Source organism: Sphaeramia orbicularis, chromosome 4 (genome assembly GCF_902148855.1).
Source record: "Sphaeramia orbicularis chromosome 4, fSphaOr1.1, whole genome shotgun sequence".
Classification (NCBI taxonomy): Eukaryota; Metazoa; Chordata; class Actinopteri; order Kurtiformes; family Apogonidae; genus Sphaeramia; species Sphaeramia orbicularis.
In genome coordinates, this window is record NC_043960.1 from 19966761 (window position 1) to 20255118 (window position 288358).

At 37.1% G+C, this 288358-nt stretch overlaps 9 protein-coding genes across 16 annotated transcripts; 7 read left to right on the top strand and 2 right to left on the bottom strand.

Moving 5' to 3' along the window:
* Window positions 1-269: 269 nt before the first annotated feature.
* LOC115418178 (ELAV-like protein 1) lies at window positions 270-9967 on the bottom strand. Of its 2 annotated transcripts, XM_030132565.1 has the most exons (8): window positions 9785-9967; window positions 8663-8722; window positions 8134-8199; window positions 7464-7638; window positions 3072-3175; window positions 2295-2448; window positions 1989-2214; window positions 270-1181 (listed from the first exon to the last, which is right to left on the bottom strand). In XM_030132565.1, exons 2-8 carry the CDS (start codon window positions 8696-8698, stop codon window positions 863-865), a joined length of 1080 nt encoding a protein of 359 aa, XP_029988425.1. In that variant the 5' UTR covers window positions 8699-8722; window positions 9785-9967; the 3' UTR covers window positions 270-862. The 2 variants fall into 2 exon arrangements, with proteins under 2 accessions (XP_029988425.1, XP_029988426.1); XM_030132566.1 differs by lacking the exons at window positions 3072-3175; window positions 8134-8199; window positions 8663-8722; window positions 9785-9967 and having other exon boundaries at window positions 7464-7599.
* Window positions 9968-10014: 47 nt separating this feature from the next.
* LOC115418315 (uncharacterized) lies at window positions 10015-28663 on the top strand. Its single transcript, XM_030132733.1, has 12 exons — window positions 10015-10044; window positions 15281-15361; window positions 17911-18600; window positions 19170-19380; window positions 21011-21090; window positions 21197-21240; window positions 22334-22542; window positions 23188-23441; window positions 25276-25398; window positions 25678-25867; window positions 26321-26347; window positions 28410-28663. The coding sequence occupies exons 1-12, from the start codon at window positions 10015-10017 to the stop codon at window positions 28661-28663; spliced, it is 2193 nt and encodes a 730-aa protein (XP_029988593.1).
* Window positions 28664-32855: 4192 nt separating this feature from the next.
* jak3 (Janus kinase 3 (a protein tyrosine kinase, leukocyte)) lies at window positions 32856-60611 on the bottom strand. The gene is made up of 24 exons (XM_030133155.1): window positions 60515-60611; window positions 59662-59868; window positions 59453-59570; window positions 56643-56760; window positions 56021-56166; window positions 53869-54172; window positions 52715-52837; window positions 52455-52612; window positions 51001-51112; window positions 50122-50302; window positions 47746-47870; window positions 47371-47502; window positions 47179-47266; window positions 46383-46507; window positions 44835-44973; window positions 44407-44558; window positions 42569-42719; window positions 41684-41811; window positions 41331-41520; window positions 38914-39038; window positions 36974-37146; window positions 36046-36163; window positions 35071-35184; window positions 32856-33594 (listed from the first exon to the last, which is right to left on the bottom strand). The coding sequence occupies exons 2-24, from the start codon at window positions 59858-59860 to the stop codon at window positions 33475-33477; spliced, it is 3339 nt and encodes a 1112-aa protein (XP_029989015.1). The 5' UTR covers window positions 59861-59868; window positions 60515-60611; the 3' UTR covers window positions 32856-33474.
* Window positions 60612-68029: 7418 nt separating this feature from the next.
* Window positions 68030-91423, top strand: slc5a5 (solute carrier family 5 member 5). The gene is made up of 17 exons (XM_030131378.1): window positions 68030-68089; window positions 71032-71421; window positions 74162-74227; window positions 74461-74512; window positions 78157-78224; window positions 78948-79102; window positions 80340-80480; window positions 81571-81700; window positions 83012-83100; window positions 84481-84593; window positions 85334-85404; window positions 85572-85658; window positions 86613-86815; window positions 87268-87365; window positions 89825-89907; window positions 90365-90457; window positions 90612-91423. Exons 2-17 carry the CDS (start codon window positions 71065-71067, stop codon window positions 90723-90725), a joined length of 1920 nt encoding a protein of 639 aa, XP_029987238.1. The 5' UTR covers window positions 68030-68089; window positions 71032-71064; the 3' UTR covers window positions 90726-91423.
* A 5006-nt stretch (window positions 91424-96429) lies between these two features.
* Window positions 96430-102874, top strand: cluap1 (clusterin associated protein 1). 3 transcript variants are annotated; one of them, XM_030132924.1, is made up of 14 exons: window positions 96430-96503; window positions 97451-97492; window positions 97597-97708; window positions 98257-98341; window positions 98459-98638; window positions 98796-98891; window positions 99016-99099; window positions 99202-99335; window positions 99717-99858; window positions 100794-100866; window positions 100959-101069; window positions 101340-101389; window positions 101754-101813; window positions 102468-102874. In XM_030132924.1, the coding sequence occupies exons 2-14, from the start codon at window positions 97471-97473 to the stop codon at window positions 102648-102650; spliced, it is 1332 nt and encodes a 443-aa protein (XP_029988784.1). In that variant the 5' UTR covers window positions 96430-96503; window positions 97451-97470; the 3' UTR covers window positions 102651-102874. The 3 variants fall into 3 exon arrangements, with proteins under 3 accessions (XP_029988784.1, XP_029988785.1, XP_029988783.1); XM_030132925.1 differs by lacking the exon at window positions 101754-101813; XM_030132923.1 differs by having other exon boundaries at window positions 101754-102599.
* A 782-nt stretch (window positions 102875-103656) lies between these two features.
* On the top strand, window positions 103657-106954 carry ccdc124 (coiled-coil domain containing 124). 2 transcript variants are annotated; one of them, XM_030132700.1, is made up of 5 exons: window positions 103657-103772; window positions 104381-104558; window positions 105106-105289; window positions 105404-105509; window positions 105647-106954. In XM_030132700.1, the coding sequence occupies exons 2-5, from the start codon at window positions 104400-104402 to the stop codon at window positions 105849-105851; spliced, it is 654 nt and encodes a 217-aa protein (XP_029988560.1). In that variant the 5' UTR covers window positions 103657-103772; window positions 104381-104399; the 3' UTR covers window positions 105852-106954. The 2 variants fall into 2 exon arrangements, with proteins under 2 accessions (XP_029988560.1, XP_029988561.1); XM_030132701.1 differs by having other exon boundaries at window positions 103714-103731.
* A 24-nt stretch (window positions 106955-106978) lies between these two features.
* kcnn1b (potassium intermediate/small conductance calcium-activated channel, subfamily N, member 1b) lies at window positions 106979-120671 on the top strand. Its single transcript, XM_030132699.1, has 11 exons — window positions 106979-106990; window positions 107547-108229; window positions 109425-109775; window positions 112167-112580; window positions 114513-114608; window positions 115048-115466; window positions 116870-117011; window positions 118157-118267; window positions 119336-119463; window positions 119726-119795; window positions 119867-120671. The coding sequence occupies exons 3-11, from the start codon at window positions 109440-109442 to the stop codon at window positions 120149-120151; spliced, it is 2001 nt and encodes a 666-aa protein (XP_029988559.1). The 5' UTR covers window positions 106979-106990; window positions 107547-108229; window positions 109425-109439; the 3' UTR covers window positions 120152-120671.
* Window positions 120672-121874: 1203 nt separating this feature from the next.
* Window positions 121875-134842, top strand: uhrf1 (ubiquitin-like with PHD and ring finger domains 1). The gene is made up of 17 exons (XM_030133143.1): window positions 121875-121995; window positions 125471-125633; window positions 126050-126316; window positions 126443-126600; window positions 127593-127808; window positions 127958-128073; window positions 128213-128399; window positions 128680-128803; window positions 128934-129041; window positions 129171-129275; window positions 129394-129500; window positions 129583-129745; window positions 129984-130121; window positions 131782-131881; window positions 132499-132647; window positions 133111-133209; window positions 133375-134842. The coding sequence occupies exons 2-17, from the start codon at window positions 125481-125483 to the stop codon at window positions 133519-133521; spliced, it is 2337 nt and encodes a 778-aa protein (XP_029989003.1). The 5' UTR covers window positions 121875-121995; window positions 125471-125480; the 3' UTR covers window positions 133522-134842.
* A 671-nt stretch (window positions 134843-135513) lies between these two features.
* Window positions 135514-191969, top strand: kdm4b (lysine (K)-specific demethylase 4B). Of its 4 annotated transcripts, none has more exons than XM_030132272.1 (23): window positions 135514-135642; window positions 140784-140860; window positions 140903-141279; window positions 145808-145983; window positions 147775-147889; window positions 148306-148499; window positions 158576-158625; window positions 164554-164657; window positions 166331-166468; window positions 172890-173086; window positions 174008-174255; window positions 174858-175087; window positions 175229-175349; window positions 176982-177145; window positions 177950-178154; window positions 180427-180503; window positions 180727-180782; window positions 181704-181812; window positions 184450-184638; window positions 184773-184949; window positions 185144-185263; window positions 186671-186763; window positions 189809-191969. In XM_030132272.1, exons 2-23 carry the CDS (start codon window positions 140812-140814, stop codon window positions 190337-190339), a joined length of 3720 nt encoding a protein of 1239 aa, XP_029988132.1. In that variant the 5' UTR covers window positions 135514-135642; window positions 140784-140811; the 3' UTR covers window positions 190340-191969. The 4 variants fall into 4 exon arrangements, with proteins under 4 accessions (XP_029988132.1, XP_029988133.1, XP_029988130.1 ...); XM_030132273.1 differs by having other exon boundaries at window positions 140784-140854; XM_030132270.1 differs by having other exon boundaries at window positions 140784-141279.
* Window positions 191970-288358: the final 96389 nt, after the last annotated feature.

Sequence of the window (288358 nt, forward strand, 5' to 3'; positions counted from 1 at the left end):
ATGCTTAAAATTGTAATAAACACTACCCTGCTTTTAGAAGCTAAAATGTTAATGGCCAGTCTACAGCTTTTTAGTAAGTTTGATGTTTTACACTCCGACATAATCATCTTACACATAACTGTTACAGTACTTATAATCACAGAATATTTATATGTATACACTGAAGCTTCACGTACTTCCAAAAATTCAAATATCGTGAAAATTTGTTTCATTGGTTTGAAATGACTTAATATTTCTGACAGATCAACAAAACATCCAGAAGAAGTGAAAATGCTTCCAATGAACATTTATTTTTTTTTAATAAACAGCCCAACATTCAATGAAGCTGCAAAACAAAAGAGAAAATACTGCTCCTTGAAGGATCATTTCACCTAAAAATGAGTTCTTCCTGGGTCTGTTTGTGTCAGACAAGCTTTTGACCTGCAGTCTTTCCCAAAATTCAGACAGGTGGAGAGTGAAGTCAATCTTGAAACAGAAAAAAATAAAATTCTGTCACATGAAAAACTACAAGTGTGTATATAATTTACAGTAACATAATATTTCAATGGCTCTGAGCTGTGGAGGTTGGTTTTAGTGTCTGCAGGATGAAAAACAAAAAAACAAAAACACAACTCTAATTTTTCCTTATTCTACAACTCTATCAAACTTGCAGGTCATAGTCCACCATCAACATCCAAATACAATGTCCAAACTTTACATCACCAATCGAATAAAGTGGCCATCTGTGGAAAAAAAGGGCATGCTGGGAGAAAAATAAACTCACATCGATACGAATGTGACTGCAGAAAAAAGTCCTGAACTGTCAAAACAGCTCAAACGCCACCAGACAAATAAACTGGTTCACATCCTCTCCGTCCTTGTTCTACTTGTGTCCCTTGCTGGTCTTGAAGGACACCTGCAGGACTTTGTCTCCCAGCCGGTACCCGTTCAGGTTGTGGATGGCCATGGCTGCCTCCTCGTAGTTGGACATGGTGACGAAGCCGAAACCTTTGCACTTGTTGGTGTTGAAGTCTCGGATCACCTTCACGTTGACGACTGCTCCGAACGGCCCGAACATCTGCCACAGGATGGCCTCGTCCGCATCCTGACCCAGGTTGTAGATGAAGATGCACCAACCGCCCGACCCGTTCCCGGAGGATCCGCCCCCTCCGCTTGAGTGGTCAACACTCATCGGAGAGAATCTTGGAGAAAAACACAAAGTAGGATCAACTTTGAAATGTGGATTTAGAGGAAAATTTTGCATGACTTCAACACAGACAGCATTCTGCCAACGATACTTTAATGTTCAAAAATTCATGTGAAGGAATGCTTCTAGGACCAAAAAAAGAGTTTGTTCGAGGTGCTCTTTGGAAAAAGGGATTCATAAAGTAGTTTTGACTTGCAGTGACACCATCTGCTGGCCGTTTTACATGTGGACACCCTCTGCAGGCCATTATCTTTATGCCCAGTTGGCAAGTTCCTATTGGTCAGGTTCTACTATACAGGAACCTACAGTTTTCCAGGATCCTGTTTGACTTCCTGATGAAGGCTTGAAGCACATAGAAGGGGTTTTTTTAGGTCTAGATATGACCATGCCATGGTAATAAAGGCATTTTTATTGTTTAAAGAGAGTGCCTTGGAGTTTTTCTTCCAGTTTTGTAAATACTTTAATGTTGCCATTTGATAAACATCTCAACAATGCACCTCATCAGACTGCAACTCCATCTGCCTCTTTGTCTTCTTAAAATACACACATTGCAGGGTATTTTCATGTCTTCTAATGTGACACTAGGTAAACATAATGGAGCACTTTGCTTCAGTACAAGTCTGTAGTTAGTGTATGCGATAACTATAGCCTTCAGCCAGGATCATGTGTCATCAGGTGGTTCCAAACTTTCACCATGACACTCTCCAGTTGGTGTTTTCACAGTTATGCACATCTCTTACATTATGTGATGTAAATTCCAGCTGATGAACGACAAAGTGCTGTCCATGTGCGGTGATCGTACCTGAACCTCTGTGCCTGGTGATGGACTGGTCCGCCAAAGCGCCTTGACTGGCCGTGGTACATCTGTGACACCATTTGGGAGTTCCTGGCCTGGTTTGGATTGGCGGCAAACTTGACCGTGATTGGTTCAGAGCTGCCGGGAGGCACATTGCCGTTGAGGTGTTTAACAGCGTCTTCAGCCTCCGCCCTCTTGTCAAAGCGGATGAAAGCCACACCCCGGGACAGACCTAAACAACCAATAAGATGTGTTCAGTAATGGGCTGCGACTGGTTCCTTCTTCATTTAACTGTAACTGTTCACTATTTACCGGAGGCCTGGTCCACCAGCACTCTGGAGTTGATGATGTGTCCGAAGCGGGAAAACATGTCCTCCAGGTCCTGTTGACTCAGGTTCCTCGGCAAACCGCTGATGTAAAGATTAGCATCTTTGATCATGTCCGAACTTGGTCGGGCGAATGAAACCTGCAGGGAGGCAACAGGAGGAGTTTCAGTTTGGCTTCACAACCTGCAGGAATTCAGATAAATAGAAACCAACAAAATTGAACCAAATAAAAGACAGTTACATACAGTGTCAAAAAAAATATCCAGGGATATTTTAAATATTTAGTAGTAAAAGTAGAAGTTGACAAAAATGTGTCTTGACAAAAAGAAAAAACAAAAAAACCCAAAAAACAAAAACAGTTGTCCAAATTTTTCACATTTAAAAAAATAAAATTACAAAATAAACGCATTAAAACAGGCTCAGATCAAAAGGCAGTTTTAAAAAAAAATGAATAAAATAAAAGCATTTCATTTATGAAAAGAACAGTTTCGGCACACTGTCACACTGAACTGAAGAAAATCACAGATTCAGTGGCAACAAGTGCCGAAGGTCAAACCGCCTGATGATAATTTAACAAGTCAGTAGAAAAACAAAACAAAAAAAAACAAAAAAAAAACATCATGACAGCAGAGTTAAAAAAAATACCTTCATCCATCTGACAGTTTGCAGGAGAGGGTGCCCTCTACTGCCCATGGTTACTTGGAGAACATAACACATCTATCAGTTGAGACAGGAAAATCAAAGAGCACCTTTGGCACATTACCTTGATAGTTTTAGACTGTAGCCTCAGGCCATTGAGGGTACTGATAGCCCTCTCTGCATCATTAGGGTTAACAAAGTTAACAAAGCCGTAACCTAAACTGTGGCCTAGAGAAACACAAAGGAAAACAACAAAATAAAATAACAAAACTGTTTTACAGCCACCACATATTTTGGATATTCACAATACAGATGTAAAAATGAATACAGCAGAAATCAGTTTGAGAAAACTGAAATATATTGAGAACACACCCAGAAAAATCTGACAAACTTCAAACATTCAGTGTCACTGTATATGAAAACCCAGATTTTAGATGCATGTTTAAAGTTGTAATCAGGAATTTTTACTGATGCCTTATTTGCTTCACTGAAACTCCAGGGGCATTCTGGGAGTTGTTTAGAGGCAAGCCTTTCTATGGATCATCAATCCCAAAGACAAAATTTGATGCATGTTAAGAGATGCTGGGTTTTGTTTCACCATTTATTTTAAAAAATTCCATACAATCACATATTTAAAGATAACCACGCTGCTTTTACACTGACTGTGGGCATGTCAATGCACATCTTATCAGACCAAATTATGTAGTGGTAATGTAAGCAGTTCTCTAATAAGAACGGTTTCAGTTTGGTTGCAGAAATATTGTCCATGTAACTGCAATTATTGACAACACAAAATTATCAAGAAACTATTGGAAGTGAAGCATTCAGAAACTGATTTCTGGGTTTGTTCTTAATCTTAATACAATCATTAAACATACTTTACAGATATTTTCACTGCCTGAAAAATAAAATAAAACAGGTGAAAACAACTTTCAGAGCATTTAAACATCAGCAAAAAACAGTCAAACCAAACAGTGTGCTAAGACATATGATGGCGTGTCTCTCACTTTAATGTGGGGAAAATAAACAAGTGATCCAAGTATTTGATTTAAATAAACCATCAATGTAATGAAATGTTTTGATATGTCATCTGTGAAACCTTCCTTAATGCCTTAAGTGATTTACAGTCCAATCACATAAAAAAAAAAAAATAAATAAATAAATAAATAAAATATACAGTGATAAGTCAGTGATAAAAATACCTGTTGAAACACTTGAAAACCTGGGGTGAATAAAATAAACATTACAACAATGCACAAAGAAAAACATTCAGATACTGAAGGAAAAAAATTCACAGATCATTATTTAAAAAAACAAAAAACAAAACTGTAATAAAGAAAATTGACATCAGAAACATTGAGCAAAATAACCTGATCAGGAAACAGCTGTTGGAAAGAAGGTAAACAGGAGACATTGAACGACTGCAACATTTAATAAAAGAAAATCTGTACAAATATTCAACTCTGGTGACCTCTGACCTGTGAACGTTTATCCTCGACCAACAGTGGCCTGTGTGGATGCAGATTAACCTTCTGTCAGAGTTAAACACCAGAGATAAATACACTGAGCTGATATGTAATATTTATGGTATTAAATGTTGGTGAAGACTGAGGAGCAGCACCCACCACCGAACTACCTGCTCATCTGTTAAAAAGGTGGACAGTCTTAAAAATACCTTATTTGAGGCAGAATAATTATACAGGCCTTTAAAAAAAAAAAAAAAAAAAAAGGTGAATTTTTTTTTTATCCCATTAAGACTGGATTCAACATATGAATTTAATATGAACATAGAGTTAGATGCACTGACATTTTAAAATAACAACAGCAGATGTAAAGTAACAGAAAACATAAAACCAGACACAAAAAAATGCATATAAACAAGTTATCAACAACAGGACAAATGATGAAAGATGCACAGCAGATGATGTAAAACAAGACAGACGTGAAAAACTCAAAATAACAGTTAAATAAAAGATAATGAAGGAATTAAAACACAATATCACATCATGAATAAAAATAAAAAATAAAATAAAAAGACAACATTACATGAACAAAATAAATTAAAAAGGAATAAAATAATAAAACATGGTGTCACACAAGACAACCGTAAGCACTAAATCAATGAAATAAAAGGATCAAAACCTTATAAATTGGTTACGAAGAGATCTGAGGATCTAATGAATATGCATTGAAAGTAGGGGTGGGCGATATGGCAAAAATATATCACAATTTTTAAAAAATAAAATCACAATCTCGATTTTATCACGATTCTTTACATTAATCTTTCAGACTAATATCCAAGTTTCTCAACAGTGCAACCAAATAATTTCCCTGTCTAAAATATGGCCCTAAAAGAAAATAATAAAACAGAATATTTAGCCCAAAGAACCTTCCACAACATTTTTAATTTAAATAGTTTGTGCACTTTTGCCAACAAGTGCCAACAACATAAACATACTAAAATGTAAACAACACTCTGATTAAGTGCACAAACTGAGAGGTGTAAAAAATGAACTGCACTTGGTTTGAGGTAGCTTTCAGTAAACATGAAAAGTAAAAAAAATAAATAAAAAAATAAATAAAAAATACAGAACAAAATGTCAGTGAGGAAATGCCCGTTTGAAATAATACTCTAGGTTTAAGACCCATTTACTTATGTAAAGCAAGCATAAAGGCTCATTTATGCTCGCTTTACGTACATTGTCGTGTCACTGCCTTCAGACTTCTGTGCGTTCAATGTGTTTCTCAATCAATCCACCAGAGGGTGCAGCTCTTAATTACCATGTGGCCAAATACCACGAAGAAGAGTAAAGTTTTCAGAGGAGAAGCAGAAGAAGAAAGTCAATAAGAAATATGGAGACGATAGAGGAGGTTTTACTAATGTTAATATTGATGAAAGTAGTTGTCATAAATATGTCGATAGTTTTTCACTAACTCACAGTCGCTCTTTGAAAAGTTCCACTATTTCTGGAAACTATTCTGTTCAAATCGCATCACTGCTTCCACACTTCCGCAAACTCCCGGAAAACAGACAAAATTACGTACGGAATGTATGCCAAGGACAGACAGACCACTCCGTCCATATCAGTTTGTATCTTTAGGGCATAAATGAGCCCTTAGTCTGTTTGACTTAATGAGCAAGTCATCCATTTCACTGTCAGCCATGACACATATTATAGACAATTCCACGATCTCTCTGCTTTGTCGGATCGTCGATACATTCTAATCCTTCATGATCTAATATCGTCATATCGCACACCCCTAATTGAAAGCGAATGATAAAGCTAAGCTCTGATCTGAACAGATCATTTTCCAACTACTACAAATTATGTTTGCTGTGGTTGAGGCAATCAAAGCTGGTAAAGAAAGTCACTACTGTTGTGTAATCATTTACATGATAACACAACATCACTTTGGAACAGTATGAATTTCAAAGAGTGAGCAAATTTTACTATCTAATCACTCTAAATGGTTATATTCACTGTATTTAAAGCAATTGCAAGTGTCAAATGATATCGAAAATGTGCTCATGTTGCATCTAGCTCTAAAGGCAGATGTGTGCAAATGTTGCATCTGGTCTTAATGGGTTTGAGGAGTTGTTTAAATTTAAGGTGGACACTGAAAAAAACTCAGTGGAGGTTGACTGATACTCAGCTTTTAAAAAGGCCAATACAATAACTATTGTTTGAAATAAGAAAAAAAAAACATTTATGTCAATTGATCATCTGAAAATAATAAATAGTAGGAAAAAAATAGCAAAAAAACAGTAATCACAAGATGCAGCCCTAGTTCTACGACTATGTATGGCTTTCCTGTCCCTGTGTCTCTAGCAGACTGTACAACCACCAACCACTTTCACATTAAAAATCCCCCCGGAACACTTAATAAAACAGCCTCAGTACCAAATAACTGTCCACACAGATCGAATAGGCAACCTTTACTAAGAATCCTTACCAGTGCCAATATTAGTCAGTAGCTCCAGTTATGAAGCTGTGATCACAGTTAATGCAAACTCAGTCAATCCGTGTGAATTCTGTGAATGGTTTTATCCTGACTAGAGCATGAATTAGATAATGACAAAAAAACAAAAACAGGAAGTATTTACAGTTTTCACTTAATCCAAAAATTTCACTAAACAAAATAAATAAATAAATAAATAAATAAAATAGAAGTCACAAAAAATCCAATGCAATTTATTTTACCCCAGATGACAGGGGAAAAAAAGATCAGACATTTTGGGCTGCAATAATACCCATCCTTCCAAAAAAAAACATAATAATAATAAAAAGAAGACAAACATGTATAGTTTGTACTAAGGCTGTGGGGGTGAAGCCTGCAAGGAGCACTGCAGCGACAGACAAGTATATAAAGAAGTTATATACTTCTGTTGGCTACATATATAGTAGCAATATATATAGCCCCAGAAAGCCTTAGAACACCCTCTGCATTACAGTGCCCCCTTGCTGCTGCTAAGACTTCAGACTGACAGCAGGTGTGAGTGTGGTGGAGGAGTTACCTGCCACTTTGTCCCGGATGAGCTTGGCAGACTCAACCTCGCCTACACTGCTGAACAAGCTGCGCAGTTCTTCCTGGCTCATGCTCTGTGGCAGGTAGTTCACAATCAGGTTTGTTCGGGCATCTGACTCGTCCTCCACCATTTGCTCGCTGTAGCCGTTATCGTACAGCTCCGACTGTAGGTAAAAAAAAAAAAAAAAGACAGAAAATGAAAGTGTGTCTTGATTGGGGTGCTATCAGCTAACTGCAATGAAATGGTCCTAGACAGAGATAACACTGTAGTACTATTTGATAATATGATCAACTATCAGGAGCTGTGTGACAGTTGAACAATCCGAGGTCACTTTAAGCCCAACATTTTGACTTTCTAGCATCAACAAAACATGTTACACAAACTCCTGCCAATTAAAGTGGATTAACTGCAACATTAATGCTAGCAGAAACCACAAACACAACATTCTCCTTAAAACAACCCAATGAAATCAAACATTTGACTTCTGAGCATTCATATCAAATGCACATGCTTAGCTTTTAAGTGTATGTGTTTTGACACTAACTAGACCTCATACTTTAGTCTTAGTTCTCAAAGAGAAGTAAAAAAAATCAGAATATGATAGCACAATACAATATAGTACAATCACAGAAAAGAGAGATCACATGGCAGCAGTCACCTTTCCACCTGCACCTCCTGCGGTGCCGTCTCTGACGTCACCCTGGGACGACTGAACCTCACACACCTGAAACAACAACACAAGCATTAAACACCCCAAAGAGTCTGAGCTGCAGGTAAACTGGGACATACTCTTCTGATTCAAGTTTTGCCTTCCAAGGATTTCAATATTTGCAAAACTGAGATTAAATTTAGTTAAAGAATTCAAAATTAACTGTACTGTTCTATATTCATTGTGAATTTGATTCTCCAGCCTTTTGAGTATTAGCAGTGGGTTATTAAAAATTATAATACTTTTTTTTTTAATAGATAATGTATGACACCCTTGCAACTGCTGCTGTTTGGTGATACTGCACATATACAGCATTTAATTTTAATGTGTATTCATGTAGACAGAAATATAAATCAATTAAAAATCATATATTGAGCTTGAGTTGGGAAATTGAAATGATATTCAGTTTTTGTTCATGTCTCCCAGGCTTACTTAGAATTGTCATGTCACTTCTTTCATCAGCTATCCATAGGCTTACCTTTAAGTACCTGAACTGCCCTCGTCGTAGAGCCATGAGATGATTGAGTGTTTCCTCCACCTGGAAGAAAGAAAACCAGACACCAGTGGGTTATGGCACTGACCAACTTGCTTAGATAGCCTATGACTGCACACTGAAATATGCCTGATGATGTCTGACACCGCAATAAGAAGAGGCAAATCTCATCAGTATCAGATGTACAAAGCACAAGCAGTTTTGAAATTTTTGATGATACACAGACGGCAGCAATGTATGAAAGAGTACAGATCTATCCAACCATACCCGTTTCAATAACAACGAAATTTTAAATTACCTGTGATTTGATTTCACTTTGGAAAAACGGGTGATTATATAAATTGACCGGAATTACCGATTAACTTAAGATGTTTAGTACAACACTTCTTAGGGACGAGCATTTTATTTACTTTTCTAAGTCGAATAATCAAGCCAGTTGTAGTCAATTAGTTGTGGCGTCATCGTTAACACGTGGCCTCCAACCGAAGTAAAATAATGATTAAAAACAAAATCACAAGCTTTACATTACATCTGCAACACTCGGGCAGAAACCGTTCCACTAACATTAGCTCCATGTTAAGTATAGATCTCCTAGCACCTAAAATAAAAATGAATCGACACTCCTTACCATGTTGGCTCATCCATTATTCATGCTCATCCCTAGCTACAACATCACACACAATTAATCGTCAGTGAGATTTGAATTCAGTCTGTCGTTTGATAAATCAATGATTTAACAGTGAAATTCGGTCTAAATGCATTGCATTTTAGAGGAGATACTAGATATTACAGTGGATCTTCCTGCTAACGTTAGCTTCTTCAAGCTAACAGTCACCTGCAAAATAGATGTTAGTTACGCTGAGTTCTGGATGTAAATGATAAATATACATATAAATAGCCTAAACATAATGCAGCAAAAACAATTCTTCTACTTAACCTCCTCTATATAATTCAATGCCACTTCATTAAACAGAGTATTCCCGCTACATGTCGGTGCCATCACCCATCTAGGATACTGTGTTAGCACTGCTGTTAACACAAAGAGGCTAACCGGTTACCACAAGCTAACTGCGGGAGCTAAGACAATGTTAGCGTTATATTTCTTACCTGTAATTTAGCGATTATTTGACTGCCTGTGTGCAAATGCAGCAAAGCTACCGTCAGACCAGTGTTATGGGTGTTTTCGTGATTCTACGCGAATAAACAGCTTTTTAAAAAAACAAAATTAGCTTCTCTGCTTTTCGGCTCCACCCGAAACACATCGAGTAAAGCCAAATGAAATCTCGCGCTACTTAGCCTGGGTTTCTTCTTCTTCCTGTGTACTTCAGGGAGATTAGATGTCCTGCAGCACTCTGCTGCCTCTGGCGGTTGGAATTATATCACACCTTGGCAATTTCCAGAGATGGAGTCAAGTTTGGGCAATGAAGTCAGGTGTACCATCACATGGGATTTAAGAGGCTCAGTTTGCTGTTTCCTAAAGGTTCCTCACCACAGTTTACCCTCATGTACACCTAATCTTTGCTGTTCCAAAGTCGAGGCTTAAACCTAAGGGTGACCGGGCCTTTGCCATCAGGGCCCCTCGACTTTGGAACAGCCTGCCCGAGGAGATAAGGCTTGCGGAATCAGTGACATCTTTTAAATCACTTCTTAAAACACATTTTTATAGACTTGCTTTTATGTGATGTTTGTCCCTTTTAATTTTTAAATTTTTAAATTTGAATCTTATCCTGTTTGATTGTTGGTTTATATTCTCATACATGATGTTGTTTTATCTCACGCCTTTATTTTTGCATTGATTTGACAGCATCATGTTACGTTATCCCTGCCCTCTTTATTCCGATTCATTTAATTTATTCGAAGTGTCATGTTTCTGCATTGTTGTACACATCTCTCCTATTGTGTTGCTTCTGTTTTAGTGTTTTTACTTGCATCTTGTATCCTGCTGTTGTGCCCTTTACTTGTCTGTCAAAGCACTTTGTAAACTTTGTTTTTAAAAGGTGCTATATAAATAAAGCTATTATTATTATTATTATTATTATTATTATTATTATTATTATTATTATTGTTGTTGTTGTTATTATTATTATTATTATTATTATTATTATTATTATTATTATTATTATTATTGTTGTTGTTGTTGTTGTTGTTATTATTATTATTATTATTATTATTATTATCATTATTATTATTATTATCTTTGCCACCTGGGGAGCCCTTTGAAAAAAAATATCCCTTTGAGCTCTATCACTCCAATGTCACAAACCACGTCAACCCTAAAAATATAACACTGCGCAGGCATGAATCAATATTCTGCTTCTAAAAGATTTCATGATTTTGGGCGAAATTGATGAGAAAGGTCCAAGTTTTTCTTTTTCTTTTTTTTTTCTTTTACATTAAATTACATTACATTTTAATGACTGCCTTTTTAAAAAAATGATAACAGTATTAAATTTTTTTACATTGATATACAAATACAATATAGTTGTACTTTTGGGATGTTAGTAAGTTTCACCTTGCCCTTTTCTCTTCTCTCATTTGCTTCTTTCTCATGTATTGCTGCTAGTGGTGCTGTCCTTCAGTTCTCCCTCTGCTTCCACACTTCTACCCGGCACAACAGTGTCACCTACACATGAACCTGGAACTATAGAATGCAAAGAATCATTTCATAATATATCCCTACTAATGCTTAAAATTACTTCATCACTAAAACTGACCAGCATCCAATGAATAACATACATTGTTTTGGTTTATCTATGGATCATTATGTGGAATATAATAATACCATATTGCTATAAAATAACTATAGTTTAGAATAATACTATTTCTGGCCGGATTGTATTATTTTCTGCCAAAAATAAATCAAAACTCACGCAAAGAAACAAATGTATATTTGTATCTTGTGAAGCAAACATTCTTTTAATAATTTTCCTTAAAACAATTACTAATAATCAATCCTCTGTCAGTCATGGGCACTTAGAAGCATCATTGTGTATTTAGTATTTCCATTTCCTGCAGTTTTACATTTCGCAGACAAATGTTGTACTTTTGACTCCACTACATTTAAATGATTTTGAATGTTTCTAACCCATTAAATATTTGTGGGTTTACTATAAAATTCTGCTCTGACATCATTTCAACCTCTGACCTAAAAGAGTGTAAAAAATAGTGCCTCTGACAGCTGTGCTGTGGTTCTCATTGTGGGCACTGATAGTGACTCATGGTATAATTGGGTAAAGGTCAAGATTTATTTATTTATACAGCACATTTAAAACAGACACTACTGCCCCAAAGTGATGTACATAATTATGAAATAGAATATAAGTACAAGACAATAAATAGAATAAAACAATACTGACACATGGTTCATGTGTTAAAATATTAAAACAATAAAAATAAACACTAAAGACAATAATTTCAAACGTCTAAGATAACAGTAAAATGTCCAGCTTAGCTCATATTAAAAGCCAGTGCATATTGGCTGTCTCTTAAAATTGATGATGCACCGTTGCTTGATACTGTTGATATTCTTTATTTTATGGATAATTTGAATTCGTCTGTATCTGATCTTATTCATATAATCATTATTTCCTGTAAATATCATATTCATTGCAGTGAATGTAAAAATTCTAAGCCCTCCTTTAATTAGTTCATAAATGATTTCAAACTGTTTTTTCATCGCTTCAAAAAACTAAGTCCCATAAATCAGCCAAAAAAAATCACATGGTGAAATGAATCAACATTGGTTGTTTTGACCTTTTTCATCTTGCTCCTCTGGTTTTTATACCATACTTGTTTTACAGCTCCCTCCCTGTCTGTTCTGTCTTATTTCTTTCATTTGTTGACTTGTCATAGATTTTGTGTTACCTTACACGCTCCTTTCTGAACCTGTTTCCTGTCACTATTGAAATGTCCTCTATAAGAGTTTGTATATTGTATTGTATGTTGTATTATATCGATGACTGCTGATGGTCTTGAAGGGTTGTTGCATTTCACAGGAGAATGTTTCAACCCCCACCCCCTGCAGCTCCGTTTCAAGGGGTAGTCCCAAGTGCAAGGGCCAAGTTGTAGGGGTAAGGGGGGAGGGCTAAGGGGTGAATTGGGATTGGGCCTATGTCTCGACTGTGTTTCCACTGGTAACAGAAAAAAACAAAGTGAGGTTCATCCTTTACATCATAAATATACACAGCCTGTCAAAAAGTATTTTTGTACCATTTAGTACCATATTGAGCTTTAATTAAAGATCACATTCATTGTTCATCATTTTGAAAAGCTAATGCAATGTACCAACATCTCTTCTGGTCAATAGTTGTGTTAGTTTTTCACCAAGTTCAAGATGTGAGTTGGATTGCTGTGTAAATTCCTCTCCATCAAATCACAAAGATTCTCAACAGGGTTCAGATCAGGACTTGATGGTGGACAATCTATGTGTGAAAATTATGTCTCATCCTCCTTGAAACCACTGTCATAATTTTAGCCTGATAAGAGAAATTCACCAGGACTTCACATCAGCAACTCCAAACAACTGAGTCTGATTTGAATATATTCCCAGGAACTTTGAGGTGGAAATGCAAACCACAAAGATTACCAGGAATTCTTGCTGTTCATCCAATTAAAGCTCGGAGTTTTGTTTTTTCAGGGATTGAAATTGTTTTAAATTTTACTCATAACCTTTTTGCTGCTTGTGACAAATTCATATGAACATTATTTATTCTTCAGTACTACGGTATGTGTGCCACATAGAGGTGAAAGTACCCAGACTACCAGAGTAGAAATGCAAATAAATCGAAAATGTTGTTTAAAGATCCAGTGCTACTTTTGTGGCAGATCTCAAATGAACTTTTCTCTATTTTTAAGGTTTCTTAAGTGATTTATCACCATTTGCTCTAATATTATACTCTCTGTTTTACATTTTTAAGTGAAAATCAGGTAATTTACCGCATTTAATTTACTGATCCTGTAGATGTTCATTGAAGCTCAAATTAAAGTTGAGAGTTATATGAAAACACAGAAAACTGAAGAAAATGTGACTTTTTAAAATTTATTTATTTATTTATATTTTTTTTAAAAACTCTTTTTTATTGAAATTAGAACAATGACAATATAAAACAGTCTTAAATAGTATCCAAAATATGTGTCAGAACAAGAACATTACACCTGCGCTCACATGTACACATACACACACAAAAAAAAAGTTTACTTAACATTAAAGTAATCCATAAAGGGCTGCCCAATTGAATAAAATAACTTTACATTATCTTTTGGTGAAAATTTGATTTTCTCCAAATGTAAGCGTTGCATAATGTCTTTCATCAGAGCCTGATGAGTTGGAGGATTTTTGTTCTTCCAGTTTAACAGAATTAGGCGTCTGGCCAGTAGTGTCACAAACTTCAAAACAACACTCTGTTTAGAAAATGTGACTTTTCCAGTAAAATATATCAATAACTGAACATAAACCAAGTGTGTCCATCCATTGTCATTGATCCAACTCCATGGGTTTTTCTGGTGAATCAATGTTGTAGAAGATGACGATGTTTCCACGGTAACTACGGAGCCTCCGAATGTCCAAATGGATCATATCTGATTTTATATCAGTGAATGATTTTGGTTGCTGGCGGATGTTTGGGTTTTTATGGGTTAAGAAAAAGTACATATGTATTTTAGCAGGAAAATATAAAATAAAATGAAAAGTACTGATGGTAAAATGCAGAATGGCTACTTTCAAAGTTTTGTATTATAAGAGAATATTATGCTGTATCTATTAATGTACATATTAAAGCATTTAAATGTAATTCATCCACTGTGACAAATTTAGGCCGGCTACTGCACTTACTGGGCTATCGAAAGCCCCATAAAACCCCACATATGTCACAATTTTCCATAAAGATCTAGAAGAACACCTGTCAAATGTTAAATAAATAAACTGAAAGTAGGCTAACAAACCTCAAACCTCAGAGACAGAATGTGACGAATGACCAAATTAGCGGAAAAATATGCAGTTGCAGTCTCAAACTTGGAACAATTTGTACCAATAGTCAGTCGATTTGTACTTTACTCAGCCAATACTTTAAGCTCCATGAAGGGAATTATACAACTTCTGTGGAAATTTAAGAGTTGAGCAAAATTATGGAAATAATTATTTTTGACAAAGAACATTATTTCTACAAGAAGTCTGTGTAGTTACAGGCCTCACCAGCCTGTTTGGTGTTTGTAGTTTCATTATGATTTTCCTTTCTTACTCACTTTTTCACTTGACCCAAACAGTTGACTCACAAGGCTGCCCTCCTTGAACCCAATTCTGTACGTATAACAAAGCAAAATGCAACAATACGATACAATGCTGTACATAACGGTCAAAGGTTAACGGTTAACATGCTGTATTATCAGGGTCAGGGGATCTGACAGGAAAGTTAACCCATAAATACCTGTCTTTAATATATCAAGATAATGTTTGTAATGTGTTCACAAATGCTGAGGCTTATATTTTTATTCTGTTGACTGGGTTTGCCTCAACTCAAATATAAAATACATCTTAATCCAGAGTAACAGTATAAATAAGTACAGTATCAATTAATGATTTCTGTTATTTTGTCTTTCTCTTTGCAGCTTTCATATGATCACCTTCCACAGCAGAGGCATGTTGACACAGCAGTCAAAGAAGAGCTGGAAAAGATAATGCAACTGAAGGTCAATAAAATGTATGTGTGTAAGTTACTTTATATGTGTGTATGGTTACAATTTCCTTGGTAGTATGAGTGCAATGTGTGATGTCAAACCTACTTTTACTGTAAAATAATATAAGATAGATATAGATATAGCTAGCTAGCTAGCTAGCTATTATTTATTTATTTATTTATTTTTTATTTTTTTTTATTTTTTTCAGTTTCATTGACAATTGTATTCTTTTAGCTAGACAAAAGAAACTAGTCCAGTTACCGTTGTCAGTGAAGGACTGGGCTGAGACAGAGGTGGACATGAGAGATATTTCAATGTTCCTCTGCCATAGTGACAAAACATCTAAACATTTGGACTTGCAGCGCTTACACAATGCCGAAGGGATGATGCATTTTGAGGGCACTGACTATTTATGTGAGAAAGGAATTGAGCTTTGACACATGACTGTTTTGGGAGAGATATGAGCTTTGGCAAGTGAGCTATAGTGTTGTGCTGAACTGTAAGAGTGTTTTGCCAAATGACCTTTTGAGAATGTAATTTCTGTTTCGCGAAATGAGTCAAACCAGTGGAGAAAAACTGTAATGAGGGCAGGTAAAGTTACTGTTTCAATAAAAGACCCCCCCCCCCCCGGTGTTTCTAGCTTTGAAATAGAGCCTCAGCCTAAACAGAAACCTGCTATAAATAATAATAATTCACAAGCAGGTGCACCCATGAATGGTGAACCACATTCCATTTATTTATTTATGTAAATCTGTGGCTCAGGCTCACCATGTTTTTGAAGAGGTGGCTTGATGTGAAGCCTATAAGAGGTACTGAAACCACAACTGATCAGTCTCAGCTGATCTCAGATTACAGTCACTTTCTTATCAGACATAAGTATAACATAGTTTATTCTGAAATTCTTGCTCAGTTAGAGACTTTCAGAGTCATTTTATTATTCCTTTATTTATTATTTTATTTATTGCTTTATTACTGATTATAGTAAATATCTTAACAAATAAACAACAAGAACAGCTGTGACAAAACACGTGCTTTTAATGGTAAGAAACCAAGTTCAGTCTTTGAGTTAATTTAATTAAATTAATTTATTTATTCATTTTTGCATCTTTTAAGAAATCAATTTCATTAGTTTTGATTATTATGTTCGAGGTTGGTAAAAACACCAAACTCGTGTAATTACGCTCAAAATATTCTCTCATTGTTGAAAAAACATGTGATGTGTTTGGATGTTTGTGTCTGCTGTTCAGTTTGTTGGTAAGATCATGTAAATCTTTCAGCATTTGGTCATAAACAGGGTTGTCAGTGAGCTTGTTTGCCATCATTGTTGACAGTGCTGATATTGCAAGTCCCGCCTCTTCTTGACTTTGGTTGGCTGGTTAGAATGAATGGCATAAATGTTGAATTGTCATGTTTAAGTTATAGTTGTAGTTTATACTTCCCTAACATCTATATACAGTTAAATAAGAAAAGAAAGAAAAAAGTTTGGGGTGTTAACATTTCATCAATAAAATTAGCATCGTGATAACAGTTATTGTTGATATTTATTAAGGGTTTAAACTTTAATTAAGTTACTATCTAATGTTAGTAAACTGCTGATAAAGGTCAACTTGTATGAAGTTCACAGCTAAGCCCTTTTATTTAAAGAAAATGTAATTTTTCCAAAGGTTTATTTAATGGCAGTGGTGTTCCTACTTATCCAGCCGTAGTAAATAGTACTTGCATATTAATCATAGAATATAAACTACAGATTATTAGTAGCAGAATTATTAAATGTTCAGGATCTCCATAATGTAAACAATTCACATGCAGTAACTGAGGCTGTAGCAGGCTGTGAGAGGAGGTTCACTGGTTTGACTACCCAGATGGGCAGAGAAATTGTTGGCTGGTGTACCCTTGAGCAAGGCACTTAATTCCCCATTTGCTCCTCGAGCACCTGACATGGCAGCCCACTGCTCCTAATCTGCAGTGTGTGGTGTGTTCTTGCATGTTTAGCTAGTGATCAATGAAGTAGTGGTTCAGTGAAGAGGGTCAGTTTCAGTGGGTTGCATGTTCACATGTACAATACTAACAAGCAAAGATTCTTCCTCTAAAGTAAAAGTAACAACATTTTAATTATCATGAACACAATTAGTAACTAAAAGATCCTACATGTTAACTAACTGTTAAGTAATGATTATTACTAATCCTTCTTGTTAACTACTGTTAAAAAGAGAAACTTGAATAAAGAATCGTTTACTAAACAAGTACATTAAAAATCTAAGCCCTGAAAAAGACACTAGAAGCCTTGATGGAACATCTTTATTAAGTATGTCTCTTTTTTTTTTTAGCAAGAGTTATGGATTTAATAGTTCAAAGTTGTAGTTGTCCTTTAAAAGCTAAACCCTGAAAAATAACTTTTTCATACTCTCATAGTAATTTATGACACTTTAATGAGATGTAAAAAGTGGTGCATTTCCAAATTAATATTCTTTCTAGTATAAATATTTTGTGCATTTGGTTGATCACATTCTGTCAGTGTGTTTGATGTTATTGAATGGAACGTGTCATTTTTTTTTTTACAGGAGATCCACTTAACCTGTGAGACATCCCAGCAGGGAGAAAAATCCTCTGTGCCTGCAGTCACATCTGCAAGGTTTTCAACATACAGGCAACCGAGTACCCACAGCTTGAAGAAAGGAGATGAAGTGGTGCAGAAGGACCTGCTGCAGCAGCTGTCTGTACTGTCGGTGGTGGAGCTGCAGAAAGTCAACTGGTGTCTCAGCCAGAAGGTTCTGCAGGACTTCCCACCTATCCCCCCAGACTGGCTGGGGTCTTCCAAAGCTTCCCACACTGTCAAAACCAAGGTGAGGTGCTACCAGGAGGAGGGAGCAAAGAAGATTCTGACTGAGATCCTGAGACTGATGAAACCACACTCCTACGAATGCAGGTTCCACATTGTGGCTCCACCAATTAACAGTCAAGCTCCAAAAGCTGATTTTGATCCTGACTTTGTCAGAACTCATCGACGGGAGCTGATCAGCAGGATGCAGTGTCCCATAGATGTCCTGAATGTTTTGAAGTACCGCCAGATCCTGAACGCTGCAAACAAAGAGGTCATCAGCATCTTTGCGGGTCTTAAAAACAAGAACCGGGCTCTGGTGGATCTTGTGCTGAGCATGGGAGAAGAAGCCCAGAACATTTTCTGCCAGGCTCTGAGCCAATCGGAGCCTTTCCTGTTTCATGACCTGGATCATCATCCAATCAGTGACAAGGTTTCATCACTCATTACCATTGCAGTAGTTGTCTCCCAATCCTACAAATAATTATCAAGTAAATGTGAATCACTGGAAATGTTGCAATAAAGGAAAAAGGAATAAGGAACAGGTTTGGAGTGAATTAAATAGGCCCCATGATGTTCTCAGATGGCAGTAGTATAGGGTAGGTTACACACAGCAGTAAAAGAGAAGCATATCAAACAAAACCAGTTATTTGTCAACTGCCAAAAAAAAAAAAAAATCCTTGAGGATGAAAAAGACAGAAATGAAACTAGTGGTCATGATTATTTATGAGAAGCAATGTTTAGGTTTTTGTTCAACTGGGCAAAACATAAGAAATTTATTTTTCTGACTTTTTCATCATCACAGAGGACATTCCATGGTTCCAGAAAACCAGCACCAGGTTAAATAAAGCATGTATGCCAACACCTTATGTCTAACCCTAATTAATTTACATATATTCATTCATACAGAAAATGTTATGTCACTTAACCTTCTAATTCAGCAGTCCATTAACTGGATTGATATGTGGATAATGTGTTGTTCTCATTTTGTTTCCTCTCTAGAAATCTCCCCTTGCAGAGATGATTGAGTTCCTGGTTTCAGACGAGCTTAGAGCTTTCCAGTGGTTGATCAGCTGTGACCTGTCTGAAGATTATCATCAGCTACAGCAAGCAGACAGGCAGACCACGCAGAATGTCTTGGAACAACACTTAGGACCTGAACGGGCCGCAGATTTAGCCCAGAGTATCCTGAGGAAGATTGTCCCGCTGCACAGTGCGTTACTACAAACACAATTCTCACTTCTTATACTTTTAACTACAGATGGGAATTTAGTGATTTTGGTTCCATTATCAACATCACTTATTTCATTCCCTATCACTTCTCTAATTGATTCTCATCGGAATGGGAGTAAACTACAGTACAAATGGTGCTGTTTGCATTAACTCTTTAATGTCAAACACTGTAGGAGCTATTTGTCCATTTAGTTTTTTGTTCAAAGTTTTGTTTAGTAATTTAAATTTTTTTTGCTAATTGTTTATATTTGATTGTTTGCTTTTTTTGCTTATTTAATATTTAGAATATATATTTTTGACTTTCACGGTTATTACTTTCATTCTTTAGTATTTAGCACCTTTTGTTTTATTTTTCTTATTGGTTTAGACCTTGGGCACCTGGGCATAAATAGGCAGCACCAAAGGGAGACCAGCATGCATCTGGGTGGGCCTATGGTTTTTTACCAGTCAGTCAGTCAGCCAGGATGACAGGATGAGCAGGAGAGACAGAAAAAGGCCTTAATTGTTGCTTGCCTTCAAAACCTGAAAATTTGGTTTTTGACTGTGTAAACCACAAACCCATGGTGCATCTAGTGCAGTGTTTTTCAACCTTGGGGTCAGGACCCCACATGGGGTCACCTGGAAATCAAATGGGGTCACCTAAAATTTCTAGTAATTGATCAAAAAAAACAAAAAAAACAATTACTAATAAAAAATATATGGTGAGTTGACAGTGACAATCCCAATCCATAACAGACATGATGAACTCTGAAGCTGAAACTGAAGCACTGTGGTACTGTTTATCTTTCAAATGTTCATTGTGGTCGGTTTCAGATGCTGCAGCTCTTTCATAATTCATAGTTTGAGTTCTTGTTTGTTCAGTATTAATAATCAGCCTTCTAAATCCAAGCTGGACTGACTGTACATATCCTAGAATAAAATTCTCACTTTGTGCAGTAATCTGCACCTGGCTTTTCTGCCTCCGTCCATAATAATATACATTATATAGACTAAATGTCACCTAAAATTAATGTTTATTTGCAACATAGTATAACAAACTATTACGTGATAATAAACAAATTAATTTTAGCAAAAACAAATGTCTCTGTTTTGAATGTCTGGGGTCACAGAAATTTGTGATGTTAAAATGGGGTCACGAGCCAAAAAAGGTTGAGAACCACTGATCTTGTGGTTATCTGAGTTATGTTAAAGTCTTAAATTCAGTCGCTTTTAAGTTGGTTTAAATTTGATGACAAATAGTCACTACAAATATGCACAAATATTTTGCATTCAAGTTGAACAAAACTCATACAAGTATTAAAAGGGTGTGAGAGCTCCTTGCTCCGGCCTCTGAGTCTTGTTGTCATCTTAATGTAATCATAGGACTTGGAGATTATTCATAAACAATAGTGAAAGTAGGTTAACAGCGAAACAGCAGACAGCAGATGTCAGTTTCTCAGAAAGTATAATTCGTCTCATGCTCAAAAAAATTTGGGGAAATCCTGGGGGCCATAGTCTGGATCAGCCAAATCTGTTTTCTTTTTTGAAACACAGTAAGAGATCACTGGAGACTGTTGATACTGAACAGTAGAGGTGGAATCACATGATGTGTTTATATCATACCTCTGCAGGTCTCGATGTGGAAAGTCAATCACAACTGTCTGACACCTGGACTCAAAGCAGAGAAGAGATGAACGCTGATGCAACAGTGGTAACAACAGAAACACACCCATCTGTGAATGTTTGTTTCGTGTTACTGCTTGATTATTGGTCAGTGAATCCTGTTGACTAACTGCTGTCATGTCTGATTGGTTCAGATTGAGATTACACCTGATGTTCATGAGAATGGCACCATGTTCAGGTAAACCAGCCTTTACTTTATCTTCAGTAACTGTAAAAAACTATATGAAAATATCATTTTTTTCTGACTTCAAGCTTCTGCATCAACACATGGTTAGATCTGAGGTCAGGGAGGATGATTTGGCAGATTTTTTTCATTCAATGTCCCATGTCCCAGCAAAATTCATTAAAAAAACAGCTAGATTGACTGTTTTAGGTGAGGTTTGGCTAAACCTTCAAAGAATGACTTTACTGATTTAGAATGTTTAATAGCTTTGGAATCCAAAATCAAGTGAATACGTCTAAATAATTCAGGTAAAATGCAGTTTCTCTGTTGTTCAGTGGCATCAGATTTGACCCATTTGGACATTCAGATGCTTTAATGTTCAGAACACTGTCATCATCTGCATAATTGATTCACACATAAAACCCATGCAGTTTGACTGTAGTTGTAGACACTTTGTTATTTTCATTTAATATGTGATTATATTAAGCTGTAAAAGTAAGTTTTCTCTGTTTGGATGTAATAACCTTTGAATTCCCTCAGAGCTTTCAGTAAATTGAAGGGAAATACATGATTTTCATTGAAAAATGCAAAATTAAGAGGATAATATTATCATAAATGGTGATAAGTAAAATAGGAAAGGTTAAATGTAAGGGAAAAATTTGGAATAGTTGTAGGTGTTAATGGTTTAAACAAAGGATGAACAGACTGAAATTAATCATTGACTAACTGGATTAGAAATGGTCGCAACATAAAATCACATCTTAGATCCTTACTTAATTATGCATCTACATCCAGTCAGTACTACGATAACAGATTCACATGCCACAGGGGCCTACTGTGGGCCTCTTCAAGTGTCACATGTGATCTGATAGGTTAGGCCTGGCTACACCCCTCCTAAGAAAACAGTTATTTAATGAACTATTTTCTAAAATCTCATTTAAAGATGATAATTGTCAGATTATTAGTAGATACACTGATGCAATTTTCAGGTCTAAGATTATGATGTTTTATGTATAATTGGTGATTTCATGAATTCTGAATACAGTATTAAAATAATTACTTTCTACCAAAGTATTAACCTGCAGTGTGGTGTTTTGTTTGTGTGCAGGCTACGCCATCTGCAGGCTGCTGTGATTCGCTGCAGTGTGACCGATTTGATGTTGGAGGGCGGCGGTGACGTCATCTACCAGATAGTTCCCTGGGACATGGACTTCCTGTCCTCCAAAGGCCTGAGACCAGCTGGACCGCTGTTCAGGTTCACTCTGCTGACAGGACACTTCCACCAACTCCACCTGCCTCACTGCCAGCTGAGTCCAGGTCAGTTCATTGTTATAATTGCAGAATACAGAACTCCAACATCTGGTCATAAACTGGGATGATCCTCTCAGACCCAGATCCTAGATCAGTCTTCAGCAGAACTATTAGATTTGTGGCAGAGTAATAAACAGATAACATCTCAATAAATCTTTTATTTGTTGTGTTCATCAGGAAAGTCGGTGAAAACTGCAGAGGTTTATAGTGTGTGTTTATGTTTATGTTGCTTTGTGACTGTGACAGGGATATCTTATGCTAACTGTGGAGTATCCATCCAACATCTTGTTATACCATGTTATCATATTATATTCAGCTACATAGTTGAAAATAAATGAAAAAAAAAAATCTTTTCTTAAGTTTTCTCTTTTTTGGGATAATAATCCTCAAATGTAGTCTCAGCATAATGATTAAAGAACATGATCAGTAAATTAAATATAGGAAAATACCTGATTTTTACTGGAAAACCACAGGATGCAGAGGATAATTTTATAATAAATAGTGATCATTTAAATATAGAGAAAAACTAATTTGGAACTGCCACATAAATAGCAATGGGTCTTTATGGGTTAATAAAACAGTGTGTTTAACCTAATTATGGTGATTGTTTTAGGTGTATTTTTTGTTAAAGCTGTGTTTTCCATCCTGTAGGTGGTGGTCAGTGCTCTCTGTCTGTAGCACATGTGACTGAGGACTGTGTTGACTTCATCCCTCCTGTGAATGTGACTGATCATCATGTGGTCGTTGGCATCTCCAGCTTCTCCTGCCTCGGTTTGGTGACCGAAGAGGCCTGTGATGCTCCAATCAGAGGGCGGGTGCTGCTGTTCTCAGAGCTGTCTGATAATCCAAAGGTGGACTCCTCGGTGTACGTTCTGCTGCAGCCCAACAACATTCCCATCAGTGAGGTACACAGGACCATGGAGAAACTGGACGTCAACTAAAGTTTATGTAAAGGAAGAGGAAATTTTTTTTTATTGACAATACACAAATATACAAACAACTTGGCATTTATATTAAAGAACATACAAAGGCACTGGTGCAAATAGAAGTACATACATAGATATTAACAACCATCAAGACTGCAAATTTTGGGGAAAGAAAAAAAAGATTAACAAATAAAATGAGGTGGGGGGGCTAGAGTTTGTTGTACAAATTATATTCTTCAATAATTGATAGAAGCTTCAATGCAGGTTTACTCTTCATGTGATTGAGAGTTTTCATATAGAGCAGCAACTCATTATGTAAAGAAAGAGGAATAGTTTATGTGAAAAAAAAAAAAAAAAAAAAAAAAAAAACTGAGTTAGGTTTTGGTATTTCATACAGTGTAATCCAATGCTGGCTGAGAGCATTACATGGGCTTCCTGAAATGGTGCCCCTAGTGGTGTGGGGCTTTAAACCCATCATCCTTAAGTTTACACTTGTTTGTCTCATTTCTTCATCGCTACTGTGTCCAGACCAAATAATAAAGCAGTAAGCAACTCAGTGATTAAAAGCAAACAAATAGCACAAAGTTTAAAATCAATCAATCAGTCTTTTTTTGTTTTTTCTTGGTAGTTCTTCTGAAGAACTGAAAAAGTCTCTTGGATGATAGATGAAACATTTTCAAAAGAGCTAAACCAGTCCAGTTGAACCCAGAAGAACTACCAAGAAGAATGATGACCAGGGCAAATGAGAACCTACACAGACAATCAATCAATCAAATCAATCAAATTCTAGTTATATAGCGCCTAGTCATAACAAAGGTTATCTCATGACACGTTACATATAGAGCTGGTCGAAACCAGACTCTCAAGCCAAATTACAGAACCCAACAGAATCCCCCAGGAGCAAACACTTACTAAGAAACTGTTTCTAAGAAAAAGTAAAGGTTTTGAACTGGGAACCATCAGTTTTACCCACTGGGGTGTTTTCCTATTTTAGACTTTAGAAGTTAAGATTGCTGCAGTGAGTATTTGTAATTTAGTAATAGACAAGAAACCCCAGAGAAAGACAACACTGATGAATTCAACCTATAGCCAGAACTGTCCACGTATATTATTTATCAATTCTTTATTTAAACAATTAAAGCACATCACTGAGTGTCCCTATGCTATTGGCTGATATGTTCCTTTAGGTCAGTGTTTTTCAACCTTGGTGTCGGGACCCCACATAGGGTCGCCTGGAATTCAAATCAGGTTGCTGAAATTTCTAGTAATTGATAAAAAAAAAAATTACTAATAAAAATATAGTTCAGAGAGACAATCCTAATACATAAAAGACATGACAAACTCTGAAGCTGAAACTGAAGCACTGTGGTACTGTTTATCTTTCAAATGTTCATTGTGGTCAGTTTCAGATGCTGCAGCTCTTTCAAAATTCATAGTTTGAGTTCTTGTTTGTTCAGTATTAATTGTCAGCCTTGTAAATACAAGCTGGACTGACTGTACATATGCTGACCAAGGAAAATAAAATTCTCACTTTGTGCAGTAATCTACACCTGGCTTTTCTGCCTCCGTCCATAATAATATACATTATATAGACTAAATGTCATCTAAAATTAACATTTATTTGCAACATAGTATAGCAAACTATTACATGATCAAAAACAAATAAATTTCAGCCAAAAAAAAAAGTCGAGCCAAAAAAGGTTGGGAACAACTGCTTTAGGTAATAGAAGGGAACACTATTACTGATAATGAATTTCACTTTCTTTCTTTTTTTTAGTGAGCTTCTTTTTTTTGTTTTTCTGTATTCTTTCAGGTGAGAAGTGAATGGAGGAAACGGAACAAGGCAGAATACATGGAATCTGCCTGTGAATGTGAGCTGATCCCATATCAGACGTACAGTCTGAGTGGACAGCCTGTCAAACTCATCCAGCCTGAGGTCAGATGAACAGCTTTCACATCTTTATTCAAAACATAATCTGCTTTAACAGAATTTTAAAACTGCAAAAGAGCTTTATTTCTGTGTAAGTGATAGATTAGTGTGACTAGTTAACGATATGTCAATGTTTCACTTTAAATTTGAGAATTTTCATGTTGATTTTGCTGTTTCTCTTAGTATTAGTGCTGTTCCATTTAGTTTCAAATGTCACCTTTAAACCTTGTTTCATCCACAGTGGTTAATTTCAGCCAGTTCATCAGTTTTTTTTCTTTTCTTCAGCACTCAAAGTTTCTGAACTTCTCAGACTACAACAATTTCTTTCCGTCATTCGAGGTGCACGTAGCAACAGAGGTGAACAAAGTCAAGCTGCAGCTGACAACTAAAAAACCTGCTCACAGTTTGATGGGCTGGTTGTTCAACTTCGGAGAGACAGAGGTGTGGAAGCGCTTGATCCAGATCCACAGAAAAGGTAATGAAACAGATGCTTTATAAACAAGAAAAGCACTCAGAGAGCGCAGATCTCCACCAAGACAGATCTACACCCCCCACCCCTACCCCGATCACCACCAAAATTGAATCATTTCTTCCTCATGCCAGTATCAACATTTCCTGAAAATTTCCTGAAAATCCGTCCATAACTTTTTGAGTTTTCTTGCTAACAAACAAACAAACAACCACGCAAACACGCATGCATGCAAACACACAAAGCGAAGTGATCACAATACCTCCTAGCGGCGGTAACAAAACAGCGTGTTCACATGGCGGTCAGTGGACCTAATTTCATGCCAAAATGAAAATCATGCTTCAGAAACAGCTATAGAATTTGTTACAGGTGCAAAAAAAATGTACTGAGTTGAACTTGGACTATGCCAGTATTTGTTTTTCATTGGGTCTTAATTATCTCAACTTTCTTTTCCTACAGCAGGTCTTCCATCGGCCTGTGCAGCAGGTAAGAAGCAAATCTTCATTTTCTTAAAGTTAGGCCTTTAACATCGTATTAGTTCTGGTTCTTGATCTAGTTCCATTTGAGTAGAGCCATTCTACTGAAACAGAAATAAATCAATGGATGGCAGTGGCCAATACAATGTGAATATAACATATTAGCCCAAACACCTCAGTTTTTTTGTGTGTTATTACCTCTGCCAGGAGGTATTGTGATCACTTTGCTTTGTGTTTGCGTGCATGTTTGTTTGTTTGTGAGCAAGATAACTCAAAAAGTTATGGATGGATTTTCACGCAGTTTTCAGGAAATGTTGATACTGGCACAAAGAAGAAATCATTAAATTTTGGTGGTGATTGGGGGGGCCCACGAGAGGGCCCCACTGATCGGCCTTGGCGGAGGTCTGCGCTGTCTTTTCTAGAAAAGCACTCGGAGAGCCCCCCTCGTGGGCCCCACCCCACCCCCCATCCTTGATCACCACCAAAATTTAATAATTTAATAATAACTTTTTGAGTTATCTTGCTAACAAACAAACAAACACACATGCACACAAACACACACAGCAAAGCGATCACAATACCTCCTGGTAGAGGTAATGATTACATTTTGGTGGTGATTTGGGGGGGGCAGATCTGTCTTGGCAGAGGTCTGCGCTCTCCAAGTGCTTTTCTTGTTTGTTCTTGTGTTTGAGTGAAAGCAGCCTACTTGCCTACCTGAGTTATCAGCTTTATTCAAAACTAGACTCTGAATTACCACCAAGCACTGGGTTTAGTTAGCAGTTAGTGCACTCTTTATATTCTCTCAGTCTCTCTGACTTCCATTTTGTTGTTTTCTCCATCCTTGCTTTCCTGTATACACAAAAAACTAATATTTTCTCATGCATTTTAGCTTTTTCTTTACATGAAAAGTCACTGAAAATGATTATTTCTGAAAACTGTTACAATATGCGATACAAAATACATCAGTGTAATATAAGTGTGTCGACCTTTCTTTAGTCCAGTGTTTTTCAACCTTGGGGTCAGGACCCCACGTGGAGTCGCCTGGAATTCATATGGGGTTGCCTGACATTTCTAGTAATTGATAAAAAAAAAAAAATTAAATAAATTACTAATAAAAATATTTTTTAATGCTTCAATATATATTTAATTATAATTAGAACACCACACATTTTTCCTAATAAAAATCAAGTTCAAATAAAATGTAGGATATAACATCTGAGAGGGCATATCTTGACTGACCCGATCATGTAACCGCATGTGTTACTACGCTTCAGCCTACCTGGACAGAGTCCAAACTGGACCAAACAGAGAATGGAAAGATTTCCTCACCCGCCTGGCCCCACTACGACATCTCCAAGAGAAAAATGTCTCTGTTTTCAATGTCTGGGGTCGCCAGAAATTTGTGATGTTAAAATAGGGTCACAAGCCAAAAAATGTTGGAAACCACTGGTTTAAACTAACTGTAACCCCATAATTGCACTCTACAGGAGTATTAATGCAGGTTCGTTGTCAAGATTAAGATCAAGTTTATTTACATTGCACATTTAAAACAATACAGAGAGCCCAAAGTGCTGTACAAACTTGTAGATACAAATACAAGATATGCTAAAACTAGTAAAATAAGAATAAATACAAGATATGCTAAAACTGATCAAAACAGATGCACAATAATAGGATAAATAGCATCTAAACACAACCAGAAGATAAAACAAACTAGAAAAGCACTCAGAGAGCGCAGACCTCCGCCAAGACAGATCAGTCCCCGTCCCAACCCCCATCACCACCAAAATGTAATCATTTGTTCCTTGCGCCAGTATCAACATTTCCTGAAAATTTCATCAAAATCCGTCCATAACTTTTTGAGTTATCTTGCTAACAGGCAAACACACAAAAAATCTGCCGCCAGTTAGGAATCAACTTTCTGTCTTCTGAACCAGTTTTCTGAACGGTTCCAGATTTGGTACATCAAAGCACTGTGTTCACATGCCGGTGGAAAAGAAAGAATTGAAAAGTATCTCTTCTTTGACTGTAAGTGTGTTTCTTCATGGTCATTATATTTGTTTGTGCTCCAGAGATGTCTGAGGTGAAGGATCAGCTTTTCAAAATACTGACAAGTCTCCTGTCTGATGGTTTCGAAGAATTCAAGAAGTTCCTGAGCCATCGCGACGATCCCATCCCTCGATGCCATTTGGAAGCGGCCGACAGGATGACAACGGTGGAGCTGATGGTGCAGAAGTACCTCCCTGATGGGGCTAAGGACATCACTGTAGAGATCCTGGAGAAGATGAACATGAATCATCTGGCACAGAACCTGAGGAACTGCTGAATGGAAGATCATGAGATGGTTTCAGGCTCTCTGTCTGCTGTGCACTTGATTTTTGCCAGTTTATTCAAAGTCACCGATAGCTTTGTTTTCATTCATTGCTTCACATTTTTAACACTTGTAAATAAGAGTCAAGCCATGCTGATCTGTTTAACCAAACTGTGATAAAAAAAAAGAACTGAGATGGCATTTAGAAGTCGAACTAGTAGTTGACCCTTCTACATGCATATGCAACCTATCATTTAAAACAAGTACAGACATTTCCAGAAAACATGAAAATTGCAAAGGTAATTCCACTATATAAATGTAACATGATGGTTCATTGGTGGTTAATGGTTCATTCTTTACAAAATGAGACAGCAGAGTGGAGACAGACTTCTTCTTGAACAGTGCTTTACGTTTCACACTCGACAACAACCCCCACAACACTTCCTGACGCATCTCACATGACTGAACTAACCAATCAGGAGCTAGCAGTACTTATATCTTTAAATGTAAGTGATTTAGAAAGGCAGATTCAACAGATTGTCTTCGCTGCTTGTACATGACAAATGAAAATATTTAAATGTGCAAATAATAATGCTGCAAACATAAATGTAAATAGTTAATGGGGTAAACACTGTCAATATATTTTTTAAGAAATACATGAATTAACTTATTCCCTGTAATATGAATTTATACTTTACTGTTAAACCTTACATTTCTTCAAAATAAATTACTTTAACTTCTGAGCCTTACATAAGAATAGACACAAACATGTCTTTTCCACTTACAGACCTGTATCATTGCTTCCACAGTTTTCAAAAAATTTTAGAAAAACTGTAACAAGATTGGATAAATTCCTTGAAAAACACAACATCATAAGCAGCAGTCGATATGGTTTCTGTCCAAAGCACTCAACATCAATGACACTCATGGATCTGACTGAAGAAATAGCCACTGCAATAGATGAGAAATTACACCTTGTAAGCATTCTTGTTAATTTCAGGAAAGCTTTTGATACCATCGATCATATTAAACTGGGCAAATACAGAATCAGGGAGTAACATAACAATGACATCAAGCTGTCTAGACAAAAGAAAACAATATGTACAGGTAATAAATGAAGTGTCAGGTACAGAGTATATTGAATATGGAGTGCCACAAGGAACGGTCCTCGAACCAAAACTGTTTATTTTATATAGAAATGACTTGGTCAGTGTATCCAAACCATTGAAATATATGTTGTTTGCAGATGACATAACTTTGTTTTACTCTGGGGAAAACATTACACAGGTTATGGAGGTGGTTAAAGATGAATTCAAAAAAGTAAAAAGATGTTGTGATATAAATAAATTATCCTTAAATCATGGAAAAACTAATTTTATGATATTTAGTGATAGAAGGAGGGAGGCATATGAAGAAATTAATATAGATGGTTGTGTAATAAATAGAGTTGGGGAGACAACATTTTTTTTTGGGGGGGGGGGGGGTCATGCTTGATGAAAACTTAACTTGGAAATCACATATAAATCATATGAGGACAAAGATTGCTAAAACAATTACCATATTACATAGAGTAAAGGATTCATTAAACAATTATATAGTTTATATAACTCTTTAAATGTATGTCTAACATATTTTGTGGATGTTTGAGGAAATGCTTGTAAAACACATGTGCAACTGATTATCATTCTACAAAAAGAGCCATATGCATAATAAATGGAAAAGGTTACAGAGATACAACAAATCCATTAAAACAAATAACACTTTTAAAAAGACAACTGAATCCACACTTTTCAGTAAATATGATGAAATGGACAGAGTTTAAATTTGATATGTATATTACAGCTAAGAAATGGACAGTATATTTTTGTTTATGATATGTGGATCATTGTCATGAAATGAACAGTTTACCTATTTATTTTTTTTAATATGGGTATTATTGTATGAAATGGATAGAGCTTATTTTGGGGTTTTTTGTAGGGGTTTTGTTTTGAATTGGACAGTTTAATTTTGATATGTATATTACTGCTGAGAAAAGGACAGTTTATTTTTTATGATATGTGTATTATTGTCATGAAATGAACAGTTTACTTTTTTTATATGGGTATTATTGTATGAAATAGACACTTTATTTGTTTTTTTGTTTTGTATGGATCTTATTGTATTTGATGGATAGAGTTTATTTTGGGGTTTTTTGTATGGGTTTTGTTATAACTTGGACAGAGTTTAATTTTGATATGTATATTACTGCTAAGAAGTGGACAATTTATTTTTGTTTATGATTTGTGTATTACTGTCATGAAATGAACAGTTTATCTATTTATGTTTTGATATGGGTATTATTGTATGAATTGAACAGTTTTTTTATATATATATATATATATTGGTATTGTTGTATGAAATGGACAGTTTATTTTTGTTTTGTTTTTTAAATATGGGTATTATTGTAAGAAATGGATAGAGTTTATTTTTGTTTTTTATATGGGTATTGTTATGAATTGGACAGAGTTTAATTTTGATATGTATATCACTGCGAAGAAATGGACAGTTTATTTTTGTTTATGACATGTGTATCATTGTCATCAAATGAAAAGTTTATTTATTTATGTTTTGATATGTGTATTATTGTCATGAAATGAACAGTTTATTTTTGGTTCTTTTATGTGGGTATTTTTATGAATTGGACAGAGTTAATTTTTGATATGTCTATTACTGCTAAGAAATGGACTGTTTATTTTTGTGCATTATTGTTATGAAACAGAGTTTATTTTTGTTTTTGAGATGTGTATCATTGTTATGAGGACAGAGTTTATTTTTGTTTTTTAATATATGTATTATTATCATGAAAAGGACAGTTTATTTTTGTTTTTTAATATATGTATTATTTTTATGAAATAGACAGAGTTTATTTTCATTTTTTAATATATGTATTGTTGTCATGAGAAGGACATAGGTTTTTTTTTTTAATATGTGTATTATTGTTATGAAATAGAGTTTATTTTCATTTTTTAATATATGTATTATTGTCATGAGAAGGACAGAGTTTTTTTTTAATGTATGTATTATTGTTATGAAATAGACAGTTTATTTTCATTTTTTAATATGTGTATTATTGTCATGTAAAGGACAGAGTTTATATTCATTTTTTAATATATGTATTATTGTCACGAAATGGACAGAGTTTATTTTCATTTTTTAATATATGCATTATTGTTATGAAATGGACAGAGTTTATTTCTGTTTTTGATATGTACACTATTACTGCTAAGAAAGGGAGTGCGTTTATTTTGATATGAAATGCTGTTGCAAAATGGACAGAGTCTGTCCTTGATATGTTTAGCAATTTTATGTTTTGTGCTTAGTCAGAATTTAGTCTGTTATGTGTGGGATTTTTGAGTTACTTATGGGATTTATCATTGGAATTTTGGGTAGGTAGAAGGATGGGGTAAGAGGGCGAAAGATTATAAATTAAACTTCATCCCACTCCTTTTCAAATGTTTGATTTTGTTTTTATATAAATCCTTTTGTTTTTTGGTTTTAATGTTATATTCGAAATAAATAAATAAACAAACAAACTGGTGACACATCCAGTGTGTATCCCATCTTCGTCCATTAGTAGCTGGGATTAGCTCCAGCATCCCTGTGCCTTTAGGATTTAGATTTTTCTACAATGAGAAATTCTTAGACTATATAGCCCTAAACAAGATGCAAAACTTGTTGTAATAGTCCAAACTCTGCATTATATATTGTATTATTTTCTGTACTCATTTATGACTGTTTTTACTGCTACTTTAGATACATTTTTTATAAAATACATTTTGCATTTCTTGCTTTATTCATTCATTTTCTGAACGCGCTTTATCCTCACTAGGGTTACTGGAGCTACTTATGGACGGAGGCGGGGTACGCGCTGGATGGTGGGAGGAAGCTGGAGTACCCGGAGAGAATATGCAAACTCCACACAGAAAGGTCCCATTGACTGGTGTTGGAATCAAACCCAGGACCTTCTTGCTGTGAGTGCTACCCACTGCACCACCACTCTTGCTTTATTTTTTGCTTTTTAATATTTTTAATCATTTCCTGCTGCAAATGTCCCTGTTGCGGGACTGAAAAAAAGCAGTACCTTTAACCTTTAGAGCATGTTTAGTTCAGTTTTATTGGTTTCTTTTAAGGCTGTGCACATGCTTCCCGTATTTTCTTATTGTCAAGCATAAAAAATGATCTGCCATCCACTTTTCTATTTGTTTAAATTTACTAAATACAATGAAATTTTAAACACTGAAAATCTTTGTACTATAAAAGTTTAAGTGAAGTAACAAATCACACATTTAAATTTGTATTGCATTTTAGCAAATGTAGAGACTTTTCCAGAAATGGAGTCCGTGCATTTCAGTAGTTTTTTATTATTGTCAATTTATTCTGCATGAAAAAACAGAGTTGTTTAACATTTTAGGCAAGAATTTTAGAAGTTTTTAAAAGCTTATTAAAAATATAAATAAAAAAGCAGAACTTAATATTAATATGTAGAAAAATCTTCATCTTAGCACAGATTACTACTATATGAAATCAGAATGGAAAAATAGCAGAGATAAAAAAAAAAAAAAAAACATGTCACACAGTTCTTTTTCAGTTTTTGAAACTCTTAAAATCTATTTACACACAGAATTCAACTCGTACTTCTGATCTATAACACCAGTGTTCAGTCCAGTGTACCTTACATTTTATTTCTGTCATTCTGGACTTGCAGAAATGTCATTACATGTGAGATGTTTTTTTACATTTTTGCTCCTTCACCTGAGTTAATGATTGAGCGACCTGAGAGATCCTTGTCAGCCTTTAAAGTTTTCTCTCTCCTCCTGCATGATGGTTTCAATCTGGTTTCCAAGACTGAAGAAACATGGCCGTTCCTCAAAGTTGTACACCCAGCACTGCTTCATTAAACTGTACACCTGGAGGAAAAAAGACGAATATCAGATTTAATGCTGCTGGGAACAAATGGTACAATATATTTTGACAATTTTTCCTTCCTGATTTTGTATGCTTGGGTTTCCTTTTCATTGATCTTTCTATAACGCACACATAACATCTGAAAATCTTAAAGGTTTACCTCTACTGAGAGTTTGGAATATCAATACTTCAGGAAACCTCTGTAAGTATCAAACAGCTTTGGAAACAATTGTTAGACCACTGTGACATGGTTTTGATGTATTTTCTGCATCTTTTGTCATCAGCTTGGAGGGGTTACGTTGCATTTCCACCAGGAAGTTGCTAAAAAGTTGTTTTTTTTCTGATTCCCAGTCTTGTGGTAATGACTCTCCATCATCAAAATGCTGCCTCATAACACAATACATTATTTTGAACTGGCTTAACTCTATATTTGTGCTGTTTCCCTTAACCCTCCGGTATCCGGGTGCGCTTTTTAGGCACACTTTGCACTTTGTGTTAAAAAACTTCATATTTTTCACAATTTAAATAAGGTTAGAATTCAAAAGTTGTTCATTTTTGCATGATCTTTAAAATTCTGGCCACCAACTAAAATTTGCACATTGTAAACAAAAGAAAATTACAAGACTACCATCTGTCTCCCAAGTGTGCCTAAAGCGCACTATTTCTTCCATTTGATATGTACGATTAGGGCTGACCTTGATTTACAAAAATAAAATCAAACTAGAGCAGAAAAATAAATCAATATATAATATTTAATAGTTTGATTTATAGGTGTGCATTTTACGCACACTTGGTGACAGATGCTAGTATCTTTGAACATTTGACCTAGTGCCAAAAATAATAATGCAAATTAACCAATGTTGGAGTTAATCATTGACATATGTCAGGATGAAAAAAATCAAATAATATGTGATCCACTTTTTATGTAGTATATTGAAAAAAAATATTTTTGTGTGTTTTTTCCATCCAAAAAATGGTTTGTTTACATTTCAAACATGGCATTTAAAGGGTTAAAAAATGTGACAATTATTGAGTATTTGGTATTTTTATTTACAGCTCAAGTTGATGAAATAGAAAAAAGTGTAAAAGAATTAAAAACAAACTGTATGACATTTTTTTTGACATTATTCCACAAGTGTGCCAAAAAGCCACACTTGGTGCTTAGTAAGGGCCTTGCTGGACGGGATACCGGAGGGTTAATAATGGTGCCTCAAAATGTTATTGGTCATCATTTGTCATATTTTGAAATTACAAAATTTCAGTATTTTGTATCTGTATATCTACACAATTAATGTGTTTTGTTTTTATTAGAATATTAGATTTTATTAAATTACTGCAACCATTAGTGTCAAATGATTCAATTTGTACAGAAAAACAGGTGACCTAAGAATTATTATTTCCAATTGCTGTAGTCAGCAAAATCTCCAGGAGGGTTATTGCGCTCAACGGTACAACTGAACCAAATACTGTGAGCATACCTTGGGAGGACACTTTGGAGGAGCTGGCAGCCTCCAGTTATTCTTCAGAATATTTGCCAGATGCATTGAAATAGACGGACCTTGTACAATGTGTCCAATCTCCTGCATGCACAGCTGTACAGTGACATGAATGAAAAATCAAGATGAAGCTCAAAACGTGAACCATTTCAAATATGAAAGTAGTGATCATAAGAGTATTTTTCAATTACTAGGATCCCTGGTAGCTACAGGGTTACTGCAGATATTTTTCCTGAGGTCCAAAAAAGCATTTAACATTCTGACAATGATACGAAAATAACTTCATGCACACATTAAAATGTAAAAAAAAAAAAATGCACAAGAGAACAACATTACAATCTAAACAATATGATGAAACAAAACACATAAACAAGACAGGTTTCCTACAAAATAGTAATTAAAATGTATTCATCTGCTTTCTTCACATTTAGAGAGAATCAAAGTCAATTTGAGTAACATATTGACAATAATTTCATCTTAAAATTAACTCAACATCATGTCCACTTACACAAAAATGACCAACCATGACATTTCTTCTTTTCTGTTCTATATGTAGCATACTACATAATTCTAGTAAACCCTTTTAAATGACATTCTATAAACTGAAACCTTCTAAATACCTTTAACAGCTAGAAGAATTTTAACACGTTGCTTGATTCACTTCTGTTCCCATAGACCAGGGGTCAGCAACCCTGGTCCTAGAGAGCCACTATCCTGCATGTTTTAGATGTTTCCCTCTTCCAGCACACCTGATGGTCATTGTCAGGCTTCTGCAGAGCTTGATGATAGGCTTATCATTTGAATCAGGTGTGTTGGAAGAAGGATATATCTAAAACATGCAGGATAGTGGCTCTCTAGGACCAGGGTTGCTGACCCCAGACATAGACTATGATCCCAGACAGGCTAAACAACACAAAGCACACATCAGCACAACTCTGTATGTAGATGACATCTTACTCTTTTTGGGTTGGAGCTCATGTCACAGTAGGAGAAGAGCTCATGAAGAACCACTCCAAAGCTCCAGACATCTGATTTGTGTGAGAACTTGGACTCATTGAGGGACTCTGGAGCATACCTGCAATTGAGGAGCGGACACTATATCATCATCATCATCGACTCAGAACACAATAAGCTTTGGTGAAAGAATCATTTCTCAAATCACCAGAATTCAAAAAACTTTACAAATTTTCAGTCTTATGTTGTTATTAGTTTTTAAGATATTTGGGTTTTTAACTGTGTAGAAGCAACTGTAACACACAAATTTCCCTCCGGGGATAAATAAAGTATTTCTCATTCTGAATCTGATTCTGAAAATGGTCATGATGCTGAATTTACTGTAAAACTGAATCATTACTTCTTAGATGCATGACATTTTTAGGAGATGTTTTGAGGCACAAGATGCTGTTTAACTTATGTAAAAGAAAATCAACAGTTGCTTGTTTGCCAATTATACTTACTGAAAACTGTAAAAAAAAACAAACAAACAAACAAAAAAAAAACAATAATAATAAAAAAAATAATAGTTTGCACTTTAGGCTAAGTTATGGCATCTCCACACTGAAGCACTGTGAACTCATTTCCTCCTCACCTGTTAATGTTTAATGTAACCTTCTAAAAATAAGCCATAACCTCAACTGACACTTTACAAGCTCACTAAAAAACCCGCACAATTTTAGCTCTAAGAGTACTGTGTTTCTATTATCGTTATTAACTATCATTAAAATCTAGTAATATATTGAAGTGAAGACCTCATTTGCAATATAATGAAGAAAACACAAGTGGTAATAGCAGTAAAAACAGTTAAACCTGGAATTATTTAGTTTAACTCAGAATTTAAAAAAAAAAAAAAAACAGAATAAAACAGGAAATACTTATTGAATTATACCAGAATATGGGGCTCTCTCCAGGCTGTGTGACTCGGTAGTACTCTTTGTCACTAGGAATAATCTTGGTCAGTCCAAAGTCAGCAATTTTCACCAGTGACTCACTGGCCACAAGAATATTTCTGGCTGCAAGGTCACGATGTACATAACGCAAGGTCTGCAGGTACTCCATCCCCTGGTAAAAAAAGAAAACAAAAACACACAAAAATAACGTAACATTTTCTCTTTTATTCAATCCCTTAAATTACTCTGCATACTCTGTACTAGTTAGGACTCTGTGGTAGCCTCCACTATCCACTACACGGTGGTGTTCTGGGGGGCAGGCAGCACTGACCGGGACAGGAAGAGACTGAACAAACTGGTCAGCAGGTCCAGCTCTGTCCTGGGCTGGACACTGGACACTGTAAAGCAGGTGGGTGAGAGGAGCAGTGTTGTAGAAAGTACTGGAAAGTCACACTAGAGTAGAAGTACAGGTACCCTTCCAAAAAATTACTTTGGTAGAAGTTGAAGTCACCAACTGAAATGCTACTTAAGTTAAAGTCTTCAAGTATCTAGTATTTATTGTACTTAAGTACGGTATTTCAAGTAATCTACAATTCAATGTACTCAAGTAATGGAAGCAAAAGTACAAGTACATGTTAATAACAACCAAAGGCCGTCAGAATTTGGAATATTATGCTGACTGCTCACATCAACAGCTCACCCACAGGTTGAGTCATTTGTATTGGTGCATTACGCGATTAGGTCCAATGACAGATCAGCTTCCTGTCTTTGTTGCAGTCACCGGTAATGTCAATGGCAAAAACATTAAACTTCTTTTAAATGATTTTTTTTTGTGCATCAAACATGTATTGGATTAGAAGTATGCAACTGAGTTAGAAAATGTAGTGAAGTAAAAGTGAAAGTAAACAGAATGAAAAATACTCAGTAAAGTACAAATTCTCCCAAAACCTACTTGAGTATACAAGACTAGAGAGGAGGATGTTAGCCAACCTGACATCCATCACGGACGACACCTCTCACCCACTGCATCAGATCGTGGAGGCTCTGAGCAGCTCCTTCAGTGGCAGACTTTTACACCCACAGTGTAGGAAAAAACACTATCACAGGTCATTCATCCACCACCATAAGACTGTACAACAGAACAGTGTAACCCTGTCCTGTGTGTGTCTCATCTGGACTGTCTGACCTTTTGCAATTCCTGTCTGTTGTAAATATGTGTATAGTCTGTATAGTTTTTTATTACTATAATTATTATTTATTTTATATTGTTTGTTTTTGCACTATCTTTATGCACATGCACTTTTTTTTGCACTCTTTTCTGTTGCTGCCTTGACTGTTAAATTTCCCTATTGTGGGATCAGTAAAGTCTAATCTAATCTAATATGACCTTTAATGCCTTCAGAATTGATTGATTCATAGATAATAATTGACTTTATCCACAACAAGTGCACTTTTAATCCAAACATGTAACAATCGTAAAGGTTACAGTGGTGGAAAAAAATTTGGACACCCCATACCTTTGTGATATATTGCATTAGGAATCATTCTTAAGTCACTGAACTGAAGTAGCCTATTGTTCCATTCTCCAAACCCCCATGCTCCCCTCTGCTCATGCACTGCTCCGTCAAGATAATACCCTTTGAAACATATCCAGGGCATGACTAGTTGAAACTGTCAAGAATTTAGTCTAGTTGTTTCTTCTTGTTAACAATAAATTAAAAAAAAAAAAATTGTATTTGTTTGTGTCTGTTTGATGCAGCCACACATTTTGAAACCAAAAACAGATTTTTCCGCAAATATTTGATAATAATATTTATAAAATAATATTAATATATTTGTAAAATTTGCATGGTATTCGAAGACTTTTCTCCAATGCTGTATATATTTAAATGCTGTGACTGAAATTAAGACAGGGGTTAAATTTATATCTTCATCTTACCTTACAGATCTGAGAAGCGAACAGTATCAGGCGCCTGGTGTTGACTTTATGTCCGTTACTCTCTAAGTAACCAATCAGGCTCCCGTATGGCAGGTACTCCATCACCAAACTCATACTGAGGCGACCTGTGAACAAACAAACAGCCGCTGGTTATGTTCTCTTGTTCTCTTGGGCTTCATCCAGTCGTCAGATGCTGTAGAACAGGGGTGCCCAATCCTGGTCCTCGAGAGCCACTATCCTGCATGTTTTAGATGTACCCCTCTTCCAACACACCTGATTCAAATGATTAGCCTATCATCAAGCTCTGCAGAAGGCTGATAATGACCGTCAGGTGTGCTGGGAGAGGGAAACATCTAAAACATGCAGGATAGTGGCTCTCGAGGACCAGGATTGGGCACCCCTGCTGTAGAGCCTTTGTTAAGTCCCACTCCTACTTTAGTTACTGTTTAGCTTTAGCATTGGAATACCATACCTATAGTTATAGATCTAATGTTATTAGAAAGATATTCCAAAGGTAACAGGACTTTTCTGTTATAGGTGATACAATACCAGAGAGGGGTTCACAATGTTGTTTAATTTTATCAACAAAAACTTCTTTATTTGTTCTGAGGTAAGATGCTAACTAAGTTAGCTCACCTAGGACACAGTTAGCAAAACAAAGATGGTTAAAAAACTGGACACCATATCAAAGAAGGTTTAAAGGGTTCATTATTCATATTTATTATTAGGAAAATTAGGTCTGTATTTTATCCATCCTAACACAGTACTTAGCATTAGCAACTAGCATTAGCATACAGCTCACATTAGGAGCAGTGAGCTGCCATCGAAGGCACTCGGAGACCACCTCCTGGTCTTTCATCAGCACAATGGACATCCCAACAGGATTTAACATATATGTACATGTTTTTAATATATAAAGATCATGTTTGTGAGGTGCTCACAAATGTAGATATTTTATATTTTTATTGTCTTTAGTTTGCCTCACCTCAGATATAAACTAGAAGCACTCGGAGAGCGCAGACCTCCGCCAAGGCTGATCAGTGCCGCCCCCCCACCCCCACCCCCCCCCGTGGGCCCCCCCACGCCAAGGAGGTTATGTTTTTGCCAGGGTTTGTTTGTCTGTCTGTCTGTTTGTCTGTCCGTTAGTGTGCAACATAACTCAAAAAGTTATGGACAGATTCTGATGAAATTTTCTGGTCTGCGCCCCCCCCCCCCCCCCCCCCCCCCGTGGGCCCCCCCACCCCCGATCACCACCAAAATTTAATCATTTCTTCCTTATCCCATTTCCAACAAACCCTGAAAATTTCATCAAAATCTGTCCATAACTTTTTGAGTTATGTTGCACACTAACGGACAGACAAACAGACAGACAAACAAACAAACCCTGGCAAAAACATAACCTCCTTGGCGGAGGTAAATACATCTTAATCGTTTCACTTATATTGCTGTTACTTTCGGTTGTCTTTGGTGGGATACTTTTAAGTGTGATCCTTTACAGTATTCTCTAAGAGAAGAAGGGAATGATGATCGGATTAAATAAACTTTAAAGGGTCAGTGTGTAAAATTAAGGAGGATCCAGTCACTAAAACACAATAAAATATTCATAATTATGCTTTTTTTGTGGAGTTTACATGTTCTCCCCTTGTCTACGTGGGTTCTCCCCTGGTAATCTACCTACCTCCTATCATCCAAAGGCATGAACCTTAACCCTCAGGCCATTTTTGTACATTTTTGTCATTTTTTTCTTGTTTTGATTTGGGGATAATTATGGCTGTGTTATACCTTATGACAGGAGTTTCTGCAAGAATGTTTCTTTTTTGACAGACTTTCCTCAGAATCATGGTAAGGGCCATTGACAGGAAAAAGTAACCTAGATGTACACGTTTTTAATGGCTGGGGAAACTGAAAGAAACCTACACAGTGTGGACAGAACAGGTAAACTCCACCTAGAAAGACTCCTCTAAACCATGAAGCACTAACCCCTACACCACTGCGCCACTAAGAAGCACCATTAAGAGCGGTTTCATACATGTTTTTAGTTTTTTTAAATGACAGTGAGTTAAGATAACATTCTCCTCTTCCTCCAACTTTTAATCTCCACACTAAGGTCCATGGGATGTTCTGGTAGTGGAAGTTAGTAGGCATTGCTTTTACATGTTTTGAGTCCTTATCTGGGACATAAGCCAGTCCAGAGAAAGTTTGCAGGGTAAGTTATTGTTTTGACTCACCCTGGTAAGACGTAAACCCCCTTTACAATACTGAAAACCCAGGACTGGATTGCGTTAATTCCAACACAAACCCCCATGCATCATAAACATGCCTTATCAAAGTGATTTACTTGGGTTTCTTGATTGTTTGATTTGTTGAAATGACCAAAGTGGACTCAAATACAAAACTTGGGTCTATGTTTTTCTTACCCATGCTGTAGCACACTCCTCTGTACTTGACAATGTAGTCGCAGTGCATAACGCTGAGGGTGTTGACCTCCTTCTGGAAGTCCTTCAGGGTCGACTGCTTGTTCGGTTGCAGCTTCTTGACAGCGACCAACTCACCGGTGTTATCGCCCAGTGGGTCATACCGACAAAGTTCAACACTGCCAAAATTTCCCTGGAAAAATTCAGTTGCAACAAGTAGTCACATGTAAATATATGAGTGAGAAAATTTCCATAATAATTTATTTTTTATAGCGGACAGTCTAAGTTACTATTACACTGTGCTGATTGATGACTGTTGACTTTGTAATGTTATTGTTCCAACACTGAAAACTTACTTTTCCCAGAGGCGAGATGTAACGCAAGTGTCTCTCCTCAAATAATGTCTGATCATGTTGGGCAGGGCTGAGAGCTCGCCAAACAGGGCTCTGCGTCACTGGTTCAGTAGCATGTAGTATGACATAGTCTGCAAAGAAACATAAGATAATAATAAACAAGTGGTGCCAGGCACAACAAACCCCACCTCTCGTGCGTATTGTAGCTTATTTTGGCATCGATCCAGCTGATGTCATCATGTCTATGCATGTGGTGATGTAAGCATATCAACTGCCTATTTAATATGTGTTGAGTTTGAAGTAAATTAAACAATTTTTTTATAGACGTGAAATTTCGCCCATCATAAGTAAATGGGAGAAGAAAAAAGAATTTAAAAATTCCTAAAAAATTTAAACTTTGACCTCCTTTTCCCAAAATGTAATGAGATATATTCTGGGTCACTGGCAATCTATAAACCAAAGTTGGTATGAATTCACCCAATAGTTTTGCTGCTACAGACATTTGAAATTTCGCCTGTTATAAGTAAATGGGGAAAAAAAGATTTTAAAAATTCATTAAAAATTTGAACTTTGACCTACTTTTCCCAAAATGCAATGAGATCTATTCTGGATCACTGGCAATCTATAAACCAAATTTTGTATGAATTCAAACAATAGTTTTGCTGCTAGTGTTAACAAACAAACAAATAAACCAAACCTCTTTCAGAAGGAAGGGTGATAATAAAACCATTTGATCCAGTGGCAGTTTGATCCAACTCTAACATTTGTTTTTATTCTTTCATTTGTTTTAGGAAATTTTTTACCGTTCCGATATGAAAATTTAGTTTTTAATAAATTAAGGACAGTAAAGTTTTAATTTTGCTGAAAGTTTCTATTATTAGCAATTACCTGATGTGATTAGACTGTTGAGTTGACGGATGATGCTGCGACAGGACGGTCTGAAGGCTGCCTGGTAGTCCATACACTGACTGATCAGATCAGCTAGTTCTGTCCACTGGGAGGGAGGCAGCTGTTGAAAGGTCTCATAAAACTGCCGCTTCTACAAAAAACACATTTATTCGTTAATTAATGTAATCCTTATGTAGCAAAGTCCCATTCAGATACAACACATATTATTCTAGGGAGTTTTGTAGAAGACAGCAGCACAAACTGTTTCACATTTTGGCTTCTCTTTGTGAAAATCCATGAAGCCAAGATGGTCTCTGCTGTGGTTGTCTGTGTCGGCTGAGGGATATTCATTTATAACTGAAAATATGTCCATCATCTCTGCTGGACAATACTTCCAGGTCACGTGTAATTCCTGACCTGAATTCCATCTCTGTACATATTCAATTGGCTGACTTCATTTTCTGTGATTTTGCTGTTTTACTCGAATGAAAGGGATGAAATGCATGTTATTGCTCTTTTGCTGCATTATGTTTATTAACAGGGGATGGCTCTCACAGATATGACGTCTAGCCAGTGCTTCCACTTCTGGATCCATAGCTTTTACTTCATTTAATTGATTTTATTCATATTGTGGACTTGGCCTGTCTGAGCAGTATCAGGGCTTTTCAAGTCAGTTTTAGTTCTACAAGAGTTGTCCATGATCCTCTGGGTAAGTCCAATAAATTTTACATTACATCACTCAAACAGATGTGTCTAACTGTTTTGTTGCTGCTGCATTCTGGGCTGGTGCAAGTGTTCAAAATGAACCTCCATAAACATGTCCATCTTCGTTTTGCAATTTTGATTAACAAAAAAATAAGATGCAGTTCACCACAAGCACGTGTAGCTTCAGCCTGCATACATTATGTTTTCATCACTCTCTTCATTTATTTACTTTTTATAACGACAGTGCACTTCTTAAAGGGTAAGTACAACAACTTTTCTCCCATCAAAAATAATGTAAGTAATGTTTTTAACCATTTTAACAATAACACATGAATTGAATTGCATTCTTATTTAAAGTAAATTATCATTAACTTGGCACTATGATATTAAACCAGCAAGAAATGTGAAATTATGAACTCGGTATGTTTCAGAACGCTACACAAGCCTAGACTCTGCTGGAAGTTTATCACTCCTTCCTATCTATTTTCCTTTTTTTTTTCTTGTCCTTTTTTCTTATTTAACTTAACTTATGGTTAGGTGTAAATTTGCATTTGTCTTTATGTAATCCTGTTAAATATCTGAAATTGAATCTAGTGTGCATAGGAAGATGTATTTTTTTGTTAAACACAGAAAGGATCACTCTAAAGGCTCATATAAAATATAATGTTAGAGTGTAAGGCAGAATACACTTTCATACATTATACCGAAGTTGTCATCAGATCATATAATTTTATAGAAATGTTTTTTTCTGGTGTCAAACATCCAGAAGGAACCACATTTGAATTTATTTTCAGCTTGTGTCTGTAAAATATATATATATATATATATATATATATATATATATATATATATATATATATATATATATATATATATATATATATATATATGTATATGGTTTTTTATTCTTTACTGTTTAGTTAAGGTTATCATTTGCCTTTTGTGCCTGAAAATAATAACTGCTTATGTCACTTTTTTTTTCCTGTCATCTCTGTAATCCTTTGTGAGCTAGTAAATGTTATAATAGAGCACATTTTTATCATGTAACAACTCACAGTGACTCTGTTTAATATTAAGTACTTTATCAACCTGTAAGGTCAATGTTCCACTTATAAGGAGAGAAGTGGGAGTACCCTGTCCAGATCCCAGCCCCTGAGTGGAGCATTCCCATTGTTGAAGATTTCCCACAAAGTGGCACCAAAGCTCCATTTATCACACTCCAGGGTCAGGTTGTCTGGGGCCTCCAGCACCTCAGGGGCCACCCAAGGTATCCGGTCTAGGATCACTGCACATAGAGGAAATGCAAAAGACTCATGACTGACACGGGCTATTTGTTGGCTTCAAAATGGGAAAATATGTGACATTAACAGAAGCTTAAAAATGCACTTAAATGCAATGTACAGAATGAAATGTATTAAATTATTCAAGTGAGCTGATGAACAGATCTACAATCGTAGACCATCAACAGATACTGTGTGTGTAGCTTATTAAGAGAACAATGTATTTACTCTAAATGGACCTTTTTGATTATTATAGGTCAAAATGAAGGTCTTTGTTTTACCATCCTTGTCCAGAAATGCAACATTGATGCCTGGATCACTCAGCTTGATGAAAGGAGAGCTTCCCTGTGATGGATCACCCTCTCTGGCCAGTAGCAGATTTTTGGCACAGATATTTCCATGAACAATGTTCTTCTCCTCCTGCAAGATCATGTTTCAACTAGAATTAGTGTCATACAGCTGTATGTTTTATGAATGTATATATTCAGTTTATGTCCATGTCTGTTCAGACTCATATGCATTTTGAAGACGCTTAAAATGTCCAGTGTGTAAAGTTCAGGAGGATTCAGGATTTAATTTTAGACATGGAGTATAATATTCACAATTATATTTACATTAGTGTATAATCACTTGAAAATAAGAATAGTCATGTTTTCATTACCTTGGAATAAGACGTTTTATTTACAGAGGGAGAATTTTTCCATCCTGCATCATGTATAAAATCCCACTTCTTACCCTCAAGGCCATAAATCACCTCGCTCCTCAGTACCTCACTAACCTGCTCCACATAAACATTCCCACCCGCACTCTTAGGTCATATTCATCCATCGAACTCACCCTCCCACCTGCCCGCTTGACCACCATGGGGTCCAGAGCTTTCAGCCGCTCAGCCCCCTGCCTCTGGAATGCCCTCCCGGAACACCTAAAAATTCAGACTCTCTTACCACCTTCAAATCCAATCTAAAACTTTATTTATTCAGACAGGCCTACTCAATTCCATAATTTCACTTTTATCTGTTGTCATTTTATGTACCTATGTGTTTTATAGATGTATGTGCGTAATTTTAATTGTGTTTTATTTTAACACCTTTGTATGTGGACCTTGAGTGTCCTAAAAGGCACCTATAAATAAAATGTATTATTATTATTATTATTATTATTATTATTATCATTCACAGAATTTGACATGTTTCTACAGAAACTCTGAATGGACTCTTTTCCCAGTTTTTTAGCAGGTAACATCCAGCCTTAAGTTGCAATAACATCTCCTACTATGTAGTGAGTGTGGACCAAAGCTGAGTAGAACTGCTTAGAAGAGCACAGAATGCATAAAACAAACACTGGCTGTAATGAGGGACCTCTATATTTCTGATGGGGGGGATGTTTTAACAGTATTGATATTTTCCAGTGACAAACATGTAAACATATTTTTTATTCGAAAAGTATTAAGATCATCAGGTGTACGGAATTTCATCACATTTTGTGTCTTATGTCAAAGTTAAAAGTATGCTTTGTGATAGTTTTTGTGTTTTGTGACAGGTTTACTTATCCTTGAGTCTGAATGAACATTTTTTTCTTTACAAATTTGCAGAAATTCTGTCAAGGTGTTCCCAAGATATGCAACATGTACCTAATGTACAATATCAACGCTATTTTCCAACTAAAGTTAATTAAACACCGACAGAATAACAGTGTTTTTATCTACAGTTATAGATTTCCTCAGTTCACCTGTTCTCCCTCTTACTACATATAATAATAATATAATGATGCATTTACATACACACACAGATGATAGAACTTTCCTCCCTGCATATGAAAACTAATCTTACCAGAAAGTTGAGGGCTGATGCAAGCTGTTTGGCTACGTCAAGTTTCCAGCTCACTGAAACAGATCTCCCCCTCTTCAAGTACAGGTCAAGGGCCCCATACTTGACAAATTCCTGCACCATGATGTCTGTAAAGCACAGCATGGTTTGTTTTAGTTGTGTTTCAAACCAAACAAAGTCACAGTCAGAGATGCTCACCCACAGACAAGGACACAGACAGACTGGACTGGGGTCATTTGAGGTTTCATAGAAGTTGTTTCTATGTTTGCACATGTATTTTACAGGACAGACAGCAGAAATGTACTGTCACGGAAAAAATTATTAGACCACCCTTTGTTTTCTTCAATTTCTTGTTCATTTTAATGCCTGGTACAACTAAAGGTACATTTGTTTGGACAAATATAATAACAACAAAAATAGGTCATAAGAGTTTAATTTCAGAGCTGATATCTAGCCATTTTCCATGTTTTCTTGATAATAACCAAAATCACTTCAGTTGTTACATCAATAGCTATGGCATTGTACTGATAAAAACAGTGCATTTAGACATTCCATGTTTTCTTTTCTGTCTGTTTTAGTCACATGATACACACAGGAGTTTGTACTTGATTGCATAACCATTGTTTTTGATGACTTTTGATGGTCTAATAATTTTTTCTGCAACAGTTTGCAGTTTGAGGTAAATGCAATACCTGAAACCATATGAAATTAATGTGTTTTCAGCTCAATAAAGGCTCAACAAGATCTAGAAAAAATGGAAGAAATGAATAAAATAATCAGATTTCTGCTTTGTACTTACTTTTTGCTCCAAAAACACTAACGCCATACACAAGAAGGAGGTGTCTGTGTGAAATCTGACTCATCAAACTGGCAGCTTCAAAGAACGACTAAGAGAAATAAAAAGCAAGAAAACATGTTGGAAATTTGCACAACAAAACTGAGAAATTAACAGATGATCTAAAAAACATTATTTTTTAGATCGTATTCTAACCTCCCAACAGTTCTTGTGAAGCCCATCAAGTTCTTTGAGAAGAACTTCGGTCTCACGTTTCTCCCCGTCACGAATGTCCATTTTGGTGCCTCTGAATATTCGGGAAAACGATCCCTGTCCAAGGCTTTCATCCTTATAGACACACAAATAAAATAAAACATCAGATGTCCTGCATTTTGAATACAGTCTGCAGCAGCTGCAGCATTTTTTGTAGTTATTACATCCAGCATCTCCTGTGTATCACTGTATGAATGACAGTGTTAATAACATGATAAAAGCTGGTAAATAGTGGCAGATATAGATGAAAAAGGGAGTAGTAAAACATTATTTATACCAATAATGATCAATACCAGTGACGTGGTAATGACAACTCACCCATTTCAGGTCCTCATATTTGATCATGTGGAACTGGATGTGACTGAATTTGTTTCTTTCAGGCGTTGGGGACTCTTGAGCTTCAACAGAGCTGCTTTTGCGGATGATGATGAGGTTTGTCAGGTCTGTAGTAACAACACGGAACACAACATAATTATGTTATATGTATGCAACAATAATAATCATCTGTCAAATAAATTGATAAATGATAAAACATACAAAGGATGTAACTCAAAGGTTATTAAAAAAAAATCACATGAATAACAATGCAAACAAGCAGCTCATGTAAAACTAGGATATGCCCTCAGGTAAAAGCATGTTTTAAGACAAGTCTTAAATATAGACATGGCCTGATTTCCTCAGGCAGGTCATTCCAGAGCTTTGAAACCAAAACTGCCTCCCTTCAGTTTTCATTCTGCACACTGGTATAGATAGATGACCACTGCCCAGTGATCACACATGCACACAGGTTGATACAGAGTTAACCCTGTAAAGCCTGAACCATTAAATCACTGACAGAAAATTCCAGTTCTTTTGAAACTGGAGCCTTTATTGGTCCTTCTGAACTACACCAAACATTTTTTTTTTTCAAATATCAATTTCCATGTATGAGTTTTAATTTTGTGTCATATTTTGTCAATGCTCAAATATTATTATTTTTGAACAAACAAAAACATAATATAACACAAACATGTCAAACAAATTGGTAATTCCTTTTCAAAATTGGCAAAGTTCTGCCTCCTTCCTCATTAATGACAATCTTGTAGTGTCACTGGAAAGGCCTCTGGTGAAGGAATTCCTCCCTCCTGGTGGATTATCTGTGTTTTGCATGTATCTAATTGCGTACATCAGGTTTTTAAAGAAAAAATATATATCACTGATCATGTAGAGGGCTTCAAAACTCATGTATCAAATATGATACATTTGGTGTTATAGGGTGAAAATGTCTAAAATATAAACCGTTAAGAGCATTCAAATATAACATCTTAAAATCAATCCTAAAGCAAACAGACAGCAAATTTAAAGAAGCTAAAACTGGTGACATGTGTTCATATTTGTTTAAAAGTTGCACAGCTGAGTTCTATACAAGATAATACATGTTATAAGACAAGTAAAAAGGTCACTGCAATTATCAAGCAGTGAAGAGAAAAAAAAGCATGCATAAGTATTTCTGCATTTCTAAGTATAATTTCATGAGTACGTTGGCAACAGAAGGGCAGTTAGTGAAAATGTGCATTCTCAGGTTTATACTTGAGTCTGCAGTGAAAAAAAAAAAACAATTTCATTTCTCAAAGGGTGATGAGGTCATCCTCTAACATAAGGATATCAAAAAATGGAAGAACTACAAAAACAAAGTTCATTCAAGACATTAGACACCAGCACAGACTATATACAGTTAGTGCATATGGATATATAGTGATCTACAGATAATGTACATGCTACACACAAGTGTAACTAAAGGATACATGAAACAGTAAAGGCATTCTCCACTGACTACATTAGTTAGTTGTTGTTCCAGCTGACAGGATTACACTCACAACTGTCACATGATACCATTCAGTTTTCAGTTTCACACAAAAATGAACTCTTTTTTTGCAGTGCTTTTCATGTGAACATTTAAAGGGGTCATATTTTGCTAAACCCACATTTATTAGTCATTTATTTGTGTATTTGGACCCAAATAGTTCAAAATTTTGAATTTGAACCCTCCAGGTGCTGCAAAGCTATCTTTATATTCATTCCGGCAAAAATCGAGTGGAATTTTACAACGTGTTTCAGTTCCTGCTTAATTTGTTACGCTTTATAACTAGATATGTCAGACGTTTGTACATATAAGGTCAAGATTTCCTATGAACATTTCTCCGAGTACGACATAATTGTTTATCAGCAGCAGTGGTTTTAGTAAAAACTGAAAATGCGTCCAAACTTCAAGCGGATTATCTAAAATGTTGAGTTGTTGGTTGTAATAATGAACACAAGTGGCTGAATGGTACAGAAAGCACAGTGAAGAACCTGGAGGGGGGGGGGCGTGAAGTGGCTCATTTGCATTTAAAGGGCCAGCGCTCAAAATGACCTTTCTGATGTCATTACTCAGAAATAGGATTGAATATGGACCTGTGGAGTTGAATTAATGAAGAATTCAGAACCAAGCATAGCATTTACAGTTTATGTAGACCACAGGGAATTGTTTTAAAATGCATAATTCCATTTAAAAAAGCAAAGTATCACTCCTTGGATGAAATTACACACAAGTTTTATGTCCCAAAAAGGCTTAAATTAAAGATAGTCTCATTCTGAAAAATGTGGTTAAAAACAGACAGATGTAAAAAATAAATAAACAAATAAATCATGTCACGTGACTGTAACTTGACAAACCTTTGGATCGTGGTGGACAGCAGTGGCCCAGTTTAACAGGTACTTCAGCCAGAAGCAGCTTGTTGTGTTGGTAAAAGTTGGTGAGTTCTCTCAAGCTGGAAAAAGTTTTGTGGACCCCAGGAAGACTGAAGGTCTCATTCTTTATAATGAGACAGTCTTTATAATCCAGTCCCAGTGGAGTCTGCAGAAAATGTCACATACAAACAACATGTGAGTGAATGAACACACTTGAGAATGGAAATACTTTTGTAAAACATTGCTTGTTTTCTTTGGTACAAATGTTGAAATTGTGTTAAGTTTTGTGGTTCTGTCTAAAAGGCATCATCTACACATTATATAAGGAAGGAATGATGGACGCAAGGGAGAAATTATGCTTTAAAAGAGTGGGTGGAAAGAAGGAAGAAGGAAGGAAGGTATGAAAAGAAAAAAATAACCTTTCAAAAGCTTGAAGGACAAGGTTAAGAAAGATGGCAACAATGATTTTAATTAGATTATGTTCATTTTGTCATTTTCTTATAATAGATTTGCAATTCTTCTTTGCGACAAAGTTAGTACGGGTAAGTGTTTTACTTTACTGACATGTTTCGACTACATCTGCAGTCTTCCTGATTTTAATTGTACATTGTTTTAAATGAAAATCTACATCGCTTAGTAAAGAAGATTAATGGATGAACAGGTGAATGGATAATATTAACTTGAGACACGGAAGGAAGGAAGGAAGGAAGCTTTTAAAAGCATAAAGGGAGGAAGAAAGGAGGGATAGAAGGAAGCTTGCAAATGACAGAAGGAAGGAAGCCTTTGAGGACAGTCAGGGAAGAAGTAAGGATGTTATGGATGGATGGATGGATGGATGGATGGAGTTTCACCAAGAAACTTTACCTGAACACAAACAGTCAGGAAGAAGTTGTCATAGTTCTCGGGACTCTGCCGCAGAAGGAAGGTGCCGCCTTTGAATCCAGACCTTTTTAACTTGTGCACTGCAAACTCTGATCTGATTGAAGGATCAGAAAGAATCATCATTTCAGAGTTTGGGACAGTATTGAAGAAAGACAGAAAGAAAGAAAGAAAGAAAGAAAGTAAGAAAGAAAGAAAGAAAGAAAGAAAGAAAGAAAGAAAGAAAGAAAGAAAGAAAGAAAGAAAGAAAGAAAGAAAGAAAGAAAGAAAGAAAGAAAGAAAGAAAGAAAGCATTGTTTTGTACATGTTCTACAAAATTATACTGTATATTTTAAATAAAGCTGTTAATATTTGGTAATATTTTGGTATACAGTCACAGAAAAAATTATTAGACCATCAAAACTCATCAAAACAATGGTTATGCAATCAAGTACTAACTCCTGTGTGTATCATGTGACTAAAACAGACAGAAAAGAAAACATGGAATGTCTAAAAGCACTGTTTTTGGCAGTACAATGTCATAGCTACTGATGTAAGAACTGAAGTGATTTTGGTTATTATCAAGAAAACATGGAAAATGGATAGATATCAGCTCTGAAACTAGAAGCACTCGGAGAGCGCAGACCTCCGCCAAGGCAGATCAGTGCCCCAGATTTGGATGAAAATTTCAGGAAATGTTGATACTGGCACAAGGAACAAATGATTAAATTTTGGTGGTGATCGGGGGTGGTGGTGGTGGGTGGGGGGGCCACTGAGCTGCCTTGGCGGAGGTCTGCACTGTCTTTTCTAGAAAAGCACTCGTAGAGTGCAGACCTCTGCCAAGGCACATCAGTGGCCCCCCTACCCCCACCCCCGATCACTGCCAAAATTTAACCATTTGTTCCTTGTGCCAGTATCAATATTTCCTGAAATTTTCATCCAAATCCATCCAAAACTTTTTGAGTTATCGTGCACACAGACAAATAGACAAACCAATGGCGACAAAAACATAACCTCCTTGGCAGAGGTAATTAAACTCTTATGAGCTATTTTTGTTGTTATCATTATATTTGTCCAAACAAATGTACCTTTAGTTGTACCAGGCATTAAAATGAACAAGAAATTGATGAAAACAAAGGGTGGTCTAATAATTTTTTCCGTGACTGTAGTTACTTGTTTTAAGGTGATCCTGGGGCTGTTTCAGAATTGGACTGGACTATATGTTACAGGCAGAGAATTAAGAAAGTTTAGAGAGTTACAACAGGGCAAATGTAATGATTTAGTATGTCTACAAATACTGGTGTCAGGATTTGCTTTTACTTTGATCAGAATGATGCAAGAGACTGTTTTATGGTTTTGTTCAGTATAAACCTGCAACACATTATACAGTAAAATCTGTCTCAGTCATTACTTTAAATTTCCACTATGAAACAGATTCTGTATTTGTCAAAATTACTTACGTTATAGGGCCATGACAATGGTTTCTTATGCCCTCAAGAATACTTGGAGGGGCAATATCTTGACAGAAGTAGTGGGTGGAGTCTGTGGTCAGTCTGAAGTAGCCGTCAACAAGGGACACAAATGAAAGAGCTTCCTTAAGACTTGGGAACTTGGCTTCCTGTAGAACAAATGAAGAATAAAAATGATAATTGCTCTGATGAAGTAAAGAAAGAGGCAACTATATAAAGCTGAAAAATGTACATGTAAAATGCCCTTTTACCAAACATCTGTCATCTCTGCGGGTTATTGTCACCATCCTGCTATCTTGTGGAACATTTTCATGACACACTCTCTTTATACTGATGTCGATAATTTCTTGGAAATCACAGAAGGTCTGCCACTCCTAAAAGAGAAGAATAGAGGCTGATTAGAGCAGGGCAGGGTTTCATCAGCACAGTGACACTTTATAAACTGTCCTTTGTCATAAGTGTTAAATGATATTGTGAGCAAGATCTGAAGAACAAAATAATACATGAACATGATTATTTTTCTATACAGATATTTATTTAGACTTTTTTGTTGTTGTTTAGTTTTTTTAATTCTGCCCAAGAAATCTAACATTTGACTACAAACTGGTATAAATGCTCAGACAAACCATTATTTCTGGTAGACTTACAGCAGTAGTTAATACTGGATGTAGCATGAGGAAGCTTTAATCTGCCATGAATGTGGGCAGCAATGACAAGATAGAAACTTGAGTTAAATACAGGGTTGGTTCGCATTGTCAAGGTGAATTCAAAACATTGTATGGACATGGCCATAACACCAGTACCTGCCAAAATTATCTGTGCTAACCTCAATCTACTGCAGGTCAGACACTGATTTATACACGTGGATTTGATGTTTTACAGCTCCATCACACACAGCATTAATAGACATGAACAAAATGGAGTGTGATGCCAGAGTTTTCTGATTTCTCCATTTACCCTGTCCACATGGATATACATAAACTGGAGTTTTAAAAATCTGATTTTTTTATTTTTTTTTTGCCCTTTTTTGACTTTTACATGTGGACAAGAGGCCAAAATATTGAGAAAAATATTTGTTTTGCTAAATGTCTGCATTTGTGTGGACAGGGTATAAAACATTTATACTTCAATATGAAGAATGGACCTGAGGATACCAGGTGCTTAATTTTCCAATTCAATTCAATTCAATTTTTATGGAATTACAGGTGCTTCTAGGAAACCTCAGTCTGACACATATCTGAAATAAATAATCAGCCTTCATGACCTGGTCAGATGATTCAAGATTCAATGTTCGAGGTATTTTTTTTTAAAAGGATAAAAACAAAAAGATGATCAGAGAAAATCATAGTCATACAGATTTTTGTAGAGCCAGAACCTGAGTACAACTTGAAACGTTCATTCTTACCATGACGTCATCTGGATCAGAACTTCCATTGGTTTGAATTCCATCCTCTCCGGTGACCCGCAGAAGAGTGAACGATGACTTTGACTCGGACGAAGAAGGATTCACTTTGAAGATTTCGTTGCCCAGAGACGGCTCAATCCTTGCCAGTTCAATCAGGTACTTGAGTTTTAAGCTGCACTCATCCACTGAGCAGTTCCCAAGCTTCTTTAAGAAATGCTTGAGGGTGTTTCGGATTCTATATCGATCCAAGCGATTTCGCTTCTGGATGTCATGACGATGTGACTTAGGAAGGCATGATTTGTAGCTGAAAAGGAAGAGTATGTTATTGTTATTATATTGACCGCAAACTTCAGATAAACTTCAACCAAAAGGCTATACTTTACAACTATATCCAAATTTAAGGTACAACATTCTAACAAACTGCCACTTCCTCTTTGGCACTTCCTGCCATTCCACCAGGCCACGAAGGCAAAAGGTGTGACCAGCGGGAAGGAGAAGCTGTGAGACCAGTCAGTGGGGGCAGCTGTGGCATAGACGGCTGGAGAGTTGACTTGTGTGAAGGGTCGCCAGTTTGATTCCCTGGCCTGATGGAGAATTTTTGGCTGATGTGCCCTTGACGTATGTATGTACCTTCTACTGTTTCCTTATCAGCAGTTGATGCAATAACAGATCTTTAAGCTGCTTGTGAAAAGTCAGAGATATTTACACTAAATTCTTCGAACCTCAATTAGCTTAATCCTGATTTACTTGTTGGTGGCAGTATTAATCTTCCACAGATATAGTAATTAGTGTCTCACTTAACACAGTTATCTAGATCATTGATCACTGTGTTAATTTGATAAAACAGAACAGTAACATTTTATGTTTTATGTTTAATAACAGTTTAATGCCTTTCATCTGGCAACTTCTGTTAGGAAGATGAAATAATCAGGGGATGTAATTTCAAACATTTTGATGTTCAGACTTCCTTGATGGTAAACAACATTCACACTGCTGCTAAAATAGAAGGTGGTAAATTAGCTTTTGAACATTTTTTGTAGTTTTGTTAACTTGGTAACTGATTAGCGTGCACCTTTTGGAATATAAAACACATTCTATAAGTACAAAATGAATTAGTCAAGTCTCTGGTTCTTTGCAAGAATGTCAGTTCTTATTGAATGTGAGTAATAAAGTGTGGACTCTGGTGAGGCGTGTTCAAGAGTTCAGAAAGATAGCAGTTGTGGCTGTCAAAAATGCTATAAGTTTGTGAGAATTGCAGAAGGTATCCCACAAGGTTGAATCCTGGGGCCTGTTTTGTTTACTCTTAATACGGAAACACTGATTCTGCTGTAACAGGTTATTCTGTCCTATACTGCAGATATTTAGCATTCATTTTTTAAAAATAATTTCAGCATTAGTTTGTTAATTTATGAGTTGTCTTCACTAATTATAAACTACTTCTTAAGCAGGCAGATTCATGTTTTTCTGTAGAGATAAAAAATACCGATGATAACAATCTTGCCAGCTCTACTAGAATAGACATAGAGAGAGTCACATAAGTATCTTATCTTTGCCGTTTTAATGTCATCATATCGTACGTCAAACTTGGTGAGGAAACGGAAAATGGTTGTTGAAGTAACTCCCACCAGTTTTAGATTATGGTGATTCATTCATGGTATTCATTCATGTTTCAACAGCAATTTTTAGATGTTAAACATTTATCTTTATTATGCAAAATTATTACTGGTGATTACTACAGTAATTATTGTGAGCTCTATATTTATGTCAAATGTGCTAATATTAAGGCACAATAAACACTTTGCAGAAACATTTTACCATCAGGGAATTTTAAAATGTTTTTATTCTTATTAAACCTCTCACAAGTCATATTAGTTATTTGTTGCATTGTTTCTGTTTCATTATGACAGCATGTATTGTGGATTTTCGATCATTACTGTTTACTGTGATCATGTGAGTATACTTTCTGCTATATCTGTGTTGCAGCATTCACCTCAGCACAGCATATTGTACGACACTTATGAGTCCAAATAAAGGTTAAGCCAATCAATTCATTGAAGTATTAAGTATTAATATCAGGTGCAAGAATATAGAGTAAAAGTTTAATATGACATCTGAAAATGACACATGCTGTAAACATATTTTATGTAAATACCTGACAGACTTGCAGAGCTCCCTTACACTCTGACGGCGCTCTTTAGCCATTCTCCACAAGTCCAGCACTGCCAGACCGAGGCACTCCTCTTGGGCACTCAAAGGTGGAGACACTCCAGCCTCACTGGCAATGAAGTCATTCCTCAGCTGTGTGCCAAAACAATCAAAGACATACTTTTTAATACATGGGTAATAGATCTTCTGTTCTTTTCAGTAACTGAATGAAACTTGCACGTTCTAGATTCTCTGATGCAGTTCATTCCTTTAGTTTTTTTGTAAATTCCACTGGCATTTTCAGTTGAATAACCTCTTAGCTGGCATGTCTGTTTCTGCGCATGAAATTTGATACCATGGCAATGTGACCCTATTGTTTACCTGTTGCTAGGTAACCCACTTCAATGATGATTCTATGATTCTGGGCATAGCAATGTGATTGTAAGGCTATTGAATCCCAAAATTTCGAATGACTCCCAAAATATTGGCCCTATCAACTTGCCATTTTTGCTAGTCTCTTTCTCGACCAAAAATATGTAAGTATGTCAAACTGCAGAAGTCAGCTCTGTCTGGATTTTGTGTGATACCCAAGACACACACACAGAGTCCACTTCCCTTTTAAGTATTACCTGAGCAAAAAGATAATTGATGACACAGTAGTCAAGCACAGGACTGATGCTGTCTCTGGTCAGACTGTAGCGATAAGATGTTCTTGGTCCATTTTCATACCAGTTTCCAAAGAAGAACCTTCAGAAGAAAAAGACGATCTCAGCTTTCAGAACAAATGTACTTTGAAAACATGCAAATTGAACTCGTTGTGTTTTTTGTGTTTGGAAAAGTTGGGATTAATATAAGTTTCACTGAAGTTGTCTTTTGGATGGTTTACCCTTTTTACATTTCTGACACTTTCTAAAAAAATCATTAACTTTCTGAAACCAAACATACAGCAATTGGTCAGGATTTTTTTTCCAATTATTTTTACAAATACAGTCAATGGCCACTGTATTAGTTACACCTGTTGAACTGATCATTAACATCTGATAGGCCAATTACATAGCAGAATCTCAGTAAATTTAAGCATGTAGACAAGATCATGACCATCTGTGAGGGTGTAAACTGAGCGTCGGAGTGGGGAAGGAAGGTGATTTAAAGGATTTGAATGTGTGGGAGTCAATGTGTTATTATTTTCAGAGATTAGAGGGTAAAGGCCAAACTGTTCGAGCTGATAGAGAGGAAATTGTAACCTAACAACTGGTTATAACTGGTGTATGTAAAAGACCATTTCTATAAGCAGTGCAAATAAACTAAGGCTAAAATTCACATTAGGCAGTAGAAGACTGGAGAATATGCTAGTTGGTGTGATGTGTCTTGATTTTTTCAGTATTATTCAGATGGTGGGGTCAGAGTTGGGTGTTACCAATATGAAAGGTTGTATCCATCCAGCCCTGTATCAATGCCTCAAGCTGCTGGTGGTTTTACAGTGTGGGGGACATGTTCATGTCCACATTTTTGGTCCTTTAGTACCAACTGAGCATTGTTTAAACACCATATCCTACAAGTGACCATGTCCATCCTTGTATGACCAATGTGTACCTGTCCTCTAATGGGTACTTCCAACAGGATAACACACATATTACAAAGCTCACATCATCTTAAACTGGATTCTTAAACAAGACAGTGAGATGACTGTACTCAGATGGCCTCCACAGTCACCAGACTTCAATCCAATGGAGTACATTTACAGTAGAATGGAAGAATTGTATCCTGGATGTGCAGCCAAAAAATCTGCAGCACCCGTGTGACGCTTTTGTGTCAATGATGACGAAAACCTCTAGGTCAGTGTTTTTCAACCTTGGGGTCGGGACCCAATGTGGGGTCGCTTGGAATTCAAATGGGGTCACCTGAAATTTCTAGTAATTGATAAAAATTTTAAAAAACAAACAAACAAACAAACAAAAAACAACTCACTAATAAAAAAATATAGGGTGAGTTCACAGAGACAATCATAGTACATAAAAGACATGACAAACTGTGAAGCTGAAACTGAAGCACTGTGGTACTGTTTATCTTTCAAGTGTTCATTGTGGTCGGTTTCAGATGCTGCAACTCTTTCATTGTCATATCAGTACTGGACTCTTGTATGTTTTGTCTGTCTTGTGTGTCACTTCCTGTTTTATTTTGTAGTTTTTCCCTCATGTGTCTTGTCTGGTGTCTTTACTTCCTTTTGTGTTTACCTTTCACCTGATTACCTGACTCCTCCCTGATTGTCTCCACCTGTGTCTCATTGTCTTCCCGCCCTCTTGTGTATTTAAACCCTGTGTTTTCCCCTGTTCCTTTGCCAGTTTGTGCTCTACAACTCGTTGTGTTCACTTACCAGCATTTCTTGGATCCTGTTCGTTTGTCTGCCGTGTTTGACCCGTTTTCGTCCCTCGACCATCGATTCAGCCTGACCTTTTCCTGCCTGCCTGTTCCCGACCTGGTTCGTTACCCGACTTCGTCTCTGCCTGCTCCCTTTTATACCTCAGCCTCCAACGTTCACCTGTATGTCGACCTCCGCCTGGATATTCACCGTGAGTTTGCCTGTCCCCCATGTACCGTTGCTTTATTGATTGCCTTTCCGTGTATGACCTGGCTTGTCTATTGACCACCCTCTGTCTGTCCCTAGTGGGGATTCTGTGTGGGTTTTGCTGAGTCGGCCGTCTGTCTATCCCACCCGCAGTCCAGACGTTTACCCCCAGAACCGGAGGCCTCTCTGAAGTCAAAGATTCTCTGTGTAGAGTTATTTCCTCTGTGAAAGTGTTTAATAAAAACACTAAATCTTATTTGGCATTTGTGGTCTTGCTTTTGGGTTCTGCCTTTGTACTCAGCCTATTACATTCATAATTCATAGTTTGAGTTATTGTTTGTTCAGTATTAATTGTCAGCCTTGTAAATACAAGCTGGACTGACTGTACACATCCTGACCAAGGAAAATAAAATTCTCACTTTGTGCAGTAATCTACACCTGACTTTTCTGCCTCCATCCATAATATACATTATATAGACTAAATGTCGTCTAAAATTAATGTTTATTTGCAACATAGTATAGCAAAGTATTGCATGATCAAAAACAAATTAATTTTAGCAAAAAACAAAAGTCTCTGTTGTGAATATCTGTGGTCACCAGAAATTTGTGATGTTAAAATGGGGTCACGAGCCAAAAAAAGTTGAGAACCACTGCTTTTAGTAATGATTCCAGCACCTTGTTGAGTCTCTGCCATGACAAATTCACCCAGTTCTGAAGGCAAAAACGGGTCCAACCTCTTACTAAGAAGGTGTACCTAATCAAATGGCCAGGAGGTGTATTTTGACCACCTGCCATGAGGAGAACTGGAAATGCTGAATCTTGATCTTCATTATTAAGCAAAATTGAAATTCTTCAGTGACTGTCTTTACCTACCTGACTCTAAAATGAACTTGTAAGTTTTCATCTGTGTTGAACATGTGTGATGGAGGATACCAAAATGAGAGGTCAGAAGAAGCCAGAGCAAAAAGGCTTTGGTAGACTGGCAGGATTCCTGGAGAAAGAGGTTAAAAAATCACTACATGTCAAACCTGACTGGTTTACTACCTGTAGTTAGACTTGTGTTTTGCTTGTAAAAACCATACCACATTTCATGGCTGCTTGGATGCAGACATTTTCAGCAGAGATTTGTCCAAATGATATGTACATCATATTTGCATCCTTTGTTGCAGGGAAGAAGTAGAGGTGGACTTGCAAACCGGGACCAGTACTAGAACTGGACCTCTGGCTGCCTCCCCGGTCTCTGATGACCAGAGGGGCTGATTCCTCCTCACTCAGATCCATGAGGACTTCTAAGGAAAAAAAAAAAATAGGTGTAGGTTCTTTTTCCATGAGTTACAACAGAAAACTGATACATTCAAGTGACATAATATCAGTAGTTTTAACAATACAATAAAATATTCAGCAGTTTGTGGGAAAAGTTTCTGGAAAAAGTCATTCAGAGTCATGTTCCCCACCAATGAGTGAGTCTTGAAAGTCTGCTAAGTGGTTACATGTTTGGAGATCTGCCGGAAACCCCCACAAATCTACATCTGACATTTAATGGCATTCAAGAGGATGTGTCAGATGAAACCGCTGACTGTGTTCTGCTCTGAATCAGTAACACATGCTATTTGTAACATACGAACTTTGGCTAAATATCCATTGTATTTCATATTTACAGTTAACAGAATGTGGATCAAGTAAACAGAATAAGATTTTCAGTAACATTTATTATATATACAGTTACCTGTAAATATATTTCATTTTTAAGCATTCACTATATGATCTAAAGTAGGGAGGAGCCTGTCGGATGTAAAACACAGAACAATCACTTTCTACACATTGTATTTTTCATAACATTACATGGTAATCCATATAAAACCAGCTTAGAATATTAAAAAACTAAAGATACCACATAATATTTCTTTGATAGAAGGGCATTTGTCCAACAGTTACCTTTATATTTGTACAGTAGAAGTCCTAATGTCGATCATTTCTTCCTGTAAAACAGAACTTCTGTCTGTAACTTCAGCGTTGTGTTGTTCTGTATGCGCTATAGCAGGAAGTATTCAATAGGATTTCCTGTTTTACACCAGCAGATGCAACTCTCTCTAGCTCCTAGTCTTCTCTTTAACCTACTAACATGCAAAGACATAAAACACTAAACAAATATTGTATGATACAGACAAAGGTTTGTTTGTTTTACTACTTACAGGTAACTAGCAATCTGGACAATAAAATGCTACACATCTGAATAAAAAACTGTAAGTAAATGTCTGCTGATAATCAGTGTAAATTGTATTTTCCTTTTTGTTGCATATCAGTCGGCTTTACGTGTCTGTAGGTATTTTGTGACAATTCCAATAAAACTTGCTGTAAACATTCATTTGATTGTGAATTTGAACATCACTAATCACAGCATGTTCATTTGTGATTCACAGGTTTAAATAAAATTTCTCCTTCATTTGAAAAACAGCACAAACCTAATCATCTGACATTACAGGAAAAGACAACCAGCTGACGACTGTGGTTTTCATGTTCAGCACTGAAAGGTTTATCAGCTTCCTGTTGCAGCTGAAAGAAAACCACCTGCATGGTCCAAACTGCCTGTAGTGTTCACTATTACCACTACACTTCTGTTCAGGTCTAGAAAGTTTCTGCTTTAAGTTTGGTTCAGACCAAAGATTCATTACGACGTCAGCAGAAAACTTACATATAGTTGGAAAGCGCTTGTCACCAACGCAACCCGACGAAACTTCTGCATTTGGAACTGGAACACTTGAGGCTGAATATAAATTGTAGCATGTGATAATAATGAATGAGGATGGTGAAAATGAAAGTGGGTTATTTACTACAGCTTGGTGTAAGGAAGGAAAATGCATTTTCAAGACAGGATTTCAGCCAGGGGACACTATATTCTATAACATGTACTGAAACCAACCACTGGTTCAGGTCAACAACTGAATAAAAAAACACGCAGATCTTCATGAGACGGTGAAAAGATAGGACATTTTCAAGAATGAACCCAATCTATTTAGGAGAAAATACCAAAAAAAAAAAATGGGCTGGAATCTTTTCACTCCCTTTACTCTTGGAGAGCAGTTGATAAACATGTAAATTAACACCTTTCACATAACATTATTTTTGGCAATTGTTTTGTGACAATTAAAAATGTTGCTTGTTTTCATGCATTCCAACGTCACGTCTGACTTTGAGAGTTCCAAATCAGCGCCGGGTAAACCTCAAGCCCCAATCAGGAGTTTTTCATCTCCACTTGGAGTGCCTACTCATAGGTATTGATTCACTTAAAGCAACTCATTTTAGTTCAGGGGCCACATACAGCCTGATATAATATAAAGTGGGCCACACCAATATAATAATACAAATAATCGGATAAGAACTTTTGAGTGAAAAAAGTAACTTCCAAAATGAAAATGTTTACATCTACGAATTGTACTTGAACATAACATGAACAACTAGAAGCACTCGGAGAGCGCAGACCTCCGCCAAGGCTGATCAGTGGGCCCCCCCGTGGGCCCCTCTACCCCCGATCACCACCAAAATTTAATCATTTCTTCCTTATCCCATTTCCAACAAACCCTGAAAATTTCATCCAAATCTGTCCATAACTTTTTGAGTTATGTTGCACACTAACGGACAGACAAACAAACAAACAGACAAACAAACAAACAAACCCTGGCAAAAACATAACCTCCTTGGCGGAGGTAAATATGAACAACCTGAAAATTCTTTAGTAAAATAAGTGCAACGTTAACAATATTATGCCTTAGTTTATCATTTATACATGTGAATCACAACTTACAGATCACAGTGGATCTACAAATACACAAAACATTTAATGACAGGGAGAATATTATTAAAATTCCACATACTTGTCTTAAGACATTTCAGATATTCACATTTTTTGTAAAAGGCTAGTCTGTAAATGTAAACATTTTTGTGTAATTTTACTTTTTTTTAACACTAAAACAAAGAGACAAATTTACAGTTTTCATTATTCATAGGTTAATATGATAGTATTTGACTAGTCTGATCCACTTTAGTCTGAAATGATCTAAAATTATTTTAACATCCTTGATTGTTAATATCTTTCGTGTAATTTTTACATTTTACAAATTCATCCCAGGGGCCGGATTGGACCCTTTGGAGGGCTGGATTTGGCCCCCGGGCCACCTGTTTGACACCTGTGACTAAAAGCTATACAGTATGATGTGGCATTTTTACACTTTTCTTCTGTCATCTTAAAATGCTCCTAATAAGCGTGTGTCAAACAAAAATATAAAAGAAATCCACCAGGTTTTGAAACTGAAAAATGTTTAATTCTTATATATTTCTGATAAAAGTCTGACCAATCATTTTATTCCGTCCGAATGAAATAATTGGTCGAGCCTGCCTGAGCCTCCTGTCAGTCATCCATTACCGCCGTCCCGCATCCGATACTGGTAACTCTGAATCTGACGTTCTACTCGTGCTGCTTCTCCTGTCACTGACCGCCATCTCCTGTCTAGGGATGTGAATGGATAGGACTCAAATGCATGTGTGGAAGGGAAAAAATCGATGTATTAACAGAAACAACAAAAAAGGGGAACAAACAGAAGAACCCGACTGCAGCAGTCAGAGTCCAGTGAATGAAGGATGGAGATGAAGTCTGGGAGTCTGGTGTACTGGACTCCACAGACAGGTCTGCATAAAGGTCAGCTTTTATGACCGTGGGACTCATACACGTACACATATATGGTGTCACACAGTGTAGGATTATGTAGGAAGATAAATGTATGAACTATGAAACCTCAAATGTCCACGGAAAATTTGCGGAGTCTGCGCGTTCACAGTGCGCGCACCCATCGCCTGGACACCTCATCTACCAGGTGATGAGGTGCAGTGAAGACACTGACCCAGCGCTGCACAGACCAGACCTCTAAATACAGGGTCTACTGATGAAACAGGAGCCACGGCAGGTGGATGATGTATCTGATTGCTGGGGTCTGCACCACGTGGACAGGACCTCCACTTCCATCCCCGCTTCCACCGCGCACATCAGGTGAGAGGAGGGGAGTGTCAGAGTTCAGGCGGGGGGGCAGGGTTCAGAGTCCTTATGGCAGGGGTGTCAAACTCATTTTGGTTCAGGGGCCATATTTAACCCAATTTGATCTCAAGTGGGCCAGACCAGTAAAATAACGACTTAATAACCTATAAATAATGACAAATCCAAGTTTTTCTTTTTGTTTTAATACAAAAAAAATCCCAATTAAATTATGAAAATATTTACATTTTACAAAAAAGACATGAATAACCTGAAAAAACAGAAGTTTCATTTGAAAAATTTGTGCAATTTTAACAATATTATGCCTCAACTTATTATTTATACATGTACATTACACACAGTGTTAAATAAATATTTGGTAACAGGCAGAATATTGTTAAAATTTTGGAGTTTGGAACTGAAATTTGAACAATTTCTACAATATTACATCTCTTATTAACACAATTACAGATCAAAGTGGATCCAGAAATGCACAAAACATTTAGTAACAGGCAGAATATTGTTCAAATTGCACATTTTTATTTGCATTTTACTGTGAAAGAATAGTTTTGTAAATGTAAATATTTTCACAGTGTAATGTTATTTTTTTCACATTTTTTTTCCACTCAATTTTTCACAAAGAAAATTTGTAGTTGTCATTATTTATGGGTTATTGTGTTGTTATTTTTACTGTAGGTCACATTGGTCTGTATGTGGAACCTGAACCAAAAGGATTTGGACAACCTGGACTGTTCAGGTTCATTTTTGCACTTTCATCCCACGGGCCAGAATGGAACCTTTGGCGGGCCAGATTTGGCCCCTGGGCCGCATGTTTGGCACCTGTACCTTATGGCCTTAGGGAAAAAACTCCTCCTCAGCCTTTCTGTTCTGGTCACACAGGAGTGGAGGCGCTTTCCAGACAGCAGCCACCTGAACAGTTCGTTGCCATAAATATAACAACAATGGGAATCCAGCCTTTACCAGACATTTAATGTAACAGCAACTCTATGTCCTATAAGAGTACACTTATGACTGTTATATAAAGAACAAAGGAAGCACAGGTTTTACAGCTGAGGACATTAAAATCATGCACAAACACAGACTTCATCTTTCAATTCCTGACTGAGCAGTTTCATAATGAATCTGCTAAGGCACAGGTGTCAAACATGCGGCCCCGGGGCCAAATCCGGCCCGCCAAACGGTCCAATTTTGCCCCTGGGATGAATCTGTGAAATGCAGAAATTACACAGACGATATTAACAATCAAGGATGTTAGAATCATTTTAGGTCAATTCAATCTCCAGTGGGTCAGACCAGTAAAATACTATCATATGAAAACTACAATTTTTTCTCTTTGTTGTAGTATATAAAAAAAAAGGAAAATTACATAAAAATGTTTACATTTACAGACTAGCTTTTTGCAAAAAAAATGTGAATAACCTGAAATTTCTTAAGAGAAGTATGTGAAATTTTAACAATATTCTGCCTATTATTAAATGTTTTGTGTATTTATAGATCCACTGTGATCTGTAAGTTGTGATGCACATGTATAAATGATAAACTAAGGTGCAATATTGTTAAAATTGCACTGATTTTTCTTAAGAATCTTCAGGTTCAGATTTGTTCATGTTATGTTCAAGTATGGTTCGTAGATGTAAACATTTTCATCATGGAATTTGACTTTTTTCACTCAAAAACAGAGAAAAATACTTTGGAGTTGACATTCTTTAAAAGTTCTTATCCTATTATTTATACTTTTTTACTGGTCCGGCCCACTTTATATAATATTAGGCTGTATGTGGCCCCTGAACTAAAATGAGTTTGACACCCCTGTGCTGAGGTGTGTTTATTCTCCTTTATGAAGTATCAGACTGAACATTTTACAAATCCAGCACATGACCTGTATTTGCTTCCAACTAACGTCATCATATGCTTTTGTAGTCTTGTTTTATAGATTTTGCTTTATGGTAAATGGTAAATTGACTGAACTTATATAGCACATTTTATATACCTTCATTGTGCCCAAAGCGCTTTACAAGGCCTCACATTCACCCTTCACTTTTATCGTAGCTATATATGTTTCAAACTGTACCTTGATCCTCTCAGTTGGGTATGGATACAAACAAACTGTCCCTCTTCTCTGACCGTATTCTCTTCAGTGTTTGTCATTTCTTGATTATCATAAAGATAGGTGCAACATAAGAGGTATACAGTATAGTAGTTTTTATTTGCCAAATGTACTCAGTTCCCTCAATTCTTATGAAACAGAAATATGAAAAGTTTTAGGCCATACTTACATACCTGGGCCCAGGACTGGTGCATCCTCATCTGGACCAGTGTTGTCAAAGACTAAACATCCTCAAAAAATCAAAAAAGGCAACATTTTGAAACAAATATAATTTAAAATATTTTACTGTGGTGGTTAATGAACACATTAAACATAAAAAAAGTTTATATATTACTGGTATACTGTATTTTGTAATTGGTGTTGGTGAAATTACATAATTGGAATCAATCAAATGGATGTCTCTCTGTTCTACTTCTTCTCTTAAAGGAGCAGTGTGTGGTATTTTGACATCTGGTTTCAGTCTCAGAAAAAGACGACACAAGACTCGGGATTTTATTTCAAGACCAGTTAAGGCTGCATCTGTGGGGATATCAAATTTATGATGCTTTCCTTATTTGGTTGGCTGCGAAAATAAATCTTAAAAATAAAAAAATAATCAATCTCTCTCTCTTTTTTTTTTTTTTTTTTTACAACTTTATCATTTTTACATATCAACAACATTGACATCATTAAAGCATTTCTTACAAAAGTTGTGAATTTGCCCCCCCCCCCCCCCCCCCCCATCCAGGTTGCATTCCCACAAATACATCCCTATAAACACACAGGTATCAAATGGGCAAACAGAACACCAAAAGAAAAAAAAACAAAAGACTCAAACCAGTCTGTGTTGATCATTCTGGTCATACCACCAACATTCTGGACCTCTGGCATAAGAAAAAAGTCCCAGCAGTCACAGTGTGGGCATTGAGAAGACTAGGATGACAGTAAAAGAGCAAGAAAGAAAGAAAAATAAATACATTAAGTAAAAACAAGGAGTCAGGCAAAAGACAGGCTGTTGACATAAGTTATGAACTGTGAACTATACTGCTAATGATCATAAGGTATCACACTTCTATTTAACTGCTAAAATGGTAGGACTTTAGGTAGGGCGTAAAATTTACACCCACCAAGTGATAACGGCGGGTAGAAAGTTAGTTTGGCATGTAAAACAAAAACACACACCTGCCAGTGGCCGATGGAACATTTTGAATTGCATGTGAGTTTTTCTTTCCATCCATTGGACCATTCATGCCGGATTGTTCTAAGCATGCTTAGAACCTGCAGGTTGCTGACAGAGTCAAACATGTCTGACTCTGAAGTGAAATGAGAGAGTTTTTATAATTTATTCACTCACCACCTGCCCACCTGCCCTTGAAATGAAATATTCATTCATTCATTCATTTTCTGAACCCGCTTTATCCTAACTAGGGTCACGGGGGTCGCTTGGAGCCTATCCCAGCTACATAGGGGCGAAGGCGGGGTACACCCTGGACAAGTTGCCAGTTCATCTCAGGGCTGAACATATAGAGACAAACAATCACTCTCACATTCACACCTATGGGCAATTTTAGATTAACCAATTAACCTATTAGTGCATGTCTTTGGATGGTGGGAGGAAGCCGGAGTACCCGGAGAGAACCCACGCAGACACGGGGAGAACATGCAAACTCCACACAGAAACTCTGAAATGAAATACAGCCTAATAAAATAGCAATAATGTAATTTGATCTGTACATAACTATATTCTTTAGGTGGTGCTTGAGTTGGATTTTCATAATAAAAAGGTACAGTAATTATTTTAAGTCAAATGACACATGATTTTTTAATTTGGCGGGTGAAAAATATTTTTGGCTGGTAAATTTTTGGGGGTCACTAGTCAACGGCAGATGAGGTAAAAAGTCAATTTTACACCCTGACTTAAGGCTTCTAAGATAAGATAAGATAAGATAAGATAAGACTTTATTTATCCCACCATGGGGAAATTTCACAGTTAACAGCAGCAACATACAACAAGCAATCGCAGAGAGAAAAAGACAGGTGGAAAAACCACATGAGTGAAAATGAAAAATATAAAGAGAAAAATTCTAAGAAATTAAAATTCTAAGAACAATGTGTTGCACTCATGCAACAAACTGGCATATTACCATCAAAACAGCTCACTCTAGGCATTTATTAACCATTTAACAACACTTTTCTGTCATAAATATGCATTTACCACTCATGCCATGTGCACTTGACAGAGACGTCCTGGTGTGCACAAACACACATGCCTTGTATAGAAAAAAAAAAAAAAAAAAAAAAGCAGCAGCTGAGAAGTCAAGAGAGCTGTCAGCAAATTCCTCTTTCACTATCTTGAAGCGACTGGAGCTGTTGGAGAACGGTGAGCTCATTTTGTTTTTCAACACTATTATAATTATTGTCATAGATATAGTTAATTTCTCTGGGTTAATATTTAGATTTCCCATTCAGAGTCCAATCTGTCAGTCTGTAAGAGTTTGTCTTAAAATTACAAAATGACTTAACTCTTCAAATAATTTTAGCAGCTCTGAATGTAAAGTGTCATGAGATAACTTTTCTTATGACTTGGCAGTATATAAATAAAATTTCATTTGATTTGATTTGTTTAAATTTTACCTCCAGTATTGCAATGTATTTATTTAGCCATAATGAACTATTAGCCATATATTCCTGAGTCATATTTAAGGGCTGTATTACTAAAAGTCATATATTTAGATGCTTATAATTACATTATAATTTGTGCAAATACTCATGTACTTAGAGACACAACTTTGTTTTAGTTGAGGTAGAAACACAAGAAGATTATTCAAAGACTAATGAATCAAAAATACAGCAATGGAGAAGACTTATGTATATAAATCTATTTAATTAAATCATGAAAAATTGTTTTTCGTCATTTTGCAAAGCATTTAACCCCTTGTAAACTGTTATCTCAAATTTGCCTTAGTATTCCATTGTTTTTGTAATGAGGTGCTGTACAACACTTTTTGTGGTTATACTGTACATATATTACCTGGTTATCTATGGTCCCTGGTGTTCATGGATCAATTTTAACGGCCTGTTTCAGGAACAGTGATATTAATTTCATGATATTCTACACATTTTTGGGTGATTTTTGTTTTGTTTGGATTGTTGACTAGAGGAACTGATCAATAGTAGTATCAGTAAAATAATCTATAAATTTGTTTAATTGCTATTTTGCCATAACATACTGTACATTTTTACATTTTTGTCTATTTTAATCAATGAAATTCCATGTATATGGAAATCAGCTTTGTTTTCCCTGTGTTTAAAGGAGGTGATCCCACTGTGTTTAGTTATTACCGTCCCCTCTCTAAATTTTCTGTCCTGGTCAGGGTTCTGGAACATCTCAACAGTCATCAACTTAAAGAATTTATTCAGAATAACAATATATTATGTGCCTTTCAGTCTGGTTTTAGGAAATCATATATCACAACTACTGCAGCTTTAAAAGTTAGAAATGATTCCATTGACTCTCTGGACAATAAGCAACATGGCACAGCCCTTTTGAGTGATCTTTCCAATGTTTTTGACACAGTGGGTCATCTACTATTAAAACACTGGACTTGCAAATCATGCTGGTCTGATAACTACTTCACACAGAGAACACAGTGTGTAAAGGACCGACATCCGACATAGTTACAAAGGGTACACTGGGGTCAGTCCTTGGATCTCTCCTATTTATTTTGTGTATCAATAACATCACTCAAAATGTTTCCAGTGCTAACCTTTGGAAATGAGAGAGGTACATCGCGGTACATATAGAGATCCCTCCTTTACTCTTATGAATTATTTCCCCCATTTAATCCCCCCCCCCTTATGATTCTTAGAGGAATTAGTAAAGCATCTTAAGTTTCAGTTGCACTTTTATTGTCGTATGGTATACGCGTTATGAGTTATAGCTAGAACTCCCTTCATTTATCACCACCCTGGTCCATGCGATCCATGCATACCTCAGAATTCAGGTGTACAGGTGAGCCTGCTCCATTGCACTTTTAATATTGTACAATCAAAATTTTGAGATTTAAAAATTGGTTTTAAATGAATCCAAAACAAAATTATTTTATTACCTTTTAAATGATTCATTCTGTTTCATGTATGTTTTTTATGTACATTTTTAGTGTGGATATGTGGCTGAAATTTCTATTTTCTACAACTTCTGCTGCTGCTGTCTTGGCCAGGATACTCTTGCAAAAGAGAGTTAATTATTAGAGAGTTATTCTTTTTTTTTTTTTTTTTTTAAATGCTAGCTATCACAATTATGCCTAATGTCACTAATTTGCATCATAGCTTTTGTATGTGCTATTTCCAACTTAACAGTCTCCACTTGATTTAGCATCTGCTTGACAGCAACAACACTCATACATACATACATACATACATACATACATACATACATACATACATATATATATATATATATATATATATATATATATATATATATATATATATATATATATATATATATATATACAAGGGCCGTTCAATAAGTTCATGGCCTCACCCAGAAATACTGGTTGTTATAATACAGGATGTTAGATTCTTTCATGATGGGATAGTGATGCTTGAACATCGATGGAACAAGTGCATTGCTGTAAATGGAGATTATGTTGAAAAATAAAATATAAATTATCAGTCTGTGTTGTTCTGTTCTGGGTGAGGCCATGAACTTATTGAACGGCCCTCGTATATATATATATATATATATATATATATATATATATATATATATATATATATATATATATATATATATATATATATATATATATTTATATTTATATATTTATATATATATAGGAGGTATAGCAGGTCATCCAATAACCAAAGGGCTGGCAGTTCAAATCCCACTCTGTCCTATTCATGTGCTATCATGTCCTTGGGCAAGACACTTCACTCACCTCACCTGTATGAATGTGTGTGAATGTTTGGTGATGGTGGGAGAGGCTGTTGGCACGGTTTAGCAGCCACACTTCTGTCAGTCTGCCACAGGACAGCTGTGGCTACAAACGTAGTTTACCACCACCAGAGAGTGAATGAATATGAATATGTGTTAACAGAAAAGCACTATATACATCTAATCCATTATTATTATTATTATTATTATTATTATTATTATTATTATTATTATTACATAATTGTAAATATATCTAGGAAGTAATGAGATAAACAGATGGCCAGTGTATCTTTCACTGTCATCCTTTAAAGCAGAAAAGCCTGTTTGTTGGTTCTCCATCAGCCTTTCAAATCCCTAACTGAGTCCCACCTTCACTCTCACAGATCAACCAAACACCCAGATCCACCAGTAAAACCATGGAAGACAGTGACTCACCTACCTCAGGTTTCTGCCTGGCAGACTATGCAGTATTTGCTGTCATGTTGCTGGTCTCCATGGCCATTGGAATCTTCCAGGCCCTGAAAAAGAATCCTACCAATACCAGTGCAGATCACTTCTTCACTGGGGGCCGGAGCCTGCCGGCAGTTCCCGTCGGCCTGTCGCTGTGTGCCAGTTTCATGTCTGCTGTCCAGGTCTTGGGTGTTCCTGCTGAGGCTTCACGTTATGGCTTCAAGTTCCTCTACATGTGCCTTGGACAAAGCATAAACTCCCTGCTGACAGCGTTACTGTTCCTGCCAGTGTTCTTTCGACTGGGCATCACCAGCACCAACCAGGTCAAACTGAGCTTCCTGTTGATTCTCAACATGTTATATAAAGTGTAATGTACTAAAGCAAGCAGGTTGTTATTAGGAAATAAACCTCTCAGTCCTTAGTGGTGCCTGATCACCCTGAAGGAGTTTAGATCACAATAATGACTGTCTTACTGTACATTATCCCATCATTACATGGTTATTTAAGAAATCAGTGACGTCAAAAAAAAATGTTGATTGATTAAAAAAAAAAAGATTTAAAAGCCTGTGTTGAACGATTCAGTCTGTTATGTTCTGCAGTTGGAACTAGGGTTGGACAATATGAGCAAAACTGAAATTGATAATTATCACAGAGATGTCAAAACATTAACGCCTTCAAGTTTAAGCCAAGATTTTCTTTTGGAATGAAAGTTTAATAAACTCACCAGACAGTGAAACACATCAGAAATATAATGATTGAACTTATAATAGTACAAAATCAATGCACAGGAGTAAAATTAATCATGATAACAATGTATTATTATTATTATTATTATTATTATTATTATTATATGAGACAATGTAAAATGCATAAAACTTAAAAACTGCATCACAATAACAATAAATTTGTTAATATAGAAAATGCTGATTTGATATAAAATTATATCATGACATTATTATTTCTGTTTTGCAGTTTTATTTTCTATATCACATGTCTGTTACACAGAAATAGTTGACAAATTCAACAAATAAGAACTGACAGTTCAACAAAGCATGAATTAAGAGGAAGACTGTAATGATGTGATGCAATTGTTACTGACAGATTATTACTCAAAATGTATCTCTTGAGTTATTTGTTTGTTTGTTTGTCCCTGAAACAGATTTTATCATTTTTGATATCCATCAAAAGAAATTAGACAAAACCCTTTGAAAATAATAACAAAATAATGATAAATATCTCTATAGCATTGCAATCATGGCATGACTCATTATAAATTAACTAAACTGTATTTGAATATATCTTAACGCTATTTGACCATAAACAGACTGAAGGACATAAAAACAAACATTAATCATAGTAAACCCACATTAGTGTTTTGTTGCCATATCATGGAAACAAAACACTAATGTGGGTTTACTATTTTTTAAGCTATAATATTGCAGAGTCATTAGTAAGCTGTTCATCATGGAGTCATGAGATCGTTTCCACTCCACCTCTGTCTTTACTTTATGTCCTGTTCAGCGTCAGTCTGCATTTCACAGTTTGTCCTTTGCACTTGATTCTAACACAAACCTATTTCCCTGTTGTGTCTTGCCACCTGTTTCCATTCACACTCACCTGTTTCGGTCATTACTCACTTTCCTTTTGTTTGCTGTGGCAAGTGCACACATTCTTTAGTCAAATAGAAGTGCAGGAACTTGTGTGACAAGACTTTGTAAAAATATTGATTCATCTTATTATGTGTATTTAAGTCAAAGTGTTGTTTTTATCTGCCGTGTCTGTGCAAAGATAACTGAACCGCATGGCACATTAATATATTAACCCCTAAAGACCCAAACAGCCACTGGCAACCAAAACCAATTACTGATGTAAGCTGTTTAATACCTGTTCATCCACTAATTCTACCAGTCCATGTAAATAAATGGTTTAAAATACAGTTATTCATCTTTTAATGCTCATCAGATATGACCCATTTGGACGTTCAGAGGCTCCGTAGTGAACATGGAAACACTGTCATCTTCTACAACATTGATTTGCCAGTAAAAAAAAATGGAGAGTGATAAATGACAGTGGATGGAGATACTTGGTTTATGTTCAGTTAATGATAAACTTTGCTGAAAAAATAACTTTTTCTTCAGTTTTCTCTGTTTTGATACAATAACCTTTAAATTTACTCAGAGCTTTAATGAACATCTGTATGATCAGTGAATTAAATATAGGAAAATACATAATTTACACTGAAAAAAACTCGAACTGAAGAGGATAATATTACAATGAATGGTAATAAATCACTTCAGAAAGGTTAAATATACGGAGAGAAATTAATCTGGGAACTAACACTAAAGTACCACTGGGTCTTTATGGGTTCAGCAAAGACTATTCTATTCTAACGCTAAATAAAATAAAAACACAATATACTAAACACAATGAACAGTGACTTTGCTGTAAGAACTCAAAACATCATATCACCTTTTCCCTGTGGTTCAGACTCTCTCTCCTTTCATGTCTGTTCCATTTTGCTACCTCCCTTTCAGTATTCTCATTTTATGTGATCTGAACTGATGGAAACACCAGAGGATTATGTTTTCTTTGTATTATTTTCCATCCATTTAGCTTGAAATCAGACTGGATGCTGGGAATGTGTACAATGATGCAATAATAACGCAAAAAAAAATGTGTTAAAACTAAAAGAAGAAGCATGCTTTGAGCTAATATGTAGGCATAGATGTCTAAAAACTTTACAGAAATCCAGTATTAATTTTTTTTTTTTTGTTAAATATATGTAGTATCTAGTTTCCTTCTGGTTTTTGGACAAACACAAATGACCAAAAATCAGAGGATGTGCTGACTTATACTTTACTAAAATGAGAAACAAAACCTGGTAAATATTAAAAACTTCAAAGCAGGTGTAGATATTTCTCATCCAATCATCATGCTGAAATCACAAAGGACTTCCATGACAAAATGCTGACATGCACCTGTGCTTTATCAGACATGTTGAATAAGAGCTGATGAAGGATGTGTGCAGAGATGGTTCTAACTTCTCCTGTCTACATGTCACAGTATCTGAGGATGAGATTTGGCAGAGGGATGCAGCTTTTGGGGAGTATCCAGTTTATTGTAGCGACGGTAAGACACATACATAGTTGTGTTCTCTTTTTGTTCTTGCTTAGCACTGTTAAAGCTACATTTACTTTTTTTAAAGTTAATGACTTACATGGGTATTTGCTATAAATCCTATATCAAATAAATTCATTTTTTAATCTGCACAAACCTAATCTTTAACGTTTTAATATTTTGATGCAGTGATTGCCTCTGCATCTACATAAAAAAAGCTGTAAACACACTGTTCTTTATCACAGCTGCTTTATACGGGCATCGTCATCTATGCACCAGCCTTGATCCTCAATGAAGGTAGGAGACGTTCAGAATAATCTCATCTACCTCGTAGATACACAGATCAGATATAACATTCTGACCACAGACAGAAGTGGTGATAATATGGATCATTTCATAACAACAGCACACTGTAAGAGCGGATAGTTGAGTTTACTTAAAAAATCTCAGGTAACTCGTTGCCTTAAAAAATTTAAGTAATGAGTAATGAGAACTTGAGTGTATTAAACTTAAATGCTTGATTTGAATGGAATTTCTATTTTAAGTACAACACACTAAATGCCAAGTTAATTTGACTTAAAATTTGTTGCAATGTCATAAACTTTGTATAATCCTTAGACTTAATTTCATCAGTTCATTGAACTCAAATCCAAGTTGATTTATATTAATATCTTTTGCAATGTAAAGTACTTTGAATAATTATTTTACTTAATATATTGTAGCATGGATGTACATTACTTCAATTCCATTTGCCAGTACAGGAAGTGCTTAAAACAATCATAGATAAACAGGAAACCTATTGTTCTTCCTATGGTTCGGACTCATGGTGCAGCTCTACAAAAATACAAAAACAAACACAAAAAGGCCAGTAAACATTGGCATACACACATTAAGCCAAAATTCACACTAACACCACAACCCCGCTGAACCCCTGCACAGAAAAAGAACACATTTTCAACAACATGCCCAATACCCACAATGCAATGCGTAGATAAAAAAGTGTGGTCATGACTAAAACTTAGTGATTTAAATCCATTCAACTTAAAGTTTTTCGTACTTTCAACTATGTCTACAAATTAATAGAATATACTGAACATTTTATAGTAATGTCATAAAACTTAAATCATTTAAGTACTTTGTAATTAAAGCATTTTTGTAAATACAACTTCTGGGCTTAGAGTGCACCTTTCAGTGGGTTGGATATATTAGGCAACAAGTGAACATTTAGTCCTTGAAGCTGATGTGTTGGAAGCAGCAAAATGTATGATGTAAGTTGCTGAATGACGTGGGTGTTCCTGGTCTGCAGTGGGTAGTACAGACCAAAAATGGACTATGGAAGGACATCACAAACTTAGGACAACTGAGCATCGGTGGGAGGTGTTGGACAAATAAATCTGATCCATGGATGCCCCCCGTCTCTACTTCCAGGACTTCAGGGATCTGCTGCTAACGTCTTGGTCCAAATACCACACCTTCAGAGGTCTGGTGGAGTCTAGGTCTAGTGTCAGAGCTGTTTTTGTGGAAAAATGGGCCCATACACAATATTAGACAGGTGGTAATAATGTTATGTTCCCATAGATTCAGGATTGTTCTTTAGACCACTTTTGGTAGATACTAACCACTTTACATTGGGAATGAACAACAAGATCTGGAGACGCTCTGACCAAGGTTATAATAGTTTTGGATTTTTCATTATAGTTTAGTTTTATTTAGTTTATCCTTTTTTTTCTCTAATTCAGTTAGTTTTAGTTTTTAGAGCAGGTTTGCTAGTTTTTATTAATTTTTTTTTTTCTAAATGCTTAGTTTTAGTTTAGTTTTAGTTTTTTATATCTTTTGTCTTCCTCACTGTCGTATTCACATAAATACCATACAGGACTCTGCTGCTTTCTCCCAACTTTAGTCTCCATGTTGCCAGTAGAGTGGGGACAAAAAGACGACTTTAAACGACAAGTGACGAGAAGCGACGGACCATTAAGTGCTGTATGGTGCCACCTGCTAAAATTGCTCAAGGGAAATAAATTAATTTCATATCAATCCGACATTGACAAAGATGAAAACGAAGGGAATTTTATCCATAATTTTTAGACATTTTGGTTAGTTTTATAAGCACACAATACAGTTTCAGTTAGTTATTGTTTTTTCTTTTAATTATAATTTTCAGTTATTGCAGTTAACTTAAATGTTTTTACAATTCTAGTTTTCGGCATGTCATTAGTTTTTGTTAACGATAATAACCTTGGCTCTGACCCAATGAAAATTTCTCCCGTGTCGAAGTTACTCAGCTCTATAGTCCTGCTCATTTTGCTGTTTCTAACACATCAGCTTCAATGTCTACATGTTCACTGGTTGCCTAATATATTTCATGTATAATGGATAATAGTATTTATTTTATTTAACCCTCAAACCCTTAGTTAATGCTATATTCTGCTGAAAAAGTCACCTTTTCTTCAGTTTTTACCCAAAGAGTTTTGTTATCATTTTGTCACCTGTCCATCTGTCTGTCCATTCAATGACATAATCGCAGTATCTGAAGAATGCATTGACATATCTGCACCAAATGTATACTGTGGCATAGAGCAGATGTCTATTGACAATAAGGGACCTTGGCCTACTTTTTCCAAATTCAAATGGCCTTGTGCAGTTATAATATCTGAGTACTTTCAAATATAAATATGTATGTAATAAATTTTACACAAAGACAATCTAATCTAAATTATAGGGCAGTAACTTTCAACAGAATCTTTCACTATATTTGGCCGAGGGGGATTAAAAGTGCACAGCATGTTATGTTTCTGTTTTGGTATAACAACCTTTGAATTTACATTAGTTTTTATCAACATCTACATGATCAGTACATCAAACATAGGAAAATACCTCATTTTAACTGTAAAATGCAAAAACAAATATTATACTAAACAGTGATAAATCACTTAGGAAGGACTAAATGTCAAGACAAAAGTAACTGTGGATATTCTTTCTTATGTGTGGTTTTAGGTAGTTGCATTGGGGAAGAATGAAATGCTGAATACATTATGGAAAGCAATAACACTATTCTGTTGACACACTGTTACCCATAAAGTTGGAATAAAATATTTTTACCTCTACTCATAAAATGATTGTGACAATGTGATTTATTCTTGATGGATAAAACGTAACTGGAGCTCAGTATGTAATCACTGTACCTCTTCAAAAGTGATTACTGATGTGTAGAAATAGGAATAAAAAGAGGAATGTGCCTGAAAACAAAATTATTCCAACTTTATAGGCAACAGTGTATATAACTAGGGATGTCAGATACTGGCTTTTTTGCCAAAAACCGATATACCGATATTGTCCAACGCATAACTTCCGATTCCGATATCTACCGATACCGCTGCCGATATATGTGGGATATTAAACTAATTTTAGGTAACATCACATATCTCCTGTCATGGAATTAACACATCATGCCTAATTTTATTGTGATGCCCCATTGGATGTATTCTCAAATGCAACAAGGCTTTCAAAATGTAAACACTGTCTGTGCAAAGAATACAGACTTCAACTTTAGTTGTGGAAAAAATGCCATATTTATTTTTTTTCTCTCCCTCCCTCCATGAGTCTATTACAGTGTGGCAACTCTACTGTACAGTTTTGAAAACTGCACATTTCTTTCAGCTACAAACAATGCTTCATTTACACGTCTGTAAATGCCGGCGAAATCAAGGCATTATTTTATCGGTTTTAATGATAGGCAAAAAAAATGATAACAATATTCACCGATATTACATTTTTACGCCAATATCGGGCCGATAATATCGGTGGGCAGATATTATCAGACATTCCTATATATAACTATAGTGTAGATTCAGTTACTGGACATTCTTCTGAGTATCACGATCATTGTTGAAGTGCACGTGCCAGTGTTTAAAGAATGGACAATGTTTTGTTTTTGCTTTCAGCCACTGGGCTCAATATGTGGGTGTCTCTGTTTTCCACTGGAATCATTTGCACCTTGTACACCACACTAGTAAGTGCATGTTTTCACTGTCAAAAGATCACCGTCCTTTTAAAGCAAGTTGAATACTTGCAACTTTTCTTATCACTTCAGCTCTCACTGCTCCTTATGATCTACACTTGGTTCTTTTACAAGGCGCAATGTTACAGTCCGCCACTTTTATTGTGTTTTTTATTGTTACAGTGTATTTTATATGTTGCCAAATGCCTGAAATTTAATGAATCAGAAGCCTCAGAGTATGAATAATCAACTTCAATATTGTCCCTTGGGTGTGAAAGTTATTTTACAACAGCAGGCAAAAATTGGAGGAACGCGGAAACAACAATTATATTAAAAAAATTTAAATAAAAATATGCAACTGCTAAATGATCCACTGTAAAAGATTTCAAGTGTGTGCAGAACCAGGCAAATACAGACTCAAATACAAAGTGAAAGTGAGCAAAAAAGACAATAGTGAGTAACAGAAACTGTATATTTTAATTTACTGACTCCTGGTTTCCATTGGATATTGATTGATATGGAAAATATAGTGGTCAGTGACAAGAGACAAACAGGTTTTTTTTTAATCTGGTGTTTATTATGTCATCAGTAACACAACAGACTTAACTCTGACCTTGTCACTAAACCTTTAAAATGTGTTGTAAAAGGTGAATGTGTCCTTCATTTGTTATTTGAAAGTCTCATATGTTTTGGTGTGTTTGCATGACTATTTAATTCTCCATCTATGTGTAACAGGGAGGCATGAAAGCTGTGATCTGGACGGATGTGTTCCAGATCGTTGTCATGTTGTCGGGCTTTGTGGCCATTTTCATCCAAGGCACAGTTCTGGTTGGTGGTCCTGCGCTGGTAGTGGAAATCGCCAGAAATGGATCTCGCATTAACTTTAATGAGTTAAACCACTTTTTTTTCTCATAAATAACAAAATATAATCATTTAGATAAACCAAGAATAACATCTATATTGTGGTCTGTGAAGTTTGGTTTTCAGGTTTTTCACTCAGACAAAAAAAATAACTGGATGTGAGAACACAAAGAACACAAATTATAGCAAAATATTTTACAAAAGGCCAAATTAAAATATTTTCCTGAGATTTTATTGAGTGACAATGACATGATGATTACTTAGTTGCCATCATGTTACCTACATTTTGATCAGGGTTCATTACAGATTATAGGGTTAGGGTTAGGGTTAGGGTTAGGGTCAGCTAGAAGTGAGATTATAGTTTTTTGCTAGAATATCGTCACATATAAATGTTACAGACACCGAGGTTTACCTACAGGTGAACAACTTTTATTTCTTTTCCAAAACGGTTTGCCTTCAGTGACCAGTCCATTCACACTGCCCCGGCTGCTACTACTGAATACCCAGTGATATGTTCAGGTGCACTCGGAAAAAACACTACCAAAAACATTTAACAATAAAGCACGTTCTTCTTCTATAATTCATATTTAAACCAGGTATTAACTTCTTGAGACCCAGGAAAGTAAAAGATTTGGCTTTTTTGACATTAAATAATTGTTGTGATTGGAAGCCACATAATGTAACAGTTTTTTCAGATGCATTTTGTATTTATTTGTTTTTAATGAAATGTCCTTTGCAGTGGACAGAATGTTTTTTGGTTTTTTTTAGATGAATCTGTGAAACTCTTGTCCCCTATAGAGGACAAAAATTCATTGCCGGGTCTCACTGTTAAACTGCTCTGGTGCTCACAGTGAAACACATGAATATAACAAAAAAAATGACATATATGTGTGAGGTCTTGTGTGGGGTTAACTGTATATAAAATAATAGTGCAATACAATAAAGTAAACATAAGCAGTATGATTCCTTCACATAAGTGTCAACAATACAGGTGGGAGTCAGGACTAAAACTCATGTTCATGCTCTGTTGAATAAGTTTAAGTAAAGAGTAAAATATCCCTGATTTTCTTCTCCACACAGGAGTAAAATTTACTCAAATTGAAGAAAATTTTATTCTACTCAGATAACATTTAGTCCCTCTCTAAAAAGACTTAAAGTTACTCTTTAGATAGAGCTAATCAAACTCAATACAGAGCCAATCTTACTCTTTTTGGGAAAAATACCTTCGACTCTGGAAAAAATGCTCAGTAATTTTTTTCTGTGCAGCTTTGACTTCGACCCGAGGAAGCGTTATACGTTCTGGAGCCTGTCGGTCGGGGGTGCTCTGGTTTGGCTGTCCATGTACGGGGTGAACCAAGCACAAGTGCAGCGTTACATCTCCTGTAGAACAGAGAGAGCTGCCCAGTGGTGAGTGGAAACCTGTCTCACATTTATATTTGGGTCCTACAGGTATACAGTGGTGGCCAAAATTATTAGAATACTTGGCATATATATAAGAGGTTAAATCTGTTTTATTTGTAATTTTACAGTATTTATAACACTGGGTTACAAAAAAATGTTTTTTGCAAGTTGTCTAGGTTTTTTCAACTGAATTAGGACCATTTTGCACCGCTAAATCCAAAAATGACATCTGTTTTTCTCGATCAGGTCAGGTGTTTTTTTGCTAATTTGATTTTGAAAAATTTTATCTTCTCACAATCTGCGCCCAAACTTTATCTTGGTCACCAAGTTTAATACCAAAATAAGATTGGTAAGCACACTTTATGAAACTTGTGACTTGATTCCTGTTAGGTACAATGGTGTATTCACCGCAGATGTAGCAGAATACGTCAGGCTTATTTTTGCAAGATCTTCTAGTTGAAGCCATTTCATTCACCTGTAATATTAAAAAAAACATTAATCATTAATTGGCAAAAGTAAAATCTTCAGAACTCGTTTATTGCAAGAAATATGAAAGAATTTTGTATCATATGATGTGAAAATGCCCATAAATGTAAGCAAAAATGTTAAAAGCCAATATGTAGCATAGTTCAGAAAATTGACCTGATTGAGCAAAATTAATGTGATTTTTGGATTCAGCACACTAAAATTATCCTAAATCAGCTCAAAAAACTTAAACAATAAATTTGTTGTTGACCAGTGTAATAGGTCATATAATACCTGGTCTTCATATGTGATGGATAGGTTTTATTGCCACAAAAGCAGCCACATGTGAAAGTGCCAACCATGTCCTGTTTTGCTTCGTTAGTGAAGATAATTTACTTTCACTTGTCAAGCGATTCTAACGCCATGTGCTGCAGACAGGAGAATAATAAATAAGAATAGTTATAGTTGGACCAGGTTTAACTCATGGTCTGTACAGTTTGATTTGACTGAATTTATGACTTTTACTGACCTCTGGGCTTTTTTGATAAATGTTCCAACACAACAGAAAAACCTTTATTGGGAAAAATGAAGCCCATCATGGTCAGTGTTGACATGTTTGCTCTGTTTGCAGGGCTCTTTTTGTGAACCAAGTGGGCCTGTGTTTGATTGTGAGCAGCGCAGCAACCTGTGGCATTGTCATGTTTGCTTATTACATCAACTGTGATCCCCTGAACTCTGGGAGAATTTCGGCCCCTGACCTGGTACCATTTCCTTCTTATATTTTATGATCCATCAGCAAATAATGATTCTCTGTTTTCAGATCTACTATTATTACATATATTGCATAGATAGTTGAGGTAAATAAGTAAAGTGTTGAGTGAAAATATTCTTGTTTTGTTTAATGTCAGTGGTAAAATGCGGTTATTATAAGTTTTACTACTACTTTAATACCAGTGCAGGGGTGGGCAACCTGTGGCTCCGGGGCCACATTTCACTCTTGGGCCCTTTTCAAGGGGCTCCATGTGGCTTTGTCAAAAACATATGGAAATGAATAAGAGTTACATTTTATACATTTTGCTGTTCCTGTCACAACCATAAAGTCATTCTGATGTTATGCAAATGTAAAAATGTAGACAACACTCCAAACAGATTTTTTAAAAAAAATAGTAGTAATAGAAGTAGACTACTTTTTATTTCACGGCACTGAAGGTATTCATCTGTATTCTTCATTGCAAAGAAAGCCTTCACATATAAGTCCACAATAATAACAAATGTCACCATTTTGTCTACTGTAGTTCTGTAATTTCTTTGTATTTCTGTAAATGCACCAAAACTTTGATTCATTCTCAACGTGTTCCATACAAACTAATCCTTAAGAGCTTCTTAAACAGTCACCACTTTGAGGTAAAACATGTACAGATATCTTAAGGCTCCAGACAGTTTTGTTTTTCTATTTTATCCTAAAATGGCTCTTTGGAATGCAAAGGTTGCCGACCCATGTACTAGTGCTTTGACCTGTGGAGAACCATGGGTTCTAGACCCTCTGATCCAGTTCATTCCTTTACTTTCTTTACTTTTTTGGAAAATTTCACTGGCATTTTCAGTTGAATAACCTCTCAGCTGCCATGTCTGCTTCTGCACATGACATTTGACACCATGGCCCTATTGTTTATCTGTTGCTAGGTAACTTACTTCAGTGATGATTCTTTGATTCTGGGCATAGCTACATGATTTTAAGGCTATTGTATTCCAAAGTTACTAATATTTCCCAAAATATTGGTCCTATCAACTTGCTGTTTTCACTAGTCTCTTCCTTGACCCAAAATACATAAGTATACCAAACTGCAGCAGTCAGCGCTTTCTGGATTTTGTGTAATGCCTGAGACACACACACAGTCCACTTCCCTTTTATAACATAGATCATTCCCATCTGTTTTACTGTCCATAGTCAGGGTTACATTTTATTTATGATGTTTAGCTGTTAAAATGTTCAACTTTACACTTGAGTCTTTGGACCACCACTGAATGAGATTTCATTTTCCTCCATTTTGCCCCTTCCTTGTTTTATTAAGTATATGCCGCACTTTGTGTTGGACATTTTCCAAAATCACCCCGGCTTCCCAGGCCTCTTTCTGGCCTGTGCGTACAGTGGGACTCTGAGGTATTTTAATCTTGATCTATTACCATCTATAACTTAAAGCACTTTCCACATAATAGAACATGTAATTCATAATGACATACAAGACAGCATAATGATAAGATGCATTAGAAACTGTCCATTACATCTGTAGCAGACAAAAATTGTGTGTGTTCTGCATATTGATGAATTACTGGATTTGATCTCTGATTTTATATCCTCCTGAGATTCAGCAATGATTTTTTTGTTTCACAGCTTTATTTAACCCTTAAAGACCAAGAAGAATCTCTGTAGGAAAGGTTTGACTTACATGTTTCAGGATAACAAATGGAGTTTTTCCACATTAAAACTTTCCCAAGTGATTTTTCATTATTTATTATGATAATATCATCTGCATTTTCACTGAAAATCAGATATTTTCCAAAATCTAATTTACTGACCTTTTACATGTTTATATACTGTATGTTAGGAGAAAATTTAAACGTTATTACATCAGACCAGAGAAAACTGAAGCAAAAGTGATTTTTTTTTTTTCAGCTTAATATACCATTAACTTAAAAACAGTATCTTCACCCACAGGTAGTTGTCTAACTATACTGGTTTTCTAGAAGAATGATGGAACATGAGAACATGATGGTGCTCTCATATTAACTACAAAGCCTCTGAATGTCCAAACAAGACACATGTGATGCTGTTAAAAACCTTAGAAAATACATTTTATCTGAATTGGTAAGAATGGTCATAGAGCTATAGGTTCAAAAGTTATTGAACCTTTTACAACTGTAGATGTTTTTAATAATAATAATAGATTAAATTTCTATAGCTTTTCAAGGCACTCAAAGTGTTTTACATTATTCATTCACTCTCTGGTGGTGGTAAACTATGATTGTAACCACAGCTGACGGAAGCACAGCTGCCAATTGGCCCCCTCCAGTCATCACCAAACATTCATACACCAGTGTGACATACGAGTGACGCTGGAGGCAAGGTGGTTAAAGTGTCTTGCCCAAGGACACTACAGTACATGGACAGAGCAGGATTGGAACTAACCCTTCAGTTCGGTTATTGGACAACCTGCTCTACCTCCTGAGCCATGACCACCCTATTTTAAACAGGAAGTTTTGGTCTGTTATTGTTAAAAAAAAAAAAAAAAAAGTATCAGACAAGATGTTTGTGTCGTGCTATGTTCACCCAAGACAATTAAAACAGCAGAAACTTTTATTTTCCTGGGTCTCAGGAGGATATCACACTATCCATAATGGGTCATATAACACAACACTGTTACTCATTCACAAAACAATATGATTATGAACCCTTTCATTCTCAGCTTCTTACATAATAAAAAGACACTCAGATGTTTTACAATAACCAACAATAACCAGTAACCAGTTTTCTTCTTCCCAGCACTGCTTCCACCAGTATCAACGCGATGGCAGCAGTGACAATGGAGGATCTGCTCCGGCCTCATCTGCTCCAAATGACTCCAAAGAAACTGATCCTTCTTTCCAAAGGACTGTGTAGGTGCACTGGCACATATTTAATTCTCAAATTAAGCCGGTTTACTGGTGTCAACTGTACCTTTTGGAGCAGAAATTAGTTCTTCAGTTCAAACATTGTAGAGGTGTATACAGTATATTAACAATATACCCATAAAGACCCAAACACACACCATCGACCCAAACCATCTGCTGATCTAAACTGTTTAGCTGTTGATCCACTAACCCTATAATTACATGTAAATATTTGGTGTAAAATACAGTTTTTCATCTTTTCATGATCATCAGATATGACCCATTTGGACATTCAGAGGCTCCGTAGTGAACGCAGAAACACCATCCTCTTCTGCAATATTGATTCACCAGTAAAACCCATTGGTTGGGTCAATGACAGTGGACGGACAAACTTGTTTTTATGTTTAGTCAATGAAATTTTTGCTGAAAAAGTAGCTTTTTCCTATTTTTATTTCTGATTTGATAGAATAACCTTTGAATTCACTTCCAAGCTTTAATGAACTTCTATGATCGGTGAATTAAATATAGGAAAATGCATGATTTACACTGAAAAAACAGAAAATAAGGAGAATAATATTACTAAAAATGGTGATAAATCCTTTAAGAAAAGTTAAATAGAAAGAAAAAAAAAATCAATTTGGGAACTGCCACAAGTACCACTTGGTCTTTATGGGTTAATGTTCACAGTAGCATTTTATTGACAGCACAGCTCATGATATCATTGTCTTCTGTTCATCATCTTGAAGCCTTCCTCTATGGAGTTGGTTGCATCACTGTAGCTGCTCTCTCCTCCTTCCTGGACTGGGGCGTCCTCCAGGTATCACAACAGATACATATTAACTTATTTTTCTAAATTATATTCAATGTAATGTCCTCCGCAGTAACTGTCAAAGTGGTCCTCCCCTCATGTGTAATGTAAAAGGAGCACCATAAGCTCAAACAACACACAAATAGAGTATAACGTTGTCTGTTTTGTCTCCTCAGGGGTCGTTCACTGTTATGGGTGTGGTCAGCGGTCCGTTATTGGGTGTGTTTATTCTGGGGATGTTTGTCCCAGCAACAAACAGGCTGGTAAGCTGTTTGATTCTCTTTGTGCACTGGTAGATTCCTGATGTTTGGTCCAAAAAAAACATAGAAAATCATTTTAAAAGTAATATACAAAGAGCAGCATCTGGAAATTTGGTGAAAAAGATGGACATTTGGCTAAAAATGGGAATTCATGTTACTAAGTTTTACTCATATTTGATCCATGACAAATTTATTTATGTAATTTCACAACATCTGTAATGTGGCATCTGGAGAAGGGATGATTATTGACTAATCAATCCTTTAGATAGATAGATAGATAGATAGATAGATAGATAGATAGATAGATAGATAGATAGATAGATAGATAGATAGATAGATAGATAGATAGATAGATAGATAGATAGATAGATAGATAGATAGATAGATAGATAGATAGATTGATTGATTGATTGATTGATGTACTTTATTTATCCCAAACTGGGAAATTACAGTATAGCAGCAACATGACACGCATTCAATAACAATATTATACTGTAGCAAACATAAGTACAGACAAATGTAAATATAAATAAATATACATATAATTAATATACACATGTGCAGTACAATTTACAGATCACAGTAAAGGCACAAAACACTTACTAACAGGAATGATATTGTTAAAATTCTGCTTACTTAAGACATTTCAGGTTGTTCATATTTGTTTGTGTTATTCATATTTTTTGTGAAATGATAGTTCATAAATTTAGACATTTTCATGTAAAATAAAGAAGAAAAACTTGGAATTGACATCATTTATAGATTATGTGATGTTTGAGATTGGATTGGTCTGTATGTGGCCCCTGAATTAAAATGATCTTGATATCCTTGACTGTTTATAATTTCAGTATAACTTTTGCATTTCCCAAATTCATCCCACAGGCTGAACTGGACCCTTAGGCGGGCCTGGTTTGGCTGTATGTTTGACACCTCTGTTTTACACACTTTATCTTCCAGGGGGCATATTCTGGATTATTAGTGGGCTTCTGTGTCTCTGTGTGGTTGGCTGTGGGTTCAACTCTTTACCCACCGAGTGAGAAGACCATGGGTGTCCTGCCCAGCTACACTGGAAAATGTGAATCCAGAAACAGCACCATGAACAGCAGCCCTGACCTGGACCAAAACTCCATCTCTGAATGGCTGCACCCCACAGATCAAGGGTCAGTGGGTTATAGAAGACTAGCACCGACACACACCTATCTTTCAAGTGTAATGATGGTTTAATTGTTTAACCCCATCCCCATCAGCTCCCACCGTGGTGATTACTAGTCTTCCTGGGGTCCAGAATAAAAAGACTAAAATTAAAAAAAACATACAATTACAGATTGAATTTCATACAGAAACATTGCATAAAGAGTATCAAAAGGGTCAACCATTTTATTTGACCGTACATCTACAAAAGATCAAGTTAAGTTAAAATGGGATTTCATAGCAGACCAAGATTTCTGTCAAAAGGTAGTGAATAAAAATAGGACAGCATTTATTTATAGAAATGTCGACTGATTGAAAAAGGACTTACACACTTACCAACAAAGTGATACAGAATCAGACAGTGTGAATTTGTCTGAAATGTACTAATTGTTTTCATCTACCTTTCTCCTTCCAAAACTAGGGGGCTCCACAACTTCTACTCCATGTCCTACCTCTACTTCGGTGCCATGGCGACTAGTTCAGTCATACTAGTCGGGCTGATCGTGAGTTACGTAACAGGTAAGAAGAAAATACACCAGAGTCATAATCTACAGATGTGTTTGGTTAAAATGAGTCCAAAGTGCTGACTCACACTGTTTTCGGTTAAAACAATAAAGCACAATAAGTGTGGCAACACCTACGACAGAGCAGTAAAAGCTGGTAATGTGAGACTGCTTTGTCACTGTGTCATTGCAATCTGGTCACAAAGAGTAAATTAAAGGTCAAGTGTATAAGATTTACAGGAATTTAGGAGGCGTCAGCTGACACAAATTGAATATAATAGTCTTATTTCTGTATTCATTGGTTAAAAATCACCTGAAACTATGAATCACTATATTTTTGTTGCCTTAGAATGAGTCCTTTCTATGTAAAGAGGGAGCATGTTGTTGTTCCAGTCCACAGCAGCTCACAACAGACTTCCTCTTTTACCTTTTTTTTATTTAATAGGTGGAATCTAGTATCAAGATGTCTCACTGTCACCTGATATGTTTGAGAGTGAATCAGTGGAAAATTCCCGTTAACCCATAAAGACCCACAAAGCCACTGTTGACCAAAAGCATCTACTCATCTCTAATGTTTGATACCTGATGATGCACTTATCCTATCAATACATGTAAATACTTGGTGTAAAATACAGTTTGTCATCTTTTCATGGTCATCAGGTTACTGTGGAAACACCGTCATCTTCTACAACATTGATTCACCAGTAAAACCTATGGAGTTTGACAAATAAATGCTTATTTTTTTATTTAGTTAATGATATATTTTGCTGAAAAAGTCACTTTTTCTTCAGTTTTCTCTGTTTTTATATAATAACCTGTGAATTTACTCTGAGTTTTCATGAACATCTACATGATCAGTGAGTTAAGTGTAGGGAAAAATACATGATTTACACTGAAAAATGCAAAATACATAGGATTATATTATAATAAGTGGTGATAAATCACTTAAGAAAGGTTAAAAGGAAAGAAAAAATCATTTGGGAGCTCCCATAAAATAGCACTGGTTCTTTTTGGGTTAAGGAGAAGAATAGGCACAAATATTTGCTTTTAAGAGGGACTTTCAGAACAAATGGTTCAATCGTCAACTTCTTCACTGGTTGTCACTTCTGCCCCATTTACACTAACATGGATGTTTTGCAAAACAGAATTTTTTTAATCGATGTCTGGGCCTTTTGTCCTCATATAAACTTTATTTTAGGTGACAAAAACTGAGATTTTTTAAAAACACAAGTGAGGATTTTTACAAACTCCAGTTTGAGTGTATGCATGTGAAAAGGGAAAATAGAGAGATTAGATAACGATGGCCTCACATCCCATTTTGTTCATGTCTGTTATTGCTTTGAGTCATGAATCTGCACCTGAAATATCAAATCCAGGTGTATGGATCAGTGTATGACCTGCAGTAGATCAAGGTCAGCATGGATACCTGTGGGACATGGACTGGACCAGTGTTATGGTGAAACCCAAAAATATTGACAATAATAATAGAAATAATAATAATAATAATAATAATAATAATAATAATATTGGTACAAAGGAGGACCCAAAAGCAGAGCCACAGAATTAAGTCTTTTTTCAGTTTATTTGTCAAGCAAACAAACAACAGACAGCGGACAGGCAGAAGGTGGGTCAGAGGCAGGCGGTGGGTTGAGAGCCGGGGAATCCAAATGAGACCAGTAGGACAAAGGCTGAAGATGTAGTCGGGGACGGAAAGTGGGTCAAATATCCAGGGCACAGACTGAGAGATGTGGTCAGGAGAAGGCTGGTCGTTACCGGGGACTGAAGACAGGCAGGTCAGGATCAGACAGAAGAAACCACTGGAGAGATAAACACAAAGGTAGAACAATCTGGCAACTGAACAGAGGACAGAAGGGTGAATATACAGGCCTAGCCTAATGGGCTTCAGCTGAGCTGAACAGGTGAACAGAGTTAACTGATGAGGAGGTGTGACTGTGAGAGTGAAGAGAAGGTGTGGCTGAGAGGGAGAGAGAAAAAGAAAGAGAGAAAGAGAGAGAGAAAGTAGACAGGGATGTGACAAATATAAGGAATACACTGAAGGTAACTGAGGATTAGAATTTAACTTGTTGCTGCTCACCTTCATGACAAATTAAAGTCTTTGTATCTGCTACGTCCAGTGTAATCCATGGTGTCCAACAGAAACGATGGTCTGTCAGTCCATGGAGAAAGATTTTTTGTAAAATGAAGGTCGTGTGGACAGAATCTTTTTAATGAAATGTAGGAAGAAAGCAGGCATTTAGAAAAACTATCCATGTTAGTGTGAACAGGGTATAAATATTACACACTGCCCTTTTAAAATGAATATTATTTAGAAAATCACAACCTAAAATGAGTTTTACAATATGTACAGCATGCAACACCCTCTATCGTTATGAGCTCTTGATTTTAGACTGATATGTGGTAGTTAAATGCATTACACTGCATTAAAACTGCAGTTTTTTTTTTCTTTGTGTGTAGGACCAACAAAAAGAAGTCAAATCAAAGAGGGTCTGCTGTGGTGGGACCTGCATAAAATGAAAGACGTCCCATCAGACAGTGACGTAAATACTACAGTACAACACTCTCTTCACACTTTGCATTGACAACAGTGGTGGAAAATAATTTTTGACACCCCGTGCATTCATGATATATTACATTAAGAATCACTGTTAAGTTCCATTCTCCAAACTCACTGGTCCCTTCTGCACATGCTCTGTTCCATCAAGGTCAAAACTGGGTGTTTTAGTAAGATAATGAAACACATCCAGGGCATGACATGCTGAAAGTGACAAGAATTTTTTTTCTTTTTTTTTTCTTGTTAACAGTAAAAAAAAATCTGTTGCATTTGTTTGTTTGGTGCAACCACATCTTTTGAAACACAAAAAGGATTTATCGGCAAATATTTCATGATTATATTTGAGACTGTGTAAAATTTCAAGGGTGTCCAAAAACTTTTTTCCACTACTGTATAAAGGTTGTAAAGTACGTAGACACACACCAGCCTTTCTTTGTTTTCAGACTGGAACACTATGTGGGGTGTTTCCCTGCTCTCCGCTTAATGCATGCTGGGATAGATTTCAGCCTTCTATGAACCTGAAGAGGAGTAACAAGGTTAAGAAAAACACATGGATAAATATTGCAGTGAAATCCAAATGAGAGACATGACAGTAGTGTGTGTTTCATATTATACTCAGTTATCAGAAGATAAGTTTTCAGAGATTGAATTCACTAATGTTATATTAAATCATTTTTGTCTCTTTTACAGGGAGAAAATATGACAGATAAGTCCCAGATGGTGCCTTTGAGGAACCTGCGCAAAGATGAGGACTCAAAAGAACCTTCAGATGGGAACGTTACAGTATCGATGCTGAGCAAATGAAGGTTTTTATTTAAGAAAGAATAAATGACATGGCATTTTAGATCAAGAACTATAGTACAATGCTTCTACTTTTTGTCAAACTCTTCACGACTTTATTATTGAGTTTTGGAAGGTATACAGCATGTCCTCCCAAGGATTATCTGAGCTGTACTGCTGAAAGACTCTTTCACCAGGAAACTAATTGTGGTATGTTATGTAGCGATGCCCACCTGCACTTCAACCAGCGGCAGTCGACCTGTGACAGTTGATGAGATGAGCCTGGCCTGTCTCAACAGAAACATCTCCATAGTTTTGTTTCCTTGTTCCTCATTCCCAGCAGTGCCTTTTCATTATCTGATGCCAGAACAAACATGAAGATTGCAGAACAGAAGCCTGATGATGTCATAGGATCAACAACATGGCCTTGAAATATAACATACTTTCATTTCTTATCATTTTTCATTTGAGACTGTGGAAAAATGAACAGCGGGCTGGGCAGTGCTGCTGGATAAAGACTTAAATATGGACACGTAAAAGTTCACCATAAAAATGTCTAGAGAAGATGAAAAGAGGCCAGTTGGATAGTAATATCATGCAGGTGAAGTTGTTTCCTTGTTTCCTTCCTCTGTTCATGTGTTTTGTTCAACAAGCAACACTCCAGACAGTCCTTTTATAAAAAAAAAATAAACATAAAAAACTGAACTTCATACTATTTTTACCCTCTTGTTTGCATTTTTAGATACATAAAAAATAACCTAAAAATGCTGCAAATTGTCTATATCATAACACTGGAAGGTCTGGAAGGTGTGTGTGTGTGTGTGTGTGTGTGTGTGTGTGTGTGTGTGTGTGTGTGTGTGTGTGTGTGTGTGTGGGTGTCTGCACGGTTCTGAGAAATATAGACGTTTTAACTGGTCAATTTGGTACCTACAGTTGAGGAATAGTCCCATCTCCACATAAAATATCTTGGCAAATTGATTTAGGACCAATATTTTGGCAGATATTAGTCATTTTGGAATACAATAGCCTTACAGTCACATTGCTCGGTTGACACTGCATGATGAGGAATGAAGTTAAAAACAGGAACGACACACTTACTAACTTCAGTCCCTAGATATCTGTATTAATATGACCCGTGGTTCCCCGTGGGTCAACGCACTAGTATTATTATAAATCTACAGGGTGTCCCATAAGTCTCCATACATAGGAGACATAATACATATGGTTCTAACATGTATTTCTTTATATTTCTTCTTTATAGTTCTTCAGCAGTGGAGGACATGCATTGAAATGTGTTCCCGACAAAATGGCAGTCATATAGAGCATATTATATAAATAAAAATGGTTTATGTCAAGAAACGTTTATTTATCCTATGTATGGAGACTTATGGGACACCCTGTATATTAGAACTATTCTCTTTATTTTTATGTATCAGTGGCACCATCTTCTCTCATACTTTGGGAATATTAGATTAGATTAGATTAGATTAGATTAGATTAGATTAGATTAGATTAGATTAGATTAGATTAGATTAGATTAGATTAATAATATCTGATGTGATAAAAAAAAACAAAAAAAAAACTGCAACTGAAATAATAAAAGGATAAAAGTTTACCCTTAGGGACCCCTCAGGCCACAACCACTTCAGCTCTGCTCAAAACTACCAAAACTTAAATTATTTACAGTATTTTAGCCCTTTAAACGTCCGTTTGAATAAATGATGCCACTTATGTTATTAAAAAAACAACACAAAATACAGTATGGATTATTTTCCATGTATACATGATGGACGGATGTGGCATTGTTTTATATCAGTGTCTTGGACATGACAAACATTAGCAATAGCACCCTCAAGTAATAAGTGTCATTGATGTACACTGAAACCTGATTTTTAATCTCACATGAAAAAATACTAATGCAATGAAATCAACATTGTTGCTACTGTTTGACATGTCCAAGAGAAGATCTGAAGTGGGTCAAAGCAGTAAAATAGCTGCATAATAACCTATAAATAACCCCTAATTCCAAACTCTAATATTTTTAACAATATTATGCCTGTTCCCAAATGTTTTGTGTCTTTGTAGAGCCACTCTGATCTGTAATACACATATATAAATGATAAACTGAGAAATAATATTGTAAAATTTGCACTTGTTTTTCTTAAATACTTTCAGGTTATTTACATTTTTTGTGAAAGGATAGTTTTTTTTATGCATGAATTATTCTAACACTCAGTGGGATTATTACTCTCAGACAACACTGTCTAGTTAGATTACTTTGAGATATATATACCAGTCGACCACATGTGACAACTTACATAAAACTTTAATCATCCTCTTTCCATAAAGCTAACATATGATTAATTTAGGAAAACTTTAACTAAAAGGTAACTGTAGTGGATGTTACACACCAGTTGTAATATCAATGATCTGATAATGTAGAGACACCATTAAGCAGACAATTCATGCAATAATTTTGATATTATAGTGCTATAGCTAGGCTAAAAACAGCTAATTAAAAGTAATTATTGCAAATATTAACTTCAGGTTGAATAGAACCATGTACAATAGAGTTATGGCGGTCATGGCTCAGGTGGTAGAGCGGGTCGTTCGGTTCGAATCCTGCTCTATCCTAGTCAGTCCGTTGTGTCCTTAGGCAAGACACTTCACCCTCCTTGCCTCCAGTGCTACTCACACTGGTGTATAAATGCGTATGAATGTTTGGTGGTGGTCAGAGGGGCCGTAGGGCGAATTGGCAGCCACGCTTCTGTCAGTCTGGGGACTGTGGCAACTGGGCAACTGTGGCTATGTAGTTTACCACCACCAGAGGGAGAATGTCAGAGTGAATGAATAATGGATCAGTAATGTAAAGTGCTTTGGGTGTCTAGAAAAGCACTATATAAAATCTAATCCATCATTATTATTATTATTATTAATAAGAATGTAGGCCTTAATTTCACAATTTTACCTTTTTTTTGCACTACAACAAAGAGAAAAAACTTAGAGTTCCTATTATTTATGTTATTATTCTATTATTTTTACTAGTTTGAGACCATAATGGGCTGTATGTGGCCCCTGAACTACAATGATTACATCCTTGTTTTGGTCCTAATAATAGACTACAGGTGTCAAACACGCGGCCCAGGGGCCAAATTCGTCCCGCCAATGGGTCCAGTCCAGCCCCTGGTATGAATTTGTGAAAAGCAAAAATTACACTGAAGATATTAACAATCATTTTAGTTCAGGTTCCACATTCAGACCAATTCAATCTCATAATAACCATTAAATACTCAAAACTCAATTTTTTTTTCTTTCTGTAAATGTTTTCATGTATTTAGACTAAAACAAAGTATAATTTTGCAAAAAATCTGAATAACCTGAACAAATATGAACAACCTGAAACGTCTTAAGAGAAGTTCAGTTTTAATAATATTCACCTGTTACTAAATATTTTGTGTATTTGTAGATCCACTGTGATCTCTAAGTTATAATGTACATGTGGAAATGACGATCTAAAGCATAATAGTTTTAAAATTCCAATTTTGTTTCAGTTTGTTCATGTTATTCACATTGTTTGAAAGGATAGTTTGTAGATGCAAACATTTTCATAATGTAATTTTACTTTTTTCACTGTAAAACATAAAGAAAAGTTTGGAATTGACATTATTTATATATTATGTTATTATTTTACTGGTCTGGCCCACTTCAGATCAAATTTAGCTGCATGTGTGCCCTGAACTAAAATGACTCTGACACCCCTGTAATAGATGATGGGATAGTGTGCAGGTCTACAGTGACCCCTGCTGGTGAACAGGCTGTTTAAACACAGCTGTACACATGGCTGCTACATGATGGCCGCCACAAACAATAAGTACAAAATACACAGACTATCACATGATTGTTATTTATTGCATTTTTCTACATGTTTCACCCGTTCTCAGCATACAAAACTAACATTTGCAGACACTCCATCGTGCAGAATGTGATGAATAACAGTAAATACAGGCTTAAATGAAGCTCCATCTGTAATGTAGTGGCTTTGTGTCCATCAGTCCTGAACCTCCGGCACCTCCACCTCCGCCGCTGACTCCAGCCGGGGTTTCACCACTCGTCTGCGGCCCTGTTGGAGTCCTCGTCGGCTACAGCGCAGTCCAGGTGCTGCACACCGGGAAGCGCCAGGTCCCTTTCGTTCAGCTTCTCCAGAAACGAGGAGAGCAGCCGTTTGTTTAAATGGTCCGTCAGGGTCCGCTCCTCTTCGACCCGCTCCTTGTCGACGGTTCGACCCGACTCGGTGTCTTCCGGCTCCGTGTCCGCGCGGAGCTGCTGCGGGGCCGGCCGCTGGTTCAAGGACAAGCCGTTCGACTGCCGCTCCTCCCCGGGCCGCGGCTCCGTCTGGCTCCCGGCGTCCGCGGCGGATTCGGTCTCCATCCGGGATATCAAAGTGGTCTGTAGAGCCGCATTCTCCAGCTCCTTCAGGCGTTTACTGTGAAGGCCGCAGGCCGGAGGTTCACTCCCAGTCGGGGTGGGATGAGGAGGCTCCCCGGTCTGCTCCATGGTGCTCTGCGTCAGGAGTGCAAAGCATAAACACCAAGACCGACGAGCGGCTGGGAGGTGTCGACCCCTGGTGGCCGCTTAGAAGACTACATCATGCATCAGTCTAAGAAAATACACCTTCATAACATAATTACCCAAAAGAATGACTTATTTTTGCCTAAATTATCTCCTCATTTCGGAAGGGCCAATGGAAGACAAATATTTAGGTCCAATATATATGTTTTTTTTAATTATTCTGAGAAAAGTCAGTATTCTGAGAAAAGAGTCAGAATTCTGAGGAAAAAAAAGTCCGAATTCCGAGATTAAACTCAGAATTCTGAGGAAAAAAGTCAGAATTTCAAGTTTAAAGTTAGAATTCTGAGTATAAAGTCAGAATTCTGACTTTTTAATTCTGACTTTAATCTCGGAATTCTGACTTTATACTCAGAATTCTGAGTTTTTTCTCAGAATTATATATATATATATATATATATATATATATATATATATATATATATATATATATATATATATATATATATATATGACTTTTTTTCCCAGTGGCCCTAATCTTCTTCTGTACTTCATAATGCTGGCCACCTCTGGTAAAATTGGCTACATTCTGAACAGATCATTCAATTCTACACTGTAATATAATTCCATATGTCAAGAGTGTGATTTAGGCCTGATTACCTTACTGTGTTTATTGAAATATCTGAATAATCATAAGGTAGTGCAAAAACAAACAATACAAAAAGTAATGATAGTAATAAATAACAAAACTATGGGCTATGTACATATTTACATAAGGAGAATAATTATAGTGTGTCAGACAGTTCATATTAAGCAAAAGTGTTAGGCTGGAATATTATGTGAATTAATTAAGAATGGTCGTGCCATAACAATATGATGCAGATTTTGAGCATGTTTTAAGCTGAATATGGAGATTTTCATATATCATTTGCATCCAGCATTTGGGCTCTATCTGACATGAGTGTAAAAAGCCATGTAGTTTCTTATCAGTGTCTACATACATCAAATAATCTGTATAATACAGCTAATTTTTGTGCACACCAATGGAGTCCGGCATTTTAACGCGAGTCCACTTCATCACAACAAAATGGGAATGCTGCCTTTTTCATGCTTCGCCAAAGTACCGCGAGTATTTATTTTGACCACATTAAGCTTCCGTAGACCAAGATTTGGTTTCCATAGAGACCTACCGAAGTGGAGGCAGATGGACAACTAGCTGAGAGACACCGACAACAGGTAACACCCACCCAAACTGCCACAGTTTTTACAGATAAACACTAAATGTTAGCTCAAGTGAATGAAAAACAGACAGTTCACACGGATAACCTGATTTTGGAGGCAGAAGTGATTATCATTATGAATTATCCGGAATTATCTCGTCGCTAACCCCTAATTAGCCTCTAGTAGCTAGGCTTTGTCATATAACATACGTACAAATAACCAACATCATTTAGGGTTTTTTCAGTGTACGGTATCACGATTTCAACTTTGCACATTCAGAGGGTAGTATTATCAGTATAAGGGATTTTATTCTTAACGCATGTTTTGTTGCGTGTGTGTGGGGTAGTCTTTGCTGTTACTAAGAATACGTCCACATTGCCAGCCTTAGTGCATAATTCTGATTTATTGCTCGGAGCTGATTTTCTTCTTTCTGTTCACATGACTTCTAAAAATGTGGCCACTGTCACATTCCGGTGTGAAGTGGTCCCAACCCTGAACTGATTCGTGCTCAAAGGCTGTGGACTTAACAGTGTTCAGATCATTCTGCTCAGTCAAAGTACTAACATACAAAGCGGCAATATTGCACTACATGGAAAAGTTGTGCATTCAAAACGTCATCTGTAAGACAAACTATGTAAATTTTACTATTATTCATTGTGCAGTGTAAAGGTCAGTGTGTTGCTAATAGGTTATGTAGTATATGATGTCTTGGATTCATTTCACTGCTGTAGTCATGTACTGTATTTGTTGCACTTGAAGTATTTTATAGGGTTGTGACAGATCTCTGTTTAAGTGACGTTAAGTTGGTTTAATTCTGATCTGACTATTCAGACTAAAAGACCAGAGCTGTGTCCGATTCTGAATTCTGATTCTGAATTATTCCACTGCAGTTGTGTAATATATTCCATTCAACATATTACTGTCCCTGGGTGATTTACAGAAACATTCTTCTTGTTTTGCAGTGCAATACTTGCAGGTCAAGATGTCTTTCAGAGATTTACGAAGTAGGTGATTGTCGCTATTTTTCAAAGTTGAAGAAAATGAAAACTTCTGATTTAAGTTTTGTGTAAATGAGTCACAATACATTAAAGTTTTATCTCATTGACAGATTTCACAGAAATGATGAGGGCCTTGGGCTATCCTCGGTTAATATCAATGGAAAACTTCAGAACGCCAAACTTCACTCTAGTGGCTGAAATCCTGATTTGGCTTGTAAAGCGGTAATGTTGAGCTGTGTGACATAATAACTAATTTTTATTCCTCGCAATGTTTTAATCAGATATTTATTTGACTAATACATAAACCTTTGGTCATTAAAATGAAAAAAATGCATTTATAAATAAATAGGCTAATAACTGAATACATATATTATACATATGAAGCAGAAAAGAATAATCTGACATCATCCTCACCCCTGCTCTCAGATATTTCGTCCCTGAAAATGCATTATGAATGTCTGACATTAACTATCTTCCACTTTTTTAGTATCCAGATAAGTATTGAACTGAAAACCTCAAAGTAACAATTGCCTAAATAAATGAATCTGAATAATACTATTTTGTAAACTGCCCTGACTAATTGGCCGAACAAGTCAGTCCATCTCTAAGAATTATTTTAGTGAATTTGTAATAATTAGAATATTATTTAAAAATCATAAAACAAAACTATGCTAAGGCATTGTGTTTGAATGAATTGTTTTCTGTGATAACCCTTACTGTGAAATATTTGTTTATGTCATTAACTTCCTGTCCATCTCCATTATATGTAGATATGAACCTCACATGGATATTCCAACAGATGTGGATACAGAGTCAGACAGAATATTCTTCACTAAGGCTGTGGCTCAGTTCATGGTGAATTTTTAACTGTTTAATATTGATTTAAAATATAGAATTTACGCATTATATTTGTAGCTATTAATGACCTACTTTGAGTTATTGTGTTTTAACTGAAGTGGTACCTTATTTCAGGCTACAAAGGCTCACATCAAACTGAACACTAAGCGTCTCTATCAGGCTGATGGATATGCAGTAAAAGAGATGCTGAAGATCACCTCAGTGTTGTACAGTGCTATGAAGACAAAACAGATGGCCCTGGGAGACAGAGGCGAAGAAGACAATAACAAGTTTAAGTTTGACCTCGGGTCCCGGGTGAGATGCAGTCTTAACATTCAATTAACAAATTAAGTCGTAGTAAGTAAAATAACTTTTTGCTGTTTCATTTGTAAGGAGTGGGGGCAGGCCACTAAATATGAGCTCAAATGGAAACTGTGTTGCAAATTTACTTTTTTTTTTGTCTCCACTTCAGATTTCAGATCTCAAAGCAGCTCGGCAGCTGGCATCGGAAGTCACATCTAAAGGAGCATCTTTATACGACTTACTGGGGAAGGAAGTGGAACTAAGGGTAAGGATTTACACTGGCCTTATGATCTCAGCTGTCCCATTGTAATGCAGACTCTTTGAAAACTCATTCAGCTGTCATACAATTAATGCAAAGGGTTCCTCTTTTATTTTAATGTTGTCCACAGGAAATGCGAACTGCAGCCATTGCTAGACCTCTGGAAATCAATGAGACTGAAAAGGCCCTGAGGGCTGCCATCAAAGAGGTTTTGGTATGTATTTCTCCTTGTTTAAATCAAATTGTATTTACTCTTTGCTTTTACTTCATCAGGGATTTGCATTCAGCCTGCCATCCTTTGTGTTTAATTTTCAAGGAAAGTGTGGAGAAAACCAAAGAAATGCTGAGTAACGTTGTCTCTGATGAGACCAGTCTGGATGCAAAGATAGAAAAAAAGAAGCAGGAGCTGGAGAGGAATCGAAAGAGGCTACAGACTCTTCAGAGTGTCAGGTATGTTCAGAACCAGTAAAAGAAGACAGCAAACATAGTAACAGAAAAGATTCAATTATATTTTGTAATAATTCAAAGTTTCAAAGTAAGCCTATACTGAATGACACTGTTCTACATTTACTCTTACTTCATTTTGTTACATTTAGCTCAAAATGTTACCAATGAAATTATCCTACTGTAGAACATTTCACTGTTGTTAAGGTTCTCATTCAACATGTTTGAAAGGTATTTTTTTAAGGAATTGAGTAGGACAGTTTTCTCCTATTTTTAAATTTTTTTCTGGTCATTATACAACCTTCAGAATACACTACATGTAACTATGTGCCTTCATGGCTTTGGCTTCTTCTATTGAACGTACTAAATTGTTTATTGTCCTCTCAGGCCAGCATTTATGGATGAATATGAAAAAATTGAGGAAGATCTTCAGAAGCAGTATCAGACCTATGTGGAGAAGTTCAAGAATCTCTGCTTCTTGGAGTCTCAGCTGGAGGAATACCATCGACTTGAACAGGAGCGATTTGAGGTGTGTGAAGTGTAAGGATAATATGTAGAATACTGTAACTTACGAGGGCTGTTCAATAAGTTCATGGCCTCACCCAGAAATACTGGTTCTTATAATACAGGATGTTACATTCTTTCGTGATGGGATAGTGATGCTTGAACATCGATGGACCAAGTGCATTGCTGTAAATGGAGATTATGTTGAAAAATAAAATATAAATTATCAGTCTGTGTTGTTCTGTTCTGAGTGAGGCCATGAACTTATTGAACGGCCCTCGTATTCTCTTATATAATTAAGTATAACATTACTGCTAACCAGTCTTCTTAGCTATAAGTCATCCACCTTGAATGTCTGGAACTTGCCCAGTAACTTCCATGACCATCTCTATTCTTCTTGGTAGTTCTTGGTTCAACTGGACTTGTTTTGCTCTTTTGAAAATGTTTCGTCTTTCATCCAAGAGACTTCTTCAGTGCTAATAGCTGGTGGTGGTATTTGGGCATATAAACCTGTGGGGGGAACTGAAGAAGTCTCTTGGATGAGAGATGAAAAGTTTTCAAAAGAGTGAAACAAGTCAAGTTGAACCTAGAAGAACCACCAAGAAGAACGATGACCAGGGCAAATGAGAACTTACATAGACATAACCATCTCTAGAAATACATTGTTTACACATTTTAACCAAATTATTTTACAAAACCGTCCTTTGTTTACCGCGACCTCTCAGTCTACAAATGCAATGACAATAAATAAGACCAGACTGCTTCCAAAGGAATGGGCTGACATTAGAAGACTCAGATATGACCGAATCAAAGTGATTAACACTCCTGATAATACTGTAATAAAGTCATCACTTTTCTGCATGGCAAAAAGGCTGGGGTGCTTTTTCATAAAAGCCCATATGAATGATTCTAACTTTCTTCCTCTGGCCTGTGACTGTTTTCTTTTTTCCCCTCCTGCAGGAAGCTGAAAACACAATGAGAATGATGCAGCACAAACTGAGGGAGGAGGAGAGAGACCTCATGAGGAGTTCCTGTAAGATAGCCACTCAAAGCAAGCCAATAGCTATATATTTCTGATTATTTTATGGCCTTACACCCTTGTTCTCCAAAATGTATTTCCTCCAGTAAAAGAGGAGGATTCTGATATGGATGTTCCAGATGATGAGGGTTCAGACAGCGACATGGAGGAGAGTCGTCCCTCTAAGCCACGCCCCACCCGAAATGGTGTCATGGCAGGTACGCAGACATAGAACCTACTCTATTCCATCTAATTAGGCAACATTATCAAAGTCCTAAATTCATCACAGGCAAAAATACAGGAGCTTACTGTCATCATTTCCTACTCTGATATTGGCTGGGAGTTTACAAGTTGTCACACATGCTTTGAATTAGAATTGAAGTTCAGTGTGATTCACAATATTTCATTATACCTCAATATAGCAACAACAGCTTAACGATGACGATGAAAAATTATGTTTGTTAAATTTCTGTCTGTTTTCACTTTAGGAAGAGGAGCAAGATTCATTGGAAACATGCAAGGTGGTGACAGTGATGAGGTGAGCTTCTTTCACGGCATTATTACAAAATCACTTCCTTTCTTTACTTCCGTTACCCCCATGAAGCCAACATTTCTCTTTTTTTTTGTAAAATGCAGCTAATTTTTGAAGTGTCCTCACATTACAATTGTATCACTGTTGTGTGATTTTCTCCACAGTTTAATTTTCTGTTTTAAGGTGCCTTGTGATGGTTTCTTGTCGAGCACAGGTTGCATTAGTGGTCACTCCCTTCACAGTGTGCCTTTATAACTTTTTGTTATCATTAGCATCCTGCGTTTGAAATCTGTTCAGCTTCTCACTCCTTTGAGTTTCTATCTTGTGCTCTTTCTTTGCTCTTTCTCTGTGGTGCATTTCTATCATAAAGCCCTCTTTAGCTGTTTCCAGAAGGTCAGGTTCTCATGCCAAGAAACAACGGAGAGGAAAGGTTTGTGCAGGACCAAGGTCTAATGAACACTTTAATTCTCTGTGTGTTAAAAGGAGAAATCCATCCTCACATTCTCTGACACTGACAACGATTAGCCTGCATTGCTCATACCAATTCACAGATGACAAAAATGACTTAAGCATACTTTATCTACATACAAGCCATAAATTTCCCTCAATCCTACTAATCTATAACAACTCCCAGGCCTGTTTTTCAAATACAGGCTGTTGTGTAATTTCTAACATTGATGCACATGGTTTTCATGTTTGTAGAAATGGTTAGGATGGATTTTACTTTAAAATAGACAAATAGTTAAAAGTGTCCTCGTGTTGTCTTGTTTCAGATAGTTCTTTTTTAATTCAAGGAGTCTAAAAAGTTTGCATTCACCTGATAGATCGTGTACCCAGGTCTAAATCTAGCCGTGGTTCTTTGCTGAGTTTCGTCCCTTCTGTCTCTCCCTTGTCTTTCCCATGTATCTCCACAAATACACAACAAAATACCAATAATAATAAAATTTAAAAAGAAAAAAAAAGCTTTCATTACTGTTGATGAGGTCCTCTGCTCTGAAAATAAAAGTTGACATATTAAGTCCTAACTGTCAAGTATGTTCAGGTTTTTGTGTTTTTAATCTGTCCAGTATGTCTGCTGTTTCAGACTGACGACAGTGAGATCGACGTGGATGAAGATGATGAAGAAGATGAAGAGGGCGAGGAGGACGAAGAGGAGAGCAAAGACTTAGAGGACGATAGTTTGGAGGGGCCCATGTCCAGGGCAGCTCGTCCCTCCAAGGGCGGCCTGAGACCCCCTCTGCTGGAGGAGAGTGACAATGACTTCTGAGTGAAGGATGAAGAATACACACAAATATACAACAATTCAGTTAACATTCATGTGCATTTCATATTTCAGCCATTTAGAAATACATCCTATGTGTTGGATATGCATTCATTACAGTCCCTCATGTTATTTCTGAACACAAATAATCATTGTGATTATTTTATATAGTTCTAATTATTTTTAAAATATTTGTTAATTGTTTGTCTTAATAAAATATAAATAACTTACCTTTATGTCCCTTGAGTAATGTTTAACTCTTAATATTTGTGTGTCAGTGAGTGAAATGGACTCTGTACTCATAGGAATCGTAATGCATTTTATGGAAAATATTTTCATCAAAGAAGTGTAAAGCAGCCTTGGCATCTCTGATGTGGTAAAAGCTTCATATGCAGCAACTTAACAGAAGTAGATATGGTTTATTTGCTTTGTTCAAAAATATTCACCTAAGAAGAAGTTAAAATTAACCTTGTGAAAAAGATTTATTTAAAAAAGTTTGCTTTTGAGGACATCATGTGTTACCCTAAGCGATTGTAATTTGTAGACATATTTAAAGGTGTTATATCTCTGGCTATGATTTTTTTTTTTTTTTAAAGGTCATGAATAGGCAAAAATGTGTTATAACCCTAACCTTCATTATGTGCAATATTCAATATTAATATAATGTATCATATTCTGCTATAGTGGAGCACAAATTTGTAGTTATTTTAGGCAACTCTTTACATAATAAGTCAGTCAAATTAATAAAAGTCAAATATGTTCATAAACAAATTGTATAACACATACAAAGAAAACACCAAATTTGTTTTTTTTTTTTTTAATGAAAACTAACTCCGATTAGAATAACGCAACCTTGCAATTTTACCATTTCTTTGCAAGTACACTTACCGTTCTGAGGGACAGCTAATTTTTTGTCATTAAAAACATGAAGAGTTGTGCTTCTTTCGTAAACTTATATGTGTGAATGTAAATTTTTACCATCTTAAAACTAAAATGCAGCCTTTCTACCAAACGCCATGTTACGTCATCAGAGTGCGCCCAGTCTTCAGAGACGCAGAGGCGGTAGCAGATGCCTCTTCGAAACAGGGTACTGTCGTCTAGTTACGACTTGTTTTTCCTCTCATACTGGTATGTGTTATTGTTTTAACTTTAGTGTGTCGGTTTCATTAGTGCCTTACCTAACCCATGTGAAAGTTAAACAGAGATAGCTGATCGGGTAATTAGATTGCCAGTCTTGTTTATCAGGCTATCAGCAGCTAGCTGATGCTAACTAGCTACACTGACAAACACAATATTTTCCTTTTTGCATATTTTGTAGGTTTAGGCTAAGAGTGACTTATCCGCTTTGCAAACTGGCACATTTGATAACGCGCATTTATATATCATGATTAACGCTAGATACAGTTATGTTGTAACATTATATAAATTAAATTATTCTCACCTTTTGCGACTAAATTACATAGTTGGCGTTGTAATGCAGCAGATCATGGCCCATACTTCCCACTGCTGGTTTGTTGTACATTCACAGTTCAAAGGCAATTGAATAATTTCATCTTATTTAAAAAAAAAAAAAAAAAAAAAACTTAAATATTGAGTAACATTTTGCTGCAAGTTTTTTTGTTTGTTTTCTTTAAACAAATAGAGTGGTAAAGCAATACTGAGCATCCTTCTTGAAAATATGTCATCACTGAATTCCTTGTGACTCATCTCCTGTCTTTCTTTCTTTCTCTCTTCAGCTGACGAGTGGCTGTTGGGATGCCAAAGAAGTTCCAGGGTGAGAACTCCAAGGCAGCCACTGCCCGAGCCCGCAAGGCTGAGGCCAAGGCAGTGGCAGATGCCCGTAAGAAACAGGAGGAGGAGGATGCTCTGTGGCAGGAAACGGACAAACATGTACTCAAAAAAGAGCAGAGGAAGGTGGGGTGTTACTCCATGTGGTGTCTTGTTTACCTTTTAGATCGTAGCTTAGTTGTGCCACAAATTCTAACCCTAACCCAAGCTGTATCTGTTGTTGGAATTCATTTGCTGACACTTGTGGTTGCAAACAGTTTACTGGTATTTTAAAAATATAAAAAGGAAGAAGGAACCAAAAAGTTGATGCTAGTACTTTAGTACTTTACTTAATTTTAGTAAAAGATAAAGATTGAGATTTAACGAAACAGGAATATATGAGTGTACTGTTGGTTCCACCCACACACGTACCCAGAGGTCTAAAGTGTTGATGACATTAAGTCCTAATCATTCACATTTGGAGCAACTGTGTTGTATCAGAAGTCACAAGCAACTCAGTACAAAGAAAAGTACAAACTTGTGTATTTTAAGTTGGATTTACTTAGGATCCACTTGTGCGTTGACTGATGATATTTGATAAACAACAGTAGAGTTTGCTGGATAAGGATTGCAAATGATTCAATACATGTGTAAATGGAAATGTTGAAGGTCTGGTCATTTCATACTTTTATAGGATGATAAAGAAAAGCGGAGATTGGAAGCCTTGGAGAGGAAAAAGGAAAACCAGCGACTTTTGGACGAGGAGAGCTCCAAAATAAAAGGAAAATCTTCAAAGGAAACAGGACATGGAGGAAAAGTGACTCGAGCCCAGATTGAGGAGGCACTTCAGAACGAGCAACAGCAGGAGCCAGCAAAAGGTAAAGTTGAGTTTAGAAAGACCTTATTAAAATCCCAGCCGTGTCAAATCCATTAAAATGTCCTTCATCGTGACATTGCTTTGGTCATGTTTCAAGTTAAATTTCCTCTCACAGAAAAGAGCCACCTGGAGACTCCACTGGAGGAGAATGTCAACAGAATTATCCCAGATGAGGGAACTGTGGAAGCCAGAACAATAGAAGATGCCATTGCTGCACTCAGGTTTTCCATTTTTAATTGAACATTTTTGTATCCTAAATGTTTTTACACGTCTGTGGTTCACATATTGATATCAAAACTAAGTTGCATAGGTGCTGTAGAACTTGAAAAAACCTCATCATCATTCTCTTGTCTCTCAGCACTGGACCAGAAGACTTGGACCGACACCCGGAGCGGAGGATGAAAGCAGCATTTGCTGCTTATGAGGAAGAGAACATGCCTCGTCTAAAAAAGGAGAACCCCAACATGAGGTTGTCCCAGCTAAAACAACTGCTAAAGAAGGAGTGGATGAAGTCACCAGAGAACCCCTTAAACCAGCGCTTTGCCACCTACAATTCAAAGTGAATGCAGTCTTTCCCCACATAATATCATTTGAAACAGTCTGCCTGTGCACATTGGAGACTAACATTGGAAAATTCAATTATTTGAGGGTGGCTGACAGATTTCATCTACCACCCATCTAGAACAACCCAGTCCATTATCAGGGGACTTGGCTTTGTTGATCCATTTACTAGCAAGTGGAAGATTATTTTCACAGCAGCTCATGATGTCTGTGCATGTGGTATCATAAAACATCCAATACATTCAATTACTTCTTTTTTTCTAGCACTTCCAAGAACCTGGGAGGTCAGATGTTTTGAGAGTAACTTATTAAAGTTGACCACTCAATCATCAACATCTCTCTTGCTCTTCCTTGTCACAAAGTGCTTGAATGAAATCAGCGACTGACAAACATTGTGCCAAATCCTTCTGTTGTATGATGCTCATTTGATACAGATGAAGATTTCTGAATTTTACCTACCTGTATAATTAACTTCACTAAGGAAGGTAATTTTACTGTACCTACATTTAAGAAATGTTTCCCCACTTCTCATGAAATCATGATAAATTTGAAATGGCTGTGACTACAATGATTTATTTATTTTATTTTTTTTACCTTTGAGGTATTTTGGAAAGTGACTAACTGTTTTCTTTCAAAGGAGATGTTGCATGAATAGCAGAACAGTTGGCTTTGAACACTGAAACCACTGTCACCAGGGATTAAGTGTTGATGTCCAGTGTTCTTTTCGGGTATCTCACAGTGCTTTAGATTTTGAGAAAATACATCTTTTGTATTCTGTTGATTGCAGAATGAGGACTGAAGAATTTAGATTTGCTCTTAGAAATTAACTAATTTTTCCATCTTAAGAGTTTTTTTTATATTCTCCCTGTGAGCAGGCATCTGGGACTTTATTTATAAAATCCTCTGTACATAACGATAAATGAATGACTGCAGAGATGATATTGTCTCATTACCTTCAACGGTAATTGTGAATGTTGAACCACAGTTGGTAGCTCTCCAACCATGTATATTCCTGATAAAAGGTAACTGATGTCTTAAATCCTTTGTTTGACTCAGATGGTACACTTCTTTTCACACCACATAAAGAAACTGCCATCAGATTTTGTCTGAGGCTTAATGTGCACTCACTAAGAAAATCATTGTGATGGCCTCATAACTGGCGTGAAAAAGAAGCAAACACATTTTACTGACTGACAAACTGGTAATCACTGAACACTGAGAAAAAAAGGCTCCAATTTTTGTTCAGAAATGTAAATATATTGGTTTTGAAAGAGTTTGATAATCATTTATGTGGTTGACAGCAGTGCTGGTCACTCATAAAGGTTTTCTCCACCACAGCAACATTCACACATTTAGCTGCTGAGGCAGCAAGCTGCAGGCTTTGTAGATGTGCCTCACGCTACTGCAAACACAGATAAAACCATGCTGTAGTAGCAGAAAATCCAATTACTTTAATGGAAAAGTGGTTGTGTAATGTTATTTGAGCAATAGGGTTTAAATGTAATGTAGGATGCTTCCACTGACCCACATTAATTACAGCATATTTAGTGTTACATGTTGGAAAATGCAACAAAATGATCACAGAATGGAAAAAGCATATTTATCTAGTGTCTGCCCACTCACTTTTTTTTTTCACCTCTAACCTGGAGAAGTTATATTCCTTTAAAATAGCATGTAATTTTTAACTGAAGGCAAAGAAAATCATGATTAGATTTCAAACTATGAGAAGATGAATTACTCAGAAGTCTTAAATGCTAGGACATGCTGTATATCTTGTCACATAATTGTTTAGATCTTATAGAAAACATTGCACTCGATTGATTGATTCATTCAAAAACAGGTTAAAAATGGCCACTTTTGTTCAGACAGACTCTTGTGGCGGAAGAGATAAGAGACTCTGCAAAGGCCTTTGAACCACAAAGCTTCAATGACCAGTTCGGCTGACCTTTTATTTTCCACTTAGAATTAAAAATGACCCATTCTTTTTCTTTTTCCTAGCAACCAATAAAACCAGTCCACTCCCAATTTATAGTCGTCTCTTTGAGCGTATACCTGTGATGTTCTACCTTAACACTCTGGTCTGATGTTGCAGGTTTTTGTTTTTCTACATCCTCCTAACCTGTCGCTGCACCCTCCCACTCCAGTTGCATTTGCATGGCAACCTTTACCAGGCCAGCTGCTCCTGCCCTTTTTCTTTCTTGATGTTGAATCTAATCATTACTTTCAAAGGAAAGCGTCTCCAAAGCACCTTTATTAAGTGTATGTACTGGGAGGAGGCAGGCCACTGCCCAACGCCCACTCAGCCGGCTATTCTTCTCAACAAGTCTGTTCTGCAAACTGGGAGCACTCCCATAACCAGCATTTATAAGGAAAACATAAGGTAAGGGGCATTTCTGTTCATCTGAATTATCTTTTAAGAAGAAAATACTGAAGGTTCAGCTTGAATCTTAAGATATCTACCATTTATTAAAATCACAACCAAGTAATGAAGCTCATACAGTATTTGTCATTTCCTTTGAATGCTTAACTTTACATCAATTATGCAGTAGTCAATCAGACAGTTTTTCCTTTCAGATCAACAAATTGAACACTTTTCTTTGTGGAGTTTTAGAAGTAAAGCACACAGTATGCATGCTGGCAAATACCAGTCCAACTAAAGAAACATCAGGTGTATAAATCATACTGGTTTTTGCAATAAAAACATAGTTTTCTAAATATGTGACTTAGTTTGCTTCAGCTGTGATTGTACTTAGACCAAAGTTACGTTTTGTTTTTTGTTTTGTTTTTTTTTTTGGGGGGGGGGGGGGGTTCTCGAGTTTATCATATAATCTGTCCATTATTTGAGTGTATTCATGGATGTAATTAGCAATTCTAAAAGTGGACATCATTGTTGAGCTTTTATTTGACCACTGATGCTGTTAAGAATAACTATAATAACACCCAACAGACATCTAATGTTTAACTTTGTTTCCCAATTAAGATACTGTGAAGTGAAACATCAGATTGTGAAGTGTATCGACTTTACAAAGCTTTGATTTTAGTACACACATCAAATATTGCCGAATCATTCATTCCAACCCCCACATACAAAGCATCAATTCTCTCCACTGGACTAACAGCTAGAGGGGAACCACATCTGGTTCTGACAGAATGTTTCAGATTCACATCCAGCTGTACAAACAACCTGGTATCCAATCACTGCTCTTACATTAATGAGGTTGTGCTGAATAAACATTTAAGATTGCGTGTTACATTTGTACTTTAACACATGGACTAATTCTGGTATAATTAAGTTTGTACTGCAAGGAACATTCAGCTTCAGAGTTTTTTGTTGTTATTTTTTTTCATTTTGTTTAACATCCAAGCAATGTTAGTGTTTACTTGCCATGTCTGGGTCATGAAAGGAACCCTCTGTTTGCTTAAATGAATGAAAACATCTCTACAGTTATATGTTGGCTAACATGTGCATACCATTCAACCACAACATCTTAGATTTTAATTCACTTCTGCATGTCCTTTTCTCTGTTTTCACTGATGGACTGTAGAACAGATGTGTGTGTGTGGTCTCATTTCAGTTCGGTTGTGATGCCATGAGGTTGATTCTGGTTAAACCCACCAATGCAACGCGCCGTCTGGACTCAACAGGTGAAGTCTGCCATGAGGTTGACAATGAGCACTGTACATCAGGAGGGCCATCGGCTCCCACGAAAAGCACCGAGGGTGTTCGGGATCAATACTCAGGCACCTCCGCTGAAGTGTCTCCATCCCCACAGGAGACGACTCTGTGCTGTGTTTCATCTACACCCCACGGACGTTCTAATGGAGTCACTCCTCCAAGAGTGTCCGCTCAGATGTCACCTCTGAAAACTGGCAACTTAACATTTTCGCAGCTGAATGATCAAGACTGGCTACTGCTTTGTGGCCAGGTCGGTACCATAAGGGAGGATTCAACTGCAGCAGGGACACCAGGGACCAGCGTAGGTCATCCAAACCACAATGATAGATGTGGTTGCTCCTGTCCTGAAGCACATCAACATTCCGAAACTTTAAATTTTCAGCCTCAATCAAAACAGAGCACAATCCAAGACTGCATCGCCCGAGTTTCAAATAAGCGAAGCCTTTCAACTTCCATACACTCCCAGCCTTTCACTCCAAGCACCCAGCCTTCAGCCACTTGCCATGTTCAACCACAGCAAATAAACCAACAGGATCTTTTGAAATCTTCAGTGTATCGTCCACAAGACCATTTTGTGCCTGAGCAAGACAGTCGCAAAGAGTTTCTGCAGCCTTGTAGTCATTTTAAGCACAAAGACAACATCCAGTCAGCCCGTTCAAACTTATTCAACATTCCTATAAATTCTGTAGATTCTACTGAGACAAGTAAAAAACCATCACGTCAAGATCAGCCAGCTACCAGCTCAGGGCACAACTGGAGGGAGATTTTCGGTAAAGAGCCGTTGTTAGTAAAGCAATGTAAAAAGCAAGACTCGCACAGTTCGATAAGTGGTGATCAGTCCTGCAACTCATCCGAAGATCCCTCCATCATCCTCAGGTGCCGCCATCTCCCCTTACACACCAGCCCTCCACGGGTGAAGAGGTCATCGACACCAGCCAGTAACAAAAGCGTCCAGTCCCTCTCCATCAGCCAGTTCAGTTCACTGGAGAATCAGGATTTAGTGGAGGAAAGAGCAAGACAGCAGCAAAATCAGGTGTGTGATTTAAAAAAAAAAAAAAAATGTAATTGCTGAAACCTCCTGAACCTATTTTAAATTATTCCTCAAGGTCTATTCATGCAAGTCACCTCTAACACTTCATCAAAACTTCATCTAGATGTTACTTTGGTCTAAAATACAGATTTTTGGTCAAAGGTTAATGTGTGTAATGCATTTTTTTCAAACTTTGATTCTTTATTGATGTGTTATCATTCAGTTTCTGACACTGCAAGTGTATGTGTCAGTAATATGACCCAAAATTCACAACTTCACATTCTCTTGCAAGTTGATGAGGTTTATCTAGTTATAACCAGGGTGCGATTTGTTGGGGGGGATGGGGAGATCCCCCCCCCCCCCGCCCCCCAGTTTTTACATCCCTACTGCTGCTCGATGAATTTTACCCTCAGGGGGGACAACCAACCAACTGAAATAACAGGCAGGTTGTGACTGAGTTTTCTTACATCTATATCCTACATTACTGGCACTAACGTTCACCTGAACCGAACTGTCAGCAGTCTCAGAATTCACAAATGTCCCCATGCCCTGGGGCACCGTGAAGGGGGGCGAAACATGACAAATTCCTGGGGCTCAGCATTTGTGTGTCCAGTGGATACAGGTTAGAAGTTGTGAAAATTTCGTGTAAGATCCGCTGTATAACAGAGGAATAGAACCTGGGAGATGGACATTGAAAGTATGTAAAGTTTCACTTTTGTTTCATGCCAGTGTTAGTTACGTTAGTTATGGACCACACCCCCACGTATATAAACACCCCCACCCCCCAAATCGCACCCTGGTTCTAACATCTATATCATAAAAGCCAAGTGGCCTCTGTGTGTGTGCATGTATATGTGTCTTGCGATTCACACAAAATCCGGAAAGAGCTGACTGCTGCAGTTTGGCAGTTTTATGTATTTTTGATCAAGGAACAAACTAGCGAAAACGGCAAGTTGATAGGACCAATATTTTGGGAGATATCAGTCATTTTGGAATGCAATAGCATTACAATCATGTTGCTATACCCAGAATGCTTTGGCGGTGACTACTGGACAAATGCAGTACAGCATGCATAAATACACAACAGCATAAAAACTACCACATCTAGAACCCGAGGATCCCCATGGGTCAACGCTCTACTTTTATAATAAATGTCTTATTTAGAAAAGATGTTCTGTCCACTGAATCACAGTGAAAGATGCATTGACTTTGCATTGACGTCATAATACAGCAACTTTAACAGGGAGAAGCAGAGAGTTCTAGATGTTCAGTCAACCTATAAAAGTGCCTACTTTCATTATGATCATGAGTTAGTCTGCTAAACACAAACAGACAGGATGGAAAACAATATCCTGCTTTATTCGTATACAGTGCAACCACAGTACCAATGTTCTTTATCAACAGTCAAAATTCAAGACTCAAGATTCCTTTTATTGCCATTGTATACACAGCGCATACACAATGAAATTCAAAATGAAATTCAAACAAAAATGAATACAATCCAGCCCATAAGTGTTAGAGCAAAATATAAATTTTTATTGTGACTATTTTTGTTTGCATGTGTGATAAATTCATACATGTCCTGATTGAATGTTTTACTTCCTTGTGCAGATAAACACTCACCTCAGCGGATCCCTCTCTAAACACACTCCTCCACCCTCTGACATCACAGACACCAGTGACATAGGTAATGGTGATGCCGTGCGACCTCTGAGCAGCCTTGGTACCATCAGGTCCAGCCTTGCAGATCTTTACTCAAGCCAGCAGCCCCTTCAGCTTCTGGAGGATGCCTTCTCCAAAGTTATCCAAGAAGATTCCAGTAAGGCCAACAGTGAAAACATGACAAGAGGAGAGGAAGGGAACACGCCACCCAAGAAGACCAAAGACATAAGTTACAGACTGGGCCAGCGGAGAGCTCTTTTTGGGAAGCGCAAACAGTTGAGCGACTACGCATTGGTCTGTGGGATGTTTGGCATTATTGTCATGGTGATTGAAACAGAGCTGTCAAGGGGATTTTATACTAAGGTATTTCTTTCATTCTTTATGTAAAATACAGCAATTCACAAGTAAAACAGTGTAGGGAAAGGATCATGGATTTGTTTTTACCTGAAGCACAGACCAACACTTCAAGGGGTTCTATGTAGTATTAACATTCAAAACTCTCAACATACAGCAGGGGAAGTCACATAAAAGAACACATTTATGATGACTAAAACCACAAACAAATCAACGCTATGTCTCCAAAGACTGTATCACTCACTGAATGAAGGATAAAGTTCATTGTTTACACACATATGTATTGTGGCATCATCAAGTTTTCTTCAGTCAATCAAACTAAAGCTGTGTCTTATAATCCTCATGTGCGGCATCAGCTGATAGTTTACATTATAACTCAGTTAGCTTAGCTGTGTCTGTGTTAGACAGAAAACAGTCACAGTGATATTGCAAATCATCTTAAATTTCTGTACGGTTTGTGTTGTTAAGAACTGCACTAAATCGAAATCTGTTTGGAGATCTGTCAGAGTTTAGCCTGAACATCAGACCATAACATAAGACCAACAAATGGTTGGGGGAGGCCATTACTCAGAAGGTAGAGCCAATGGTACCGGCGCTAATGCTAATGGTACCATTGCTAAAGTCAAAGGTACTGGCGCTAAAGTCAAAGGTACCAGTGCTAATGCTAATGGTACCATCGCTGAAGTCAACGGTATTGATGGTAAAGTCAAGGTTACCAAAGTGTTAGCAGATCAAATCCCACTCTGTCCCAGTTATGTGCTGTTGTGTCCTTGGGCAAGACACTTCACCCACTTTGCCTCCAGTGTCACTCTCACTGGTGTATGAATGAATGTTTTGGGGGGGGTGTAGTTTGGCGCGAATTGGCAGCCACGCTTCCGTCAGCCTGATCCAGAGCAGCTGTGGCTACAAATGTCGTTTACCACCACCACAGTGTGTATGTGAGGGCGAATGGATCAATAATGTAAAGGGCTTTGGGTGCCTTGAAATGCGCTATAGAAATCTAATCCATTATTATTATTATTACTAATAACGTAACATAACTTTATACCTTCAAAAGCCTCATACTCACATAAACGCTACGATTTCAGCATCAAACTCCATTATTTTCATTTACAGCTACATCCAGTGGTGAAAATAACATCATCTTTTATCACTTTCTCACTTTCTTTGACTCTAAAAGTTGTTTCTTAATGGTTTTCACTCTATCTGGTCAGTTTTTGATGTTTTGGTCATAGGCCTAGTGGGGATTGTTTTTCTCACCATTGGAGACCAGCAGAGTGGCTCACTACTCCCTCTAGTGGTCACATAATAACACCCCCTCATAGTATAAATAGATTCAGTTCATATCTCTACAATCCAGTACGTTAGAGTCTTGGACATAAATCTTTATTCTAACACTCTAATGATATATTTAGGTCATTTTTTTTTAAAAACACTTCAAAGTAGAAAGGCTACATATATGCCCTTTAATGTGACCCAGTGGAATTCACTTCACAGACATCAACCAGACATCTCCACAAACCTCTTACATATGTTACACTTTAAAATTCCATACTTTTGCCAAGTCCAGGCTTTGTGGTAGATTTTTCAGACCATATCTCACATCTGAGTCAAAATGTACGTCATAGATATAGCTTTTTATGAGATAATTGAAAGGTTTAAAATTCCTCTGTTAACATGTACTGTGCATACGTTACATTCTGACTGTGTATGCTCTGTTCCCAAATAATTGCTAGACTATTGCAGCTTGGTTGCACTGGTTGTCTACAGTAAAAACACTCCACTCGTACACTATAATCAGGTCATTTTAAGATGTTTTGAACAGAGCACTATGGAAAACTCAATATTTTACCATACTCACTTGTCTTTTCCTCCAGGTTTCTCTGTGTGCCTTATCAGACTTTAGTCACTATATTCATGTTTTGTCTCCACTGTCTGCAGGAATCCATATGTTCTTATGTTCTGAAAGGCCTGATCAGCTTTTCTACTCTCATTCTTCTTGTTCTCATTGTGATGTACCATGCAAGGGAAATCCAGGTATGTGATGAGCTCTGATGAACTTGTAGAAATAACACAAGTGGTTTTTCTTTTCTTTTACTAATCAGTATTACATATTGTTCCATCTGTTTGTTTTCCCGATAAGACAATGATGCAGACAACGGCCTGAAATGAACAATAGTAACAAAGATATGAAAACAAAAAGCACAGAAATGTTTCCTATTGCAAAACAAAATGATACAGCAGTGGAAAAATGTTTTCAGACACCCTTAAAATTTTACATAATCTCAAATATTTTCATGAAATATTTGACGATTTAAAAGGAGTGGCTGACAGACAAATACATGGGATTTTTTTTGTTTTGTTTATTGTTAAGAAGAAAAAATAACAAAAGTAAATTCTTGACAGTTTCGGCATGTCATGCACAGATCGGTTTCAAGGGGCATGTGTTTCTTTTCTTTTCTTTTCTTTTCTCCAGCTCTTCATGGTAGACAACGGGGCAGATGATTGGAGGATTGCCATGACTTTGGAGCGGATTCTCTGTATTGCGTTTGAGCTCCTCATCTGTGCCATCCATCCCATCCCAGGCCAGTACGTCTTCACCTGGACCGCTCGACTGGCCTTCAGTTACACAGCGTCCATTGCAGACGCTGACGTTGACATCATCCTCTCTGTGCCAATGTTCCTGCGCTTGTACCTGATTGGACGGGTGATGTTGCTTCACAGTAAATTGTTCACAGATGCCTCCTCCCGCAGCATCGGGGCGCTCAACAAGATCAACTTTGACACACGTTTTGTTATGAAGACTCTGATGACCATCTGCCCTGGAACGGTCCTGCTGGTCTTCAGTGTGTCCTGCTGGATCATTGCAGCCTGGACTGTGCGTGTTTGTGAGAGGTATCAGCATAAAACTTCACTTCAACTCACTATCATACTTTTTAGTGATGGTTGACTCAGTTGTTGAAAATTACGGTACTTTAAAAAGCCATATTTGATTTAGGTTTTCTGCATCATCTTTCTTTCTTTCTTTGTGATTCCCTTTTGTTGCCTTAATGAAAGGAAATCAAACTGTACATTAAATACATATCATGTTTAACGCAACATATTAAATTAAATTAAACTGTATTGGATTAGACTAAATTACATTAGATTAAATTAGATTGGATTAAATTAAATTACATTACATTACATTGGATTGGATTAGAGTAGATTAAATTGGATTGGATTGGATTACATTACATTGGATTCGATTTAGATTAAATTAGATTGGATTATATTACATTACATTATATTTGATTGGATTAGACTACATTACAATACTTTACTCACATTACATTAGATTGCATTAGATTGCATTGCACAATGCAGTGAGGTTTTACATTTGAGCACGTCTTCTGTATTATTCCCTGATGAAGAGAGTCGAAGACGTTAAAACACACTAGCGATGGTATCCCTGTAGACAATATAGGACCGTATTTTTCACACCAGAGTGCCTCAGTCAAATTTCTGGATGTTGTATTTTTGCACTAATTACTTTTAAAATATTGCTGATCTTTTTTTTTTCTGTACAACAATCCCTTTTTGCCCTATGTTTTTCATGCATTCCAGTCCTGTCCTTGATGAGCATCTGATTTCTTTATACACTTTATTGTGTTTTTTAACATAATGAACCACCTACTACCAATTTTTTTCTTAAATTATTCGTAACTGTCCATTACAAAGATATGACACACCAGGGCAAAATATTATGGTTTGTTTCTTTATTATCATTATCACAAATCTGTCTGATTTAAATATTATTTCTTTTGGGAAGGATTGTGATTAAATGTGCTTTTATTTATGTAGTCCCTCATTTATTCACTCACTACTGGGTTACACTGAGGAAAAAAGGCCTGATTTACAACATAGAAAAACAACAGGAAACAATAATGGTAATATAAAAGAAAAGATGAGAAATTCAATAAACATTAAAGACTAAATGAAACCTGGAAAAAGTCAATGGGACATCAAAAAAGAAAGATGATACATTTAATTTGCTTTTGCAGTCAAACTGCATTAAGCTCTCTTTGCATGCTGTTCCATGTTGCAGGTTGAATAAAACTAGATTTTCAGGTGTCATTAAAAACAGCAGGCACTTTCAACATAATAAAGCAATCTGAACTTGTTCTTTTGGGAGCCATAATAAAAAAGTAACAAGATAATATAAAAGGATATCATAAGTTAATCATTAGGTTTCATACAGTTATACATCAAAACAACACCTGAAACTGGTATTACAGACGTGTGTTTTGTCTCAACAGGTACCATGATGCGCAAGAGGTGACCAGTACTTTCCTTGGAGCAATGTGGTTGGTCTCAATCACTTTCCTGTCCATCGGCTATGGTGACATGGTCCCTCACACCTACTGTGGAAAAGGGGTTTGCCTGTTGACAGGAATTATGGTAAGATGTCTGATACGGTAAGATAAGATAAGATAAGATAAGATAAGATAAGATAAGATAAGATAAGACAAGACTTTATTTATCCCACCGTGGGGAAATTTCACAGTTAACAGCAGCAACATACAACAAGCAAAAGGTTTTACAATTTATTCACTCACCGCCCACCCGCCTGCCCTTGAAATGAAATATAACCTTATAAAATAGCAATCATCTAATTTGATCTGTACATAACTGTATTCTTTAAATGATGCATAAGTTGGATTTTCATAATACAAAGGCATGGTAATTATTTTTAAGTCAAATGAGACATGAGTTTTTAATTTGGCCGGTGAAACATACTTTTGGTCGGTAAATTTTTGGAGGTCATAAGCCAATGGCAGATGAGGTAAAAAGTACATTTTACACCCTGTCTTTAGGCTTCTAAGATAAGATAAGATAAGATAAGATAAGGTAAGGTAAGGTAAGGTAAGGTAAGGTAAAGTAACATAAGGTAACGTGAAGTAAGGCAACGCAACACAATTTAAACATAACGCAATGTAATGTAACGCAATGTAACAGAACGGAACATAACATAACATAACATAGAGACCAGTGCATACATCAAGCAAATACAATCAGCGCCATTACAGAGTGCTTCTATTGTTTTTCATTCTCTGTTCTTTTGTCAGTTTCATCCTTTCCCTCTGTGTGTGTGTGGTGAAAGCTTTGTAAAGGTGACTGAAAATATCAAACATCAAAAACTTAAACACAGTTATTCAGAGACAGAAAGAGGCCAACAGAGCAGTACAACTTAAATAATTAAAAAGTAAAGTAGCAGGATGCATGTAGCTGGTGACGATATGAAACAGAACGCAGAATGGTGAAGAAACTAAAAGAAATAGGCAGGACATCGGCTTTTTAATGCCTGAATGATTTCATGCTGAGTGAGAGCATTCTCAAACTGGAATGCTGGATTATACTAATGTATGTACAGTATAATTCTGTAAAATTACATTTAGAAATTAAGCCTCCCACTGCATTGATACTTTGCTTTGTGTAATATCATTATTTAAATATGAATAAAATGGATGCTGTGTAATTAAAGCCTGGGTAGATTACAGTAATCACTTTATGCAAGTGTCGTTAACAGCTGCTTTTCTCCACAGGGAGCTGGATGCACTGCTCTGGTTGTGGCTGTTGTTGCAAGAAAGTCAGAACTCACCAGAGCTGAGAAGCACGTCCATAATTTTATGATGGACACTCAGCTCTACAAAAAGGTCACTCTGTTCTCTGAATGTGCACATTATAAACAACTGTGAACACCATTGAAGTACATTTTAAATACACAACATTGTTAAAGAATATACCTCTACAAGTAAAGGATGAGCCTTTTCAAAACCTTATATAAAGAAAAGGATGTAAGTATTATTAATCCATAAAGACCCAAACATCCACTGTTGACCAAAACCATCTACTGATAATAAACTGTTTAATACCTGTTGATCCACTAATCCTAACAATACATGTAAACAACTGTATAAAATGCAGTTTGTTATCTTTTCATGGTCATCATATATGACCCATTTGGACGTTTAGAGGCTCCATAGTGAATGTGGAAACACCGTCATCTTCTACAACATCAGTTCACCTGAAAACCTATGGAATTGAATTAATGACAGTGGATGGACACACTTGGTTTATGTTCAGTTGTTTATATCTTTGCTGAAAAAGTCCTTTGTTCTTCATTTTTCTCTATTTCTAAAATAATAACCCTCAACTTTAATCTGAGCTTTTATGAACATCTACGTGATCAATGAAGTAAATATAGGAAAATACATTATTTTTACTGGAAAAAGACAAAATAAAGAGGATAATATTACAATAAATGGTGATAGAAAATAATAATAAATCACATAAGAAAGGTTAAATGTAAAGAAAAATTCATTTGGGAATTGTCACAGAAGTAGCACTGGCTCTTTATGGGTTAATGTTTTCTAAGAATCAAGGGTAAACGTAGCCATTGTACAGTAAAATGTGAAGTTTTGTTTTGACGTCGTAGCCGATTTGCATACGTAGTTTTCAATTAATGGGAAGAGTATAAAATATATATATCTGTGAGACAAATGCAGCGGAATAAATATGCCAACATTTTCCTCTTAGATGTACTGGAGTATGAGGTAGTTCTGCACTGTGTCAAAATAAATCAATTGAATTATTGCTTAGTGTTCTTTTTAAACCAAGTTTATATTTTGTCACATTTTTCCCCTCAAAGACCTTTGCTCACAACATCAGAAAGGAAACAGTAAATCAGAAAAATACTGACATTCTATGGTTTTTATCCTCAGATAAAAAACACAGCAGCCAACGTGTTGAGAGAAACTTGGCTCATCTATAAAAACACCAAGCTGGTCAAAAAAATAGATCGCTCCAGAGTACGCCATCATCAGCGTAAATTCCTGCAAGCCATCCACCAGTAGGTATAAATATGTCATCATCAAGCAGTACAAGTGCGTTATTTTCTGTCACAAAATTAATACCATGTAGATAGAGCCACAGTTTGCTGATAATGCATGTATTGTTCCTTTCCCTTTGTACTAAATGGTTTTGCAATAAAATATGTGACAGGGTCTTTATACATGTTCTAATGTAACTTATCACTTCAGCGTTTTTTAACTGTAATGTGCATTCATTTGAGAGGAGAAAAAAAGTGACTGGTTGTAATTTTTAAACTTTAGGCTTCGAACTGTCAAAATGGAGCAAAGGAAACTAACTGACCAGGCAAATACAGTTGCTGATCTTGCCAAGGTAAAGTAAATGAAAGTGGAAGTTGTCAAAAAAAAAAAAAGATATTCTTCACATTATCACATTATCTCCAGACTCAGAACATGATGTATGACCTGGTGTTGGAGCTGCAGCATCGAAGCGAGGACCTGGACCAGAGGATCGCGGCTCTCGAGGAGAAACTGGACTCCATCCTCCTGACAGTGCAGTCCCTGCCAGTTGTGCTCTCTCAAGCTATAACAAAGCTACAAAAGGATTTCCTGGACGACTTGGCCTGCCGGGTCCACTTCCTGTCATCATCCCTAAGCTCTGAGTGCTGTTCAGTCCCTGCCAGACAGCTCTGTGCCAGCTCCACCACACCAGAGACACCACACAGTTGATAGTCCGCACTCAGTGAATGATCTATTTATAGGCAGTGCATTAATTATACAGGAGGCTTTTTTTTTTAACATAAAATAATCTCAGTAACTTTTGCTTTCATAGTTATAATCACCCAGGGCAATTACAGCTATAGTCTGGATACTGAGCAGGTCTTACGAGAGGGGAATTCTGAACGGGAAAAGCATTACTCCCTCATTTCCTTCACATTGAGTTTCCTAGTTAGTACAGGAAATGTGTAGTAGTTGTAGCAGGATTTTTACTCCAGAGAATTGCAAGGATAGATATTAATAAACTGTGGCTTAATGGAGAGTCGTCACTTTCAGTTGATTATTTATTTACTCTTAGCTTCAAATATCCTCTGTTTTAAAGTTATGTCAATATTTAATGGTGTGAATTTTCCTCATTAGCATCTTTTGCCTGTCATAACCTTTCCCATCTTTTCATTCACTATACAGACACAATTATTTGGACACCTAACAACTTGTAGGACTTCCCATTCCCACTGATTTGTAATATTACCGTAATTATATATATACATATATATATATATATATATATATATATATATATATATATATATATATATGTATAGTCAATAATTATAACACTAAAAGCAACAGTGATGTAAAATTAGCCTATTTTATGACATTTGTCATTATTTTGTTGCCCAGTCCTCTGTTAGCAATGGAACAATGAAATTCAATTTGTCCCAATACTTCTGTCCCTATAGTGTACCAGCATTTTTATGTTGTAAGCCTTTAAATTTAGTTAAACAGAAGTACAATTTATAACATAATAATTGTTCTTAAACATTTCTGTGTTTTATTGGCCTGTGAGAATGTCACTTTATATGTACTGTACAATGTTGGCAATAAAAAAGAGATAGAGAAATCTTTGCAAATGTTTACCTGCTATGTTTATTTATGAATGCGTTTTTATTGATATAGCAAAGTATTTTATTTTAGAGAAGCGTGTTTTAATACAGATTTGTAGCCTACTAGTAGCATTTAATAAAAATTGTTGTTAAAATTATGTTTCTATTTCTTTGCTTTTCAAGTCTGCCTTTGCAAGTCAAGAGACATCTGAACTAAGAAACACAGTGAAATATGTTGTCTGTGATAGACATGGGTTTAACATTCAGTTTAGTAAATATGAGTACAAAAGTGTGTTGAAAATCTCTTAAGTCTTGATGCTTTCTATTCAGTCGAAGTGGTTGATGGCTGCCTGTACTGTACACAAAGTAAAGAGAATAAACTACATTTGCCTCTGAAAAATGTGATTCTTTTACAAGGACTGTGCATGTAAATATAGTTTTGTACAAACACACCATCCTCCAACAAAAACAAAAACTGTGACTGTATGACGTTGATTAAACATTGGCATCACCAAAGTTTAATGTACTAAGGTGAATCATTAAAAAGACACTGAAAAAAGAATCATCCAGACACTAGACAGGATGAACAGCCAGTGAAGTTGTTTACATGAACTCCAAACTCTCGCTGGCTTGTCATACCGGTTTGACACATAATCTCGCGATAAATGTCCGTAGGCGAGCTGCACCCACGAGAATGTCGTTTCGCGCGCTGGGGCTAAGCTCCAGTCACTATTAAGATTGGCTTCTATTCTGGCCAATCAAGATTATGTATAAAGAAAAAAAGCACCAATAACGGCACAGTGTTTCTGGAGCAGGCGGGATATGAAAGTCTTGAAGAATAACTCATTGATCAATCTCCAACAAGGCTTAGAGTTGGACGTACAAACCTCGCAAAGAAGTTTTTTGGGGAAAACGTGCGCGTCTTTCCTTAAACATCAATTTCTTGTTTTCACTTGGACGAATATACAGGTACAGCATTATTTTTCTCGCCTTTTAATAACTTTAAAATTTGTGTTCATTGATATATATATATCTATATACCAGGTTGCTAGCTTACTAAGGTTAGCTAACTTGACCAAGTCCTGCCTCGTTTCTGCTTGGCTTACTACACCATATACTCCAGTCAGCTATAGGAAATTTCAGTTGAATTTAACTTTTCAGCCGTTTAGAGAAAATTTATGGTGGTAAATAGCCGGTGGTTTCTTTTTGCTCTTCAATCATTTAGTAGGCTTTAAACAATAAGTTGTAACGTGGTGGTGTAACGTTGTGATCATTGATAAGGGCAGATGATGAACTTCACTACGGCGAAATGTTGTTGTTTATGTCACATATATGTACAAAATGTGCAGTGTGTGATAAAATTTCAGCTAGCTTTACTTTTTACTGGACTGTATCTGTAAGCAAAACAAAAAGCGCCGTTCTTAACCGTACATGTTATTCTCATTTATTTCGTATTGGTATTTAATAGTGGATGTTTTGTCTGCATCCTGCAAAAAATTAAACTAATCGCTAAACCGCCGCAAGCTGGAGGAGGTACTTTCTCTTTAAAGGTTAGTATTAATGTTTTGTTCGCAGGAGTGGGTTTATTTAGAAGCAGCAGAGCGAACAAGACCTCAGCTGAGAGCGCAAAAGTAAAAGCCAGGCACTCTCCGAGCTGGCCGCCTACTACTTCCCGGGAACAAAGCGCGTCTTTGTTTCCAAAGTGTCATTAATGTGATATAACATTTGATTCGAAACTACATATAAGGTCGTGCTGCGGTGTTTTTTTTATTGTCACAGAGCGGAGGCACATTGTTTGCTAGCGCTCCCTCGCGTCCGGATGTGCTTGGTTTAAAAGAACTGGGAGTGGCCTGCAGCCCAGTTTCCCGCACTGTATTTAAATCAGCCTGTTCCCTCCCTTTCTGCTCCTCTGATGTGACAGCCCGGGCCTGACAGCTGCACAATATAAAAGCCCACGAAACACAGCATCATATTTGCCGCTGAGAAACAAAAGAAATAATCCTTGGCTTTGGATTTGTAGGAAAAGCATCCCAACTGTAGGCCTGAATGATGAAATGCTGTCAGTGAGCATGCTGAAAGATGGCAGTGTTCTGGACTGAAATGCCTCCAGAATAAAAGTAGTGAAACTTTGCCATGTTTGAGTCACTAGAATAGAAAAATTCAGATTCAAGATTTTTTTTGTTTGTTTTGTTTTTATTGTTAGTTTATGAGATGCAAAGGACATACAAAGAATTGACAAACTGTTTCTCTCTCATCTTGCTATTTATTCATTTAACCTCTTAAGACCCAGCTATGGGTTTTCTATCCATATTTGTGGACAACAGTTTCACAACTTCACACAAAAAAAGAAAAGAAAACTGCCCACTACAATGGACATTCCATAAAAATTAAAAAAAAAAAAAAACTGGATCTGAAAAAAACTGTTTCATCATGATGTTTCCAATATAGGCACTTATTTAATTAAAAAAAAAAAAGCTTGTACTTTGCTGACATTTCTTGAGTTTTAGGAGGTTAATCTTTATTTAACCAGGTAAGTCAGTCGAGAACTGATTGTCATTTACAATAACGACCTGGCCAAGAGGCAGCACAAACAGTGAGTAGCATCACAGTTTGCATGTACAAACAACAGAACCGATTAAATATACAACAAACAAGATGGACAGCAGAACCAATCACAGTGACATATAACAAATAGAAAAGCTACAAACAGGTGCAGTGGTCCAGAAGTGTATCTCTCACTGATCTTTTAAATGACAAGAGCGGTATGAATGAGGTGAGTTTTAAGGATCGTTGCAAAGAATTCCAGTCCTAAGCGGCAGAAAACTGGATTTTAAATGCCGTGTAATAAAACAGGTAAAAATACAATACAGTAACAGCAATAATGATCATGAAAGGTGAAGAGGTGCATAATGGGAGTCAAAAATGCATTTTGGCAGTAGTTTACAAGATGCAATCATGGGTCAAAATGTACTCAAAAGGAATGTTTCTCTCAGAGCTACCAGCTTAATTTCAAAACGCACACAAAGCACATTATAATACATTCACTTTTCAGGTTCTTTCTAGTAGAAGATTTTAAAATGTATTGTATAAATGTAGATAAACTAATATACATGAACAACACTTAATCATATGTGTTGAAAACATTGGCTAACCAGCACTTTTGTCATTTGTTTCATCTCATTAAAATATCTGAGATTGAGCACATTTAATCTGTATTGTAGACCAGCGTAGTTTGATTTTGTATGGATTTAATGGACACAGCTCAACCTAAATGTTTGTGTAGCACCTCATACGAGCATGCAAACCAAATTTCTTCAGATAACAAAATTAAGTAAGAACAACAGTAAAGGTAAAATTCAATGCCACCATTAAATATTATGATTAAAACAACTATTGAAATGCTCGGTTGTAAATTACTAATTAAAACTTTGTTGAAATGTTTCACCAAATTAAAGGCTAAAGAGGATAAGTCTTTATATTTGTTCTAAAATGATCAGGACAGCTTGTATTTGCACAGCTCAGGGTCTTAAAATTAGAAGGTGCCTTACTGGTTTACAAAAAGAAAAAGTGGTGAAGTAGAAATGTAGCTTCAGATTAATCAGGTGTAAAACACTTTGATAGTTTGTAACCTACATGCAAAATTATTTTCTGTTGAGATGCAGAAAAATATCTGCAAAACATGGATCAGTATTCACCTTAAAGACAGTAGGTTTTGCAAAATAAAAATTTGTTTCACATATGACAGTCACTTATTAGTTGCTGTGTAATATTAAATTAATTTTAAAGACGATAATAGACTTTCAAAAATATAACAAGAACAATTTCAGTTTCTGCCTAAATTTTCATTGTAAACATCAGTATGAGCCAAGGTAACTATCCACTAGTTCTCTCTTTATATGGATATTTCACAAGGTCAAAGGTAAAGTTTCTCTAGCATTACATTAAAATTTAGTAGCATTTAAAATGTCAGAATTGTATGAGTAAAAAAAACAAAAAAAAAAACACTGTTGCATCACACTTGGATATAATATTACAGACAAATTAACACTTGAAATGTTTTTATAAAAGGCCTTGATTTTTTTTTCAGTACTTACGTTTAAACTATTTGGAAATACACACAAATGAATAGCAGCCAAATCTTATTATTCACCACTAAGGATATTGAATAATGTGGAAATTGACTTAATTGGGTTACTAGAATGACCTTCAGTTTGGCTGTTTCAGAGAAGTTGTCACTAAGTTGATTAAATCAGAGTAGCCATTAAATTATTGCCCTGTTGAGGTATTGGTGCACTACTTTTTAAGAACCCCTCATACAATTGACTGAAATGAGAGGGATTCTTAGTCAAATCTGCCATTAAATGAGATGGAACCTAAATATAATTACTTATCATTTTAAAGAGAAATGGCTGTAAAATGACACATGGTTTGGTTGTTTACATAGGGCAGCTGCAATGTGGATTCAAGTGCGCACAATGGATGGGAAGGAAACCCACCGGGTGGATTCCCTGTCCAAACTCACCAAGGTGGACGAGCTGCGTCTCAAAATCATGGAGCTTTTCAAGGTGGAGCCAGAGAGGCAGAGACTGTTCTACCGAGGCAAACAGGTAAGCAGCTCCTGACCCGATCTTTATAGGATTAGATGCATTGTATTTACATTTTATGCACTTTTGGTATTTTAGATCGTGTGATCTTTTGAGTTATTGTGCATTCATATGTTTTTTATTGTGTTTAAATTTTGTTGTATCCCGCTGTGCAATGGCAGTCTAGTCAGATTCTGAGCTGTGAGGTTTCAGAGTCCAACGTTACTACTCTATTTGTGGTGTATGACATAATGACTGTGTCTTGTATAAAGTGTAAGTTTCACCTGCCATGCAGTTTTTTACATTTGACTTAAATAATGAAATGAACAATATACAAAAGATTGCCTACATATAAAAACAGTTTATAGTGACTATGTTCAGTGACACATCAAGACATCTACTTTTCTGTGTTAATGTTGCATGTGTTTATTTTATTTCAGATGGAGGATGGCCACACCATATTTGATTACAACGTGGGTCTCAATGACATAGTGCAGCTGCTAGTCAGGCAAGCGTTGCCTTCAGGTGAAGTTGTTAAAAACAAGGATAAAGAAGCGGAGCTCTCTGACTCTGATTCTGGCTGTGGCTCAACCCAGAGCGAGTCTGACAAGAGCTCAACTCACGGCGAAGTGGAGAGTCAGGCTGCTGGCACCTCAGCCCAAGCCAATGCCCCAGAGCTCATCAACCCAGGGTTTGGACTCTACAAGGTGAGTCTCCAGGCTGGTTCAACACATGCTTTGTAGTGGCTGTGTAGTTAGTGAGTTTGTCTCCATTCACTCACCTCACCTCCTGCAGACGTTGTGACATTTAGATTTTTCTTTTTGTGTGTAAAGATCAATGAACTGGTGGATGCAAGAGACTTGAACATGGGAGCTTGGTTTGAGGCCCAGATCGTGAACGTTACTAAGACAACAAAGACGCCTAAGGAGGAGGCCGCGGAGGCACAGCCGGCAGAGGAAGAGGAGATACTGTACCACGTAAAATACGAAGAGTAAGAAACCTTTTTCCATTTCTCATCATCAGGTTATTACAAATCTTTTGGTTGAGTGAGTTATTGGTACATTACAATTAAAGTGCAGGTTTTATAACAATTAGTTGGAATCTGTGGCTTTCATTAGTTATCAGAAACGGTCTATCTTTTTTAAAATTTAGTATTTTATAGTACTGCAGTTAGTGGTTTTCAGTAAGCTATAATGTTAGGATGGAAACTGTCTTAAAAGACTTTGAAATTCTCTGCAAGTGCTTTTGCAAATTGCAATCTAAAATGTTTTAAACTGAAATATTTAACATTTACCAATGTCAGTTACATGCATCTTTTTATTGCAGGTATGTATTTTTGTCATAAGTATTTTACCAATCTTGCTTGGTGAAATGGGATTGAAATTGCTTCTTTCACTTACAAATATTGTGCAGATGTTTGGCCAAAAATACTGTTTAATAGTGGAATGAATATCTGTAGTGCAATCACCAGATGGGCAACATAACTCTTGCAGTTTAACTGGCTGGAGCATCATATATGTAATAAAACAAGCATCTGTTAAGCTGCAAGATCGGACAATATCTTCTTGCTGCAGGTTCACACAAAAGCCTGTTAACTGCTCATTACAGTATGACATTAAACATTTATTAGGTTAATGTGTCACTATCTGTAAAACCCTTATTAATACACCAAAGATGGCATTAAGTGTAATTTGCTTTTTTTCCTGAGTGTGTGCTGAGGGATTGACTTGCCTGTGCCTTCTGGTTTCACCCTCAATGAAAGAAGCTCTTGTCTAGTGTTAAGGCTGTGAGTGTATTAGTGTTGAAACAGTCATGTGAGCAGTGTAGCGTAGACTTCCTTCAGCAGCTGTCTGGGCTCACAGTTTAGATGTACGTTAATTCATTAAGCGACACTCCTTCAGCCTCCTCTGTGTAGGAAGCACCTGTACTGCTGTGTGGCTTCTTTGAGCTGATAACTGATAAGGTGTTTCACTTACATCACAGCTACCCAGAAAATGGGGAGATTCCGTTGCTGGCCAAGGATGTCCGTCCCCGGGCCCGCACAGTGTATCAGTGGCACCAGCTGGAGCCTGGTATGGTGGTTATGGTCAACTACAATCCAGATGACCCAAAGGAACGTGGCTACTGGTATGATGCTGAAATCCAGAAAAAGAGGGAGACGCGCACCCTTCGAGAGGTCTACGCCAAGATTATCCTTGGGTAAGAGCAATGCAGAATGCTAAGTGTAGCTGCCAAACATTTATAAATGCTTAATATTTGTCTTTACACAGGATAAAAACAGAAAATTCTACTTTTGAATCAATACTGGTGTTGTCAAAGATAAATTACATTTGTTTAATTGTTTATAGCGATGCTGGGGACTCTCTGAATGACTGCCGCATCATGTTCCACACTGAAATCTACAAAATTGAGGAACCTGGTTCTCTGAATGATGCGCCCGCTGGAAGTGAGAGCCCACTCAAAAGTAGGTTTACCTAAAAAAGTATTATTAAATATACTTTGCCATTTGACATGACTTATGAACCACTGAATATTGTCAGAATACCCAGTTGAATGCTACTGTTGAATTAGATTGTGTTATAACTAAATTCTCTCTTCTTTAGGGTCAAATGGACCTGAGTGCAAACACTGCAAGGACGACCCTAAGAAAAACTGTCGATGGTGTAACTGCCATATCTGTGGCATCAAGCAGGATCCTGACAAACAACTGCTATGCGATGAGTGTGACATGGCCTACCACACCTACTGCCTGAACCCTCCACTTACCACCATTCCCGAAGATGAAGACTGGTCAGTAGCAACCAATGCTTAATTCAACCTTTGATTATAAATGGTTGCATATCCTAATGATGTTGGGAAATCACTGCATTTAAAGAAAAAAGGACTGCGCTGGCTTGAATGGGTCCTATTCGAGATAACTGTGTAATAATGAAGTCACAGCTGTTATTACTGAACAAATATGCCTCAAGTAGATCATAAACTCCCTGTTTTAAATTGAGGGATGCAGTTTCTTTTCTTGTTTTACCTAATGTCCATATGTGTGACTTTTCACTGTTTTATACCTCTGCAGGTATTGTCCAGGTTGCCGTAATGACACCAGTGAGGTCGTGCGTGCTGGAGAGAAGCTGAAGGAGAGCAAGAAGAAGGCTAAGATGGCTTCTGCCAGCTCCTCCAGCCAGAGGGACTGGGGAAAGGTGGGTGCAGCAAAACGGAAATCTTATGACATGCAAATAAGCTGTCGTTGCATCATGTTTTGGGCAAGTTATGCAAAGTGTAGAACCTCTTTAAAATGAAACTAATTTACTTTCCTTTTTTTCTCCTCAGGGAATGGCCTGTGTTGGTCGAACCAAGCAGTGCACAATTGTCCCATCCAACCACTATGGCCCAATTCCTGGCATTCCTGTGGGCTCCTTGTGGAAGTTCAGAGTGCAGGTGAGTCCGTGCAGTGAGTGAAATCTGTTTCAAATTTCTCCGTTTGGATGCACAACATTTGTTTCAACAAAAACTGTCATTTTTGTCATTGTATATTGTGATTTTTTTTTTTTTTTTTTTTATCTTTAGGTCAGCGAGTCTGGTGTTCACAGGCCACATGTAGCTGGCATTCATGGCCGGAGCAACGATGGCGCCTACTCTCTGGTCCTGGCAGGAGGCTATGAAGATGATGTGGTACAGTTTTTTTTTTTTTTTTTGTTTTTTTTTTTACTCCTCAGTGATAGAGTAGTTGCAGTTTCCCCTTTATTTGTAGTTTTAATATGTATTAAGAGTGTTGTATTTGATATTGCAGGATGATGGTAATGAGTTCACTTACACTGGTTCTGGAGGGCGAGATTTGTCTGGAAACAAGAGGACAGCTGAACAATCCTGTGATCAGACACTTACTCACATGAATAGGTATGGCTAAAGGACATTATGACTTTGAACAGAGGCTAAAGTCTGCTTGTCTACATATCTGAATTGTTTTGATGTCCATCAGGGCGCTGGCTCTCAACTGCAACGTTCCAGTTAATGACAAAAATGGAGCGGAATCAAAGAACTGGAAGGAAGGCAAACCGGTCAGAGTTGTGCGCAGCTGTAAGGGCCGTAAGCACAGTAAATATTCCCCTGAAGAAGGAAACCGATATGATGGTATATACAAGGTAAGCTGGGATAATAGGCTGTATTTGAATTGTGGAGGATTTTTTAACTGGCTTATACCCTGGAGTTGAGCACATTAGCCTATTTAAGAATAATGAATGCAAAGGATAACGAGAGATCAGAACTGACTAACACAACCAACTTTTTCTTGAAATGCAAATGGTTCGTATAACTTAATGTTGTGGTATACATTTTTCATGTATAGGTATTTTAATGCGGTGTGGGTGTGATTTCATTCAGATTGTCAAGTACTGGCCGGAGAAAGGCAAATCTGGCTTCCTTGTTTGGCGGTATTTGCTGAAGCGTGATGACGATGAACCGGCACCATGGTCAAGAGATGGCAAGGAACGCATCAAGAAGCTTGGCCTGACAATACAGGTAGAGATTTCTGCAGTATATACAGGCCAAGATACACGTTTAATGGATGTTGGAATTTTTTCAGTTCTGAATTTGGCTCACTTTTCTAGGGGATTAAAATCATAACAAAAAATAATTTCTGCCTATAGGATCATTTGCCCACATTTAGATGAGTTTTAGGCTGTGGATCAAAGCATGTGATAGTTGGTTAAAATTGTCAGATTTGGTAATTGTGAGTTTTATTTATTATTTAATTTTGTTGACTTGACAAGCTGTGCCTTGCTTGTTCCCTGATGACCGTTGCTGTCTTTCACAGTGAATGTGATATAGTTTGGATAAGTTTAAGTTCAATTCTCCAGTGTCTGTCTGTAGTTGTTAAAGGTAAGAATGGAAGGAGTGAATTCAAGATGATCCTTGGCTACTAAACATTGGCACTATGTACTGATGCCATGGTACAGATAGTATACAGATAAAGAACTAGTATTGATTCCTCTATACTCTTTGATACTGGCTTTGTTGGAAACTGTTTAAAAAAAAATTATGCATTGCAGCTGTAAATCTTTAAAATGGATCTGGAGTGGAAATTATCTCAGTGTTTACAGCTTAGCAATTCATAGCATTGTGTCTTGTAGAAGTGTCTGTATCTATCTAGGAGAATTCAAATAAGCTAGTCTTTGCATAAGGATGTTGTTGGGAGTCCCAAATGCAATGTCTTTTACTTCACACTCTGTAAGATTAAATATTCAGCTGTCACACATTGACACAAACTAATGCTCTGTGTCAGCTGGACTGAGGTGGCATCTGAGTCTGAGGTTGATGTGTTTGTGTGTCTGTGATTGTGTAGTCTGACAGTGGTCTTGCACTACACTGGGCATACTTACTGCCTGATGTTTAATAGCTTTGAATGTAAAATTCAGGCCTCCTTTAGATTTGTAAAACAATCTCTGCTAGTGATGTTCACTGAAGCATGGAAATATTTAATTTAAACACACATTTGTTTTTAAAACAAAACCTGAATTCGAGCTGGATTTTGTCTCCTCTTCCTCACAGCATTGGGCAGAGAAAGTAATGTACCACAACTGTTTTTAGCCCTAACAGTGACTCGATGTTTACCAGTGACCAATTTGCTGCGAGAAGCAATAGAAGAGTAGGTTTTTAGCTTACTGGCCGATAGGCTGTAAGCTATTGTCGTCATGCGGCCTCTGGTGTCATCTGTCGTCGGCTGTCGTCTGTTAGAAAAATTTCAATCGTCTTCTTCTCTGAAACTACAATTCCGATTGACTTCAAACTTGGTATACAGCTTCTTTATGATGATGTCAACAAAAGTTAGTGAAATTATTTGGATCCGGCTCTGATTCTGGATTTGGTGCGACTTTGAAAAATTTCCCCATTGTAAGAGATAGGAAGTGCCGGTAAGCTACAGGGCCATTGGTCCTATTTTTTTGCAGTTGGTGTGATTCAGACAGTCCCATCTCAGACGGTTACCTCTGACGATACAATGTGATCAACAGACTAGGATACCAGTATCAAGATCCAAGAGAAAATGGATGCATATTTTCAATAAAAAAATTTGTAGTGAGAAGTGTGCGTAGATGTAAAAATCTGTCAACTTTGTTCTGTACTTTGAACATTTGACAAAGGTGAGCATACCTCTAGTTAATTAGATTCAATCTTGTTGCAGTATCCTGCAGGCTACCAGAAAGAAAAAGAGAACAAAAATGAAGTGGAGGAAGAAGGGACGCCAAACAAAGCAAAGAGGAAGAGGAAATCTCAGGGCACTGGTAAGTAGTATGTTTTGGGTTGTGTGTTTTTTTTAAACTAACTTAAAAATGGTTGATACAGAATTTTCTGTACCTGTTTTGTACTGACTAGCTTCTGTAGTGCTTGCTGGTTTTGTAATCATTCTGTGGGAGTCTCCTTTGTCTCTTCTGAAGAAACTGACATGGCTGCATCTTGGCCATTAAAGCTTAATTTTTGGATGCTTCATGCCCCATTTATACAGATTTTCCATTACACAGTTTGGCATTTCTTGACTCGACTCAGTTTTACAATTGAGTACCACCTGAATATCAGTTGGGTTGTTATGGCAAGGCTTCCAGAAACTTCTGACATCCTTCGTTTTGGGGACATACAAATGACACAAATGGAGGACATGGAGTCACACTCATGACACATCTAGTGATGTCACTCCCTGATCAATCAGTGCCAATTAGGTGCTAATGGAAAAGCACCATTAAATGTTGAGATTAGTCCAGATTTTAAACTCCTCATCTGAGACAATTATGACAAACTTTTTCCATGAAAGAGACTAATACTGTATTTTCTGACTAGAACCTAGTCCATCTCCTTTCAGTGGTCCACTACAGCTCAGACGATTTCAAAATGTTTTGTTTTTCAGAATCCACCAAGACCTCACCAGGCAAGACGCCGAAGAAAATAAAAGTAGAGGTGTACAAGCTTACTTCGGAGCAGAAGACCCTCATCAAGAATGATAAGGCAAACAAGAAACTGTGGGATGAAGCCATGGAATCACTGTCACTTGGACCGGTGAGGACAAATGTGACTTATTTCTCATTCAGGGTGGAACTGAGGATGCCTGTTATGTCACGGTTGAGGTTAAAATTTCATTTCTCCATTCTGGTTCAGTGTGCCCATAACATGAAAGTGGAAATGGAGCCTGGGCCTGAAAAATGCAGTACTTTGATATGATACTTTATATTTAAAATTATCTTAATTACATGGTCAATATGGTAAACTTTAAACAAGCAGTGCCACAGTGTAATGAGTGTGCTTGCTTGGGTGGAACAAACACTGCATTGCATTTTGCCAGTGCTTGATTTATGTGCTTATTGTTGTGAAATGCAGTAGTTGTCCCTGCATCTGAACAAGCACCTCATTTAAAAAAAACAAAACAAAAAAAACATGAAAACCAGGCACGTAATGTCAGTAACAACTGCTTTAAAACATCTGACGACCTTGTCTTTACAAATATTGAATGTTTTATCTGCAGAAATTCTTGAACAAAGTTGAAGAAGTTTTCCTCTGCATTTGCTGCCAAGAAGTGGTCTTCCAGCCCATCACCACAGAGTGTCAACACAACGTGTGCAGGGTAAGAAGTGTTTCCATCACTGTGCAGAATTGTGTATGCAACAACCTCATGACGCTATATCAATGAAAGTTGATGAATCTGGCAAGTTGGGTTTGTTTCAACACATGAGCAGCATTTCATTGTGGTATTCTGTTTATTTAAGTGTATTTATTTTTTTACTTTCAGGAATGTCTTCAGCGATCCTTTAAAGCAGAAGTCTACACTTGCCCGGCCTGCAGGCATGACCTGGGCAAAAACTACTCCATGACCGTCAACAAATCCCTGCAAGATATTCTAAATCAGTTTTTCCCAGGCTACAGCAATGGGCGATGATCTTTGGTTCTGCGTTGAGCCATCGAGGAAACACGATGTAAACTGTAAGAGGAATTTTCAATGGAGGCAATAAAGAATCACTTTCTCTTAATATATTTTTATGATTATAAACTACAATTTTTGTGGACTTCAATGCCAATGTTCACCTTGGATCTTCCTTGTGTAGTTAATGATAAATTGAAAATTCCTTTGTGCCTCCGTTATTACCTTCAGCTGTGATTTTAATATTGATGATTTTTTTTTTTTTATACTCCCAGCAATTTGTTCTGTTCTATTAACTAATGCTAATATTATCCACAATGTAAAATTGTTGTTTTTAACAAATTCCCTCCATATTTCGCACTCCCTTACTGAATGTTTTGCTGAAGTAGTTAAAATATTTACCCATGTTAAAAATGGAGATTATTTTTATACACTGCTGTTGTTATAATCTGGATTGAAACTGCCGTTAGTTTGGCTGTATTTGTTTTTAGTGCAGTTTTTACTGAATCTGATCATTCAGTCATGTTCCAAAGTGCTCCGTTACACCTTAAGTTGTTACGTTATGTATTATCACGTTTTTTAATATTCAGAATCTACAAATGCACAAAAGCTTGATTACCTCCTGGTAAAGAGTGAATCTCTGTAAAAGAAATTGGCACCAAATTGGACTGTTACTCTTGTTCTAGTTTGATCAGATTATTTTAGAAATGCACTATGAGCAACCCAAAGCCTATTTTGTTTTTGTTTTTGTACAATTAAGGCTTTCTAACTCTTGAGCTGCTCCATGTAATGTAAAGGAGAGCAAATACACAAGCACAATTTGGGAACTGTGTCATCAAATGAGGTGATTCTTTGCCTAATGCATTTGTTCTTTTCCATTTTTTCCTACAGTTAATGTATGATTGTATATTAAGTTTTAGAAAGTTACTATGAAATCTGCTAAATCTTAAAAGGTAATGTTATAGGTTCTTAAAGTCATATACTCCATGATGTAGATTTGGATTACCCCTACTTAAAAAAATCACCTCCTCGACCTAGTCCAAAGAAACAAAAGTGCTTAATCAAGAGGGTAATGTAGAACTCCAGATTTACCTAGCTCCTTAGAAGTTGTCCCTGACACTCAAACCTAATCGAGTCTAGAAACGTGTATTTTTTTTTTTTGCTAAAATATAATTTGCTCTTTCATCTTTTTTATAACCTTTTATTGCCATCAGTGGGTGTGTTGTTCTGTCAGATTTTTGTGTCTCCTTTGGTCTCTTGTAATACCTAACCTTGTGTTTAAAAAAAAAAAAAAAAAAAAATGCTTGTTTTAAGGAAGCATTGAAACATGGCAATTTCACACACTGCTCCCAAAAGTTGTTAAATTGGCTAAGTTCTTACCATTTTTCTTGTGCTTTCTCTAAACAATCTGGATTTTTAGAAGCAGTGTGTGACTATCCATCCACATACCAGCACTTTGGAGAGACAAAGATTTGCTTAGACTGGGAAATGTATATTTTCTTAATTTGTATAAGTTTTTAGTCCATTTTAGTTGTAATATGTAGTTTTAGAAATACTTGCACGTGTTTTGTGCAACAAATTTGTCTATATATTTTCAGTGTTATTCAATAAAAAAGTGAGAATGATGTTTGCTTCTTGACTGTTTCTCTGAGGGGTTAAAGGGCTGTACAGAGTTCACTTTGAACTGGATTGTTTCAAAGGAAGAAATGTAATTCGCGCATATTAGAGAAAGACTATATTAACCGCAGATTACATAAAGTCAATTCTTGCAGTGTGTTTATATTTTACGTGCAGGTCATTGATATTACTTTTATGTAAATGCAGTCAGCGCGATGTCTACGTGCGCGGAGTGCACGTCGGTCAAGTATGATCATCGACGTGACTACTAAGCAGGCGCTTCTTTTTATTGGTTGAACGCGTTGTCTATCGCCAAATAAGCCAATCAAGTTGTTCAATGAGTGAGTAACTGCCCGTCATAAACGCTATCCAACCAATCTTGAGGCCGAGTTTGAGGTGGGCGTGATCGCTAAATAGCCCCAGCAAGCTAATGCTAGAAGAAAATCGATCCTGGGTATTTTATTAAAACGAAACCATATCGAGTGAAGTAAACGGGGAGACGAATACAATTTGCTGCAGGAGGTAAATTATCTCAAATCCGAATTATATTATTTGTTAGAAAACGGTGCATTCTCGTTTCATCGTGATGTGTGATGTCTGGCGTCGCGGTGTTTTGTTTTTTCTAAATGCAGATGGATTTAGCAGTTAGCCAGAACCTAGCCAGTGTTAGCTAAGGATATGTTAAAGGTATTCAGTCGGTTATGCATTCCTCTGCTTCAGTACGGCTGTTTTTGTTTGCTTGGCCGACTTATGCAGATTTCATTGACTATTTTTATTGGTTCCCCATTTTGGTAATTTTGAAGCGCTTCGGGTTTCTTGTCCGCTGTGATCTTGTATAGACTAACGCTAGCAGTTTAGTTGTGAGCAGCTAACCGTCAGTACTTGCACTACGAAATGCTAATAATTGCTACCTTGAAACGGAGCCTCGACATTTTGTTGCCACTAAACGAGAGATGTGAATTCGACTAACTAGCAAGCTTACCTAAAAAGAGTAGTAGTCTTTGCATCTCAGCCATTTTATTGGGGCACCATTCTGACAAGTTTCAGGCCCAGATTGAGTTAAAGGGTCTGTGTAGGCCTTTTTTGTTGTGGTTAGACAGCTGGGGGTCATGTGGCCATGCCTTCAGTAGGTCAGTAAAGATCTATTTTAATGCACAATTTAAGTTTCAGATTGTAAGCATTTTGCCAGTGTGGTTTGCAAAAGGAATACTGGTTGAAAATTGTTAGATCAGCCTTAACAGCAGCGACGTATTTTGTAAGCCACAGAGGAGGAAACATAGTATTATTCTTATATCACCATATGTCATATATTTTAAAGTGTGCATGTTACCCTAATTCTGATTTCGGCAGATTGAAATGACAGGTTCGTAATCGTCGTGGGATTCCTGTTTGACAGGCTCTTGTGTCATGCAAATGGTTACTTTTGTTTGCATTCCATTTATAGTAAGGACTCCCAGCGCAAAAAAAAGCATCAGGTGGGGCCTGTATAGCATATTTAAAGATAAGTTTGCATATTTTTTTTTATGTATTTCCTAAATGCAGTGTCTGACATTAGCCCAGCCACATCAAAATAACCATTCTCAACTTTTTGTGCAGAAAAAAAAATTTGTTCTGTAGTATGTCATTTTGTCTGTGGAAAAGTGTTTAGATGAATGTTTCCATTATATACTGTTAGGGGTGATAAAACACCAAATGCTCCATACCTTGCAATTGAGAAGATGGTGGGGTCTGTTTGGGTGTTTCCTGTGTCAGTGCTGTTAAAGAGAACTTTGAACTGTTTGTTTGAAGATGTTATTTTAAGATGTTTGTTTTGTAAAACAGTGTAAGCACCTGGAAGCACTAGTGAAAACCTGGCTCCTATATTGTAATAATATTTAGGTTATTAGTAGGGATACACCGACAGATATATTAGCTGGACAATCTGTCAATATTTGCTGGTATTGTTCTGTATTGGTATCAGCATATAAGATGCCTTTTCACAGATGGTAGTGTTCGATATGGACTTGTCATGTTATTATGAAAGTTTTGTCATAGTTTAGAACATTTGAATCTGTAATGGACTGAAAGACTCATAAATAGTAACTATTTTATACTTCTGTTACACTTAGAGCTTTACATATATATATGTTTTGTAGTATTGATAATTTATTTCCCACTACTTTAATTATATTTGCATGGAGCAACTGTAGGCCTAAGGCACAATAATTTCCCCTGAGATTAATTAAGTATTCTGATTTATAATGAAGACTTCTTTGTTGAGGGATGGTTGGTGGATAAATAATAGCTAAAACAGAAGACCTAGAAAGTAAAGGTGTTTTCACACTGGGTTTCCGAGTCTGTATCTGAGTATGTTGGACTCCAAAGTCCACTTAATTTTATCAATGTGAATGCAAATGTTCCATGCATGAGTACCGTACCTGAGTCCAGCTGAGAAGGTAGTCCTGGGTTCCCAGTACGGAACGTTGCCTTGTGAAAGCAATCCGTACCTGAGACCGGAAGTGACCTAATCACCACTCTGACAACAAAAGTGACCTAATCACCACGAGACCATAGACAGCACTCCTGTTGTCTCCTGAAAAAACCTTGGATCTGCGCAGCACGGGCTGGACTTATCGACCAAACCACTTGGTGATATATCAGGGACAACGAAGGTCGCTCTTCTTCTCTTTGCCTCAAACAGGCTAACAGATAGACAAGTATTGCCTGTGAATAGAACAGTTGCTCGGTTGATGACATAAGGGTTTGTCACTTCTGCGTTTGTTGGATAGCGACAGAATTACTTGCACACCGCCACCTACTGTTTTGGCCCTGTGACACTCACTCATTCTTGGGCACGGGCTGCGGTATGTGCTTGTGAACGCAACATCTGCAGGAAAGGTGTGAGCGTATCCAGGTACAGCATGGATCCAGATACCCAGTCTGAAAATGCCCTAAGATCAGTATCGGTATTGGCTATCGACCAAAGTGCCATTTCAAACATTGATATTAGTATCAGCTGAGAATTTTGTAATCCTTGCACCCCAAGTTTAATTTTTGTTGCATTAATTTGATGTATAAATTTCACATTTAGCCTAACGGTATTTTTTCATTTGAAGTCTGAAGTGTAGCTTATTTCCCACAGTAGTTGCTACTGTTGTGCTGTTATTTTTACCCTGTTAAGATAAGATAGCCGACATACATTGCATTTGACATGTGCATAGCTTAGCCAAAAAAATCCCTACTTGGATTTAACTAAGCAAAAAAGTAATAGGTCCTTCCACTGGATAATTACTGTTGTGATTAATGCGTTTCAGTTGCTTTAACCTTAGCTGATGCAGTGAGTAGATGCTCATATTTTAAACAACCATCAGTTTGACAAAGATTGGACTGTGTTTCAATTGAAAAGGTTATGGGGTCTGATGAGTCCAGATTGTGAGAGTGCATCAAATTTAGAAGAGATGTGAAGTGATTACCCATCATGCTGAGTGCCCTCAGTACAACCCTGTGGGGGCGGTGTTATGATCCAGGGTTGATACAGTTGGTCAGGTCCTCCAACATTATGCCTAAATAATGACAGAAATATATGTTGTAACATTGCATACGCTTATTGAAATGACGCCATGGTAAAAGTGCCGTAATCAAAACTAAAGGCAGTCCAATGAAATATTAGGGTATGGGATTGTTATTTCTTAAATTTTATCATTATTATTATTATTATTATTATTATTATTAATAACAATAATAATGATAATAATAATAATAATAATAATAATAATAATAATAATAATAATAATAATAATAATGATGATGATGATGATAATACGATTGTGTTTTTTGGGCCAAGCTGTGTATATTGTCAGCTCAATGCCTGGGGTGATTGGCACAATATGTATGTAACATGGTTCCCACAGCATCTTAAAAAGTCTTTAAAGTCTTGAATTTACAAATCTACATTTAATACCTTAAAAAATTATTTAAAATGTATTAAATTTGATGTGGTTGGTCTTCAGTTCTGTTGCCATAAACTCGTTGGCTGTGTTGTGTTTAAATGTGTACCCGTTCCAAACCGACAATTTATATTTAAATTAGGAACCAATTATCACTAACTTTGCAGCAACTGATGAGAAGTGATTCAGAATGATGGGAATCAAAGCGCTGGAGTAAAAAAAGGCATTTTCCCTAAATTTTAGGAGTCACAAGTTTTTGCCAGTATGGCCATGAAAAACAGGCATTCAATTCTGTCTTAAATTGAACTTATAGAAACCTGTAGGAACCCTGATGTATGCAGGAAATTATTTTTGTTGGCTGTCCATTTTTTTCCATGGCTATGTAATTTGAAGATAAAAACAATGTTTTTTTTGTTTTTGTTTTTTGTTTTTTTAGAATTTTTGTTTTATTATTGTCTGTTTTCTTGTGTTTGTTAGTAACCAATCTTTTACAGCCATTTTTTGTATTTAGAAGGTACTTTGTTTATGCATCTGGATTGGACTTTGAACAACTTGACTTTTATAAGTCAGTGTAATAATGATGATAATTTGTTGCCAGAACAAAGCCAATACCTGATTACATGGATGATATAAACCTTTGAAAAATGTTACGCTGTCTGGAATTAACTATTGCATATTTGACTTCATAAAAAATGGGCCAACTGTTGGACTGAACAGCCCTATTTGCATGGGACTATTATAACCTGGGACCTCAAGTGAGCTCCAAATTAGGTTGGAATATTTACTTTACAACTTACAGACACTGCAAATAAAACAAGAACAGAGATGACCTCTCTAAGGCTATGTTCAGACTGCAGGCAAATGTGGTCCAAATCCAACTTTTTCAAATCCAACCCAGGCCACTTTCATATGCAGTCCTAAATCCGATACATGTCTGATATTTTGCAATGCGACTTCACTTTGAATGGCCAGGTCGCATTTATCTGACCTTTACATCATTGAAATGCGACAAACGTCACAATTCTGCATCCCAGGAGTGCCACTTCCGTAAACGCAGTGCATGCCTGCGTGGTCACATATTACGTCAGGACCTCTTTTGTGCATGCAGGTCATTTCAGGGTCGCATTCAGTTCATACTCAAAACTGATTGAAATCACATTTAATTTGTAATATGAATGAGCATAGAAAAAAATCAGATCTCACCAAAAAATCTGAATTGTGCATTAATACCTGCTGTCTGAATGTAGCCTTAGAGGTCCACAGGTAATACTTGTCCCAAGTTAATAGCTATCAGAGTATTAAATATTCAAGTAAATAATCTGCAACTGAATATCAAACTAAACCTTACATGATTTTAAGTGTGACCTTAAGTTTTTGACCTGATACATTTTTGACCTTCAAAGTTAGTAATTTCATCTGGGAAGGCTGATATTGGTGGTGTCAAGTTCTGTGAAAACCAGTAGTTTGTTAAATGTCTTATTGGCAACAATTATTTGGGTCTATCACTAATCTGGATAGAAAATGACTTGTATGGAGATATAAGAATTTGGTCATAACTTACAGTCCTATTTATACTGTGTAATATGGAAAAAGTATCATTTAAACATAAAAAGTTTTAATGTATTTGATTGCTTACCATTTGTTGTTGCTTCCATCTTTGCATTTGAAGGTCTGGCAGTATGTAAAAGTGTGTCAGATTGTATAATATGTTCGTATTGCCTGTGATCTCCCCTCCAGATTTACCTGCAAATTAAAAGGCTCCCTAATGGCAACTGAGACGCCCATGGACACGGTACTGGCCCCTGCCCCTGCCCCCACCCCTGACCCCGCCCCCACCCCTGCCCCTGCCCCTGCCTCTGCCCCTGCCCCAGCCTCACCTCCAGACCCCACACCACTGTTACCTCCACCTCTAAGCTCAAGTTCATCCCAAGACCAGGTTCCAACCCAGGAGCCAGCGATTGCAGAAACCCCTGATGCAGTGGTGACCTCAGAACATGATGCTGCTCCAAATCTTACCCCAATTCAACCTATACCCCCGGCTGTTGCCATAGACCCCGTTACAGGCGCTGAAGTGCCACTGGCCCCTTTGCCACCACCAGTCCCACCTGCCAGTGCCAAAAACCCCAGCTGCAAGATTATGACTTTCCATCCCACCTTGGAGGAGTTCAAAGACTTCGCGAAGTACATTGTCTACATGGAGAGTCAAGGCGCTCACCGTGCAGGACTGGCGAAGGTAGGGTCCACCGCTGCATGCATACACAGTACATGGTCACAATATCATATATGCAGATAACATTTCCATTCACCTTTTTTTTTTTTTTTTTTTTTTTTTTTTTTTACTCCTTATTTGCAGTTACCAAAAAATGCATAAAACTGGAACTTTGTATTGCTTGGGAGAGGTGGAAATGCTAGTGCAAGAGTGAAATGGGTCATTCTGTGACATCTCAACCAGAAATCCCAATTTTTAGCTTACCGGCCATCAGGCTGTAAGCTATTGTCGTCATGCGGCGTCCGTCATCATCTGTCGTCGTCGTCTGTTACAAAAATTTCAATCATCTTCTTCTCCGAAACTACAGTTCCGATTGACATCAAACTTGGTATACAGCTTCTTTATGATGATGTCAACAAAAGTTAGTGAAATTATTTGGATCTGGATCTGATTCTGGATTAGGTGCGACTTTGAAAAATTTCCCCATTATAAGAGATAGGAAGTGGATTGATGCAATAACTCAGTAAATATAAATGATATCCAGTGTAAGTTTCTACAGTACAGCCCTGATGGGAAGATGACCAAAACATAATGGCCACAGGCTGATCAGGATCTTCTTCTGGATCTGGGAATTTATGGAAAATTTAACATGGGCTCTTATGGGGAAAAAATTTCCATCGTCTTCTTCTCCGAAACTACAGTTCTGATTGACTTCAAACTTAGTATACAGTTTCTTTATGATGATGTCAACACAAGGTATTGAAATTATTTCCATCCAGATCTGTTTCTGGATTTGGTGTGACTTTGAAAAATTTCCCCATTATAACAGATAGGAAGTGGATTGATCCAATAAATCAGTAAGTATCAATTGTGTCAAGTTGGAATTTGAATTTTTTACAGATCTGATTGGAATATGACCAAAACATGGGCTATTTCTGTAATATCATAAATACTCATAACTGGGTGATAATAAATGGCATCTGGATACATTTCCCAAAGCTTTTAATTTGGCCGGTAAGCTACAGGGTCATTTGGTCCTGTTTTTTAGCTTACCGGCCGACAGGCCGTAAGCTATTGTCGTCGTACGGCGAAAGGCGTCATCGTCTGTCGTAGTCGTCATCGTCATCTGTCGTCGACTGTCATCCGTTACAAAACTTTCTATCGTCTTCTTCTCTGAAACTACAATTCCAATTGACTTCAAACTTGGTATACAGCTTCTTTATGATGATGTCAACAAAAGTTAGTGAAATTATTTGGATCCGGATCTGATTCTGGATTTGGTGCGACTTTGAAAAATTTCCCCAATATAGGAGATAGGAAGTGGATCGATGCAATAACTCAGTACATATAAATGATATCAAGTGTAAATTTCTACAGTCCAGCCCTGATGGGGAGATGACCAAAACATGATGGCCACATGCTGATCAGGATCTTCTTCTGGATCTGGGAACTTATGGAAAATTTAACATGGGCTCTTATGGGGAAAACATTTCAACCGTCTTTTTCTCCCAAACTACAGTTCTGATTGACTTCAAACTTGGTATACAGCTTCTGTATGATGATGTCAACACAAGGTATTGAAATTATTTCTATCCAGATCTGATTCTGGATTTGGTGCAACTTTGAAAAATTTCCCCATTATAACAGATAGGAAGTGGATTGATTCAATAAATCAGTAAGTATCAATAATTGGAATTTTAATTTTTTTACAGATCTGATTGGAATATAACCAAAATATGGGCTATTTCTGTAATATAATAAATACACATAACTGGGTGATAATAAATGGCATCTGGATACATTTCCCAAGCTTTTAACTTGGCCGGTAAGCGACAGGGCCATTGGTCCTATTTTTTTCTTGAAAAAGTAGTGTGAAAACTTTACTTCTTTTATTCAAAGACCAACTTTTCCACCACTCCCAAGTATTATTTTGAGATTTAATGAGTATTTATCAATATAGAAAAATGATTATATTTTTTGCCATATTGCCCGGCTCTCTCTGAGCCCTATCAAACAATCTAAACTCTATTAAAATGACTAATGAATGTAACTGTCGTGAAGGGACAGGTGATGATTTTCAATTAGTTGTTAAATTATAAAAATAGAGAAGATATTTGAATATTGTTTTCTCTTAAAAATACATTTTTTTCTGTTTTTATCGTCACCTGGTAGTAACTGATGTGTTGCTACCACCAGATGTCAGCAATGCACCTAAAAGTTCTAACCAACCACTAAATAACACAGAATAAGAACCTGTTAGTACCAGAAGCATGTGGCATTGCAAGATTACATGGTACTGTTCAAACAGGAAGAAAACATGTAAAACCCAAAGACTTACAATAGGTCTTTGTGAAACTTGAAATGAAAATGAGATGGAATTATGCAAACTTTGAAAGGTAAAAGCAGGCATATTGTAAATCTGCTATATACAGTGGAAAGTAGGGTTGCAACTAAGGATAATTTTAGTAACTGATTAATCTGTAGATGATTTTAATAACTAATTGATTCATCGGATAAACACAAAAGACTCAATTCTCAAAGATCAGTATTTAACCCATGCAGTATAGGCGGCAGACAAGTCACTAATGATTACATCCCCGCAATGGCTTCGGGTATAGTTAGTGAGCACTAGTTGGTTACTTAGACTTGTTATGGCTAGAGACTAGTAAGATGTAGTCTTCAACCAGCTCCGGTTACAGGCTGTCAAACTAGTGTTGTGTGTATTAGTTCCAGTCAACGATAGGTAACGTAAGTCTGGTGGCCTGATAAACGGAGATGGATGAAAACGTTATAATTACGACACTAGTGTCTGACTAGCCAGCAGGCTAAAGTAATCATGACACATAGGCTATCTTAAGCTAGGTTTACATTATGTTGCTGATGGCCATGGCAGCCCCATTTGCCTGAAACATAGTGCACCATGGGATTTTGGCCATTTTTTTTTCTCCATATTCAAGTTTTGTTACATAAATGGTGCACTATGTTTCAGCCAAATGGGGCTGCCGTGGCTACCGAGAACGTAATGTACACCTAGCTTTAAAAATGTGGCCTGGCATCCGAAGCCTCAGCCATGCTGCGCTGTGTTTTCCTCTGTTACACTACTCAGCATGCAGGCATGCCTCAATACTAATGTGCTCAAGACCCAACGAATCGACTGCTGAATTCGTTGCCAACTCTTTTAAGAATTGATTTGGATTGATTTAATCTATTCGTTGTTGCAGCCCTAGTGAAAAGCTCTCTCTCTCTCTCTGTGTGTGTGAGTATGTGCACAGGTATGTGTTTGGATGGGATGAGTTGTGGGAGTCTGTTCTTCAGTCTGTTGAGATAAAAATGAACTGCCTGGGCACATAGTGGTTGTTTTTATTTGGTGATGGAAAGGGCAGATCTCTTGCGATAACGGGCACAGATAAGCATGTTGATGGGAACACAATGCTATTGGCATGTTTCTGCTTCAGGCACTGGGAATTTTTTTCAGGTGCACAAAGTCATGAAGAAATAATTTTATGTTGACATTTTTAAGGATAATGTGAAGGAATCTGCTGCCAGTCTAAATATAGATGGCTGTTCAGTCTTCCATTAGGACGAATGATATGGTATGGGTTTGCTGTCCCAACTTTTTCTGGAAGGCGAAGCAAGAATCAACATGGAAATAAATGTTTTGGTTTTTTTTTTTAATAAAAAACAAGAAATCTCAAAAGGTAAAAGGACAAATATTGTTTTATTGTGGTGTTTTCTGTGGAATATAGGCTAGACATAATTTACTAATCATTACTTTTTAAATTTAATTTAGTTTACCCCTCGGCCAACTCTGGCCAGAGGGGTATTGTAATCATTTTGTTGTCCGTCTGTCTGTATGGCTGTCCATTCTGTCCGAGGGGTATTAAAAGTGCGCAGCATATTATGTTTCTTATATGGGGTTGTAAATTGGATTAAAGGGAACAAATTTGCAGGATTTGAGGCAATTAAGTGACATTTCCAGACATTTCCACTTCCAGTAGGGAAAAACTCTTACTTTTACTTTTACATTTTTGTTCTGGTCTACCCGTGCTCAGCCAGTCTTCTCAAGTATGTGTGAGCTTGTGGGTTTGCATATATGTGTGTGTGTGTGTGTGTGTGTGTGTGTATGTGTGTGTGTGGGTGTGGGTGGGGGGCGGTACTGATTTTTAAACTGATATGTAAAGCACTTTGTGCTACAGTTTTTAATGTATGAAAAGTGCTATATAAATAAAGATTATTATTATTATTATTATTATTATTAAACAGCTTGAATTTGCTATTATTTGTGAGACACAAAGGTAAATATACTATTGGCCATTTATAGTCCTAGGGTGAATCATTTGGACTTAATCTTTATTTATGTATGTATGCATTTATTTATTTTTCCCCCAACTTTGTGCATCATTAAATTTGGTGTTATTGTCTTTGTTCATTTGTAAGTAATTATATTGCATCACTTGTGGCATTGATTATGTCCATGGAAAAGCCGAATTCATGAAGAAGAGTAATAATTTTGACTTTAACTTATAAATGTCTACATCTTTTCATTCACCAGGTGATTCCGCCTGAGGGCTGGAAGCCACGTAGGTCCTATGACACTATTGAGGACATGGTGATTCCAGCTCCCATCATGCAAGTAGTGACAGGCCAGTCAGGTCTTTTCACACAGTACAATATCCAGAAGAAATCTATGACTGTGAGCGAATACCGCAAGCTGGCTAACAGCAAGAAGTAAGTGTACCTTTTACCACTTTACGCTGAGTATGTGATTAAGCTGATACTTACATGGTACAAAACACAAACCTGATTCAGCCTTGGTTTAATGTGTTATGTGAATATGTTCTAGGCTATTTTTAGTGCAGTTCTGTCATGTTTTTGGCTCATTTGAAAATTCTTCAGAGAATAAGTTTTATCTATTTGTTATAATTCGTTTCTCATAGTCAGCTTTTATGTTATCAATGTTCTCTTGTTATCAATGTGAAAACCAAGGGAAATACTTCTATAGGCAGTGTAACATCTGATGAACACCAATTGCATTTTCTGTTGTCTTGTGGGCAGAAAATGCCTTTTTAAAATGCAACAGTATAATGTGTTATTGGCCTTCATATGAATACATTCAAATACATTGTTTTTCATTTTAAAGGGTTTAAGCTCAAGTTTCTTATACTTTGGGATAATTTTTGCTCTATGTTACTTATGGATATAATCTAACAGAACCTTCTGTCCGTATTTCTGTACATCTTCTTAATGCTTATCAGTACAAATGAAAAGGAGCAGTACCATGGGAATTGCAGGGGCAGGGTTGCAAATACACTGAACAAAAATATAAACGCACCACTTTTGTTTTTGCTCCCATTTTTCATGAGCTGAACTCAAAGATCTAAAACTTTTTCTATGTACACAAAAGGCCTATTTCTCTCAAATATTGTCCATAAATTTGTCTAAATCTGTGTTAGTGAGCACTTCTCCTTTGTCCTTTGCTGAGATAATCCATCCACCTCACAGGTGTGGCATATCAAGATGCTGATTAGACAGCAGGATTATTGCACAGGTGTGACTTAGGCTGGCCACAATAAAAGGCCACTCTAAAATGTGCAGTTTTACTGTATTGGGTAGTCCAGGGGGGTCAGAAAACCAGTCAGTATTTGGTGTGACCACCATTCTCCTCACACAGTCAAAACTTGTGACATCTGTGGTATTGTGCTGTGTGATAGAACTGCACATTTTGGAGTGGCCTTTTATTGTGGCCAGCCTAAGGCACACCTGTGCAAAACTCATGCTGTCTAATCAGCATCTTGATATGCCACACCTGTGAGGTGGATGGATTATCTCAGCAAAGAAGAAGTGTTCACTAACACAAATTTAGACAGATTTGTGAACAATATTTGAGAGAAATAAACCTTGTGTGTACACAGAAAAAGTTTTAGATCTTTGAGTTCAGCTCATGAAAAATGGGAGCAAAAACAAAAGTGGTGCGTTTATATTTTTGTTCAGTGTAGTAGAGACCAAAAGGATCTTTATCAGGACTTGAAGAAACGATACAGAAACAAAGTCAATGACCTGACAGACCACTGCCATTTAAATCTCTACCTCTAGATTTGTTTTTTCTGAATACATACACTGTCACCTCTTCCACTATTATGATTGCATTATATAATTATTATATTTTTATTGTATTGGTGAGGTCAAATGCCTTCCATTCTTGGCTGCCCTCTTGTGGATGTAGTGATTAACACTCAAGTTAACATACAGAAGTATGAGAGCAGTGAAAGTTTGAAATGGATGACTTGCATAAAGGGACCAAAATGAGTCTCATGGCAGACATGCAGATTGTTGATCAGATAAATACATTTCTTGTTAGCTCTTTGGAGTCCTGTATTAGTCCACCACTTCAGTTAATGGGCCTTTCAGCTGCTGGTAATGCTGGGTGCTCGTATTTACACAGTCAGTAAAGATTTACAAGATATTTAAGGTTTCCCAACTCTGAACATTTCAAAAATATTGGTCCTGTTCTATTTTCAGATACTGCACACCCCGTCACAAAGACTTTGATGACCTGGAGAGGAAGTACTGGAAAAACCTGACATTTGTGTCACCAATTTACGGCGCAGATGTCAGTGGCTCTATTTATGATGAGGTGAGGTTTGTGTATCCATTGGGGTTTACTGCTTCAGGCGGAATGTCTAGTTGGGCTTTTTCTGCTACATGTTGTTGTCAGGCTTGTTAAACATGGCTACAGCAGTGCACATAATGCATAAATCCATCACTTCCTTCCATCAAATAGCATATTATGTAATAATAATCAATGAAGTCATGACCTAACCTCAAGAAATTAATGGTAACATTCTTATCTAATTCCAGTGATTTGCTGTTGGCAACAAAAAAGTGTATGCACAGATAATTCTGGAATACTCTTAAGTGTTCATAATGATCTAAACATCAGTGATTGGTTGGTGATGAAGTATACCTTTATGTTTGCCTACAGCACCATCTGCTGGTTCAGACTGCAGTAGACATTTGCTGATAATGAAAATTCCTGTCATCCATTTCCAGAATATTCAAGAGTGGAACATTGGTCATCTCAATACTCTACTCGATATGGTAGAGCAAGAATGTGGCATTGTCATTGAAGGTGTCAACACTCCATACCTGTATTTTGGGATGTGGAAGACCACATTTGCATGGCACACTGAGGACATGGATCTGTACAGCATCAACTACCTGCACTTCGGACAGCCCAAGTCCTGGTCAGTCTATTTCTAATGTTTTTACAGTTCAATATGTGCCACGTATTGTTGTAAAGAAGCATCACTAAATTGTAGCAGCTATAGATGATGGTTACAGATGACAACAGGTTAAAAGGATATATCCCACCTAGTAGTTTATCACATGAACGGGATTTCCTTCCTGATTTATTTACTATTACAGTCACAACAGGTGTCTCTTAACACAATTTAGCCACTTCAGATCAGATGATATTTCCATAATGGTTAGAATGCAGGAGCAGCACAAGCACCGTGTTTATATTTTTATTTTTTGCCTTTGAAATAATGGATGAAATCACTTTGGCAAACAACAGCTGCGTTGAGTCAGATTCTGACATGTCGGTATGCACTGTGCACATGCAAGCAGCCTGAAGGTACTGGTAGCATCTGGACTCCCACGGTTGTTAACTGCACCATTTAAAACCCATTTGTGTCCGTGTGTGGCATCCCTGGTGACAGAATTGGTGCAGGCATATTGAATTAAGTGAAGGTTGTATATGTCCCCGCTAGTTGAACAGCAAGAAGTCCAGTCTTTGGTTCATGAGATTCGTTTAAAGGAGTGATATTTTGCTTTTTTAAAAATGGAATTATGCATTTCATAACATTTCCCTGTGGTCTGCATAAACTGTAAATACTATGCTCGAGTCTGAATTCTTCATTAATTCAACTTCACAGGTCCATCTTCAACCCTGTTTCTAAGTAATGACACCAGAATGGTCGTTTTGAACACTGGCCCTTTAAATGCACATGAGCCACTTCATGCCCCACCCCCTCCAGGTTGTTGGCTGTGCTGCTCTGTCCTGTTCAGCCAACAACTGAACAATTTAGGTAATCGGCTTGAAGTTTGGACATACTTTCAGTATGGACTACAACTGCTGCTGCTGACAAACAATTATGGCGTACGCTGAGAAATGTTCGTCAGAAGTCTAGACCTTATTTGTTTAAATGTAGTGACGTAACAAATCAAGCAGGAATTAAAACGGGTTGTAGAAATCCACTCGATTTTTGCCAAAATGAATGTAAAGATAGCTTTGCAGCACGTGGAGGATTCAGATTTAAACTTTTTGAACCGTTAGGGTCCAAATACACAAATAAATCCACCAAAGACTAATAAAAGTGGGTTTAGTAAAATATGACCCCTTTAAGAATTAATTGGTGTCAGAGCTGGTGATTTTTGGTTTACACGCTGAGTATTTTTCAGAGCTTGCAGCTTTTTTTGCACTGAAGACCAAATTTTAATTGGTAACAACTTTATTCCCATGAAGAAGACAACTTGCTTGTAAGTACACATAAGGTTGCCTGCAGAGACAGTTGTGTAGATACACACTGAAAATGACCACCAACGGGCCACTAGACCCAGTGCAAAACCTCAGTCCCTGCAGCGAATGTTCCTTGATGTCTTTTTTTTTGCCTGCTTTGTTGTGTACATCAGAGCACTTTAAGCCATTTGTCAGTAAACCAGCAAAGCATGCAGGGCAAGAGGGGGGAGACAATACACTGGCTATGAAACATCACAACTCTGTACCAACGACATGGATCATAGTTCCTCAATTAGTGGTTTAGGTTAAGTTGCAGATGCTTAGTTCCACTTTGCTGTAGACTTCATTACTGTTTGTTTGGCTAGGGATGTGTCATGACCAGAATACTGGGGAAAGCGGATGTTATGTTTGTGCTTTACATTGTTTTGTTTTAGACTTATGGTGACCTTTAGAGATAAGATTTTTCTGCTACCATTTCTTGCTGCTTTTTTTGAAAGATGGTGGTAAATACTGTACTTTCCACCCATTTTCTTGTTAAATCTTCATTATTTCATGTTGTTGAGGCTTCTGAGAGTCTTATATATACTCGTAATTCTTTGTTTGTTTGTTTTTTATCTATGCTAGCAGCTACTCTTCCTCAGGTCCACCCACAACAAAACGTAACATAACATTTGTTGGTTTTACCTGTAGGGTCTACACTAGTTAGGTGTTCCTTGAAAATGCTGCTGAACAGGTTTTTGTTTGGAAACTCTACATTCTCCACCTTTTTAGGGGCCGTTTACACGGCGTAGGATTCAGTCAACTCCGGGAAGATTTCATCACGGATTAGCCTTCTGTTAACATGGAAACGGTGCCTAGAGTGCCTGAATCCGGAAACTTTTGATACCAGGGTCCAGGGTGGAATGTTATCGATACGCTCCGCATTTCAGCTCCGTGTTAACGCGAATCGGAGCGTTCCGGGGTAAAATATGACGTCACCGCATGCGCGCGCAGCCAAGAACCGCCAGTTAACCCACTCCAGGCCAGTTGGTGGCGGTAATGCGCCTCCAAGCTGGTTTACCAGCCTCTATGACACAATAAAGCTGCAGAAAAAGAAGGAACAACCACAACAACAATGACCGGTTTCAGAACAACATACGTGCGGCTAACTGTGCTCAGTTTGCTGTCGCTTCTCCACCAAAAGTTAGATTTACAGCGTCTACACTCTTACCAGCGGAGACACAGTTCTTATATTATGTTGTTTGTAAATAGTGTTGTCCGCCTCTTCTTCTTCTTCTTCTCATTTAAAGGCTGTCTAAACCAGAAATCGTTTGTGCGCAGGCGCGTGTTTTACCGCCATTGTTTCACCACAGCTCTACATCGCCAGCTACTGGTCTGGCATGGCCACTACAGCGTATTCAGCCGTCCTCGCGGACTCATGTTAACGCAGATCGTTATCATAGCGGCTTTGTCTTAACGCAGAATGATTTTATAACGCAAAGGAGAAATCTTTGCGGAATTAGATCCTAGTGTTGCCATGTAAACGTACCCTTAGTGTCTTATTAGTAGTTACATAGCCTCTCCAACTCATCATTTTCCTGTCATATGACCCTTTCTGGAAAAATTACAAGACATGAGCCTTGACAGCTAGCTGTTAATTCAACATGAGTACCAAATTGCAAGTGCTTTCATCCTCATTGACTCTGCTAGCAGCAGTTTTTTGTGTATTCTGCATTTTTATCACGCTACCATTTACTATATGCAAGGTGGTAATTGAGTACCAATCCCTGAGTCCAGCAGCGTTATCCACTGGTCATGTGATTATAACTTTTCAGGCTCATTAGAATAAATGGAGGTTAGTTGGATATCTTGGTATATTTAAAGATCAAAGACATGCACATTTAGTAACTAATCATGCTTGCTGCTAGATAATAAAAGTCAAAAGTAAAGCACAAATCCACACACCAGTAATACTCCCATATAAGGGTTTATTTCAGCTTTGATGCTTCAAGAAAAGCTACCTTTTCTTAAGAGGAAATTTGGTTGAAATGTCTTGACAGCAGATTTTTGTCTTGTTTTGTCTTTGGAACAACTATAAATTTTATTATTCTATTTGCCAATGTTTTGAACTGTTATTTTACCCTCTGTTTTGCACTTCATTGTTACATTATCTTCTGCCTTCTTGTCTCATATCTCAGGTGTTTTTTTTCCTATTGGCACCTTCTTTTCCTCTTGTGTGTTCCTCGTATATGTTTTTGCCTTTCTACATTGTTTGCCATACATGACACTGCAGGTGGCAGGCCGAGCCAGGGCTGTCTCGAAAGATTAAAAAAAAAAAAGTTCCGTATGTGTGTGTTGCTACGTTCTCCTCTCTCACCTGTCTTCCTTTTTGTCACAGTATGCTTCTGCTCCACCTTTATCCCTCTCCTGTCCGCCGCCTGCGGTGGTGTACACTGTGTGTGTGTGTGTGTGTGTTACTAGTTCCTCCTCTCTGTGATGTGATCTCATTAAAATCATCTATCTGTCTCGTTTTCACACCTCTTACTGAGAGCGGGTATGTGTCATTACAACTCGCTGTCAGTTTGTGTGTGTATATGAGTAGAGGAAAATGACATTCATCAGGCTGTGTTTTTCAATCTGTCATTCAGCACACTGTGCCCACTCATTACTGTTCTATGCTTGTAGAGCACAGGACAGGGTTTTACCTGCATTTTTCTTTAGTGAGAATGAAAGCATCTGACTACATATGCAGGCATAAAGCAAGCTTTAATTACGGAGTGCACAGATATTTTGGACAAACATTGGTGTCAGCTATTGCCCAATACTTGTCTGTTAGTTTTAAAGTTTTCCCTAAATTTCTATGATTGCATCTATGCACCTTCAAAAATCATGTGACAAATGCCTTAAAGACTTAAAACACTTAACAGCTAAGTTTTTCATCACTATAAAGAAATCCTATATAACTACAACAGGGAGAATAAATGGCAGGAAACTGAAAATCCCATTAATATCAGCCACATTATTCTGAGGTCTGTATTGGCCCAGAGGTCACAATCTGTGCATCCCTATAAGTTGCTCATTAAATAAAAAAAGTGCCAGTTTCACTGCCTAATAATGTCAGACTGATGCCTGAGCTGCTTTTTAACGCTGTTACCTACCTTTGCTGAATCTGCACTGTAGTATATTTTTACAGTTTTTGAGTACATTACACACCAATTTTTCAGTTTGTCTTTTATTTCACCCCCTTTATAATTCTCTGTCTTTTGCCCCAACCATTTATTAAAACTAATTTGCCACCATTTGGATGGATGCATGCAGTCATTCTTTTTTTAATAGATGCTTTTTCCTTTTTGTGTTCATTTTCTGTCTTTCTTTTAGTTCCCTCATTTGATGTTCTCTCTCTCTTGTCATTCTCTCTCACTGTCAGTGCCCACTAAGCCTTCACTTTCGTTTTTTTCTGAAATCGAATCATTTTCACTTTTACACTTGTGTACGGTGGGGTAATTACAGGCTGTTAAACAGAGCATGCCCCCTTAAAACACACACACCCACCCATTCTCCCTCCCCTCTCATAGTGCAGCCGTTTGTGAAATTAACTCCATTTCCCCCCGCAACTCTGCTCCCATCAAAGTTGTACCCCACGAGTCACAACAACACACACACTCAAACTGGTGGATGTGTCAGTGTACTCAGTCTGTCACTTTCCCTCTGTCTCTATCCTCCACCATTCTCTTTGTTTTCATTTTCATTGCTGAAAACTCCTCAATCACTCTTCTACCTCAACACACACCAGTGGATCTGCTGTCAGATAAAAGTTCACCTCGGAGCGTGTGAGAGGAAGGCAGGGAATAGCTGACGAAACAGAACTGAAAGGGATATTTTGAAGTGTAGCCCGGGCTGCAACTTCCTTGGAAGGGAGGAGTTTATAATGAATCCACGAGTCCTCAACCCCCTCTGTAGTCCACCGGTTTTCATCCATTCTCCTTTGACAGTTTTTTTTTTTTTTATTCTCCCACAGGAGGAGGAGGAGAAAGCTAAGGATCTGCATATTGCATTAGTGGGTTATAACTGTAGTTTGGGTGCTGGGTGGAGTTTTCTGGGGTTTCTGTGTGACAGTGTTTGAAGGAATATAAGGTGTTTCAATCAATCAATAAAATTTTATTTATGTAGTGCCAAATCATAACAAAAGTTATGTCATGACACTTTACATAAAGAGCTGGTCGAAACCACACTCTGAAGCCAATTTAAATTTGACAATTTAAATGTTGTAGGTCCATTTGGGTATGAGGTCTCCTACCAGTAACTTTCCCACTAGCCTCAATGTACTCTTCTGATGCAAATATTATGTATGCATATTATTTAGCTAACTAATTTAGCTTTTTTTTTCTCCCACTCCCCTTTGTGTTTCTCTTGTAGTTGCCTTACTTCTGCCAACTTTTATATCTTCCAACTTTGTTTCTTGGAGACAAACTAATATTAAAACCAAATATTGTCGTTCTTACACAGAGATGCTCTTATCTGATACTGTTGGTGAACTGTTATAACTAATGTCATTCATCCATTTTCTGAACTGTTAAATCCTCAAGAGGCTTGCGGTGGTTCCTGAGCATATACCAGCTACCGATGGGTGAAATACACACGTCGTCAGTTCATAACATGGTTGATTTACAGACAAACAACCATTCACTCTCACCTTTGCTTATACGGTGGATTTAGATTGACTGCTTCATCTATTGAGGTGCATGTCTTTGGACAGTGGAACGAAACTGGAGCTGATAGGAGCTGGACAATATATTCACAGTAGAGTTGTTATTTGATTTGACAATTAATTGTCGTATAAATAAGTGCAATTTAAGACCTGTCTGTAGTTTTCTTCGTTTTACACCACTAGTATAGTATAAGCCCATCATTGATTAAAGCTGTAGTTCATAGTTGAAGACATTCTAATTAAAATAGTTTGAGGGAAAACAAGAATGGTCTGCATTACTGTGGACTATTTTCACACAGTAGAAAATCTACCCTATGACAAAGACTAATCACAAGTGTTTTCAGAGAGGTGAGGGGTGGTGTTAGGTAGGGCTGCAACTAATGATAATTTGAATAATCAATTAATCTGTAGATTATTTTAATAGCTAATTAATTCATTGGATAAACAAAAAACTCAATTCTCAAAGATCGGTATTTAACCCAAAGCAATATAGGCTGCAGACAAGTCACTAATGATTACATCCCTGCAATAGCTTTAGGTATAGTTAGTGAGCACTAGCCCGCTACCTAGATTTGTTATGGCCAGAGACTAGCAAGATATAGTCTTCAACCATCTCCTGTTATAGGCTACCAAACTAGCGTTGTATGTATTAGTACCAGTCAGCGAAAGGTAACGTTGGTCTGGTGGCCTGATAAACGGAGATGGATGAAAACGTAATTACAAAGATGGTGTCGAGTGGGCTAAAGTAATCATGATACGTAGGCTATCTTAAGATAGGTTTATATTATGTCCCCAGTGGCCACCTGGTTTTGTTACATAAACAGCGCACTACGTTTGAGCCAAACGGGGATGCTGTGACCACCGGGAACTTAATGTAAATCTAGCTTCTAAAAATCCAGCCCGGCAGCCGAAGCCACACGGTGTTTTCCTCTGTTACACTACACAGCATGCGGGCATGCCTCAATGCTGCCATGCTCAACACCCAACGAATCAACTGCCGAATTTGTTGCCAACTCTTAAGAATCCATCTGGATCGATTTAATCGATTCGTTTTTGCAGCACTAGTTAGGTCACCGTTTCACACCCTTATATCTGTATCTTCAAATTCTTTTTTTTTTTTTTTTTTTTTGTTCCTTAATTTCAGTCCCCCCCCCCTTCCAGTTTTAATTACACCACTACAATACACTTAATGTAGATTAATAGCCATTTATTTGGATTGACCACTAGAACATAGAAATTAAAGTTGCACTTCAATTTAGGCTTTAACAAATTGCACATGGTATGTTTAACACAAATAACCTTCAAAGAGAGTTTCAAACCAACTAAAAATTCTGCAGATTTTAAAGAAAGTCGAGTGGGAAGATGACAAAGATATTGCATGTCTATAATATTGGTGAGAACACTATTTTTCTGACCCTATTATTAGCTTGCTGATAGTTGAGACACACTAACATTAGTCAAATCCACTTCTCTATTTCCTCTTTCTCTTATTGCCACATCTCATTTTGTTGTCTCAAATTAAATGTGATGCCATTTCATGATGCTGCATTGCATAAAATTGTAGCAGCATAGGAAGTAACTTCACAGTGTTGGGTTTGTATTTACTGTGCACCCAACATTTTTAGAAATGAGGAAAGAAAAGTGAGCCAGGTGGAGGGATTAGAGTTGGAACAGGACATAGCCCATCAGCAAATATTTTTTTAATGCAGTAGCTATCGGTATTTCTCCTTCCACATATAAATAACAAATACCTAAATAACAATTGCAAAAACACACCAGCACTGTCATGAACACCCTCTCACTGTAGATAAATCATACACTTCTTCAGGGAGGTGGAAAAGTTCAAGCCTTCATTTGCTGCGTGTTGTTTTATTTGTGTGTTTTTCTTGCTACTGCCACAGTGACAGACGTGTTGCTGCCATGGCAACTGAGGCCTTAGGAGGGAGTGAACGGGAGGAGACACGCTGATCTGCTGATTTGTTTAGTTTGATGCTGGGATTGAGGGATCATTTGAGGGATGTACTGGCGGCACAGACTGTTCTGAAATACGTGAAAATTTACACACAAAACTGCGTTGCAGTTCTCCCCTAGGACAACAAACGCTGTTAAAGAATTACTGTGGCATTTTAGGAAATGTCCTTATTTATTGTTTTACTGACAGTCAGATGAGAAGATCAATAACAATTTTATCTCCGCTTTCAGTACAGATGAAGTCTGTTATGTTTAGCCAAGTGAAGTGCATTGGTTCACATGCAACCCAACTGGGTTCTTCTTTCCTTGAAAAGCCAAGTGTCGTCTAAACTTCAGACATTATCAGAGAGTCTGTTGGACTGTTTATTTTATCTTTTTATTCATTTGACAGGGGAAATACATGAATGTATTGGTACAGTTAATTAAAATATAACTGATGCAACGTACTCTGGCTTCCTCCAGCCATCCAAAGACATGCACTGATAGGTTAATTGGTCAACCTAAAGTTGCTCATAGGTGTGAATATTAGAGTGATTGGTTGTTCATCTCTATATGTCAGCCCTGCAATGAACTGCTGACTTGTCCAGGGTGAACCCCACCTTCACCCATAGGTAGCTGGGATAGGCTCCAGCAACCCCCTGTGACCCTAGTGAGGATTAAGGGGGTTCAGAAGATGAATCAATGAATGTATCAGACTTCTAGTGTTAGCTAATTTATAGTGTTATAATCATGCATGATCACTGGATACACTTAATTGGTTACGTTTAGTGCCTGTTACAGTCTGATATTAAAACTTCCAATGGGGCAAAAGGAAAGACTTAAGTCAAAGTGGCTTATAGAAAGGTGGAACCTTTTCATGTATCTTTTTTTTTTTTTAATCTCTTGATGAAAATTAAATAAACATATCAAGGACAACTGTACAAAGACAACTTAACTGCATATATACTCAGCAATATAGAAATCTTAAGAAATTCACCTGAATTTCAGTGCACGAGTGAGACTCCCATTTGCTCCGAAATGGCCCTAAAGATTTGGATCACAAGTCTGAAAAAAAAAAAAAAAAATAGTGAAACACTTGAGCTGTTCTAAGTTTTTGTCTACAGGTGGCAGTGTGGCACCATGTCTAGACCCCCCTGAAATTGTCTTTCACTTTCTCTCTTTCTTATGCCTTTGCGCATGCTTTTATTGTCCATCTTTTACTGCTGTTGCCTTTTGCCATCTCTGTCTATTTTTTCTTTTTTTTTTTTTTATTTTCATCTTCTGTTTCTTCCTACAGCTTTTGTTCCGAACATCAATGCAGTTGTTCAGGCATGACTGAGAATGAGAAGTGTGAGCTTGTTTCCACCCATAGTTCACTAGTGGAAGTCTCTGGAGGGTTAAGCAACTAGAGGAGATAATTGCAGCAATAAGGAGGATAGTAATAACTTCACAAATGTGCTGATCAGATTCTAGCTTTTCTGGTTGCCTCCCACTCTGTTTTACAAATAAACTTGCTTTCTAAATCTGGCATCTGACATTTCATACAGTGGTATATAATGCACAGTACCCACCTCATGTATTAACAATTGTATTTGTTGCCATAGTAAGTCCCTACTTTACCTGTAAAGCAGCACAGAACCAGAGCCTCATGGCTCCTGTGTTTGTGCAGTAATAAAACAGCAAGGTGTGAGGTGGAAAGATGGTAATAAAATGTGATGAAAGATATAATGAGGGGGGTCTAAGCAGCTACTGTATTATCCAAACCACAGCAAGACAGTAAGCAGCAAGTATCCCCCAAACATTGATAAACTGTTGGATGGTTGGCATCGTTTGCACATGCATAAGGAAAAAAAAAAGAATAAGACAGGGGTGGTTAAATGTACATCATGGGCAATTTCATTTGCAAAAATGGTGAGTGCTTAGGGCTGTGAAATAACCCAGTGCTCCCCAAACAGCCATTTCTCCTGGTCCTGCCCTTCACAAGTCATTTTATCTTTCCTCCACCTCCCTCTTATTTGCTCTTTTCTTCCCTTCAAACATATAACTTGTTTTAAGTGGCTGTTCAGTTATTTTCATGAAGCAGCTTTTGTCACTGAATTAATTTTCACCTGTTTGTGATCATATATTGACTCTCTGGTGTTTTCTTTGTGCTTTTTGTACAGGTATGCAGTCCCACCTGAACATGGCAAGAGACTGGAGAGACTGGCACAAGGTGAGGGCATGTTTGTTGATGACTTTATCTGTATTAAAAAAACAACCACAGTGCATTTTGACTAAAACTTTCATGCCCTCCTAGAAGATGGAGAGGCAAGATCTATATTTTTTACATTCATTTTTGTTAATCAATTCTTCACCATTGGGAGATTTTTAAACATATATATATATATATATATATATATATATATATATATATATATATATATATATATATATATATATATATATATATATATATATATATATATATATATATAAAAATAGTGATTTTCTTTAAAATGAATGCTTTCTATCTTTTTTAAAATATATTAACTTTAGATTTAGTATTTGTCTGGTTCATTCCTTTTTCCTTTTCCATGTAAGACCTACTCATACTGATTATTGTACTGACAGCATCATCACTGAAATTACATCCCTTCTACCCCAAGTAACTTGCAAATCATTGATGATAGAAACATGAAACGGACAGAAAATTAATCGGTAATCAGACTGTTAATTATTTAAATCATTGTCAAGGAAAAACTGTTCTCTGATTAAAGCTCAGATGTGGGGATTTGCCTAGTTTTAACTGACTGAAGTGATTATCTTTGTGGTTTTGCCTCTTGACAAGCAATTTCAAGGCTTCAGAAAGTTGTGATCGCTGTTTGAAACTTTTTTGTGACACTTTTTAGACCAAACTGTACATTTGGAAAGGCAGTTGTTTTTATATTAGAAGCAACAGTTGCAGATGAATGTCAGACATTCCATCAAAGAATATGAAATACACAAATCACTTTTCCTATTCTCGGTTGCACAGGAAAATGGAAAGCAAAGTAGTAACGGTTACATCTGTAGCTGCCTCATTTCTCTTAAGCATAAAATACGTTTACCCCACTTACAATGAATACATGAATTGGTGTAGTTTCTTGTCTCACTGCTGTCAATCTCACATTTACCAAGGAGGAACACACTATGAGCTACGGATTAAAAAATCTTTTACATGTTTTTCAAGAGTGAGAAATCTTAATTATCACCACATTTTTCTGGTATCTCTTTACATACAAAAGGGCAAATTTTACTGTCCCCTGGATAGAACAGAAGTGCATGCTAAAGCAGAAACCATATGGGCTCTACATATCAGATACTGGACGTCAAGATTATCAACCTGTAAAAATCCTAAAGAAAGATGTTCAGGTGTCAGGACTGTGATACGTTCTGTGCACTGATGCTCACTGAATGTGTCTTTACACATGTCACATACTGAGAACAAAAATCAAAGGTTTAAAGTCATGCCTGAGACGGATAAATAGGTTTGAACGGTGAAGTAGCCCTTGTGATTTTCTCGACCCATTTGCCCTTTCTCTCACATGAAGTGTCCCTTTGGTGTTCTTTGCTTCGCCACCACCACCAATCGTGTTTTCCACCTCTTCCTCCCCTTGTCCTGATCAATGAGGATTATCTTGTGTATTGCACATAGCTCAGAGCAAGATGGAAGGTGCAAGGATGATGAGGGAGAGTTGCCCAATCCAACCTACATTGGATAGACACACCATTTGTCCTTGTTCTTGTGCAGAGCTGAGAACAAATCAATAACCACCAGTGCAGAGCCTGTGTCACTCACCATCCTTCTGTTGTCCTGTAGTGTTTAGCACATATCATGCACAGTATTTGGCCTACAATAGACAGGCAGAGGAAAAAACCCTTTTGTCAAGTTAATGTTGACATTAGAGCGTGACAATTTGGTTAAAAAACATTAAATCTTGATGATTTTTATAAATGATTTAAGATTTAATAATATTTTTTTGACTATAAGAACTTAAAACAATAATTTGGATCATTTAAAAATACTGTTTTTAAACTTAAACTACATACAAATAAAACTGGAGAAACACATTCACAATTCACATTATAAGCAAGTTTTTTGTTGAGCAAAAAAAAATCTCCAGATAAATAATCTCGAATTTGTGATTTATGCATTTTCACGATTTTAAGAAAGCAACACCTCAATTAATTGAATTAATTCAATATATTGCCCAGCCGTAGATGAAGCATAATTAAAATGTCTTCAATAAAAAGACACCCTATTAGCCTTCGATAGTATATGAGTATGCTGATGTGTTATGAGCTCTACCGCTGTTGTTGATGTTGCAATTTGTCAAAATTTCTACTGCGAGATCTATTTTTCTGAATAGTCTCAGATTACGTTAGAAGTAATCACCATTTGTTTTTGTTTTTTTATCTCACTGAAGTTAGCTGAAATAGTTAAAATTATTTGAAATTACATTTGGCTGTTTGTGCTATATGCATGTTAAGTGATAAAGTAATTTCATCTACTGCAAGATTTTTAGAAGTGCTAAAAAGTTTGTAATAGGATGAGGCAAGTTGTTCAGTCCAGGTTAGAGGAAATCAGGGACACATGATCACAGTTTATTGTAGTTTTTCTGCTGTTTCACCAAAAAAAGGCTCACATAACAAATGTAACTTTTTGCAATATTTCCATTACTTGACCTTGCTGTTATACACTTCTCTCCGATGTTGAACTAAGTCTTGACAAAAATGGTAATTTTACGTAGCAGAATCACTGTATCGATCGGATAGTTTGTTTTGGTTACTGCCCAACGTTTTTTTTAACACATGATATTGGATCAGGACTAACACTCAAACCATTTGACTGAGGCAATAGTTCCTTTAGGTCTGTTAGCTTTTAGGAAAGTGTTACAACAGCTTTAGCTCCCTGTTGGAAAATGAGCAATGTTTCACAGACTCACAGTCAAGGCTATGTGTTTGCACAGGTGGGCCACACACCTCATATTAGACATTTTCAACTTGTAAAATTTTGTAAATATTAACAGTGAAGTGTTTCATCACACTAGAGTCATAAAATTTAGTTTGCATCTTTTCGGTGTGTAGCGCCTCTTAACACTGAAACCTAACTGGATTAGATAAAATGAACAAATTCACTGTTGTGTGATCTTATATTTAAATGCATTGAAATGCTATCAAACCGTAACTGACATGCAGTAGATGTTTTCTTATCATTCTTTATGGTGGCTTTCAGTCACAGTCAGATTGCAGCCTTCCTCTCTTCTTGTCTAAGCAGCTGGCGGTGGGAGGAAAGCCATGCCGACGTTATTTAACAAGCACCCACTGACCTATGAAAGCCATCGTCAGCACAGGCAGCCAACTGTTTATGAGGTCCTAAAAAGACAGTTATGAGTGTAGCGGAATGCCCAACAGGCCTGAGACAATCGTCGTGTAACTTGAAAACACCTCTTCAAACATTTGACACAATGGCAGCCGTTGCTCTTATCGCTCCTCATCTCCGCATTAGTTCAGCGATGGCTTCAGACGTTTCGGCTGGAGGAGAGGTTGTGTAGAGAGGGAGGGTGCAGAGTTGGAGGCAGGAACTTAATTTCCAAACTCAAAAGGACAGAATGAAGCCTTTAAGTTAATATTACCCTGTGGAGAGCTCAGAGAGCCAGCTGCATTTTAATGGGGATTAATACCCAGGCTCTGTCGGCACATTATTCACCTTTATCAGCTCCAACAAGCAGGCAGGCGATGAGAGAATAGAGGCCCTGTCTCCCTCTCTTGCTTTGTAGCGTGGAACAGAGGCTGAAACAATGCAGTGAAAATGAAGGATGAAATGGGTGCCGATTATACTGTCAGTCACATTAAAGTTTAACTGGGTGGAGGCTTGGATGGACCCCCCTTTGAGGCACTGGCGGGCATAGACAGTAAAGAGTGGAAGAGTGACTGATGGAGGAGAAATTCTTGCTTTTGATTATGCAGAGGCCGTTAGAGTCTCTCTGTCTCTGAGAGCAAAAGTAAGCCTTTGTTTTACAGAGAAAGTTGGGGCTTTGAAAACCCAAAATGTCAGAGGGGGATATTATGCTCTCAAGGCAGTCTGTGTTTTTAAGGCGAGTGGGGTGGTTGTTTTGCAACACAAAAGGCTGGGTTGTTTCAACAATTCCACAGGTGTGCTTTGCTTATCAACACGCTGCATTTCCTCATATGGTGACCCAATATGCCCCTTATTTACCTTCCAATGCACACGTTCACAAGCCTTTATTTGAAGCAGACTAGTATTGCAGGCTTGATTTTCTGACTCATCTTTGCACTGGCCCTCTTTCTGTTTTTTCCCTCTTTACATATCAAGTACTTTACCTCCTTTACTTCTATTTGTAGTTGTTGGTCACTGAGTGTAAAGTATGTGATGTAGTTTTTCTTTGGTTCAGCATAAATAAAGCTGTGATTGACCTGAGTGACAGTCGTAGAAAGCTGTGAATGTGCATTTATTGGATTTACTTACATCTGGCTTCATGTAGTCACACCTTTTCTGCCTGGCTTTGGGTGCGCGAAACACATTCAACCACATGCATTGACTGGATGAGGTCAAGCCTTGCATTTTCTCTGATCCTGAATTTCTGAATTGAGTTTTTGTCACTTTGGAGTTCATCCACATTTTTTTTTGTTTGTTTGTTTTCACATGGACTGTATTTGTTTATATTGACCACACCCCCAGCCACTATAGACTTTAACTGACTACTGGGATTTATTTGAGGAAATTTGCTTTTAAGTAGTTTTGTAAAAAAAAAAAAAAAAAAAAAAAGATGTTGCAAAACATTTTATCAGTGGTAGAAACAAATACAAAAAAGAATAGTGTTTTAAATACTTATTTATTGTTTTGCAGTTGTAGACAGACAGATGGTAATGTGTCTACCAGTCTTATTAATGCTGCTGTTTTAAATTTCACCACACAGTTTAATTGTGTACTTGAATCTTCCATGGCAAAGGACATTATTTGGGTAAATGAAGTCTTTTTGTCACCCTGAATGGGTGAAAGATTTAAAAGTGTAAGTCCCCAGCTTCACATTCCCACTGTTGGCTGATTTCTTGCTGTAAAACAGTAACTTTGGGTTATGATTTACATTGAATCTGCCCATTTTTTTCATGAAATTCATCTATATTGCAAAACTGAATACAATAAGCGCATCCATCATATATTGACTTCGTAAAATGTGTCAAAAACATGATTGACTTGAAGTTGTCACTTGAAGATTTGGTTGACATACAGCGATTCCAAAGCTGGGTTGGTGTTGTCAAAGCTTTTATCCAGTTAAACTGGGTAATACCTCAGTTACAAGATATTGACAAATATTTTAAAACCATAATACCTGTTGCTGCTGCTGCTGTTTGATAAACGGTACTTGCTGGCGGTTAGGTTCTGCATCATAAAATGTTCTGCAGGTGTCCTATAATGCCTTGTCTGGCTTTTGCCACATTGTCTCAAAAACTACACTGCTGCAGTGCATCTGAGATGAGTTTAAAAAGTAGAAAAGAAATGTATATGTTGGCACACACTTTATAGGAAGAGCAGACAATGTGATCTGCACAAGAAATACAAAAACCAAGGTACTCTCTTATAATTTTAAAATGACTTTTTTAATTATGGCATGTCTCAATGGACCTCACTGAGCCCCAACGGGTTTCATCCTGTTGGCCTTTTTTTTTTTTTGGTTCCCCTGATGAGGGCCAGCAGGCTGAAACACGCTGGGGCTCAGTGAGGTCCGTTGAGACATAGTATAATTAATAAAGGCATTTTAAAATTATGAGAGAGTGCCTTGGTTTTTGTATTTTTTTGTGCATTGATGGTCCCTTCACCAAAGAGCACCTCTTTTATTATTTTTCATTACTATTTTTCATTACTGCCTGGAGGTCCATGAAGCATTCCTCTTTACTGTTTGTTCAAGGTACAATATGATCTGTTGACCTTGACCAGGGCAGGTATACTGTACTGCACTTATCCCTGTTATGTTTGTTGGTTGGTTTTGACTCACTTGTATTCTATGTGGTTTGTAAAAAATCTCTTTTTTTTTTTTTTTTCTTTCTGGGTCACCAATATGGAAAGTAAACATCATGTTCCTGTTTTCCTGTTCCGCAGGCTTTTTCCCTGGCAGCTCCCAAGGCTGTGATGCTTTTCTCCGCCACAAGATGACGCTGATATCTCCATCCATCTTGAAGAAATATGGCATTCCTTTTGACAGGGTGAGTCTCCAAATGAACATTGGATGCTATCGTGATATTTCTGTCTGTCAATCTGTCATTTGACCATCTGGATTAAAAACTACTATGATGAATAATATGAGCCTGAATGTAGTGTGTCTTTTAGGTGGCATAAGCCTAAATGGTTAATACTAATAACTACCCACCAATACCTCAGTTGAGTTTAGTTTGCATTAGTAAATCACTAAATTAATTAGAAATTGTCAATCTTTTTTTTTTTTTTACTCTCTGCATGAACCATCGTCTTTTCTTAAATGATGTTCAGTCGCATAGTGATGACAAACCTGCTACTGTGAAGACATTGTTACAATAATAATGAACGCAATAATAAAAAGAAGCTGTAGAAGCTATTTAATCTCACATCCTCCTTTCTCTAATAACATGGATGTTTGTTGTCTAAGTTTCAGAAAAGGTGAGCCTATTTGAATAATGAGCGACACCACATTGGCCTCATTAAAAACAGAGGCGAGTAGCTCTGCTTTGATGCAAAAATCACAATCTCAACACGTGAGAGACGATATTTTCCAAGCAATTATCTTCTGAAATTAGCTGGCTTTTTCCCCCTCTGTGTTTTTATTCAGACTATTCAGTAAGTGACATATGCTCACAGATTGAAGGGAAAAACTGTCAAAAAGGCATACAGAGTTCTTCACTGTCAGCAGAGGGACCCCCCCCCCCAAAATACACCCCATTTATCACTGTGCTCCCCCCTCAGGACGTCATTATCACAGTGAACACGTTTCCTCTTACACACCTACAGTACTTCTCTTGATTCATGTGTAAAAATAAAACCGTCTTCTTGCTTTTTGCAAGAGCAAAAGGGTTGTTTGATATGTGAACCTCTGCCTTTGGTTGAGGAAGTTTATCTCCCGTTCTCAGCCTCTCCTCCTGTCTCTCCCTCTCATGCCTGTCACCTTGTCTGGATTGATCTGCCTCTTGATTGCCTGGATCCGGGCTTCACAAGGAAGTCGAGATCCTCCACCAGAAATATAAGGCTTAAGTTTTGGGGCAACACATTAAAAAAGAATGCACTTAACTTGTCCTCACATTTTTAAACATTCTCAGAATAACACTGAGCTCACGAGAAAAACGCTCAACACCTCCAGCTGCAGTCATATTTAGCTGAATTAATTTTCCTTTTGAGTCAGGGAAGTTTAGAAAAAAGTTATTGTGGAAATATTTATATTTTAAACCTTAATTGCACTTACTGTGAATGTAAAGTCTAGATTAATGGGTAATATCATTGTGCATTTTAGAAACCGATGAGGAAAATACTGAACATATACAGAAACATTGCACATCACTGTACAGTTTACAGTAATAACAAGTTAACTTACATTAAGCAAAAAGACAGCAGAGACTGTTGCGCACACAGGCAAATTATCATTTCACATACTTGAAGCTTTATTAAGAAGATATAAAAATCATCTGTTAAGATTTTGTGAAATATGGAATGAGGAGTGGGGTTATTCAGCACACACTGAATTAATTGTCATGGTTTTTCTTTTGAAAAATATTACAACAAAGTGGGGAAGAGCACTGAAATTGCATGCTCAAATAAACCATCAACAAATAATTGTATTGGCTGTATTGTCTTGCAAATAAATAGAAATGTTAAATTGTTGCTGTTGTCGTTTTTCCTGCTGTCTGAACAGATAACACAGAATGAAGGCGAGTTCATGATCACCTTTCCCTATGGCTACCACGCCGGCTTCAACCATGGCTTCAACTGTGCCGAGTCCACAAACTTTGCCACCCTGCGTTGGGTGGATTATGGCAAGATGGCGACCCAGGTGAGGAAGCACAGACTGAAGACCATGTGTTTAGTACAGGTCCTGTAGGTACCAAAGCAGATACTCCTGTGTCTGAATTTTCTTCAGAATGAAAGGATTCATTTTCAGGTGATGGTTTGAAAGAAGAAAAGTATGACTGGGACATGACTGCTTGAGTTTATTTACTTTATTTAGACTCAGTTGTCCTTCTGTATTAGTAACTAATGGATTTACAAAAATATTGTATATTTAGATTAAAACAGGTTTTTACAATTTAACAATCTGCCTGCTACAACTTGCATTAAAGCTCAAAAGTCATCAGAAATAACCATTCATGATTTCTTCCAAAAATTACATGTTGACTGAAGTAGGATTTTTATTTTTATTGCGCAAACTCCTCTGGCCATACCACCCCGCCTGAGTTTTTTAAAACCAAAATTTGCTCACAGTAATTATTCTATATTCTCTATGTGTTGTTCTAAAAGAGGTTTAATCCACAACTGATTATAGGAGCAGTGTAGTTAACATCACAACATCCCTGCTCTGGCTGTCTGCTTCTTCGTAGGGGTGAAGTAATAGATTGTACCAAAATATAAAAGCAGCGTCTGGTTCTGTGCTACACACAATCTGTTACCAGCACTAACCATACCCTCACATCCCTCCATTGATGCAAAGTGCTTCTTTGCCCGGGGGCTGTTGAGCATGAAATTGACAGGGCATGGTTTGGTTATAGAGGGGAGCCCAACCACAATGTCCTCTGGAAGAAAACTCCCCCCTTGTTTCTTTTCTATACATTCTTCTTCATTTTCCTGTTCAGTTCACTCTCTCCCTTTGTGGTAGTGTGTACATGTGTGCGTCTCTGTGTCCCCTTTCCCTACTTTCTCTCTACTCGACTGCATGTTAGATTTATGAGGTGCCAGTTTCCAGAAGTACGTCTCTCTCCCCTCGTTTTCTAATTTTCGGCCTTCCTACTTTACCCATGTGGCCACTTGTAATTTAAGAACCAGTAGTCCCTCCACCCGACCCAGTGCTCCAGAGACCATCTCGTACTACAATTGTCTCAGTCTGATAAAGAAGAGTGGTTTACTCTGCACCGCTAAACCGAGTCTGCAAAGCGGCAATGCAGCACCACACGCAGAGAGTCTGGGAATATGAAAGACAACAGCACGGCCAATGAGACCCTCCATCTGTCCATCTCACTTACTGCTGCTTTCTTTTTGTCTGCTCTCGGGGGTTGGCATTGCGGAGATGTGCAAGTTCAGTTCCAACAGCACACGTACTGTACAGCATGTCTCGGAGCAAAACCCTGATCCTGTCCGGGCCTTGCACTGTGAAGTATCCGAACCTAATAGGGTGGCTTTCAAAAGTTCTGTATAAACTGTCAAAACTTCTCGGTCTGACTTCGACTCATCCATCCACTGATGAGTATTGATGTTGTTGAAAACATTTTGAAAAATCATTTCAGTCAGGAAAAGAGCTTCCCAAATAAAACATAAACTGTTGTCCTTACTAGGAGATGTTAGGGATATTATATATAGATACTGACAGTACATCATGCCAAGTACTGACAGAACTTTCCACTGTCACTAATGGCTACAGCTTTTCAACCAGAATGTCTGAAAATAAAAATTGCCTCCTCCCACTTTATCTTTAAATTAGTTTGATATTCAGTTACTTATTAAGGATGCACCCATAGGTTGACCAAGACATTTGCATCCGATATTTACTGATATCGGCCAATGTTCATATCAGCATTGTCCACAGATGGCAGCGGTAGACGTTTATCTGTCGTGTTATGTTAAAGGCTGTTTTCCTAAATCTGTATGTTTTAATCACTCAAAGATAATGTGGTGAAGGACTGACAAGCTTTTAGAATAGAAAATAAGGTCAGTAGCGGCGTCTACACTGGCTGTAGACCAAAATGTCATTTTAAATATTGATATTGGTCAAAAATTTTGTAGCTGGCTCATCACTTGTATATATTGTTTTGACTGATGTGTTCAACTTGACAGTTTTTTAATAAATTAGATGTTTCAGCCTTGATATTCCGCTGAGCCTTATCCTGCCTTTACATGCAATGGGTAAATACTATGGCTATTATAGTAAATATTGGTTACAAACTCGAACGCCCCCTCACATCATATTTCACACTGGAGAACTGGGAAAAATTTTGATACAAAAGCTGCTAAGATGAAAATAACCTTTGAACTTTTCAACATGGCAGAGGGCAACGAGGGATTCATCGCAAATGATAAACAATGCTTTTATTAACATTCTGCTACTGTTAGCTGTCCCTTTTTCACATTTGTAGCAAACACAATATGCAAAAAAATAAATAAAAAATTTATACATCCAAAACTGTTTTACCCAAGTAGCAGGTCACAATAAATTGTCAGGCATTTTTCATTCTGCTACAACCAAAAAAGCACTTGAACACAACGCACTTGTAATTTCAAATTCATAAGTGGAAAGGATCATCCTCCCAATAGCATGTGAAGGCAGCATTAGTGCTGAATATAGTTTTAATGGCGTCAGAAATTATATTGCCTTTCCACTCAAGTTAGTGCTTTACCCCTCGGTTAATGTTATTTTTATAAACGGTGTTGTGGTTACACTGGATTTCTGTACCTGATATAATTCTCTTGGTTTTGGACTTGATGCCTCCACTCTTTCTAACTCAAGCAGTCATGTGTTACCTCGTTTAGCTGTCTGTCCGACATCTCCTGCCCTCCCCTCAGCCGAGCCGTATTCTGTCAGCACCAAACAGGACAGTGAACGATGGGACTCAGTATCGTATTTGTCACCCTTTGGGGGCTGCCAGCACACATCTCATGTCTCACCCTTCTGAAATACAAGCTACTTAACTGCTGCCCCATCTGTCTGACTTACTAAGCGAAATCACACCTGCGGTCATAGCAAGAATCCAGTCAGCACTCTGTGAGCTCTTAGAAAAAACTTTAAACAGAGAAAAACAAGAATTGAACATACTAGAAAGCACCTGGCCACACAGATTGATGCAGTGTACATGAGATTTATGGAAAGTTTGTTGGAAAACAGCACAGCAGTGAGCATTACAAATGACAAAACAGATCTTCCAGATTATGTCTGAGAACAGTTATGTGTGCAATGCCATTACGCTGCTGAATATTAACAGTTTCTGTGATCTGCCTCTGTATTATTCTCAGTGAAAGCCTCTCTCTGCTCATTTGGTGCTCAGTCACACTTTGCTGCTGTTCCCGCAGGCTTCCAGAGTGATTTTTTTTTTCTGTCTGGGAGAGGAGCAGAAATCATCCCCCCAGTTCTAAGACTAAATCACATCACTTTTTCATCTTGAAAGTGAATTGCAGATGACTCACCCTCCTTTTTTTTTTTTTTTTTTTTTCACATTTACTCACAAACTCATCTTGTTTGTGTGAGCCCATAAAATGTGATTGGACATGTTAAATTCTTACTCGACTTTATGTGAAACCAGCTAAATGTCCATGAAAGCCAAACAAAATGAATTTAACTTGGTTGTATGGTCAGCGTGTTGCATTATTAAATAGATTAGGTTGCTGTTGTAACAGATGTTTTCCAGCATCTAAGACAACAGGAAAAAGTGGCGAATAAATCCTTGTATGCATCTAGGGTTTACAATGACACTCCCTCCTATTTCAAGTCTCTTATCTTTGAGTTTCACATTAAAGAACAATCTCGACGAAGATGGTTATTTCAGTTTTCATTATCACATCGAAATCTGTGATTTTATTCCTAATGCTGTGTTGGAAATGTGAAATGTGTGACTTTCATAATTACATTGCTGGGACTTGTAAGACACTAAACAGCCCAAAGGCAGGCTCTGCCATATTGAACTCTGGGTCATTGCAGATCTGATTTTAAGCCGTTGCCAAATTAAAGTTGATGCTGAGTATAACCCTCTAATTAACCTATTTGCATTTGTTAGAACAGCACATGTGCATGTCAACCAAATGCAGAATTTTCTGTGTCGCAATGTTTGTTCAAGATGGAGACGGAAAAGAAGGGAGTTTATCATTGTCATGTCAACAGTCACAGTGCATGTTTTCACAAGCTGTGCTGTTCATGTCCCAGTTTTCAGGTCAATTATATTTCATCCAGTTAACTGCTTTTATTTGACAATGACATTGACAGAACATAAGACTGAAGATATAATCTGTTAAACGGCTTCTGTAATAAAAAGGCCAATTTTCCCTCAAGGAAAACTGAACTAGTGAAGGGCAGCCTATGGTCAGAGAGCGAGTAGACTAGAGGCCACACATTTATATTGTGAAGTATCGTTTCATCATAGTTGAAATAGTGCTGACATTTACAACCGCAAACTTGGTGCAACATTAACTCAACAGATAAGACAGTCTAAATTTGTGTTGTAAATACAGTTTATCTTTGATTTGCATTGCCTCTCCGTCCCTCTCTGTTCATATTAAGCAGCTGTTGCAGAATGTGCGTGTATGAGAACAAATGATGAAGTGAAAGAATTGAGAGGCAGGGTGTGGAAAAAGTAGAACAATTTAATCTATTTCTCAGCTAGGTCAGCATTTTATTTGCTGCATGCCTTTCAGTGAAAGAGCTTAGCATAAAAAAAACACATAACCAGATAAATAGAGATGTTTTTGTCTAATTCACTGTGGGTTTCTAACTAATGAGCAGCTGGATGATACGCAGCTCTGTGAGCATATTCTGTTTTCCATCATTTGTTTTGGGGGTTTTTTGTCATCTCTGCAGTAGTATCATCAAAGCAAAGTGACCATAAATACATTTCAATTTTACATTCGCTTGCAGTCCTCTCATCTTATTTCTGCTCAGGATATGTTGTGATTGTGACTTGTCCATGATTGTATCTTGTCCATGACGTGGTTGTATCACAGACTTACAGAAAGAATAATGATTTCATCTCTCACTCCAGTCGGTCTTCATTTTTCAGGTCATCATGTCATTTTTTCTTTATTCTTCTGCTGTGGTGTAATCAAAGAAAAGCAAGCAAAAGGAATTTCTGATGTGATCATTTATTGTCGGCCACTGTGGGCCAGGTCATGCAGGTCACGCAGAAACTCCTTTTTTGTTATTAGTACTTGGCACATCCACCAAGTGCAGTGATCCATAGCACGTCCCCAAGCAAAAGGTTTTCTGTAGCTTCATTAGAAACCCAAGTATACTTCAGGGCTCATTGACTGCTTGCCTCAGGGTGGGCTTTTGTTTTCCCAGGTCTTATGCATCTCCAAATGTGCTTCCCTCTTCTAATTAAGTATTTATGTGATAATAAAGTGTAACTCGCACTGGCCCTTGAGGATGGCAACAATCTCCATAACCTTTTAACGGTTTCATAAAAATAAAATCAGCTCTTTTCGCCTTTTTACAAATGAAAATACTGTATTAGAGATACAATTAATGTGAGGGCAGCATTTGGCTCGTACCGTTGTGTGTTTGTTTTCCCACCATCTTACTATTTTCACTAAAGATTTCATGACTGTATCAATCAGCAGAACCATGCTTACTTGGCCCCTCTGCCCTCCCGCCTCCCTCTCCAGCACTCTCCTCCCAACACCATATTTTAATGTTTCCGTCTGTCAAGTGGTGTCTAGATGAGATGTAGGCTGGATATTGTTTTTTCTGGGGAGAGTGAGTTGCTGTGTTTCCAGTAATTGAACATAAGGCTTTGAGTACCAGCTCAGGAAATAATATGGGCAGAATGTAATACTACAAGCAAGGCGTGAAAGAAAATATTTTCATCTTTCTACTCAACCGTCTTTGTTTCATTTCCCTCCTTTCCCTTCATTCCTAATCTCCTTTGTGTGATTTGTTTTGTGTTGTTTTTTTCAGCTATATCTGCGTTTTTGTTTCACTTACAGAGATTCATGTTTGTGGACTCATTTTGAGATAGCTCTAAGAGGACAGATGTATTATTAATTATGACAGTATTCATGAACTTTAATGTCATCATTCAACTACAGGATTATCACGCAGAACACACACACTGGCATTCATTGTTTTTATCAGCAGACTACATCACGCTGTTGTCATACTAGTGTGTATAACTACACTGTATGTTGACAACTAAACAACAGAGATTTCAGATGCCATTCTTACTCCTTTTTCATGTTGCTTTTGGTTTTCCTCATCAGTGTGCCACAGCGGGTTTCATCCTCTTTTCATCACTCACTGCAGAGTTTTCAGTCAAAAATTTGTGATGTGTAACAAGTTTCATCTGTAGCAGCTGCTCCATATGTAGGCAAACACCAGCATACTACCACCACAGCAGATAAAGCTCTGACAAACCCTGAATGTGCAGTGACATGAGTTTGGTTTTGAGGCCTTACTTAAATAGAAGTGGAAGGTTTTTTGTGTGTCCCTTGCACAACCTGCTGTCGTCCCTTTTCTAACACACAGCTAACATCTTGTCTGATGTTTTTTTTTTTTCTTTCTCCAGTGTTCCTGTCGTAAAGACATGGTAAAGATCTCCATGGATGTGTTTGTGCGCTGCCTGCAGCCCGAACGGTATGAATTGTGGAAACAGGGCAAAGACATCACGGTACTGGACCATCTGAAATCCACCGAGCTCAGCAGCCCTGAACTGGAGGGATGGAGGCAGCATCGTGTCACTTACAGGGCCAACCTGTTGCGGAGGTGAGATGTCAAACTACATACAGCCCGCTGATATTTTCTGCAGAACCTCTATATAATAGTCCTTCAAATTGCCTTGTGACATTTGTTGGAATATTAATTGTGCCTAGATTCGTTTTCAATATATGTTCTTAATTTATATGGTACTTCTCAGTAATTTAAACATGGTTCATTTGTTTTTTGATAAAGCAGATATTTCACATACTTTACTAGATATTTTACTCACATTTACACATCAAACCTTGAAGTCTTTCTGATATCTGAAGTCACATTGTTGTTTTTCTTAATGATGTTGCAATGTCACAGGGGATGTTAATACGGATTTTAATAGTGACCATAAGTCTTCTCTTAGTTTATGAAATACCTGTAATGGGTCTTCAGTTTTCATTCTCTTTCTAACCACAGGCCTAGATATGAATGTTTCCTCTCAGTTAGTTTCTCAATTCTGCATGTTTTGTAAGCTACTTTATCTGTAACGATACCACAGGATACAGCATAACCCAACTCCTTAAAACTTCCCAGGACAACTCCAAGGTCTTGCATTCTGTCTGTTTTTATCTTTTCTTTCTTCTGCTTAGCGACAGCATCATACATCATATTAACCAATCACATTTAAGCTTAGCATGGGCTACTATAAGTTAGATTGACTTCCTGGACTGGTCAGAACTGACTTCTGAGAGAGGGTGAAGCTTCATCTGTCAGTTTCTCACTTGTTCACAGTAAAGGAAGGCCTGATTGACAACCAATCCATTCTCTACGAATTTCTTTGTCGTTTACACCTCCACGACAGGGTCTAACAATTATTTGCAAAGCTGTATAGTGTCTCATTTCACAGGTTTTGATACCCTAAAATCAATGGGCATCCAAAAATGAATACCAATCATTTCAGCAAATGGTGAACTCCCCTTTTTTGTCACTGCTCAGGGCCATGCAGAAGATGAAGCAGTTCCGTCGCCTGAAGCTGGAGGAAGTTAAGGTGTTGGCAGAGGAGGGCATTGAGCTTGATGCTGTCAAGTACCAGCGACAGGTAGAGGAGCGCGAGGCTCAGCGGAGGCAGGAGAGGGAAGAGCGTTTAGCCAGAGAAGCCATGATGACCCTGGAGGCCATGGAGCTTGAGGAGCAGGAAGCTGCAGAGGCTGCCGCTAAAGCAGCAGAGACTGCAGGTTTGGAGGGTGAGAAACATTGAAAAATTGGAAAAAAAAAAAAAAAAAGCTGTTTATTTAAATGGATATTAGGAGGTTGGGAGCTTTACCTTAAGAGTAAGGCTTAGGTCCACATACATACATACATATATATATATATACATATGCATTTTCTAAAATGCATTTTTTTTTATGTCATTTTGGCTTTTTTGAAAATGCATAAATACAATTTTAGGTCAGTGGAAACTGATATTTGAGCAGGGAAAACTGAGTCTTTTTCTTTTAACACCACACTATATGCTTTTATTTCTTTTGGGCGTTTTGTAATTTTGTGCAGTGGTGGATGTGGCCAAAATAATGTTCTAATCTTGATAACAACACTTTTTAACTGCTTGCATATAGATATACAGTTTCTTAACTACTATATTAATGAGTCAGAATGTATTGTGACCGACAGAGCTTTAGTTATGTATTACTCTCTTTAAAAAAAAAAAAAAAATTATATTATGTTTTTCAGTTCCTCCACAGTCACAGGCAATTGACATTTAACTGTATATAATATTTACTGTGTATAATGTAATATTTCACCCTTCTTAAGGTTTGTTTGAGCCCCTTTTCATTTCTTTTGCTTGCACCAGCACCAGAGGTCAAATCAGAAGTCCCGGCAGAAGAGGCAGAGAAAAGAAAGCCCAAAAAGCAGAAAAAGATGACCCCATTTATCCCCAATGCTATTACTGGGTTTGAAGCGGCATTTGAGCAGTTTGCTACATCTGGCATGAAGGGTGCATTGGTGGGCAACCCTTTAACACCAAAGCAGGGTGATGTCCCAGGAGATAACAAGTTAGATGTGAATGCCACCCAGGTAAATCAGTTTGCATGATTTTTTTTTTTCTCCACTCCTTTTTAGTCAGATTATTTTTGTCAAATGTTTTGGTATACATTTATTGTTCATCAGCCACAGTCACTGCAAAAAATGTCATCAGCCTTGTATTTTTTTTAATAGGGATGCTATTCCAAGATGAAGATGCCGACAGAGGTGAAAAAGAGTCGTCGCCACCCTCTGAGTAAACCACCTATGCGGTCTCCTCTGTCCATTGTCAAGCAAGATCCTGCCAGTGAAAAAGGTAGGGTTAGCTCTGTGTCTAGCATTCACATTTACATAATTGGAGTTAGAAACCCTGTATTGTTATTGTACAGAATACGATTAAATTAGGAATTGTACTTATCTTCAGTGTATTTAAAAAGACAAGTGCACGTGACATACACTTGTAATCTTCTAAAGTACAGTTAAATACAAGCCAAATATAAATGGATTCATGGATCATCTCCTTCCATACCAGTGGGACTTCTGGTCTCCAGATGGAGGTGTGGCTTGGGGTGAATGTGATCACAAGCCCTGTCTGTATTGTTGGCGAGGGGCTGTGGTGGGCAGAAACAGTGGGGGACTGCCTGCAGTTACCATGCTGACCGTGTTCATGGCAGACCCTGGAACCTGGAGTGGCAGAGACAGGAGCCACTGGAAGAGTTCTCTCCTCTTTGTGAAGGGCAGGGCTCGCTGGAACAGGTTGACCTCGAGATAGGGGCCCACACTCTGGAAAGCGCTGCCCCTGGTGTTTGATGTGCTCCTGCCAGCCCTTGAAAATCCAGGGGAGAGGGTGTAAATCAGGCCACAGACTTAGAGGTCAGACCAGACCCTCCAAGGCCAGGGCTAGGACATTACACAGAACCCAAAATTCCTTCCTACGAAGTAGGGGAAGACATTGAGAACTATTCGCTAAGGTCCACAGTTTTAAAGAACCCCACAACAAATGACTTACTTATGTTAATATTACGTTGTTTTTGAATTATCTGTGTTTTTACCTGCTGTTTGAGCAGGAGCATGTTTCTTTGAAGATGTATTAAACCCAGATGTTGACTGAGAGTTGCGCTGTCAGCACAAAAGCTGTTACTACATCATTAGCTACAGTAAACCATGTGTTTGAAATTCTGACCCCATCCAAGTGTGTTTTTCTCCCTCTGTCTCTGCCCCAGTTATTATTCATCATGCTCACTGTCCTCTCAATCATAGTACTCAAAATGTACAAGATACATTTTTTGTTTTGATTATCGATCAAGAGAAAGAAAAACAAAACAGTCTAAAGCTCCCTGTGGGGATAATGAAATCAAGCGTGCCTCCCCTCTTTTTTTCTTTTCATTTTCTGACTGACATTTATTGATCCGGGGATCATGACTTCCAATTACCTGCTTTCAAAGTCACTTTAAGTTGGCAGCATAAGATGCGACTCGAGGCCCGTCCTTCAGAAGGTTGGATGGTGGACAAGGAGAGAGGGAGTGGAGGATGGGAGAAAGAGAGGGAGGAAGGGTTGATCATGGGAGAAAAGGGAGAGTTAAATGGTGAGCTTGTGAAAAAATTCCCCCGCCTTCTGTCCAGGTCTGACAAATGGTCTGGATCGGCAAGCTTCAGGGGTTTCACTGCAAAATTGATTTCAGAACCAGAAGAGCAAGTTGTTGATGCCTATGCTGTTTGTGTTCATCAGCCAATTATACCATGTGGTGTTATTGTCTGGAACGGAATAAGCTATTTTTGTCTCCTGGCAGGGGTTCTTTCATTAAAGTAATGTTTTTGTACACTTCTAAAATGCTTCATATGCATTTTGGAATGAAAATTATTTAAAAATATGTTTAAATTTTACATTAAGTGCTTGAGATGATTTTAAAGTGATAACTCTCCTAACTATTTAATTTTGCACCTACAGGGCTGTCTTCTCAAATACCACTGGACAATGAGATGAAGAAACAGAAGCACCTCTGGCAAGATGTGTCAACAGCCAACTTCAGGGCAGAGAAGTCCTTCAACAGTGCCGTGGCAGCACTCAAACCACACTGTGCTATCTGTTCGCTCTTCTGTCCCTATACGAAGGTACAGCCAAACACCCCAGCAGAGGTTGTGATAAAGAAATGGAAGTGGTAGCTAGCAGTTCTACTTGTCATGCAGGGAATCAGCATTAGCAGTATCTTGGTTGTAACTGTGGTATTACATGTAAATGACGGACTGGCTTTTCCTGTGTTCCTGTAGATTCTTAAAAATATTCCAAAAAATAAGGCCTTAATCGGCATTAAAATGTCTTAAATCAATGTTTCCTGAAACTGTTGACATGGGAAGAAGGATTAGATGCACAACATTAGAATTACAATGTCAAAATAGTTGGTAACATCTCTTTTATTTATGATAACTTACACCAATCAGGAGAGTAGAATTCATGTAGCCAGAAATTGTTTTATGTTACAGTGAACATAGGCAAAACTGTTCATAGCCTTAGTAACTGATGTTTTGTCTTCAGTTTTAGCTATTGTTTGAGGTTGTCCCTAAAGGTAGTGTCTTAGTTTGTTTACAAGTCTTAAATATGACAAATGGGATGGTATCGACATTGTTTGAGGACCTGGATATCGGTTGACATCTGTTAACCACCTGCTTTTCTTAGCAAACGGTATCTAGTGTTTCACACTGTTGCAGCTGTAGATGAGTAGAAAAAGGCACTGAAGAGAAAAAAAATGACCTGAAACCTCTACATAAAGATAAAGATCAGTATTGTGTCTGTTCTCATGAAGCAAGACTGGTATTAGTGTAGCTTTGGAGTTGGCTAACATCAACTGAACTTGAACCTGAGACTAAATATCAATGTTAACGTATATCACTTTATCATATATTTGCTGTCTTTTCCAGCCACACAAAGAAGCTTTAATTGCAAGTGAAGCTCCATGCACCCCTCTTCCCCGTCATGGCAGTCGAACTCGTCCACTGGTTCCAGAAATGTGCTTCAGTGTCGGTGCAGGCAACACCGAGCCTACACCCACCAACCCCCACATCGGAGAGGATGGAACTAGTCTTCTGCTCTGCTGTTCATCTTGCCACCTACAAGTTCATGCGAGTAAGCATAAAACCCTCTGCACAGCAAGAAAGACTGCATTGTTCCATTTGAGTTCAACAAATGGGACGGCAGACGCACTGTGGAGAAGTTGTCGGCTAGCAGTTGTTCAGTTTTTTAAGCTTAAGTTGAAAATTAGCTTTCATTAGTTATTGAAGCTAACAATATGAAAACAAGATACACAGAAATTTGCAGTAAAGATAGAAATATTTACTTACTAATAAAACCTACTAAAATAAATTTAAATTCTAAAAAAACGAAGTTTTTAGTTTTAATCTTTATTCTACAATTTTTGGCAGATGAAATCTAGTATTTTTTTTATGTTACTCATAATGCTATGAGGTCATGATGTGATCCCACAAAATGAAGCACCAGAGTAAAACAGAATGTAATAGTTCAAATACGTAGAGGCATTTAACAAAAAACTAGAGTTATTAGAATATCAGGGCATCTCTAGACATACCCAAGATATAATTGTGGGGAAAACCCAAGGATTGTTGGAAGAAATTATAATGACTCAAATCTATTGCTGTAAAATGAGGATTGTGTCATATAAAATAAAAAATGGTGGTCCAAAGGGACAGTGAGTTGGTATAAAAAGAGGTGCTTAACTACTTTTTCAGTGCTGTGCATTAGCTCTACTCAGGTTTTGTTGTCCTTCAGTGAAACTGTACTGCCCTAAACATACAAACTTCAGACTCAGATGAGATAAACAGACACAACATCACCAGTTTTACGCTAGCAGATGGCAAACGTGTTGTACATCTGTTTTATCAGTCAATCAGTGTAGGCATCATCACGGCTAAAGTTAGGACAAAGCACCAGAGTGAAACAGTGACTCAAACTTGTAAAGTTATTTTCAGGAAATGTTCTAATTAAACTGCAATTTCCAACAAAATGAAATAAAAACAAAAGAAAATGCTAAACTATTATATTCTTGGTCAGCATTCAGCAAAAGTTTTTAGTCTTCTTCTATACACTAGTCCAAGTATTTATCTTGTGTCTTGTATCATTTTGTGAAATGTGGGAAAGTGTAGCTGCCATTTTATGTGTGTCTGATGAGCTGTAGGAAAGAAGAATCTGTTTGATTGTTACCATTAAGAACCACTGTCTGAGCCTGTACTAGGGCTAACAGGCTAGACTGACTCTAGTGGGTATTTTCATTCTTCCCTCATCCTCTCATCTCTATTCACAACTTTTTTCTACCCCCGAGCCTCTTGAGAATACTGTCAGAAAACTAGGAAGCACAGAAGATCTGATTTTTATTACAGCAATGCAACAAACTCAGCTCACTTCCCATGATGCTGCTCCCAATCATGATGCTCCATAGTTTAATTCTGTTTGACTTCGGTTCAGACACCAAACAGGCTGCTCAAGCATCTCAAAGGCAGTGTGCCACGAACTTCTCCAGCTCTGATGCACCCTAGTTTACACTCAGCACCATTTTTTCACGAAGGTGGTCGACTTTTAAAGTCTACAGCGTCTGTGAGGAAAGACTAACAGCTTGTTAACAGCCTTGTGCGTGTGTGTTTTTCTTGTGCCTAGTGTTTCTTATGCTGTTATTTATTGTTATCAGTTATCTTAACATGTCAAAAACTGAACAGCTCATACCTTTGCCTTTAGTGTATAGAAAAAAAAGCATAACATGACAGAAATGACAAAAAACCTTGACACTGTTCGCTAAAAAGCAGAGAAGATTGGGCAGGTTTTGTTGTCACTTTGTTATAAGAATTATACACTGTAATCATTTTGAAATGTCTACAACTGTATGTGTTGCAGCATGGACATGAGCACTCAAACTTGGTCAGTAACACACACTCTTAACCCTCCTGGGTTCTTATTATCCCTAAAGCTGTAGTGTACCTTCAAAAAGGCCAGTTCATTAGTCATCCAGGATTGAGCTGGGCTCAGCTGGAGAAGCAGCACCACTATTGATAAGAGGACATGAAGCAGAAAGAACTCCTGTCAGAAACAGCAGCTCTGCGCTCCATCCCTTCACTCCTCATTGTTTTGGAGTGAACAGCTAAACTAATATGATTCAGACCTGACTTGTTGTTACATAAATGGCACAAGCTTGAAATTGGAGATGGTAAGAAAAAGATGGTGTAAAAAATGATAGCAATTTATTAAACAAGTAGGGTTCATAAAAAACACGAAAAAGATTTTGATGACCTTCCTTATTGAACGGTAATCTGTCCATGCATATCAAATGATTGTCGATCTAATTGGACTGACATTCGAGGTCAATAATTTCCACTTTCTCGTTTTTTAATAGGTTGTTACGGTGTGAAGCCTGACTCTGTCAGTGATTCCTGGACCTGCTCCAGGTGTGCAGCAGGCGCCTTTACTGTGGTAAGTATACTCGTCTGAAAAAAGACTGTCATGACTTCAAGCTTCTTTTATGATTTTTATTGTTTTGGGTTTTTTTTAATTTCTGTATTTGATATATATCTGTTTTTGTGAAAATTAGGTGATTATATTGTATTGCTTAACAAACAATCTCACCACAAATAAAGATAGTTTCAGTATAGCCATTTCCGTCTTTTAATGCCCAGTCTTTCTTCTCTGTTTCCAGGAGTGTTGCCTCTGTAACTTGCGAGGAGGAGCTTTGAAGACTACTGCAGATAACCGGTATGTAGAACACTTGAGCTTTGATGTGGAAATTTCTTACGCGTGAAATAGAAAATGTATAACGTACATTTTATGGCTAAATTTCCGTGGTTTAGGCAACATTTGGACAGTAATGATCTCAACCGAAAACGTGTGGCAGTGTTTTCTCATTTTTAATTCCGCATTTAGACGTGCGTTTTGGGGGAAAGATCTGCATGCAGGCAGATATGCAGAAGTGTGTGAAATTTCCTATTTATCGATGTAGTTTGTACACTAGGGGGCATCACCAAGACCAAGCGCCTGTGTAGAACCTTCCTATTTCTCTTTCTTTTCTCTCCTAGCGCGAAATACACTCACAAAACAGGAAACAAAACAACAAGATTCGTGACAATCGCTGAAATGAGTCTTGGATGTAAATTAGTGGTTAAGGCAACTTGAAGGTTCATCATATGGAAATAATCCAACACGTTTTTGTTTTCCCGTACTGGCGCGTGCCCGTGATGTAAACTCTACGTGACGAGAAATTGCAGTTTTGTGTTTTTAACCCTTCAGACGGTGACGGTGGTTTCACTTTTTTGCATTTTCAACGTCTAAACAAAAGGCACGTCTGAAAAAATATTTTGTCGTTTTCACCCGAGAGCAAAGTCGTGTAAACTGGGCTTTAGACAGGAAGAACATTTTCCCCCTCATGTTTTTCTATAATAGGAACAGATATGTCACCTCATTGTTCCCATGTCAACAAACACACAATAGAATGAAGCAGCCAAACACAACTGTGGATAGATTTTATAATGACAGCTGCTTATATTAAACTGTCATTGGACATAAGAAAACTGCACCGCCAGTACGTGACCGCAGCAGTCAGGAAGGTTATCGAAGTTTTTGTTTTTTTTGCTGCTGGTTATCTTAAATAGTTTTCCTGATATCGCTGTCTTTCACCAGGTGGGTCCATGTCATCTGTGCCATCGCTGTGGCTGAAGCTCGCTTTGTCAATGCCATCGAGAGGGAGCCAGTGGATGTCTCGGCCGTTCCAGAGACTCGCAAGAATCTGGTAAGTTAAGACCAAGACCGAGAGGGTTTTTGGCATATCTCCTACTTAAAAAATCTCCAAATTCATGCTCTTGCCGCGTCATGTTTTTATATTGCTCTGTTTACTGTCAGAGTTCTCCTCTGCATCTATCTCACATGTCCTTTTCTTACTTCGATGTTCTTTTCACGTTTTAGATTCCTATCTGTCTTGCTCGCTGCTTCTGTATCTGTCACTTTCTGTTACTCTCCCTCCTCCCTTGTTCGATGGATACATTGTTTATACGTGAGCAGTGGAGGACACGGGGTAAAACAGATGTGCTGGGGGGAATGGCTGAATAATCAGCTGTCATTTCTCACTGCGCCAAATGAACTGCATCGATCCCGTGGGCGGGAGGCAATTTCCCCATTGCTGCCACGTTTTTGAACACAACTCGTCCCCTCCCTCCTTTTCCTTCTGCTGCCGCTCTTTTGTGATCCGCGCTCTACCTCTGTTCACCAGATCCCACTTCACAAGCAGCAGCCTTGCTTGCTGGTGCATTTTCACAAATCTACAAATAATGTCACCTCTCTTTTCCCTTCTCTCTCTCAATAATCCATCAAAGACAAGCTGGATGACTTTTGCATCCGAGTGCTGTCAAAGCAGGTTCCCTCCGTCTCTTGTTAAAAGGCCGTAAGAAGAAGCTCTGTGGTCTAATGATGCAAACGACTGAGTTGATCAAATGTGAACACGCACCCGTGGAACCAGTTTCTGTGGCAGCGTGTTCAGCAATACCTCCCTCCTCATCATCAGTTGTTTGGTTTTCAGGGACTGAGATGTCTTACAAGCTTTCTCAGGAACAGTAACTTTGCAGAAATCCTCATAAGACATTCATCTCCCAACGGTAGAGTTATATCTTGTGCCTAGAGGTACTGCAATTTCTGTTCTGAGCTCTGAATAAATCATCATACATGTTTTTAAAAAACTGTTCAGTCCTCCACCTTCAATTCTTCTCATTTTATTTCTCTTAATCGTAACAATTTAAAATAAAAAAGAACACCAAAAGCAAGTGTTTCTTACCGTTTATGTAATTTATTGAGCATTTTGATGCATGTCTGCTGATATATTTTTTCTTTTTATGTTCAAATTTGACACAAATGCTATGAATAATTTGTAGTAGCTTTTTCGGTTTAAACACAGATTAAATATAATAAACAAACACAGAGTGAAATGAGATATAACAAAAAAATGACCTACTTGGTGCTCCTGTGTTTTCTCCATATTTGTCTGTACTGTGCCAGCCACTGAAAACTATAAACCACACCAGGCTATGAAATATCGCAAAGCACAACCCTAGTGAGAGCTGTTGTACATTTTCCTGCGCTGGTGCAAAAATGAAGTATTGGCACTTTAATAAAGAATTTTTATTTTTTATTGATCAGCAGTGCTCTGTGCTGCAGCTGCTCACCCTGTGATTTGTCAAATCCAGGAGACACAAAAAAGAGGGATGGGAAGGATGAGTGAGTGAGGGGTGATAGATAATCACAATAAACCAATACACAGAAAGACAGTGTTCTGATGATATGAGACAGCAGTCAAAGCAGTAGGGATAATGGGCTCAGTCCAGGTTGTAATGAATCAAACATGTACAACTGTGCATTTCTCTGCTGCGTCTATCTTGGCAAGTGCATTCACAGTATTTTGATCAGGATTTGGAATGAAGACGTTTTTAAAGCACACCTGAGCTCACCCTCGTGTATTGAGATGATAACTTAACATGATGAGCCAAATTCATTAACATATGAACATGTTTCCTTGTTGCACAACCTGGCTTTACATGTGTTTCTCCTGTGGTGTCCTTTGGAAAGGAAGCATGGGAAACATGAGCGCAAGAGATGGGAGGTATAAAGAGGAGAGGCAGACATAGAGGGTTTGAAGTGAGCTAAAAAGAAGAATAACATTTGTGGTGTTGTGTGCACAGCGTGGTTCCTCACAAAGTGGCTCAACCGAGAGTGGAACAGGTTCCTAACTAAAGGCAAAGACTTGGCTGGATGGTTGGTTTGTGGTAATTTCACATTCAAGACGTGGGGGATGGAATGATGGGATTTGAAAAGCAAAGTGCTCAATGGGTGAATAGCCAGTCGTTCCTTGCCTGCTCAAGAGTAAGGGTTAAACAAGTGATGGAAGAGAGCAAAAACGGAAAGGAGAGAAGCTATGAGTGGGTCAGGCTCCTGTTGTTAGGAAATTTAAAGCTTTTGAACAAAATGTTGACACTTTCAGAAAGCCTGCAGTAGAAACTCTCAATATCTCTGACACTGATGACTGCACAAGGATGTTGTGTGCAAAGCTGAAAACACCCTTTCTATTTTTAATGAGTAGAAACCATCAGGAGCACCGAACAGAATCGGAGATCTGAGAGAGGAGAAAATGGTTCCACTGCTGATTCCACCAAACTCAGTTTCATAACATACCCTCCAAAACCTGCTTTTAACAACAAACCTGACCTGAATAGTCATATATTTTTCTAGCTGTGTTGGATTGTCAGCTCAATACCTGAATCCTGACTTAGAAGACAAAAGTTATACTCCTGTTTCTATAGAATATTAATAATCGTATTGAAAAATGGGAATTTCTTCTTCTAGAGTCACCAACCAAAGTCTTTGTTTTTGGTTTTCTTTGCAGAAATGTGTGTACTGCTATGGTAAGAATGCCAGTGAGAATCGCGGCGCTTGCATCCAGTGCTCTGACGAGAACTGCGCCACCTCCTTCCACGTCACCTGCGCCCAAATTGCTGGAGTCATCATGAAGCCGGCCGACTGGCCCTTCGTGGTGTCAGTCACCTGCCACAGGCATAAACGAGTCACACAAAAGGTGAACAGAAAACAAAAGCAATAGTCACTTCTCAAAATAGTTTGCTGTACAGGAGCTGTGGGAAAACTATGACTACATGGTTCTGAAAAGTGAGAATGTGATTCACTGAAACTGTTTCGATTCACTTCCTCCAGCCTCGGTCTACACCCAAGGGTCCGCAGGTTCTCGTCCTGGGTCAGAAAGTGATTGGTCGCAACAGTGACGGCTGGTACTACCACTGTACCATCATCGGCATAGCAACGCAGACGTACTATGAGGTCAACTTTGATGACGGGTCTTACTGTGACAACCTCCACCCAGAAAACATACTAGTGAGTGTTTATGTGGTCGAATTAAACACCTACCTTTGTACCATTCATACACAGTCATATCAGTCACATATTGTTATTATTGATATTGTCAAAGGATTAAGTTCTTTTAGGGGGTAAGATTTGCTAGAAAACCCAAAGTTTGACAGTGTTAAACAACATTTCATGAACATGTACTTTTTTTCCTCCTCCATCAGAGTCACGACTGCCTGCGTAGCGGTCCTCCTGAGACTGGGGAGCTGATTGTGGTCAGCACACCCGAAGGCCAGGTCCTAAACGCCTCTTTTGTCAAACACCACATCCACAAGTTCTATCAGGTGAGTTGAAGCAACAGCACCAGAACTGACCGCTGTCTTTGTTCAGCTCAGACATGTAAAGAGTGTGTGCAATCAGTCATAGTCTTTGAAAATAGAGGTTTCTGACCAGAACGTCAGAGGTCGATCTGTGCAGAGGTCAATCTGTGCAGTGTTGATGGGTCAATTTGTGTAGGAAGAAGTAAAAGAATATTATAGCTCTTAGCAAACAGTGTTTATCCTCAACAGCAACAATGTACGAGCCATCACAAGTCAAATCCAGCTGTGAAATGCATTTCTAAATACAGTTGTAATAAGATATGGTTCCCTGTTTTGGTATTTATCAACCTGTGAAAAGTTTGGCTGCTCTTGTAGATGATGCTGCAGCCTTTTGATACAGTGCGGTGTCAAAAAAGTGGAGATTTAGCACCACTGGTGTATGCTGGAGAATTTAGGAGGGCAAATATGCAGAGTGCTTACAAAGTGGAAAATGCAGAATTGAAGAAAATAATTTTGCAACTGGTGTCACAGTAGTACAACTCCAAAGTCACTTATTCACAGTCTGTATACATGCAGTGCATCAGCAGACCGGGTAACTGAAGGCATTAATCTGGGATCTGGCTCCAACACTGGAACATCTCAGAGTAATTCAGAGAGCTCATACACATAAACACAGAATATTTGGAAAACTCAAGCCCAAGATCACAGACTGAAGATGTTATTGAGGACCTTCAAGTCTCTTTAAATAAAACCTGAAGTAAATTCCTAAGCTTTGTCTCACTTCTTATTTTTTGCTTTGTCACATGACATAACTCTAAACTCTAAATTCATCTTGCCCTCATTTCTTGTGCCATCAGAAAGTAAATCACGGTTGCGCTTGCCCCACACCACCACCAAGAACTGTCCAAGTATGCTTTCATGACGAGTTTGGAAAAAAGAAACAAAAAACAAAGCCCCCAGCTGGTGTTTGTGTAGGGAGCACAACCCTGACCTCACATATTTTGCTCTATATTTTTACATTTACATTTTTAAACAAAGCCAGAGCTCTTCTTCCGTCACTGAGCAGCTTTGGGGTTCACTGTCAAGGACAAGTCGTCAAGGACTTCTTGACAGAAACACATGGATGTGGATAGAACTGTTTTTGCTACAGCTGATACCCAAACTATGTATTTCTCTGCAATTTGTTGTTTCTCCTCACTAACAATGTCACTTTTCGCAGTTGTAGCTTTAAGTAAAAGTCCAGTGTGCCTCACAGGAAACACAACACTACTCATCTAACATGGAATAATGGTGTATATTCTGTTTTTATTACTGAACATATGGCTTGAAAGCATCACATCTGTGTTTTCTTCAAATGTATTTACCTTGTAACTGTCCTCCAAATGCTGAAAACGTTAATGCTTGACTACATTTTGTGTTCTTTCTGTGCAGGTTGAGTTTCAGGACCAGAATCAGCTGATGCTAAAACACTCAGAGATCCATCAGCTGGAACAGGAACTGCCCAAGAGAGTCCGAGCCAGACTCGTGAGTATTTACTGACATTTTGCCTCCTGCTGCACTGAAGCAGATGTTTGGCTCAGAGGCACCATACAGTGAATTGCCATATCTGGAAAATAACAAATATTGTTTAATAAAAGCACAGTAAGGTAGCTGAAGCACAACTTTTTCTGCAAACAAAACAAAAAACACACAAGCAGCCCTCAGAGCATCAGGGCTGCTGTATGTGGCCAAAAAGTGTAGGTAGTTATTTGAATAAATATTGCTTTTATTTAGGAAAGTGTGTCCATGTCCTCATTAACCTTAAATCCAGCTTTGACATCCAGCAAACTCTGAGCAGGGCCATGCACAGAGATGCTTTCCATGAATATTTGTATCAGCAATGGCTCCAGACTCATAATCCTAATCAATTTCGAACACACTTTGCACTCAACAGATTTCACAGATTATCTCCAAGTGAAAACTCTGCACACACTGGTTTGTCTCACAGGAATTCATGCTATCCAGCATAAATATGTATTCATTTGCACATTAATCAGACGAGCATTGGTACATGCTGCAAAACAGAGATAAAAACAAAGTCTTTGGCTTCAGAGAATCAGCTGGTACAAGTTTAGAAAGATGTCAGTGAAACCACTCAGATTTCCCACATCAGTAGTCACTTTTTCATTGATCCTCAAATTGCATGAATATAACTTGCACATAAAAATGTACCCAATGGAAAAACGACAATTTCGCCAAAACTCTCGTTTTTTTATCAAAAATTTTTGTGCTGGCAAGTGGTGGTGTTTCAGGTACAGCGCAAATGGTATATCACGCCATACTGCAATGGAAAGACCTTTTTCTGCAACTACAGTCACATGAATAAAATAAACAGATGTTGGCCGATGTTACAACAAGCAAAGAAGAGTTTTAAAAGAAACGTGTAAGTGTGGACACACCAGTAAACTGAATCATTTTTTAATGTAGTACGGGATAGAGGGGTAATATATAATAATAATAATAATAATGATAATAACAATAATAATAATAATAATAATAATAATGAATATATCTCTAAATCAACATGATATTTATGTTCGTCACCATGTCTATGAAATTATTTCTCATGTCATCTCGCGATTATAAATAAACAAAACCGACATCATACACTTCTGCTTTTTCAACATTTAGTAAATATTGGTAAAGTTTTGCGCGTATGTCCAATGAAAAAGCCACTAGTGTAACTCTGGTGTCTACCTCACTTTAATGTGAGCTCTTATGTTTGTGATCTGATGAGAGATTCACTGCACTGGATTTAGATTTTTTTTTGTTTGTTTGTTTTTTTGTTTAAAAAGTAAAGCATGGCAACAGTCATGTAAGTCATTGCAATCTTTCTGGTAACAGGAAAAAGTTAACGTAGACCTGAAGGAAAATATGTGTTGATCTCAAATATCTGTGAATTATTCAGCTTTTGATCTATCAGTGTCTGATGAAAACTCAACTGAACTTAGCTGCATCCTGTCCGTATGTGTTTCAATAGTGGAGTTACTTCAGTGGATGAAGATAAAAAATAAATAAATAAATACAAACTATACAATGAGCTACACATCATGTCCTAAATCTGAACAGCATTACATTTATTACCTGTTTTGTTTTTTTTCCTTTTCCCCAATTGTTAATGGTTCATGTTGTACAATAAGAACAATAGCTGAACACAGTACAGACCTATTTAAATCACAATTTGAGCAGGTTTTTTTATCCTACATTTTTTAAAGCCTCTTTAAATAACCGCTTTCTCCATAATACTGAAAAATGGTATTCAAATACCAAATAAAATCTCTTATTTACTCAAAATAACTAATAACTAATACTCAATTTAAAACTTAACTGAAACAAAACTAAACTTAAAGACTTGAAAAACTAATAACTCAAAGCATATGATTATGCCATTAAATTATGGAGGACAAAGGCAGACTATAATAAGACAGTAGAATTAGCTTTAGGCTAATTAATGAAACTTATTTGCCTTGAGGTTGAATTCAGATGAAACTGAAGCCTGTGAGGTGAAAATACATAAAGGCTCCCGGCTGTAAATCAGACTGTAATTCAGATATACTTTAGAAGTTAGAGGGATCCCCTAGAGGTCACTTTAATAAACTACAAAGTAGTTGTTAATGTGTCTCAACTACATCTCCAGTTGTCTTCATTATGTGTTGACGTGCGTGTTCCTGATGCTAAATAGGTCAGTGTCAGGGATGTAAACTCTGCTGGTGTCAGTGACAAAATAAGATGGAATCAAAGTAAACAAGAAACATCTACATCAGCTGTGTGTCAAAAGTTGTTTAATATATCGGTATCAGGCTTTGAATTCTCATGTTGGCGCCTTCCTAATGTTCATGTTTAACCCAGTGTGACTTTTGTGTCAGTTCCCAAATGAATTTTTCTCTCTAACCTTTCCTAAATGATTTATCACCACCTCTTATGATATTTTGCCCTGAATTTAGCATTTTTTCCAGTGAAAATCATCTATTTTCCTATGTTTAATTCACTGTTCATGTACATGCTCATAAAAGCTCAGAGTAAATTCAAAGGTCATTATTTCAAAACAGAAAAAACTGAAGAAAAAGTGACTTCTTCAGTAAAATCTATCGTTAACTGAACATAAACCCATTGTCTCCGTCCACTGTCACTGATCTAACTCCATGGGTTTTACTGGTGAATCAATGTTGTGGAAGATGACGGCGTTTCCACGTTCACTACAGAGCCTCTGAACGTCCAAATGGGTCATGTCTGATGACCATGAAAGGATGACAAACTGTATTTTATCGCAACTATTTCAACGTATTGATAGGATTAGTGGATCAACAGTTTAGATCAGTAGATGCTTTTGCTCAGCGGTGGATGTCTGGGTCTGTATGGGTTAATGTAGACCTGAAACTGTCCTCAATGGCTAATGTGACGTCTATATGTTCTGTCTGTACACGCTGTCCTCCTGCTGTCCTTTTTTTTCCTCAGCCCAAAGCCCGAGTAGCTACATGTTTTTCATATGTGGTGAAACTGGCGTCTAATTGTGTAACTGTGTGTCTTTAGGCCATACCTGTGCCCCAGGAGATCCCGAAGGAGGACGAAGCCCAGGCAGCTAAACGCCGATGCCTCCCCTCCACCTCAGCCCCACCCTCTGAAACCCCCATGCAGACCGCAGCCCCCCCGGCCTGCCCCCTAACCACAGCTCCGGTAGCAGCACCAGCAGCACATCATCACAGTATTAACACGCCGTCTCCGACCTCACAGCCTCTGACCCAGCTCGGCACGACCCCACAGGTCGCCCCCGCCCCGGTCAACGGCATCACCATGGACACCGAGACCCCAATGGACACGAGCGTCTCACTCTCCGATGCGCTAACGGAGCCGGCGCTGGCTTCAGACCCCACGCTGGCTCCGCAGTCAACCCCCTTTCGATCCACATTAAACTCGGACCCCCTCCTGTCGGCACCCTCCCCTCCCCCGCCGCCCCATCACATGTCCAGCAGCTACACGCCGAGCAGCGGCTACGTTTCCTACATGGAGACCCTCCTCCATTCGCATTTCCCTCAGGACGAAGGCCCTGGGCCCCTGTATTAAAACCCAACCCGGCTAAGCTAATATACCGTAAGCTAACGGAGGTGGATTTCTCGAGTGCTGTGACAGACGGACACATACTTTTCCTACACTGATCGAGAGCTCAGGACAGGAGCAGGAAAAGACACAGACACTCAAGCACTCTTTTAATGCATGTGATTTCCATTTTTAGTTAATATATTTGCAGTGGTGCTTTAGCCTGCTCTGATGCAGCCGTTTAAGAGAACAATGCTTTTTTTTTTTTAAATTTTGAATAAAATGATTTCTTTTGTTTATTTGTAGGCTCTCTGTTTTGCTTCTTTTTGTTTGTCAGCTGCTGTGCTTTTCACCTCCATCTTTATAGAAGTTTGTCTCTGGGTGGTATCAACTCCATACCTCGTTGCATTTACTGAACAGCACACTCCAATTTTTCTCTGTATAGGAAACTAATTATAATGAAAGCCTCTGTGAGTTGAGGCCCTAATGGACTTTTCTTTCTTTCTTTGGTTCTTTCTTTGGGAAACTCAAATAACCAGCAACAAATGATCTATTTTTAAATCCAACCACTCAACTTTGAAACTGTTTGTGGAACTGTCACAGTGTCCATCTGCAGGACGTTTTCACTATGGTGTTTTCTTGTCGGGGTGCAAGATGTTCATGGGGAAATGGAGTTTGAATTGTGTATTGTATGGGGAACTCAGTATTTAAATGTCTTAGTCAAATATTGAAAGAAATATTTGTAATAGAGGAAACATGTCGAATGCAAACACTAGTATATTGTCTGCAGGATGCATTAATTTTTTGTGATGTGTCACAGTAGTTAAAGGTGAGACCTTTATGTATTGAAGTCACTGGCGGCTCCACACTTTTTCATATCCAAAATTGTCTCAGGGTTCCTACATTTGGAGAGTGATTTGACGTTTTACAGCCAAGGCTTCTCACACTTGCACATTTTTTTTTTTTTTTTTTTTTTTTTTTCCAGAAAAAGAATTGAAATCCAGTTTGGCCCATAAATATTAACATACTATCATACTAAAAACAGTAACCTTCACTGTACTTGTGACTGACATCGGTCACATTTATGAAACTATAACCTTTAAAAGTCCGTTAAAAACAAAGCGTATCATCATAGGAAAAAGGAAAACATGTAGGAACCCTAAAATCTGAGAATATTTTGTATCATACTTGGTTGAAATTGTATGTAGAGATCAATATTGTACATTATTAATGTTGTCTGTTTTCTATTAGTGTATCCTTTCTATGTTCTTTTTCTGAACTGATTTCACAAACTTGGCCTATCTAAATTATTAGTACTATTATTTTTTTACAGGCTTTCGCAACTATTACTTAGTTTGTACTGAAATAAATACATGCTTTTCTCTTTTTTTTCCCTTAATATGGCTATTTTGTGCTACAGAGGTGCTACAGATCTAAAACTACTGATGGACTGAATTTCCCATGTCACCCTGTAAATACCGCAGGCCATGAGTATTGTGAATCAGATTTGTAAATGTCATACATAACACTTTTTCTTTTTCCTTTGTCGCTACAGCTGAAATGTCGGAACACATTTACGTTCCTGTATCTAAATGATATCCATGGAAAAAAAGTCAATGTATTTCATAGGGATTAAAGTGGGTTGCTAGTCGCCAAACTCCTTTGTGTTGCGTCGTGTTTCAGTGGTTTTCAGATCAACCTGGACGAAATACACAGGGATGAAAAGTCCTTTGAGTAACATCAATCCGCAGTATAAATTGAGAACTGTAAACCAAGTGAAGTAATTTTGCTCAGTTATTAGTAAAATCACCACATATCTGAAAAATCCAGGGTGTCTTTTTTTTTTTTTACATCGCTACAAATCTGTAGAAACACTGTCAGTACAGAGTCACGCATTGATGAGGATGTTCTGATGTGTGCTTTATTTTTTATTTTTTGTAGGAAAAGCACAGGTGTGAAGAATCAAATTAACAAAAGCTGATTTCCATTTTCCTGCTTTGGTTTGCGGGCTTTGGCAGTGTGCATGCTGTTACACTGTCGCGTCTAACTGAGACACTGAACAGAACTGAACTGCCATTATTGTTACTAGTTACATCTGTGACAAGTCCTACTGGGATGTGAAAAATGCTCATTGTCTACAAGGGCATAAAGATACTGAAGTGACTGGCATCTCAGGATAAATATTATGGCAATTATTGTGTTGTTTTTGTTCTTTTTTTTTTTTATCCCACATGCGACAGTGCAGATGTTGCTCTGTTCAAGGCAGCGTAGACATGTGTCCACACCTGCAGGAATAATAACCTGATGTTCAGGCAGATTCATCCACTATTTTTCATCATAATCACATCATGTTCACTCGCTTATGAGCAGTTATGGACAAAAAATAGCTTATATGAGGTCAGTCTAAGTAAATATTTGTGTCAGATAAGAAAAAAAAAAAATATCCACCAAATATGTTGGACTCGGCCACACTGGGCTTGTTCGATTCCCTGAACCGGCAGAGGACTTGTCCCCTTCCATGGACTGTTAATGAAAACTCTGTGCGCCGAACCGGCCACTATGACATCTTTACCTGGAGTTCATACGTTACATCATTGAGCAGAACTGGAAACCAGCAGACTTTTAAAAGCTACTATAGTAAATGTAAAAGAAGGAAATGATAAAGTCAGTGATGTGAGCCGAGAAATAAACAAGTATTTGATTAAAAAACTAGAAAAGCACTCAGAGAGCGCAGAGCTCTAAGTGCAGATCAGCCCCCCCCCCCAATCACCACAAAAATTTAATCATTTGTTCCTTGTGCCAGTATGAATATTTCCTGAAAATTTCATGAAAATCCGTCCATAACTTTTTGAGTTATCTTGTTAACAGACAGACAAACAAACTGACAAACCCAGATGAAAACATAACCTCTGCTGTTACACTCGGTGGACGTAAGAATGATGTAGGCAAGGCATATTTATTTGTAGAGCACAATTCATACACAGAGCAGTTCACAGTGCTTTACAAAAATGGAAAAGAGACAGGTTAAAAACACACAATTACAATTAAAACATAATCAACAAGTGTTCAGAGAATGCAAACCTCCGCCAAGCACCCCGAACAGTGTGCATGTGTGGATGGACTATTTCTGTTTAAATTCAACAGTTTCCAGGTTGTTCCATACAGCAGAGAAAGTTCAAGCTTGGTACCAGTCATGTGTATGTCCAATTATATTAAATTCCAATCAATATTTGTTGAGTTATAATGAAAAATGTGTCGTAAATGGGATTTTCAATGTTAAATGTAAATGTCCACAGAGTCCACATTCCACAGTGGATGTGGACAATTTTGTGCCAGATACAAGATATTGTTCTAAGCTACGGGTGGATCAAATTAGAGGCTAATCGGAGTCGTTTTGAATTTTTTATGAATTTTCGAAAATTGCTCAATGATGAGAGATAGGAAAATTGTAGATTTTGTGACCTTGCTGTGACCTTGAACTTTGGCCTACTTGGCCCAAAATTTAATGGGTTGGTCCCAGGGCCTAGGCCTATCTGTGGGTACAGTTTGGTAAAGATGGTTGGAACAGTTTTCCTGTAAAGTTGCTAACAAACAAACAAACAAACAAACACACAAAGCAAAGTGATCACAATACCTGCTGGCGGAGGTAATAAAACATAAATAACAAGAAAAGCACTCGGAGAGCGCAGACCTGACAGATCTGCCTCCCATGTGTGTTTGTTTGTTTGTTTGTTAGCAAGATAACTCAAAATGTTAAGGACGGATTTAGATGAAATTTTCAGGAAATGTTGATACTGGCACAAGGAAGAAATGATTAAATTTTGGTGGTGATCGGGGGGGGGGGCACAGATCTGTCTTGGCAGAGGTCTGCGCTCTCCTAGTGCTTTCTTGTTTTGTTTCTGCAAACCTCCCTTCTTGTAAATAGGCTAAACATAAATAAGATGTTCCTTCAGCCTATGCCTTTTTGCCCATCGGCTAAAATTTACTCAGTGGGTCAAATGAGTGGCCCCACCCCCCACCCCCTAGGCATAATCACCACCAAAATTTAATCATTTCTTCCTTGTGCCAGTATCAACATTTCCTGAAAATTTCATCCAAATCCGTCCATAACTTTTTGAGTCATCTTGCTAACAAACAAACAAACAAATAAATAAATATGCACGCACACAAAGCAAAGTAATCATAATTCCTCCTGGTGGAGGTAATAAAACATAAATAATAATCAATTAAAATAAAGTAAAAGGTCAGAGTGCAGATAGAACCCTTTCAGTTGTTCTATGCACAGTTGAACAGAGCCGTTTTCAGCCTGGACTTAAACATTATCAGAGTAGAGGTCTGTCTCTGTTCCAGAGTTTAGCTGCATAGAACTGAAACACAGCTTCACCCTGTTTAGTCCTGACTCTGGGCACCAGCAGAAGACCAGTCCCTGAGGTTCTCAGGGTCCCAGATGGTTCCTATGGGACCAACATGTCACATGTACTTTGGTGCTAGACCATGGACAGACTTGTACACAGGCAGAGCTGTTTTAAAGTCTATTCTCTGAGCCACAGGACCCCAGTGCACAGATCTGAGCACAGGACTAATATGGGGGAACTTCCTGGTTCTAGTCTGGACCAGAGCAGCAGCATTCTGGATGGACTGCAGCTGTCTGACAGCTGGTTTAGAGTCCAGTCAGAAGGCCGTTACAGTAGTCTAACCTGCTCCAGATAAATGCATGGATAAGTCTAAGTCAGTAAACCTTTGATTCTGCCAGTGTTTTAGAGGTGGTAAAAGGCTGATGATGTTATTGATGTCATGTGGCTGTTAAAGTTTAGGTCTGGGTCTGTTATTACCCCTGGACTATATACTGTTTTTTATTTTTTCTTTCAGGAAAAGGATTGTCTCCATGAGATGCAAATGATTCCATTCATTTACGGCAGAAAACACGGAGCACAGACCTTCATAGAGACAGTTAAATTCCCTGCAACAACATATAATCTTCAGCAAGATTATGCAAATTTATGCGAGTTTGCTGAAGAATTAATTTTTCATTTTGGAGGATACCTCAGTTAAAATTTAATACCATCGTCAAACTCTGGGTGGCACTAGATGCTGACACTACAGGTACGTTTTATATGTCTTATGTATGATTCTAATTTACAATCAAATTAGGTGAGTTTTTTCTAAGGTGTGACCTCTGCACCATGATAACCTTTAACCCAGAACAGTCATATTTAATCATATGTTTTCCAGTATTATTAGGGATGCACACCTGGGAAAAAAAAAAGAAAAAAGGAAAAACAGGATGAATTGTGGACAGTAGACTGCTACCAGATAATGTCAATAAAAACATAACCTCCTTGATAATAAGGACATTTATTTAAAAATATACTGTCATGATTATTATATGAATATTTTCAACATTCTCAAGGATTAGCTTTATATACTGTATGAACTCCCTCTCACCAAAGAAGAACTAATATAAGCACTCATATTTTTTAAACACAAAGCTTAAACTTAACGCTACATTGTATTTTATTCCTTTTATTTAAATATATTATGTTAAAATTGAATTAAGCCACCAGGGCAGTACAGGTCTGGAACATATAAACTCTTTTTTTAATGACATGATCCTCTGCCTCTTCGTCACATAAGGAGGATGTATTTTTCAGTAATTGGCAGTGCAAACACCGACGCTGTTGTTTATTCCTGACTGCAGTGCCTCATTGGCACAAACGCTGCTTCTGCACATTAAGCACACAGCAGGGAAGTGTGTTTTTGGGCTTGCTTGCAAAGCTTGTCACTGTAGTTATTTTTAGATGTTATAATTAGCGGTAACCACAATCTAGACAAGCTGAAACTCCATCCAAATAGTTTTATAATGTATGTTTTTGGAGACTGGAGAAAAAAACAGTGTGTGGAGAAACTTGAATCATTTTCAAGGGATTCTTAAGGAGGAGAGGTAATTTCCTTTCAGAGACATCATACTAACGTTTTAGCAGGACTGGTACATATGATAAAGTGTTAATGGTGTTAAACTATGCTTTAAAGGTGCTTTGTAGTATTTCTTCTTTCAAACATAAGAAAAGGACTTAAAATGATCATTTGTGTGATTGGAGTAAAGAGGTGTGAAGTTCTGCCAAAGATGCCAGTGTATTAGATTTCAGAATAGTGATGGGACTTTTGACTCTTTGAAGGGAGTCGTTCACTGAAAAGAGCCGTTCAACAGACTGGCTATTTTATGTTTTTTTGTATTATTTTGAAACACCAATGTTTTAATGACTAAATAGGCTACATGTGATGATTGACATTACATTTTAAAGGTGTTTAACCCTTTCATGCATGAATTATGAGAACCTTAGTCAATATTTTTTTCTTGAGTGTTTTTATTCCTCTTTAGGTATGATAAAAGCAATACAACTGAAATTTTTTTATTAACCTATTTTTCATGGAGTTACAAAAATGTCCACTCAGCTGGACACTGTGAGTTTAATTTTTGAAGTAAAGAAACATGTATTTAAAACCCATCATCAGAAAGTGATATACTGTGTGAAAACTATGAAATAAAAACATTTTTAATGCCACTAATCTGATGTTTTCTCACATTTTATCATACTCTAATACTAGTTATTACTCAATTCATGAAGATAATATCCTCCCGAGACCCAGGAAATGGACAATTTTAGCTTTTTTACACTAAAGAATTGTCTTGTTTGGAAACTGCATAATGCAACAGTTTTTTTCAGACACATTTTTAAAATCATTTTATTTATTGATTGATTTTTTAATGGAATGTCCTTTGCAATGGACAGCATTTAAGTTAAACTGTCAAACTTTTGTCCCCTATAGAGGACACAATGCATTGCTGGGTGTCAGGAGGATATGCAAAACAAAACAAAAAAAAAACAAAACTTTTTGTTTCAGAAAACTGTTAATGACAGTCTAATAACAATTAGCAACTGATTTACACTAAAACATGTTTCTGCAGATCAGGTTTATCAAGAGCAGCAACGTTACAATAATTGTATGAATTGCAGTGTTTGAGATGATGTGTAAGAGTCCACTGTGTTGGCTGATATGGAATTAAAACAACAAAACCCAGGAATATACAAGAGAACAGCTGTAGAATAACTGTCCACTGGAGTGACCACGATGCATGAAAGGGTTAATTGGCATGGTGTTGAAAATAAAATAAGCTAGAAAATAGAAATAAGGTAAATAATGTAAAGAGATACTGTTTGAAGAAGGCCCTGCATGTGTCTTTTCATGGAAGAAGGCCCTGCTGATGATTCTGCAGGCGCAAGCTTTTGTAAACAATTGTGAAAGGAGGATTCTCTGCTGGTTGTGGTATGAAGTTCCTTGACCCGGCTGCTGACCCTGCAAACCATGTTGACCATGGTAGGCCAGGTTGGTGCTGGCTTAATAACTTCTGGTCAGTACGCCCAGACCATCTAGTGACTCATCCAGCACAGCTGCGCTACTTAATTAAAAGAAAAAAACAAAACAAGTGATAAGAAGAACCAAAACAATTGATAAGAAGACCAAAAATGACCTTGTGCGTGTATGCAGCAAATAGGGTAAATGGCACAAATGTGCCTGACCAAAGATGGTTTTAAAGGGGGAAGCTTCCGGGGGTAATAGAAACCGAGGGATGGTTTCTGCCAGTGGAAAAACACCCCGAACCTTCTAGAATGTTGGAAAAAGGGGATTTTGGGAGGAGGGACCCGGGGTTTGCGGGAAATCACGCCCCGAGCCCCAAAACAAGGTATAAATGATAGGGGATTTTCGGCTACCCTTCAGGCCATTCCCGGGTGTGTCTCCGTGTGTTTTACCCCGCTTTTGCAAATAAACACATGTACGGCTCTGAAGACAGACTGGTTCGGCTCATCATTGTCTCTGAAGAAGTTCTTTCCTGATCACCACTTAGACAGAATTCTGCAGTTTAAATTAGGCGGGGAAAAAGGCGCAGACCAACTATCAAGTCTCGTCAGCGGCAGTAAATATTATCTTACCGTAAAAAAGAATAGTTAGTTCAAATGTGTGGGTAAATACATGGCATGAGAGGTGACATTAGGCAAATGATGGAATCTGACAAAAAAACATCACGGTACATTATGTGGACTAGTCTGTAGCCTAAGAATGAAGAAGAAAATAAAACATTTTCTATTGAAATAACATTTTATTCTCCTCAAAACAAGAACAATAAATGTGTGTACACATACAGAAGAAATTGCACAAAACACATCAGTGATTAACCCTTTCATGCATGAATTATGAGAACCTTAGTCAAGATTTTTTTTCCCTGATTGTTTTTTTTTTCTCTTTAGGCATAAAAAAAAAAAACAATGAGATTGATTTTTTTTAATGAACCTTTTTTTCATGGAGTTACAAAAACCATGTGTTTAATTTTTGAAGCAAAGAACCATGTATTTAAAACCCATTATTAGAAAGTTATATACTGTATGACAGCTAGAAAATAAAAATATTTTTAATGCAGCTAATCTGATGTTTTCTCATATTTTAACATACTTTAATACTAGTTACAAAAAAAAAAAAAAACAACTTTTTGTTTAAGAAACCTGTTAATTACAATGCAATAACAGTTATCTCAAACATGTTACTGCAGATCAGGTTTATCAAGAAGAGCAAAGTTACAGTAATGGTATGAAGTGCAGTGTATGGGATGGTGCTGTGTTGGCTGATATGGAACTAAAACAACAAAACTCATGAATATACAAGAGAACAGCTGTAGAATAGTTGTCCATTGTAGTGACCACTATGCATGAAAGGGTTAACCACTGCAATTACAGTACTTAAATACCAAAAAAAACTATACTGCAAATAAAATACTTCAAGTAACATTGCAAAATACCTGATATCTCTAATGTAAATATCAGAATGATTCCACATCAGCAGTTCTCTCACTTCTACTCTGTATATAAAGCCAATGCCTCCCCAGTGACGCTAAATTGACAACCAATCGGACACTCCCTCCTTAAAAAAAAAAAGATTGACTCTTTACAAAGACTCGGTTCCCATCGTTCATTTCAAAGAGCCGTTCAAAAGATTCGATTCGTTCGTGAACGTCACATCACTATTCAGAGATATGAGCTGACTATATTCATACCCACAGTCTGACAGATTTATGTGACCACTAGAGGGAGTAGTGAGTCAGTCTGTCAGTCTGCCACGGTGATGAAAACTAACATGAGTCCTTTGACCATATGCCCCTTTTCCTTTACCACTGCATGGTACCAGCTTGGCTCAACTGGACTCTACACGGTTTGGTACAGTGTCTTTGTTTTTCCATCACAGTTGGTATCACCTCAGCGTGAATGAGATGGGTGTGGTCAGCGGAGTCGAAACTGTCGTGACGTCGTTTTTAGGCAACACTCTATATACAGGGTGGGGAAGCAAAATTTACAATGAACATTTAGTTGTTTTTTCTCAGCAGGCACTACGTCAATTGTTTTGAAACCAAACATATACTGATGTCATAATCATACCTAACACTATTATCCATACCTTTTCAGAAACTTTTGCCCATATGAGTAATCAGGAAAGCAAACGTCAAAGAGTGTGTGATTTGCTGAATGCACTCGTCACACCAAAGGAGATTTCAAAAATAGTTGGAGTGTCCATAAAGACTGTTTATAATGGAAAGAAGAGAATGACTATGAGTAAAACTATTACCAGAAAGTCTGGAAGATACTATTAAAGAAGAATGGGAGAAGTTGTCACCCGAATATTTGAGGAACACTTGTGCAAGTTTCAGGAAGTGTGTGAAGGCAGTTATTGAGAAAGAAGGAGGACATATAGAATAAAAACATTTTCTATTATGTACATTTTCTTGTGGCAAATAAATTCTCATGACTTTCAATAAACTAATTGGTCATACACTGTCTTTCAATCCCTGCCTCAAAATATTGTAAATTTTGCTTCCCCACCCTGTAGTAAACAGTAATGACAATGGATGACATTGAGGTGATGCTGTACTTGTTACTTGGTCGGTGGCTTTTTGTCACAGAAAAAGTGAAAGGAAAGAACCAGAAACTGATACAAGCGGCGAGACGAAACAGGCTTCAAAAGCAAAGGAGAGTTACGAAAGTATGAACCTGAAGACCAGTGGATAAGAGCTACCAAGAGACGACGTCTGATAGTCACCTAATGTTTTTGTGGCACATCTGAAATAATGTGACCCCATTTTGTGTTTTTTTTAAGGTCTATATTTTTATTTTATTACTTTTATTTTATTAGTGTTTACATTTTGCCGTGAAGTGGAATGCTTAACCTTGTCCGGTAATTGTGTTGTGAATTGTTATGACACTGGCATTGTGGGTAACAAGGGTTTACAGTAGGAGCTATGAGGTAGGAACTATTCTTCTGGCCCAGTTTCCTCTGGGGTACTAAAGCAAAGCACCGCCCACTGTCCTCAGATGCTTTTTTTTTTTTTTCAACTTTATTAACAACATTTGAGTATACAGTACAAAATTTTAAACAAACAACAAGATGTCAAAAGGGGAAAAAGCATTTGAACTTGTAAGTTTAAGAAAATAATGCATAGATTTAAAAATACAAAGCATAATATACAAATAATAGTAAAAAAAAAAAAAAAAAAAAAAGGAAATAATTAAATAAATAAAAAATAAGAAATCTGACAAATATAAACAAATAAATGCAACAGAGAGTTCAGTCAGTATTAAAAAAAATGTTTAGCCGAGGTATTAGTGCTTTTTTTATTATAAATGAATTCTAAAGATTTAATATAATTTTCAAATTCTAATAGGAAGATTTAAAAATTTGGGTGTGTTTTAGTATATTTGTTTTTATGGATATGAAATAAACAACCCCCAGAGGAAAAGAAGAAAAGAAAAGCCGTGTAGAGTCCAGTCGAGTTGAGCTGAGTTGTGCTGGAAAGGTGCAGTGGAAAAAGGGCAGAAGTGTCAGAAAGTGGGTCATAATAGGTCATATCTAATGACCATGAAAAGACGACAAACTGCGTTTTACACCAGTTATTTACATGTATTGATAGGATTAGTGGATCAACAGGTATTAAACAGTTTATTATCAGCGGATGGTTTTGGTTGTCAGTGGATGTTTGGGTCTTTATGGGTTAATTTCTCCTCTTGTTTTAGATTCATTAAAGCTCTTGAAAAGGAAATTGTAAAAAATAAATAAATAAATAAATACATCACCATATCTGTCAAGAGAAATACAACACAATTAGATCACTGAGAGCTGCTGTGATCCATGTTTTCTTGCGCCAGTTCCTGATGCACTAACAGGATTCACTTTGACTCTGTAGTGCTTCTAAATTTGGAGGAAGCTGAAGAGAAGAGGCTGGAAGTGGAGAGAGAGAGAGAAGGTCACAGAAAGAACAAGGCGTCTCAGTCTTATGGCCCGCTCGCACACATCCACATTCCCAGTAGCTGCTGGCTGTGCATATGCCAAGGCTGCGGAGCCCTCTCTGGATCAGGGTGGCCATTAAGATTCTGTAGTGCCCGCTGTGTCTTTGCAGAGGAACTGGGGATGTGCCAGCTTGGCAATTACTTTAACAACTCCAGACTCTGATTTCTTTATTCAGTTGAACTCAGCCAGAGGTAAAAGTAAGGAGAAACATGAGGAAAAGGACTGCAAAGGACGAAAGTACTGACCTGACTGTGGTTTAGTGGGAAATGAGAACATAGTAGACCATGCATATATTACACGGCTGTTAAAACGATGAAGGTTTGTCCCAAGATGGCAGACAGAATAATTCACAGAAGTGGCTTTACATTAATTTCTTCTTTACTTTAGCTTCGTGTTTTCATAGTGGTGGAATGTAACAGAATTTAGTTTTACTAAAGGTCAGATTCCAGGTACTTCTTCTTTACTTTTGGAAACTTTTAAATTTACCATGCCAAATGCAAAAACTTTTTTTTTGTTTTGTTATAATGTGATAAACCCAAAGGTAAGTGATATTTTGTGACATAAAGCAGTGAACTTAAAAGTGGGCCCTTTCCTGCTTGTTTTACTTAGATCCAGGTGGAGACTTCTTCAGTTTGCTGTGTATTATCTTTGCTCGTTTCATTTGAAAATTCCCAACTTAAATGTAAGCTCCTTGTAAGCTTTCAAAGTGACATGAGAAGTAAAGATCTAATGCTGAGAACTTTTGCTCCTGTGTGATTGTTTCTATGTGTAGGTTTTCCAGTAAAACCTTCAACTGGAGCTTATGGCTGACTCGTGTTAAAAAAGTGTGTCCTCCACAAAAGTTCGTCTTCTTAGATTTATTGAACAAAAATACAAAAAAACAAAAAGCACATACATACAAAATTCCACTGTATACGTTACTCTGTCCAAAACACGGCGAAAATACATACAAAATGTCCACAACAATCAGAACACGGTCCCAACACGGTCAGAAAAACCATCAGCTCCCCTCAGCCCTACTGCCGTATATCCTCCTGACCTGTCGCACACCCCAAGCTCCGCCCACTGACACACACAACAACCAAAACACCATGTCTGTGCAAATAATAATAATGCAAATGTTAAAATAAAATCATTCTACACCTTCTTTTTTTTTCTTTTTTTTTTTTGAACTTTTTATTTATTCCACCCATATAAAACACATGGAGATGTACAAAAATCACACCAGCCTCAGTCTATAAGTAACTCAATGCATATCACATTACTTTCACTCATAACTACTTATGCTACGCCTTTTACATATAGGTCAAAAACATGTCAAGGTCATATGTATTTTACACAGATACCAACAACATTCTTGAAATCTGACTTCTAATATTCCACCAGCATAAATAAATGTATTTGCAAGACCAAGACAGGTGCTACTGAGGAAAAGAAATAGAATAAAATAACTGAGTTACAAAAGAAAAAAAAAAAAAAGCAATATTAAAAACAAAAAGAGGTATTTAGAGCTCTTGTATCACTTGAATTATCGGTTTCCATCTTCTCTCAAATTTTTCTAGTTTCAGTTGTAACCTTGCAGTAGTTTTTTCCATAATAACAACCTTTTTTACTTTGTCTATCCATTGCGTTATGTTGGGGGTGTGTGGTTTCAGCCAGTTAATTGTGATCATTACCTCTGCCAAGGAGGTTATGTTTTTGCCAGGGTTTGTTTGTTTGTTTGTTTGTTTGTCTGTTTGTTTGTTTGTTTGTTTGTCTGTTTGTTTGTTTGTTTGTTTGTCTGTCCGTTAGTGTGCAACATAACTCAAAAAGTTATGGACAGATTTGGATGAAATTTTCAGGGTTTGTTGGAAATGGGATAAGGAAGAAATGATTAAATTTTGGTGGTGATCGGGGGTGGGGGGGCCCACGGGGGGGGGCCACTGATCAGCCTTGGCGGAGGTCTGCGCTCTCCAAGTGCTTCTAGTTTTCTTTGATATTACGAGTAAGACTTTCCATTCTACACCTTCTTAAATGAAAGTAAATCATAAAATTACTAATCAGTATTTAATAATAGAACCAAAATTAGCATATGGCACCTATACTACATATTTGATTAATTTTGAATATTTACACTTAATGCACTTTTATTTCATGACACCTCAGTGGTAAATATTGGACTTTTGATGTATTTTCAGTGTTCCGCAGTAGTTCTACTCATGATTTAAAGACTGGTGAAGCTGCAGATTTCAATAAATGGAATAACCCCCATGATGGACTCCATGAACAGCAACCTGCTCAAACTGTAGATCAGAGTCCTGCACAGGTCCACTTTTCCAAACCTGCACCTGCCCGTACCCACAAAGCTGAGCATGCAATGCGACCCGCTACCCACATTTTTTTTCATGTCCAATCCGTACTGCCCGTACCCGCGTACATTAGACCTGCAACTCGACCCAACCCATAATTAAACACATTGTCTACACAGTAACTCATTTTTAAGAGCTTTATTTTTGGCTAAACTGCACACCATCAATAAAACTCTAATATGTGCTGCTCAGTGATGTCTTTGGCGGGTTGTAAACAGAGGTGAAGCTCACTTCACAATAAAAAAAAAAAAAAACGGCTGTGGATCAACCATGGTGAAATTAGATGATCATTAAATCATCGCCTTCTCTTTCTCCCCCTTTCCTCTCCTTCCCCCTGTTCCTTCATTTCAGGTCCGGCATCAAAATGTGGTTCAGCGAAACTCAAAATAAAGATAGCAGAATATCAAGGGAAGCCTCATATACTTTATGAAGTTTCCTTTGGTAAAGCAAATTTGTTCAGCACCAAAAGGCAGCCAGACTACCATTCTGCTGTTATGATGCCGGACAAGACAAGTTTAGAAAAAAAAGTCATCATTAAATATCCTGCAAATTATTTTCATCCACAAATCTTCTTTTATTTTTCACTTCCTTGCCCACTACCCTCCCACATTTTGTTTAATTTGACCCGTGCCCGTACCCGCATGTTTTTGCAGGTTACCCCTTGGGTACCTGCAGGTACCCAACCTGGTGCAGGACTCTGCTGTAGGTGCATAAAACAATACTTATTTTCAGATAGCTATTCTGTACTTTAATTAAATACATATTATTTTGCATTTTTGTGATCAAAGTCAAAGGTATGTACTTTGGAAGGATGGTATGAATGATCCTTGGACATTTTTCTTATACGCTGGCAGTTCAGTGAAAGCATTTAGAGAGAACAAAGACAAAAGAACTTCACATTTTTGGTCCAAACTGTGTTAAAATTCTTTACTCACTGGTTGGTTCGATGTGTTCTTGTGATTAAACTGTATCCATTGAAGTGACGCCACTGGCCATCCCATAAAAGAAATAAACTGTCACCTTTAGGGCATTGCAAAAGTATGTGCCCATGTGTTAAGTTCAAAGGTCACGATAGTCAATATGAGAATGTACGCATCAAAAAACGTCCTTGAGGAAACCTCTAACCTGCATGATGACTATCAGACATCAGAATGGCTCACATGGAAATGGAAATCAGGGGATGCTGAGGATCTAATTGCAGTTGGAAGTGGCAATTATGTTGACAAGCTGGTTGATATGACAGCCTCCATTATAGCCTTAAGCCTTTATTACGATCCTGCGTAGTAAATCACATCACTGAAGCAGCATTACCATAATGACTTAGTAGAGCACAATCTGTTAACACTGTCCGTTGTTTGAAGGGGACTGCACTTCCAGTTAGAGGTGCCTGATCTTGATGAACTCCTCAAAAGTCTTTAAAGTAACTCCAAGCATGACCATACATGGAAGTATTGCATTCTCCTGGATATTTTAGGTGTATTTTGTTGCAGTGGGTTCCTGCTGTGTTTGTCTCAATAGCTTCATGATGTTGCCACAGCTGGTTTGCATGTTGGGTCATTTATCAAGGATGTGCTGTTAGAAAAACATTCACCTCAGGTTTTGGGGGAAATATCACATGGGGATAACTTAAATCACAACAGTTTATCAACAGACTGGTTGTGTGTCTGTGAGAGGATGACGCTATTAATATTGTATGGTGAATTTGTTCAGAAAACACCAGGGCTGGAGTGGGCCACTTTTTCAGCCCGGGGGTTCCATGTCCAAACCGGCCCATGGAGGAGGAATTTGAATAAATAAAACTGCAATTAGCTCTTACAATACCTTTTTATTGGTTATCAGTTCAGGTATATGTCACTAAGTTAACAGAAAGCACTTCACTTTAACAATATGTTTAATTCAAATTTAAATCAGATAAAGATTTATAAGATAAAACATATGATAAAGATGAAAATGTATTTACCCTTGTACAGGAAAAATAAGGTGAAATAAAAATAATGTGAAACTTAAATATTATTTTTCTTCCCAACAGAGAGGTGCTCTATTGTTATGTAGTAGCGGATCAAGAAAAAATGAAAGGGGGGTGGGGGCTATAAATACATATATGGTATCCTTCTCATATAATATTGTCATATTCCTACTCAGCAGGACTGCTTGCTTTGTTTACAGGACATACTGTGCATTGCGGTCATATTTCACAACAATATACACTTTAATCTTAATTAACCCTGAAGTTTAAATATAAACATCAGAACCCCAAATGTACCAAGACAATCAGATAGCAAATGGGTCAGCCTTTGGCCAATGGAGGTTTAGTTCAACATGTAATAATAATAATAATAATAATAATAATAATAATAATAATAATAATAATAATAATAATCATAATAATGGATTAGATTTATAATGTGCTTTTCTATGAACGCATACTCAAAGTGCACACAGTGGATCCATTATTCATTCGCTCTCACATTCACACTCTGGTAGTGGTAAACTACATTCATAGCCACAGTTGCCCTGAGGCAGACTGACAGAAGCATGGCTACCAATTCACACCTACGGCCCCTCCGACCACCACCAAACATTCATATGCATTCATACACCAGTGTGAGTAGAAGCACTGGAGGCAAGGAGGGTGAAGTGTCTTGCCCAAGGACACAGCAGCACATGACTGGACAGAGCGGGAGTCGAACCTGAGCCATGGCCGCCCCTAACATATAGTGCTTTGGGCTGCAAAGTAAAAGACTGAGGTTCAATTCCTGGTCAAAACAGCAACTTTTTCTGCAGATTTGCAAATGGGGGGTGGGGGGGGGGGGGGGGGGGGGCATGGCACCGTGGGCGCCAGTAGGTAAATCAGCCTTTGTTAGGTCTCCACTAAACTCTTCAGTAGCTTCACTTTTGTTTTACCTAGCCTTTTAGGCTCCACCTGGCCTCTTCCTGCCCTCCATCACCACCGACTGACGCTTTGTGCTATTCTGTTGCTATATTTAATTTTACAGCTCCAGAAAAGATGACTCATTGGTCCAACCAACTTAAACATTCAGGAGGGGAGAATTCCCTCAGATGGTAGAGAGTGTCTAAATTATTTTCCCATTCAACTGGCCCAAACTCCAGACTGACATGAGCCAGCCCATCGGGAATTCTCCTGAATCTCCCGATTATCCACTCCACCCTTGGAAAACACCCAACGCAAGCTGTTGATTTTAGCAATATCTGCAAACTACTAGGACCCAGAAAACCAAAACGTAAATGTAAATAAGAACATTTAGTCATTGCAGATAATTATAATATTCATAATCATTGTGTATAATCACACAAAAATGAGAACTATTGTGTTTTTGTTACCTGAGAATGAACTGATATCTGCAGAGTATCTACCATGTTGTGATATGATGCACTGTAGTCCTCTTTCCTTCCCTGTGTTTTATAGCAGATGAACTGGAATCATGGGAATCTGCAGCTTCACCATAAGATGACACAAAATATGACATAATAAACCACCAACAATGCAATACCTCCCAGGACCGTTTACTTGTTTTGTCATTTACAGCCGTGCGTTGCTTGTCTCTATTCATCCAAAAAATTTCAACGTATTTTCCTGAAAGTGACAGGGCAGATGAACAGCTTCCAAACAAAAGAAGAACATGGTCGTGAAGATGTGGAAAAGCTCATAAAAGCCACAAAGATCCATTTTGGCAGATGCAGTAGGCACTAACATTAGTTTGGTAATATATTGGCAAACTACTCCTGCCTGCTTTAACTTGTGAACTTCATTCACTTCTGCTGCTCTTCATCATCACATGGACAGTGATGGAATGAAGACCGGACTTGGAGGTAGGAAATGATGTCACAGTTTAACAGACAGACTGATCATTTTACTGAAGCAAAAAAGATCTGAGTGGTGTTGTTGCTTGTATCGTTCAGTTTGTTTTAGATTAATTTCTCTTCATGTATATGGAACAAAGATGAATCATTCTAAAAATCATGAATATCAAATATGCCAAACCTTCAAGCTCTTTTAAACACTGAAAAATTAATTGCTTAGAAATTCTCAAAGAGAATATTGGTTTTTGCAAAGCATTACAAGTAAGTAATTAAAAATGCAACACTTGAATGAACCTCCAGCACATGACCATTTCAAATGGTTGAATATTTCATTTAATTTAGAAAAGAAACCATCCGACTGTGGTGACGCACTTCTTTTACTTGGCTGTTTTTCTGTCTCACAAGTCTTCATTATTTTTTTCCTTTTGCCCCAGACACAATTAATGGAATAGAAAGGAAAGCAAGAAGACAAAAAAAAAAAAAAGAAACAACAATGTTGGTAAGTGCTGAGCCTTATTAATGAAGTGAATCTTCATCCAGTCACACACGACAAATAAACGGCCGCCCCCTTGAAGCTCTTAATCGGCCCATTAGTCTTCGAGCGACCACAGCTTGCCTTTCCTCTTTGGTGGCTCATTCCCTTTAGACCGGACCAGATCCATCCATCACCTTGGATTTGCATGCTGACCACACTCGCTGACAGAGCTGAGTGCACAGCTGGAGACGTTATATCATATTTACTCCCGTACTTGTGTTCTAAACATCGCTGTCTTCATCTCAAGCTACTCCTCATTCTCTTTTCATTTAAATATTCACATTTCATCGCGAAAACTCATCTGTTTAAGACGCTCTGTTGTATCCCTGCACTGCTTTTTCCTCGCCCCACCCACATGGTCGTTTTCGGGAATATTTTCTTGACTGTATTATCGGGCTGCAGTGACATTTATTTGCTGATCCATGGATTCAATCTTATTGTGTGATTCATTGTAGAGGAGTGTCTAAATGACTCAAATGAAAGATGAACACACCAAGTAATGACAGGGTCTGCTCTTCTAAGTCGGTCTAATTAATCACCAGACGGCTTCCTGTGTGGTATAAAACGCTGCACAAACACAGAGTCAGACTCTCAGAGCTGGCACCCTTATCAGAATGTGACCTGCGCTTATTTTCTCTTCATTTTCCTTCCATTTCTCAGCTGCTGCTCGCTGTACTCTCTGCTAATTCAGCTGCTTAAAATCTCATTTCAGACACAATTAGCCTTTAGCCCATCCAAGTGCTGTCGCCTGTGGTGTGTTTTTTCTTTCTTTCATCCTTTGTGAACATTTTCTCTTTCACTCCCTGATAAGGATCATTATTGAGGTTACTGAAAAGGAGTTTTGATCATTTACAGGAGAAAACAGATTAAAGAACCTTTTAGTGCGCCCATTAGGAAACTGTTAAAACCCTTGCTTGTTGCCACGCCAGGGTTATCAATGCTACTGGGAGCCTCTAATTCATTCCTTTGCCAGGAGGTTTTAATTACATTTGAAAGGAGAGGCTTTGGGAGAACAGCTCGCTACAACTGAGCCCGGCTCTGGTGCTGTTATTTATTTTTGGTGAAGTTCTCAAATGCAAAGCTAGCAAAACGAGGACGCTCATCATTTTTACTTTGCTGGCGAGTCACAATGTAATTTTACTACATCTGCTCTGCAGCTGCTTCGAAATGGGTTTATTTTTCAGCTGCACTAATTTTTGTTGTTTTTCCAGATTTTTCTGTGGAATTTCAAAGATGTTATATGATTGTGTTTATTACCCAGCTATCCGAAACCCTCTGCTGCACAGGAGTTTTAAATGAAGATGACTGAAGTATATTTCTGTAAACATTTGATACTTTTTCTTTTAACTTGCCATATTATCTGCTTTTATTAGGGCATCTAGCTTATATTAAAAACTAACTATCCATCTATCTTTAGGTTAGGGTCTCCCAGTTGGTCCTTGGTGACGGGTCAGACAAAGTATAATCCTAGACCCCTTATGACACATATACAATCAAAGGTCCAGTTACCCTCAGCCGGATTACTTGAGCTTCACCCTGGGCCTGGGGGAGGGGCTCCTCGGTGAGTTACTAGGGGCCACACAGAACCACCTTCTGTGGGTCCAGTGCTTTGCAGATTGAGTGTCATCCAGGTACAAAAGTCCTGGTGATCCGATCTTTGTTTGCCTAAAAGCTAAATTAGAATGCAATAAATTCTGACATAATGTAACAACAGTAATGCATATTTCACCACGTCAACTCTGTATTCAGGTTTCTACGATGGTAACTGGTTTTCTACATTGATTCTCATGATTGACTTGACTACAGCCTAGTTATTTTCAACCACAAACTGATAAATCCTAAAGACCCAAACAGCCAACCGGTTCACGTCTGAATGAATATTTGGGTAAAATTACAGAAAAGGAAAAAAAAAAAAAATCCCTCATGGCATTCCTAAAATATCACATTAGACCGACATTCTTATGAACATACTGTATGTGCATTGACATTTCTGACCTTACCTTTCCACCAAAACCTTACAGGTGAATCGATGTTGTAGAAGATGACAGAGTTTCCATGTTCACTGTGGAGCCTCTGAACGTCCAAACAGGTCATATTTGATATGCATGAATAGATGTAAAACTGCATTTTACACTAATTACTCACATGTATTGATAGGATTAGTGGATCAACGGGTTTTAAATATTTTAGCTCGGTAGGTGCTTTTGGTTACCAGTGGAGGTTTGGGTCCACTTGGACAGACAGTAGAGCTTTGGTTTTACAGTCAGTTACTGATACCTTTGTTGTAAAAGTCACTTTTTATTCTACACAATTCCAGAGCAGTTTTTACCCCACAGCCATAACTACACTGAACAATGAACTCAACCACTAAAGCAAAGATGTGTCTTAATTGTACTATTTTATACATTGCACTGTATACACTGGCACTGACAGGATGTGTGTGTGACGTATTGCTGTGTGATAAAGAAGGAAGTGGATGTGTGAGGGAATGAATGTAAGGATGTTGATATGTGAGTGACGCATATTTTCTAGTTTGTTTTTATTATATAATTTATACTTTATAGTTATTATAACTATTTATTACTACTACTATTTATGAGTCCGTATCCTGATAGTGCACCTAAATTTCATTGTACATTCTGTATAATGACAATAAAGTATCTTATCTTTATTCAGTTTTTTGTTTCTGATATCATAACCTTCAACTTGAATCTGAGCTTATTGTGAAAATCTACATCATCAGTAATGGAATTCAATATGGGAACATGATTGTTACTGAAAGAAAAATGCAAAATACAGAGAATAATACAATAAATGATGATAAATCATTGAAGAAAGGTTAATTTGAGGGGAAAAAAATCATCTGGGCACTACCACAAAAGTAGCACTAGGTCTTTATGGGTTAAAAACCAACAGGTGAACAGAGTAGTATTTGTGTGTTGTGCAAAACCTTTATGCTACTGGAATGTAACTGCTTATTCCTTCTTGTATGAGTGCTTGACTCTGGTGTGTTTCATCTCCCCCCACCTGCCAAATTGCTTCTATTTCCTGTTGTGATCTTCAGTGCGAGGTGTTAAGCGTGATGGGAGCGTCTCAGTGGATGCCAGGAGGAGGTTGGGAATGGTGTGATTGCAAAGCAGAGTGTAATTATTCACAGAGAACGAGGTTTCATCAAGGTGGGACTTTAGGAAACAACCACAGAGAAAGTCCAGGAGAGGGGAGGAGACTGTAGACGGGAGAGGACAAAGGCAAGGTAACAAGAAGAGTTATAAAGTAGAGGTGTGTAGTTGTGTATCTGTTCATTTCAGTTGTGTTCAGATGTGTCACTGTGCATGTATCATCCTCTAAGTGTGTGTACGTGCATGAATTGGAGAGATTTCTTTCCCTGTAATTAAAAAAAGCCAAGATGGAAAGGGAACACTTTAATGCCATTAATTATCCCCCTCTTAGCTTACCACACCTGCGCTGCCTTTGTGGAGATTTCATTTGAATAAAACTGAATTAAATCAGTGTCTGAGGAAATGCTGTGTGGGACTGTGTGATGTGTTTGTGTGTCATAAAAGCTCTGAGGGACAACATTAGCAGCCGGGGAATTAAAAGAAGCCAACATATTTGTTCCTCATGACAGGAGAGCGACGATCTCTCCTTTGATTAATTGTCAACTGAGTCAGCAGGAGAGAAATCCCCCCGTCCTTGACAGAGGCTGCAGACCAACAGGGGGCACCAAATCATTAATCATGCAACCTGGCACAGCAACGTTGAACACTGAACATTTCTATTAACTTAATACATTTAAAATAAAACAGCACATGACCTGAAACTCTGAAACCCAGCCTCATATAAATAATGTATAGTTTAACAGACATGGAAGTAAAATTTTAGATTAGATTAGATTAGATTAGATTAGATTAGATTAGATTAGATTAGATAGAACCTTATTGATCCTTTGGGCAGAGCTCTCAGGGAATTGAGGTTTCAAAAGCAGTAAAACCCCAAATATGCACACAAAAAATACCACAAAAAGAAAGCAAGACAATAACAAGTGGTGTCAGGCACACCAAACCCCGCCCCTCGCACATATTGTATCTTATTTTGGCATCGATCCAGCTGATGTCATCATGTCTATGTGTGTGCTGATGTCAGCATATCTATCAATTGCCTCTAAATATGTGCCAAGTTTGAAGTAAAGTGAAACAAAATTGATGTGTTGTAGACATTTGAAATTTCACCCATTATAAGTAAATGGGAGGAAAAAGAAGATTTAAAAAATTCATAAGAAATGTGAACTTTGACCTACTTTCCCCAAAATATAACCACATCTATTCTGGGTCACTGGCAATCTATAAACTTAATTTGGTATGAATTCAGCCAATAGTTGTACTGGTAGAGTGTTAACAAACAAGGAAAACAAACAAACCGAACCAAAACCAATACTCCTTGCCTCCCCTTTGGGGGGTGGGGTAATAAAAAAACTATTAAAAAAAAAAAAAAAAACAGCGGTGAAAAAATTACAATTGCACATTGGAAAGTACCAGTAGAAAAATGTGTCATGCATAGTTATGTAGTTGACCATGACTTCAACAAGAAGACAATACATCCCATCATACACAACACATCAGTGATTTTGTTAAACAGTGACCAGTAGTGAAAAGAACTTGGGTGCTGAAGGCGACAGGGTTTACCATCTGGTGAAGCTGCTCACAGATCCATGAAGGCCTACAGAGTTATTTTATGCATGACAGTGTTGTCCACTGTGCCAAATCTTGAACAAGAAGCTCACTAAGCAGCTTTTATGGAGCAGAACTTTGCAATCCATTACCATTTTGGCCACAAGTATAAAAAAAAAGAAGTGAAGGAAAAAAAATGACATTATTGTAAATTTCTGTTCAAAATTGGTTCTCAAACTTTTGCCAATTGAAGTTAAAAAACAGAAACAGAAAAAAATGAAGAAAAAGGGACTTTTTCAGTAAAATCTATCATTAACTAAACATAATCCCAGTGTCTCCATCAGAGGCGATTTCTCATAGACTGCAAGGGAAGCTCGGCTTCCCCTAAAATTATAAAAATTAAATGGTTAAATATGTACGGTTGTGTTGACATTTTATTGGCTACAAATGTGTTAGAACATGTTCATCTCACAGATGAGGTTGTTCAGATTCAGCTTTATCACAAATCAACAGACTCGATGTTGTTCACTTCTCATACATTCCCGTTGCGCTGTTTTCTTATTCGATCTCTGCTCAGTGCATTTGCCCGTAGACGCTCAGCGTCCATGCACTTCAATGGGACTGAGTGGAACAGTTTTTTTCATTGCCTCAAAACTGGACGATAATTGGATAAATGGCACGATGTTGTCCCGCCCCCGGACGCTCAGCATCTCTGGGGGTGAATGGAGCTGTGGGCGGGGCTTGGCCGGGCTGGACGCCATGATTCCACGTGCTGATTGGAGGGTCAGTCAAAAGGCTGAATCCCATTTGACTGACAGCTATTTTGAGATCTACTCCTTCTTTGACACAGTTCAGTTTAATACCACCGCGCATTCTGCTGTGAAATCAGAGAAACCACCACGAAATGACTTGTTCATTTCTTGCACTGTAAATAAAACACACTCATTGTACTTCCTTGTTTTGAATTTAACATATTTTCAACGTTTTCTTGTTTCAGTTACATAATTTAATAATTTCTTGTTCGAGTTTAATATCATTTTGTAGATAGTTAAGTGTTGGCTAGTTGGCTAGTAGATAGTTAAATGTTGGCTAGGTTGGAGTGAACTAGCTATCAAGTCCCTGGAAAAGATGCCTACTTGGTACGATAAGGTCACTGACCATTTTCTTAAAAAGGAACGGAGGGCCGAATTTATGTTTAAATAACTTGACCCTGCCTTCGCCCCTATGTAGCTGGGATAGGCTCCATGCGACCCCCGTGATCCTAGTGAGGATAAAGCGGGTTCAGAAAATGAATGAATGAATGAATAACTTGACAGTTTTTTTGATGTAAGCCGGCAATGAGCTTCCCCTGTCTGAAAGACGAGCAGCCGCCACTGGTCTCCATCCACTGTCACTGTTCAAACTCCATGGGTTTTACTGGTGAATCAATGTTGTAGAAGATGACGGTGTCTCCACAGTAACTACAGAGCCTCTGAACGTCCAAATGGGTCATATCTGATGACCATGAAAAGAGGACAAACTATACTTTACACCAATTATTTACATGTATTTAGTTAGATCAGTAGCATTTAGATCAGTAGAGGCTTTTGGATATTTGAGTCTTTATGGATTAATGTTTTTTATATTTTTTTGTATTTTTTCTTATTTCTGGCATTTCCATAAACTGCTTGTAAGTTAACCTGGCCCCATTTTTATTACCTATAAAAAGTCAGTGTCAAACTGAAATTTCTCTAGATGCAATTGGATAGACCGATAGCCAATCAGAGCTATGGTCACAGACAAAAGCCAATGTTGGTCAGGCATATATCAGATCTACTATACCAGACCTATATCAAACCTATACCAGACCTATATCAAACCTATACCAGACCTATACTAGACCTATATCAGACCTATATCAGACCTATATCAGACCTATACCAGACCTATTTCAGACCTATACCAGACCTATATCAGACCTATATCAGACCTATTTCAGACCTATACCAGACCTATATCAGACCTATATCAGACCTATTTCAGACCTATACCAGACCTATATCAGACCTATATCAGACCTATTTCAGACCTATACCAGACCTATATCAGACCTATTTCAGACCTATACCAGACCTATATCAGACCTATATCAGACCTATATCAGACCTATTTCAGACCTATACCAGACCTATATCAGACCTATATCAAACCTATTTCAGACCTATATCAAACCTATTTCAGACCTATATCAAACCTATTTCAGACCTATATCAGACCTATACCAGACCCATATCAAACCTATTTCAGACCTATACCAGACCTATATCAAACCTATTTCAGACCTATACCAGACCTCTACCAGACCTATATCAGACCTATACCAGACCTATATCAGGCCTATATCAGACCTATACCAGACCTATATCAAACCTATTTCAGACCTATACCAGACCTATATCAGACCTATATCATGTCTATATCAGGCCTATATCAGACCTATATCAGACCTATTTCAGACCTATACCAGACCTATATCAGACCTATATCAGACCTATTTCAGACCTATACCAGACCTATATCAGACCTATATCAGACCTATTTCAGACCTATACCAGACCTATACCAGACCTATATCAGACCTATATCAAACCTATTTCAGACCTATATCAAACCTATTTCAGACCTATATCAGACCTATACCAGACCCATATCAAACCTATTTCAGACCTATACCAGACCTATATCAAACCTATTTCAGACCTATACCAGACCTCTACCAGACCTATATCAGACCTATACCAGACCTATATCAGGCCTATATCAGACCTATACCAGACCTATATCAAACCTATTTCAGACCTATACCAGACCTATATCAGACCTATTTCAGATCTATATCAGGCCTATATCAGACCTATATCAGACCTATTTCAGATCTATATCAGGCCTATATCAGACCTATTTCAGACCTATATCAGGCCTATTTCAGACCTATATCAGGCCTATATCAGACCTATATCAGGCCTATATCATGCCTATATCAGACCTATTGCTGTGATTGGTTCAGTCCAATCAGCTCAGTTTGCATCAGTTTGATTAGAAACAGTGTCAGACTGATCTGGCGTCTGTTTCCAGGTTTGCACAAACTGACAAAATACATTTCTACCTCATGTGACACTTGACATGTTGGTATTAAGCTAAAATCTACAAAATACTTAAAACACACACGCAGTCAGAAATGAACAATATCTGCTCATCACTGTACTGTTTCTGACAACGAAAAGGCTTTTAGTTTCCAGAAATGTTTCCATTATGATCATTGAAATTCTCTGTTTTACTTGACATAGTTAAGTTTGATGTGAATTATTGACCACATGTCAATACTTGCTGTATAATTGGTTACGAATTGCTGCTGTGTCCTACTTTGTGCTGTTTTATTTCATTTCTAATGTTGGTCAGAGGAATTAGCTGAAATTCTGTGGTTTACTGAACCAAAATGCCTATTTTTCTAAATGTAATTCCTTCCTTTTGTGCTCACACTAAAACTCTTTTCAACAATCTGGGAAAATATAGAACAAGCTGTTAAAGTCTGCAGAGCTTGAAATTACAGCAAAATGAACTACTTTGTCAACCAGTATCACAGCAATGGGCGTAAATAATGACTATAACAGTTAACTTCTTTGCCGCCCAGTCAGTTGGGGTCACATTTCCGACGTGCACAATATGTAACTCAACACCTTAATCTTTATGTTGTAAGAAGCAGTTCTGTTGATGGAACGTGGAAGCATCTGTAAGCAAACCTTCACTTTTTAGTCCAATAGACCGAGGGTCCGATGGACTGTTGGTATCAGCTGGTGTCCGTCTGTTGTCTGTCCATAAACAATTTTTCAAGAATCTTCTTCTCTGAAACCGTCTGACAGAATGACTTGATATTCGTTGTGGAACATCTTTGAGGTAATGTCTACCAAATTTTTTCAAAGAATTGGGAAATACTGATTTTTGATATTTGTATGAATTTTTGAAATTTTCAAAATCCCCATTGGTTTATAATGGGACACATTTCAAAGTGCTATAACTTCAAAACAGTTGAAGATATTGTTATTATTACTATTGGCAATAGATAGGAACTCACATACAGACTTTCATATGGTGCCATGACCTTTGACCTTGACTGACCTTGAAGGGTCAAATCTAAGGTCATCTATATCCAGATTTCTAGAAACCATCAGCCAGAATCAATAGAACTTCATAGCAGAGGTTCCTTGGGGCAAGGTCTACTAAGTTTGTTCAAAGAATTGGGAAATATTGATTTTTGAATTGTTGATGAATTTTTGAAATTTGAAAAATCCCCATTGGTTTTTAATGGGACAAATTTCAAAGTGCTATAACGTCAAAACAGTTGAAGATATTGACATAATTACTATTGGCAATAGATAGGAAGTCACATATGAGCATTCATTTGGTGCCCTGACCTTTGACCTTGACTGACCTTGAAAGGTCAAATGAATGTCAGTTAATGTCTTTGAATATACCGTTGGACTATGGGTCTACCCTTGGTCCTATTTTTACATTTTAATTGTACAGTTGTCGTAACTATAAGTTTAAGTTAGTTAAATTATCCTTCATTAATCACAAAGGGAAATTTATTTTCTGCAATTATTGCATCCAAAGTTTTGGGAAGAAACTCTTCTGAGCCAGTGTCTTGGTCAAAAATGTCTGATATTTTCCAATACAGTTTTCATGTGACATGTCTTCGGTTCTGTTGTACGTACAGTATTCCACTCAGTTCCAAACTTTATTAGACTTAGAATTAAAACTTTGACACTTCACTAAGCTTCTCCCTGTGTTTTATGGTTCATCACTATTATCTTTTAGTTAGACGAAGGTGTCTTGAGCTGATTTTGGGAAAAAAAAAAGTTCCATTTCATCTTCCTTTTTGTCCAAGTCTCCACACACATATCAGGCTTACACTGTGTTTGATGTATTAACAGTGTAAAATGGAGCCAAATCCATCATTTTGAAAGCATGTGTGACATCTTATTCAGAAAGAAGATCTCATTTTCCAAAACGAGACATCCGATCCATGCCCAAATCGATTTACAATTTGACTCCAGCTGTTATCAAAGCTGCCGCGAACATCAATCTGTGCTGAGCTGGCCTGCATCTGCAGCGCTGATGCAACAGATGATGAGCTGGCGGCGCAGAAGCTGAAAATGGAGATATCAACCTCTACTATATCTGATTGGCTGTCCCTCCTTAAACATCTGACAGAAATGTACCCTGGGAGAATACCACCTCTGCTGTGCTCTCGTCTTCAATCAGTCCCTCTTACTGTACCGTCAACGCCATTATCACATCCAACACCTCAACCTCCAGCCCCTTCTCTGGAGAACTGTCTTTATTCTTCCTGCTAATTGGGTTCCTTGTTGGTTCATCCAAGACCCCAAACTAGACAGAAAGAGGGACTATATTTTTTTTTCTTTAACAAGGATTTATAAATTTATTTTATAATAAAACCTGAGGGGTCATCATTATATGCAAGGACTCTGAGATACCGCTGCAGAAAGTAAATGGCTGCAAGTCATCATTTTCCCTTTTTAAACTTTTATTTCTATTATTTTACAGCGTAAACCACCAAAAATAAACCAACGAAAACATCCTTTAGTTCAGGTTCTGCATGACAATGGCAGTCTGACACATTTCTATCCCTGACCTTAACCCTGAGGTCAGATTATCAGGCCAATGGTGTAAGTATTTAATCATTAGACAATTACCATATTCTAACATTGTGGATCAGAGTATTGACTTTAAATAGGCCTGTTATTTGTAGATATTTATTGAGCCATTGTGTTGTAAGTCTGTGATTAGACATCAATAGTAATGATGAAGCGTGTTCAGAAGGACGTTATAAAGCTTCAAAAGTATCTACAATGAAAAATTATAACTGAATTATGACATTATATCCAATAAAGTATGTATATCTTGAAATTTGTCTTACGTGGTTTATTGTCATACATATAAGGGGAAATAGGAATTCCATTAGAAAGCATAGCGCAAGTTGTTGTCTGTGTAGATATTGTATGTTTCTATACATGTACTGGATATTTTTAGTATCTTAACCCTTAAAGACCTAAAACAACTTTTGCAGCAACTTCTAAATGAGTTTCTCTTCCTCAAATTTAAGTATCTGTTTAAACATATTCATTTTAAGAAAAAATATTGTTAAAAAAATATGTTTTTACGATAATAATTATGATATAATACTCATTCAGTGCCCTGTGGTTCATGTCAGTGTAACCTATGTATAATTGTAGCAGTTTTATATTTTACCTAATTCTAATTGCTTGTTCATATTTTTGGTTGTTTCCTAAATTTCTATGTGGATATGCTTATTTTTGCATTATTTTGAGGAGCTTTTATTCTGATAATTTGTGTTTACATTATGCAACCTCCAACTTCATCATTTCCTGTAGAGTTGCGTGTCTGAATTGTCCTTTTTGCTTTGAAAAGGTTTGTAACTTAGGAACTTCAGTGCCCTCTTTAGTGTGTCCTTTAGTATAGGACCATGATCCAAAGAAGACAGAATGCCATCCCACAATTCACTGCAGTAACAACATCAGTCGACCCAAAACTAAACAAAACATTTGTCTAATATGATGATATGTGTAGCCTGGTCTTAAAAAAGGCCATAAATATGAATCCGTTGATCTGTTCAATCAATCAATCAATCAGTCAATCAATCAATCAATAGTTAAGTTCATATAAATAAAATATGTTCATTTGATCATAATTCCTGTATTTGTTATAATGAATTGGTTTGTGTTTCTGTTTAGAAGAAATAAGAAAGTAATTAATGTTAATGCTATAATAATGTTGTCTGTTGGATTTTTTTTTTTTTTTAAACTTTATTTACATAATGCCGTATACAAATAGAACAACAGAACAAGGAGAAAAAAACATAATGCTGGAGGTGAGGCAGGAAGAAATTAAATATAAATACAAATATAGGTAAGTAATTAAATAGATGAATAAAAGTAAAAGAATAAACGAAAAGAGAAAAAACTAAAACTAACTAACTAAATAAAAATTATTACAACTTAAATTCGTTACATAAGGCTTTAGTTTTCACAGCTTTTAGAGTTAGAGCAAAAGTTAAGTGTCCAAGAAGGATTTTAAGTAAGATTGAAAGACCACAAAGCTGGGTTTCTGTTTGACAAATTTGCTTGAATGTACATTGTCTGTTGGGTTTTGTATGTGCAAGAAAATGTTTTGGTGTCACTTATTCTGTGAAACTTGTCAATTGGTTTTCCTGATCAGTTGTCATTCAACTGTCGTCCAATCGTGAGATATGGGGGCGGGACATACAGGAAGCAGGTTAGATCGACGCGGAAAAGAGACGGAGAGAACGTCAGAGAAACTACATGTGATTGTGCTGTAATGCCCAAGTATTGTCCCCCTACAAGGATGGATGCAGAGTTTGTCGGTGGTAAACGGGCATACAAAAGCATACAGAAGGTAAATGTTTATACTGTGGTAATCACGGACTGCGTTACTGCTGATAATGTTACAATGTAAAGCTAAACGCGATTAGCGAATTAGCTCGCGCTAGCATGCTAACGGTGATTTAGACACACTAAACTGTTGTAGCCTCATGTTACTTGTGTTAAATGTGTGTTGATGTGAAATGCTATGTGAACTTGGAATGATAGAAACTGTCGATATGACGCGTTAAACGACACGTGTGTATGTTTACCAGAGGAAAGGACCAACATACACTTCTTGGACCTTGTTCCCCGTCGGAGCTGTGAGCGGCACGTGTCGGCTAAGAGCGAGAGGTCACGTGTGTCAGGGCCGCGGTCATGGATCTCCTTTCTCCCCTCTTCTTCACCATCCATCCATAATCTTCTCATCCTTTTCCCATCATCCACACACACCACACGCTAACGGAGAACAGACAGTGTGAGTACAAATACCAGTTGCACGTGCATTTATTTTATTGTATTTTATTTTGCTTGTTGAAGTGAAGCTATTGCTAAGTTTTTGACCTCGCTGACCCCGCGCGTTGTCTGAGGCCCGCGTCGTTTGTTTGGAGACGTTGGGGTTACATGCAGAGATATTTTGTTTTTGATTATTGATTGTTGTGTTTGTAGAAGATTCTGTAGATGTTATAAGTGGGTTTATTGCCTTTTAAGGTGTGGGAGACTTTCGTGACCAATTTTTCATCAAATCTGTAAATCCTCAGTCATAGCCTTAGTATCACGAATCTGTAAGTCTTTCTGTGATTACTCACCTGAATCTCTTGCATTGCGGTGAACAATTTTGAAGTGCCATCCACCATAAACAAAACGTGTGTTTACATTCAGAGCCTGGAGGTTACTCAGGCATCTTTGGAATTTTGTCGCGACATGCATTGTGGGAAAGGGAGGTTCGCACAGCCGCTGCAGGTGGCATCGCGACCATATGATATTATAGGGATGAAACAAACATGCGGAAACAGCTGGAGGAATATGCCTAGAGGGAAGGGAGCTCCTGCCATTTCTGCGACGTGTCTTTAGCAGCTGCTGCTGCAGGTGGCTACACAAGCTTCCATTTCCCACGATGCACGTTGCGACAAAATTCTGAAGATGCCCGAGTTACCTCCCAGCTCTGAATGTAAACACACATTTTGTTTATGGTGGATGGCACTTCGAAATTGTTCACCGTGATGCAAGAGATTCAGGTGGGTAATCACAGAAAGACTTACAGATTCGTGATACTTAGGCTATGACTGAGGTTTTACAGATTTGATGAAAAATTTATCATGAAAGTCTCCCGCACCTTTAATAAGTGATATTCATCATTTAAACTTAATACAATGACCTTGTTTTTGTGTTTGAGTGGTGATTAGAATTCATGTTAAATATTGATTGGTTTAAAATAACAATTACTATTAGCTCAGAGATAAAATATAGTTAGTGAAACAAAGATAGGGACCAGCCCACTATGGACTATTTAAATTCATAACTATCCTTAGTAGGATTCATCATATTTTGTTTCATGTTCTACTAAGTGGAGGCACCAAGCAATTAATTAAGTTACCTTATTTCTGAAGGTTAAAAGTATATCATCTTTTGCAATTGTTATTTTAAGTTGATACAGCACCACAAAACTAAAGAACCCAGAGCCCGCCCAGAGTGATAAATTGAAATAATTCATTGTAAGTATTCTTAGTCCCGTGGGTAGGGTGCTACATATGTTTTGTACTTTAACGACTTGTTGGTATCAGATGTGAAGCTGATGCAGTAAAACCTGTGCTTACCTGTGTTATATCTTCACATTTTGTAGTACATATCATTGATTAATGTTCACCTCTGTCAGTGATGCCATAATGAAACTGAACTGGATCATCAATAGGAGAAATGCAGGTTGAAGTAAGTGTATTAGTGGATTAAAATATTATTACAAATATAAGCGGATGCTGTTTAAGTCACTACGTAAACTTCAGAATGACCACATATAGACAAGTAGATTTACAGACATAATTCACACTTTTTTTTTTTTTTTAATAGTTTTTTGTTTTTTGGCATCATGTGTTGTCTATGCACTTAGATGCATCTTTCTTTGTATTTTGAGTTCACCATTGTGACTACATTAGCCCATAAAAACCCAAACAGCCACTGGCAACCAAAATCATCTACTGATCGAAAATGTTTAATGACTTCTGACCCACTAATCCTATCAATACATGTAAATAATTGGTATAAAATACAGTTTGTCATCTTTCCTTGGTTATCAGATATGACCCTTTTGGACCTTCAAAGGCTCTGTAGTGAATGCGGAAACACCGTTATCTTCTACAACTTTGATTCACCAGTAAAACCCATGGAGTTTGATAAATGACAGTGGATGAAGACACTTGTTTTTACATTCAGTTATTGATGTCTTTGCTGAAAAAGTCACCTTTTCATCAGTTCTCTCTGTTTTTGATATAATAACCCTCAATTTTAATCTGAGCTTTTATGAACATCTACATGATCAGTAAATGAAATATAGGAAAATACATTATTTTCACTGAAAAAAATGCAAAATACAGAGGATGATACCATGATTACTATGATTAATGGTGATAAATCAAATCAAATTTAATTTGTATAGCGCCAAACCATCACAAAAGTTATCTCATGACACTTTACATATCGAGCCGGTTGGAACCAGACGCTCAAGCCAATTTATGGAAACCCAACCGAATCCTCCTGGAGCAAATACTTGTGACTGGTGACAGTGGTGAGAAAAAACTTGCTTTTAACAGGCAGAAACCTGGAGCAGACCCTGGCTCCTGGAGGATGGCCGTCTGCCTTGACCAGTTGGGGTTAAAGAGAGGGTAAAGGAAGAGAAAAAGAGAGAGAGAGAGACTGGGGAAGGGGGGAGGGGGGGGACGCATGGAAATCACGTAAGAAAGGTTACATATGGAGAAACATTAATTTGGGAAGTGCCACAAAAGTGGGTCTTTATTGGTTAAACTTTGTTTTTCTTTATTTGCAGTTCTGTCACTATACCTACAATGTCTTTCTTTTGTCTCACATCAAGTCCACTGAGGCAGTTTGAGGACATGCTGCTGAATAAAACTTCTATGTGCTCACCAGTTCTTACCTCCAGTTTAGATCAGACAGCTGGATGTGGAGGAGGACGAAGCAATGAACATCGTCTTTGCAGTAACCCTTGTATCACGCTGGCAGCATCACAGCTGTTAATGTTTGAAGTTAACTCTTGGCTTGGGGATCTATATTCATATGCTTTGCCTTTTTAAGGTGACTCACCGCATACTTCAAACCTTTTTAACTTTTACTGCTCATTCTTCCAAATAAGCTGTCCTTTTCCCAAAGCTCTGCCCTCCATTCCTTCATCATTAAACCTAAATTCATTACTTCAGTGAAAGGCCACAGCCCGTTTTTCCCTCCCTGTCCTTTCTGCAGTGCCTGCTGCCGGCGCATGTCACCGCACAGTTATTTTACAAATGGAGCCGGGCATTCACATAATTAAAACCAAGATGCTAGGACATAATTCTTAATTAAGCCCTAATGTGATAAAGTGTGATAGTGGGACAGAACTCTCCTTTAAGGGAAGGGAGGCCTTCGTAATGAGGTGATTAATGGACTTAAGAGGGAAGAAGATGTAATTGGCTGGTCATCCCTCCCAGCTGTGGAGTGGGACACGGCTAGTCATCTGCTGCAAAGGGCTGCTAGGAGAACACGAAACTGATGGTCTCTGCAAAAATGGCCTCTTTGATCAGGTGACTTTGTAATTTTGAACAGATTTTCCATTTCAGTCACAGTTTTGGCCGTAGTGGATATGTTCGACTGAGCCATTTTGAGCTGATGAGGTATGTAAATACAAAGCCATATCTTTGGTCAATGCAAAATAAATAAATAATGTAGTGACCTAAAACAGCCAAGGACAAAATTCTGATTGTATTAGAAATTTCGGATGACCATCTCACAGTATGCCTGCAGCTGCAACCTACATGTACTGAACAACCATGAGGAATACATCCTTAAATAACACATCGATCAACGTGACAGGTGTGTTTATCTGCACAAAAACTAACCTCAAACTGTCTTTGCCAGACTGTCATCCTAGGCTCTTCTGTTCATGAGTCATGACCAGGTCCACCATTTGCAGATACATTTTTTCCATTCAAGAAAATTAAAGTATTGTAATATGGCAATCATTAGCTTAGCTTGATTGTTTACAACTATTGCAGCCGTATTTTGCATACAACCTACCTACTGTACATGCCAAGGCAATAGTGTACAATAAGGTTATGGTTTAGGATGCATGGATGTGTATGTGTGAGTGAGTAGTGGGTGTGAATAGTGTGTATTATTCTTTTATTTTACTCATTACCCCACCACCCAAAGGGGAGGCAAGGGGTTTTGTTTTTGGTTTGGTTTGGTTTGTTTGTTTGTTTGGTAACACTCTAGCAGCAAAACTATTTGAATTCATACCAAATTGGGTTTATAGATTGCCAGTGACCCAGAATAGATGTGATTACATTTTGGGAAAAGTAGGTCAAACTTAAAATTTCTTCTTAATTTTTATCTCTGCCAAGAAGGTTATGTTTTCATCAGGGTTTGTCTGTTTGTTTGTTTGCCTGTTAGCAAGATAACTCAAAAAGTTATGGATGGGTTTTCATGAAAATTTCAGGAAATGTTGATACTGGCACAAGGAACAAATGATTAAACTTTGGTGGTGGTGGGGGGCTGATCTGCCTTGGCGGAGGTCTGCGCTCTCCGAGTGCTTTTCTAGTTTTACCCTTTTTTTCTCCCATTTACTTATAATGGGTGAAATTTCAAATGTCTATAAAACATCAATTTTGTTTTGAATTTACTTCAAATTTGGCACATATATAGAGGAAATTGATATGCTGACATCAGCACATACATGGACATGATGACACCAGCTGGATCGATGTCAAAATTAGCTCCAATACATGCAAGGGGGGTTTTGTGCCTGGCACCACTTACTCATTTATTTATGATTTTTTATTAGATGTGTTCTGTTTGTACCCTGGGCTTTTAGTTTCATTTAAAAAAAAAAAAAAAAAAAAAAAAAAAAAAAAATATATATATATATATATATATATATATATATATATATATATATATATATATATAAAAAAATAAAATGACCTTTGTCTACAATCTGTAATTAACAAAATGAATTAAATTAATGACCATCAACCATTATTTTCTGAACTGCCATTCTGAAGAAGTTGTTTGTGATTTAGCCGTTACCATGTTGTGTTTTTGGAACCAGAAGTGACCATATTTGGACAAATGGAGGCGGTGCTCTGGGACCTGTTTTTGAGTGGTCATAGGTAGGCTAGTGCTAAATGTTAGTTCACTCTCCAAGCCCATATTAACCACATGTATGCACTCAGTCTAGGCCTTTAAATCCTGTTCATTAGTGCATCATTTTAAAATTATATTCACATTTACAACCTACCAAACCAAAACAATGACTAACATGAATAATATAAAAATAAAATGTATTTCAGTGTGAGCCTGGGGATTTTTTGTGCCGTTCCTATAGTGACTGTGACAGGTTTAAATATTAGAGAGTTTAAATGCTGCTCATGTAGGTTTTTAATGATTTTTTTCACCACATTCATCCCAGCTCAGATGATCTGCAGGTGGTCACTGGGAAACACCACTGCGACCTCATTTACCTGGAACCATTTTATTCCTGCTTTGTTAGGATTTAAATAAATATTTGTATAGAACATAATAAGACCATTATAGCCACAAAAGTCCTACTTACCAGTTGAAACAGTTTAGAAAATGAATGGAAGTATTCTTTTACATCTCAGTGAAAGGGAATTTACAGCTTTTATGGAAAATCCTACCTCAAACCTGCTAAATCCGGCCTCATGAAAGAACAAAGCTGCTTAATGTTGCAGCTATTTCCTGCAGAATATTCTGGTGTTTAAAACTAAGAATCGTGCTTAGAAACAGCGCAGTGATAAGCTGCAGGATTTAAAGAATTCGACTCACCACAGCTGAAGGTGATCATACCTGTGTCTTTAACATTAACTAAAGGAAGCGAAACGTGATCTTAAATATTTCACTACTGTAGCCGTCTTTATTTGTTAAAGGGACACTATACAGTTACCTAAAATGGAAAGCTTATATAATACAATAGAAAGAAATGTATTGCATGTTTGTTGCGATATGGTGAAGTGCTAAGATGTTTTTTTTGTTTGTTTGTTTTCCATGTTGTATTTTCAGGTTCAAACAATTTCACAAAACCCAAATCCACTCAATCATGAGTCATAATTTTTTATTTCAGAAATTCAAGCAGTTGGTTTTTCTAAATGGTTAAGAATTTTCATATTTGCCCAAGAATAACTGTCTGAGCTATTGCACATCCTATAGTGAAGTCATCTAAATGGTCTGTTCTTTTTTGTTTTTTGTGGAGCTGTTTTTGTTTTGTTTTGTTTTTTGGGTTTTATTTTATTTATTTATTCTTTTTTTGTTGTTGTTGTTGGTACTATTACTGTTATTGTAATTGTTTTGCATTATGTGCTTGCTGTTGAATTTTGGTTTACGTGTTGTGTTGCATGTGTGTACATCCTGTTTGTTGAGCAAGTTGTGGGAAATTGTGGTGCTTTGTTTTTATGTTGTTAATGACCCCAGGAAGAGTAGCTGCTGTGGTGTGCAGCAGTTAATGGGAATCAAAACCGCTAAACAATATATAACCCTATAGTTCAGTTTATCTGCAAAGGTATAACTACTAACACGTTGTAGACAGTAAAGACTGGAGATTTTGATTAATCATCATTATTATTACTTGTAGATCACTTTATCGTTACTCTGCTGTATTAGGGTGAATAAATTATGAAAAATGAAAAGTGTTTCTTTGTAATATGCTGATCAGTTATTTGTCGACCTGCTTTCTTGTCATACTTCAGTAAAAAAGACAAAAATGTGTAGTTTATCTATGTATTGCCTAATATTTTAAAGTAGGCACATGTATCTACAAGCTCAGTCTTTTTTAAAATTATTTTTAATTAATTAATTGATTGATTAATTGATTAATTAATTAATTTTTAGTCTCTTCTATTTCCATTGGCTCAGGTATTATTTTTCTATATCACAGATTTGTTACTGCTTAATTGATTTTCTACTGCACAGAGACTTCGTTATAATGTTCTTTTTCCTGCTGTTGCCCCTTCTCAGAGGGCCTTGGGGTTGGTTTGGGCATGGGGGGTGGGGGTGGGTTGATATAAAAGGCAATGTATAATGAATGCACTGTAATTCCACTCCTTTGTATGTACTGTTACATTGCTCAAAAAAAGATGAATAAAAACAATGTTTAGTTTCACCTGAAAGATTCATGCCCTATTCACACGGTGGATATTTAGGAAAATGGATGATTTTCTTGGCTACACATGCTGAAGAGACTAGCATTGTTTCCGCAGAGCAAAAAGGTTGTGGGTTAGATTCCAAAATCTCCACTTTGGCCAGAGTTTTCTCGGATGAAGAGCAAAAATGCATGAGAAAATATCCAGTTTTCTTATGTGTATACATAGAAAGTTAGGAGGGTGTGACATTAGAAAATACAGATTAAGGTCTGTTTCTTGCCTTGCGAATGCTAAGGCCTCCAAGCCACCAGGGGGCCCCAAAGCTGCATGTTCAGCCTCATCTGAGGAGAATTTAAATGTCCTGTCTTTATCTGTAAGCTATTTCATGTGTTTATTACATCTCTTATATACTTTAAAAAAATAAACATAGGATAAAAATAAAATAAACTGCAGTGATAAGCTGTTGCTGGTGTTTTCGTAGCATTATTAGGTCATATTCGTTGGACTGCACTGTCACACAGTTAGTGACGTAGTGGGTCACCGACAGGTATGATGGGAATGATTGACAGCTACCCATCTACCATTCCTGTTAGTGAGAGTATTAAAACAAACACCGTAATGGCATCAAAAAGAAGTTATCTCAGCGGTTGTTGTATTTTCTTATTTAAAGTAAGCCTTTTTTATAAACACTCAGAATCTGTTTTATTTATTGACATATAGAGGATTGTGGTTTTCCTTGTATTACATATATTTTTTTTTATCAGTTTAACTTGCCTGAGTGGCTCAACTCAGCCTGTTTTGCTCATGAAGTGTAATAGATTGTGGCATCTTAGTAGACCATCTAAAAGATTTAGGAATTTCTTCATTGTAGTTTGACAAAATTTGGGACCCCCAAACAGAATCTTGCTTAGGGCCCCTACGAAGCTAGAAACAGCCCTGTACAGATTAATAGCAATATTTAGATATTACAAGGGTGAGACATGACAAAAGAAAAAGAATTTTACAGTTTTATCCCCCTGTACTTTAAAATCTTAAAGTTAACTATCTCATTGTTATGTTTCTTGTCAACCCAAGTCTGTGAGAACACAGTCTAGTTTACCGGTACATACGATCATTGACAAGGGAGGCTTTTGTTATCTAACACTGACTGATGCCATTTTTAAAGTGTGCATAGAGGCGTTGGTGACAGACTAAGATGGAGCAGGTTTAATATGAATAAGATTTTCTACATGAGTGCCATCACGGTTCACAGATTGTATAGATTTTCCAGTCCGCCTGCCGCTGATCCTGACTGGGATCAACTCAGCCAGAGGATAATCTGACTGACTGGCAGAGACAAAAGAATATGACTGAGTGGTTTAGAGCAGTCTATTATGTCAAGGCACCAGCTGGAAAAGATAGATGTATTAGGTTTATGACAATGATCAGTTAGACAGCGTTTTGGTGGGTGGGAGGTGAATGATGCAGTTGGCTTTTGGGGTCGTGGAGTGCATTCATCTAAGTCATCCAAGAAGTTCATGTTTGGAGATCGTATGTGAACTCCAACATTATTTGAATAAAGTTACACGTTTGTTGTCATCGCAGTGATTCCAGAGAAAAGGAAGCTTATGGAGGTTATACATCAGCAGTGCCAGAACTTAAAAGGAAAGATGTCAGGGTCTGGTTTATTTACACCAGTGTTTTTCAACCTTGGGGTCGGAACCTTATGTGGGGTCGCCTGGAATTCAAATGGGGTCACCTGAAATTTCTAGTAATTGATAAAAATAAAAATAAAACTTACTAATAAAAAATATATGGTAAGTTGACAGAGACAATCATAAAAAATCAATACATAAAAGACATGACAAACTCTGAAGCTGAAACTGAAGCACTGTGGTACTGTTTATCTTTCCGATGTTCATTGTGGTCAGTTTCAGATGCTGCAGCTCTTTCATAATTCATAGTTTGAGTTCTTGTTTGTTCAGTATTAATTGTCAGCCTGTAAATCCAAGCTGGACTGACTGTACATATTCTGACCAAGGAAAATTCAATTCTCACTTTGTGCAGTAATCTACACCTGTCTTTTCTGCTTCCATCCATAATAATATACATTATATAACCTGGACAACCTCAAATTTCAAAAGATAAATAAGCAGGATTTTAACAATATCATGCCCCAGTTTATCATGTACAGATGTGCATTATAAGTTACAGATCACAGTGAATCTACAAAGGCATAAAACATTTAGTATTTAACTTTATGATGAAAATAACTTGACAAAACCCAGTGACACCATTAACTCTCAGTGTCTTCTCTGTAATTTTTGTACTTGTGGGCCAGGTTGGACCTTTAGGAGGGCCGGTTTTGGTTCGCGGGCCATATGTTTGACACCCCTGCTCAGGAGGATGCAGCGGTTTGGAAAGTGAGTGAACGAATTAATGAATCGCACAGTCATACTTAGGGGTGTTAGAAAATATCTGTTCTGCAATATATTGCGATATTTCATTTCACGATATTGCATTGATATTAAAAAGTACTGTATCGATATTTTTAGGTATTCAAATGCAGATATTGTGTAGGTTCATTTTTGTTTTTTGTTTTTCTTTATTGTTTATATTCATTCATTCATTTTCTGAACCCGCTTTATCCTCACTAGGGTCACGGGGGTCGCTTGGAGCCTATCCCAGCTACATAGGGGCGAAGGCGGGGTACACCCTGGACAAGTCGCCAGTTCATCTCAGGGCTGAACATATAGAGACAAACAATCACTCTCACATTCACACCTATGGGCAATTTAGATTAACCAATTAACCTATGAGTGCATGTGTTTTGATGGTGGGAGGAAGCCGGAGTACCCGGAGAGAACCCACGCAGACACGGGGAGAACATGCAAACTCCACACAGAAAGGTCCCACCCCCCGTCAACTGGTGTTGGAATCGAACCCAGGACCTTCTTGCTGTGAGGCACGAGTGCTAACCACTGCACCACCGTGTCGCCCCTTATTGTTTATATCTTATTTATTATTATTTAACACTGTTTAATTAAATAATGCTTATTTGAAGCATCCTAAAAGCACCAGAAGCACCACTAGCATCAGATCCTGTTGTGATCAAATAAAAATGTGTTTAGTATTTGTGGTGTAATTCAATTCTTCCAGGAAATGATCTTTAAAAAAAAAAAGCCTTTTTAACAGTATCGTGATATATCGTATCGTGATCCCAGTATTGTGATATGTATCGTATCGCCAGATTTTTGCCGATACACAGCATTAGTCATACTCCAACTTATATGCGTGGATTTATTGGTTTGTGCATGGACGAATATAGCTCCTGCAGGTGACTGGACATCCTGAGGTACTTGTGCTTGTATGAGCTGAGTAGGACTCTTTGAAAACAGAGATGCAGACAGACGTGTGAACAAATAGCCTGAGATCCGGCCGAGACAAACTCGCAGACTGCTTGGCGTAGGATCCTGCCAACAACGGATGCCGTGGAGCTGTACTGTAGACGCTCCTTGGCCCAAGAAGAAGAGGTTGTCTTTGGCTTTGCTCTCTGCTCTGTATTTCATGACTCAACCTGGCACCCTCAGCACCTAATCAGGCTGAGCTGCTGCCAGTCTCGCCCAGCTGTCTCAACTGGAGAGTAGCGACAAACCGCCTGAGGAGGAGTGATGGCAGGAAGCCTCAGCAGAGAGAAAGGCTGTTTCAAAACCACATGGACCGGACCGCCAATGCAGCAAATCCAGCTTTCTTAAAATGTCTTTGAACAGCTTTTCACTAGGATAATCATACGGTTTGCATTAGAGCCTGTATATTAAGGGTGATAAATATTAATCAGCATCTGAAAACAGTGGTTGGAAGGTTGAGCAAAAGTTAGAATAAGTACTAATATTGACACATTAAGTATAGACTGCAGATTATAGAGTATCCAGTAGATTAATACATCTGTAACATAGTTAAACAACCCAAAATCTGATGAATTTATTTATGTATCCATCATTTTTCACACAATTTAGGTAAGTTTTATTTGAGCATTTGTTTATTTTATAGGGACAAGTAAGCAGCCCAAAGCATTTATAGTCAGTCCCTGGGCTGTTAAAATACATAAAACACACCAGCAGAAAAGCTCTACAAAATACACACATTCACAATAATGCAGTATAATTCACAATATATATATATATATAAGTAAATGGGAATATTAAAAAAAAAAAACATTAAAAAATGGAATTTTGACCTACTGTCCCCAAAATGTAATGAGATCCATTGTGGGTCACTTTTGTTTTTTGAAACTGGGCAATACAAACACTATCATATGTGACAAAACGATTGAAAATGAATTGTTGCACATTTCCTTTTTTTTTTTTTTTTTTTTAACATGTATACAAAGACAAAACAGACCCAAGAACAACTACACCAACCTTCTCCATTAACAAAACAAAACAAAAAAATCTATAAAGTCAATTTGGTATGACTTCAACCAATGGTTTTGCTGCTACAGACATGAAATTTTGCTCATAAGGAAATGGGGAAATTTCTTATATATTTTTTTTCATAAAACATTTAAACTTTGATCTATTTTTCCCAAAATGTAATGACATCTATTCTAGGTCACTGACAACCTGTAAACCAACTTTGGCATGAATTCAACCTATCGTTTTGCTGCTAGTGTTAACAAACCGAACCAAAAACAATACCCCGTTGCCTCCCCTTTATTGGGTGGGGTAATAATGCTGTTCAGTACGCTGATATGCTGCCACTTTTTCATGGAATGGTTAACAAACTGGGGGACTTTTTGGGGAATTTAAGTCTGTTTTAAAGGATTGAGAAAACTGATAGCTTTTAATTTTGTGCTGAAATCCTTGCAGAACTTGTCATTATTGTGTCTTGAGCTTTGTTTTATCATAGTATATACTGTTGCCCATTAACTTGGAATAAAATATTTTTACCCCTTTTTATGATATGATTGTGATAATGTGATTTATTCTTGATGGATAAAGTGTAACTGGGACCATTGGGCCTGGTTTAAGGTGATTAGTCGTGTATAAATAGAGGAATGTGTCTGAAAACACAGTTATTCCTCTGTTATGGACAACAGTGTATAACTAGATACTATTTTCATTTATTTGTAATGTATGAGTGCAATTTGCAGTTCTGTTCAAAACTCTTAATCTTTAGCTTTGTTATTCGTGCAGGGTTATAATGAGCAATATATTTATTTCTCTGTCTTTTTCTTCCAGATACGAATAAGAAAATCTGAAGAATGCATCCACAGTATTAAAAAAACATGAAAGTCAGAATGAAACAGCTTCTGCAGGCAAGTATGATGAAAAGTTCCTCAAACATTAAAAAACATTTGACGTGTGGAATAAAACCTTGAACTTGGTATAAGAAATTAGAAAATTAATGCAGTAAATCTCATGTTGTCTGAACATAAGGGTTAAAGACATGATTTGGTTTGTAGAGGCTGTTTTTTTTTTTTTTTTTTTTTTTAAACTGCTGTAGACATTTCCTGTATATCCTGAGTGTATCTTAATACAAAGACTGAGAATTGCATAGCTCATTATAAGTTTGCCTCAACAACAGAACTAATACTAGTTTAAGACTTTTGCACAGTACTGTATATTAAACTTATCTACAATTAATTAATTTAGAGTTCAGATGGCAAAGAGTAAACAAACTCCACAAAAACAGAAAGCAGTTTGTCTAAAAGAGGATTTACATAAAGGCAGAATACAGTTCCTATTGGATACTCCTCATGTTATGTAGCTTGAGATTTTAAGATGAACGTCAAGGTCAGTGAGCACCTGAGGAATGTGTCAGAATTTATAGATTTGCAAATTTACTGACACTTAAAACACATTTATTTTCTTATGAACATGACAATAATGTGATGTGAAATTGTTTGTATATGATCATAAGAGGTCTGACTGTAGTAGATGCTGCTTTGGATAAAGCAATAATGCAATAACTTAAAAGTGTTCATATTATAATGTGCATCAAAGTGTCTGCAGCACAAAATAGTTGTCAATCTCTAATATTTCCTGCATAATCAGACCCCAGGGAAAACACCTTCAAACTGCCTCATTATTCTTTTTGTACAATACATGATAATTGACAGTGACATTCACACATTCTATTCTGGAAGTCAGCACAGATTCCTATGCTAAAACAGTGAAACCTTTAGTATTGGAGTCTAAACTGCATGATTTTGAATGTTCTTTAAAAATCATCACATAAAAAAAAAATCCATTCCTCTTTATCATTTAAATGATTGTCTGCACAGATTGAGTCAGACTGGTGGTATTGGTTAGTTTTACCTTGTGGTCTCCGACACAGGGTAATGTTCTCTCAACTCGCATTAATCATGTGGACACTTGCCACTGTGTCTGAAAATTTGCTGCAGACATTCAAAAAATTTGCATAAAGATGAGTTCAGCTCGTCTTTTGGCACCTCACTACTAAACTCTTTTGACTCTCATTTCACCTTCCCATAAACCTCGACAAAATGTCTGCACCTGCTCTCATTCAATTAATACTTGTGGAAAGTACTGCTGAATGGACTCCATTGGCTCTCACCAGAAGTAGCCAGAAAAATGAAAGAATGACTGAGTGAATCTAGGTGTGTGTGTGTTACAGATGTGAGTATTTTTGACCCGTGTCCTGCCGCCGCCGCCGCTGCTGCTGTGTGTATGATGTGTGTCCATGCATGTAGGAAGGAGTGTCTGCAGCTCGCTCTCTCAAAGTTAAAGGGTCGTCGATGCTGCTGCGTATAAATCCCTAAATAGAAAGTCTAAATGCTATTATCGTCCATCTGCTCCCTCACTCTCTGCCCTTCTCTCTATAAATGCAGTATATATGCTTGCGCGCTAGGATTTTTTTTTTTTCCTTTTTTCTATCTCTGTAACATTCTCCTGTTCCCTTTTTCTTTTTGTTTACTGTTTTTCTGTCTTTCGGAGTCACCTGTCAAGTAAAATGAAGTTGCACTCTGTGCACTCTGTGGCAAAAACAGGAAAGTAACTTGCAGCAAACAAGTCCTCCAGACTAAACAATAAAACAGGTTATTTGTCAGCGCCTGTGACGAGAGGACAATTTTGTTAAGGGTTAAAAATATACTTCTAAGGTTAAGGGTTGTATTAAGTCCACACATTGTGTTGACTCATCTGCCTCCTGTGTCTGTAAAAGCTGTTCGTCTGGCTCATAGGATGTATTCTGATGGAATAATCCTCCCATTGGGCGACTATTTCAGTCAGTGTTCTGCTCCCGTCTGTTATGTATACAGGTCTAGGTGACCACCAGTGAATATTCAAATCTTCACAGGGATAGAAGTTAGAAGTCATCCCGTGTCATATGGCCCATTAGAAAAGTGATGCATCATTTAGTATATGCAAGGAGAGGCAAGGGGTATTGTTTTTGGTTCGGTTTGTTTGTTTCTTTGTCTGTTTGTTAACACTCTAGCAGCCAAACTGGGTTGAATTCATACCAAACTGGGTTTATAGATTGCCAGGTTTTATTGAAGAACCCCCACAAGAAACAGAAGATAATATTACAATAAATGGTGATAAACCACTTAAGGACGGTAAAATATAGAGGAAAAATTCATTTGGGAACTGCCACAAATGTCACACTGGGTCCTTATGGGTTAAACAAAGAAAAGATTCCTCCCTTTTGAGTCCGATCATAAAAAAAGAAAGCTCACCAAACAAAATTTACCGGCTGCTGGTCAAATGAGGAGGATGGAAAGAGAGGAGTGCCCAGGAAGTAGTGTGGGTCGACTTTGTTTTCCCGCTCACTGCTGAGGAACCAATCATCAGAGAGCAGTCCAGCACCACACCTGCAACTCATCCTCACTCAACACAACCAACAGAGAGAGAGAGAGGAAGAGAAAAACATACCCAAACCTAGAAGAGAAAAAAAAACTACAAAAATACAACAGAATATCACTAACCCTTAACACAAACATTAAGATTTTACCACCTTCTGGCTAATAGGTAATGAACATCAAGCCGATGATAAATACATCAAATCTTAAACAGTTTTCAGTTTCGTTCTTTTTTTATGCAGCACAAAATCATTGTTTTGCTGCTGCCAAATGAAAGTCCTAAGTTTTTACCGTTATATAGACTTTTATGAAATTAAACAGATGCAGAGCCAGAGCTTCAGTGATACCGAGGCTTTTTTATGTCTGTGTGTATTATCTAAAACCATATGTAACTTCTGGCTTCAAAGATCGAACACACCATATCTGTCTGTTTTTCTCTCCATCTCTGCCACTCACCAAATCCCCTCACACTGATCCTCATTTCATCACTTCTGTGTCTTTGTCTGTCTGTATGTTACCACTAGGGGGCAGGAGAGCTCCACATGTTCACATATGATAACCTGTAGACGTGTCCACACCCACTCTCCCTCTGTTTTTACATTTGTTTTTCTGGTTTTCTTACAGAGTAGATCTCCATTTTGGTATTTAGTGTATGGATTTCAGTGTTTCCATTAAAGGTAACCACACCATATTAATTTAAAAAGTTTACATTTCATTTTATATATATAAAAAAAGCTCTGATGATTGAAGAAGTGAGATATGATCAGTGTCACATCAGTCCTGTTTTCTAGTCAGTCAGGATCACTTGTTCCGTGTAAATATTTTTAAGTCAGATAGCAATGTAAGATGCAACGGTGGGTTTTTAAGTGAGAATAGGTAATTCTCATAAGCAATATCATCACAGGCCTGTGACTTATTCTGATTTATTATTACCCCCCCCCCCCCCCTTCCTCCAAGGGGAGGCAAGGCATATTGTTTTTGGTTCAGTTTATTTGTTTGTTAACACTCTAGCAGCAAAACTATTGGTTGAATTCATACCAAATTTGGTTCATAGATTTCCACTGACCCAGAATAGATCTCATTCCATTTTGGGAACAGTAGGTCAAAGTTACATTTTTTTCTGAATATTTCAATTCTTTTTTTTCCCATTTACCTATAATGGGAGAAATTTCAAATGTCTGTAACAGCAAAACTATTGCTTGAATTCATACCAAATTGAGTTTATAGATTGCCAGTGACCCAGAACAAAAGTGATTACATTTTGGGAAAAGTAGGTCAACGTTCAAATTTTTTATGAATTTTTTTTACATCTCTTTTTTTTTTTTTTGTCCCATTTACTTATAATGGGCAATATTTCAAATGTCTGCAGCAGCAGAACTATTGGTTGAATTCATACCAAGTTTGGTTTCTAGATTGCCAGTGACCCAGAATAAATGTGATTACATTTGGGTAAAGTAGGTCAAAGTTCAAATTTTTTTATGATTTTTTTTTTTTTTTTACATCTTTTTTTTCTCCCATTTACTTATAATTGGTAAGATTTCATGTCTATAAAAACATCAATTTTGTTTCAATTTACTTCAAACTTGGCACATATATAGAGGTAATTAATATGCTGACATCAGCACATGCATAGACATGATGACATCAGCTGGATCGATGTCAAAATTAGCTACAATATGTGCGAGAGGCGGGTTTGTTGTGCCTGGCACCACTTGTTTGTTGTTATATTGATATATTTAAAGCTGCAGTAGACACAAAATCTGGAAAAAAATGAATAGGAATAGAATAGAATCAAAATGATGACACACCATCCTCCTGCCGCTCTCTCCTCTCTGTCCTGAGCATACACTGAATATAAACACTGATACTGTTTAAAGCCTGGGTGGAAAAGTGAAGGCAAAATATCACTTGTCACATTACATGTTCTTTCGGTGATATGCCACCCAGTGTATGCAGAAGAGACATGTTTGACAGCGATTGGTCATTACAGCTGTCAGTCATCCATCCCCGAATACATGCACACTGATATTCCACCATTATTCTAAATTTAACAGTATTCTGCATTGACAGGAGACGTACACACCGCATATTTCAGTTGAATATTCCAAATTAGGCCTTCTTCCGAATGGGGCTTTTTCTGATTCAGACATGTGGGATATGTTGGTTTTATGTTAATTATTTGGACATCTATACAGCACATTCAGAAATTAAACATTGCTTGTTTTGCTGATGGTTATGACACATGGCTCCTGTTGACAGTCAGATGGAGTAAAGACAAAGATCCTCTATGGCAGCGATGAATGCTCCGAAGAAAAGTCCATATTGCAGGTTGGAAGGAGAAACACAAATACTGTTCAACAGATATGAGCAAATATCAAAAATTCAACCTTTTCCAGAATGTGTTTGAAAGGACAGAAGAGGGAAGATGAGTTGACACAGTGGAACATCTGCCATTAGTGGAAAACATGCACAGCTGCATGTGAACGGAAGATTGTAGAAAAACTAGCTTTCACTGGCCATGGAAACAGTTTATTCCCTTTCATCTCAAAAAAAGAAAGATAAAAAAAAAAAAAATGGAATACTAATGTGCATTTACACATAGGTTTTATAAAGTCTGAAACAGAACCAAAATGAGCAGCAAAAGTCTCAAATCACTTGAATTACAATTGCAAAGTTCTGAAAGTTTACTGAGGTCTGAACTAGCTCAGTTTTAACCTTTTATAGGTTTTTCTCTCAAAACTTCACATTTCCAACAGAAAATAAGAGTTTGCTTAACTTTTATAGAACTTATGTGCCAGAAATATTCAATGTGGAAGATTTAGGGGGATTTAAAAGGATCTTACAGCAGAAATTGAATTCACTATTCATAATTATGTTTTCATGAACGTGTAAAAATGTGAGCATAAGTCTGGCAAAGTGTATCGCCAGGTTTTTACTGTAGCTCTGAACAGACTTCTGCTTTTCCTTTTCTACATTTTAAGAAGCATTACTCACATATTTTTGAGTGTGGAGAGTTAGTATCCTGTTAATGTAAAAATGCTTGGTTTAAATGACAGACTTTTGTGTTTTTATGGCCACAAAAGAGGACTAGAATAGAATAGAACATGATATAATAGAACAGAAAAGAATTGAATAAAACAAAATAGAAAAGAACAGAACAGAATAGAATATAGTAGAATAGAATTGAATGGAATCAAACAGAACAGAATACCATAGAATACAATGCAATAGAATACAAAAGAATAGCATACAATAGAATAGGATACAATAAAATAGCTTTATTGGAGTGGTATTATTTTAAAGCGCCACGAGTGGAAAACAGCTTCCGCACATTTATAATTAATAGATAAAAATAATAATCAGGAAAAAAGGTTTTTACTACAGCTGGTATTCACTTGTTTGCAGTAATTTCACTTCTAGATGCCACTAAATATTACACACTTAAGCTTTAAGTCCAATGTCAAAGTATTTTTGCATTATAGAACATACAGTGCAATTAATGTTTACATCAAGTATGTTTTTAGCTTTGGTTTTGTTTAAAGAATTGGGAGTTGACCGCCTTTATACAACACTTTGGCTCTAGTATTCATCCGTCCACTTGCACACAGATGGCTGCGAGCCACTGTGCTACCATACAAAATGCTTGGCTGACCATCAGGAGCAGTTCAGTGTCATTTCCAATGATGCTTTGACAAGTGGACAGGGCTACACAGATGCAAATTAACGGGTGATAGGAGGACAACCTGATCTACCTTTTGAGCAACTGCCAACACTCAGCTAACACAATATGAATATTTTCTGGATATTATCAAGCAAATCTGATGATTCTCATGCACTGATCTTCCTCATATTCATACCTTTTTATACCTTTTGTTTAGACTCTCTCTCTCGCTCTATCGGTGTGAGCTGGCTGGGAACAGTCTTCTGTTCGTCTATGACATAGATCTCATTTCAGGAGGTGGAATTAAAGCCGGCTGAGGCCTAATCCCAGCGTAATACCACCCCTCTTCTCCCCACCCCATTTTATGAAGCTGGGACAGAGTGCAGAGGAGGGTGAGGGAAATTAGAAAAGGTGGAGGTGATTTGGGGCTAAAGAGGTGAGTGAAGACATGGATCCAGGAGGGTTGTTGCTGGAACGGGACTGAAATGAGAGCGAACTGGAAGAAAGTTATGTCTTATTCCTCAAGTTCTGTGAGGACGTTTGATTTTACATTTTGTGTACACCCGTTGTTGGATAGGACGGCCTGCAGGTGGGACAGCTATTGTAGCAGCAGCCTAATTTATTCCTCCGCCCCCCCAAACGGAAGGCAAGGAGTATTGTTTTTGGTTCAGTTTGTTTGTTTGTTTACTCTCTAGCACCAAAACTATTGGTTGAATTCATACCAGATTGGGTGTGTAGGTTGTCAGTGACCCAGAATAGATCTCTTTACATTTTGAGAGCAGTAGGTTAAAGTTTCAATTTTTTATGAATTTTTAAAATCTTTTTTTTTCCCCATTTACTTATAATGGGTGAAATTTCGAATGTGTGTAGCAGCAAAACTACTGGTTGATTTCATATAAAATTTGGTTTATAGATTGCCAGTGACCCAGAATAGATGTATTTACATTTTGGGAAAATAGGTCAAAGCTAAAAATTTTTTAATGCTTTTTTCCCCCCATTCATTTATAATGGGTGATATTTCACATGTCTGTAGCAGCAAAACTATTGTTTGACTTCATACTAAATTTGGTTTGTAGATTGCCAGTGACCAAGAATAGATCTTGTTCTCTTTTGGGAAAAATAGGTCAAAGTTTCAATTTTTTTATGAATTTTTAAAATCTTTTTTTCCCCCATTTGCTTATAATGGGCAAAATTTCAAATGTGTGTAGCAGCAAAACTATTGGTTGAATTCATACCAAATTTGGGTTATAGATTGCCAGTGACCCAGAATAAATGTCTTTACATTTTGGGAAAAATAGGTCGAAGCTAAAAATTTTTATGAATTTTTTAAACCCCACCCCCCCCCACTTTACTTATTATGGGCAACATTTCATATGTCTGTAGCAGCAAAACTATTGTTTGAATTCATACCAAATTTGGTTTATAAATTGCTAGTGGCCAAGAATAGGTCTCGTTCTATTTTGGGAAAAATAGGTCAAAGTTTCAATTTTGTTATGAATTTTTTAAATCTTTTTTTTTTCCATTTACTTATAATGGGCGAAATTTCAAATGTCTATAAAAACATCAGTTTTGTTTCAATTTACTTCAGACTTAGCACATATATAGAGGTAATTGATATGCTGACATCAGCACACACATAGACATGATGACATCAGCTGGATCGATGCCAAAATAAGCTACAATATGTGCGAGGGGCGGGGTTTGTTGTGCCTGACACTGCTTGTATTATATTGTGAATTTAGTCCATTGTTAGATGTCGGGCTTGGTTATTGAGTGGAAACAAGTAAATAGCATCTAAAAAATAAGAACACAACTTAAAGTTACAAATTGTTTAATAAAGAATGGTGACGGGTATTGGTATCTGACATTAACTAACATCTGTGTATTCCGTACTCTATGGTGAGTGTGTGAATGTATAAACACAGACATCACAAACAGCCGCTGACGCATTTCTCCTCGGTACCATCTTTTACATCAGAGCAAATTGGTACTTGTGTCCCATGTACCTACCGCTTGACTCTAGAGATGACAACATGCCAGTCTTTTTGAAAAAAGACTGTATTTTTTGCTTGATATTTGGATGCAGAGACAGAAAAGGAAATAGAGGGAGAGAATGCAAGGTGACAGGACAGAATCAATTTCTGCGGCTGTGTGGTTTAAGTGACAGCGAGGTGTTTTGTGAAGGTCACTGATGTTGTGCTCCTCTGTTATTTAGGCTTTCAGGGATGAGATCCAATCAGATCGTTGTAAAGCCGTTTTCCCAAATCCTCATCACATTATGTCGCAGCATAAGCCCTGTTGAATCAGCGGCTATTGGACTAGCAGTAATCAGCTTAGCTTAGCCCCACTGTAAATATGCAAATAGTATTTGATGATTAATTGACCCCAGTTGGTGGTGCAGCCAAGCAGAGGGAGAGAGAGAGAGAAAGAGAGAGAGTACTGTATATGGGAAAGAAGGAGGCAGATGCTACTGAAGATGAGAACTGTGAGGTATACGAAGGAGAAAATGTCAGAGAGTTAAATGATTTTATACATTAGTGAGACATCACAGAGTGAGGACATGCATATGGAAGTGACTTCAACAGCTTGTGTGAATCCTATGCCCTGTCCACACAGAAAAACATATTTGTCTCTACATTTGAGCTTCTCACTCACTTGGAAACAGCGCTTTAGGTTGGAATTAAAAAAAAAAAACTTGTCTAAAGTGAAGATTTATAGACACTACTATTTTCTGTGTATGTCTGTGAGCAGGGAAAATAAGGGATTGGAAAATGATGGCATCACATCTCCTTTTGTCTTTTCTTGCTTTGTGGGAAGAATCTGCACCTGAAACATCAAATCCCGGTGTATAAACAAGACTATGACCTGCAGTAGATCTAGGTCTGATACCGGTGTTATGACCACATCCACATAATGTAAAGAATACACTGGTACGACAACCTAAACCAACATTTAATCTAAGTTAAGTTCATAACTTAACTATTTGTTGTTGTTTTTTTTCCTTCATGACAGATTGAAGCCTGTGTCTGCTACGTCCAGTATTATCCACTGTGTCCACAGTTGTACTGGTTTGTAGTGGTTTTTGTGCTGTGTGGACAAAATAAAAAATAAAATAGGGTTAAGTCCGTGTTATTGTGGACAGGTCATTAAACTGCAATATTATGCCTATATGAGAGCAAGGCGCTCAGGTTAAATCTATAATAAAGTTTCCACATTAGATTAAAACTGCTAGATCTATGTATTTCACATATTGTATGTTTTCAGATTTTATTCAGTGTCACTTTTGTTACATTTGGTTGCAGACTAATAGCATCATTTAACAATTAAAATTGAAAACCAGCTGAAAACTTGTACATGTCTAGATTGTAGTACTTACAACACTTACACACATCAACATGCCATCCATATCATTTGTATTGCACCACCATTTAACATATATGATGGTTGTCAATTTAAGAGATAATTTTACAAGTCAAGAAAGGCATGGTTCATCCCAAAGACAATCACAAATCTTTAGTTTGGTGTTAAACCGCTCAATGGACTGCATCTCCTATTGCATGTAATACACCAACACCAAAACTACTACGGCTTTGACACATTTGACCTCAGTGTTTTTTCTATTAAAACAAAGGAAAATAACGATGATTGTGTGTAAGTATTTTATTGTGTTGTATGGTGTAGCATTAATATGTTGATCATTTAAATTTTATTGTGTTGATAATACTATCCATGTAAACCTCCAACCAGAGACAGGAGTTGAAAATTAGCAATAGCTATAAACTCTCTGTACAGCTATGTTAAACTCTATCATAAAAAAAAAAAAAAACAACAACTATCATCTCTAATTAAATACAATTCTATTTTATTTTAAGTTGAAGCTGCAGAGACATGACCAGATCATGGAAAGAGACACTTAGGATGACATCACCTCTGCAGTTTTATTACCCCCCCCCACCCCCCCCCCCCCCCCCCTTCCCCGGACAAGCAAGGGGTATTGTTTTTGGTTCAGTTTGTTTGTTGGTTAACACTCTGGCAGCAAAACTGTTGGTTGAATTCATACCAAATTTGGTTTATAGATTGCCAGTGACCCAGAATAGATGTGATTACATTTTGGGAAAAGTAGGTCAAAGTTAAAAAATTTTTTTTATGAATTTTTATATTTTTTTTCCCCATTTACTTATAATAGACAACATTTCAAATGTGTGTAGCAGCAAAACTATTGGTTGAATTCATACCAAATTGGGTTTATAGCTTGCCAGTGACCCAGAATAGATGTCATTACATTTTGGGAGAAGTAGGTCAAAGTTTAATTTTTTCAGAATTTTTAAAATCTTCCCATTCGCTTATAACGGACAAAATATGTGCGAGGGGTGGGGTTTGTTGTGCCTGATACATCAGCACTTATACAACAAACTATGACTTTCCTGAAACAGACAAACATATGCATAAATAGAGCTGAAAAATAACTACTCTCCATTGTCTATTAAGCAATTATTTCTTTGTTGGGTTCCATTGGCACAACTGGAGAGGGGCTGGACTTTGGCTCTTTACACAAATGCACTGATTTTCCCACCAGTTATGTTAAAACCTTCAAAGCTTCTAGAAACGGCATTTGCTTGTGCGTGATCTGAAAACTGTCATCATTTCTAACAGATGATGAGAGCCAGAGATTTATGAACCAAAGAAATATGCAAATATGTTCATCTAATACCCATCTTTTCTGTCATTTTAGATTGATTTGTACTGACAGCCATGCAAAGCAATTAGTGTTGTTAAAAATACTTTAATTATAAAACCAGAGGACCAAAACTTGATGATTATACAAAGAGAATTACTTAATACATAATGACAAAGCACATTAAAATGTAAAAAATGGTGCTCGGGTAAAATTTACCCCTTGGCGTTTTAAGATATATTTTAGGACCTGGTGCATCTGGTGTTAAAATATGATTAAATATCATGTTGACGTTGGAACAAAATGCATGTTATGTTGTTTTTACTCTGTTGTTAGTCTTGTTGGACAGCAGGCAGCAGGTTGTTTGGAGAGCAGGGTTTTAATCCTTATTTAAAATTAAAATTTACAATGTTTGTTTTTGCAGTGGGGTGATAACGTGTGGTTACAGTTTACATAGTGATCAAAGAGGAAGCATGTGTTTTGCTGGTCAGAGTGGTGACGACTGAGTATGAGAGTGCAGCATTGGATCTCAGTGGCAGTGGATGAAAAAGCGAAGGAAATTATGAAAATAGAAGGAGGATGATTTGAGCAAGGGAGGTCAAGTTTCCAACACTGCAGCTATGTATATACACACACACACACACACACCGACGCACACATACACTCGTGAAAAAACATACTCTACCCCCACCCCTACGGCTCAAATGTCAACAAGGAAAATTGGAAATGAGTAATTCTTTCAGAGTGTGAAATAGATTGCTTCTCATATACGTACGTCCCTGAATATGACAAATTGATTCTCGAGGAGAGGCGAGCGGCAAATCCACCAGACAATTTTTATTGTATATTTTTTCTGAATTATGATTATGATTATTTATTTATTTCGTTCTTTGCCAAACACAGCTCTCTATTGTAATTGAAGTCCCCTCGCCCGCAGGGGAAGTGTTCCGTCTCCAACCCTCTAATTTGTTCTTTTAGCAGTCTTGATTTTCATTTTGTCTATAAATCGGGGGGAAGTCAGAGAGAGAGGAATGAGGGAGTGATTATTCAATATTAACATGCTGGAGCCATCTGAGATGTTTCCTTCGATTACAGTGTTCATAATGTACCCTGCTGTCATTCCCAGTATATGTGTGTGTGTGTGTGTGTGTGTGTGTGTGTGGGTGGGTGGAAGCTGCTCTGGATGACAATAAGGGAAATTAAATCGATTAGACTTCTGTACAACCCTCTAAAATTGTCTGGATTCTGTTTGTGTGTGTGTTTGATTGTCCAATTTTCCATCCTCTCATTTTCTGTTATGTTTCCATATATCCAATCCCCAGACCCCCCCCTCCCCCCTCCCCCCCCTCCCCCAGCACACATGATCAATTCTGTCTGTTATTCCTCCTCTGCTGGCTTTTCTCTTCTCTCCTGTTTCTCATCACCTGCCTTCGACTCTTTCCCCCTCTCCCTCTGTGTCTCTAGAGGATCAGTGTTTTATGAAGTTGGAAGCTTGTTGCTCGGTAGATGGCTAAAATTGGTTGGCAAAAATAACTTCAAATTGCTGGTTCTCGGGCTTCTGCTATTAGCTGTTACCCACACACACACAAACACACACACTCACACAGTGGGGGGAGGGTCGATCTTCGCCGAGGGAGCACTCATACGCCGTTCCTCCACGCACGACCGTCCTTGTGCACAAAGTTAGCTTTCTCTGCTCCTATATCTGTTACATTACAGCTATTTCACACAGACTTTAAGTACTTTATTTAACCCATAATGACCCAAAAACCTACCATCAACCAAAACCATCTGCTGATATAAAATGTTTAATAACCGTTGATCCACTAATCCACTATTTTCCGACCTTTTTTGGTTTCATCACAAATTTTTGACGACCCCAGACATTCAAAACGGAGACATTTTTCTTCTGGAGATGTTTTATTGGGGCCAGGCAGGCAAAGAAATCTTTCCATTCTCTGTTTGGTCCGGTTTTCTGACTGCAACTGTGTCCGGACAGGTTGAAGTGTAGTAGCTAACGCAGCGGTCACATGATTGGGTCAATCAAGATATGCCCTCTCAGATATTATATCCTGCATTTTATTTGAACTTGATTTATATTAGGAAAAGTGAGTGGTGTTTTAATTATAATGAAAAATATATTGAATCACAAGAACATATTCATTCATTTTCTGAACCCACTTTATCCTCACTAGGGTCACGGGGGTCACTTGAAGCTTATCCCAGCTACTGATGGGCGAAGGCGGAGTACCCCCTGGACAAGTCGCCAGTTCATCGCAGGGCTGACATATAGAGACAAACAATCACACCTATGGGTAATTTAGATTAACCGATTAACCTGTCAGTGCATGTCTTTGGATGGTGGGAGGAAGCCGGAGTACCCGGAGAGAACCCACGCAGACATGGGGAGAACATGCAAACTCCACTCAGAAAGGTCCCACCCCCATCGACTGGTGTTGGAATCGAACCCAGGACCTTCTTGCTGCGAGGCACGAGTGCTAGCACCACCATGTCACCCCAAAAACATATATTTTTTGGTATTTTTATCAATTGCTAGAAATTTCAGGCGACCCCAAGGTTGAAGAACACTGCTCTAAAGCTACTGATACATAAAAATAATTGGTGTAAAATACAGTTTGTCATCTTTTCATGGTTATCAGATATAATCCATTTGGACGTTCAGAGGCTCTGTAGTGAATGTGGAAACACTGTCATCTTCTACAACATTCATTCACCAGTAAAACCCATGTAATCTGACAAATGACAGTGGTTGGAGACTTTTGATTTTATGTGTAGTTAATGATATTTTTACTGAAAAAGTGACTTTTTTCAATTTTTTTTCTGATTTGATCTAATAACCTTTGAATTTACTTTGAGCTTTAATGAACATCTACAAGATCAGTGAATCAAATATAGGAAAATACATGATTATTACTGAGAAACTCAAAACACAGAGGATAATATTACAATAAATGGTGATAAATCATTTAAGAAAGGTTAAATATAGAGAAAAAATAGTTTGGGAACTGCCACAAAAGTACCACTGGGTCTTTATGGGTTAAAGCAGAGATGTCAAACATACCAAAACCGGCCCACCAAAGGGTCCAATCTGGCCTGTGGGATGAATTTGTGAAATGCAAAAAATACATTGTAGTCAGTAGACAGTCAAGGATGTCAAAATTATTTTAGTTCAGGGGCCAAACAATTTGATCTCAAGTGGGTCGGAACAGTAAAATACTATCATAATAAACTATAAATAATAACAAATTAATATTTTTCTCTAGGTTTTACAGTAAAAAGGAAAAGAAAATGCAAGCTTTATGTTTACAAACTTTGAAAAAAAATGTGAATAACCTGAACAAATAGGAATAACATGAGACAAGTAAGTGCAATTTTTAACAATATTCGGCGTGTTACTAAATGTTTTGCGTCTTTGTAGATCCACTGTGATCTGTAAGTTTTAACGCACATGTGTAAATGAAAAACTGAGGCATGATATTGTTAAAAATGCACTTAATTTTCTTAAGAATTTGTGGTTGCATCCCTAACACGAACTATTGTTGTATGTCAATGTCTTTTTTAAACTCTGTTTTGTTTTTTTTACCAGTTGACATTGTTAAATTGAATACAGATGGTTTTTTCGATAGTTTATACATTTTCAGTCACAGTTTATTGCCAAGTAAGAGAAAACAAGTCATGCAACAGATTCCATGTTTCACACATTAAAGCAGTATGTGAAACTAGAGCACCACTTCCAAAAAAGTTAAGATTGGGGATCTTAAAAAACAGAAAATTAAGTATCTGTTAATGAATGTCACACTCCAAGAATCTACAACTGTTAAAATTAATTGTTAAAACATGGAAGAATGTGCTGAGTGAAAAATGGAAGTTCAACTAAAACATCAAAAGAAGAAATATTAAAAAAAACCACGCACAAGTGGACAGATGAGGCCGTTCCGTGGAGACAGTTGGAGTAAAACTGAAGGGCAGTGAGATAATTGTGGAAGTTCATACAGTATATGATGAATATCATTGTCATGCGGAAGAACAGAGAAATAAATCTATTTCCCCAGTTATGTCTTCCAATGAGTAATGACAAATAATAGAATAAATCTTTAACAACCATGAGTGAGAACACAAACATCTATCACAGACTTTTTTTTTTCTAATAATGTACTACTTAATCAGTGAATGATGAGGAAAAGTTTTTTTTTTTTTTTTTTTTTTTAATTTTACTTTTTATTATTATTTTACCCTGTCTTGTTCAGCAATTTGGCCTCCAATATAGGTGTACTGGTGCCATGTGCTGCCTGACAGTTTTGATCTAAGCGGGATTGGAGCCTTAGATCAATTCCCCCTACTGGTTGGATTTAATAGTAGTAGTAGTAATTTATTTGTCCATTTAACAGAACACGACATATACATATATTTGTATATATATACGATTTATATATATATATACGATTATTTGTTAACCTTAAAGTTGTTTATTTTTTTCTTGCAAAACAATGTAAAATATACTCTTTAAACATAAATAAAGCTTTTAAACACTAAAACAAAGTATGTTCACTTTTGTACAAAACAAAAAAATCTTTGAATGCAAATAAGTGTACTGTAAATTCAAGTATGTTTCCTTTTGTAAATAAATAGTGCACTGTAATTAAACTGCTATAGACTTGCCAAAGAACTGTAGCAATTAAAAAAAAAAAAAAAAAACTCACATAAAGTGCAAATTATAAATTCAAGTATGTTCAATGTAGTATGAAACATAATAAATTCAGTGGCATGCCGTGAGGTTTCAGGTAAGGCCTTCTGTATACATCAGCCATCTAGAATACGCACGTTAGGGTTATACAGATTAGGGTTAGGTTAATACGGGAGTTGCAGCGTAAAGAGATTCGGAGACTGAAGATTGCATTGCGGACGAAGTTGTTTTTATGTGTTTTAGTTTTTCATAAGATTATGATAACGGTGGCGGTGGTTAAACTTTAGATGGTTAAAAAGGTTTGTTGTGTTAGCGGTCGGTGCGGACACAACTACGAAACACTTTTTGCACGTGATTTGTTTTTGCTCTTCGTCTTCTTCATCAAACCCAAAGTGATTCCATACAATTGAATTTGACTTGCCTTTTTTGTTTACCAAGCACTTCTGCTGTGATTCTCCTGCCATTTGTCCAGACCGCTAGGTACAACTTTCCTCTTGGGGTGGACCTGCCAGCTAGCTGGCAGCTGTAGCTTAGAGGGGGGCGGGGCAGAGCAGCTCATGGTAGCTTGCGTGCACGTGAATTAAAACAACTCAAAATTAATAATCCTTTTTTCTCGATTACATAATTTTTGTAATCGTTGAGTCTAATAATCGAAATCGTAATTGAATTTCGATTAATTGCACAGCCCTAATGATGATTATAATAAACGTGATAAATATGATGAACGTGATGAATGCGATGAATATGATGATTGCGGTGAATGTGATGAATGCGATGAATATGATGAGTGTGATGAATGTGATGAATATGATGAATGTGATGGATATGATTAATGTGATGAATGCGACAAATGTGATGAATATGATGAGTGTGATGAAAATGATGAATGCGATAAATGTGATGAATGTGATCAACATCATGAATGTGATGAATGCGATGAATATGATGAATGTGATGAATATGATGATTATAATAAATGTGATGAATGCGATGAAAGTAATGAATATGATGAATGCGATGGATGTGATGAATGCGATGAATGTGATGAATATGATGAACGTGATGAATGCGATGAATGATGAATATGATGAATGCGGTGAATATGATGAATGCGATGAATATGATGAGTGTGATGAATGTGATGAACGTCATGAATGTGATAATATGATGAATGTGATGAATATGGTGATTATAATAAACGTGATGAATGCGATGAAAGTGATGAATATGATGAATGTGATGAGTGTGATGAATGTGATGGATATGATTAATGTGATGAATGCGACAAATGTGATGAATATGATGAGTGTGATGAAAATGATGAATGCGATAAATGTGATGAATGTGATCAACATCATGAATGCGATGAATATGATGAATATGATGATTATAATAAATGTGATGAATGCGATGGATGTGATGAATGCGATGAATGTGATGAATATGATGAATGTGATGAATGCGATGAATGATGAATATGATGAATGCGGTGAATATGATGAATGCGATGAATATGGTGATTATAATAAATGTGATGAATGCGATGAAAGTGATGAATATGATGAATGTGATGAGTGTGATGAATGTGATGAACGTCATGAATGTGATAATATGATGAATGTGATGAATATGGTGATTATAATAAACGTGATGAATGCGATGAAAGTGATGAATGTGATGAGTGTGATGAATGCGATGAATGTGATGAATATGATGAGTGTCCTGAATGTGACGAATATGATGAGTGTGATGAATTTGATCAATGTGATGAATATGATGAGTGTGATGAATGCGATGAATATGATGAGTGTGATGAATGCGATGTATGTGATGAATATGATGAGTGTGATGAATGCGATGTATGTGATCAATATGATGAATATGATGAGTGTGATGAATATGATGAACGCGATGAATATGATGAATGCGATGAGTGTGATGAATGCGATGAATATGACGAATGCGATGAATGTGATGATTATGATGAGTGTGATGAATATGATGAGTGTGATGATTGCGATGAATGTGATGAATATGATGAATGTGATTAGTATGATGAATGTGATGAATATGGTGAATATGTTGAATGTGAAGAATATGATGAACGTGATGAATATGATTGTGATGAATATGATGAATGGCATGAATGTGATGATTCATATGTGATGAATGCAATGAATGTGATGAATATGATGAATGTGACGAATATGAGTGTGATGAATGTGATGAATATGATGAAAGTAATGAATATGATGAGTGTGATGAATGTGATGCATATGATGAGTGTGCTGGCTATGATGAATGTGATGAGTGTGATGAATATGATTAATGTGATGAATGTGATGAATATGATGAACATTATAAATATGATGAATGTGATGAGTATGATGACTGTGATGGATATGATTAATGTGATTAATGTGATGATGCGACAAATGTGATGAATATGATGAGTGTGATGAATATGATGAATGTGATGAATGCGATAAATGTGATGAATATGATGAGTGTGATGAATGCGGTGAATGTGATGAATGCGATGAATATGATGAGTGTGATGAACATCATGAATGTGATGAATATGATGAATGTGATGAATATGATGATTATAATAAACGTGATGTATGCGATGAAAGTGATGAATGCGATGGATGTGATGAGTGTGATGAATTTGATGAATGTGATGAATATGATGTGTTACGCCCCGGCCTAGGGGTTCACCAGGGCGAACATAATAGGCTCAACTTTGACCCCTCCCAGCTCCCAAGCACACACGTCAGTCAAAAACTAAAATTCGCAATATTTATTATCAGTATTTTGTTCAACAACTAAGGAAGGGTTAGGGGAGGGAGTGGCTAAAACAACAAACAAAATCTCTTCTCATTTAAACTAACTTACCTAATCCAAAATAAATGCAAGAAATAAAATACAGAAAACTTACCTAACTACCTAACCAAAACAGGAGAAAATGGGAAAAGCAAAAGAGCCGACCTGCCCTACCTGAAAAAGGTTCAATTTAACAAAAACTATTTACAAACACAAACAATCGAATTTTTCAGGAGCACGAAGACTGACGGTCACACACACGAACACAGGGTTGAGAGCTGGCAGGAGGCAAGAGCGAGCAAGGATGGGAGCTCCAGGGCCATCTTTAAAGGGCCGGGCAATCATGCTCCACCAATCAGAAACCTGCAACAAAACAACAAAAGGGGCACAGCACACCTACAGGACGGGGGGAAAACACACACTAAACAGAAAACACATACATATAAATACACAAATTATGACCCAGGGTCATAACAGATGAACGTGATGAATGTGATGAATATGATGAATGCGGTGAATGTGATGAATGCGATGAGTGTGATGAATGCGATGAATGTGATGAACGTCATGAATGTGATGAATATGATGAATGTGATGAATATGATGAATATGATGATTATAATAAATGTGATGAATGCGATGAAAGTGATGTATATGATGAAGACGAATATGATGGATGTGATGAATGTGATGAATGCGTTGAACATGATGAATAAGATGAGTGTGATGAATGTGATGAATATGATGAATGCAATGAATGCAATGAATGCGATGAATGCAATCGTGATAGATATAATGAATGTGATGATTATGATGAATGTGATTAGTATGATGAATGTGATGAATATGTTGAATGTGATGAATATGATGAACGTGATGAATATGATTGTGATGAATATGATGAATGTGGATATGATGAATGGCATGAATGTGATGATTCATATGTGATGAATGCGATGAATATGATGAGTGTGATGAATGTGATGAACGTCATGAATGTGATGAATATGATGAATATGATGATTATAATAAACGTGATGAATGTGATGAATATGATGAGTGTGATGAATGCGATGTATGTGATGAATATGATGAGTGTGATGAATGCGATGTATGTGATGAATATGATGAACGTGATGAATATGATGAGTGTGATGAATCTGATGAATATGTTGAGTGTGATGAATGTGATGGATATGATGAGTGTGATGAATGCGGTGAATGTGATGAATGCGATGAATATGATGAGTGTGATGAATGCGATGAATGTGATGAACATCATGAATGTGATGAATATGATGGTTATAATAAACGTGATGAATGCGATGAAAGTGATGAATAGGATGAATGCGATGAATGTGATGAATATGATGAGTGTCCTGAATGTGATGAATGCGATGAATGTGATAAATATGATGAGTGTCCTGAATGTGATGAATTTGATGAATATGATGAATGTGATGAATATGAGTGTGATGAATGCGATGTATGTGATGAATATGATGAATGTGATGAATGTGATGAATGCGATGTATGTGATCAATATGATGAACGTGATGGATATGATGAATGTGATGAATATGAACTTGATGAATATGAGTAGTATGATGAATGTGATGAATATGATGAGTGTGATGAATGCGATGAATATTATGAACATCATGAATGTGATGAATTTGATGAATGTGATGAATATGATGAATGTGATGAGTGTGATGAATGCAATGAATGTGATGAATATGATGAACGTGATGAAGGTGATGAATATGATGGATGTGATTAGTATGATGAATGTGATGAATATGATAAGTGTGCTTAATGTGATGAATATGATGAGTGTGATGAATGTGATGAATATGATGAGTGTGCTGAATGTGATGAATATGATGAGTGTGATGAATGCAATGAATGCGATGATTTTAATTTGTGTTTGTTTTTATGATGGTTGTATTTTATTGTTCTTAGCCCATTTAACACCCTGTGTTATCATTAGTTTTATTTACTTATTTAATCCCTTGTTTTATGTTTGGTGTACGGCACTTTGGCCTGCTGTAAAGTTCTTAAAGTGCTTCATAAATAAAGTTGGTATGGTATGGTAATGTGATGAATATGATGAATGTGATGAATATGATGTGTGATGAATGCGATGTATGTGACCAATATGATGAACATGATGAATATGATGAGTGTGATGAATATGATGAATGTGATGGATATGATGAGTGTGATGAATATGATGAATGTGATGGATATGATGAGTGTGATGAATATGATGAACTTGATGAATATGAGTAATATGATGAGTGTGATAAATATGATGAGTGTGATTCATGTGATGAATATGATGAATATAATGAATGTGATGAATATGATGGATGTCATGAATGTGATGAACATGATGAATATGATGAGTGCGATGAATGTGATGAATCTGATGAGTGTGATGAATGCGATGAATTTGATAAATGTGATGAGCGTGATGAATATGATCAATGTGATGAATATGAACAATGTGATGAATATGATGAGTGTGATGAATGCAATGAATGTGATGAATGCGATGAATGTGATAAATATGATGAATGTTATGAATGTGATGAACGCAATGAATATGATGTGATGAGTATGATGATGTGATGAATAAGGTGAGTGTGATGAGCATGATGAATGTGATGAAAAGGACGAATATGATGAGTGCAATGAATGTGATGAGTGTGATGAATGCGATGAATGTGATGAATATGATTAATATGATGAATATGTTGAATATGACGAATACGATTTTGAATATACTGAATATGATGATGAATATGATGATATTGAATATGATGAATATGGTGATGATGGTGATGATGATGATGAATATAATGATGAGTGTGATGAATATGGTGATGATGATGATGATAATGATGATGAATATAATGAACATTATCACGAATATGATGAATTTGATGAGTGTGATGAATACGATGATGAATATGATGAATGTGATGAACATGATCATGAATATGTCGATTAATATGATGAATATGATGATGAATGTGATGAATATGATTAATATGATGATGAGCATGATGAATGTGATGATGAATATGATGAATGTGATGAATGGGATTGTTGAGCCACATTATGTAATAAAAGTTCAAAATGTAATTAGAATGTGACGTCATCTTGTAATAAAGCCGCATTATGTAATAAACTGACGCATTTTATAATAAACTACCTCAATGCATTATATAGTAAATTTTTGGAAGGCGCAGAGAGACAGGAAGACCTTTCACGAATGGACTGGTGCTTATCGGTGTGACATAAATTAATAGAACACACCATAAATGTTAGCTGTTCAATCTGAGGGTGCCAAGGAACATTTTTCCAAGATCGTAAGACACTGTATTAGACACAACTGACACGGCAATATAATAACAATGTTCATTCATTCATTTTCTGAACCCGCTTTATCCTCACTAGGGTCACGGGGGTCGCTTGGAGCCTATCCCAGCTACATAGGGGCGAAGGCGGGGTATACCAGTTCATCGCAGGGCTGACATGTGGAGACAAACAATCACTCTGACATTCACACCTATGGGCAATTTAGATTAACCAATTAACCTATCAGTGCATGTCTTTGGATGGTGGGAGGAAGCCGGAGTACCCGGAGAGAACCCACACAGACATGGGGAGAACATGCAAACTCCACACAGAAAGGTCCCACCCCTCATCGACTGGTGTTGGAATCGAACCCAGGACCTTCTTGCTGTGAGGCACGAGTGCAAACCACTGCACCACCATGTTGCCCATATAATAACAGTGTGCTAAATTAATTTTTAAACTGTGTGATGAAAGTTCTGATTACATTACCTGTAGCTCCTGTGACTAATTTCTTCTAAATTGCTCTGAAATTATATTAATTTGGATTATTACATAATGAACCATGTTATTACATTTTTTAAAATAAAAATGTGTCAAGTGCATTTTGTAATAAATTTCTCAAATTGTAATAACTTACTACATAATGTGAACAAATTTACTGTACAATGTGTTGATGTAGTTTATTACAAAATGTGTCAGTTTATTACACAATGCGGCTTTATTACAAGATGACGTGACATTCTTATTACATTTTGAATTTTTATTACATAATGGGAATTTATTACATAATGTGGCTCAACATGCCCTGCGTTACTGGACGTTCAAACAATAAGAGACAAACAAACAAATGCAAAACATTCATAGCAGCATATGAAAGCCACATACATACACATTTACGTCAGTACCCATAGAACCGCAACCAGGCCATAAGTGCAACGGTGAAATGAAATTAAATGATTAATATGCTAAAAAACAATAAAAACACAATAAATAGCAAATCAAATCACCTTCAATCACTTCCCAGTGTTAAGCAGCCTGATAGCTGAGGGAATAAGTGAGTTGGAATATCTGTTTGTTTTCCTAGGGGTTGCATAGTAGCGCCACCCAGAGGGCATGAGAGAAAAGTCAGGGAAGAAAATGTGTCCAAGCTGATCGAAAATTCCCCTGGCTTTCTGGACCACGCTCAGGTTCGTCAGCTGAACTCCAGTATTCTTTGAACATTCCTTATATATATATGTATATGTATAAAAGCCCTGCTTAACATTAAGCAATATTGTATGATGGCCATTTACCAAGTAAAAACTCTAATAAAACTTGAATTATAAAAAAAAAAAAAATAATAATGTGTATTAATTCATGGGCTGAATTTCCATGCAACCACCTGCCAGAACCATCTATGTTTTGTCATCGATGCTGTTCACAAAGTTAATTCTCTGGTTCATTTACATGTCAAACCAGATGAAGTTGCGATTTGCGTCCTCAGCTGAAAAAGCCTCAGTTTCTGATGGAACAAAGCTAATGAAAGCCCTGAAACAACACATAAACAGCATCAGACAAAGGACAACAGCAGAACAAATGTTTGGAAACACGATGTCCAACTGTGTTTGCTACAGCCGGTGCAGTGAAAACAAAATACGGCAGACATATTGTATTATTGCTGTCTGGTAATCTGAGAGTGCACAAACCTGGCAGTGGAATTTATTGCAGCTAACAGGAAGTGCAGAAATGTCGCAGAACATAAAATAAAACTGACAATAGTGGTTGCTCCCAGTCACAGCATTTGGTCAAAGTACACCATTCATGTCATTTATCGTATTAGAGTTGCTTGTCTTTGCCAGAATCAGCAAATATCGGTGAGAGCTTTTGTCAAAGTGTTTCAAACCGAAACCTTTACATAGCCCTTATGACACTGATCCTGTATTTTACTGTGAAAGGAAAATATGTTCTGTGCTTGAATATGAGTGCTTCTATGAACCTGGGTTCATTTTGGTATCTGGCACTTTTCCAGCTTTTTAGACCCAATAATAAATGAGAAATTTAAACATATTTCCTCCCAGGATGTACCTAATGATGACCTCTAATAAATGCAAAAAAAAAAATTATACTCCTGCTCTGAGCCATCCCAAAATTAATGAATTTTTAATAAAATTTTGGGGCCAAAGATAAGACCAAAATTGGGACAGGAAAAGCTACCGAAGTGTCAGCGCATTTTATCATGAAAATATGGCTTGAAATGGTCTTATATACTGCAATAAATAAAGACACTGCATTAAATTTGAGGATCCTAGTGGTTTTTCTAATCCAGACATGCAGGTTTTTTTATGCATCTGCAGTCTCATTCCAGGTTTCGTGTGTAACCCATCGTGTCCACTCATGTTACATGCAGAACCTGCCCATTTAAACGCATAGAAATTGAGAGCGATTTTGCAGCAATGGTCATTTTTGTGAAACACTCTACCTTGCATAATTAGTTTGATTCCCAAAATGTACCTGTGAGAGAATAAAAAGATATAAAAAAAATAGTAGTGTGTAATTTTCGTGTCCTTTTTACCGTGTTACATGTGGATTCCTGTATAAAAAAATAATATAAAAAATATAAAAAAAAATGTGTTTTATCTAAAAAATAGTTTCTCTTTTATCTCAATAAATATTTCTTTTTAAAATAGACCCAAAGTGCTTCCAAACTTGCTTCATAACATTAGTCTACATCTGGTCGGAATTTTTAGCCCCTCTGTCCTGTTTGTAGGGCCCAGTTTCATAGAGGCACCCATATTGTTAAACATTTTACGCCTTTGGGATTTTTATCATTTTAAGTCAGCGTGGAAAGGAGTATCGACCGGATGCCCTGAAAATAAACGTAACATACACCGATGCACACGTGCAGGAGCGTGGGAGGAATTCGCTGCTAAACACACACACTTTCATACACTTCACTATCTTGACACCCTACTCCCTCCATAATCCCTCTTGCCGGGGTTCCAGATAGTGACAGGGTCGTATTTGGAGCTAAAACATTATCTTTCTGCTCATTAACCTTCGACAGGGTTTCCATTCCGCCTGACTGCTTCGCTCTCCTTTGCCACCTCTGTCTTCACCTCCATCTCTTTCCCCTGTCGTTCCTCTCCTCCCTATTTGTCGAGGCACTCACCCGGATGAGACGGGAGCCTTTTAAAATGTCTGTTGATGCTTCACGGAGCCTCTCCTCTGCATCGAGGATTGACTTATCTGGACAATTTGTCCCACGAGTTGCCAAGACACTAATGAGATCATCTGCAGAGAAGTTTGGGGAGTTGAAGTTATAGCCGGGGGAAAAAAAGAAAAAAAAAACAGGGGGACTTATGTGGCCATTTCTGTACCTGGAGGTGATTCCTCTTTCACTGAAATAGAGAAAAGAAACAATAACATAAAAAACAAAAAAAAACTTCCACTGTAGTCTTCTGCTAACCATGGACACGTACAGTTTTGACTTTTTTGAGCAAAAAATACCTCTTTAATCAGTATTTTGAGATGAGTTTAAATCAGTGTTGATGTGTTTTAGCTGCTCCCCTACTTTTATTTTATTTTATTATTTTTTTACCTTTTCTCTAAAGGACAAAATTGGGGTGGACTCTGGATATATATATATATATATATATATATATATATATATATATATATATATATATATATAACATCCACCATCAGATCAATTTGATTCCATATCCTGAAGTACATTCTCTGGGACCGTTCTTACCAAGACCGTACTCACCGAGTTGACAAGACCATACTCTGCGTTCTTGGTATTGAGAAACAGCCAGTGTGTGGACATACAGTAGGTCTAGCTATACATCATTGTGAAACATACAAACACACAAACAGCTGCACTGTGAGCATTATATGTCGCTGAAAGAGTATCACAATTGTCACAATCTTGCATCACTTCTGGTGTGATGTGAAATATTTATAGATGAGTATTTTACACTGAACAGAGAACTAAGGTTGAGGGTAACTGGCTTTATTATCTCCGTACAGAAATTCGGCCTCTGCATTTTACCCATCCTAATGCATACACGGTACCTAGCATTAGCATTAGCATGTAGCATACATTAGATGCAGTGAGCTGCTGTTGAAGGCACATGGGGACCAACTCCAGATCTTCATCAGTACCGTGCTTAGGGGATCTGACAGGAGAATTTACCTTTAATACCTGGTTTTAACCTTTTAGCTCACAGATGTCAAACATGTGGCCTGGGGGCCAAATCCGGCCCGGCAAAGGGTCCAGTCCGGCCCTTGGGATGAATTTCTGAAATGCAAAAATTACACTCTAGATCAGGTGTCTCAAACATGCGGCCTGGAGGCCAAATGCAGCCCGCCAAAGGTTCCAGTCCGGCCTGTGGGATGAATTTGCAAAGCACAAAAATTTCACAGTCAAGGCTGTGAAACTCATTTTAGTTCAGGTTCCACATACAGACCAACATGATCTACAGTAAAATGATTACAGCATAATACCCTACAAGAAATAATGACTCCATATTTTCTTCTCGGTTTGATGTGAAAAAATAATATTACATTATGTCTACAAATAATGACAACTTCAAGTTTTTGTCTTTGTTTTAGTACAAAAAATAACATTAAATTATGAAAATATTTACATTTACAAACTGTCCTGTAACAATAAAATGTTAATAACCTGAACAAATATGAACAACCTGAAATGTCTAAAGAAAATTAAGCACAATTTTTACAATTTTCTGCCTGTTACTCAGTGTTTAGTGTCTTTGTAGATCCGATCCATAATGCACATGTGGAAATAATAAGTTGAGGCATAATATTGTTAAAATTGCACTTATTTTTCTTAAGAAATTTCATTTTTTTCAGGTTATTCACATCTTTTTTGTTTGGCTAGTTTATAAAACTAAGTATTTTCATAATTTAATGTTTTTGGGGTTTTTTTTGCTCTAAAACAAAGACAAAAATTTGGAGTTGTCATTATTTATAGATTATTATACAATTATTTTGCTGGTCCGGCCCACTTGAGATCAAATTGGGCTGAATGTGGCCCCTGAAAGAAAATGAGTTTGAGACCCTTGCTCTAGATGTTAACAATCCTTTTATTTCAGGTTCCACATTCAAACCAATTCAATCTCAGGTGGGCAGGACCAGTAAAATACTATCATAATAACATATAGATAATGACAACTCCAAATTTCTCTCTTTGTAAATGTAAATATTTGTAATATATATGTATTTACACTAAAACAAAGTATAATTTCACAAAAAATGTAAATAACCTGAACAACTATGAACAACCTGAAATGTTTTAAGAGAAGTAAGTGCAATTTTAATAAGATTCTGCCTGTTACCAAATGTTTTGTGTATTTTCTATATTATAATGTAAATGTGTAAATGATAAACTGAGGCAGAATGTTGTTAAAATTACACCTATTTTTTCAGTTTGTTATTGTTAGTCACATTGTTTTAAAGGATAGTTTGTAGATGTAAACCTTTTCACAATGTAAATTAACTTTTTTCGCTCTTAAACGCAGAGAAAAGTTCAGAGTTGACTTTATTTATATATTATTATGTTATTATTTTACTGGTTCGGCCCACTGCAGATCAAATTTAGCTGAATGTGGCCCCTGAACTAAAATGAGTTTGACACCCCTGTTTTAGCTGTTACCACTGTAACCACCGTTACTATGGCAACAGTCAGTTAAACTAACCAACTAACCTTGCACATGAATTATGATTTATTAATGCTGTGGAGCAAGAGGAAGAGTAGACTATTGGCCTCAGTGGGGGTCTGTGCTCTATAAGTGAATGTGTAATTATTAATAATACACCTATATACGTATAATATAAAACACCCATATACCTAGAACATAGAATATATTCCTAAATAACTGCGAGTGCTGCAGTCAGCTGGGGATGGAGTATGACATAAATAAGGTTCTTCCTCTTGACTTGTGACTGACTTCTTTATGTAGACTTACTGATGAGCAACAACCGTTGACGCCTCCACACAGAAAATACACAATCATTATTTACCCTAGTATCCACTTGATGCAGACTGTTACATCGCTCACATGTACTCCTATGGTTCTTTTTTTTTTTTATAGTCGTTTTTTCTTGTAAACTGCAGTCAGTTCAGCGATTAAAGACTTTCACTGTCGCTCTGTAAATTGATTTTTGCAATTACCTGTTCCATAACCATAAGTATAATTGCTACCAGTAATGTCTATAAACGTTAAAAAAAAAAGCAAAGCTAATAAATATAACATTTGTTGTAATAAAGCTTTCCATTTTTATGTTTCCTACTACTACTACTACTGACAGAAGTGGAAACATAAAGTGTTTGCCAACCTTATAGTATATAAAGACATCCAGACATGTGAGAGGCATTTGTATTTTATGAGAAAAACACCACCACACACACTCTGAAGTTTTTGAGGATATTGAACCCATGGGATGAGAAACAGAAAGATATATAACAAGCAAACACCATTAATGGCTTCCACCCGCTGCTGTAGTATGATGTCAGCGTCATCCTTATTTTACCTGGTGTTAAATGTGTCCATGTCACCACAGGTTTGCTCTCATCTTCATCAACTATAAGCAGCACAGCAGCAGGGTTTGACTTTTTTCCTCCTCTGAAGCATCTTAACACAATAAGAACATTGTGCTCCACTGTGTTTGTAGCTCCAGATGATATGATGGAGGTGTGTTTGTGTCACACTGGGCTCAGTTCAGATCTGCACCGATGCTGAGAAAAAACACAACAGAATTTAGTTTATCCGTAATGAAAACTTAAATAGTTTTTGGGAAAAGCAGTGAGATAAATGCAATCAAACTAATCCTTGTGAAGTTGTTCTTGAATATTTCTCATGGTTATTTGGAGATTTTATACACATTTGTATGTAATGTCGACCATTTTGAAGTTTTGAGCTTTGGTTTTTAAAATATGTTAAAACTATGGTTCATTTATTCATCTTAATAAGAAACTTAAATTAATGAATTTTGTTATTTATGTTGATTCTATTAAACAGATTTTTATTAGCATTTTTATTTTTACTTTTAACTTTGACACATTTTTATCCCTTTATAGGACACTCATAGCAATACCCTCAACTTCAAAATTTAAAATTTAGTGTGTTATCGGAGGACCTAACAAGACTTTTTTCAAAATTTTTTATTCTCATGTAGAAAATCAAGGTCAATAAAGTTACCATATTTGGTTCCTTGCCCATATGTGGCAGAAAAATTATTAGTCCTTTCAAATGATTAACATTTTTAATCAGATTAATCACAGGGTTGCTGTGGATTAATTTTGATTAATCATGATTAAATGTCATTCATTTTTAATCTATATTTATTGCGTTTCATTTTGCAAGAGCAAACAGACTCAAGAAAGACGGGAATATATTTGCACTTAATGTGTTTATTACACATCAACAGTTTCAACAAAACAACTTGATACAAAATACCTGTAAACAACTGTTCTGTCTGTTTTGTCTTCCATCTTTATCGGTTGGTTCTGCTGCCTGTAAATACCGAATCAACTGCCCATTTGCGCATGCACGACGCTAACTCTACTTGGACAAACTGACCCAAATGCATTGCCAGAGAGTCATTCTGTGCTGTAGATGGGTTAATTGCGTTAAAATTTTTAATCAGATTAATCATGATGATGGATTAATCCACGATAATGCATTAATTTTGAAAGCCCTAAAACAGTACAAATCCAAGAAGTATATAAAAAAAATTCCAAGAAAAACACATGTAAGGTGAAAGGAACATGTATTTGAGAACATTAGAACATCACTTTTAGAAGAATACAGCTACATAAGTGCTGATCCAGACCCCTGTCCACATCCAAATTATCCCTTTGAACATCATTCCTTACATTAGTACCATTACTTCATGGTACCTAACAAAGCAGGTCCACTCACTGTTCATGCAGAGGTGGACCTTACAGACCCTGTAGCCCACATTGGACCTGAGATTGTTGACTCACTGTCCTCACTGTAACTATTGCTGTCACTGTCCTGTAATGTATGTGGAAATGACCAAAAATAGTCACTTGCCTGATAAAGGGTTAACAGTAACTATGACGTATCCAGAAATATAAATATCCTTTATTTAATCTGGTAAAATTGTCATTGAGATTAAAAATCATGGGACAAAAAATGCCAGAATCTGATCACACCTTCCTTCTGCAGCTCTCACCTCTTGGTCCAAATAAAAAGAATTCATATAAATAAAATAATATGTGGACCTGACGTCATTTCGTTATGGAAATGTAAGGCACTTTTCCTCTGTGTCGAGTCCCGTCCAGGCATCGGACAGAATGTGATCAGTGATTAGTAATTAAAGGATCACGTGTTTAATCCCCCTACGTGTCTGAACATACCTATGATTAGACTAATTCTGAGTAGTATGGGTTCGATTTTCAACAACCTGAAATATCAGAAAAGGAAGCTACAAAAGTCTCATGTCCTTTCTGACCACTTGAATAACAATATACTGAATCAAGCACTGTGGCTCTAAGTATAGTTTGTGTTTTCTGAAAAGGAGAAATTAGTTACAGTAATAATTTGGTTGTACAGACCTATGTTTAAGTTGTACCCTCGCATGTGCGTGTACGTTTAAACGCATACTAATCCCAGTTAGTGTTGTGTGAAATGGTAACATGAACACCATTTAATTCTCCAGCTTTTCCTAATGATAACTCTACAATCCTCACTTGGCCTAATATATATGCCCTCCTTTTAATGATGCAGAACATTTCCACTTTATCCTCCTGGTTTTGAAGTTCAACGGTCGTTCGCAGGTGCTCGGAGAATAAGAAAAGACATTAATGATCTTTTCAGAAGCGAGTGACTTGACTCAGTCTGGATCTTTTTTCGGTAATTGTTCTTCTGATACAAACCGAGTTCATTAAGTAACTGAATCCATTTATTATTTTATGTCTCCATTTTAGAAAACATTTTTTTTTTTTTTTTTAACCATTTTTCACCAGAGGTTCTGTGTGTTGGAGGAGAGCGGTAATATCGACGACTCAGAGGATGTGCTATCGATGTGATCAGTCTCACTTAGAGAGGGAGCTGGTGAAGTGTGACTGTGAATAATCAGCTTCTGCACTACATCACTGCCACATTTTCCACCAGCGGGACTTTTACGCGCCCTGTGGGATGGTTGGAAGCAAAACAGGAAACACTAATGTTTTATCTGCTGGTCACAGTGACTGGTGGACTCCACAGGTCAAGCTTAACATCAGGTGGAGAAACAGCAGAATTGATTTGCTGCTGTTTCACTTGCAGCTATAGAAAATAAAAAAATAAATAAAATAAAAAACTAACAGGAAAGGTAGCATCCTTAACCTAGAAAGACCCAAATAGCCACTGGCAACCAAAATAATCTACTGATATAAACTGTTTAACACCTGTTGATCCACTATTCCTATCAATACATGTAAATAATTGTTGTAAAATGCAGTTTATTGTCTTCTCATGGTCATCAGATATGACCCATTGGATGTTCAAAGGCTCCGTAGTTACCATGGCAACACTGCCATCTTCTACAACATTGATTCACCAGTAAAACCCATGGGATTTGATAAATGACAGTGGATAGAGACACTTGGTTTACAGCGTTTGAAGCATTAAAAGGCATTAAATACTCAGTTAATATTTTTTATATATCACAGATTTGTTACTGCTTGTATTTAATTGATTTTCTGCTGCTCAGAGACTTTGTTATAATGTTCTTATTCCTGCTGTCGCCCCTTCTCAGAGGGCCTTGGGGTTGGTTTGGGCATGGGGGGAAAATTATAGAAAAGGCAATGTATAGTAAATGCACTGTAATTCCACTCCTTTGTATGTACTGTTGCATTGCTCAAAAAAAGAAAAAAAAAAGTCATAAAATAGATTTTGTGAAAAATAAGGCCTTAAATAGCATTAAAAAGCAATAAATTCAACGTCCAGAGGCACTAAAAAATTAAATACACTTAATGGAAAAAAAGCATTGTTATTCATGATTTATTTTGATTATACAAACATTTAATAATTTTGATTGGAAGTATAGTGTGATGATTGAGATGTGGAACCCTTTAATTGGTTATTGTTTATGGCTGATACATGAAGTCACAACATCGGATGCTTGGAACGCAACGTGCTGTGAGTGTGCTCATGCTGTGGCGAAGTAGTGGAGGGAATGTTGGAAAAATGGGAAAATGTCAGTTTTAGCAGAAGTGAACTATTCAGAACCTGGTTAAAGCCTGTCGACAGTAAACAGTCATAAAACTATATATAAAACTGTATCTGCAGTTGGACATGGGCATTAAATTAGTTTAAAGTGGTATTAAAAACCATTAAATGAGATTTGCTGATACCTGCAGAAACCCTGGTTTATTCTCAGTCATTAATAGATTTGCTGAAAAAGTCACTTTTTCTTCAGTTTTCTCTGTTTCAGATATAATAACCCTCAACTTTAATTGGAGCTTTTATGAACATTTATATGATCAGTAATTTAAATATCCAATCCAACTTTATTTGTACAGCGCTTTGGACCAAAGTGCTGTACAAAAAAATAAATAAAAACCAAAATAACAGATTAAAATACAAGAATAGATTAAAAGACATAGAACAATTATAAACAAAAAAAAATAAAAATAGAGAATAGATGAAACCTAAATAAAAGAATAAAATACAAGAAGAGATTAAAAACATAAAAAGCTTTACAGTTAAAAACAACAACAACAACAACAAATAAGATTTATAATACGGGAAAATACTGGATTTTCACTGAAAAAAACATGAGAAACAGAGGATAATATTGTAATACATGTTGATAAATCATCTAAGAAAGGTTAAATACAGAGAACAATTCAAGTATCACTGATTCTTTATGGGTTGAGAATATTAATAAACCAAACCCAAAGTTATGAATATAAAATCTGCTCCAACATATTCTGTAATGATTGAATTTCAGAGACACGATGGTGTAAAATATGATGCACAGAATTACTTTTTATAAACAACTTTAAATTATTTTACCTGATGGAAGTGATCTATAAATATAAAAAATAAATATGCCTGTAGTTTGAGTCTGGACTTATTTAGTGCCTCCTACTATAATGAACTGATATTTTTTCTCCTTCTGTGCGTGAGTGTGACTCTGTAAATGTATTTTTAAGTCAGGGTAGGTGGGCCGCTTTTTGCCACAAGTGTTAGGATGACTGAATGTGTTTTGTGTGAAGGGTTTTTGCTTTTTTTGCAGCCAGGTTTAGTCAGATTTCTTGGAAGTATCCTGCTTGATGTGTGCCAAAAAATGTTGCTCACCCACTCTCATGTGTTAAATTGCTCACATGCACACGAATACCGCCGTCTTTGCCAGGCAATCCCAGAGACACCAGCAAACACGTTTTTCTTAGAATGCATTTCAATTTCCTGCGGATCTGAATCTCTTCAGGTTTTGGGTAGCTTTAGGAAATAACACTGTCAAATTACATTTCTAACAATGCTCAATCTAAAAATTATTAGGTGCCATATTTCTTTTTTTCTTTTTTTTTCACCGCAGTTTGGGAAAAGACAATTTTGTATTCCATTTTTTGCCGTCAGTAAAAGGAAACGGAAAATCAATCCATATGTCTAATATAACAGAGTGAAGTAAATGGTGTAATCAAAATAAAATATTTGTGGATTCATTGCAATAAGCATTATATTTTAGCTTTCATTGTCAGGATTCTTATTACATCATAATGGATTTTTTCCGTCTCTGTTTATCTGAAATTGCTTCCTTTGTAAAAACACTGAACTTGTTAAGTTTTCATTCACATTTTTTGTCAAATTGATTTTTAGCTACCCTGCTACTTGTCCCACTGTCACATTTAATTGGAAGATTGCAAGATTCAATAAACTATTACATCTCTTGTGCTCAGACATTATTGATGGGGACTAAAAAAAGAAACTGGGAGGTGAGAGTTGTAATGTAGTGGAATGGGAGTGTGATCAGCTCCTACCTGTGATACTGTGGTTGTAATTCTCCTCTCAGTGGGATCGGCATGTTTGCTTTATGCTGATCCCTGCTTTCACTGCATTTCAGATGTCAAGTGAGGGTTTGATGGCAAATATGGGTAGATGATTACAAATGTTCCAGTGTGTGGATGGCCATCCCTGAGGGCAGGATTACATGCTAATGTCTGTGAAGGATGCAGAAATGATTTTTTAATCTAACCATGCCTGATGTTCACACAGTTCAACGTCGCAGTGTTAAGTGCTTAGAGTGGGTTGTCTGGCCGTTATCAGAGCTGTGTCCACTTCATGAACACTTCATATGTCAAATAAGAGATTTGTTCGTTTTTAAATGTGCACCATGTCCTCCTGTCTTAATGACGGCGTTCGTCGATTTCCACTCACTCTAAACTGACAAAGGCTACATGGATGAAAACACTGCGACACATCACAGATCGTAGGACTCCACATTCCTGTTAATGTGAAACATTATCATGATAAAAATTGGTGATGTCAAGCAATTAAAATTTTTAATCAGATTAATCACAGGGTTGCTGTGGATCATTCATTTTTAATCTATATTAATTGCGTTTCATTTTTGCATGAGCAAACAGACTCAAGAGAGAAGGGAATATATATGCACTTAACGTGTTTGTGTGACGCGTTAGCCGAAGTGCTAGTAGAATCCCAGACTAACATGTTCTTCACCTTAATGTGGTATTTTAAGGTGGAAGTGCTTTGGTGAAAAGAAAACTCCCTCCTGCAGAGTGTGTATAATACTTTATGTCGGTCAAATGTTCTTTTCTTGGGTTTTTTGTCCTCATATTTCTGTAACGTGAGGGTTCGTTGGTGGTTAATAGTTCATTCTTTATAAAATGAGACAGCAGGATGGAGACAGATTTCTTCTTAGAACAGTGCTTTACTTTACAGGTACCGTAACAGCAACCACAACACTTCCTGAAACATCCTCTCACATGACCAAACCAGCCAATCAGGAACTAACAGTACCTAGATCGGTAAATGTAAGTTATTTAAAAAGGCACATTTGACAGGTTATTTTCACTGCTTATATACAACAAATGGAAATAATTAAATGTGTATATGTGTAAATAATTCTTCTACAGCATAAATGTAAATAGTTATTTGTATAAACACTGTCAATATATTTTTTAACAAATACCTGAATTAACTTATTCCCTGTAATTTACTCCATTGTTAAATCTTACATTCCTTCAACATGAATTATTTTAACTTCTGAGCCTTACATTTCCATCCAGAGGGCCAACGTGCTGTTCAGTGTCTTCCATCTTTATGGGTTGGTTCTACTGCCTGTCACTACTGGATCAACTGCCCATTTGTTCATGTGCGACTGTACTCTACTTGGACAAACTGCCCCAAATGCATCAGCAGAGACGTTCAGTCAGTCCATACTGCAGATGGGTTAATAGGGTTAACATTTTTAATCAGATTAATCATGATGATGGATTAATCTGCGTTAACACATTAATTTTGACAGCCCTAATAAAAATGTTTATGTCATTGTTGCCAATAACTATCACGATAAATGTTGGCGCAGTATTTTAAGTTTACGGGCAGATTTTTCTGTAGAGTCAAAGAAAGCAGATGGTTATTTATGGTTTATAATGATTATTTACAGTCAGAACAAGACAAATATTTCAGAAATCTATAAATATACATAGTAAAACACAGAACAGCAGTTTGTACAATGTGCACTAGACAAATATTATCAATATGATAAGTGAAAGAAATATATATAAATAAGTGTGCAAATCTGTTCTGTGTAATTATAGGCTAATTATGTGGTAAAATATTTAAAACAATTCTAATGAGAAAATAAAACACAGTAAAATTAAAATAAGATAAGGTGTCTGATGTTAAAAAACAAAACAAAACAAAAAACTACTCTGAAGCATTTTGTCAGCATAGATGACAATGTAAATAAAATACACTGTAATATGACATAAAATGTACATTTATTGCAGTGGTAGTTATTGCAATATATAATTATGTTGTGACATTTGTCCGTATTGTTTCGTAGCCCAGCGACTAATGAAACTCACAAAAACAATGTGGTCGGGGAAAGGATGAAAATAATAAAGCTACATGATGGTGGTTGTCATGGTTACAGTTGCACAGAAACAATTTGGTTATAGGTCTGGAAAATGACTAAAATGAGAAAGAAAAAATATCTGTCTGTCTGTCTGTCTGTCTGTCTGTCTGTCTGTCTGTCTGTCTGTCTGTCTCTCTGTCTGTCTATCTATCTATCTATCTATCTATCTATCTATCTATCTATCTATCTATCTATCTATCTATCTATCTATCTATCTATCTATCTATCTATCTATCTATCTATCTATCTATCTATCTATCTATCATTGGTTTGAAATGGTCTTCAGAGAATCCCACCCACAGAGTCTGTTGTTCCTCCATATCTGTCCCCACACGTGTCTTTCCAAGGCCTCCTCTTATTTAACATCAACCTATGTCTTCCATTTTTTTTCTCCAAGCAGCTGCTTCCTTGCATTTACCTCAGTCTTTGTGAGGAAAAAAAAATAATTATAATAGAGGAAAATCACTATGTGTTGAAGCTACAGAGACATTTACAGTGACTCTGAAAAGATCGTGGAGAGACAGTTCAATGGTGTCACCTCCATGACTTTAGGGGGTGTACTTTTTGTATTTACTTCTTTTTCACAGTCTAATAGTTTAACAGTTTTATCACAACCTGTCATACTTGTGAAATTATCTGTATAATTAACTTCTATCTGTATAACTAACAAATATAATATGTGTAAATGATGCATAATTCAAAGGGGATCAAAAAAACAAAACTTGTCTCTCAGTGTTCACTGTGATACAATATTTTTTCTCATGTTTAGTCCCATTACACTGTAAAAAAGATCCTGTTGTTTTTACGGGAAAAAGAAGACAGCTGTGGTTAACGGAACAATACTGTAAAAAACACACCAAACCGTAAACATATTTACGGAGTAACATGTAGATTTAACATTTTAAACATGTAGATTTAACATTTTAAACATATAGATTTAACATTGAATTTCAGTGATATTTACATGTTTAAAATGTTAAATGTACTTTTTTATTACTCTTAAAAAAAAAAAAAAAAAAAGTATGAGAATAGGCTGTTATTTCAACATTATGTTCTTGGAATTTAAATGGAACCACATTGTTTTTCAATTTACAGTTTTATTTTCTCAGAACAATAGAAATACATAATTTTTACCATAATTTCCAGACTACTGAGCACACCTGAATGTAAACCACACACTGCCGTCTCCAACGTCTCACCATCGATTCATTGATGCCAAGCTTATGTGCAGCAGCTCTAGTTCCTTCTTCGACAGCCAGATTGATCGCTTTTAACTTGAAAGCTGCCTCATATTCATTCATTGGTGTGTTTTCCATGATGAAGGTGTGTGCGTGATGTACAAATTGACTGATCTGAAGAATTTAGAGTGAGTGTGTTTGACTTATGGTGAATTAGCCGCATCATTGTTTAAGCTGCAGGGTTCAAAGCATGTGAAAAAAGTAGCGGCGTATAGTCTGGAAATTACAGTACATACAGGTTTTGTTAACATACTCTTCTTGTAAAAACTATAGCTATATTTGATTTAATTGTTAACTCAAAAATATTTTCAAAGAAACAACTCTGCATTGTATTATCACTACAGTTTTTTTATGTTGGAATTTTACAACTTTTTTGTGTTAATTCTATGGTCATTTTTTACAGTGTAGGGCACAAGCAGAGGATGCTGGACTTTGCCTCTGTACTAAATCCTTCTTGGTCAAGTCTAACATAAAAGTGAAGAAGATAATAAACCTTTTCTAATGTTTATGATTGGAAGTTTTGTTTGTTTATGCTTAATAACATCTGTAGTTGGATATAAGTTATAAATTTAACAAGCTTTTCCGCCGATTCATGTTCAGTCATTGGATTAAACAGCTTATACACACTTGTATCATCATAAAACAGGGCCATTTTTCCCACTACAACTCCTTCACATTCAGCGAAGCTTGGTTTTTATACTTATCAGAGTCCAAAATAGCTGGAAAAAGACAAAAACATATACACATTAAAAGCTCAGGGCTCAGGAGGTTTACCAGCTGCGTGTACATACAAGAATAGAATAAACCAGAAGATTCCTCTTATAGTATTTTCCATTCTCAACAGCCTCTACTGTCCACGTCCCTCGACTCAACTCCCCCTTTGACGACCAAGCGTTGGCCACGTCTCCATCGGGTATAACTGGAAAGCAGCGTGTTGCTCTGATGTTGATGTGATCCAGAACTGGGGGAAACTCCAGAACCATCCCTCGGCACCGCAGACATCATTGTTCTACGAGTGTCATCTCTTGTGACTCATTTGTCTGCTTAAAAGGCTCCGGCGCTCCGGCTGACACAAATTAGGCTAGCTATACGGCTTAGAAGCCCCGCATGTCTGAGGAAACAGAGGGCAGCAGTCTGGGAGTTCGAGGAGCACAGGGAAGATGTAAACTTCTCAGAGGACTGGTTTCATCTTCTCTATTTATTACCCCCTTTCTCTTTCCACCACTGCTCGGAGAAGTCGGCAGTCAGCAGAAAGCATGCCAAGGGATTGCTTTGAGGAAGTGCAAGGTGATGGGGGGGGGGGGGGGGGGGGGATCAGGTGTCTGTCAAGAAGGTTTCCCATTAGTTTATTGCGGTAAGAAGAAGCTACAGATGAAATGAATGGGGATTTTGATCATTGGCAGGTTGTACTGTTATATGATTTACATAATTAGCTTATTTTGATGGAAATGTTAGGTTTAGGCACATGGTTGGATCTGTTATATTAGGCTTTATTTATATTAATTAACCCTACTATAATGCACGTTCTATGTCTGGTGTCCCGTCTGTGTCCCATCAATGTTGCAGCAAGGGAGGGCGTTTGCACACAATGCCGCTGTTGCACCACAGGAGGGCGTTTTAGCCACAGGTACAATGCCACTAGTTTTATATGAATACCATATTCCTTATTTTTTTCTGTTTATATTGAATTTTTCATTCGTTTGTGGTTTTTTGACCTGTCCTTTTCTATCTATTCTTATCTTAAAAAAAAAAGATACCAGCGGTCGTTTTAATCGATCTTTTTTTGTTGTTGTTTTTTCTTTTGTCAAAATGCTTTTTTTTTTTTTTTTTTTTTTTTTGCAGGTGAATTCCAGATTCCATCCAACTTACCTCCTGCTTATCGAGAAAAGAGGAAAGGCAAGTAAGTTTTGATGAGGCTTCAGTGCAACAAATTCAAGGTGTTGTATATGTTTGTAGCAGAATATAAGTCAGGCTGCACTGTATTTAGATCAGCGGTGTGAAACTCATTTTAGTTCAGGGGCCACATGTAGCCCAATTTGATCTCAAGTGGGCTGGACCAGTCCAATAATAACCTATAAATAATGACAATAATGAATTTTTTTTTCGAAGTGGCTATTGCCATAGTACTGTGGGACTAATTTTGTCATTTGTCTATTACCACAGAGCTAATCAGTAGCACCCTCATTATATCGTGTAGACTGGTAACCTGTCACCCAGCTGTCATAGTACTGTCGCAATAGAGGGTATGCACATGATGTCACCGCTAGTGGAAGTCACTGCGGTTACGCCCACTGAGTGGCAGAAAGAGGGAGATGAGTAACGGCTTTGGTTTGAATACTGCGAAAACTTTAGAACAATCTAAAAAATGGGGAAGAGCTGTTGTGCCATTGATTGCACAGATAGGTTTAAAAAGCACTCAGAGCTATTGTTTTACCGGCGACCTAAAGCCAAAGACAGAAGAAGCAGATGGATCGCTGCAATTTGTAGAAATAACTGGAATCAAGGCAACGAAACCTGGATTCGTGGTTGCCATTTCGTGTCAGGTAACGTTAATTTATGCTGTATTCTTGTGTAAAATCATACCTTAAATTACATATCATTTTGGCTAACGTTACTTCTTAGTAAAGCTCTTAATGTTAGCATCTGTCATTTAGTTCTATATTTCATAACTGAAATGTTTTTGTCTTCAGTTGTGTGATTCTGAACCTTGTGCTCTACATAATTTGTAAACTAGCTTAAACTGAGGCTAACCTAGTTTTCCAAATAAGGGGGTACTCTAGCACAAAGCTGTTGTAGCTGTGTTGGATCAAGTATTTGATGTAAACTCTAGTTAAATATCCACAGTACCAGTAGATCATCCACTCACTTGGGTCAATACTAAGGGTTCAACTCCAGTAAATCAGTAGTGAACTGTGAGCACTACTGCTGGGCCTTTACCTTGGCAATCACCGCCAAGAAAATACGTCTGCACTGACAGAAAACCTCAAAAACAATAGTATGTTGAACTGAAAGCACTCATCAGCTGTAATTCTCTAATTAACGATGACGAGGATGTCAACAACTCTTTGGCTTTTGTATGCTCTCAGCCTTTGCATTGGGTATTTTCCCGGCGTTGAAATCAGGTTCATATAAATGTCAGGATACGTGATTTCCGGCCACATATCAATGTTCGTAGACCACTACACAGTTTGGTAGCTTGTATGGATCCATGTCCAGTCCAACTGTCTTTAATTTCATGTTATATTCCACATTTTTCCCGGTCTCGCTGTAGTTACTGCTATGCTCCGCCATGTTGAGCCGGTTTGTTTTTGCCACTCAGTCTGACTTAGAGGGGCGTGGCCTGGGGGGGAAGTGACGTATGTGCATTCCCTCTATAAGCATTGCACATACCATGTGCCTAGGGGACCAGTTTCACGTTCATACATGCATCGTTTCAAGAAATATCTGCACCCAGGTGGAAATGGGAAAACAGGGTTAAAGCGGTGTAATACATATCCCACAACTATATGTGGCGCTGTACACAAACACAGACAGAGCCGCAGGATACACTAATATCACAGCAACAAGAAGAACATGGCCGGTTTTGATGTAATAGTGCTAATAACCGTAGCAGAACCTGCAGCACAAACACAACTCTGTAATTGCCATTGTTGTAGTTGTCGTTTCCAAAAAGTAGTGTTTTGCCTATCCATATGGCAACGCAAGGGCGGTGTTGTGAGATTTTTCCACTCCAAAAATACTTGAACTGTAAAAAAAAACAAAAACAAAAAACCAAACATACATCCGATTGCATGTAGTTGCAATGATGTAGTGCAACATGTGACACACAAAAGTCACTAAAAATTACCTTGCATGGTTTCAAATAAACAGTAGGTCAACCTGAAGTGAGTCTGTGAAACTAAATAACCCTACACAAAGGACGGCATAGAGTTCACCGCCCAGCGACACCACAGTGACAGTGATTTACAGTCCGAGCCACCTAAAAAGCCCCCATTTGGAAATATTCAGGATTTTGGCAGGTTGACAACAAAATTGTAAAACAATAAGATAAATTTGTGTGTCGTTCTGTAAGCCAGAGTTATGCCATGTCCACAGTATTATGGATATTTTTCCAAATGGGTTTTTTCCCAATACCTTTTAAAAAACACTTATGGGGACATATTTCAATTTACACAAGATCTATGCGCACACTAGGATGCAAAATCTAACACAAACAGCTACAAATACTCAGACCAGTCATTGTTTTGGCAGACTTTGGCTCTGAACTTTCACAGTGGCCTTCCTGGTAATACACTGATTTATACACCCATAGGAAGAAACCTAGGAAGTGTGTGTTCTTTTATAATATGTATGGATCTTTTAAAAGGTATTATATTGACATTTCAATAAAGATTGATCGAAATATTTATGACTGTTGTTGTATTGGTTTGAGTGAAAATAAATATTCCTGAAGCTGGAATAATTATTTTCCCTCTTTTTTTTGAAGAGTGTCATTTTTGGTCATTTTTGGAAGCACTAAAGAGGACACAAAAATATAGAAAGAGGTATGTAGATAAACTGGAGAGGTTCGTAGGATTTATTCTATTATAAACAGGTAGGAAAGCGGGGTGGTAAAAACATAAATCAAAACTTTGGGAGCAGGGCATGAGCAGCTAAATCGGGATGAAGCAGGTAGAAGTTAAGTCAACTTTACTTACCTATCCTTATATTGCATTTCACAATTTGTCTCAAGGGGCTGTAAATCTGTACAACGTACAACACCCTCAGCTCAGGAGAGGAAAAAACAACCTGTTTCATGGGTAAAAACTGGAAGAAGTCTCAGGGAGATTCTTAGAGGTGCATGGATTCCCTTTTATGTATATAATGGTTCAGATTGTAACGTACAACAGCTTATTAGGGCCACATGAGAAAATAAAAACGCTTGTCACTACGAGAATAAAGTCGTTATATTTCGAGAATAAAGTCATTATTTAATGAGAATAAAGTCGTAGTTTTAAAAAACTCATTTAACAAGAATAAAGTCATACTATAATGAGAATAAAGTCGTACCCACTCATCGAATAATGTAGAACTTGGAACATTTTGTGAAGTTATACTTTCATGTGGGGTTTATGCACAGACAAATACTGAGCCCATCTCCCCATCAACTCATTGCTGCTTCGCTTGTTGCCTTCGCTGTAAAACTCAATTTTCAAAATATTAAGACTTTAATCTCATAAAAGTATGACTTTATTCTCGTTAAATAATGACTTTATTCTCGAAATATAATGACTTTATTCTCGTTAAATAATGAAGTTTTTATAACTACAACTTTATTCTTGTTAAATAATGACTTTATTCTCGAAATAATATAACGACTTTACTCTCGTAAAAAAATTAGTTTTTAAAACTACTACTTTATTCTCGTTAAATAATGAGTTTATTCTCGAAATATAATGACTTTACTCTCGTTAAAAAATTAGTTTTTTAAAACTATGACTTTATTCTCGTTAAGTCATGACTTTATTCTCAAAATATAACGACCATTCTTGTTTAATAGTGACTTAAAAAAAAAAAAAACTACGACTTTATTCCCATTAAATAATGACTTTATTCTCGAAATATAATGACTTTATTCTCGTAGTGACAAGTGTTTTATTTCTTCTGTGGTCCTAATGCGCCTTCGTCGTAGTGTAATGTCTGATTTGGTTTCATGTTGACCCTCACGCGCCCCCTTGTGGTGAAACTTGTGTTGAATGGCAGTTTACCTTCAGTTCAGTTCAGTTCAGTTCAGTGTGAGGTGTCATGGCCGAAGAACAACATGTGTGGTGAAGTCGTCGCCCACATAAGGCTGTAAGTCATTAGTTGGACAAAAAATACAATGTCTTGTAAGACACTAATGTTTCTTGTCAAATTCATATGTTTATAGATGTAAATGTAGTTAACAACATGTTGAATATGAGCTATGCAAACGTTAGCATGTTAGCGCCGTGTGCTAGCGGACTTGGTTATGCTAATTAGGCCAATTCGAAATGCATGATTTACAAGATAATCCATGTTACATTGAATTTAAACAACTATGTACATTCCAGTATATGAGTTTGTACTTTATTTGTTGCAGTTATGACACAGTTGTATGCTAATTTAAGCAGCAAACATTGTTAGTCAGACATTTAAGTACAGTGCTAATTGCTGTGTTTTATTCTGGTCTGTTACAGCTTTACAATTACAAAGAGATTAATAAATAGACATTTAAAGCAATCAACAATCATCTCATCTGTTAACTGTCTGTCTAGCTGGATAGAGCAGTTACACGTCTACTGAGGACAGAACAATGTAAGTATTCATTGTATACAGCAATGACTGCACAGAACATAGTTGAATAGATTATGAGCAGAATCCAAGATCCCAAAGTCCAGAACAAACTAAACCACAATGAAATCGTAAGAGCTACAAGCAAGAGAACATCAGGGTTTTGGAAGTGCAAAAAGAAATTAGACTGAAAACAACTACATGGAAAACTGCAGGGAAATTAGTAAAAGCGCAGCAGTGAGTGTAACTGGTTCTGCATGATACTGCCTTACAAATCTAATGGTGAAATTAGCTTTGTGATAAGAAAAATATGTTTTCTGCACATGCAAACACTCACAGGCACATGTTGCATAATTATGCATGGAGTATGTTTATGATTCTCCACAAATGGAAGACGACTGTCTGTGCCTCTGAGTCATTTTAAAGGGATTTCAACACTATGAAAGGATTGTTTTCTGGAATATGACTCAGAGGCAAAACCAAACTAAAACCAGGGGAAATGCAAAGCTGCTTTTGATGGAAGCTGTGGCCTTGTGTTGTTCAGAGCTCAGCTGCTGGACATGTTTTATTGACAAGCTTGTCTTTTAGAAAGTCAAGGGTAATAATTGTTGTGAAGGATCTTCTTAGAAATGTCCTGTTTAGCTTATTCAGTCCACCACCAAACACAAATCAGCACATCGAATAAACAACCACAGACAACCAGGATCAGACTTACTACATTTTGATGAGAATTGGTGAATTCTTGACAGACTTTATGAGAGACATTACCTTGTCACTTCACTTGCATTATTCAGACAATAGTTGAGAGGAGGCTGAGATGGAGGTGATGATGCCTGAATGTGACACAGTTCAGGGACATCCATATGACAGAATCACATGACACTTCATAGAATCACAGAACCATATGAGGCTCTGAGAGGGTTCTGCATTGGTTACTCCACCGAATAAAGGCCCGCTGAAAAATGTGTGAGTGTGATATATCTATATTACAAAAGCAAAGTGACCTCTGTGTGTGTGTGTGTCTGCTTTATAACTGATAAACTGGGCACCTTTGCCTTTTGGAGAGCGTATGCATTTTGGGTCTACAGCTTATTGATACAACCAATACGTTTTGAGTTATTACTTGTTTTTCAAATTACAATGGGCTTTCAGGTGGCCTGCAGATGAGTCCACTCACAGCTGCAAACAGGGAGGCTGGATCCGGATCAATGGAACCGCTGGGACATGATGGGAAAACCGGGTCTGGCTGTGATCACACACTAACAAGGTTGGGCTGGTTCTTACTGTGGCCCAGTTCCACAATGGTAGTCCCTGGTCAGACCCAGCCTGTTAACATCCCCCCTCTGGACCCCCCACCATAACACAATGACAGACCATTCTGTGCAAATTCTGATCAAACGGACCGGAGTTCAACGGCTCACTGATTGGAGTTAAACTGTCATGTTCGGTCCTGTGTTAAAGTCTTATGCTGTCTTCACATGCTATCAGGAATAGTAAAATTCACAATTTATAGTCCTGTGAATGTCAGAAATTTTCACAATACACATTGCGGGAAGCAAAGCTCCATGCACCTGCAGTAGCAAGAGGCAATGAAACCATTTCTGTGTTTGTTGTTGAGTACTGTACCTGAGTCCAGTTGAGAAGGTAGTCCTGGATATGGACTGCGTGGACTCCCGTACGGTACGTTGCCATGTGAAAGCAATCCGTGCCCGAGACCGGAAGTGACCTAATCACCACTCCGACAACGGAAGTGAGTTAATCTTCCCTCTCTGAAGCAACGTGTTTTATGTACTGTCACATCTGTTTAGTTTGAAAAAAGTAACAAGCCTATTCTGAGAATGTATGTAGTATACAGTATAAATATTTATGCAAAACTGTAGGGAGGAAAAGTAAAAAGTTGCCAGAAAAATAAATACTCAAGTAAAGTACAAATGCCGAAAAAATCTACTTAAGTACTTACACTTAGTTACTTCTCACCTCTGGAGGGAAGAGATTCAGGTGCGTAACCGCAGAAAGACTTACAGATTTGTGATACATAGGCTATGACTCGGGTTATACAGATTTCATGAAAAATTGGTGACTTAAGTCACATGCAGCTTTAACATCCACTGTTCTGGCTGATATGCAACTAAAACAACAAAACCCATGCATATACAAGAGAACAACTTTTGGATATCTGTCTGCTGTAGTGGCCACTGTGCATGAAAGGGTTAAGCTGAAGTCTCAGTGCTAATTAAATAATCGTGTTACAGATTCACTAATAAGTATCAATATTAATTCAATTCTATCAGTATTTTTACTTGAGAATGAAAATTGTGATGTTGAGGTTGTTTTCGTTGTTTTTTTTTTTACTTAAAACTCTCACACACTTATCAGACCAGCATTACACCGAAACTGCACCCTCTAATAGCAGTTATGCTGAGCTAAATGTTTACGACGAACATTACCCTTGTCTTGTTTGCAAAATTTATAAAAGCTTACAATTTGCTGTGGTTGTAAAAAGCCATTTTCTCCGCTGATGAGATTTTGTTTGTGAGCCTAGTCACTGAAATTGATTTCCCCACTGTCTCTGTTTCTGTGGTTCAGTATGTCGACTGATCTGTCACCTCAGCAAGTGTTGGAAAATGTTGTTTCAAAGTCCTGTACTGCACTACACCGAGAAATTATGAACACAGGGAGTTAGTTATAGGGTGTGTAAGAAGAAACTGCAATGACTTTTGATGTTTCATCTAGTCTACAGGTATTTCATATTTTATTGTTTATTAATCAATAATAGACATGTTTGGTTGCTGTGCAGAAATCCTATAGGTTTGTTGGTTCAGTAAAGTTACAATGACCACACATATGCATTTCACAGTCTCTATATTAAGAACCTGTCTGGATATACATGACATATTTACAGCAGTAAAAACAAAAGTTTCAAGGAAAAATAGCTTCTGTAAACCAAAGTGGTAGCATTTAGTGTGACCTGCCTTTGCTCTTAACATGTCTTAAACCATTTTCACCAGACAACATGACATGTATTGAATTAATTTGCTGATGTTTTCTACCAGATTTCATTCAACACATGTCAGATAATAATAATGGAGTAGATTTATATAGTGGTTTTCTACTTACACATACTCAAAGCGCGAACATTGGATCCAATATTCATTCACTCACACACTCACACTCTGATGGTGGTAAGCTACATGCGTAGTAGTGGTTGAAGTGGCTTGCCCAAGGGTACAACGATACATGACTAGGGACTGCAAAGTGGGATTCGAACCGCCAACCCTCTGTTTATTGGACCTACCTGCTGAGCCATGGCCCAGATGTTTTTAACTGTTTGTGCTGCTTCTTATCATGGGGTCAGGGGTCACACTAAATAATGACTTTAACCCATAAGGACCCAGTGTGACATTTGTGGTAGTTCCCGAATTAATTTTTCTCTATATTTAACCATCCTTAAGTGATTTATCACTATTTATTGTAATATTATATTCTGAATTTTGTGGGGTTTTTTCATCAGCTATTTTCCTACATTTCATTTTCTAATCATGGAGGTGTTCATAAAATCTCAGAGTAAAGTTGAGGATTATTATATCAAAAATAGAGAATACTTGAGAAAAAGTGACTTGTTCAGCAAAATCTATCATTAACTGAGCATAAACCTAGTGTCTCCATCCACTGTAATTGATCCAACACTATGGGTTTTACTGGTGAATCAATGTTATAGAAGATGAAGGTGTTTCTACGTTCACTGCGGAGCCTCTGAACGTCCAAATGGGTCATATCTGATGACCATGAAAAGATGACAAACTGTATTTTACACCAATTATTTACATGTATTGATAGGATTAGTGGATCAACAGGTATTAAACCGTTTATATCAGTAGATGATTTTGGTCGATGGTGGATGTTTGGGTGTTTATGGGTTAACCTTTGAAACCCATTCAGTTTTTTGTGTGTCTTTTAAGGCTGTGCACACATTCCTGGCATTTTCTTTCTGTATCTGAAGAGAAGAGACTGAGAAAAAAAATATGTATGCTCATTTCCCTCCTGCAAAAACAAATGTAGAGATGGCCTAAGATTTTTGCACAGTATTTATCCTGATATTGTTAAAGCAGAAGGTCTAGCTTTAAACTTAGTGTTAAAAGATTCTGTTCCTTTTTTCTTTTCCTACATGTGCTCTACATGCAGAAAATCTTAATGTAAGTGCTTCACAAATTAATTTTTGTCAAAGCCTCACTCAGATCGTCAGAAGATCTTTGCAAATATTCCATGACACTTCTATATTCTCTTTTAAAAGCCTTCATAAATAGATACTGAGCTTCCTTACATTGAGATCTGTTACATCATTTTGATAGCCGAGGGCCAAGGAAGAGAAATATCTCAGAAGTAAGACCAAATATTACGCAACTAGGACCAATGCTGACCATTGGAAATATCAATCACCACAAATAATTTAATGTTGCATTGAATCATTACAGATGGTAGAAAAAAAGCTCCTGGTGGGACTTTTTCAGAGTGAAATAAATAATATACAGTATTAACGTTTCATCTAAATATATCTGGAATAAGATGAAGACTTAATTAATTCAAGAGAATTAATAAATTATGAAAACATCTATTCAGTTTGAAGATTTAAAAATAATTTGACTTCTGACTTGATGTTTGATTAAAATACTAATAGATGCATCTGGAGGATGGCTTCAGAATTGTACTAATAGTCCTGAGGATTAAAATAGTAATAATGTGACAGGTTATTATGGATCATTTATAGGTGATTTCCAAACTCACCTCCAGGAAAATTAGAATCTGGGGTCACATTCTTATTGTGCTTTCATACTGTGTACCTGAGTCTGTATCCAAGTACGTTTGACCCCAAAGTCCGCTTAATTTTATCAATGTGAATGCAAATGTTCCGTGCTTGAGTACCGTACCCGAGTCTGTCTAAGAAGGTAGTCCTGGGTACGGACTGACCAGACTCCAGTGTGGTATGTTGCAGTGTGAAACCGATCCATACGTGAGAACGGACGTGACCTAATCACCATGAGACCACAGACTGGGCTCCTGCTGTCTCCTGAAAATCCTCGGATCTACACGGCACAGGCTCGCCAAATCAACTGAACCACTCGGTGACATATCAGGGACAATGAAGGTCATTCTTCTTCACTTTGCCTCAAGCAGACTAACAGATAGACAAGTAATGCCACCACTGTAAACAAATGAACAGAACAATCGCTCGGTTGATGACCTAAGGGTTTGTCTTCTTCTGACTTCCACACTTGTTGAATAGTGACAGAATTCCGTCCACACCACCACCTACTGTTTCGGTCCTGTAACACCCATTCGTACTCAGGCACGGGCCGCAGTACGTGCTTGTCAACACAACAACGTGAGAACGTATCCAAGTACGGTACGGACTCAAGTACACAGTGTGAAAGCGCCCTTACTCCCACAAAAAAACAAGCAAAGTGTGATTAAAATGTCCAACAAATACAAAGATGTAGACATGAAAGATTTTGCTGAAAAAGTCACTTTCTAGTCACTTTCCTCTATTTTTCACATAATAATCCTCAACTCTACTCTGAGGTTTTATGGACATCTGCATGATTACCTCCGCCAAGGAGGTTATGTTTTTGCCAGGGTTTGTTTGTTTGTCTGTTTGTCTGTCCGTTAGTGTGCAACATAACTCAAAAAGTTATGGACAGATTTTGATGAAATTTTCAGGGTTTGTTGGAAATGGGATAAGGAAGAAATGATTAAATTTTGGTGGTGATCGGGGGTGGGGGGGCCCACGGGGGGGGGGGGGGGGGGGGGGGGGGGGCGGGCAGATCAAAATCTGTCCATAACTTTTTGAGTTATGTTGCACACTAACGGACAAACAGACAGACAGACAAACAAACAAACAAACCCTGGCAAAAACATAACCTCCTTGGCGTGGGGGGGCCCACGGGGGGGGCCACTGATCATCCTTGGCGGAGGTCTGCGCTTATGCGAGTGCTTCTAGTTAGAAAATGAAATGTAGGAAAACACCTGATTTCACTGAAAAAAACATAAAATACAGACGATACTAGAAGCACTCGGAGAGCGCAGACCTCCGCCAAGGCTGATCAGTGGCCCCCCCCCGTGGGCCCCCCCACCCCCGATCACCACCAAAATTTAATCATTTCTTCCTTATCCCATTTCCAACAAACCCTGAAAATTTCATCAAAATCTGTCCATAACTTTTTGAGTTATGTTGCACACTAACAGACAGACAAACAGACAGACAAACAAACCCTGGCAAAAACATAACCTCCTTGGCGGAGGTAAATATTACAATGAATGGTGATAAATCACTTAAGGACGGTTAAATATAGAGAAAAATTCATTTGGGAACTACCACAGTGGGTCCTTACGGGTTAACTGGCTTTTATATTTACTTATTCTACTGTTGTATGTTTTACTCCTGTTTATTATACTATGTATTATTAAAAGTGTTCCGTCTCACCTTGGGCTTTGAATTTTGTTGTACTGTACAATAAAGAAAATCTATGTATAAGTTTTAGTAAAATACATTGACATATTTGATATAATGTTAGAACTCTTCATTCTGAATACTATAATGATAATTTTGGGTCATTTTTGAATATGTTAACATAGAAATACAACATATATCTTTGTTGGTGATAGTAATGCAGATTAAACAAATGTTACCTTTTATCTTAAGCAGATAAAAAAAGAAGAGGAGGAAAACCAATTCAGCAAGACAGATGCCCCTTCCTTCCAGAAAAAGCACACTCTAATGTCAAACAAAACACAACAGATCTCATTTTTGTGTGATTATACTGCAAATGAGTGTATATTCTATATTACTATAATATTACTATATTCCATTTCCACCGATTGATCCTTTTAAGTCCCCTTAAATGGACTTCTAAAACTTTTGCAACTAAATAATCATGAAAATCAAGTATTTTGTGCGTATTGTGTCATCTCTTGTCGAACTACTAAGAAACAACTCAAATTCTGTTATCACTTGCCACTGTTTGCCACTAACTTTTGCAGACCGATAATGATTAATCACTTGAGTCTGGTAGCTGCCAAACAACTCCTCTGAAGATTCATGATCACTTAATTATTATGTTTTAAAAATCATGTTCTTTTTTTCACCCTTTAAGTACATCCAGGAGAAAAAAGAGCCAAGAGGAGAAAAAAAAAAAAAACATCCCAGTGACTGTTGTACTCTTACACTGAAAATGTCCAGGCAATCTCAAACATACACTCCTTGATTTTATCGGGTATTTTAGAATTTCATATTTTATATTTTTGCACTTTGTATTCTTTCTGTGTGTTGCTGTCTTATGTCTTTTAATCTGTAAAGCATTTTGTATTTTTTTTATTTATTTGTGTGTGTGTGTGTGTTGCCGTCTTGTATCCTTTTAATCTGTAAAGCACTTTGTGAGGTTTCTCTGTGATAAGTGCTATGTCCTCCTGAGACCCAGGAAAGTGAAAGTTTTGTCTTTTTTACATTAAACGATTGTCCTGATTGGAAACTGCATAATGCAACAGTTTTTTCAACTACATTTTTTAATCATTTCTATTTATTTATTTATTTTTTAATGGAATGTCCTTTGCAATGGACAGCATTTTTTAAGTAAAACTGTGAAACTTTTGTCCCCCGCAGAGGGCAAAAATGCATTACTGGGTCTCAGAAGGATATAAATAAATTTTACTTACACTATAATAATACCTTACGAATGACTAAGATTGATATTTTTCTCCATTAGATTGATTTTAATGCTTTTAAATAGTAATTACTAATATTCCTGACTAGTTTATAACCAGGAAGGAGTGTCAAAATTTGCCATAACAGTAGGAACAAACAACAGAGGCTGCCTTCAGTGTTCTTCTACATATATTAGTGGCGTAGACTGGGATTGCCTATTCCTATTAGTTCCATTCATTACCCGCTGGAGGGATGCCTAATGTATCTTCTCCCCTGCTGCCGTCATAAGCCTCAGATTGGTTCTGGGTGGTCGGCGGACTGCAGCTAGCTGCAGAGTAACATATTGAGGCTCTCCAGAACTTTACTTGGGGTCATTTCATCAAAGAAGGGGCCCTTCTGATTAACTTTCTCTTAGCCTCATTGCTTTGAGTGCCCAGTAGATAGTTTTCACCAGGGCTGTGCTGCCCCCTGATTTTTGTACATTAACATTACTCTGCTTGATGAGACGTTCACAGAAAAGTTCAAGTCAAAACAAATTATTTAAACAGTCAAGTTGAATGAATTTCCTAAAAGTAGTTCAACCCCAAATACAAAAAAACTTTCTATAGATAGATATCGAAATTAGAATTAAATGTGATAGACTGTGCCAGTTTACATCCTGCTGAACATTTATCATCCACAGTTTCATTTACATTTTTTAATTTTAAAGAATTATCATGTGAAATATGTCAGAAATGTTACTCTGTTCACTTTGTAGAACATCCATTACTGTTGGATTTCTAGTTATGTTTACATTTCTGTCTCCTTTAAAACCTGGTGAGTTAATTTAACTCAAATCATTTCAGTTTATTTTACAATGTAACCCTTTATAGGGCACTCACGGAAATACTCTGAAATTTAAAATTTAAACCTTAGTGTGAGGACATAAGACTTTTTTTTTTTTTTTTTTTTTTTTTTTTTACTTTTGTGACATTTTTAGAATTTTTTATTGTCATGTAGAAAATCAAGGTTAATGAAGTTACCATATTTGTTTCCTTACCCGTAAATGGCAAATGCAAGAAGTAAATATAAAAAATACAAGAAAAACATGTATTTTATAACATTATGACATCACTTTTAGAACATAAGACCAACATAAGTGCTGATTCAGACACCCGTTCACATCCACATTATCCCTTTTGAACATCATTCCTTAGATTAGTACCTTTACTTTATGGTACCTAACAAAGCAGGTGCACTCACTGGTCATGCAGAGGTGGACCTTACAGACCCTGTAGACCACATTGGACCTAAAATGGTTGACTCACTGTCCTCACTGGTCTTGTAATGCATTCGGAAATGACCAAAATAGTTACTAACCCAATAAAGGGTTAAGTATAAAATATTAGTTCATTTGGGTACAAGTAACTCAACTTGTTCAGGTAACTTGGTAAAATTTATTGTATTCGGTAGGTAGGTAGATAGATAGATAGATAGATAGATAGATAGATAGATAGATAGATAGATAGATAGATAGATAGATAGATAGATAGATAAGCTTTATTTCAGACTCATGGACCACATTAAAAAGCACACAGATAAATACAAACACAATAAAAAAAATTGGCCAGCAATAAAATTACAGTATTTTCTGAATGATTCACGTGACACGTACATTTAAACATCAGATTTCTCAACACAGCACGCAATGACTTTAGAGGGGTGCAGTATGCTCTAAACAGAGTCAGTTTCACCTGTACAGAACAGGACGAGAATTTCCGTGACAGTACATTTGCTTGTGCATACAACATCCGGCACTGACGATACATGTCGTTGTCATCTGACAAATGATCTGTAATGATATGACCCAGGTACTTCACAGCATTACATACATTCGAGATATACCCAGTTAACTTCAAGTCAGGAAACTTCAGTGATCTGTCCTCCTTGTATTAATCCTCTGTATTAATTACATTGAGTCAGTTGTTTGGATTGAGTAACGCTAACTTAAACTGCACAAAGCGTTGCATCATGGGTCATTAGATTGTGATTGGCTGCAGATATACGAGCATGTAGGGAGTCTTTGTCCTGAGTGGGCATGGTAGAGTGACGACCCCCATGTCAGGAGAGATAGTCCTGCTTATTTTGATGTTACGAAACAGAACATATTGATGATTTTAGCTCCCAAAGCTGAAGCTTAGACAAATCATGCGTTCTTCTCACTTACGCCTGTACTAGCCTTGTTTCTGCTGGGTGGTCTTCCAACCTTTGGACAGCCATCTGACAGTTTATGTCTTCTTGTAACAATGTAATATACATCCAGAAACACTTGAACCCCCTGGGCAGTGGGTGTAGTAGGGGTGGGTTACCTTTCTGCAGGGTATCACCATGCTCTTGACAGCAAATGGTGTCAGCTTTAATTGGAACAAGCACAATGTAATGGAGCGTGTCAGATGGCTTCCACTGTGCCTGAGAGGAGGTATGGCTTCTAGGTTTTCTCCATGGATGGAAGGTCAGAGAGGGAGGGGGAGATGCAAAAGTAAGATGCTGTCAAAGATAAAGTGAAAAAAAATAAACATTTATGTGTATTTCACAGGCATTATACTTCACGTTCCTGTAGCTATAAATGTTGCAACACATCGGACCACCTGCTTGGCACTGAACAATAATTATCTGCACTTCAGGAGATCTGGTTTTGAGAGACTGTTGTGACTTCAGCCTTGGGATACGAAAAAACTTTGCACTGCTAATTAAGGGGTTTCAGCATTTTCGGTAAATTAGTTTGTGCTTCAAAAAGCCCAACTTACACACTGAAATACACGAGATGTGTGAGTATAGAAAGAAGCAGAAGGGAAGTGAACTGGATGACCAGAGGAAAAAAAACTTATAGAGAAAATTAATCTTGAATGGGAAAAAAAAAAACAGCAGTTAAAGGTTGACGACATGGGCATAGATAAAGATAGAAATAAAATGAAGACAAATGTTTGCCGTGTCATGTTAATCAGTCGAAGTTCTAATAGCAAAATGATGTTAGAAGTGAACAGAACATCAAACAGTCTCAAAGGCACATGCAATCTGCCAGAGCAAAGCCGCAGCGCTTCAGGCTGCACTCGAGGGTAAATAGAAGAAAACTTGTTCTACCATTCCATTATAAAGAATTCATTTTGCATTGTTTGCTTGACTTAAACTTGAAACTAGTTTACATGCACAATCCTAACAAGGAAAACCACATCGATGCCAGCGTACACACCGCTCTCCTGTTTGGTAAATCATTTAGCACTGTTATTGGCTTGCGGTAATACCTGCAATGTCACCTTGGTTCTGTCTGTTGTGAATGTGAATGACACACACATGTGCATTTCCCTGCTGTACATGCAAACACTCTGCCTCTCCAGCTTCTATGTTGCTGGTTAAGTGTTTATTTAAGACACATAGTACTGGATCCATTAAAGGTTGCGTGTATTAAAATGTGTGCAAACTCAAGGCACATGCACAAAAATGTATAAACTGATTTACTAACAGTGCGCACAAAGGGTTGCAATCATTCAAAGGTGCAAAAAAGCGTGTCTGCATCCAGTTAGTGTGTTTGCCACAATGAATATGCAAGATGGGGCGTTTATATGTAATTGTGCATGTGCTGGGAGGAGATAATGTAAATATATTAATTTAGCACACGCAAAGGGATTTATCAAACCCATAAGCAATTTTGCTCATGGAAACTGTGTCTATATTTATCACATCCCAAAGGGAGGGGCAAAAGGTTTGGATGTGTAATTGTGGACACATGGAAGTGGTTATTGTTGCAAGAAGGACACATCAAAACAATGAAACAAGATGCAGAGAACGCGTTTTCACCCTCGTGTAAACATTTTTGGAATGACAGAAGAAAAAGTAAGTGTGTCCCCCCCACACACACACTTTACAGGACTCTTGTAAAGGCTACTTTTCCACTTGATCTGATGATTGTGATTAAAAATACACACTGACATTAGGCTACAGTGAGACGAAGTTTTGTGCACCTCACAGTCATTATATCCAAAAACCCCCACGGCCCCCCCACCTCTAAAATGAATCCGGCGCCGCTGCCCGGTAATGCCATTTTA

Excerpts from the sequence above, each read along its gene's own strand:
- LOC115418178 (XM_030132565.1), bottom strand. The coding sequence starts at position 8,698 with ATGGCTCTACGACGAGGGCAGTTCAGGTACTTAAAG. Across the intron at positions 3,176-7,463 it reads CATCCGGGACAAAGTGGCAG|GCCACAGTTTAGGTTACGGC; the intron begins GTAACTCCTCCA and ends GTGTTTCTCTAG. Across the intron at positions 2,215-2,294 it reads GCTGGTGGACCAGGCCTCCG|GTCTGTCCCGGGGTGTGGCT; the intron begins GTAAATAGTGAA and ends TTGGTTGTTTAG.
- LOC115418315 (XM_030132733.1), top strand. The coding sequence starts at position 10,015 with ATGTCCTGCAGCACTCTGCTGCCTCTGGCG. Across the intron at positions 21,091-21,196 it reads TGAACGCTGATGCAACAGTG|ATTGAGATTACACCTGATGT; the intron begins GTAACAACAGAA and ends TGATTGGTTCAG. Across the intron at positions 23,442-25,275 it reads ACAACATTCCCATCAGTGAG|GTGAGAAGTGAATGGAGGAA; the intron begins GTACACAGGACC and ends GTATTCTTTCAG.
- jak3 (XM_030133155.1), bottom strand. The coding sequence starts at position 59,860 with ATGGATCTGAGTGAGGAGGAATCAGCCCCTCTGGTCATCAGAGACCGG. Across the intron at positions 47,871-50,121 it reads CTGTCCACCACGATCCAAAG|ACCTGACAAACCTCATCATC; the intron begins GTTTGTCAAGTT and ends TTGTTACTACAG. Across the intron at positions 39,039-41,330 it reads AGGAGTGTGCTACAGCATGG|GTCGCCTCAGTATGAGTTTG; the intron begins GTAAGAAAAACA and ends GTTTGTTCACAG.
- slc5a5 (XM_030131378.1), top strand. The coding sequence starts at position 71,065 with ATGGAAGACAGTGACTCACCTACCTCAGGTTTCTGCCTGGCAGACTAT. Across the intron at positions 74,513-78,156 it reads AGCCTTGATCCTCAATGAAG|CCACTGGGCTCAATATGTGG; the intron begins GTAGGAGACGTT and ends TTTTGCTTTCAG. Across the intron at positions 78,225-78,947 it reads GCACCTTGTACACCACACTA|GGAGGCATGAAAGCTGTGAT; the intron begins GTAAGTGCATGT and ends TATGTGTAACAG.
- cluap1 (XM_030132923.1), top strand. The coding sequence starts at position 97,471 with ATGTCTTTCAGAGATTTACGAA. Across the intron at positions 99,859-100,793 it reads TTGAACAGGAGCGATTTGAG|GAAGCTGAAAACACAATGAG; the intron begins GTGTGTGAAGTG and ends CCCCTCCTGCAG. Across the intron at positions 101,390-101,753 it reads AAGGTGGTGACAGTGATGAG|CCCTCTTTAGCTGTTTCCAG; the intron begins GTGAGCTTCTTT and ends TCTATCATAAAG.
- ccdc124 (XM_030132700.1), top strand. The coding sequence starts at position 104,400 with ATGCCAAAGAAGTTCCAGGGTGAGAACTCCAAGGCAGCCACTGCCCGA. Across the intron at positions 104,559-105,105 it reads TCAAAAAAGAGCAGAGGAAG|GATGATAAAGAAAAGCGGAG; the intron begins GTGGGGTGTTAC and ends ATACTTTTATAG. Across the intron at positions 105,290-105,403 it reads ACAGCAGGAGCCAGCAAAAG|AAAAGAGCCACCTGGAGACT; the intron begins GTAAAGTTGAGT and ends TTCCTCTCACAG.
- kcnn1b (XM_030132699.1), top strand. The coding sequence starts at position 109,440 with ATGAGGTTGATTCTGGTTAAACCCACCAATGCAACGCGCCGTCTGGAC. Across the intron at positions 117,012-118,156 it reads GCCTGTTGACAGGAATTATG|GGAGCTGGATGCACTGCTCT; the intron begins GTAAGATGTCTG and ends TTTTCTCCACAG. Across the intron at positions 119,464-119,725 it reads TTCCTGCAAGCCATCCACCA|GCTTCGAACTGTCAAAATGG; the intron begins GTAGGTATAAAT and ends TTTAAACTTTAG.
- uhrf1 (XM_030133143.1), top strand. The coding sequence starts at position 125,481 with ATGTGGATTCAAGTGCGCACAATGGATGGGAAGGAAACCCACCGGGTG. Across the intron at positions 126,317-126,442 it reads CAGGGTTTGGACTCTACAAG|ATCAATGAACTGGTGGATGC; the intron begins GTGAGTCTCCAG and ends TTGTGTGTAAAG. Across the intron at positions 129,042-129,170 it reads TGTGGAAGTTCAGAGTGCAG|GTCAGCGAGTCTGGTGTTCA; the intron begins GTGAGTCCGTGC and ends TTTTATCTTTAG.
- kdm4b (XM_030132270.1), top strand. The coding sequence starts at position 140,812 with ATGGCAACTGAGACGCCCATGGACACGGTACTGGCCCCTGCCCCTGCC. Across the intron at positions 175,088-175,228 it reads TAGATGTGAATGCCACCCAG|GGATGCTATTCCAAGATGAA; the intron begins GTAAATCAGTTT and ends TTTTTTTAATAG. Across the intron at positions 175,350-176,981 it reads AGATCCTGCCAGTGAAAAAG|GGCTGTCTTCTCAAATACCA; the intron begins GTAGGGTTAGCT and ends TTGCACCTACAG.